General features: G+C 48.1%; 6 protein-coding genes and 1 long non-coding RNA gene across 9 annotated transcripts; 4 read left to right on the top strand and 3 right to left on the bottom strand.

Annotated features, from left to right (window-relative positions):
- Positions 1-28568: 28568 nt before the first annotated feature.
- Positions 28569-46875, bottom strand: ABRAXAS2 (abraxas 2, BRISC complex subunit). The gene is made up of 9 exons (XM_062001878.1): positions 46703-46875; positions 45456-45546; positions 42895-42931; positions 40429-40495; positions 37712-37902; positions 37085-37204; positions 36355-36439; positions 34645-34759; positions 28569-30293 (listed from the first exon to the last, which is right to left on the bottom strand). Exons 1-9 carry the CDS (start codon positions 46772-46774, stop codon positions 29833-29835), a joined length of 1239 nt encoding a protein of 412 aa, XP_061857862.1. The 5' UTR covers positions 46775-46875; the 3' UTR covers positions 28569-29832.
- A 1506-nt stretch (positions 46876-48381) lies between these two features.
- EEF1AKMT2 (EEF1A lysine methyltransferase 2) lies at positions 48382-55124 on the top strand. The gene is made up of 6 exons (XM_062001879.1): positions 48382-48483; positions 48794-48859; positions 49410-49524; positions 52761-52868; positions 53737-53953; positions 54704-55124. Exons 1-6 carry the CDS (start codon positions 48383-48385, stop codon positions 54829-54831), a joined length of 735 nt encoding a protein of 244 aa, XP_061857863.1. The 5' UTR covers position 48382; the 3' UTR covers positions 54832-55124.
- Positions 52186-62880, bottom strand: LOC133625998 (uncharacterized). Of its 2 annotated transcripts, none has more exons than XR_009819217.1 (3): positions 61915-62880; positions 60392-60529; positions 52186-53456 (listed from the first exon to the last, which is right to left on the bottom strand). It is a non-coding gene; the product is annotated as an uncharacterized LOC133625998 (long non-coding RNA). The 2 variants fall into 2 exon arrangements; XR_009819218.1 differs by lacking the exon at positions 52186-53456 and adding an exon at positions 56866-56935.
- Positions 62881-62964: 84 nt separating this feature from the next.
- On the top strand, positions 62965-107408 carry FAM53B (family with sequence similarity 53 member B). Of its 2 annotated transcripts, none has more exons than XM_062001414.1 (5): positions 62965-63042; positions 81302-81545; positions 84518-84569; positions 91272-91969; positions 103823-107408. In XM_062001414.1, exons 2-5 carry the CDS (start codon positions 81477-81479, stop codon positions 104150-104152), a joined length of 1149 nt encoding a protein of 382 aa, XP_061857398.1. In that variant the 5' UTR covers positions 62965-63042; positions 81302-81476; the 3' UTR covers positions 104153-107408. The 2 variants fall into 2 exon arrangements, with proteins under 2 accessions (XP_061857398.1, XP_061857396.1); XM_062001412.1 differs by having other exon boundaries at positions 103760-107408.
- Positions 107409-108237: 829 nt separating this feature from the next.
- Positions 108238-187328, bottom strand: LHPP (phospholysine phosphohistidine inorganic pyrophosphate phosphatase). The gene is made up of 7 exons (XM_062001456.1): positions 187185-187328; positions 175158-175345; positions 174321-174474; positions 171952-172015; positions 170812-170904; positions 161956-162047; positions 108238-109745 (listed from the first exon to the last, which is right to left on the bottom strand). The coding sequence occupies exons 1-7, from the start codon at positions 187298-187300 to the stop codon at positions 109655-109657; spliced, it is 798 nt and encodes a 265-aa protein (XP_061857440.1). The 5' UTR covers positions 187301-187328; the 3' UTR covers positions 108238-109654.
- Positions 187329-190538: 3210 nt separating this feature from the next.
- On the top strand, positions 190539-192508 carry NKX1-2 (NK1 homeobox 2). Its single transcript, XM_062000737.1, has 2 exons — positions 190539-191037; positions 191955-192508. The coding sequence occupies exons 1-2, from the start codon at positions 190539-190541 to the stop codon at positions 192506-192508; spliced, it is 1053 nt and encodes a 350-aa protein (XP_061856721.1).
- A 12448-nt stretch (positions 192509-204956) lies between these two features.
- OAT (ornithine aminotransferase) lies at positions 204957-218540 on the top strand. Its single transcript, XM_062001179.1, has 10 exons — positions 204957-205040; positions 208066-208292; positions 209213-209437; positions 209563-209658; positions 211865-211992; positions 213511-213633; positions 214813-214941; positions 215879-215992; positions 216925-217069; positions 218005-218540. The coding sequence occupies exons 2-10, from the start codon at positions 208094-208096 to the stop codon at positions 218163-218165; spliced, it is 1320 nt and encodes a 439-aa protein (XP_061857163.1). The 5' UTR covers positions 204957-205040; positions 208066-208093; the 3' UTR covers positions 218166-218540.
- Positions 218541-247792: the final 29252 nt, after the last annotated feature.

Below are 247792 nucleotides of genomic sequence, written 5' to 3'. Positions count from 1 at the left end.
TTACATTGCGTCGAAAGGTAGGAAAAGAAAGGAATATGTAATCTGGGGGGAAATAGCGCTTCAGGTTCCTCAGAATATTTCCTAAACCTGTCAGAAAACCGTTTGGTGCTAACAGAAACAAGCTGTAAAGAAAACACAGTGCACTGCAGCACGTTAGGAACATGTCATGTACTTCCACAACACAGAAAGGGGCTTTAATGAAACTAGACTCGTGTCATTTCATAGACTTTGGTTGCACAGGTAGGGGGAAAAAGATACGACCGACTGAAAAGAAAGAGGTTCAGAGAATTCTAGAGACAAGTGGTGGTACATGAAGGTGATTGCATGTAGTAAGACTTAAAGTGAGCTGTTCGTTTCCAAAGCGAATCCTGGCTGCTTCTGCAGATTACTGGAGGTTTTGGATGTTGGCAACATAATTCCTAAGGCCATGTCTTTGGCTTCATCTCAAAAAGCTGCTGGCACCTCCCGCCAGGTTTACCTTGTAGGAGTTTGCCATTTGTTCTAGACTTAAAACACTAAAATACAATAGGAATGACCTTTCAGTGGGTTAGAACATTGATATTTACACATCTATTTTCTCCAGTAATAGCCTTCAGACATCTAATTTGGAGAGGAATCAAAATCTGCATGGCTTGATAACCCAGTTCTCAACAGATTTGGTATTTGATCATCTTTTTCTCTTTTAAATGTCAGAAAGATAATTCAATTGTTGTAAGAGGTAGGGAATGGTTGTGTGCAAGTACTAATGTCCTATATTCCACCCTAAGTTTTCATTTTATTCCACCAGTTTAAGGAAAAACTTTAACTCCTTGGTAAGGAGTTTGGAACAGTCATACTTGTTTGACAGCATAATATGTTATTTTAGTATCTTTGTGGAGCCCAACTCGAGCCTTGGACATTATGTGCCTTCACTAACTGGGTGTGCAACTGCCCTCTGTGACTCAGACTAAGCCCAGAACAAAATGATGTGCCCTCATTCACAGCCAAAAATGCAATTTGCACACCTGTGCCTTCCAGAGTTCTTTTTTTCCCCACTTCCTAAACACCATAAACCCCCGTTCCTCTCACAAAGCCCCTCTGCCCCAGCCTGGAGTGGTGCCTGGGCTTGGGGTGACCCAAGTGCAGGACCTGGCCCTTGGCCTTGTTAAACCTCACCTCACTGCCCTCAGCCCATTGCTCCAGCTTGATGAAATCCGAGCAGCACACACAAACCACACAATTTTGCAGAAAAATCAGTGAGATCCAGCTATGAAACCCACCTTGTCCTCCCCCTTGTCAGCCCGGAGCTGCCCTCGCTCAGCAGCCAGTAGCACCAGCTGCCTGAAGCAGGGACCCTTTGTGCCTCTGAGGTGTGAACCTGCTGGCAGCCAGCGAGGCAGATGGCTGGGAAGTTCCTTTTCTGCAAAGAATATACACATTTAGGATTCTTTTTTTGGGGCGGGGGGGAGGGAATAATCCAGAATTGTGAGCTGCAAATTGCCACCATCTCATATTAAACAAGAGCACTTTGCACCGCACCGCCTTGGCAAGACAGCCTATTCCTTCTGTCTTGATGCTCAGTGTTAGTAAGAGGTTCCTTCCCTCAGCCCTCCCTGTTTCTGTTCTGATTCTCCCTGCTTATAACCGATAAGGAGAGCTACAATTAGAGAGGAAGCATCGAGACATTCCACAGTAGCCTATTTCTAGACGTTGCCTGCAATCGCTGGGGGACTCGGCGAAGCAGAATCATGCTTCAGGTCAGCAAAAAGACAGATACCAAATGATTTGATGCTGGCAGGGAGTGTTTTTGTGCTGCAGCAGAGTCGCCTCAGCCTGAGTGCAAAGATTACATCTAGTTAGCGACGTCTAAGTGCAGATCTGGCTCTTATGTAATTCTCTTTACCCTGGTAACTACTCGCTCTCAGGCAGAGTGCTGGCTCCCATTAGCCAATTCATCCTCGGCTTATCCAGGAGCAGAGATGGACGTGTTCACCACATGACTCTTTCTCACTAGCTGAACTTTGAATATGCACAACTCCCTACTCACCCTGGCTCCTCAAATCCTGCCTGTGCCGTTGTTTTATTCAGTGTTTTTGGGCTTCCTGTGACCAAGGAAGACTTGCAACCGAACTGAAACACTTAGTTAAAGGGTGAGGGATAGAAATGCACAAATGTTCCCAGGGAAGCAGAGTTTTCAAAGCTATTGAGAACAGGGTATTTTAAATGGTTGACTGATTTGCTGCCATTTTTCCATCTTCTCTCTGAGTCAGCTCAGCCTTCACACCCAGTAAATCTTATGCTCCCAGCTTTTTGTCCCAATTTAGTTTGAAACATTAAAATATTCAACTACTGCTAGATCACTATCCACACTCTCCACACGAGGATGAAGTCAGAGAAGCCAGAATGCCCTGGCCAGATCTGTTCTTCCCTGCCACAGCCATTGGATGTTGTTTCAGGCTGCCTATAAGTGAGCTTCAAATATTTGCAGCTGTCCTCTGGGTAGTGAAGGAGGGATGGACCCTTCCCTGTCAGTACCACACACTCCTGGTTATGATGGGAAAGCTACTGCCCTCCCAGTAGCCCTGGCCTCATGGCTGCATCCAACGGGAAAGGGCTTTGCTAATTGCACCCATTCTGTTGGCTCAGTTCTTAGCCATTTCTCAAAAATCCATCCTGAAAAATATTACCAGTTCCACAAGTTTTCTTCTGGCTTCCCCAGGGACTTTGTGAGCAGAAGGGGTGTCGTGCATGTGGATCCAGCCCTTCTCCTTTTGCCCTTTGTTAACTGCAAGAAGAGTGGGAGTTTATCCCATATCCTGAGGGACAAGAGGCAGGGAAAAAGCAACACAAGAAGGAAGTGGTCCTTGTGCAGCACTCACCCAACATGGGGATTTTTCCTCCTCTTCTTCAGCTGTGGGGCTGCCCTACTGCCAAAGCACAGTGGGGTCAGCAAGAGGCATCTTGTGCCTTTCCAGGTGCCCAGCAGAGGAAGGGGTGTGTGTGTGTGTGATTGTTTTAGGGACAAAATAGGTAGGAATGATAGTGAAAAGCAAACACAGCTAGGAAGCAACTGTGCAGAAATGCCACAACAGTACGTACTGCCACGTTCTCTCCTCAGTCTCTTTGAAATGGGTTTCAACAGCTAAAAAGAACTGGGAATCACTTGTATTGGAAGCTTCAGCATGCACCATATTTGTCTTGCTTTTTTTCTCTGGTTTCAGGGGAGCAGAGGAAGGGGGTGAATGAGAAAATCCATGAGGGTAGGGCTTTCTGGCTGAAGGGTTTGAGCCACGTGATCAAGGAACCTTGGAAGCTTCCCTGAGTTGGGCAGATGCTGAATCACAGAATCATAGAACTATTTGGTTGGAAAAGACCTTGAATAGGTTGAAGGAGCCTATGCTGGGTGGCCAACAGGAAAGCAACACAGAAGGGAGAAAGATAGGCAACTGGGAAGCAATGGGGTGGCTGCAGTTGGGTGTGCATATGGTCTGGAGTCTCCGGGAGGCTGCGGGATCTGCCTGTCCCAGATGGTGAGCACAGCGTGGCTGCTGCTGCTCTAAGCATGCATCAGCAGGTCTGTCACAGCAAAAGAATGCAGCAGGGAGGACAAAGAGGAGAGAAGAAAAAGAGGCAGAGAATTAAAGAAAATGAGAATCAGGATATTAAAAACAAAAGGTAAAGGAAAAGGAGGAAGATGCAAAGAGCTCTTTGAGCACCTTCCTAAAGAAAGTCATGAGGGGGGACCGTGACAAGTAACAATGCAAGTACAAAAGGAAGCAGCAGCCTGAGTCCCTTTAGGGCCATGTAAGACATTTGTGAGGACTTGAGACAAAAATCCATGAGAAAAATAGTCTGAAAGCCATAAACTAATTGCTGTGTGGAAATGTCATGCCAGAAAAGGCTGTATTCCTCTGTGCAATGGCCAGCATCTGTCTCATCCTCAACAATGACAGATTTAACTACTACCAGCCGCTGGGACACTCCAAAATGCTCCTGCCAGCACAAGAGGAAGTGTTGACAGAATTGTGGGGTGAGCATTACACCGACTCCTCCAAGGCTGCTGGCTGAGGCTAGACAGAAGTACCCCATTATACAAGCAGTGCCTGTGAGGGCAGGGTTTGGGAGCTCCCTCCTCCCAGTGCTGCCTCCTGTGAGCCCTGCTGATGGCATCATCCCTCCCCAAACATCGGATTCAAGTCGCAGATGCTAAAGCCAGAGGCTGTTTGTTTGGCCAGGGAGCTGAGGGACATGAACTCGTGCTTTTGTCTGCTTTGGGTGAGCACATCCCTTTCCCTATCAGCGAGGCAGCATTATCAGGATGGCATTAATGAGCCCCAAAGCTGAGCTGGTTATCAGCCATCAGTGGTCGGGGAAAGTGAAAAGGGAGTTTATTGCCAAAGAAGGCTCCTCAGCAGCGTGCAGGGCAGCAGAGAAGGGATGGTCTGTGTTCAGTTTGCAGAGCACAGCACATCATGCCAAGCATAATCAGTGCCAGCTAATCAGATTATTTGATGAGCCAGAGGGAGCAAAATCTATCTCCCAGTTGACGTAATCCACAGACAGACTGCTTAAGGACTCTGGATATGTTTGGTCTGTGTCTCAGAAGCCTTCCCCTTCCCCATTCATTGAGACTTACCCTTTTGATGAACAGATCGAGGATTAAACACAGACAGTTCAAATAGAGACCAGAAACCAAGCAGGTAAGAGTGAGGCTCTGTGGGAGCGTGGCAAAGGCAGCAGAGCCAATTGCCACGCTGCCAGTTCAGCAGGGTATCAGCAACACCAGGGAGGGTTTGATGCTGTTAGTGGAGACCTTGTAAGGATGGTAGCAGACCAAGGTAAGGAATACATGAGTCTGGAATTGAAACATGAAAAGAAAGGTTTGTCTGGAAAGCCCCGAATTTGGAAGGGAATAGATTGTTCTCTTAATTCATGCCTCAGCCTGGGCCACAAGTTCTTGTTACTTTAATATCGTTGATTTATTTTGGGGATATGCTCTGCAAACAAATCTAAACCTGCTCCCAGCATTTCCCATCACAAACAGCAGCTTCAACAGTTGGGTAAAAAGTAGCTTTTCACCTTATTCCTATGTTTAATTGTCTAGAGGGCCATTTAGCAGAATACCCCATAATGCTATGCCTTATTTACAGATAGGACAGGGGAAAATAAACCAGAGAAACAGGAAATGGAATCATTTACAAACCAGATGACTTTTCCTGACAGGACACTTCTTTGATTTCTCTCTTGCAAAGTCCCGACTTTAAAAGAAAAGGATTTAGTAATTCTACATTGAGCAACTGCCGCTTCCTTGTGTCAGGCATCACAAAAGCTGCCGTGCCTGCCTTCCCTGTGTGCTGTGCTGAAATGATGGATAGGAACAGAATAAAGTAATTGCACTAGAACATTGCCTAGGATCCTCATCTCCCTCCCACTGCACAAAGAAACGCTGAAGCAAAGCCGAGACATTTATCGAGCAGCAGGAGCTCATTAGCTTGTTGTCAGTACTCTCTCCCAGTGATAGCTCTTAACGTGGCTATCTAGGAGGTAAGCAGCATTATAAATAGTCTTTTTGTAGCAAACATTTCTGCTTTCATATTAAAAAAATATGTGTGTTGCCTCCCCAAATATTCCTTGCCTGAGAAATCTTGTGGCTCAGGAACGTGTTGCTTCAGTATTCCCACCACACGTCTCGACTGCCTGCGAGCTTCTCTTGCCCAAGCTCTTTGCATAAGGTTTAAGCTTCAACAGCCTTCACTGCCACAAGACAGGCAGCTCTGGACCTGCCCGTGGCCAAGGGCAGTTTTAAATGTACAGAGCTTTAGCAGCAAAGGACACATGAGAGTCTATACTGGGATTGTATGCAGCCAAAGTTGCTTAAATATTACAGCACGTTGGATCTTCCGTAGAGGTCAGAGTAAGGACTCTGGGAATTCAGACAAGTATTTAACTGAGGGGCAAACTCCTGGCTCAGCATTTGATGCAACAGGCAAGCCAGATCCATGTATAATCATTTCTCTGTACATCTCATTACTGGACAGGCAAAAGGGCAGCAGAGAGGGCAAGCCGTTGCCATTCGTTTGCCCAATGCAATCCAGGTTAATCCATAAAAGCCACTCTACAAAATGATGCAAAACTTTGAGCTCCTGCTTGGATTAATTGGAAACTGGTGAAGGAAGGGCATGTTCCTGTGCTGGAGACACAACCTTTACAACCATTGGAATCCTTGACCTCAGGGATGCACGTGCTTTTCCTCCTGGACATTGCACCACTCTTCTCGCAATGCCAGAGTCTTGTGTTGCCCGGTTGCACCAACGCTTCCCACCACGCATCCCTCTGCCACTTCAGCTGCTGCAGTCAAGGGGCAAAGCCCTAAGGCCCAGTGAGAAAGTTCAGATTGGGACCTTTTCCCACCAGCTATATTTGATGGGAAAATGCCTATCACACTGAGTGTGTTGGTAATATTTATTACACAGCTGATGTAGACAGAATCCAGGCTACAGGCATCAGAAGCTGCAGGAGGCTGTTCAGATGAATGGGGCTCATTACTTGCACCCAAACAGGAAGCTTATTTCTCAAATCCATTTGGACTAGTGCTTTCCTCCCACTCTGCACAAGAAACAGAAGTTCTGCCATTTCATTCTGGTGCTGTTTCCCCTGGCTTTGCATTTGCCACTGTCTTATCCTGAGTATGCTTCTTGCCCAATAGCTTAATCTTCAAGAGGCTTCTTGCTGTTCTCAGGCACTCGGTGAAGAGGCCAAGTGGAGCTGATCTTCCCTCAGAGCCCACATCTCCGAGGCTGAACCACATTCACTTCTTGGCTGGCTTCCTCTCACATTAGAGAATGTTCCAAATAAGGTCTCACTGGTGTATTGCTGAAAATCAAAATAAGTTCATCTTATTTAAGTTTGATAACCCCTTGAGAAAAGTCCCTTGGACTTTGACTTCTCTTTAGAGCTGTGACTGCCTCGGCATATGGTCCCGTTAGATCTTCTCACTTAAACACTGTTAAATCACAGCTCTGTCAGCTCTCTCTGCCTCTAGACTCAGGTGATTAAGTTAGACTCTAAGGTTTCATTTTCAAAGTAGATTTCTAATCCTGGAGGAAGTGAAGGAAGGCATAAGATACAGACCAAATATAAACCTCAGCGCAACCTGAAGGTTCAGAAACTGGAAGTTAAGACAAAAACAACTACAAGTTTTGGGTCCTGAATCTCATTATTTAGAAATCAATTCCCTATGGTTTTGAGAATGACAAACTGCTTACCTTTCTTTTCCCCTCAGTGTGTTTGATTGCCAGCTCCACAGTGCAGAACACATTTCTTTTAGTGCCGGTGCCGGACCAACGTCCCAGCTTCGTACACAGGAATGAGTCGATGTCCTCACCACGAGGTCACTCAGGCTGAAGTCCTTACATCCAGCAGCAATCACAGCCTTCCTAAAACGTGCTGGGGAAAATGAGGGACATCATCATCTATGTTCTGGGTTACATTTTGGGTAGATAAACTCTGTTTAGCTCATTTTCTCATACAGCAGAACAGCCATGTATTCCTTGGCTTTCCATACCATCAGTCACTGCATTTGAGCTGCCTCTTTCCAGCATTGTAAGCCTGGCTGGAGTTTAACTAAGTTGTTTTTGAGAGATATGACTAGACATCATGAAGCCCCAAGTTTGCTGAGGCTACATGAAATAGAAGAGATTCTTGATTAGAAACACAAGGCATTAACCTAGAACACCAAGGAAAGTCCTGGCTTCTTTTTCTTCCAGCCTGATGCTGGAGGTCCCACGCCAAAAACAAATATTCATATTTATCAGCCAGGTTTGTATCTAGAACCCATCAAAGGTCACTATTTCTTTTCTACATGAATTTTCAAAGGCCTGGAATACTTCTACAAGAAAAGAAACATTGGCAAGTTGATAGAAAAGGAACAGTGTTATTTAAAACAATTACATAGAATGATCACACCATTGGGGCTTTTGTAATTTATCCAGGAACTCTGGGACTTGCTCTGCAAAGTTCTCTGTGATCTCTTGAGCCCTGCAGCGTCCAAAGCAAGGAAGCCCAGGAGCCCAGTGTGGCTAGTTCAGAGATGCGAGTGCCTTGTCACAACATGCAACGTGAGACACACTCCATCAAGTCCAGGCCACTTGCTCCTCCTGGCAAATTGGCAGCACTTGTTAGTGTGGCCCAAAACCAGCCTGAAACTCATCACCCTGTGCCAAACAGTTGGGTTTCAACAAGCTGCCATTTACCACAGTGACTGCATTTTTGGGAACTGTCTAATGAGCAATATGTCCCATCCCAAGGGAAGCTGATCATCTGCTCATCATCTGGCAGCCATCTCTCCAAAAGCCACTTGCCTCTGAGCCCTTCTAAGATGTCCTGGCTCCTAAAGGCAGAGAGAAAGAGAGAGAGAGAGAGAGAAATGTATGCAGCACCTGAAAATGTCTCAGTACATTTCCCTGCATCTGAAAGAGGAGAAACAAGTGACATCCCAGGCACACTGACCCCTCAGGGGAATATGAACAGGCTCATAATGACTACAGTCACATTACAAAGACCTAATTTAGTCCTGATGTTTTGAGACACTCATGCAAGCTGGTTTTTACAAGGTCACCCCCAGCAGAGATGAGAAATTTTTTACTATTAGCGTGAAGACCTTGAGTTGTGAAGAATGCTCTTGCCTTTCATCATCATCTGCCTGCTATTTCTTTCCATCTGACTTACATTAAGTGGTGGGTGGAAGAGTCTGTAATTTATGCAGCACTCCAGACAGCTATCTCAGGGGTTAGATGTAATGCAACCAATTTTTAGAGGCCAATAAATGGTGTCAAAAACGCTGTGCAGCTTCAAGACTGAAAGGACAATGGGGGCTACCTGGTATGGGTGGAAACCTGAACTACATGTGGTGGCACATTGAGGAATTCTGCCACAGAAACAATGACTAAGAGCAGGTGAAGGAAAACAAACACGGTAAAAGAATGTTAAATACAGGCATTTAGATCTTCTTAGGCACATTCTTTTCCTCTTCTCACATGGAATATTCTTAACAGGTGAGTCCTGATCCTGTGGAACTGTCTGTATGAGTTAGCACCAAACACACAGGGAAATGCTTTGGATCTGCCTGTCACTAATTACCTTTCCTCGTGGTACCCATTTCCTTGGCTGCTCTGTTTTTCTCTGTTGCTGTGACACTTCCCACACCAGAGGAAATATTTAGCTGGCATCTTCCTGTAGAGAAGCAATTCCCCAATTTGCCTGACTGAAGCCTTCCTCACCCTGCAGCTGCAGATCTGCTTCAACTGGTGAGGGTTTGTTTTGAGAGGGGTTAAATCCTGATCAAATTAGTTGGAGGGGAAGATACCTACAGCATCTTAAACAACAGCTGCTCTTTACAAACCAGCCCCGGGAAATATTTGGTCTGTTTATGCTATGAATTGGCAGAACATAGGCTTCTGTATCCTGAAATGTTCTATCATCTCCCATTCAACAAGCAGGGATGTGGAACCTCTGTTTGCAGCTACAGGTCACAAATGGAAGCGGGAGGAAAGCAACCACCCAGTTTAGGAGGTACTGTATGGCATTATCTGCTTCCTATTGCTCAGCAATATCCTTAGGAAGAGAAGTGAGGACATGGTGGGTTTGGTTGTTTCCCTTTACTGGACAGCAGTTTCTCCACGGTGCTCACACCCTTCTTGGCTAAGCTGATGCTACATGGATAAAGATGTCAATAAAATAAGGACTGCTTTCCTGGCTTTGCCTGGCCAGGGGCCAAAGAAAGCTGTGTGATGTCTAATCTGACATTTGCACAGTGTAGCACGAAGAAGAAATGTCCAGTGGAACCTGAGGGCTTGTGTCAGTCACTCCTGGGTCTGTTTGTAAATCACATGGAAATGTGTCCCTTCAGTTAAAATAAACAAACATCAAAGCCCTCAAAACAATAAATACATGCTCTCTTTTGGCACGGCAACGTTGGTGATTGTGGGGTTTGGGTTCCAAGGCTTTTTTTGCCCTGTAGGGTTTGTGCTGTTGGCAGGGGCTCCTGCCTCCCGGCCCCATCACGCCCCTGTGTGCCGCAGGGTGTGAGCACAGCCCGCGCCCCTGTCGCTCTGGTCAGGAGCAGTAAGCACAGCCTCCGAGCTGGCGTGGAGGATGTGACCGAGCGCTCTTTGGGTACTGCACAACGCAGCCACCTCTGATGACTGGCAGCTGAGGTGATCTGACAGGGAAGGGAATCTGACCACAACAAATAGCTTGCTCCTCTCCCACAAGCACAATTTCCTCCTCCACGGCGATGCTCCCGGCTTCTCCCCACACACGTCCCTTCTCTGCTCACCCTGCACCAGCGTTTGCATCAGCCACCACAGGCTTTGCAGGGCCAACCTGGGCCCTCTCCTGTTCCACAGCAGGTGGGCAAGACTGGATGCATTTCATTGTCTCCTAAATCTAAGCTCTGTGGTCTTGCCATGCCGTACGAGTGACGGAGCTTCCACAGGACTTTGCATTTTGAGGAAGCTGTGGTGATGTCCGAGCCTTACTGCCCACATGCCCCAGGACCAGGCTGAGCTCTTGCCCTGAGTAGCTGGGCAAGCACCTTCCCCATTTTTGCTTAAGAAGTCACACTAATTACAGGGCTATCCCTGTGACCTCATTGAGGGGAACCTGCCTTAGCAGGAGCTTGGGCTGGATGAGCTCTAGAGGCCCCTTCTGATTCCATCCTGTGATGCTGTTGCCTCCTTCACTCAAGCAGACAGCAGGAACAGAGGGTTAAGAATGGCTAATTCTGTGGCAACACTGGGCAAGGGGCAAACACTGCAGGGTCACTGTACACACAGATTTCACTGGCCTTCTTACGCAGGAGCCAGGCCAGGGCAGCCTGGAGCAGGAGCTGTGCTGCTGCTGCCTACCGTCACAAAGAAGGTGCCACAGCAGGGCATGAGGAAAGTGAGTCATTCCTGTGATCACTAATTAATTAGTGCCCTGCTGCTGCTCCAGGCAGGCCAAACAGATTACACATGGCCAAACTGACAGCATCAAGTAGGAAATTCTGCTCACAAAGGAACTTGGGAAGGTGTTCAGTCCCGAGCCTGCCTGAGCCCCACTGATCCAGTCTGCTCCCTTTCCAGGATGCTCTTTGCTGCTTGGACTCATTAGGCTTCTCCCTAATGAAGGGGGGATTCCCAGGATGGTCAGAAACAATCCTCTCTGGTGAGGCAAATGCTTCTGTCTTCAACCTGGATGGGTGAAGCCTTAGGGTCTGACTAAAGCCCAGCCAGGGCCACCACTTCCCAGCAGGTACCCTGTGTTTCCTGACCAAAGGCAGACTCCTCTGCCAGCAGCACTGAGATGAATTGTCACTGGCACTCACTGCATTGCTATCTCCAGGTGGAACCTACTTCCATCCACAGGAAGCAGGGTCACATTCCTGCCTTGGACAGCAAAAGCAGCTGCCTGCCAGAATACAGGTGTATTCTTCTCTGGTGTCCCTGTCCATCTCAGAGCCACTCCAGAAGATAAAACTCGCTAGAAAAGGCAATATTACAACAAAAAAAGAGATCTTCCACCCACTATCTGCTCAAAGAAAAACCAGTCTGGGAGGGGTGGTCTCAGCAAGGGGTCCCTGCCTGGCCTCCCAGTCCCTCTCAGCTTCCTCCTCGATGCTGCTGGCAGAAGGGAGGCAGGGGCTGGGCACAGCCCAGGACAGCACATGGGAATGATGCTCCCAAGAGCGTGGGCTGCCTGCCAAAGAGCACTGCCAGGTGCTTGCTGTTTAAATTGCTTAATATATTATATTACACAAAGATCAATGTCAGATACATGGCATCCATCCCTGTCTTACAGTAAGAGCTTGTCCAGAGCACACAGCATCCCACCACAGCTGCACCAAGGCACAGCCCCCAATGTATGGTTGCCTCTCCCCAAGGCAGAGCTCACTGTACTGCATCCATCACAGCATCCCAGAATGGTGGGGGCTGGCAGGGCCCTTCAGAGCTTATCCAGCCCCAGCCCCTGCTAAAGCAGGTTTCTCTCAATCAGGGGACACAGGAACGTGTCCAGCTGGGTTTGGAAACCTCCCGAGAAGGAGCCTCCACACTCTCCCTGGGCAGCCTGGGCCAGGGCTCCCTCACCTCAGCACCAAAGGAGTTTCTCCTTCTGTGCCAGGGGCACTTCCCATTCAAGTGGAACTTCACCTTAGCCCAGCCAAAGGGCTGGGGGGGGGAGAGTGCAGACAGCTACCACACTGACACTGACCCTCTGCAAATCCTGGATGTGCTTTTTTTGCTGAAGTACAAAGCCACTCATCAGAGAAACTATGGCGGGGAACCGTCTGACCTCCTTCTGCACAGGTCTGCCTGATGCTGGAGAAGACCTCAAACCTCAGAGAAGGGTGTGCAGCCCACACACACCTCACTGAGTCTGGGGAGGGGAAAGTCACTTTGAGACTGATGGGTAAAGCCATGACAGGGGAACCAAACCTTGTCAGTCCCCATGAAGCCAAGTCCTTTCTAAGGGCTTTAGGCTCAGACCCAAACTCTAATTGCTTTATTGTTGAGTTACAATGGTTTCTGATAAAATCTCCAGCTACAGGGTGCATTTCCCTGGCAGGGACTCAGAGCAGCAGACACACCTCAAGGCCTGAGCACTCCGTGGTCATCCACTGTCTCAGCAGCCAGGGAGCAGCCACCAAATCCTGGTGGCATTCCAGAGCCCCTGCTTCTGCTGGGCAGTAACCACAGAGCTCTGAGGGTGGTGAGATTTGCTCAGTGACAGCTTGGTCTGGCCCTCAGAGTCATGGATGATGTACAGTACTTGGTAAGTAAAGCATATGAGGTCTCATGGCTACAACAGTTAATTTGCCTCGTTAATCTCATTCCCCAGACTCTTTTGGGAAAGATTAAATGAATCACGTGTAGACATGAAAAGTCAGCACAAGGGGAAGAAACACAGAGGCCTGGCACAGGAAAATCAACATTAATTACAAAATATTGGATAAGTCTGGTGACCAGAAGCTCTACAGTAATGTTACTGGGAGGAAATCTTCCCTCTCTTCTGTATGTAGGTGAGGAGCCCAAAGTGAGCACAGTCTGCAAAGCTGCGTGCTGTGTGCCAAGCTGGGCAGCACAGCTTGCTGAGGGGGGTACCAGGGCACACCCACATTTGTGGATGGGTGCCTCTGTGCTTGTTTCCTAACAGCTTTGGAAGGAAAACTCCAGAGTTACAACGTGTGACAAGCAAAATGCTCAAACAAACCTCGTGGCAGGTCACCGCAGCCCCTGGGGACGCAGATGTGAGGTAAAATCTTCCCTTGTTTAGCCCCTCAGTTACCCGTGTGGGCAAGGCCACGATTGAGACTTTGATGTTTTCTGTAAATCAAATGAGGGAGCAGATTCTGTTTCAGATTTTCAGTAATAAAGATTTGCCCAAGTCACATCCTTGAGCAGCAATTCTCAGCAACAGGCTGGAAGCTGCCCTCTGATGATAAGCTTAAAGGCAGACTTCCAAGTCCAGTTTACCTGATTTTTAACTGCAGCTGAGACTTGACTAAGAGATGGGTGTCAGGGTTTAACCCTTAACCACACAGAGGCACTGGGGAGACCTGCTGCAGAGGAGGCTTTCAGGGATTCTTCCACAACCAAGGGTTAACCTTTGCTTTGTGTAAACGGCCATTTGCAAAACCCTGGTGCAGAACCTGCAGAGAACACTGTGTGGGGTCAGCCTCCCTGTTTTGTCCCACCATACAGGCTCTCTTCCAGCAGTTGTTCTGTTTAGCTGTTCTGCATGGCTGACTTTCCATTCCCTAATAGCACACCCTGTCCCAGCTTGGGACTGCCATCAGTTTGGTACTTTAAAAGGGCTGCTCTCCCCTAGGCTGCAGAGATTTCAGGTTACAGATGGTCAGATAACTCCCACTCCTGGTCCAGACTGCAGCTCAGTACTTTAACTCCCTTTGCTCTAGCATAAACCATTTGAACAGCCCTGTGAAAAGCACCAGGTCCTGGACTGTCTCCACAGAAGACAATCTAAGGCAAGTGTCAAGACCAGGTCTCATCTCTCCAGGATTTCATGATCCTTTCATCATTATGGCACTTTAAAATCATTAACTGTTTAGTTCACCTTGCTTGTAGAAAGTTTCCAGCCCAACAGCCAATATCAGCCTGATGGGAATTGGCCATTGCTCTTGGTACTTACTCAGATGTCTTAGAGGGTGTCAATCATGGACCATTCTCCACTTCTGCTGCAAGATGCATAGAGCCACAGCATGGTTGAGGTTGGAAGGGACCTCAAGAGATCATCTGGTCCCCAGTCTCTGGCTGTGTGTGTATTCAATTTGAGGGGATGTTTCTGAGACAGATCCTTTTTGCTTTGGGAAGCCTGTGGATGGGACAAAGCATTCATCACACCCCATATTCAAAATAAGCTTAGGGTGGCAAGGGGGGCTGCTGAATTTAAAGCTGATTAAGCATTAAATGGCTCAGGCCACCAACATGGCCCTGTTGGAAGAGTGTGAGGAGGATGAGGGACAATACCTGGACAGGTCCCCGTGCCTTCACAACATTTGGGCCTGGTTATAACAAATTTTGTCCATAGACATCAGCCAATTTCCCCTGCAAGCATGATCCAGGCCTGCCACCCTCTGCCCAGGGGCCTGCAGCAAGGAGTGGCTGCACAGTCCTCTTGGCTTTAAGGTGTTTGTGCACAAGGGGGATCAGAAGTGATGGGATCCACCATGGCTGGCCTCAAGCTCGGTGTTTTGCTGCAGCTGCACCAAGCTTTGAAACCTTGCAGCTACCTGACTCTCCCATCCTTCTGGAGGGAGCCTAATGTTCAGTTCCTAATGTTCAGTTCAGTTCTGATCAGCCCTCTGAAGGGCAGGCAAGGTGTGAGGGCTGTTCCAGCAGCCGCCCATGGCATTTGGGAGACTCTGCCTGATGGACTGGGCCAGTGCAGGGTCTCAGAGAGAAGCTGTGCCATGTCTGTCAGACAGCCAGGGCCATGTCATCCTGCTGAGACCCCAAGCAGGAGCTCTGGGCAGGGGGGAGGCAGGCATCAGCTGCCAAATTGTGGCCCCTGCCCGGCAGTGCCTCAGTGATGACTTTTAAGGTGTTTTATTTCTCTCTTTGCTCTCACCCATGTAAAGGGGATGTCTGGTTCACTAAGAGACACCCCAAACTGGAGAAGTTTCATGGCTTTGGCAGAAAAGTCAGCCTTGTCTGTAGCAAGCACACAGCAGTGTCAGAAACAGCCTTTTGCTGCCCGTCCCCTGCATGCAGGGAGCCGCATGTCCCGCTGCCTCCAGCTCCAGCCTGCCTCCAGCCCCCTGCTCCCTCCCACTGCACTCAGCACTCACACCTTTTCCAAAGCCATTCACCAGCTCTTTCCCCTCTTCAAAACCCTAAAAGAATTGTCAGTGGCTGTTTAAAGCCCTTCACAGACCGGCACATCACGGGTATGAACGAAACCCTTCTGGGCCAGCCCAGCCTGGCTGGTACCAAGAGGACACTACAAGGGACAGTCCCATTGCCCAGAGAGGCACAGAGACGCCTGCTCATCAGGAACCTGCCCAGAGGTCTGTGTGGCCAAGGCCATGGGTCATGCAACTGCACCTCATTCATGTGCCAAGGTCAGAGGCAGGACAGGCATTGCAGGTCGGGGTAATGCTAGGTGTCCCTGCAGACAGCTGCAGCTTCAGTGAAGAAAGCACTTCTTCAATTACACCCAGGCAGTAGCATGTGGGAAGAGATCATCTCTGTTTTTTGGGAGGGTTGTGGGATGCTGTGGCATGGGTGCAGCCTGCAGGAAAACACAACAAAGCTGCTCAGTGCAGCAGCCAGCAGTGCTGGGCTTTGCAGAAGAGACAAGTCCTCTGAGCAAGCCAGAGAGGCATCTGAGCTCTGACTCTGGGCAAGGGGCTACTTGGGAGTTTAATAAAGCACAGAAAAGCAAGAACTCTTTGCATTTTGAAAGGGGAAGCAGGAATATGGATAATTTCTTGCCACAAGTACTCTGCAGCACAGAAATGTCAGCAGAAAATCTTCAAAGTAGGGGTAAGGTCATCCCTATAAATAAATCATCCTGGCCCTGAGGAGCCCCACAGAGCTCCCTGGGAAATATGCATCCTGCCAAATTGGCTCTGCCCTGAAAGGGGAGGCAGGTAAGGACTGCTCCTTTCAGTGCCACAGGAACTGAGAGTTTAAACAGCACCAACAATAGCATCTCCATTGTTTAATCTCTCTGATGAATAATGCAGAGCACTCAGTGGGGCTGTGGGCAACGTGTTCCAACAAACCCACAGCGACCTGCAGCCCCCAGCCAGCCCTTCAGCCAGAAGGGAGAGGCCCTGAGGGGCTGGCCTGTGGGGCTGCAGCCCCACACAGCCCTTCACTCCTCCCTCCCCTCCTCACACCTCCTGTGGGATGGGGAGGGCAAGGAAAATCCAAACTTGTGGGTTAAGACAGGAGCAAGTGTAATAACTAAACCAAAATACAACAGTGAGAAGAATAAAATATGCTGCTAATAATAGTAATTCAGAGAAACAAAACCCAAGAAAAAGACAAGTGCTGCCCAAGGCCTGGTGACTGAGGCTCGAGCAGGGATCTGCACCCCCAGCCAACCCCCCCAGTGCCTATACTGATGGCCTATGGTATGGTATGGAATAGCCTTGTGACCAGTTGGGGTCAGCTGTGCTGGCCATGCTCCACCCAGCTGCCTGTGCACACACCAGCCTCCCCCCACCCCCTGCCCACTGGCAGGCAGGGTAAGGAGCAGAAATGGCCCTGATGCTGTGCAGCAGTGCTCAAAACATGCCTGTGCTATCAATATTCTCTTCAGCATAAACCAAAATTCAGCCTTGGAGCATCTACTGGGAAGAAAATCAACCCTGTCCCAGCCAAACCCAGGACATGGATCCACTTGGAGTTGGATTTGCCCGAGGGGGTGTGGGTGCAGCAGCTGCCTCTGAGCCAGACAGGCACTCAGGGCCCTCGGGCCACTGTGTGGCTCAACCCCTGTGTCAGTATCAAACCTCACACAGGCAACCACACAAACAGCTGCTGCACAGCAAGGGGCAGGAGAAGGTGCACTCAGTCCCCTCCACCTCACACACGCTGCAGAGGAGCAGGCAGGCAAGCGTTCTGTGTGGCTTAAAGGCTGACAGGCAGCTGCTGGGGCTGAGAATCAGTCTGAGAGCAGAGCTGCTCAGCTGGCAGCCAGGTGCCACGCAGGAGCCCATCACATCCAAGGCACAGCAGCAGCTCAGGGCGTGAGGCAGGACGAAGAGCCCGGGGCGCTGCACGCTGTGCCGCTGCAGCCAGGGCAAGTCACACCGGGTGAAAGGAAGCAGCGGCATGTAGGGGATCAGCACGTTGGATGTTTTAGTGTTTAGGCATTGCAGAGCTTACTCTGAGCTCTTCTGCAGGCAGAAATGTGAATGCTGAAGAGAGAAAGCATTAGGGCTAATAATCACAGAATCCTTATGGCTGGAACAGACCGCTCAGAGTGTGGAGTACGGGAGCGTTGAGCCACGCAGCGGCTGCATGTCTTGGGATCGACCTCCACGGCCATTACCCTGAAACCACTGCTGCTCTGGCTTATTCTTGTCCAGTACTATTACTCCATCCTCATCCTAAGCTTCTGCTGACCTCCAATAGCACAGATCAGAGCCATGTAACACCTTTTAACCTCAGCCTGCTTTAAAATATTAATCCTTATGCACAGCACGGTGTTATTATCCCTTTCTGGGGCTGGGGAAGGCTGGGAAGGGAGCTGAGCTGAGCTGCCAAAGCTGCAGGGACATGAGGTGATGCTCCAAAACACCTCACCTCAGGCTAAGGGCTGGCTCCTGCCCAAGCAAAGCAGAACAGGGGAAGGACGTGGGAACAGAGCAGGGAGCTGGGGCAGGAGGGAGCTCAGTGCTCAGCTCCCTGGGCAAAGCCAGGAGGCTGGCACCACCCTCAGTGCACGGGAAGCCGACCAAACCCTTGGCAAGACAGAAAGGCTTTCACTGTAATATCTTATTTGGGAAGGGGGGAAACCCCCAATGTTTGTTACATTATTCTTTTCACAAAAGTATCTGTGCTACTTTTTCAGTTAGCATTAAAAAATAGGTACTTTGGGCTGCAAACCAACCTCTGATCTCAGTCGTTTTGGTTTGGAAGAGGAGGGCTGGGGAAGGTTTCTAAGTGAGGGCCAGCTGCACAAAGAGAGAGAACATGAGCCTCGTCATTATTTGTCATAAAAGGATTAGAATTGTTGATCAACCTGAAAAATACAGCAGGAAAGGTTCATTTTGGCCTGAAAGGCTTTTCTCTCAAGACCAGTTTAAATAGCAAAGGTATGGTGGACAGGCAGTTGAGATTCTATAATGAGCTCAGCTGAGAAGGGGCGGCAGACGCGTTCCCGTCCCACGGCAGCGTTAGATGGATGCAGCCACCTCCTCCCCACCTTCCCACGGCCTGCCCAACGCTGTGCAATCAGGAGAGGTTGCCAGTAGCAACCATGAGTGTTTCACCTGTTTGAAGGTCTCTCCTTGCTTTTGCTGCTTCCCAGGCCCTGATCCTGCTGCATGTGGCACATGGCCAAAGGCTCTGCCCTCACAGGCTGTCCTGTCCTTCACTTCCTTCCTTCCCCCTGTGACAGGAGCTCCCTCCAGCCCATGAGGGCTGGTACTGACCTTCACAAGCTGTCTGCGTGCTGCATCTCATGCTGTGCTTGTTTGGTGGCCTGGGTAAAGCCCAGTCCTTGATGATGGGATGGGATGAAATAGGAATAGAATGAAAAGGAACAGAATCAATAGTTGAAAGAGCCATACAGTGCATTTAGTCCAACTGCAGTGGGATGACATGGGTCAGCCCATGAAAAATGACGAGCTCCAAGAAGAGACAGAATGAAGCTGCCCAAGGACTTGGTAGCTCATCCATCCTTCTACTTACAAAGGAAGAAACTGTCAGGTCCCATACTGAAAACAAACATGCATCCACCTTTCATTAGACATGAGCCAAGGGACTTAGGGACTTAATCTGCTCCCAGCTGTGCCCAGCAGCCAACCTTCAGTCTTTGGATCTGCAAACAGCTCCCATTCCCTGGTCTTCAGCACACTTACCTGATGAGTCCAGGCAGTTCCAGCATGTGAAATGTTTTCTGAAGGTTTTATTACAATGTAGAAAACAAAATGAAAACTGCAGCTGGGATTTTTAGTGAATAAATGATGTTTAAACATCTAAAAATACCCCTGAAGCTGTTCTATTTTAAAAAGCCCTCATCCAGCCTTACCAGTGCATCTTCTCCAGGAACACGCTTCACACTCCTCCAGCCTCCCCCCAAGGGAAGACAGCCAAAGCCTTGCTGCAGACAGCAGTTGTCAAGGCAGCCTCTGATTTAAATAGGGGCCGGGTCATTTAATGCTTTACAGATGGTAAACAGCACTCTTCCCCGGGAGAGGCGCTGGCAGATGCTGCCGCTGGGCTGCAGCATTGGGACGGCTGCAGCTCCTCACACGCACCCACCGAGGCACCGACCTGCTGCTCTGCTGCTCCTCGGGGGCCTCTCCTCTTCCCCACAGCTCAGCCCTCTGTCTTTGCTCCGTTCAGACATTCCATTACTGATCACCTGCACCATTAGTCTGGCGGGACTGTGGCATAGGCTGACATCAACTCTCCCTAAACGCTGCTTGGCGCTCCTCAAAGTCTTCTCTATGCATAAAACACGCTGAAAGACAGAGACCAAAGGGATGACAAATGTGCTGAGCTGCTCTTCCAGCACCTGCTAAAAAGTTGCACTCAACTTTATGCTATTTAGTACTTTTTGCATTCTCTCACCTTCCCCTGAAAAACACTCCTTGGGTTGTCATTCCGAACCCACTTTTAAATGACAGATCTGAAAGACTTGAGTCACTGCCTTTTGTAACTGTAGCTAAAATAAAAACCCCTACCAAAAGAGCAGATGAAATATCTGCAGAGAAGTTGGAGGGAACAAAAAGAGCATCAGCACAATAGCAGGTGTCAGTCTGTGGAAGTATTTCTGGAAAAGGGAAGAGCACAGAGCGTTTGCATCAGAGAGGTTTTGATTATCGTGCCCCCCCACAATGACTGTGCAGTTACAGCTGAGCATGGTTCAAAAGATATTGAAGGTGATCATTGGAAGCAAAAAGAAAAGGAAATCTAAGGCATCTCTTGTGGGGTGAGATACTGAGCCCCAGTTGCCCACCTCTGCAGGATGATTGTGTTGTATCCATGAAGGAGCCTGCAGACGTGGCCGATGTTCGCCGCCACCGTTGTGCCTTCACTTTGAAGCGTTTCGGTGCTTTTGTCCAGATGACACGCAAGAGCTGTCTGTCTTCGGGCTCCTCTTTCTGAAACTAATCCCCCTTTTTCACTTGGCAGTGCCCTGCTGAAGCACAGTCCTCTGCTTGCTGCTGATCAGCGTGTCACAGGAAACCTCCCTTTTGTTCAGAGCAAAATACCTGCAGTTGAGGGCACCTACGATGACCAGTCCCATCCTTTGCTTCAGATTCCCTTTAGCAATGACATTTCCTATTTGAAGGGAAAAAGAAAAAAGGCACAATCATGGCCTGAGGCCAGTGGAATAAAAATGGGGCTATGTATGCAGAATGGTGGGGCTTGGAAGGGACCTCTAGAGATCATCCAGCCCACCCTGCTGCTAAAGCAGGTCCCACCTAGATGGAGTCACACAGGAACGTGTCCAGGAGGGTTTGGAAACCTCCCAAGAAGGAGCCTCCACACCCTCCCTGGGCAGCCTGGGCCAGGGCTCCCTCCCCTGAACACTAAAGAAGTGGAACTTTTTGTCTCCCAGCTTTTGTCTGTTACCCCTTGTCCTGTCACTAGACACACCAGAAAAAAAGTGTTGCCCCATCCCCTTGACATCCACCTTTCAAATACTTGGAAGCATTAATGAAGTCACCTCTCAGCCTTCTCTTCTCCATGCTGAACAGTCCCAGGTCTGGGAAAGAGAATTAAACAGCCCAGTCCCAGCAGTTTGGAATGCAGTGGTTCATTGCATTGTGTTGGCTCCCAAACTCAGGCAGAGCCTGCAGCTGAAGGGGACGACCAAGGGAGGCTGCTCCTTGTGAATTAACTCCCTTTCTCCAAAAGCTGCTGGGAGCCAGCACCTGCTGCCCTGATGCAAGACTTCTTCCCTCTCAGTGAACACACCAGTCTGCTCTTGTAGTGCAGGCTGGCACAGATTTTGTTTTGGAAAAGAGATCTTCCTTGAACACCTACCAGCAGACAGGAGCTGTGAGACACATCAGTGTCTGGGTGACCCGAGGCAAACAGCTCCTTAGCCCAATCCCCATCCAAAGCGTGTGAGCTATTTGCAGCCTTCTGCAGTTGTGATCTCCAAATATAGTCCCCAGCTCAGTGAGACACTGGCACATGCCTCCCCTCAAGTACACAAACTGTCCCGTTGCACTGCCTGGTGTAAGATGAAGCTCGTGATTCCTGCTGGCCTGGAGATGCCAGCCCTGATTCTGCTCTCAGCCAGGGAAAAATAGAAAGCAAACAATTGTGCAGAGAGACGTGGGATTTTTGCAGGCACCCCTGGCTCAGGCAGCCTTGGTGGGACACGTGAGAGCAGAGGGTGAAGCTGTGCCTGCTGCAGTTCCCCAGGAGGGAAGGTCAGGGTTGCCAGTGGGATTATGTTCCTCCCATCCCAGATGCACACCCTGTTCAATTTGCCATACGTTGACCAGACCAAGGAATAACTGGGATAGCACAGCTGAAGCTGGGGGGGCAAAATCAGACACAGCTCCTCCAGTCAAAATACCTCAGGGAGATGGTATTTAGAAGTGAAGTAAGAGATACACCATGTACAAGGACACTGGATTTTCAGTGCTTGCCTGGCTCAGGGCACAGGAGCAGAGCTCCCAGGTTAAAGAGAGGAAGCTCTGTCTTTGCAGCTCCCACACACAGGGTGGATGTCAGCACCACGAGCCAACAGCTGCCCTCCATCCCCTGTGCTGAAAGCAGCAGAAAAACTGCATTTCCAGCCCAGCTCTGGCAGCACCTTGGCTCATCCCTGAAGAGCAGCAGAGCTGAGGAGCAAAGGTTGCTCTGGGGAGATCTGGGGCACTTTGTTACTCACAGAGCTGTGTCTGTCTCCTGCAAAACTCACAGGCAGTCTCTCATTCTCTGCAAGTGTGACACAAAAAGTTGGTTTAAAACATTTTAAAAATCAAGTTTTGGAGCAGATTCAAGTCAGACTGTGTGAGGAGAGAAAAGACTGCAGGAGTTTTTCAGGAGAAAACTAGAAGGAAAGCCCTTCTTGCTGCTGCCATCAGACACCAGACATTTCAATTCATGAGTGAGATGCTTTGGCATTAGGAGCCTGTAGAGCTCCTGCTTGGTCCACTTCAGTGGTGGATAAAGCTGTATCTTTCTTCCCCTGAAGGTTCAGGGGCTGCTCTGACAGACACTTAATAATTAAGTGCATATATGTACAAAAAAGCTTAGTCTTAAAGCTGTCAGGCAGAGGTGCACCTGACAGCAGCAAAACCATCACTATGCAAGCAGGAGCCTCTCTGAACTACACACCACCTATTCCTTTCCATCTGGAAATGCTACTGGGTTTTGTTACCCAGTAACTTGAAATACCTTCCCAATTGAATTTTAAAGAAAAGGGAATGAAAACTCAGAGTTTTGCAAGTCATTAAAACAACCCCGCTGCAGAACTCTGAGATATGGCTCTCCTAGAAAGGAGCAAAAGTATCAACAAGACCTCAAAGTCTCCCTTGCTCTCACAAACAAATAAGGGATAAAACCTAGGAGGAAATAAAACTAAACAGATGGGCTTACATTTAATTCAGCATGCCTCAAATACTCTCACATTACAGCCAAGAGAAGCCCTCATTCTCACTGCTGCCATCCCATTACAGTTTGCATTAACACTGACAATGGAAGCCTGACATTTATCACGTGCACCACAATAAAGAGTAAGGGCCTGCTCAATTCAAGGTCTAATAATGGCAGGGAGATTGCAAGCTCTTCAAAGCAAGGCCCAGTCAAACAAAACAGATGGAGGGACAGCAGAGAAAGTCTCTCACACACAAGGCAAGGTGGAAGGAGGAAAGGTGCTGGTCTTGCAGATGCATTCAGCATCCCATCCTCCTAACTTTGTAGTGCCCTTAAAGCAGATCCAATCACAAAATGGAAAAATAAAATCAAAAGACTTGTACTCAGTGACAAAGATGTGAACATAAACGTTTGAGCTGAGCAGAAAAGCCACATGCTGTGATATCACTCTTACGAGGGACTCGGCATGGGCCAGTTGCTCCTGCTGAGCAGGGACTTCCCAGACCCGATTCCCAAGAGCAAAGGATGAAATGAGCTACAGCAGAGTTTCTAGGACAATTAGATAAAGGGAATCACTTGGCTTTCCATGCCATGCTGGGTATTGCAAACGTGGATGTCCACTGATACACGTGGTAAGCTGCATCAGCTTCACTGCAATCCTGCTGCTCCGCTGCTGTGGCTGCCCCCGTTACACAGGGACTCACTGCAGGACTGGGTCTGGCACAGGATGCTCCAGCTGTCTGCAAATCACCCATTTGAAAGGGTCATCTCCCCACTGGCTGCTTTTCAACTGATCCTTCTCTCAACTCTGAGGGCTGAGGCCATTGTGTAAACCTCACTAAATGGATTGCCTTCCTCAGGAAGGTCTCACAGAAGTAATGACCGAGAGAAGTCCCATCCCCTGTCCCCATCCCCTGGGCACAGAGCAGCTACACTCATAGGAAAAAGAGTCTCTTGCTGCTTGGTATCTCTTTAGTGCTTCACCTGCTTTGAATTGCATGTGCTTTGATGAATGAACTGAGCAGTTCCCTGGCTCCTCTGATGCATGGGTAAGCGGCTCAGTACAAACCACCAAAATTACAGAGTGATTTTTCCCAGCAACGCTCACTGAACCACCACTAAAAGCTTCTCTGCCTTTTCCTGCACCACAGCACAGGAGAACCTGCTCCTTCATTCTTGCAGACTTCCCAGCACAAATGCAAGGTGCAACTGAGCATGTCCAGCATTAGAGGAAAATGGGTGCTGTGCACTGCAGCGCTCACTGAAACAAAGGCCTCACGAGCTCAGTGTTGTAACAACAATTTCTTACATTCAGGTAACAATCATAGTTCTTTCCAAAATGAGAGGCACAGGTGGTTTAGGGGGGAGGTGTGGACAGGTTCCCCACCATCCTGTCACGCAGAGGTCGGCAAGAACCAACCACCCACTCCCACACTGTGGCAATAGTGCAGCTCCTCTGCTGCGGGCGGGGGCAAAGCTCTCTGTGGCTGCTTATAAAGGGCTTTGAGGCCCTGAGGTGGAAGGGCAATACTGGAAATGATGTTCCCAGCACGTTAGGAAGTACAACACAAGAGACAGAGACTGTAGGAGGACTCATCCAGTGTTCAAGTAGCTGCTCAGGAATCAAGACTCCCACCTTCAGCTCCACGGCTGGTGCGCACCAGCACTCACCCAAAGTTCAGTTTTCTGTTCTCTCGAGTGTTCAGCCTGTATTAAATCTAACACCACTATGTTAAGAGCTGTTATTAGCAAGTGACATATAGTTTAATATGCCCAAAGTCAGCAAAGCATTAACCTTTCTGCACACCAAAGCTCTGTATTATTTCACTGCCGTGACAGCCAGCGAATGGATGGTGCAGAAAGTAAGGGGTGAGAGGTCTGAAAGGTCCAGAGGAAAAGCTTATCCTGTCAGATTACTGATGGTCATAGTTGGAGGGTCACAGCCCTGCTCACACTTCCTGGATTTCAAGAAGTTGGGTTTGGGTTCCCATCTTGCATTCCCACTGCTCTGAGGTCCCCCCAAGGCTGGGCTGCCTTGCCTCTGAACTGCTCATCTCCCACACGCTTCCTCCGTGACTCTATTTCCAAACAAGGGTCACAGCAAAACCTTAACAGCTCAGTAAATCAGTGTACACCTGAAATTCTCTCAAAATAAGCAGAAGGTTGAGCTCCTAAGGCACACTTTACCCAGGCTGAAGCAGCTGGAGCGCTCATAAAGCGAGCTTTCATGAAGCTCCGCTGTCCCTGCCTTGGCAGCCTGTGCAGAGCAGGATTTGCTCCCTTTGGCAGTGTTCTGGAGCAGCAGGCTTACCCCCACCCATGGCCTTCAGGGCCCTGTGCTCTCCAAGGGGATTAATAAGTGCTGCTGGCCATTCCAGGAAGGCAATCTGTGTTCAGAAGGATTCAGAGGCTTTGGACATAATTAAGGTAAAATTACCATCAGATGTATGGGAAAGGGTAGAAGCTGAGCTTTAAAAATCCAAAAAGCCCAGAAAGCTATTTGATCTGAAACCAACTGTACAAGAATGACAGCAGTGAGAGTCTGCAAATTTAGCAAGGCAGCTACATATCCCCCACGCTGTGATTTGCCTGAGGTATCAAGACAAGCAGTTTCTCCTGGTATGAAGGTGCAAGGCCCATCCTTAGGTTGTTGTAGATCTAAGTAAGAAACAAAGGTCTTTGTCCAGGGTCTCTGAAAAAGCACAACCATCTTAAAGCACTGGCCTCAACTGGCCCAACCTACACCCCAAAGCAAGCTGTTGGGCTGGGCAGGACACACCAACTGCTGGCTGTTCACAGGGAAGGGAGCAGAACAAACGTGGCTCTGAAGCAGGAGCTGCCGAGCCTCAGCACTGAGCCATCGTTTCCTGCAAACTCTCAGCTGCCATTCCCAACTTGGTAACATCACAGTGTGGTTCCCAGATAACATCAAGATTTTTCACCTGTTCTAGCCTCTGTGTCTCTTCATTAGAGTAATCAGCCCCTTCTCCCCAGTTTAGTTTGGAGTTGACAAATACAAGAGACAGCCCTTTCCACTTCCACCAGCGGGAGTAACACAAGCCAATCCCAGCGAGGAATCCACAGGCACCTTTGTTCACAGCAAGGGAATCTCTCCTTTTTTTCTCCTGGTAGCTACTTCAGCTGAGATGCTGCTGTGCAACAGAAGGTTATTTACAGGCAGGCAAGAGCAAAGAGTAAACAACACAGGAACTGGCCATTTGCAGAAACACTTCTTATGCTTTGGTAGGTGGGATGTGAGAAGTGACGCAGGTGAGAGCTTTGCAGGGTCCTCTGAAGGACACAACTGCTGATTTGAGCAGTGTGATGTTAAGGTCAGTGCTCTGAGCACAGGCCAGGTGTCCAAGTAAGGAACAATTTACTAATGAAACTAATTAAGCTTCTGTTTCCTTCCTAAATCTAAGCCACAGAAGTGGGCAGTATAAAGGTGTGTGTACATGCAGACACACCGGTGTGTATGACAGAGAAACGTGTATGTGAAGCCTAATTTTATATGCCAGGAAAAAGCCAGGGAAGCTTCTTCTCAGAGAAGGCCAGAGATCAACACTTGCCAAGCTGACCTACTGACTGCTTGTAGGCACCTGTGGAAGAACCCAGCAAAGCAAGTCTATTCTCAAAGGCTTAAAATAAACCTTGTGGGTGTCTGCAGCACTGATAAAAAGCCAAGGTGCAGACTGGCAGAGACAAGCACTGACTAAGCACAAAGGCATACCCTTTCCCACAAGATAGCCCACAGGAACAGTGAGGAAAGCACCAACCAATCCAGCAGACAGATCCATTTGCAGAAGTTTGCAAACAGATGCCAGGACTGTGCAGCCTCCAGGCCCAGAGGGTGTCACTCCACAGTAATAGTAAGCAGGGGATGGTGGATACAAGTGGGGATGCTGCTGCCAATTTGAAGTAATATCAGTTTCTTCAAATGCTGCCTACTACTACAATCAAAAACATTACATTGAAAGAAAAGGAGCTAGACAACAGAATATGAAGTGTACTGGTCTGACACTGGGTATCTTAAGTGTGGTCTGAAACATTTCTCCCCTTAACAGGAGATCTCATCAGTCTTCACTTGCTCAGTCCCTCTTTGCTGCTACACACAACAGTAATGGTCCTCTTTACACTTAAACTTGGGATAGGTCAGAGCTGGTGAGATGTCCCTGAGTAGTTCAGAGACACTTAACAAGAGCTCCAAACCTGCAGAGTCATCAAGAAGCCCAAATTAAAGATGCTCACACTTCTTCCTGCCAGCACGTGCCATGCTGCAAGCAAAGACTTGGAGACTTCCACAGTGTCAATCCCAGCTAAGCTCAGGGACCTGTGGTGATGCTTTCTTTTGTAAGCATATGTGGCAGTTCTAACTTACTGACACTTCCCATATGGCATGTTCCTCTTCTAGCTATAAACAATGGGTAGGGGGAAAAAAATGGCATTGTGGAAATAAAGGAAACAGCAATTCTGGGTTTCTCACAACAGTCAGACAGATTAAGATACTTCATTGTACCAGAGAAACTACAGGATTCTGAACTGAAAGGTCAAGCTACCAGTTTTCAGTAGCTTTTCTTTGATGCTGCCTACCTGATGATAGTGAGGGAACCTTGCTACAGGCCCTGCTGCTGGGTTTTGTGCTCCTGAGAATCATCAAAACTCCTCCTGAGTTGGATGTGGAAACCTGGTACTTCATGGGTACGAGCCTGAGTTTCTCTAGTGCCTTCAGAGAGATCACAACCCAACAGTTACTGTTAACAGGACTGCAATGAAAACTGCAACGTCCATCCCCAGGTATTTTTACCAGAGTATTATCTGAATTTTAAAACTGTGCCATTGTGTCTTTGTGAGCAATTGTGTCTTTGTTCTCCTGAGTGAGCAGTTACAGTAGATGAAGGTACATGAGGACAGGCTCTGGCTGGAGGGCACGATTCCATACTCACTCCACCTTCAGCCACCTACACCTTGTATACAAAACCAAGGAGAACTCAAGACACTTTCTGTTCTGGAAAGGTTCCAGAACTCGAGGATCTTTGTATCAACATCATCATGTGTGGCAAGGATGTAATGCACAAGGTATGGTGCTTCCCTCTCCCCCTTCCTTCAGCCCCCTCCCTCAGTCCTACCAACAGGCTAGCTGCAACCAATCCTCCAGCACTCCGCGCTGCCCTTCTGCACTCTGCCAAGTTCCTTCACCGGTACGGACCCTGGCAAACATGGAAACAGAAGTTACAGGATTAAATAAGATTTTATTGTCACATGTAACTGCTTTGTCAGAGATGTACATTTTGCAGATTTCTGTGCAGAATAAAACCTAAAAAAAACACCTCAAACCAAACCAACCCCCAAACCCTGGTAGTTGCCATCTTGTCACCTGGGCCTCGGACACATACACCACACACACACACACACACACACACAGAGCCATTGCAGCTGAGCAGGGAAACCCTGCAGCCAGGCCTCTGTGAAACACACCACAACGCTCCAAGACAAAACACATTGAGTTAAGGCTAATGAGAGTAATGAGTCCACACAGACTGCTGCATGTTGAAAGGTGGCAACACTCGAGAGAGAGTGGCGATTCCAGCTTCTCCCCAGAGTCATTTTGCTCCATTTCCTCCAGGCAAGGAGAGGCCAGTGAACAGACTTTTGCCTACACTCACATCACCCTTCATTCTTTTGTAACTCTGATCTATTTAAACTTTGAAGCCTGCTGTGTTGCTGTGGGGGTTAACCAAAGGAGTGGGAACTCACACCTGGAAGCAGTAACTGCTTACCACAACCTCAGCTTCAAATTTGTATTTTCTCACTGACAGATCAGGGATAAAGTCCAATAACACAAACTTCTTAGTGGCACAGTTTCACATATTTTGGGCAACATTGGCATACAAGCAGTATTTAAATAGACATAAGTGCATCCAAACATTAAGTTCTCTAAATACACCACACTTCATTTATCCCAAATGGCAATTTGCTGACAAGAGCTGTAGTTCAAATGAAGACAATCGTTTACACATTTCAATCAGAGGAAAAGAAGTAATAAACCCAGGGGACTCTCCAAACAATCTCCTCCTACCCCACCCCCTACTTATTACATAAAATAACTCATCTAGAAGCGTAAATCCAATATTCAGATGCAGATCAAATGCGAGCAGCAGTCTCTGATGTTTGTAATTTGAAGGCTCCGAAGTCCAATGGTGATGGAACTCACTACTTCTGTCAGTCACTGACTCCTGTATGTGCACTTTGTGTTTGAGCTAAAATAACAAACGAGACGACGACTGAGGCTAGTGTGGCATAAAGTCACTGTAAACCCAGCGAAACCAGGGCAATTATAGTTGTGACATTCATCTGGATGATTTACCAGTCATCCCACAGCTCCTGACTTCACAGCAAACAAAAGGCAACCGTCGTTTGAAGTGATACACACACACATTCTGCTAGTAAAAAAAGCTGAAACAAACCCCTCCTCTGTTAAAGAGCATGCCAATAGAAGGTAGAGCACATCGGTTCCGATGGGGCTTCTCAGTTCTCCAAACTTCTTTGATGCAAAGGCCAATTTGGCTTACCACAGAAAGCTGTTTTGAAGGCGGCTGATATATTTTATTCCCTTTCAAAAATTAAGATTCAAGGCATGATAGTGCAAGAGGTAAGTTTTGATTCGAGAACAACATTTGTAGACTAACTGTGCTTAGTTACTACTTCCCAATTTATTGTCTTCAAAGAAAATACGGCAACAAAAGCTACAAGATCTCTATAAATCTCCTTCTGCCTACGTTTACCAGGATGTCCAGGAACCTCGACAGTATTAGTACAACTTGATTATCCTAATGATTCCATTACAAAACTTGCAAAATGCATCAGAAGGTGAATCAACCATCTAGTGCAAGTCTTCTACGTTTCGTGTGCACAGCAATCCTGTGTAGTTCATCTCCTCCAGGTTAAATCCCCAAAAGATCTCTGTAACAATTATGAAAAACAACAGTGTCACGTGGAGTTGTTTTGGGTTGGGGTTTTTTTTTCCTTCCCCCCTCCCCCCATCCCACTGTTAAATCTGAGAAGTTTGAGTGTTCCTGGAGTCGCCATCGGGATGCGCCGAAGGTCGGGAATCCCTTGTCTGTGAGTATTCACTGTCAGATGATTCTGTGGGTTCAAGCAAGTTTTCATAATCACTGTCTTCTGATTCGTCAACATTGTCACCAACTGCTCTTTGGGAAGATGGCATGGATGCTCCACTGCCTGAATACTTCAGTCCTGCAGTTGTGGAAACGTAACTGGAAGAACCTACTGCTTGAGGCCGAGGCATGAAAACGTTGCTCTCTAGGAGCCCGACAGTACTTTCTTGACTGGCTGCGTTGAAATCGGAGTACGGGGGCGGAGGGTCGGAGACGTCCGGATCTTCCAGCCTGCAGCCTTCCACAGCAAATCCAGTGTAGGACATTCGTGGGACAAACAGCGCTTCCAAGTTATCTGTTGGCATTTGCCTGCTTAAAATGGCTTGCTGCATTCCTGTAGAGCAAAGGACACGAAACTCATCAGTATTAGCACAACCTGACTGCCCCAGCCATCCCACTTCAAAGCCAACGTGTGTCACAGAAAGCAAGCAAACTAAGTGCAAGTATGCTACTTCTTTTTGTGCAGTCATCTTGTGCAGCTAATTCCCTCGCATTTTAGGACCCCTGAAACACAGCTATGGGAAGTTTTCATAACCTGTTGCTCTTTCCATCTCATTTCCTCTCTCCCCACCTCATTTTATTTGCTGGTGTTGACAATCTTACCAACAGCAGCAGTTACCTTGTCTTCTTCCCTCAAATTATTACTTCACGAGCTTTCCCTCCCAGTGGCTGTGATTAGGGCTGCTGAGAGCACCGGGTACAATGCTCACCTCTGCCAGGCAAAACATCTGTACTCACACACTGTCTCCTAGTGGGATTGCTAACCAGCCAGCTGGGTTAGAATCATCTTTGGAACCCGTGTGCTACAGCCCTGGCAGGGACCCATCATCCTGGCAGGCACCAGTGTAACACTGGTAGTGTATGTAGTTCACTGCACCTGGAAAGGTCAGACACAGCCCCTGAAATCTGTTCCCTGGGAAAAGCCATACATAACAGGTAAAACCACCACTTCTGTGGCTTGACTTTTAGTTCAGTAATTGTCCAGTAGTTACTAGAAATAAATGTGCCCACTAAGGACAGGGTCTCTTTCTAATCCATGTGACTTTAACTACCTAAGCAAGATCAAAAACCACAGATATATCTGGCCTTCAAGGATTTCACAGCATCTCCACATTTCATTAAGAACAGTCAGCAACACTGGCACTATAAGGACTGAAAAATAGCTTGAAGAACTGGTTAAAGAACAGTTACAATGTCACACTGGAAATATGTACCAAGATGAAGGTCCCACAGGTCTGCACTGGAGCTATATTCACACTAACAACCTAAATGATATACGTAACCAGCACATGCTTATTAAAATTACAGATGGTTCTATGCTAGTAATAGCTGCAAGTATACAGAACAGGAACTTGAAAGTGATCTTAAATTACTTCCCATATCAACTCATTTAAGGGAGACATGCACAGGAATAACAAACTGCAGAATGAGGAAGAGTTCTATCCTTCTGCAGGAAAGAAACACGGGTTTACTGATGATTTAGGTAAGCTATAAATACCAACATGCAATAACTGTGCTGTTGAGAAACAGCTAGGTATTATTTCAGTAAGGAAAGACTACAACTGGAATACTGCATCCAATTTTGAACAGCACAGTTGAAGACATAAGGAAAAACTGGAGAAACTCCACAAAAGAAGAGGACTTGTCAGAGATCCAGGTGCCATGACCTAAGAGGACAGACTGCAATAACTGGGATAACTGGAGAAGATTGAGCAGACAGTTTCATTCTTTACATGTACATATGAGGTTGCTGTGGAAAGGTAAGCAGAAGGCAGACATTAGAAGCATACATTAGACATGAGGAGAAACTTCCTTGCAGGAGGTTTGTTAAGCACCAGTTTTTGACAGGTTAACAACCTCCAAACACCTGTCAGAACTGACACTGGCATACGTAATGCTGCCCTGCAGCCAGGGGGTAGGCCAAATGGTATCAGCTCTACTCACTGTCACACCACACTCCTGGAAGAGGCAAAAATCAAGGCTTAAGGGTTCCTTTAATCAAGTGATTGGGGTATCTCTTCAGTAAGAAAAAGAGCACATTCCCTCAAGTAGCTACATAACAGGACTTCAGTGTTGGTCCCCAGGAGAACTGCACTGGGAGATTTCCTGGTATCTGGGAAGTGCACAGCACTCACTACACCCTAGAACATGCTACTACATGTACAGAATTATCTCAGTGGATTGGCAAAGTCTCCACTGACTTCCATGCTAGAGTGTTAAAAGTCATAGCCTGTTAGCCCAACATTGCTAAGAATAACGAGCTTCCACACACCACCACTGCAGGAACTGGAAGCAAACATTCCCTTCTCCTCTAGCTCAGAGAATGATTAACTGCAACATTCACCTCACTAAAAACCAGGAAATTCTCTTGATACTGAGAATATGAGAGAAGAGGAGCCGAGCTTCAGTATTTAGTTACTTGCATCTAAAAATATCACAGAGATACAAGCTGTGTGTTTTCTTGTTTCAGCCCTCTCACATGATTATCTGCTCTGGCATAAATTTTCAGCCCAGGATTTGCATCTCACTGATAGTATCTAGAGGCTAACACCTGCTCTTCCTCCTCCTCCCCCACCTATTGCCATATGGGCTGGGATCAGCTCCAGTCACACTAAATACCCATCTCTACTCCTCGCTAGCTTGCGTAGTAGCAGTTCCCTGCCTGTTTCATCTATAGCCAAGCAGGAAACAGCAGTGACTTGTGCCACTTCCATCTTAGAAATGGCCTGTGGCTGATGCTGCCTCTTTATCTTTGAGGGCCAGAGACGGAAGAAGCTGGGCTGACAGACCAAACTTTGCTCTAAGGTGATGATACGATAACAGTACCTTGCTGCCTGGGGAAAAGAAATACACCCAGTCCCAGCAGCTGAGGGGCCTATTGCACAGCTGAGGGTGTTAACCCATCTAAGCCAGCTTTTGCTCTCAGACACAGCTTTTGATAATAAGATACACAAATAATAAAAGCCACCTTGTAGCTAAAATGACAAAATTTGGCTGGGGTTAAACCACAACAAAGTGCCTCCTTGGAAAAGTCCAGGCTTTTCACAAAACCTATCTACTGATATGCAAAAGTCTCCTGAAGCCACATCACATTTTTAGGAAGGAGGGACAGTGTGGCAACCATCCATGTATGCTCACACGTGGGATTCACCAATCAGAAGATTATGGAGCAGCAAAAAATGATGAATATATATCTATTAGTGGCTTTTCCTACCTGTCCTAAAGATGAAAACTTGTTCTGCTGATACAGAATGCAGAACCAATCCCAATAAAAACATGATCTTGGGACTTATTTGCACCATGGAAACTTAAACCAAATCAACCTGATACTAATGGAGGTCTTCAAAACACAGCAGAAGTATAACTTCACCATTTAGAGCTTCACTAGAGAGTGAAGACTGTCATGCTTGCATTGCCTTGAATAAATCAAAGAACGATGTGATTCAGCTTCCCACAACATCAATTCCCCCAACACACTGCAAGAAGGACAGTATTTCAGTAGCTTCATGGAACTAAAACCAACACAGAGATTGAAACTTAGAGCAGTGATGACATGGAACTTGAAATAAGTAGGCAAATTCAAAGAAGATTTTGCATTTAAGTAGTTCCTTCCACTTTCTAGCAGGTACTCCTGAAGCTAGGGATGACTTCAAAATGGACAAAAAGGCTTAGTTCAACACTGGAAAGTGGCATTTCAATGCTAAGCATGCTCACCAAGTAGTCATCAAATGAAGCAAAAAATGCTGACTCAATTAGGATTCAGTCACTATGAAGTGGGAGAGGAAGATAAAAATGTAGATGGAATCCTCTAAATCAGAGGTGAAAAACCCAATACACCCACTAAAAGCTACAAGGTCAACAATCACTAAATTAGATAACGCTTCAACTGATCTAAATCAATGCTCATCACTTAAGCACTCATTGCCCTCCACCCAGCTTGTCTGGTGTCTAGTAACATAACTGTGTTCTAATTTAATTGGTGCTGGCCTTGGATTTGGGGATGGGGTTCGGAATGGGAATAAAGATTTTTCCACTTAAATATAAGACTTCCACTTAAATATAAGAAAAAACTCTTTCATTGTTGAGGTGAGGGAGCCCTGGCACAGGCTGCCCAGAGGGGTTGTGGAGGCTCCTTCCTTGGGGGGCTTCAAGACCCACCTGGACATGTTCCTATGTGACCTGATCTAGGTGACCCTGCTTCTGCAGGAAGGTTGGACTGGATGATCTCTAAAGGTCCCTTCCAACTCCTACCATTCTGTGATTCTATGATTTCAAAAAAACAGGGATAACCACTGGCCTGCAAACAGTAGCTTGTTTCTGTGCAGCACTTCACAAGGAATCTCATCAGTGGTTAGATCTGCTTTTTCCATTCCTGGCTTTGCTCCCCTTTTCCTTTCCTACAATCACTTTTTCCTGTGTTATTTCCAGAATTGTCTTTTCCATCCTTTTTTTCTCCAGCTTTGTCTCTCTCCTGTGTTTTAAGTTTGTGAGCACTGGACGATTGCTACAGAAATACCCTCAGTACACACCTTCACAGTTCACTTATCATTCAATACTCCCTTCCCAAGGTGGTATTTTTTGCTTTTTCTATGAGCTGTCAGGAATACAACCCAAAATAATTCCACAAAATGCTTTGTCCTTACAGTATCTGCTTGTGAAACAAAAGAAGTTCAAAGGCAACTTACTTATTTCTTGTTCTTTCTCATTTTTCTTCTGTGCGATTTGCCTTTTGAGCTTGTTCACATCAGCTTGAAAAGATTCAACGACACGTTCACTTTTTTCCACATCTATACACACTGCCTGGGAGAAAAACATGAGATGTGCTAAGATTTGGTAAAAATACATGAAATACTTCAAATAAACAATACCCATGGATTCCTTTCAACAAGGTTTCCCTGTGCTGGTGAGGAATGTGAAATCTTCATACAAAGATCTAAGTTTAAAACCAGCTCTGGATAATGTTGATTTCTTTCTACAGCTAAACATGTTGCACTGGATATTGTGTACTTCTACGGAGATTAAGTATTGGTCACTGTCATTAAGCATGATCAGTTTTGAAGGGTACACAACTCTAAAAGCACTGATGAGCCTTACACAGTAAGCCACCAGCCATTTACCGTTTCCTCTCCTGGAAGTTGCTATTAGTGACCTTATCTACAGAGCTGAGAAACATTGACTATGCTTTCAGTTCCAGATCTGATTTTTAGAAGTTGATAAAGCTGAAACCCTCCCTTCCCAACTGACTGGTGAATAATGCACATACATCTCAGCTGCTTGACCAGGAAGCTTATTTCCAGTCCTGTGACGTTCCCGGTGAAACGGTCACTTTAAAAAGCCCCTCCCCAGTTACTTTTAAGCTCTGTACACAATGTACAACAGCATGATTTGCACAGTGAAATGCATCAGTCACAGTTTTAACAGGTAGGAAGACAACTCCCTGATGCTGTTACATTTGCCATTTTTCCAGACAGCAATCCAAACAATAGCAAGAAAGGACTGATGTGCTCTTGGCAAAGACAGAGTTACAGAAGTATCATGAGCTAATGGGCTAAGCCTCTGAAAAGAAATGTCCAGGTTGCCTGAAGCTGGTGTGAAAGCTGTCTTGCTGCCTTCTTATGAGTTACCCACCTTACAAGGCAGGGTAAAAAGGAGCAGCTTCCACTCAGAAATAGTAGCTCTCCCGTGCAAGCAAGGTCAGGGGATGGCTGGAGTTAGCGACCGCCTTGTTCTCTGCTCTGTGTGCCAACCAGCAAAGCCCAGCTGGAGCAGAGACATAAATCCCTCCAGGGCAGATGTAAGGGGAAAGCCTGGAAATAAGCTGTGACTACAGCCCAATTAGCAGATGTGTGTGCTCCTGAGGCAACACAGCTACACTGCTCTTCGCACAGGACAAGCTGTGAATTGCCAAGCTTACATTTAGTAGATTTGACACTCAAGGCGCTTCCAGAGATGCTTTGCCACATTTGGAGCAGGATTCACTCATGCTCTACACAAAACATTCACAAGTTTTAAGGAACAGATGGAGCTCTTTGCTGCACGCCACGTACCAAGAGCCAGGAGTCATTTTTAAACTCATGCAGGCAAGCCTTTAAACCTGTGCAAATCCCTCCAGCCTTCCACAAGGCTTTTCTTCAACACATACACTTAAAAATAGCTAATGCCTCCCAGAAATTACTAAGCATTAAATCATTCCTACTTGCAAAAGCGAAGGAATTGATGATACATCCACCACTTCTACAGCAGCCACTGCAAATGCACACTTTAAATAGAACACAATTCATTATTAAAGTCATTGTTTACAAACTCTACAAATCTCTGTCTCCTCCACTCCTGGCTCAAAGGAAGGACAAAAGATGCCACGTACATACTGACCAATATTTAGTAAAGGAAGTTACCTGTACTTTTTCCTGAAGTGCATTATAAACCTGATATATGGCCCTGATGTCCTTCATCACTCCATCTTTGTCAAAAAAATCAGTACTAAAAAAAAAACAAAGGCAGAAACCATTAGTTAGAAAAGACCATAGAAGTTCCCAGCTCATGCTCTCTTTGACTTGCTGTTAAGTAGCCTGTCACTGTATTTCTAAAATGCATTTTAGTTTATATTGCTAAAAACACACCACACTCTCAAGAACCAACGTTTGGACTGCAGCATATGCAACACCTCAACAATAAAGCCCCATCTGAATGAGATTTAACTTGTGCAGAAATCTTTGTGCAATTTCATTGTCAGTACTCAGAAGAGCCACTTTGCAGTTAGAGCATTTAATTCAAATTACTTATAAACAAGACTTCAACACTTCCAAGTCAGAGTTCAGGTTTTAAACTCAAGCTTGTACACAGAACTCCTTGGGAAGAGTGGAAATCAAGTAAGAAACCTCCAGCCAAAAGGCCCACAGCACTGACTGCTCACACAACTCTGCTTTTCTGATCAGCTCACCGACTCACCTTTGTTTTTCTAAGGAATGCAACCCTAAGCAGGAAAAAAAAGCACACTAGGAACTGATCCTTCTCCTCCAGAACTAGCTTTGTCCTGCTTGAAATACATATTTGTAGTATTCTTTGGAAGGTACAGGACTTAAGAGCTTGATGACTGTACTTCATTTGCAAAGGATATGTCCTTACCCGTGTTCCTTAATAACTTTGGCATAATTCTGAGAAGTATTTGGCACTGAAGAAACTTTGTATTCTTGTTGACTCGTGTTGCCTAGGTTAGGAATAGTAAGTGACACCCTTTGATTATACCTGTAGAGAAAGTTTAGAAAGAGTCCTTAATTTATATTCAAAAGAGTACTTGCAATAACCTTGACGCTATCCCACCTCTCTGATGATCACAACCCATCTAACTTTAAAGCTTCTGCATTAAGCTTATTATAACACCTGCTAAATATTACACATTGTGTTCAGAATAAAGGTGTGATCAAAAGCTCCCTTGGGATGGGCCTACCTCTACACCTCTTACAGCCTTGCAATTGTAAGTTAAAGTAACACAAATGCAAGAAGGGTGAAGCTACATTCTGGTCTACTATAACAAACACTGCATTGACATATGTTTTCTCTTTGCCTGAGGATTTAAAGGCTGAAAAGAACTTTCCCTCATCCCAAAACCTGCACAGAAATAAAAGAGCTGTCATCACTAACAATTGTGCATCATTTGACACAAAGGCTTCTTTACATCTGATTGTGCAAACTTTGAAATAGTAAGCAACAGAATAGCAAAGGAGGACTGGTCACACCCCAGAAACTGCTTACCTTCGGTTTGGTCTAAAAAGCACATATTCTAAAGCATGTGTTGAGTTATTTGCAGTGGAAATGAAGCTGAAGAGAAGGAAGACAAGATCAGGCACTCCAAGAATGTGTGTCAGCTGTTTATGAATGATGTGCTCTCTATATGACATTTGCTGCTGAGTGTTTCTCCTAAATCTGTACCATCCAATAACATTCTGTAATCAAAGTACATCAGAAAAAAACCCAAAGCGTTAATTTTGAGAGAGAAACCAACAGATTAAGCTTCTGTTAATAAAGTTGTTAAAACTGTGATAGCACATGAACTAGTCAACAGCTTTATTACAACATTGGACTGAATTACTAGGGGCTTGGGACTATCAACTAACCTGAAACAAGTGACATCCTGTTCAAACACGACTCGACCTCACTGTGCTACAAACACCTGTGTCCCCTCTGTGGCATTCACAATCCCACTTCCAATATACTTCAGTAGTTTAATTTTAGCAACAAACCTTGGAGCATCTTCAAATTACTAGACTTGAGCTGTTTTCAACCACAGCAGATGTGGATTTTCTTCAGCCTAAATATTTCAGCTGTCTAGTCACTTGTAGGGATTTGTACCCAAGCATACGTGTAAGTTCACGTCTGTTCACGACACATGGGACTGATCTGCTGTGTACAACAACAAAATTACCTCCTGGTGTGTTGAATTGAGAAAGGTTTGGAGCACATCAGATAAGACCCATTCTAATGCAGTGGCTATTTTGAATAGGACACATTAAATTCCTTGACTTCATGTAAAGCAGCATTATATTTAAGAGACTAATGAGAAAGGACACGTCATGAACAATTTGGTGCCAGGAACAGGCACGATCATGCAGTGATGCACCAAGACTGCATGTAGGTATTCACTGGAACACAGGTTCTACACATTACACACCATGACTCCTGTGTTAAACAAAAATTGGAAGCCTTGTTTTTAACTTTTTATAGTAAATCTGTACAATTACTTAGTCTGAATGTAATCAAGTGTGCTTAGCTTGCTAACGAAAGGGCACACAAGACTGTCTTTGTTCCCAGACTGCAGTACTTTTTGGACACCTTGGCAATTAATGCCATTACACCTGTGGTGCTGTAGTCACATGACACTTGCAAGTTGTAATTTCCCCAGTTTCGCTTGCTTCCTCACCACAGAGGCAGCATCTTGCCAGAGTCTCCCTGCAAGGCAGGGCCTAACAAAATAGAATTCAACTGAACACCAGCGAGAGAAAAGCATTTTTAAATTATGGGGTTTGCCTCGTCTCCAGAAGGGGAGCTTAAAATGCTCTGTGGTGTTCTAGAGCAGAGAATTACAGAATTCAGCATCTGAGACTGGAAACTCACTCCATCATCAGCACAAAGATGTACATATCTGTATGTATAAACATAGACACAAAGCACCTATGTAAATACATCAGTGTACACAGAGGAGTTTATTCCGAGTGCATTTCCTGGAAGGAGCAGATGAGAAGAAAAGCACTTCAATGATCAGTGCTGTAGAAGTTGTACAGATTTAGGACTTGCTTCCCTCAAGGTCAGTGTAAGCCTTGTCTGTAGGCAAAAGGCCACAGTTCAGGGGCGTGAGGTGAATAGAAAGGAGACAGCAAGTGCAATTAGCAACGGAGCAACTGTCATCACACACTTTGCATAATGATGATCAACTCACACAGTCAGCACCTTTAGCCAGACCAGAGTAGCTGAAGTGACACTTGAGTGAGCAGTAGAGGACAGAAATCCCAAAAGTCCAAAGGCTGTGCCTTGACTGTTGGCTCAGCTACTAGTGAAATGCCACAAGCAGCTGGAACGGCATTGGTTTGCTGTTGCTTTGTAAAAATAAGTCAAACAAGAAAAAAGGTCTGGTGTTAACCACCTGAGGTACTCTGGCACCAACCAAACCTCACAAGCCACATTCATGTAGTGGTGATGCTTTCCTGCTAGCTCAAACAAGGCCCACAGTTGCCCCAAAGGAACCATGCAAATCGATCACCTGTCTGTTTGCCAGAGCAAGCTGACTGGTGGATTCACTTCACTACATAAGCCACCACACCTTCAGCTCTGCTCTTTGATGTTGTCAGTTCATGAGAACTTCTGAAGCAATTCTTTGATAACCAGAAAGACAGTGCACTACAAGCATGGAATGAGATGAAGCATTTGAATACAAGCTTGACTTCTCTCCAAGTAACTATTACAGTTCAATCTTCTTAATACTAGTTGTGCTACAACAACATCCACGTGATGTAAAGCCATGATGGCACCTGACACGCTGATGGAACAGCTTTCACAGTTTAAAACTGACAATGCCAAAACTGCAACTAAAAGATTGCATCATTACAGCTCTTTGAAGGAATTCTCTAGAACAGGTTTTCAGATCAGCTACATTTTGCGTGGTTTCAGCAGCAGAGTACAGAACTATCACGCTAAAGGCTTAGCTCAGCTCAGGAATTGGAGTGGGTTAATGCTAGCCCTTCCCTTTTGGAGATCTAAACTTAAATCCATTTCTTCAGGGAATTTAGAAACATTGTCCTCTATTTAACCCAAATATTATGAATCTCAGGACAAGCCTTGTGTCAAAACAAACTCATTTGTGAATGAAAGTATTTCCTCTAGCTAATTACCTTTGTTTGTTTGTTTCCCAGAACTGTTTGTTTTCTAGTTATAGGCTCCAATGACTAGAACAGGAGGAAAAGATAAAAACAACTTACTTTTCTTCGGTCTTTAAGAATCCTGTCCAAGCTCTCCTCATTAACCTTGCCTGCATAGTCATAAAAACTTGAACCAAAAAGGAAGAGAGAAAGGTAGGTACACGATTTACACACAGACATTACACATCAAGTAATTTATGCTAATTTATAGTTTGAGATTTCTTCTAATAGATGGCACTCTATACAATACAAACAACTTCTGCAGCTTTTCCTTTGTCAGCATAGGCCAGTACTCACACCACCTACTTAGGATATCCAGTCTGGGTGCCGTATTGAGCACAGCACAGCTGGAAGTCTGGGTTGGACTGCACAGCTCATAGAGGCAGTTGCTTAGAGGAAGGTGCAGAGCAGTGACATTAGATACATAAGACTAGCTGGTGCAAAAATCTAACCACTTTTAAACCACTAGTAATGAAACACAAGAAGCCTGTAATCACTAGTTTTAAAATGCTTTCATTGCAGACATTGGTTTGATGCCTAGTATTTCACTGGCAGTCCTTACAGCAAGGAGTACACACATCAGTGGACTGGGTAATGTCATTTTGACCAGCATCCTGTACAACCCTGCTTTGATAATAAGAGGCCTACCTGCCAAAGAAGAAAGGAAAGAAGGGCTATTTTACATGAAACTATAAATCAATTTCTTGAGCTCCAATCCTGCAATTAGACTCATGTGATTGGACCCTCAAACCAAAATAGTTACATTGAGGTCAGCAAGAATCCAAACACCACAGTCTTTCCATATGGCTGTGCTTAGAGAACTGAGGTCCAAATCCTGACATGTTGTTATTTTGAGGACTCAACAGCTTGAAGAATTTCTATATCTGCACAGACAGGTTTATAAATCCAAGCAGATTACACCTCGTGTTAAAAGGAAAAGCCTTTGAAAACAGATTCCTCCTTGATTTACCTGCCAAGTCCTTAGTCTCTTTCAAGAGCTGATATCACTAACACCTAAAGCAGTGCAGGAAAACACTGCTAGAGGTCTATGATCTCAGCTCTTGTGTCAGGGGGTAAAAAACAAGCCAGAGCAGAAAATCCTGAGCTCGACACTTGGCTGGTAAATAAGGGTGGAAATAAAATGTGTTTCAAGATGCAAATTATTTGACTATTAAAACAACAACCAATCACTAATCTGAGATACTGCACTATATTTGCATAACCTTTTCAATTCACATTCACAATATTTGCACATTCTTGTAAGCAGCAGATATCCAATTCCTTCTATGCCTTATAAGCATGATTTTCTTGTGGGAGGAGCCACTTGTATATAATGAAACACCTTCAATTGGAAACCACACAGAGTGATCTGTCCTTTTAAACTCCTTCCTTCATATTCTGTTCTCACATGTTGGGAAAAGCACTGGAAAAGTCTGTTACACTCAGCATCCACAGTGCCAGCTTACAGGAACATAGAGCAGATGAGCAACAGGCCTCCTCTGAATAGCTACACCTAAGTCAAAAGGACATGGCAGAACACCCCAAAATCAGCATTCCCCTTCCTCCACCAGCTCAGTTACCAACAAACCATTTCTGGACTGGGGAGAAGCAGTAAACATGATCAGTTTTGATATGTGCTGCACAGAGCATCACTAGGAATCAGAAAGAATCTACCAGACACTGGGATATTATCTTGATGTACAGAGTCTCCAGTATTTAAATCACTCTGTTAACAGCACCTTCTCTGTAATTATCAGATAGCAAGTGACAGACTGCAGCTTTTCTCTCTAATGTAACCAATGCCAATCACAATATCTAAGGTACTGTCTCTTCTTAATTGGCTGGAAATTTCTAAATAGAGGAGATTAGTTGGGAATTCCTTCTAAAAAGCAATTCTAGACAGCAACTCAGAAGTCATCCCTGTAGAACAAGAGAAGACCGTGGAGAAAAGCTACGTGTAAATAGGTGGATATAGATAGAACAGAATATACTAGAGATATAGTTAATTTAAATTCTGGAGGACAGGGGGTCAGAAGGCAAAAGTAACTAGTAAGCTGAAAGATTCAGAATAATTAGTTGTTGCAAGTCAGTACAACTATCTACAAAACATCTTGTTAACTCAGCAAGTTAATAAGGTCAGGGCACACAAGGCATTCTGTGGCCATCAGGCCTAAGCAGAGCTAACCCCAGACTACAGTAACTTAAACTGGTTCTGATATCCTAATTATCAAGAGTGATTTGATCTGACTGCTATCCTACCTTCACTAACTACATTAAGTGGAAATTCAACGAGACAAGACAAATAAACCTGTAGAAGCTATCTCAACACCCTTTCTAACCTAAGGGAAGTGCTACTCAAACTGCAAACTCCTCCTTCCGTTGCCATTTACATGTGTTTCTGTAATATCATCAGATGAGCAAACAATGCAAACGTTGGTAGGTACATTTGACATGTTACCACATTTCAGTGAGCTACCTGTTTTTATATTCTGCAGCCAACACAGGAAGACAACAGAAAGTGCTTACCTAAAGAGTTTTGAACAGGGCTCATGGTTATGGATTTCTGCAACAACAGACAAAAAAAGAGAGATGTATGTCTAGCTGCTCAAAGTAAAGAGTAATTGCAGTGGCGTATCTTGCATAAACTCTCCACATCTCAGCCACTGAGTGAACAAACATTTGTGTCAGACCACACACTGTCCTTAATGTCTCAACAGCACTTGATGACACAGCACCATACCCAGAAAACCAGCTTCTCTTTCTAATCTTCCAGCTTAGAGAGGAAAACACTTTTAACACTAAGCCAAGACACACACTTGCTCCGACACACACAGATACCCGAGTCCCAAATACACACTCTTGATGCCATTTTATAACTGCAGCCTCCTCACAAAGGCATTTATGACTATCCTTTTGCTAAACCTTGCCACCAGTTAGTTCACTTGTACTCGGACAAACCGTTCCTGACAGCAGCAGAAGGGAGTCACTGAGATGTTTGACATCAGAGTATTTAAAGAGGTGAGGCAAGGCAAGGCAAACAGAATCTGGGATGAGATAAATGGTTAGCCTCTATAATTCTCTTCTATGAAGTATTAAAATGTCCCAGCAGTACTTTCATTTAAGAGGTTGTAATAAATGCTAAGATGCTTATGGAAACAGCTAAGGGTGTAACAGGTCCATCACCTCAGAGAAGAGCTGGAGAAGGGCAAAACTGCAATCTGCATTATCCAACACCAAGCATGACTTACTTTTCTTGTGGTGTTTGGTAATTCTTTACAGTTCTCCTCTCCTCTGACTTTTTACTAAATACAGCTTATCATTTATTCACATCATCATACCTTGCTCCCACAACTTGTGTCTGAAACTCAGACTGAATAGCACTTGTGTAGCACTAACATTTCAAACTCCTACAGGAGAAGTCCCCTGGAGTGTTTGGCAACAACTTTGTTTAGATGCTTCCTTCCTGGAGAGTGACTCACCACCTGCACTTCTCAAAGTTGCAGGCTGCTCTGGATGGCAACCTTAGCAGTCAGAATCACAGTTCCCAACACCACCAGACTAGGCATGTTGGCATCTCAGCACATTTAGCCACTATCAAAACAAGGCTCCCAACACCCACTGCCTGAGAAACTGCACATTTTCACTGCTGTTGCTGACTTGCTTTATTTGGACTTGTTTAGAAGTGTAGCAACCCCTTATTTTCACACTGGCATACAGGAATCTGTGGGGAAAAAGATGTGCTAAACAAAGCCACTAAGTGCAATTATTCCATCTTAGAACAACTACCCCCAGCAGGTGCACTGGCTACAACAGCTGAGGACACATACTTGATCTTTGGGCTATTATGTTGCTACACTGACCTTGTCTTTTGAAAAACAGGAAGCAACAAGCCTACTGCTCAGAACACATGAAGCAGCTATCACTCTGATGTATACACAAATATCTAGATTCAAACCACCACTAAGCTCTGAGACAGGATCTTGTAGAGAATCACAGAACCTCAAGTGTTGGAAGGAGCCTCAAAAGCTCATCCAGTCCAACCCCCCTGCCAGAGCAGGACCATCTAGTGTAGGTCACACAGGAACTTGTCCAGGTGGGTTCTGAATGTCTCAGCCATCACAACTTTAAGGTGGCAAGTATCTTCAGATGTAACATCATCTAGTGCACACCTTCATAGCCCATGAGTCCTGTGAGAGCCAAACAGGAGATGTCTGGGTATCAGCCAAGCTTTATGCAGACCCTGCTGTGTTATCTGGGATGAGATCCACTGAGCCAGGTATGCACACATTCAGGTTTGGAGAGAAGGTTTAGATATATTTTAACATTGGGTTGTGTAAACAAACAAACAAGGCATTTTCTTTCAGGGTTTTCTTATTTTCTATAAACCAGAGAACTAAAAACATGCAACAGCTTCTCACTCATGTATAGGAATATCTACTTCAACCAACACTGCCTAACAGCAAGATCTGAGATCTTCTTTCACAACAACAGATCAGGATGTCACGAGGTTGGGGCAGCACTTTTTTCTGTTGTATCCAGTGACAGGACAAGGGGTAATGGGATGAAGCTGGAACACAAATAGTTCCACTGGCAACGGAGGAGAAACTCCTTTGGTGTTGAGGTGAGGGAGCCTTGGCCCAGGCTGCCCAGGGAGGGTGTGGAGGCTCCTTCCTTGGAAGTCTTCAGGACCCACCTGGACACGTTCCTGTGTGACCTGATCTAGGTGAGACCTGCTTCTGCAGGGGATTGGACTGGATGATCTTTAAAGCTCCCTTCCAACCCCTACCATTTTGTTATTCTATGACCAAAAGCCAAAGAAACAATTTCTCCATCATGACATGCAGACAAATGTCTTCAACAAATGACCTTTTCTCCACAAAAGGAAATGCATAAAATCCCCATATCTAGCAAAGGACTGTTCCCCTTCTTCACATCTCAACCACACACACACAGATACTGTATCAAATCTGACTCTGAAAGACTGGAACATCTTGTGCTGGTCTCAGCAGTGAAGTAATTCTTACAGCAAATTGTACTGGAAACTGCAAAGTGTTTCTTTCAGAATCTCTCAGAGTGCTGTTACTTACCAATCACTTGTAGAAATTCGGTGTTGCTGATCTGTGAATCACTAATGCTGAAGGTTTCCTCTTGTCTCACCTCTCCTAGCAGAAATCCTTCCTACAGTTTTAAAGGAAAGGAAAAAAAAAGGACTAAAAATGAGGACAAATACCACCATATAGCACCCTTTACTGTAACTTCCTTAGCATTAAATGGAAGAACTAAAGCAAAGATGTAGTTTGAAATACACGTCTGAGCTGCAGAAGGTAAAACCTGTCCTTAGGTTTATCAAGACTGTCTTTCTCATTTACCAATATCTTTTCACAATGCTGCAGGAAGAGGCTGTTCAACAATAACGTGCTACTGAAAGCTTGTGCAGGTCACACACAAGTAATACAAGCCAAACACATAGGAGAGTTGTGCCTCCAGGCCCAGCTACGCAGGCACACAGTGGGCAAAGAGGTCTGAGCACTGTGCAGCACACCACTGCTGCTCTGGTCCTTCAAACCTAACGGGAAAGGCAGTTTTCATCTAAAGAAGCTTACTCAAATCTACATACAGAGGCTGGGCTGGACCTTGAACAATATCAGGGATCATAAAACTCAGCAAGCAACTTAAGGCATCTTTTATTCTTCACCCCTAGGCAAAGTGAGGAAGGACACCAAGCAGGAATGGGGTGCTTTTGGCACAAACACCGTTTCCTGGTGCAGAGATAAGGGAGCACGCTCAGACTGGATGTCTGTCAACAAAACGAGGGATTCAGAAGCGCGCCGGTTCTGCACCGTAACGGGGGTGTTACCGGTGCTGGAAGGCGAGCGCTACCGCAGCGTCCAAGCGAACTCGCGCAGCTTTTCCCACACGCGTTTACTGTTTACAGCCGATTTCCCGCGCGTCATGCGAGAGCCCGGCACTGGCGGGGTGCAGCCCCCGGCCCATCGCCAGCCCAGCGAAGCCGACGGCCCCGCAGGAGCCGGACGCTGCAGCTTTGCAAGTCATCTCCCCCCCGCCCCCTCCCAACCCGGGACCGGCCGGCACCCAGCGGCCCCCGCAGCCACCTCTGCCGGCCAGGGGCACCTCTGTGTGGCCGGCTGAAGCCGAGCGGAGCCGCCAGCGCCGGCTGTTACCCGCGGCCGGGGCTCGACCGGCGGCACTGCGGCGGCGGCCCGGCCCAGCCCTGCCCGGCCGCTGCTCGAGGACGGAGGCGAGCCCCGCGGCCTGAGAGACGCCTCGCCTCGCCGCACGGCTCTGAGAGGCGGCGGCGGCCGCGGGCACCTACGTGGTCGGCGCTGCTGTTGGCGCTGTAGTAGCAGACGGAACTGAACGTGTATCCCGAGATGGAAGCCGCCATGATGGAGACCACCGCCGCCGCCGCCGCGCCCACAACGCACCGCGCGCGCTCAGCGCCCGCCCGCTTCCGGGCGGCGGCGCGGGGGCTCCTGGGAAATGTAGTTCGCGGGGCGGAGGCTGCAGAGGCGCGGGAGCAGCCAGCCCGTTACCCGGCGCGGGTTTGGAGGGGCTGGGGCAAGACAGCAAAGTGCCGGAGCTGCCTGAGCCGTCTGGATTTCTCTGAGTGCCCCATTACGGCGTGCTTTACGCCCACTGCGATGCGTGTGGTCTAAACATGGAAGGTGTCGTTCTTGCCATAGTAAGTTACCTTCAGACACCCGGGATGCAGGAGTCAACTATCTCGACACATCCAGGATCGCAGAGTCACAGGACTGTTATGGTTGGAAAAGACCTTTAAGATCATCGAGTCCAACCACTCACCTCGCCAAGTCCATCACTAAACTAAGCCACATCTCTCAGCACCTCATCTACGCGTCTTCTGAGCGTCTCCAGCGGTGGGGACTCCACACGTCCCCAGGCACCCCACCACGTCCCTAAGCACCCCATCACGTCCCTAGGCACCCCACCGAGTCCCCAGGCACCCCACCACGTCCCTAAGCACCCCACCGCGTCCCCAGGCACCCCACCACGTCCCTAAGCACCCCACCGCGTCCCCAGGCACCCCATCGCGTCCCCAGGCGCCCCACCGCGTCCCCAGGCACCCCACCGCCTCCCTAGGCACCCCATCACGTCCCCAGGCACCCCACCGCGTCCCCAGGCACCCCACCACGTCCCTAAGCACCCCACCGCGTCCCCAGGCACCCCACCGCGTCCCCAAGCACCCCACCGCCTCCCCAGGCACCCCACCACGTCCCTAGGCGCCCCACCACGTCCCTAAGCACCCCACCGCCTCCCTAGGCGCCCCACCACGTCCCCAGGCACCCCACCACGTCCCTAAGCACCCCACCGCCTCCCTAGGCGCCCCACCACGTCCCCAGGCTCCCCATTCCTATGCTCAGCAACCCGCTCGGCGAAAGAATTCTCCCTACTGCCCAACCTAAATGTCCCTTGGCACAGCTTAAGCCCATTTTCCTCGTGTTGTGTCGCTCGTTACTGCCGAGTTCAACCCCACCCCGCTACAACTCCCCTTCAGGTACTTGTACAGTGTCTCAACTACAACATCAGGGCTCTGTGCTCGACGACTGCTGACTGTGGAAAGAGAAACGGGCTTCATCCGCACAGATGGCACATGCACACGTCCCCTTCGTGCCCGCGATGCCAGGAGTGCTGCGGTTTGAGGACAGGACGGCAGAAGCAGCGGTGCCGCACCTCGTGAAACGCCCTGCGGCCGCCAGCACGCCCGGCAAAGCTTAGGCTCAGCGCCACTGAGGAGCACAAATGCGTTCCACGCGGGCTGTGGCCTCAGGTGACCCACACGGACTGCAGTGGCGGCTGTCGGGCCGTTTGTCGCGCTGCCGTTCATACAAACCAAACCGCGAGGCGCTTCGCTTGTGCTGCCGCCAGCCCCGGTCCGCCCGGGCAGCGAGCGACAGGCCTCCGGCGCCAGAGCGGCGGCGGCGGCCGCTCCGGCAGCTGCGCTCGCTGGTGCGCGGCTCCTTCCGGGCCGGCCATGGCGGTGGCGGAGGAGCGGCCCGGGCGCGGGGAGCAGCCGCTCGGCCCCTGCGGCGGCTCCGGCTCCTTCAGCCCCTCGGTGCTGGGCACCAGAGAGCAGTGAGTGCCGGCGGCGCCGCCGCCGCGGGCGGGCGGGGGCGATGGGCTGCGGCGGGCTTCTGTCGGAACGCGAGGCCCAGATGCTCTCGGTGTCCCCGGTACCCGACGCTGTGGACCCTCAGCCTTCCCCCTCTGGACATCTCCATCGCGCTGCCTGGCGCACAGCGCCTTCCCGGGCCGTATGGCAGGATGCGGGGGACGTAAAGTGGCACCGCGGCAATCATTCGGCCTTCTCACCCTTTCTTCCCAGCGCTCCTTAGCCTCAATGTTTCCCGGTGCTGATTGCAATATCCTTTCTCTCCGACTCTAGCTGGGATGCTGCATACGAAAGAGAACTGCAGACTTTTCAGGACATTGGAGATGCTGGGGAAATATGGTAAATAAAATAACTCCACCAGAGCGTTTCTGTTATTACTTTGTAAGAACAGTCATTGCAAAAACACAGCCAGCAGTTTGGTAGTCATTAAGTGGTTCTGCATGTCAGCAAAAGGATGAGGAGTTTTAATCCTGAAGCCATCGCTTCCTCTCTTGCCCAGTTTTGCAATGCAGGTTCGTTAGTTGCACTTGGAGAACTGTGGTAGCACAGAAAGTGAGCTGGTAGTTGTGTAGGTTGCTAACAAAGGTGCTTTTTGTCCCTGAGGTTTGTCAGGTTTAACTACAGAAGTTGCCAGTGCTGCTGCCTGTTTTAACACTCGGGGGCTTCACCCCACAGAGTTTGAGTTTTGGTAAATTTTAAGTCTCTGTGATGAATTTTGATTTCAACAAGGCAAATGTGGACTATGAGCTGTGGGTGTTGATACCCAAGTGCTTCAGTAAGAGTGCTTTGCCAAAACTGGAGAGATGGAGCCAGGGAATAAGTTTTCTGTGTCTTTCTTGTGGTTTTGCTGTTGTAATTAGCTGATTAGCCCCTGTGGGTTTTTTTATAGGTTTGGAGAAGAAAGCATGGAACGCATCATCAAGTGGTTGGAAAAACAAAAGGTCCCTTTGGACAGCTCTGTGCTTGACATTGGAACTGGAAACGGAGTTTTACTGATCGAATTGGTTGGTATAGAGCAAAGTTTGTGCTTTTGATAATGATTCAGTGCTCCAAAGGGAGTGGTTTAAATACAGGCCTGGCCAGTGACAGCAGTAGCTCACGTGAAAGACCCCCCAGATAAAGGAATTAGGTTGACTAATACACAAAGGACTCTCCTGTGCAAAACCAGCCCGATTCCCCTTGCTCAGCTCTGACAGTAACACTCATATCAATGTAAAAAGTGGTTAAACCCAAAGCTTTTATGTCACTGACCTGAGAAATCGTTAACAGTTCTTTTCAAGAAGTGTCCATTGCTGTCAGGGTGGAAACCCCTTACCAGATGTGTTCAGGAGTGTTAAAATGTTGTTGTTACACAGAGAAGCAAGGGGTTCTAGTATTTTTTTCCCTGGTTTTGATTAAGTTCTTTGGTGTAACACTACCAGAGAGCTGGTGAAGAAAGGAGCTGTTGCAGTTCTACGTTCTCCTTTGGCTCCGTTGGTTACTGTGGACATTGAAAGGGCTGGAACTCAAAGTCAGGTTTGTAATGAATTTGTTTTCAGTGTTGACCTTGATTTTTAGGGGAGTTTAAAGCCTTTGTGGGGACTGGCTGTTAAAACTGCAGCACAGAAGTGATGTCATCTAAAGGAGAAATGGCTCATGTCATTCAGAGGAATTAGCCTAATAACAATGGTGGTTAAATGCAGTGCTAGCTACATCTATTGTGTTGAAACATCCAGCAGCAAAATCTTACAAATAAGACTTCTGCTGGCCCCCCTTACAAATCTGAAATTCCTTTTCATTCTGTAATGGGGAAATGGCAGCCTGCTGAGTATTAAACTGCTGTCAGAGCACCCCTCACCTCTCACATTAAGCACTCAGGGTACTGTAGTTGCTTTAATAGGACGTTTTCAGCCCAGTTCCCATTTGGAAAGAGACTCAACAATTTGTTTACTGCTGCTAAATAATTCAGGATCTCACTTGCTTAGCTGATGTAAAAGAAATTGTTGTGTGTGTTAACTGCTGAGAACCAAGATTCTTTTGGCAAGCACATCAGCTGCTGCAGAACAGTTCTGCCTTTGGAGTTGGGCTCCGTAAAGTGATAGAAAAGGCAATACTGTAAAAGGGAGTCAGGCTTCAGTCATACAGGACATTAGTAGCACCTCTCAAAAAGGCAGCTGCTTGAGGGTAAGTACTGGACTGCCATCAGAAGAGGAAGAGGTGCCACAGAGCACAGGTCACTGGGGAATAGAGGGCCCTGGCATGCAATTAACAGTGAGGAACCAGTCGGGGGTAGAGTAAGAGAGTGACTCTTAATTGCAGCTAGGTTTATGTGTCAGTTCCAGCAGGGAATGTTGCCCCAAAAGGAGGCAGAATAACCATCTGAAAAGCATAATAAAGGGCAAACAGGAAAAGCTGCTGTATCCTGTGTAAAGTGATCCCACTATCCAGCTAGAGGGCAAAACATCCAGCACGCTGCTCAGTGTCTTCTACACGTCCACTGCAGGGATCTGCCCATCTGTAAGCTCCAAGAGAAATGCTGCTGGAGGCTGCCTGTTTTCTTTCTGCTTGCTGTGAGGATCTTGGGTACAGGAGTGGGAGCTCTTGCTGGTTTTAGATATGCAACAGACCATAGTCTTACCCCTGTTAACTTAGGGAGTCTGGTACTCTGCACTGTTCACCTAATTATTTTGCTCACCTAACTGAGGGTGTCTGTCAGGCAGCACCAGGAGCCCAAATGTGGGGCACTGCTGGTAACATTGTAAACTACCTCCTGCTATTTAATCTGCTTTTTCAAGAGGCAGCAGAGAGTACTTATGAATACCACCTTCAGGACAGGAGTCCAGTTGCAGGATGCAGCAGGGTCAGCTTTTGGCACCTGAGTAAATGATCCCTTCCTGGCCATATGTAGTCAGGCTGTACAGGTTTAGCAGCATTTAATGTTGTTTATACTTAAACTTTCCTTCTCTGCCCTGGAGACCAGAGGAGTGAATGGGAACTCCCTGAAGTGACTCAAGCTCTTCTTTTCCAAACAGAGGAGCTGTTGTGGGAACTCTTCTTCCTCCCCCAAGTCTTCAGCAGAGGCTTCTCAGGAAGCTTGGTTTACGCTGGGGACGACCGTGGGCAGAAGCCCGAGCAATCTGCTGTTCTTCATCAAATGCAAACAACAGGGTCTTTGTGTTTAGCTGAACTTAGTCCTTGGTTAAGAACAGCTGGCTAGCACTGAGCTCACATGGCTGAAGGGTTGCTGGAAGGAGGAAGGACTGTTTTAAAAACCTCCCACTGTAGTTTTCCTTGCTGTCAAGGTATCAGCATTTGGAACAAGTAGATACGCAGCTGACTTCAGTTAAAGTCCATGTATTGTTTCAAACCAAACCAAACCCAAGCCACCTCCCTCTCTCTGCCGTTACTGCCCACAAGATCATAGCCCTTCCTGTTAGGTTTGGATCTAGCTGGACCAGCTGACCCCTGTGATACTCAGATCTGGTTACTTCAGCTTCTACCTCAGAGTGAGAATGTGCCTCTGCCCCCTGCCATGTGTCCAACTCCAGCTGATGAGAAGTACCCACCTGCTTTGCAAATGGGTTGCTAGGATCTCACTGCCTGAGTTTGCTGAACTAGGTTATTATCTGCTCCAAAGTCAGATTAACTGAAAGTCTCTGGGCTTTTCTGTGTGGTGCCAAACCTGCCTGAAAAGTGTTGATACAAAAACCTTGTAGCATACAAATAACTGCATGCAAATAGACATTAGTGTGAGTAACCAGGAAAAAATGCAAGGTTTTGCAGTGGATTTCTGTGCTAATAAAATACATTACATGTTTTGGCTCTTAGAATTTGGGTTATAAACGAAGTAATTGCTCAATGTTATGTCAGTGTCAAGGAGGTTTTCTTCTTATTTTGAAGCATCTGGCATCAGCACATGTTCTCATCACTGGAAATTCCTGGTTTCTAGGTTACTTCTGGTGCAGATAAGAGAGCCCGTTCCCTGCCAGGAACAATTCTACTCGGTTTTCCACTTGTTGACATAAACCAGCTTTTAGTCAACAGTTCTTATGATGAAGAATTAGGCAAAATGGAATTATTTCAGCTCATTTCTCCAGCTGTCTAGCTCTTGCAGTGGTAACAGGACTAAAAATGAGTAGAAGAGTGGGGTTTTTTTACTGTCATTAAGAGGAATAGAGATGAGAGATTAGAGATATGGAGTACACTTACTGGATAAAAGCCAAATGATAGCAGACTGATGTGATTCTCTGCTTCTGTCTAGGCAAAGTCTGGCTATGTGAATCTCACTGGGATTGATTACTCTGCTTCTGCAATACAGCTGTCAGAAAAAGTAAGGGAGAAAGAAGGGATGCCTAACATTAAATTAAAGGTAAGTTTTGAGAGAAGGTTTATTGAGGAAAGAGAAAGCAACTGAATCCAAGATTAAAGGACCTAGCTGCTATTCAGATATACTCAGTGTACTATACCAATGATACCTTTTGCCATTTGTGTGTGAGAGGGCTCTAACCAAATAAATCTGTATTTGCAAGAAGGTTTTTGGTATTTTTTTCTATGTCAGTCATGAGGGCTAACAGGATTTCCCTGCTTCTAGAGGGAGCAGAGGAGTGGTTTGCTATGTGGCAGGTTCTGTATTTTCACTGCTACATTCTGATTTTCACATTTGGTACAGGGGATGAAATCTTTCAGTGATAAAATCCTTACCAGCAGCTGTGCAGCAGGAGGTTTGAGAGGTCCTGCTGCAGCCAGGGGTAGGTCCAGGTGACCTCCAGAGGTCCCTTCCAGCCTCAGCCATCCTGTGATTCTGTGACTGCCTTTCTTTCTGAGCTCTCCCTCTGCTATGCGGTTTTACCCTCCAGCTCTGTACCTGCATGATGTCTCTGTTCCTGTCAGCTGTAATCTCTCTGTGGCAGGCACTGTCTGTTCTTCTGTTATTTGCACAGTGCCTGGCAGGCTGCACCTAGGAGACAAGGGATCAAAGTACAAATAAGGATTTCAAGAATGAACTTGAAGTATTTTAGTTTGAGCCTTAGATGGGGAGGTGATTACACAGGCTTTGCAGCAAATAGATCAGCACAGAACATGTGAGGTGGCATTGTGAGTGTGAAAATCCTGCCAGGTACCTTTTCCTAAGCACATCTGTCACCAGCTTTGAGGCTTTTTATTTTGAAGTATTGGACTGAAGATTCAGGATCTCCTGAGTAGAAGATTGTTTTCACAGTTGTAGACTTCTGGTTTAGGTAGAAGACTTCCTGGCTCCATCAGCTGAGCTGTCAGGATTTGAGATTTGTATTGACAAGGGGACTTTTGATGCCATCAGCCTTAATCCTGATAACGCGGCGGGCAAGAGGAAGCAGTACGTGAGATCCCTCTGCAGTGTCTTGAAACCAGAGGGCTTTTTCCTCATAACATCTTGCAACTGGACCAAGGAGGAGCTGCTGAACGAGTTTGGAGAAGGTAAGCAGTTGAACAGAACCATCTGCTAATTTGCAGTAGCTGAATGAGGCAATGAGTGAATTGTAGTGGTTGCATTAGCCCATTACTTTCTCAGATCAGGATTAGACAAGGTAAAGCAACTACTCGGTGTGTCAGCCCCTTCTTGCCTGTTTTCCTCAGGAATTACAGCTCCTGCATCTACCAGTGTCGCTGTGCCAAGGGAGTACAGGTTTTGTTATACTTAGGAGGAGGATTTCAGTCCAGCTACACCGAGGAAGTGCACACCTGGGTGATACTTTTTCTCTTCTGGCCTTTATTACCAGATGCAGTTCACCCATCCAGGTGCTTTGAAATTGGGGTAACATTGTTAGCCATGCTTAGGGGAGCTGGAAAGTCTGTGACCTCTCTGATCCACCCAGAAGAGGCTTTTTTACATGCCAGTAACCTCCTGAATCTTATGCCTGGGGCTGGAAACTCAAGTGTGGATCTAAACCAACTGTTCCTTCTGGGGAACTAAAACCACTGGCAAGTTACAATCTTTACTGCCATTCATTCGTGTGAGCCAGCCAGCTAGCTAAGATTTTTATTATCCATGGAAAGGTTTCAGCTGCATAAAGCAGCAGTGCAGTGTAACAATACAGTCCTATAAACCTACAGAGTAAGTGAATTGCAAGTTTTCCAGACAAATAAAGAATGGTTTGCCAAGGGTTATCCAAGAGGCGAATAAAATGACTTCCTCATAATAAAAGCATTTTAATTTCTGTCTGGCAGGGTTTGAAATTCTGGAGGAGCTGCCAACACCCAAGTTTTGCTTTGGAGGAAGAATTGGAAACAGTGTAACAGCATTGGTTTTCCAAAGGAAAAAAGTGAGGCCATCCATCTTGGGCAAATTAGATTAGAGGAGAAAAGTCTGAACTTTAAACCTGACAGAAACCTCAGACACGTGTGTAAATAAATGCTGTTTGAGTACACAGTAAAATACTATGTATGGAACTCCAGGGGACTATAAAACATCGCCCTAGAAACATTTCAGCTTTGCATTACTTGCCTGTAAATTTTGTCCTTGCTACAACCTTGCTTGTTCTAAGAAAGCTGCGAGTTCATGAGAGAGAAATAAGGCATTCTGGGTACAGAGGCTACTGTAACTGAGTGATACTTGTGTTTGAAACATAAAAGATGGTCTGGCATTTAATTTCTGTCTTGGTAATCAGTGACCAGCAGAGGTGAAGGTATGCAACAAGGCAAAGCTCTTATTGCTCTGTTGGGTGGTGTAATAGGGAACAACTTCTGCAATGAAACTGCTGGATCTTTTGGGTTTTTTTTCTTTAGGTCAACGTGAACGTAGCTGTTAAGGAGAGAAGTGAATATTAACCAGAGCGCTTGCAAAGAAGCACCAGTTAGTGCTTGAAATTCAGGTGTTCAGATGTTCTCAGGCACAGCATAGTTCTGTCTCCACCGAAATAGCCCATTTCCCACAGAGAGAGTGTTTTCAAACATCTCCCTTGCCTGAGTGTGTGATGCTTTGTCAGTGATTTTCACCGATCTCACAAGGATATCAGGTGTGATATAACAGTCTCACCAACGTGTGCCATATGCCTCCTTCATTAATAATTTGTCATATACCAATGTCTTAAGAGCCAACAATGACTGTATGTTTTCCAGTGAGTTTCTCAGGACAGATTTTAGCTGCATAAATCCAATAGAATCCAAAACACTCATTCCTTTTTCCTTGTTTAAAAAAAAAAACCCATAACTTCTGTGTGTGATCCTTGTGCTTAATTTCTTTGTCTTTATTTCTTCTGTCCTTTTGTATTTGCAGAATACTACCGTTGCTTGGAAGGTAGGAAAGTGAGATTTCTTAATGCCTTGACAAACACACTTGCAGGTGACAATAAACTTGTTCTTTCAAGCATCAGGGAGGCCCTGTTAGGCAATCAGGTTTTGTTTCACAGGCAAGGTCATGTTTGCTTATCAGAGAATTGCTTCTCCTAGTTCCCAGGCATTTCTTAGTTGCCAGACTTCCCCTAGTTCCCAGGGTTCAGGAGATCTTTAAAGGTCTAGAAATACATCCAGTCCTTTCCCAGGATAGGAACTAGGGCATGATTTGCACAGTGGTGAGTCCTCCCTCTGTGATCCATCTGTAGGAATCCTACATTCTGCATCTTTTTTGCACAGTGAAGCATTCTGGTTCCATTGGAAGAATGGTCCATCAGCAGCAGTGAGAAACCTTAGTCCCAGTGAAGAGCTCGTTGCATCTTTGCCCAGGCTTGGGTTCCTAGCATTTGCTAAAGCCAAGGCCTTGTTATCCTTTGGGGGAACTGCTGTGGTGGCGTGCACTCGCTCTACCCTGCAGCAGCCCACAGCAGTGCTATGGAATGTGAGTGGCAATCCAGACAGAGCAATGCTTTTGATAGAGTAGCAGAAAGGAGTCAAAGTACACTGCCCATTACAACCTCAATAAAAAGCCTATGACATTTTTGTAGGCTAATTGGCATCAGGTGGAGTTAATACAAACTGATTTTAATTGGCATGTAATCTGGCAGGATGTGTCCAGGGCATCTGTTTTATTACTACCTGTAATTTTTGCTAACTAAGGCATGATACTTAATGAAAATAAAGTCATGGCTGTCATGGATTTTCCTTTAATCAATTAGGAGGGATTTAACTCTAGATTCACACCCCATAAGACACGTAAGGTTCAGAGCACATATCATTCTCCCCCTCTTCATAGGGCTGATAATTAATAGCTTTTGTTCTCTAGTTAATAATTTTATATGACTTGTAATGCTAAAAGTAGGCTTCCCAAAATGCTTACAGAGACATGGTAGCATCACAAATCATGTTCAGTATCATGCCAGTTGTATCACTGACCACTTTCAATTAGTACTTTTAGGAAGGTGTTTGGAAGGGATGACAGCAATTACCTGTTTTCTGGTGCTGTCATGTTGCTGTTGTTCAGATGTCCTGGGCAACTATCTTAGTTCTTCTTGCATTTATTTCCTCCTGTATGAATACATTTTCTGTCAGTGAGGCTTCTTAGTGGTGGGGAAAGTCTGAGAACCAATATCCTCTTCCAGCCTACCTCACTATTTGCCCAAGGTCCTGGATTACTGAGGGCTTCCACTTCCAGCATTGCCCTACCACTTCTGGGCTAGGTACAGCTCCATGGCCAGCAGGCCTTCAGAGATGTGGTTCCTCTGCTTTACCTTTGGCATGATGAGCTCCAGTTGTGAGGTGGGGATATACACACACTAACATCAGGACTGGAGTGTCATCCTGCTGCTCAAAGGTGTCACAGCCCTACTGTTAGGAGCATTAGGTGCTGGTTGTCTGGAGGGGTTTGGGGTAGGGATGTGGGGTCTGGGCTTTGTCCATAGGCATTCCTCTTTGCATCTCTTTGTTGTTCTGGGGCAGAGTTCACATGCCTTATCTGCTCCTCAAGCCCACATAAAAGCCTTCTAGTAACAAAAAGCTGAAAAAACCAAGCCTGTTGGTAGGTGCCTTTACAGGGAGGATGGGTGGGGAGTGGAGAGGTGGAGTGGCCCTCACATGGCAAGGTTTTGACTCTTGAATTTGTCATTGCCCCTCTTTAGTGTCACAAGCTATAACACACAAGCTACTGCCTGAAACTAAGGATTTCTGCATCTGGTCTGTGGCTTGCATATTCTTTCACAGACCAGGCACTTGCAATTACCACTGGAGAGTAGAAAAGTGCATGTAAAACATGTTTTAGGAGATTTATTTTAAGGCAATAATAACCAAAGGCCTAACATTTAAAATGTGCTCTGTTGGAAACCTGGTAGTTTATGAATAATGGAGCCTAAGTAGCAGCTCTAATAGTGACTTAAAGCAATGGCTTTTTTCTGACTAGTAGCATTTGAAAATGAGATGTCAAAGAATGTCTTTGCTTTGGGGCAGTTCATCTTGCTAGATGGTTGTTCATGAAGGTATGATCTCTAAATGCTGATGCTTTCCACTGAAAACACTTAACAGAATTACAGCAGCTGCTCTTCCAGGCAGGGCCAGGGATGATGAAGCATGTCGTGACAGGCTGTCTGCCCCATCAGGAGAATGTTTGTTCAAATCATTATTGAGAGCATCAGGTTCAAGTAACTGTTTGCATTATGGGCTCACCTCGATTTCAAATCCTGTGTTGCAGCATCACTTTTGCAAGCCAGGAATGGCCAGCTGCCTTGACTGTGTAGTAAGATTTGGGATGTTTGACACCTATAGCAAGAGGGTGACTCTCAGCTTCTTTTTACTTTGCAAAACAACTATGAGTCAGCTTTCAGATGTTCAGGTTTTTAATCCTGCCATTGCTGTTTACAGGACACTTGGTCATACCTGACTTCAGAAATGCATGTCCCACCACGCAGGTCTCAGGTGTGAGTCTCTGGAGAGCAAACAAGGTGTGCAGCAAACAGTGCTGTGAGCAGACTGCCCCACACCTTCAGTGAAATAATAAGGTGTTGCAAAGACTGGCTGTTGGGTACCAGTATGGAAACTGTGCCTGCTGTACAGACAGAGTACTTTCTCTGGGGCTGACATCTTCACAGCATTTGCATCATCCTTGTCTTTTAGCAATGAGAAAAGTTCTCTTCTGTGGGAACATGCTTGTGGCTATAAATGGAGATGTTCTTTCATATAATTTGCATCCAGTTCTTTTCAGTTCTGCACAAGTTCCTGGTGCAGGCAGTGACATCTGAAGGCCTGGAAGGTCAAAGGCTTGAATGGGCAAATGAAGTGTTTAACTGAAACTGCTTGCTTAGAGCAAATGGGCTTTGTGTCCAGGTGTGCAGGGTGAACTCATAGAATCGTTTCAGCTGGAAGAGACTTTTGAGCTCATGGAGTGCAGCCTTTGTCCCAGCCCTAAGTACAACATCCACCTGTCTCTGAAACCCCTCCAGGGTCAGTGACTCCAGCACCTCCCTGGGCAGCTGTTCCAATGCCTGACAGCCCTTGCAGCAAACAAATTCCTCCTAAGTCCCCCGTGTGAGGTGGACAGGTACCCATGAAGCTTTGAAGCTGAGCTGACACTAATCCTAGCAGCGTCTTTGGAGTCGTTTTTATGTAAGGATGAATTCTTGAATAGCTTTTCTGGTCCATTAGGCACAGCATGCTTTTCTTCATTGCTGAGTCTGGCTTCCATGTGTTTCCATGTTCCAGGAATGCACTGGCAGCACTGTAGCCATTGTGAGGAAAATCTGTGTGTATATATACTCTGCTGTGTCCCTTTCTACTGTGTTCCAGGGTGCCTGGTAAAAGACTGCTACAATTTATGTGACTTCATACCAGACAATCTTTTAAGCATGATATTTAGCAACATACAGCAAAATGTGCAGTGTTTTTGCTCTTGGATGGCTTTCCTAATCTTGGCACACCAAAAGGTAAAGAACACAACTTGCTGCAACAACAACTGCTTTATTTTATAGCCCCTCGAAGCACTTTAACGTATCAAATGGTCTCCTGTAAAATATGTGAAGAGCATATAGAAAATAAACAGGCCAGGGCTTTGTGTTGCCATAAGGAGGTCTGCCCTCACGTCCCCATTGCTCTCTGCCTCCTCAGGGGTGGAGGACTGCACTGCAGTTACAGACCCCTTGACCTAACCCTCCTACATTGAGGGACAATTAATGGATACTGAGGGCTTTTGGTGAAAGGTGTAGGAGGAAAAGAAATGCTGGAGAGTTTTATTTGATACAAATAAGGGAAAAGTCAACCTGTGGCTTAATTTCCATTTGTTAGGTAAGAGCATAGCTTGAAATCAGCCCATTTCTCCGTTACTGTAAATTAAACTGAGTGCTGTCAGGCAAACAAACGATGTAGCTGCAAGGTGGCACATAAATTCTGGACAATCACAAGTGCATAAGCCCGTGCTGGAGAGCCAGAGCTAATAAAACACTAGTGAGGGAACAGAAAGGAAAGCTCACACAGTCACTCCAGGTTTTCGTGGGCAATGTCACATGTCAGAGGTGGGAAGGATGTGCATTTATTGAGAAATCTGAATGTTGATAGGGTTGTGGACTGAGATCTCTTGTTAACAGCAGAGACATGCAGGCCTGGTGTGATAAGGCTGCACCCAGCCTGAAACACCTGCCAAGAAAAGGCAGGCTTGCAGGATCATCACATTTCCTCTAGTGCTTCCCCTATGAGGAATGAGTTCACCGATGAGTTGGTGTTTCAAGCAGAAGAATCTGCCCCAATTTACAGTAGTAATTAGCCTCACCCTCACTGCCCTGCCCTAGGGCACTTGAACCTCACGGGTACTGCATTTCTGCTTATCCAGCCTGGCCTGCTGCTCTAGGGCACGTCCACAGCCACCTTGGCTTTTGTGAATGATGGACAACTAACTCTTGTCTCATCTTAAACTGATCCAAACACACACACGGGCTGACAGTGATTAGCAGGTTCAAGTGGAAGAAGGGTTCATGTATGTATTTCATGATCTATTTATTTTACCTGTCAGCTGTTTCCATTGCAGCTAGTCTGGGACAGCCCATAGGTCAGCGGTCCTGTGCCCTCCCAAGGCAGGGAGGGAGGCAGCAAGAGCAGCAGGGAGCCAAAACACACAGCTGGGGCATGTGTGCAGCAACTAACCTGTGAAACAGAAACAGGATTTTTAGGTTGGGTGCAAATCCCATTGTAGTAAGAACTGTAATTACTACACTCTCTGCACAGCAACACTTCACTTGGTAAAGGTATCAGGTCTCCTTGGTTCAGACACTCTCTGACCTAGAACACATCCATCATGTTACAGAGAGGTGCCTGTTCCTTGGGTATGAATTATTTGTTCAAAATACTTCTGCTTGCTGTTATTTAGATGCTGTGAATTTCAGGATTTCCCCTGAAACTGGAGTGTGGTTTCTGAAACTGGTCTTTGATGGAGCCAAGATGTCCCTGCGAGTACGTGGTACCCAGCACAGCCGGCTGGCTGGGACACTCTGACTCTCTGCGTGGCCTTGGGCGAGTCCCTTACCTGTGTCCCTTGCCTGGCAGAAGGATAAAACCATAAATAACTGGGAGTGCTCAGGAGAACAGCACAGAGCTGTAGGTCATGGTGAAAAGGACATTTCTGAGATTGTTAGCAATCATGGTGCATATGGCTTGAATAACAACAAACTGGAGAGGACAGCGAAGCGTTAGAAAGGCTCCACAGGCTGTAACTGCAGCCGAGCCCTGTGCACTGCAGGTGAAGGAAATGGTGTCTGTCTGCAGGGCTCAGCACACTTAATCTGAATGTTGGAGTGACTTGGACCCCAGTGCAGTTTCAGCAGGATCATGGGCAGCGTTAGCGCTTTCCCTGCCCACGGAGTTTCCACCTCCACAAGGGAGGCGCCGAGACAAAAAGACAAATCAAATCAGCCCAGAATTGAACTGAAGGAATTTTCTGTCACCAGAGCAGGGACCTCTGAGCAGCCTTTACATTTAAACTGAAAATCCTGTCTGTGGGAAACAGGTTTCTGCTTGGGCAGCAGCTTTTCACACACTCTGGGAATAAGCACAGAGGGGAGGTGGAAGGTGCTGGGTGGGGACTGAGCTGCAGAACGTGATGGAAACCAACCTTCTGCTTGGTTCCTGGAGACTGAGGCTGCGGTGGGAGTGGGTTCAGTTGCGCTGCAGGCTTTATTACCAAAATACTCAGCTGGGAAACCCAAAGAAAACGTTTCAAACTTGATTCCCAAAGCTCTGGTGAAGGACTTTGCAAGCGGTTTATTGCTGCCAGTCCCAGTGTGGGGTAAGAAAATCAAACACTGAGTGGGATGGAGGAGCTTGATGCAAAAGCCCTTGCACATCACTGAGCTCTTCCTCCTGCCTGCAGCCCACTCCCACCAGCCACTCCTGCCTCATTTTATATGTACCGAGTGTGGAGCCACTTTTGTTGAGACCAGTCCTCACCACACTGGCAGCACCTTGCTCCCTTGTTACATTTCCTCTTGTTACTTCTCCTTAATTACCTTCTTTTAATTTATTACATTACATACCAACAGTCTTCACCACCATTCCTGTGGCGTCCTGGGCCACACATCTGCCCAGAGCACTGCTGAGTTCCGTGGCTAAAGCCTCCCTTGCCGTTCTGGGTGCACGTGCCCTGATGGGTTCCCGCTTGCCACCCCCAGCAGCGTGCCCAGCCATCCAGCTGGCTGCTTGAAATTCAGCCCTGGCTTCATTGTTGATGACATCTGTGTTGCCTGCTTGCATGTGTTCAAGATTGGTGCTGAATCTCCCTTTTAGCTGTCATGCTCTTGGATGAGCCGATGTGCTGTGTGCAGGCCGGCTTGGATGGATGGATGGATGGATGGATGGATGGATGGAAGGATGGAAGGATGGAAGGTGTTGTTGCTACAGCAGATTGCTTCTGAAGGTCATCTCCCCAGTGAGGTCAGGCAGATGTGTCTGAGCATTGCAGAGGAGCCAGGGCCACCTTCAGCCTGGCAGCGTTTTGCTGAGCTTGTGTCCTGTTCGATGCCTTTTCCCAAGAGGGGTGCTGGGAAAAGGAGGGAAATGAAGGAGCGGGTTTTGTTGCCGAATCCCTCCGGTCGCTACCGCGGCGATGGTGCGTATCAGCGATGTGTCGAACTCCGCGGCCAGCTCGTAGCAGGGGCCCGCTGCAGGCCTCCGAGGGAGTCACCAGGAGTCACTCTCGGCCTCCGAACGGGCCGCTCCCGCAGAGGGCAGCGCCGTGCCCGGCCCGGCCTCCCCGCGGCCGCAGCGCCCGATCGCCGCCTGCACTCGCTCCGCACGACGATGGGGGTTTGCCCCCACAGGCTCGTTCTGGGCGGTGTTTCACCCTGGGGATGCCGGCCAGGGCGGCGGCCGAGGCCCTCCCCTGCCGCTCACCTCGCTCCCACGCCCGCCCCGGCCCCCTCCGCCGCACGGCCCGGGGCGGGGGCTCCGCGGGGCTCCGCAGGTGCGGGCCGGGCCTCGCCTCCGCCGGCCCCGCTCAGGAAGTGACAAGCGCATTTCCTCCTCCCCTCCCTCCCTCCGTCCGTGCCTGCCTCCTTCCCTGCCTCCCTCAGCCCGCCCCGCCCGCAGCACGGCGGCGGCGGAGGCAGCGCGGCTCGGAGCGGCGCCCGGAGCCGGCCCGGCCGGGCCGCGCCGCCGCCACCACGGTAAGAGCCCGGGCTGGCCGGGGCCGCGCCGCGCTGTCACTCGCCCGGGGGGGTCCCGCCGTGCCTCTGAGGGGGCAATGGGGGCGGCGGACAAAGGGCGGCTTGGCCGGGGTCCGGCGGGACGCGGCGGCTCGGAAGCGATGTGGGGGGTGGAGGGCAACGGCAGCCCCCCGGAGGAGCGAACGGCCCCCGCTCCCGCTCCCCAGCGCGCCCGCGCCCCGCGAGCCCCGCGGCGTGCTCCGCCCGGGCGGAACGGGCCGGGGGCTGCTGCCTTTGTGCCGCCCGCCCGGCTGGTCGCGGCGGGCTGCGTGAGCGGGGCCCGGGCGCGGGGCAGCGCGGTTCCGCAGCGGGGACGGCTCCCGGCGTGTGCCCGGCTCCCGGCGTGTGCCCGGCGGGTGGGGTGCGGGGTGCTGGGCGCTCGCCGCAAGAGAAAGAGCGTTTCAAGACGAGCTGCGGTCGGCATCCCGACGTGCTGGGGGTAAGGCAGGTCGTGCTTCCGAAGTTCAGCCTGTGGGGAGCAAGTGTTGCGCTCCATCTCGCATTGCTCTGCTTTTGCCTCTGTAGTTTCTTCCTCCAAATGGATCAACACGTGCTTTCCTTTCTCCTGGTGATGTTTAAGAGGCTGGAACTTGGACGGGCTGGGTACAAAACTCTGCAGGTTCGAGGGCTGAAAGGGGGGCTGCAGCCCAGGGGAGCAGTGGATGTGATTGAGCATCGCTGCAGATCTGCTGTCGGCCCTTCTGGGGGCATCACACGTGGTTTTCACACCTGGCACGTGTAAGGTAGCTCACGGCAGCGACGGGGGTGCAGGCCCGTGCCCCCCAGGAGGGTTCTCCAGCCCCGAATGCTTCTGCAGTGACAGACGCAGCTCCTTGCTGTGGCAGCTGAATTGTCCTAGAAAGTCTAAGTCCACGTGGTGACGTCAGGTTGTTCCCGTTACATGGTACGTGAAGATCTCACCTACAGCTGTACACGGAGATTTCATGAATAAGGGTTTTATCCTCGAGGATCTGAAGATTTCATTTAGTTGACAGAGTGAGTGAGTTTGCAGCAGCCCGTGGGTGAGTCGTGCCGCCGTCTCTCTCTGCCGTGCGGTCTCCAGAGCCGCTGGTGTACCTTGGCAGCACATCCCCTCCTTAGGAAATCCTTGGGAGTAAAAAGGGAGCGTAATTTGTTATGAAATGGGCTGATAGACCAAACTTCAGCTCGCGATTGAAACCAGATGTGCATATTTTCCTTTCGAATCCTCCAACAATAAAAAGAAAAGTCTGTTTTGACAGATTGAACACGAGTTGTGAATTGCAGAGGTAGCAGCGTCCTGTGATAGCACAGTGAGAGCACGGAGGGCTGCGAGCTTTTCTGCCTCTCCCTGATATCGGGTGTCTCCGGGCGCAGGAGGCTGCTGCCGCCGTCTCTCCGGTCACAGAGTGCGGATTCTCTCGGACCCATCAGACAGAAGTATTTCCCAGGGCTGGGCTGAGAGCTGGAAATAGAAACACAGAAACCCCAAAAAACCCATAGATTGTGTTTCTAGGGAAAATATTTGGGGTGGGTCATGAAACGTTAATTAGGGTGGCAGTAAAAGCTGGAGTTTCAGAGCGGTTTGCTCTGTCCTTACCTGGCGTGGCTCATTGTAGGTTTGAACAGAGCTTCTGATTTACTCATTTTTAGAAGTCCTCTGGAGCTCGAGGATGCTTGTGGTGGTGGGTGTGTTCGACCCAGCTCTGGTGTGGCCAAGCTCAGGGCTGCAGGATTAGGGCTGTTCACGCTGGAGGCACTTTACTGGGAGAAGGATGCGGCCTCTTTGCCTTCGAAAGTGAGGGGGGAAAGCCCAACTAAAAAAACGTGACCAAACCAACCTGCCCTGGCATTGCTTCTCTCCTCTGAAGTGGAGAGAAGGATGCTGCACTGAGCGTGGTCCCGTGGAGCGTGGCCACGCGTGCCGGTGGTTTTCCAGCCAAATCCCTGCATCCAGACTTTCTCACTTCCAAGTTAAACCCAGAGGAGGGAAGGGAACTTCTGCGACTTCCAGCTCTGCACAGGGCCGAGGAGTCCAGGAACCATGTCAGCTATAGAAAGCAGATGGCCTTTGGGAAGATCAGCAAGAGCTCAGGCTGTCGAATGCAAACCTTTGCATGTAAAATCAGAGCAAATCCATTCAGTAGATAATTGATTTCTGTGAGTGGGATCCAAATTCTTACAGAAGGAGATCAAGCAGACTGTGGGACAGAGCCAGCACTGATATAGGCTAATTCTCAGGTGTGGATACCTGCATAAATAAATGTGGGCACATAAGTATGCACACATGCAAGTAGGTAAACGTGTACCAATATAAATCCCCAAATCCACTTGAGTTAATTGTGTGTAATTGATTTTTTTTAGCATCAAAGGCTTGCTTTGCTGTCAGTAAAGGTGTAGCTAGAATGAGACACACAGCTCTTTGCTAAAACACCTGTATTTCTGTGCAGAACAGACATGATGGACTCTGTCCTGAAGGGGGGGAAAGGTGGCATGGGGTTTATCCAGATGGTCCATTTTGTTATTACCGATGGACTTCTCATTTCTTGAGTGACAGCTGCGTGGTTTAAGGCTGCTCTTCCTTTTTCTTTCTTTCTTGTAATGTTCATAGTTTCCTTTCTCCATTTCTTTGTTCATTGAGATGGAAGCAGTTTGTGCCTCGCTGGTAAAATCTCAGGTATGGAAGAGGACAACCCAGGCTGATGTTGGTTTTGCTCCCTTCTCCCTCTGATATCACATGGCTTCTAGAGTGAATGTTCTGGGAAACATTCCATCCTAATGAACATTAAGCTGTGGCAGAGCAGACTTGGGAGCAACGGGCTGGGGCAGGATGAGGTGCCACAGGTGCTCATAGCTCAGCCCAGGGGAGGTCAAGTCTCCTTCCGACATCCCAGAGGAGGGAGAGGGCAAGCAGAGCCTTCACCTCAGGTCTGCCCTCACCAAAGCTAGGGTTGAAATAGTTGAAAATAACTTCAGAAAGAGGAGTCTGCACTTTATCCTGATGGCCATGGGGGACCAAGCCAGCACAGGGGCTGAGGAGGTTGCTCCTCAAGCAAGCTGCCTTTGTCACTGACTATTTTTTTGCTCCTTTCTCGCCCAAAATGGGGAGGAGGAGGAAGAGGAAGCAAGCCTGCTGACTCAGGGAAACAGAGCAAAAAAAGAAAGAGGTATGATGGGTAGCAGAGGCCTGTGGCTAGTGGCAGTCTCACATCTCTAGTCTGGTGTGGGCAGCCTCACAGCGGTCCCTGTGGGGCTGGGCAAAAGCATCACCAAACCAACAGCTCCTCCGGCATGTGTCCTCCCTGGAGAGCTAAAGAGAAACTGATTGGGTGAAGAGAAGGGAGTTTTCCACCATGCCTGAGCTCAGAGAGAGGGAGTTTTCCACCTGAGCCTGCTGATGGTTAAGCCTGACAGGCTTCCCCCCAGGGCACCCTCCCAGCTGACCCTGGCCTGGCACAGAGGGTGCCACCGCAGTCTTTGGAGATGAAACCTCCCATAAATTCCTCAAAAGCTGTTGAAGCAGTGGCAGACCTGAGCTTTGGAGCACTGGTTCTGCACTTGACTATGCCCATGAGCTGTGGCTGTGCTGTAACGATGAAAAAGGACTTTTCCAAGGTCACACTGTGTGCTTGCAGTCACAACCTGGCTGTTTGCTCAGAGCAGCAATGCAGGACGAGGCTCTGGTACAGTGAACCAGGCAGCAGATCCTTGGGCTGTCCTGTATTCCCAAACTTTTACGAGTTGCCTCCTTTTAGAGAGACAACAATTCCCAGACAAGAGCTGATTTCTCAAGGCCTGCCAAGCTGGTGCAAGCTCCGGTAGTACAGGCTGCGGGTGTGTGAGCCTTTAGTCATCAACAGGGGAAGCAGGTATTGAACATTAAAAGGTGTCATCACTCAGTGGATTTACAGACAGAACTCCTCCTGATTCCAAGTGGCTGAATCCATGAGGCCTGTGACACGTTGGATATGTCTGATGCTGCATCTAACGTATCCTGTGGAAGATAAATAAGATGTGATGTGTCAGATGTTTGTGTCGAAACACGTGGAAGGAGGAAACTGTGAGACTGAGCTGGAGGAGCACCAAAGCCTTGCATGAAGCAAGGCAGCTCCCAGCACTGCAGGCTGTGGGTCCCCGTGCAGGTGGGCAGGGTGAGTTTGACTCTCTAATTGCCAGATTTGTGTCATATTTTAAGAACTGCTTGAGTGAGTGCAAAAAATCTGTTCTGGTGCATGGAGTTGCTATGTCTTCCCCCCCTATAAAAAGATGCCCAAGGGAGATTGGGTCATGATTTTTGCTTTTAGAGGATTAAATACGGCATCACGATTGGTGTCACTCCTCTGTAGTCTGTTTGAAGCATCCTTTGGGTTATATCATCCCCCATATTTGTGGCTCCTTGGCCGTAGCTGTTGCTTTCAGCAGCCAAAGCTCGGGGCTCGCGCTGTGCGGTAGGTATGGGAGTGCAGTGAAAGTGTGGCTGGTTTGTGTTTGTGTATTGTTACATCTCCTGGGGTTTGTAAAAACAAAGGAAATCTGGCAAACTTTGGTCTGGCAGCTGGAAAACTCGCTCTCCCTCTCAGCCCTTGAAAGGAAGGGCCAAAAAGCCTTTTGATGGCAGAGAAGCAGAGCTTCAGGGGGATGGTGCAGAGCGATGCTGCTGTTGAGGTGCACCAGCAGCTTGCTTTGGTCTGGCCTGTGGGAGTTAGGAGCAGGATGATGGGTGCATCTCTTAAATCCAAGGTCTTGTCAGGGATGAGCTAAAGCACAGGTTTAAAACTGCATTTAAAACATTTCTTTTTTGTCCTTTCCTCATGAGGACAGTCAGTGACTCGAGACAAGACTTTGTGCTCCTCCACCTCAGTTCCCTCAGTTGTACAGCCTCAGTCATCGTTACTCTGCACCACTGGGACATGTTAGGGAAGGAAGATGGTGTTAATAGACACAACTAGTCTTGTCTCTGGTTAGGACAGCCTGGCAGCACGGATAGGACAGATGGTGGTAGCGATTTCTCAAGTGATGTGGGAAAGTTGTCATAACTGTGAGTTTTGGTTTCGTGTGCTTACCTTAACATTGCTGAAAATAGCCTCCTGGTCTGCTGGGTAATACTTGTTGATGCTATAAAATTGCTTCAAGTAAATAAGTTATTAACCCTGTTATTGCATGCTTTTTTTTTGCCCCAGATGTTACAAATGCACGTTACAAATGCATGTCAAAGCTGAAGATCTGTGACAGTTGTGGGTATTTTTCATGCTTTGGTTTTGCAGCCTCTCTGTTAATTCAGACAAAGGTGATCTCTTTACTGAACTATCAGCTGTGTTATAACTGAAGTACAGCAGGATGGGTGCTATGTCTGGGAGTGAAAGCATTGTGGTTGTCGAAGATTCAGAGTCACCAACAGCTTCATTTAGAAACTATCACCCATGCTCTCGGTTGCACGTGGTTTAAGTTGTTGGCAGAAGACTGTGTTTTCCCTGGAGCTTTCAGGTGAATTGTTAAGTGTTTTAAACCCCATTTAAAATAACCCAATCCAGCTCTCCAGTGTGATGGATTGTGCTGTGGATGCCATCCCCGTGCCTGTCCTATTGTTTGGTGCCTCAACAATGTGCCATGATGGTGGTAGGTTAAAGAGGAGGCATGTTAGAGCTTGAAATGGTGTGGTCAGCCCGTGGAGGGGATGGCTTGTCAGCCCTCCCTGCCACCTGGTCCTTGCACAAGCCACCCAGGGGCTGCTGGGCACGGGGGTGTTGGGCTGTGAGCCAGGAGAGCCTGCTCCTGGAGCCTGCTCTGTGTATTGCCAGCTTTAGTCATTTTCCAGATTAATTCTTGCTAGAGCATATCTCTTTTTTAAAAGTCATCCAGTGCAGAGATAAAGCATGGTGCTGACTGAGAACTCACTGCAGTCATTTATGCTGGTAATTTAGTGCAATGATTATTGTCCATGCTGTTCAGGACAAAACTGCACTTTGCCCTTACTCTGAATCTGTATAGTTTCGACTTGGCAAGAGCATTGACCTGTGTGAGGGCAGGAAGGGTCTGCAGAGGGCCCTGGCCAGGTTGGAGCCATGGCCTGAGGGCAGTAGGATGAGGTTAAGCAAGGTCAAGGACCAGGTCCTGCACTTGGGCCACCCCAAGGCCAGGCAGCTCCAGTCTGGGGCAGAGGGGCTGGAAACTGCTGGAGGGAAAGGGCCTGGGGGGTTGGTGGCAGCGGCTGAACAGGAGCCAGCAGCGTGCCCAGGGGGGCAAGAAGGTCAAGGGCATCCTGGATGGGATCAGCAGTGGGGTGGCAGCAGGAGCAGGGCAGGGATTGTCCCCTGTGCTGGGCCCTGGGGAGGCTGCAGCTCCAGGGCTGTGTCAGTGCTGGGCCCCTCACTCACTGCCACAGGGACACTGAGGGGCTGCAGCGTGGCCAGAGCCGGGCACAAAGGGGCTGGAGCACAAGGGGCTGGGGAGGGGCTGAGGGATGGGGGTGTTGAGCCTGGAGAAGAGGCTGAGGGGAGCCAGGAGCACTCTGCAACTCCCTGACAGGAGGCTGGAGTGAGGTGGGGGTCAGTCTCTTTTCCCCAGTGACGAATGACAAGAGGAAGCGGCCTCAAGTTGCCGCAGGGAAGGTTGAGATTGAAGATTAGGATGTTTTTTTTTCCACCAAAGAGTTGTCCAGCCCTGTGCCAGGCTACCCAGGGAAGTGGTGGAGTCACCATCCCTGGAGATACGTAAAAAACACGTAGATGTGGCCGTGAGGGACAGGGGTTAGTGGTGGCTGTGGTGGTGCTGGGCTAAGGGTTGGACTTGGTGATCTTAAAGGTCTTTTCCAAGCTCTGTGATTCCCACAGCGCTGGGTGATGTTATACTGCTGGTCTGCTCTGTCTGAAGGACCTGCACAGCCCTCTCTGAACGTGGCCACATCAATCCTGAGCAGTTACTCCATATTCCCCCAGACTTGCATTGTACTGCTGACCTCAAGTCTCTCAGTTACTCCTGGGGTCTTCTCCAGACCTTAATCAGATGTGGCAAAAGGCTCCAGGTCCCCATCGTGGTCATGGAGTGCAGAGCAGACGCAATACTGTTTCTTCCCCTCCTGGAGATCCTTAATCTCTCCATGCTGAGGTCGTATCTCCCCCATGCCCTGGTAATTCACTGCTCAGTGCAGGAGCCTGGGAATGTGCCCCTGCCTTTTTAGCAATTTATTGTTTTAAGATGTGCCTTAATGTCTCAATTAAAATCTGTGCTGGTTGCTTGGGTCTGCTCTGTGTTGTCCAAGTTGTTCTCTGTACTTAGTGCTCTGACAGCACCGATTTTCCTGCTTTGTTTCCAGCCACTGCCAGAAATCTTGCAAGGCATAAGGTGACAGTCTAGTTTCTCCTGAAGCCAGTGGTGCCAGTTTATTTGCAGGTCTGTTAGAGACGTGCCAGTTAAACAGTTACTGATAGCTGTCATCTGTTTCTGTGTGCTTTAATGAAGTCTGTTGTACCAGTGCTTCCTTTTACCAGCACAGAGACATGGAGTGAGATGAGAGCTCTTTTCTTGGTGGTGTTAATTGTGCCTCCTGACTCTCCGTCCTTGGACTGAAACTGGAGCCTTGCAGGGCTCGTTTTCACGGGGCCGTCACATTCACCACGGCTGGCTTGTGCCTGTCCTCTGGCAGCATCAGCAGGGATGGCTCAGAAGACCTTTTGGCACAACCTTACAAAAGTTGAAGGTGTAAATTGTTTGGAGCTGTTGTTTAAGAAAGATCTATATTTAGTGCCTGCTGTTTAATATCATCCCAGGTTGCTCTTGGCGAGTGTGACTGTGTAGTTTGACTTTCTCCCGAAGACAACGTTGAAGGATATCTTGACCGTTTCTCCCTCTCCTGCATAGTGACTGATGTTCCTGCTGATCTTTCTGACTGCAGAATGGTGTTGATGGGACTTCTTGTTGTCCTTACCATCTACAAAAACCCCTGTATCTTGTTTTCTAACAGAGGCTGATGTTTAACTTGCAGCCCGTTGCATGGTACGGTAGTAGCATCATCTTGGGGACTTCATAATGATTTACAGAGTCTGGGATTCATCAGTTCCTTCACTCATTAATGTAGCAAGTCAATATGTATTTTTCCATGTGATGAAGGTGGATATTTTTGCTGCCCTGCTCGTACTGGGCAGTCATTCATGTTTGTGCACTGACAGAACACATGGTGTGGCTCCCTTCCTGATAGCCTGCTGGCAGCTTTGGAGCTGGGCTGGGATGAGCCATTTAGGTCAGTTCTCCTCAGGATGCTGTTTTGGGAGGGGACTTTATGGTTGTCATTGTGATGGTGGCAGGCACATCCCCTTTGTCCTTTGAGCTTCCCATTTCCACAACACAGAGGAATCTGTTTCTCCTCCTGATTTTCACCTGTGGTGAGGGAGGAAGAGGGATGTGTGGAAAGAATGTGATGGAGACTCTTGGGGCAGAAAATACAGACGTGATTTTCTTTCCTCCCCTTTACTGCATGTTCACAGGGTCTGAAATAAGCCTGAGGAAGGCTGTGCAGGACAGTGTTTCTGCCAGCCCAAATAAAAGCAGGGACTGTTTTTAGTTCCACTTTTTTCTTTTACTTATTTTGTTTCCTCATCCCAGAGACAGGCTGCAAAATCTGGGCTTTTCTAGGTGCCAAGATACAGTGAGGCTCATCCTGCTCTGCTCCAGCTATGTAGAAATTGGAAACCTCCAGGGATGAAGCATCCCAAGGCTGGGAAAATTGCCCTCTGCAGGCATTGCTTCTCTGGCTTGGTGATTGCCTGGTGGGGTTACCTCACAGAGGGGAATCAGAGCTGTACCCCAGGCTCACAGCAGCACAGAGGTACCTCACTGGAGCTGTACCCCAGGCTCACAGCAGCACAGAGGTACCTCACTGGAGCTGTACCCCAGGCTCACAGCAGCACGAGCGTAAACATTTCACTGCTTGGCCCTTGGGGAGCTCCTGCGGGAGCCAAACACACAGGAGGTTTGGGCTCTACGTGCTGCTGACACCTTGCAGGAGCTGAGAGTTTGTTATAGCAACAGCTTCTGTATTATTCCAGCCTTGGGAGAGTCTCCCTGCAATATTAAATACACCAGCTGAAACCCAAGTCCAAACTCTCCATGAATGACTCTGTGGAAGTGCTGTCGGGCACGTTTTGGTGCTGCTTTGACTTTTAACAGGTAAACACAGTGAGTGGGTGTTTGCTTTAACTTCTTCCTTGTAGCAAAAGACTTCCTTTGAGAGGAAGTGAAGCCTCCAGTACCGTTCCTCACTGCAGCATCAGACCGTTCTGCCCACGGCTTGCTGTTGGAGATGCCCTTGCTGCATGCCCGGGCCTCGTGCTGCCAGGCTTGCCCAGCAGCAGAGAGAAACCTCTGGTTTCCCCACGTTTCAGGATGCCTTGTGCCCAGGGCTCTGCTCATGGATATGAATAACCCTCATGGAGCCTGGTTTATGCATCTGGATACGACATGGTCATCCCAGTTGTGGTGATGCTGAAAGACGTCCTTGGCTTTTGAAGGACATCTTGTCCCCTGCTTGTCCCATGCTCAGGCTGTCTGTTCCCCTCTGACCTTCCCAAAAATCACCCCCAGCTTTGGCTGCATGTGTTGGGAATAGCTTTGCTGTGCAGCAGACAGTTGGTGGAGCAGGCAGGGTGGTTTGCAACCCATTGTCTCCTTGGCCTGTTGAATTAGGAAGAGCCCCCCTCCTCCTCCCCACGCATTCCTCCACCAGAGCTATCTAAACCGGCTCCTTGGCAGCCCCTGCATGTAGGAACCGTCTTCTGGTAACAGATTGTTGTGTGTTGGATGAACCTGAGGAAAAACAAGAAATGTGAAGGCTACAGGGTGATACAAGTTTGCTGTTCAGTCTGCCAGCTTCACACTAATTCAGACAACTCGCAGATGTTTGGCTCCTCATTTGTTAGATTAATGGAAGATGCAGGGCTTGGATATTTATTCCTGGTGTGCCAGAGAGACAGAGGGGGCAAGGTGGGCAGACTGAGGACTCCCTCCCTCTGCAGCCACACCGATGCCATACCTTCCCTCTCGCCAGTGTTGGTGGCAACGGATGGACAAACAACAGGGAAATGCGCCTTTCTGTCACTAAGAGGATTAATAAAGGCTCTAGGTTCGTCTTTCAGGATCAGAAGAGCATTTTGAAAGCTGGTTTTCAGCCGAGGAGTGAACTGCAGAGATTGCCCAGGAGTTGAAGTGCTTCAATGCAAACAGTGGCCCTGTAGGGTGACGGGCACATGTAGCACTCTGTGTGGGCACAGAAATCATCCACTGAAAGCATTTGGAACCCCCAAAACATTGCCTGCCTCGTTCAGGTAGCTAATTTCAGTTTGCATGTCTTTAGGGGCTGTCAGCCTCCGCTGGTTATCCAGCTTGGCCTCAAAAGGGTGACATTTTACTGGCAGGCAGTATCCAGCTCTGTTCTGGGAGCAGTGATGGTGTTCTGGCGCTTGGCGAGCTTTCCTCCATTACACTGCACCATGTCCCAGATCTTGCTCACGCTTGGTCCACGTGGTGGGTTTTCTGGTGGTTGCCAAGGAGTTGGAAGCGTTACTGTTGCAAGACATGCTTCTCACTGGGAGCCCAAGAGCCCTGGACCACAGAGGCCCAGGCTGGCCGGGAAGCTCCTGCTGACCCTCTGAGCGTGATTATCTGGCTGCAAGTAGGTGGACGCCGTGTTGCAGAGGTAGGTATTAAGATGGGTTTGTGTGCTCTTTGAAGTTGCTTATGCCTGGGAAGCGAGTCTGTAAGAGTGGAACAGTGGGGCAGAGTTTACTGTCTCTGTCTCAAGTCTTATAAGGGAAAAGAACATAAGGAAGAAACAAGAATTGCTTTTGTGCCTGTTTACTAGAGCAGCACACTCCAAGCAGTAATTAAAAGTAAACCTGGACTCTGCTGGCTTGTTCAGCATCCCTAGTTGCTGAGATTATGCAGCCAAAGCAATTCTCAGTTCAGCAATTCCTCAGCTTTTGGGAGCGTGGCCAACACTCACAGTGTCTCACAGACATTGCAAATTCTTGTAATAAATCTCACGACTGGGGAGGGGGAAGTAGAAAGGTGAGATGGTTTGTTGGGCAACAGGCTGGCCTGCTGCTGTTGCTTCAGCTGCTCCTCTCCAGAGACAACCCTGGGTCCAATATTTCCAGTGTTCTTGGGAATGCCACTCGAAATGAGCAGCAGTCCCCTAACAGGCAGATTAGGCAAAGAGAATGTGCCGTTTCTACGGTGTTTTTCAGAGGAAGACTCTGCTGTAGGGTATGTGTAAGTGTCAGTGCTGTGCAGAGATGTTGGCAGTGTGTATTCCCCAAGCCAGCGTGGCTGCTGGGAGAGCTGTGTATGCGTGGGGCTGCCCTGGGGCCAGTCCTGCTGGGGGAGGAGGATGCTGAGCTCATGGGGCTGAGCTCTGCTCCGCTGAGGAGCGAAGGTTTGATGCTGGCCTTCCACCTAAGTTTATGTGCAGGCTGAATGTGCAACCAAGAGGTATTGAAGACCTCTTGTTAGTGCTCCAAATAAACATGGTAGCTCTGTAACTACCATGCCGGGGTTCTGCAGTGAGCTGGGTCACCACTGAGGCCAGCAGTCTCACTCACACCTCTTGCTTGCCGGGTGCTGTTTTTGCAATGACTAATTTTGCTCTCTTTTTCCTTTTCAGTTGCCAGGGAGGAAAAGGCAAAGTCACTACCAGCACCATTTTCTTTGAGCTAAGATGTTGAGAGGAAGCTCCTCTGCCCATACCCTGTCCTGTCAGTCCCGTTCTGCTGCTCGTGTGTAAGGGAGTCTTTCCCCTGCCACTCCTGTTCCCTGAGAGCACGGGGGCAATAAACCTGATGTGTTTTACCCAACTAGACGGTGTGTAACTTTCCTTAATTGCTCTTATTCTCAGCAAGAGCTTGCCTGCAGTTGAGGTGCAACCCAAACGTGTGGCTGTGGATGTGAGCTTGGGCTTCAGGCTCCCCCTGAGGGCGCCGGGCGTTTGGACGTGTGGTTTGGGGCTCGGGGCGCTGGGCACTCGCTGCCTTGTGTGACTTCGGTGTCGGGTTGAGGTTGTGCCCAGGTGCTTGGAGCCAGGGATTACACTGAAATAACAGATGTTTACTTGCTCAGTAATTAACTTCTGGCTGTGGGTAAGACCCTGGTGTGGTGGCGAGGGTTAACCTCAGAGCTCCGTAAGCCAGGTTGCACGTGGCTGCACGTCGTGGTTTCTGTCCCATTTCCATCCCTCGAGATGGGGGCTGTTGCAGTAAAGCTCAGGCTCCTTCTGGCTGTGGATTTTGTTAGTGTGGCTGAAGAGGTTGGCTCTGTCTGGGCTGTCCTGTGCCTGCAGCTCTGCAGCACACGTGAGCGCTGGGCCGTGCCACTGAGAAGCTGTGTTGCTGCGTGAAGCTGTTGGTCACGAGCAGTGAGGTGATGCAGCTGGTGGAGCTGTACAGATCTATGCAGCAAAGCTCCCCTTAAACACAACCCTGCTTTTCCCCCTTTGCTATGGGGACTGGTAAAAATGTGAAGTGTAGTCAAGTCTCTTATTAGTTAATGCTGAAAGCGTGTCTTTATCTGGTTAGCCCTGGAAAAGTCTAGTCTAGCTGCAGGCAGGAGGCAGAGGAGGATGTTTCCTTACTCCTTTTCTTTGGCTGATAATTTCAGAGCATAGGAAGCGTGTGGTGAGCCCAAGTCCTTGCCAGGCAGGAGGGGAGAGCCGTGCAGGACACATGTTCTCCTGCACCAGAGCCCTTCTCCTGCCTCTTGGCAGGACTGTGTTTGTCCTTCCAGGAGCTGAGGAAGACCCTGTGGAGCAGGAGGAGGTGACTGCAGGCTCAAAGCGAGATGAGGCAGTGCTGCAGCCTTTCTGCTCCAAAGGATGGGCAGCCTGGGGCGGCTTTTTCCTCTTGACAGAGTCCCAGGGGACGATCCCACCGTGACTGCATCCATGGAAGTTCTGTCCTTTGAAGTCACATGTGCTCACTCATGACCCTGTTTACTCAGGACTAGTCTGCAGGGCATTTTTCAGAGCCTGAACACTTCTCAGGCCCTGAATGGCATCTTTCACATTCATTGGAGGTTTTTACCCCATGAATAAAATGAATGTTTCCTAATGATGTGGAAGAGTGCTCAAGCAAGCTGCCCAGAGCTGAGCACCTCCCTGTCCTGCTGCAGACAGCAAGTTATCTCCTGGGTGAGGGAATGGGCACGTGCTTAGCTACATGAAAACGATTGACTTCAAGGATTCTTCCAAATTTGTTACACAATAAACCAACAAATTGATGATGTACCTCTTGGCACTGCCCAAAGCACTGATGATGAGGCAAGCAGTGCAATGGGAGGATTCAGTCCTTCCAAAGCACTGATGGTGAGGCAAGCAGTGCAATGGGAGGATTCAGTCCAGTCCTTCCTAAGCAGTGCAATGGGAGCATTCAGTCCTTCCTAAGCAGTGCAATGGGAGGATTCAGTCCAGTCCTTCCTAAGCAGTGCAATGGGAGGATTCAGTCCAGTCATTCCTAAGCAGTGCAATGGGAGCATTCAGTCCTTCCTAAGACGTGGAAGGATGGGGAGAGGGGCATGCTTTTAGTTTGGATTTAAACTGCAATGTGTTGCTCTGTAGAAAACCTTAAACCCCACAATTTCCAAAATGCAGGAACCAGTTTGGCTGTTTCCCCAAATTCATTTTCAGTCACCTGTTGTGTTTGGAGGGGGTTTGCCCATCTGTGGTGTGCCCAGGCCCCACAGGGGTCTGTCTGCACGGACAGATCGAGACCTGGGGAGCAGGAGGGCAATTTCTGTTTAATTGATGAGAGGAGGGGGCCTGTTAAGCCTTAGAAACATGCTCAGAGTTTGGCCCAGAGGGATTAGGTTTGGTTCTTCAGATGTGTGGGTCTCAACTGCCAGAAGATGTGCTAAGCTGAGAGACTTGGCTTGCTCCAGCCTTGCCTCTCGAAGCATTTTGTGCCTTCCTGTAGTGTGAGCGTTGGCTCTCTGCAGCCCGAGCCTGTGGTGTGGCGATGGGAGTGGTTTTTGCTGAGCAGAAGCGTGCTCTGGGTTGCATTGCAGCACTTTGGAGTGGTGCTGCTGGTGGTGATGGAGCCAAGGCCGCAGCCAGGCCAAGGAGGAAGGCTGGGCTTGGGCGGGTGTCCTTCCTCCTCTCTCACAGAGTTTGGAAGTGGCTGGAAATCCTCTGCCCGGAGAGGGACGAGCAGCTCTCAGTTTCATTCAGAAAGTAAAGGTCAGGAGTGCTTCCCTTTTCCTCTTGCAGGAGTTACAGAAAACTTTCTGTGTGGTCAAAAGGCTGTTGGAGTGTTTCTTCAGGCACGGCCCAGGGAGCTGCTGGGGTACGAAGCGGGATCCTGCCTGGGTCATGGCTTTTTCACTGAAGGCTTTGAGCAGGACTAATTCATTGGGGTGATTTATGTTCTGAGAGACATTCTGCTGTGCTGCTTGCAAGGTGTATCAGTATGCAAAATACAGCTCTGTCTCCTTGTCCCTGTGCTGCCTGTGGATAGGTTTGATGCCAGTGTGTGCCTGGAGACGGCATTATTTGAGCTGGATGAACGTTTTCTGTGCAGAGACTGGTGGTCCCACAGCAAGTGGAAACCTGTTTGATGCTGATCCTCGGTCATCTTCATGAAGAGTACTGCTGGGGGTCAGATGTATGGGTATGTGCTGTGGTTTAACCCCCAGACAGGGATGAAGCTGGGGTCCCACACGTTGCAGGGTAGGAGGTGACTGGGGTAGGGCTGTGACTCGGCAGCTGCCTGGTGCTTGGAGCTGCTGTGGTACCACCACAGGGGAGGGATGTGTGCTCATGGTGAGCAGCTCTAGGGCTGGACTCCTTGTTGGTACCTTGTAAGGAGTGTGTTTCTTTACAAGTGTTACCTTTCAAGCCTGTGACTGAAAGCTGGATCATCTGACTTATTCTTTCTGCGGCGTAATCGTTCCCCAAGCCTGACACTGAGTCGCTGTGCTGCTGTCCTGAAAGCAGCTCTAAGAGAAGCCTCTTTCCACCTCTGCCACTGCAAAGTTCAAGGAGGCTTCTGCTCGGGCTGTGTTTTGAAGCAACATCTGCAGTTAAGGCATGGTTTGCTGAAGTCTGGGGATTTCCACGTGCTGGTTCTGCTCCATGCAGCCCAGACCATCACATCCATCACAGCAGCCACGGCTCGAGTCTCAACTTAACCTTGACGTTGGGATGAAGATAGTTCCCTTATCTGATTGCAAACGAGGAAATACATTTCTTAAAACAATTAATGGTCCCCAAAGAGTATCTTTTTCTTATTGTGTGTGTGTGTGTGTGACAGCCTCCAGTCTATAAATACATCGTAGTTTCCTCCTCCAAGTCAACGGGGAGCCCATCCTGGCTCCGCAGAAGCGCTTGTGTCCCACAGCACTTGTTTGCACGGAGAGGACATGACGGGGCAGGACTGTGCTGGGTCAGGCTGTGCGTCAGGAGCCTGGTGAGGCAGGATGGGGAACCAAAGATCACATTTCACTGGAAAGTTTTCCTTTTCATTGCAGTTCCTCGGTGGGGATGGTCTCAAACCCTCAACTGAGCAGTAGTTAAACCGAAAGAACCCACGCCTAGAGGTGTGCCTGGGACCTGGCGTTGGGTGGTAGCTGCCAGCTGGCTGGGAGTTTGCTGCCTCAGTGGCAGGGTTGTGTTCACTGCAGGAGATGCAGTGGGGCAGGGAGAGGGGAGCTGTGAGGTGCTGTGTGCTGCAGCCTGTCCGGCTCGGTCACGGAGCCTCTGTCTGTACTTGTACGCTGCCGCACGCCTGGGTGTGTGTAGGAGTCTGCTGCAGCAACATTAACCATTACCTTAGGGAAAGGTAATTATTGCTGAAGAAATCATACCCTGTTAACGAGGGTAACTGCTTTCATGCTGCTCTGAATGCTTGTTTGATCTTCCCTCCCCATGCTGCTGCCGATGGCCCCAGCATCCTCCCAAACACAGTGAGTCTGGTCCCACAGCAAGTACCCCCTTCTCTGCAGCAGAGGTTTCCCCAGCACTGGGGGAAGGCTGGAGCCTCACAAAGAGCTCCCTGCTCTTCATCCTTGGAGGGCTTTAAACCTGGCTCATCTGCCCTGGCTTGGAGGCATGCTCCGGGGTCTGAATGCCTCTGGGCTGCTGTGGGCACACTGCTCTCTGGGAGGCTGCTGGCCCTGCAAGTGTGCCACGAGGGGATTTCTTGGGGGAATGGGAGCTCTGTTCTGGCAGATTGGGCTTGGACATCAGTGGGGGCAGCTCCTTGTCCTCGGTCTGCAGCTCAACCGTGCAGGTAGAGCTAAAATTGCAGAGAGAGCACTCATGAGAAGGCGATGAGTGGGTCAGGATGGGGTGCTGTGACGCTGCCAGCGGTGCCACGTTGTGTTGCTGTGGCCCTGTTCTGGTGTTGGGGGTCTTGCTGTAAAACACTGGAGGCTTCAGCAGCGAGAATGCCACCAAGTGTTGCCTATTTTCCTCTGTTTTGCCGTTTCTCTGTCAGTTGGTCCTCACTTCCACGCATCTTTCGTTTGTTCCCTGTGATGTGCAGCCCCTTCTCAGGGAGCTTCTCCTTTGTGTTTGCTCAGAGCCTGGTGTCCCTCCCGAGCAGAACCTCCAAGTTTTGCTGTATACCAATACGTTTGGTGCAAGGGCTGTTAAAATGCAGACATTTAAACCTCCCATGGAGCTTATTAATAACCACACAGCGACTCTTTCTGCTCAGGGAGCCTCCTGAGCATAACCCTGGGGCTCCGTGTGCCGTGACAGAGGTGTCTGAGCTGCCTCTGGGATCATCACGGGGTTTGCAGCCCTGCAACCATGGGGACATGTGGCTGTGTTAGTCAACTGATCCTCCAGCCACCTCCTTCTCCCTTAGGTCATGCTCTCCTCACACAAACCCAAGTGATGGTACAAATAGGTGACCTGGGCTCAGCAAATGGTGTTTTGCTTTGGTGTGGAATGCTCTGCTGCTCTGTGTCACGGCTCCTATTTGGTCATTGGGTTGCCCAGAGGTTTATGATGAGGCCACCTGTAAATTGTGTGTTCTGTGCCCAGGGATGTCTGGTAAGAAGCCGCAGACTGTAGCAGGTGCCCTTGGGAACAGTAAATCTTTGTGCAAATGTATCGATTCCCAATCCTGCCTTTGCACTCTGCATGAACTTTGTCCTCACAAAACAAAAGAAGGTGATTTTTCTTTACTAGCCAGCTGGCCCTCAAATGAGCTGCTCAGAACACCACCACCAGCTCTAATCCAAGTAAACACAGGAAAGATGATTTGCAAGTCGGGTAGAGAAGCCCTATGGGTTCCTAAGGAGGTTTAATACTTCAGTGGCATGTTCTGAAGCGCTGCCCTTCACCGTGGCAGCTGGGTTCTGAGCACGGGTTGCAAGAGCCGCGTTTCGCGCTCTTCGGGTCACGCAGATGGCGGTTTGGGTTGTTTGTGTTAACTGTTAAAGCAACATCACGGCGAAACAGGATTAGAGGAGTGGTTTGGGGAAAACACTGCTTTCTGTAATCAGATTTGGATTTCAGTCTGTCTGCTTTTACATGGGAGTAAGTCTATGGGAGAGGATGCCAGGAGGTGAGGCAGAGCTCCTGGTCAGGTCAGTGTGGTGCCGTGTGAGCATGGCTGGCGGGTTGTTTTTTAGTATGTGCTCCTCATTGTGCAGCCTTTAGCTTTTTCTACCTAGATCTGCCTGAGAAATAGGTAAGCATCAAGAGGCATGGTGTGGCCCTTAGGATTTGAGGGCAGAGAGCTCCCTCTTTCCTTGCAGGCTTGTTTTTTTCCCTAAAGGGCTCTTGACGGACTTGGGACCTGGGGAGTAACTGGGGTGGGATACAGCCATCCAGAGGATTTCACAGCTTTAATGATGCTGGAGCGGCTTTTTCTGCTGGACATCTGCTCCCACTTGGTCTGGGGGTAAAGGCTTCTGTGAGATCAGCCCTGGGGCTTTAACAAGCTCTTCTTCCAAAGCCTTGGTGTCTTCGATGCAGGGGATAGAGTCCCCTTTTTCAGAGGCAGGACTCAGAGGAAAGTGATTTGTTTGTTTGCTTGAAATACTTCTGTGCCCCCAGAGTGCCTGGTGAAGCACAGAGGAACACCAGTGATGTTTAAGAGTCTGAAATAAATACTCCCCTGGAGTATCTGCCATCAGGGTGTTCTTTGGGCAGCGCTCACCCCTTGCCCAGCACACCCACCCTCCATCCTGCTGTTCCCCTGGGAGAGCCCCTTAAAGCTGTTCCTCTCTCTCTCTCTGTGTGCACGTGCAGGGACTTTTCCACGTCCAGGGGCTGTTCCCGTGCATCCCCCGAGGAGCTGGTGGGAGCTGGCAGGGCCCAGCCTTCCCTGGGGGAACATGGACTGAAAAGAGGAGCTTTGCCAGACCACGGCTGCCAGCGCCCCTCGCCTGGACCCTGATGGACTCCGAGGCAGGACTGCATTACCATGGTGATGATCTTAACCAAAACTCGGCAAGACAAAGGTGCTGACTCCGTAACATGCAGGACTGAGCTGGTAAGCTTGGTGAAATCTTTGTTCTAAACTCTTTTGCTGCAGAGGGCTTCGCTGTAGCTTTATATTCAGGGTTTTATGTGCTGCAGGGCTGGATCTTTAGTGGTTGATAGCACTGGTTTCTAGTGAGCTGCATTAACGCCCAAGGAGCAGGTAAATGATTGGAGTGCTGTGGCCTTTGTGAATTTCTGTAAGCATGCAGTGGAGTAAACAGTACAGGAAAAAAGAAACTCGACAGGGGCCAGAAGTTGCTTCACCAACAGCAAACAGATGCTCATTGTTAATAGGAAGATGAGCAAATGGGGAGCAGATTAGGTGGGAGATGGTGAAGGGCACTGGCAGCCTGCAGCCCTGCAAATCAACCACGGCGAGTGAGCAACAGAAAAGAACCAAATGGGGGGCAGCACACATGGGCTGGGCATGCCTGTGGTAGTAGCAAGCGTGTTGTGTGGGGAGCAGGGGCAAGAGGAGGAGTGTGGGATGATGGAGGGCTGTGTGAGAAAGCCCAGAGCAAGGCTAGTGATGAACAAGCAGACGTTCAGTCTCTGTCCTCTGGGAGAGATGGTCACGGTCCGAGAAGGAATTGGACTGAAAGGCCATTCCTCACAGGGTGTGCTGAGAGCCTCAGATAAGGGTGTGGAGGAGCACAGCAGGAAGCATCTGGCAGGATTAGCCATAAATGGGTATTTTGAGCATAAAAGAAATAGAAATGCCTAAGTTTGCTGAGGATGGCAAACTGGCTGGCTGGGCTTCCTGGGCACACAGCACATAGGCAGGCTGTCCTGGCAGCATGTGGGGCAGGAGAAGGAGAGCAAGCCAGAGGCAGCGTTAAATCCTGCCTTAAAAGGGTTTGAGAAGGAAGGAGATTGGTATATTGGAAAAGTGTCCTCACTTTACTGTTGCTTCCTGCTGGGAAGGCGACAGCTCCTGCGGCTGCTGCTGGGGCTGGTGAAGAGGGAGCCTGAGCACCTGATGCCAGCTCTGCCCTGGGAAGTGTGTGGGGCAGGTGGAGGGGAACTGGCTGCAGAGAGGCAGGTGAGAAGCAGTTTCTTGTGGTACAAGGGGAAGGGATGGGCAGCCGGGCTGTCTGGTGGCAGCTGTAAGGCGAAACTTTGCCCTTGTGTGTTTGCTGAGTGCCTCCCGCGGCTCTGGAGCCGGGTCAATAGTGCAGGGATAGTTCTGGTTACACAAGTTGAATTGTTGGGTTGCCTGGGATGTTAAATTGAGGCAGATGTTCACAAGAAGTCTGATCCACCAGAGAAAGGCAGAGTTTTTCAGTTCACTTCATGGGAAAGGCCAAAAAGCAAAACCAACAGTAAGCGTCCAAGCAGCAGGACGCTGTCACCTGCCAATGTGTGATGGGCTCGTGGGTTTCAGCTCCCAGTTTGGTGTCAAGGGGAAGCCCTTACAACATGGTAATTGTACTCAAAATGAGATTCAGAATCATAGAATGATTTGGGTTGGAAAGGACCTTGGAAGATGCTCTGGTTCCATCCCCCTGCCATGGCCAGGGACACCACCCACCAGATCAAGTTGCTCCAAGCCCCATCCAACCTGCCCTTGAACACTTTCAAGGATGGGGCAGCCACAGCCTCTCTGGACAACATGTTCCTCCCCCTCATGCCTTTGCAGGCAGTAGCTGAGCTCTGTGGCTGGCAGACAGATGTGTGCTGGCACAACCACTGCCTTCTCAGGGGCTTGTCCCATCTTTGCTCCACTTTGGCCACTCTTTGCAGACTGCCACCTGTGCTCATTGTCTCCTGATGAAGACAATGACCACTTCATGAGGTAGGGTTGGCAGAGAAATATCCTTACTTCTCCTAGACAAGTGGCACATGCTCCAAAGAAGGTGACTGACCCTTATTTACCTTCTCCACGTCTGCACCTCGTTGTCTTCTGACTCCACGTCCCTCCATATTCAACATTTACAGTATGCTGTGCGTGACGTGGAATCTGTTTACTGGATTGCTCTGTTCAGGCAGGTGCCAGCATTTGGTACATCATCACCATTGTTATTAGCAGTAGTAGTATTCTTACCACCACTCTGTGAGGAGGCAAAGTGTAAAACATGGATCAGGAGAGAAGGTGTGAATGCAGTGGCCTAGTGCCAGATAAAACACAGCCACGGCAGAACGGGGAGGCTGTGCTGGTGTTTCCCTCAGACCATGTACAGTCTCGGTCAGATGGGACAGTGTTGCCTGGACAGACACTTCAGAAGCAGAATATGGATATTTTGGGGGAATAACACAGGAACAATGAGTATGAAAGTGTGTTTTTGCAGACACAGCTGAAATGGCATGTGGCTGCAGATGACATATTGATTTATTGCATGTATAAACCCGACCATGCCCATTTTTAGAAGCCTGATGATGTCTCTTGTGCTGTCAAGAGGAGGAAAATTCTTGGGGTAAGGGGGGGGATAAAAAAAACAGTGCAAAAAGTGTCCATTGTGGTTTTTGTACCCATATGGTGGCCATTTTTACCTATTTTTAGTGCAAATCAGCACAATCCAAACACAGACTGCCCAGAAGTCCTTGCCTTAGAAACACACTAGATGTCTAAAAGAAGCTAAATAGCTGCTTTGTAGCTAGACAGGAGGCCTCAATGGGCTTGGATGGGGTTCAGATATCACTAGCTGCTGCTTTCTTGCCCAGTCCAGAACTACCACTGAACTGCAGCTCCTGGTTGAGTTTCTCCGGTGCTTTGGGTCCTGGGACTGGGGACCTTGCTGGAGTTATTCCCATGGGTAAGGACTAGCTGCAGGACCCACGATCCACAAGCTCAGGCCACTCTCTGTAGTGTAAACCTGATTTCACTGGGGGAAGGTGACTGGGTGTGTGCCCCCGTCCCTGCCCCGACGGGGCTGTTGAGGGTGCCTGAGGCTCTCCTCCCTGCCTGCTGCAGGCGGCTTTTGGTGGCTTCTGGTGCCCCAGGCGAGTCTGTGAGAAGTGAATAGTTTTTCTGGTTGTTTGCAGCACACTCCAAAGATGAGTCAAGGACCTACCCTCTTCTCTTGTGGCGTGATGGGTAAGTAACAGCAGCTTCTGTCTGTATTTACCTCACCTCCGCTCCGGCTTCCTGCAGCGATGGGTGGGAAGATGTCCTGACTGGCTGGGTCTCTCCAAAAAACACTCCCCTGCAGACCCTAGGGTGGGCACCCACCCCTTTTCCCTGCAGGGCAGGGATGGAGCAGCACCTGGCCTGCCATCTGCCAGCAGTGACCATCACACCCGTGCCATTGTCCTTCCCAGAGGTGGCTGTCCTGCCTCTTTGCCATTGCTGAGTGAATTGCTTATCTTCTTTCCCCTCCCCTTTGATATATCTGCTTATTTTTAGAGTAACTCATGCTGAAATGATAAGCATTTTGAGTCAGAAACTGTGTTTGAATATCCAGCTCATGACCATGGCTCTTGGCTCTTTGCATAATGCAAGTAATAAGTATCAGCATTATCACTAAAATGTTCTACCACTTGGCACAAAGTGTTTGGACAGGCCCCAGACAATAAGGAAAATGTCTCTTTTTGCCTTTGACAATAACCACAGCATGGGATGTTTAGTACCTTTTATGTCAGAGCTTGCTATCAATGTTTATGCTGAAGAGCCACCAAAATTGAGGGGGGATTGGTGCCCAGGCCGCTGGTGCTGAACAGCTGACAGTGCAGGAGGATGTGCTGCTGTGCTGTGCTCTTTGGGTTTGGCAGGGGGGAGCCAGTCACCAGGCAAAGTCTCAAAACCCAATTAAAATTATAGGTCAAGTTTGAGCCAAGCTGCTTGCTGTGAAAGCCAGTCCTTTACAGACAAAGGCTGCCCCTTTTCTTCACGACTCTCATTAGCGTTAATGGGAGCTGAGCACAGGCATTGACAGGAGATCTTTCCCAAGCTCTCTGATAACTCCAGTCACAGGGGAGTGGGGGAAGATGGAAAGCATTTGGATTTTTTCAGAGGGAAGTCACGAGCTTCAAAGTCAAGAAGGGGCAGAGACGGCCCTGTTCCCTTTCTCCTGCCTGTCAAACGGGAGTGAGGAAGAAAGAAACCCAATCAGCTGGGTTTGTCTTGCACGGTGGCGCTGGCAGGCTCCTCAGCAGGTTTGAAGAGTCTGTGCCTAATTGGAAAGCAGTTTGTCTTCAAGAGCTTTCACAAAGCCTTCTGCGTCTTCGCAGCGCTGCGGCGGTCTCCCTCGCCTGCCAAACTCCCCCCTTTCCCAGGGACACCAGGGTCACCTCTCTGACCATGTAATGCTCTTTGTCATGCCCAGGCAGCAGCAGCCAGTCTCTCCAGCATGCAAGTGCGTTGCTTGGCTTGGGTTTCGTTGTAGGTGTCTTCCCCGACTGTTCCTCTTCGTGTCTCCAGATGTGAGCCAGGATCACAGAGTAATCCAGTGTCAAAACTGGTTTGACTTATTTAACAACTCCCAAGGTTATTATGGGACCGAGTGCAAATCTGGGGGCATATTCCAGGTCAAAAAGGCCAAAGCTGCTGTCAGTGGAACACGCTGAGGTAAATGACCGGAGGGGTGTTTGGACTGGCAGCGCAGCCAGTGAGAGGCAAAGGCTCACGCTGCCATGTGTGATGTTGGGGGTACAGAGGGAAGTGGCTGAATTTTCTGGGTCTGTAGCCAGAAGAGGCTGAGAGTCTTAGCACAGGGTCTTCCCAGTTGCCTTGGGGGACGAGGGTAGCTTTGGGCAGGAAGGTAGCTCACAGCTGATGCCAGTGGCCGTGGGACAACGGGGCACAGGGAAGCCCAGCTTCAACCAGGCTGCCAGGGAGAGCATCATCCAAATCCTGGAGCTTCCACCAGGCATCGACTCAGGAGCGTTTATCTCCAGGAAGAAGAGGGGTCGAGGCCTTCAGGGGGTGTGTAATGCACAACAACCAAGAAACCCAGCAGGCCAAGGTGGCGAGGCTGGGCTGCTGCCTATCCATGGCATGATGCGGGCAAAAAAGAGGAAACTGAAGCCCACACATCTCAGATGTAGGTACCTCATAAAACACTAAACACCACAAGAATCTGAAAATCAGTTATAGGTTGGACTCTAACTCAGTATAAGAGTAAACATGATGAAAGGCTTGATGTGTCAGGTGATGCAATGGCAAATCTGCTTCTGGAGGTCACCTACAGAACCTTGTGATTTTTAGACTGCTTGGAAATACTCCTGCCAGCATCACGACAGTATTGCTGGAAAGACTGGGTTTGATCTTCATGGAGCCCTTTGCTGGGAGGCAGATGAAAGGTGAAATGCCTCAAACTATAAATTCAGCCATGTATTGTTTTCCCTTCCCCTTGGTGGGTCCTTGAAACACCTGGGAGTGGAAGAATTGCTGGATAGAGCACAGTCAACATGCAAAGAGAAGAATCCCCCAGGGAAAGCCAGTGAGGCATGGCTGGAGCAGGGAGAGCTCACCAGAGGGTCATGTTGAAGAGCAGGGCACGATTCCCCACTGAGGTGCGGATTTTGTCCTGAGCAGCCCGCTGCTGTGTTTGTTCTCCAGGGGTAGGTTTAGGGGCCGTTGTTTTCATTTCCCATTGAAGCACAACTCCCTGTGCATCGTATTTTAATCTTCTTTCTGCAAGGCTCTGTGGCACTGCCATCAGCTAATTGCAGCCATTAAATGTGTTCCACATTTAGAAACCACCCCTTGAACATAAAGGGGGCAGTGGAAGATGCAGGATGCTTTCAACCCCCTGCACGGGGACCAGGAGACCGAAATCTGACGTGAGCAGCATGTGAAAGAAAGGGAATTGGATGCACACCTGTGTGAAGAGAAATGTTTGGGTTAGCATCCAGAAAGACTTTATCTGCCAAGAAGGAGAAGAACAACCGATTGAAACCCTTTAATTGCTTTACAAGTTGCCGTAATAAATTATGTATTAATGTAAATTATTTCACGGGGAAAAGAAACGTGGAGGCGAGCTGAGCAGAAGGATCATGCATTATGTATAGAAAGGAACTGTAAAAATATTATAGCAGCACATTTGTGTTGCTGTAGTTAAAGTTGTGTCAGCGTTTTGGTTTTACACCCTTCTCCGTGGTTATGCATGTGGTCATTAAAATCCACCCTGTCTCACCAGAGCAGCCCGGCACTCCTTGAAAAGGCCTGTGGCCCTCCCAAAGGTGGAAGGTGCCTGGTGTGTTTGTGCCCTGCTCCTGCAAAACCTGGAGCTCAGTGATTGGAAAGCTGGCTGCGATGCTCTGAGGATGGATCCCATTCTCTGTGGGGCTGCTACACGCGTCCCCTTGGTTCTGGGGTGTGACTTGAGCCTGTGTGGGCCTCGTGCCCTGGGTCGCTGGGCTTGTTTGATGCGGTGAGGCAGGCACAGAGAACAGCTGGAGGCTGTAAAGGGTTCACGTTTGCTCTAAAAAGCGACCGTGTTGGTCTTGCCTGAGAGGAGATTTGGGAAGAGGCAGAAGTGCTGACGGTGTTTGAGTGTGCTGATGGTCCCGGGGCGGGCTGGGCCGTGCTAGCACACAGCTGGCTTCTGGCTTGTCTCTGGAAACAGAGATGGGAAGATAAACCAGGCGAGGACGGCCTGGCAGGCAGAGCCCAGGATGTGCTGGGTCTTGCCCAGGCCTGTTGCCGCTTGCCTCGCCGCGCCCCAAACGCTCCGGCTGCTTCACACTCAACAGCTCCCTCCCAGAGCAGCCCTGGCAGGGCTGCTCCCTGCCATCCTGGGACCAAAGGCTCTGCCACCAACCTCTTGCCCGAGGCAGGGCAGTGGGAAGGAGGATGCAGGCTGGGGAGGCAACGCGGGAGACAGGGCTCACGTTGCTCTGATTCATCCCTGGAAAGAGCAAACTATCCCAGCCTTGCTTTGGAAAGCACAAACAGTTTGGGTTTGGGTTCCCCCCGAGGCTGGGCAGCCTGGGAGCTTGCAGCTGTAACCTGAATTTCTTACTGCCTCATGCGTGGCTTGCAGGAGGGCTCAAGCTCCCACTGCTCCAGCCAGAAAGGGCAGGAGGAGAAATTCAGCCCTCCCCAGGCTGTTGCTAACAACCCTGCGAGTCTTGGGAGCTGGAAAGCTCCTTCACAACCAAAAAGATGCCAGAAAATTCACTTTGTGTTGCCTCACTCTGGAAATACGGATTCGCTGATCAAAACATCTCGAAAGAAATTGGCTGGATGGGCTCATCCAGGGACGTGGAAGTGTTCAGCTCTGCAGCTACAATCCAAAAGTAAGATGGTACTTCATCCAAGAACACTTAACAGCCAAGAGGGACCCCTGTAAGAGGAAGAGCCCCTCATGCCACACTGAGGTCATGCTCTGAGTCTAAATGTTCTCCTGTCATTCTTCCAGTAGGCAAAGGAGAGTTTTCCAGCGCAGCAGCTCGCTTGTGAACTGAAGGCTTCTCAGGGTGGGTTTTATCCCAGGACAAGCTGCTGCCTTGGTGGAAACCAGGCTGAGGTCTGTCATGTAGGAAAATGACTCCACTCTTAACTGCAGGGGTAGTAATGGCTCTGCTGCAGTTATCATGATCAGCCTGCTCAGGATGCGAATCTGAACTGAACAGAAAACCAGCCCTGTTTCCTCAACAAGTCCCTTAGTTGCACCCTCAGCCTACGCCGTTTTCAGGCTGTTTCAGGGCAAACAGTTTTATGTTTTTCTTTGCAAGGTCTGGAAGATTTATGGCTGTTTGTGCTGAAGCAGGGGTGAAAGAGGAAGGTGTCCCGTATCCTCCTCACCAAGGCCTTTTGTACGGCGTTACGTCTCCGGCCGGAGGATCCTGGCAGCTTGCCATGAAAAATCAGCTTCTATTTCTGTTCCTTTTGTCTGCTGGCCTGACACAAGAAATCTCTCTGCTGGCAGCATCGTACAGAGGGAAAAGAATAAAGATCTAAACATAGATGTAGTTGTTTAGCACAGATTTCTCACTTTTCATTGTGTTTATTGAATGGAGGCCGGCGACAGTTGAAACGCTGCGCGGGTAGTGAGAGCAGGGCCGGGCTGCCTGTGGCTGGAGCTGGCACGGGGGCAGCGGGATACGGGGAGAAACTGGCCAGGAGTGGTGTAGGAGGCCTCAAATCTGCTCTCCTGACTTAGTGGGAAGCGTTCTTTGCTGTTGCATCTTCCCTGTCAGGCTGGTACCTAGAGCTTTTCACTCACCCTTCAGCTGCCTGAGTGGAAAACCCCCCAAAAACCCCTAAAAAATCTTGCATGGTGTAGATACCATCACCTGAAACTTGTTCTCCAGCACGGTTTGCCTCTGTCTGCAGCAGCTGCTGACAACGGGCTGCTGGGTGATGACTTTTTTCCGATGGGGTTGTCCTACCATGGTTTTCCTGTTGAGCGTCAGCAGCGTCTCTGCAGAGACAGACCTTGATCACACTTTGCTTTCTCCTTTTATCGTCAGCAGGACTGTGTGTGGGAATGAAATCATCACCCTTAATCCTCTCTTTCAGTGTAGTCATCATTCTGGATACAGCTGCAGCTGGATTTTTGCAGTCTTCCTACGTGGAGCTGCCATATAGGCATATGGCCATATGGGTTTCAGACTGCACACTGGAGTTTCTCAGAGCTTCACACAAAACCAATCTGTGAGGCCTCATCTGGAGACCTGTGTCCAGTTCTGGGCTCTCCAGTTCAAGAGAGACTGGAAACTGCTGGAGAGAGGCCAGTGCAGGGCTACTGAGATGCTGAGGGGATGGAACATCTCTCTGATGAGGAAAGGCTGCGAGCCCTGGGGCTGTTCAGCCTGGAGAAGAGATGACTGAGGGGAGACCTTATGAGTACCTAAAGGGTGGGTGTCAGGAGGACGAAGAGGAGGAGGCGAGGGAGCCCTGGCCCAGGCTGCCCAGGGAGGGTGTGGAGGCTCCTTCTCAGGAGGTTTCCAACCCCACCTGGACATGTTCCTGTGCCCCCTGAGCCAGGGGAACCTGCTTTAGCAGGGGCTGGGGCTGGAAGATCTGTAGAGGTCCCTTCCAAGCCCCAGTGTGCTGACTCTGAAACCATACAACAGGTCACCATCATCTTTTGCTGTGCTCTGTTAAAAGTCTGTTAAAGCAAACCAGATTCACAGCAGGACCAAATTCCCATTTATTACAGCATCAGCCACCTTAGAGCTTGTTTTGCCTGGCAGCTGCTGTTAGACACAGCCTCTTTGGGTTGGTTTGGGAGAGATGCTCAGGGCCTTAGTGGGAATAAGCCAGTGTCAGAGGAGCAATGCTGTTTCATCTGTCAGTGGGACAGCCCGATGTGTGTTGGGGTGATGTTTGATGTCCTTTTTGTGAGGACCCTCCCAACTGCTCTCATCTCCTTTCTGGTGTTTTATCCCCCAAGGGCTGTTTCACCCCAGTGGTGCTACAGCTTTGTGCTCTTCACTTCCCACGTTTGTGAACTTCTCGGGCAATTGCTAAGTGTGGAGCCCGGGACAACCCACACACATCTCGCACAGATTGAACACGATTTAGCACAGAGATAAGGCGATGGCCACACCATTTCATACTGCTGAGTTTCCTTTACCTGCTGCATTCGGGATGTTCAAAGGCACGTTTTTATCTTCTTCCAGAAGTTTTGCTCCTGCTGCCGTTATTGCTTTGTCTCCTTCTCCGTCTCCACCACAACAGCCACTCCGCTGCCAGCCTGGAAAACCATATTCCAAGAGTTAATTACTTTGGTGCTGGCAAACGTCCCATCCGCCGCTCCTCATTTTGTTTGCGGACGCAGAATTAATTAACACTAATGCCTCTGCCCCTCTCTTGTTCTGTGTTTCTTTTTCTCCTTTCCGAACCCAGAAAATGACAGATGGAGAGACCTCAGCAGGAAATGTCCGCTGCAGCTGGAGCGGCCGGGCGCCAGCATCTGGGACTGCTTGTCGGACAAGGCCGAGGAGGGCTCGCGCTGGCCGGGGGAAGCGCCCAGCGCCTGCTCCGTCACCAACCTCATCAAAGACCTCAGCCTCAGCGACCCCCACGGCAACCCCTCGGCCCCCCCCAGCAAGCGCCAGTGCCGCTCGCTCTCCTTCTCGGACGAGATGTCGGGCTGCGGGACCTCGTGGAGGCCCTTGGGCTCCAAGGTGTGGACGCCGGTGGAGAAGCGCCGTTGTTACAGTGGCGGCAGCGTGCAGCGCTACTCCAACGGCTTCGGCACCATGCAGAGGAGCTCCAGCTTCAGCCTGCCCTCGCGCTCCAACCCGCCGCCCTCGGCCGCCCCGCCGAGGAAGCCGGCGGCCGGCGGGCGCGGCGGGGAGCGGCCGGACATGCAGAGGTCCCTGTCCTGCTCGCACGACCGCTTCTGCTCCTCGGAGTACTGCCCGCCCTCGGCCAGCAGCACGCCCGCCTCCACGCCCGAGCTGGGCCGGCGCGCCGGGGGCCTGGCCCGCAGCCGCTCCCAGCCCTGCGTCCTCAACGACAAGAAGGTTGGCGTCAAGCGGCGGAGGCCGGAGGAGGCTCAGGAGCAGCGGCCCTCGCTGGATCTCGCCAAGATGACGCAGGTAGGAGGCGGCGGTGCCGTCCCCGTGAGGCCTCTGCTTTGCTAAAGGCCCTTCGGCGTCGTGCCGAGGGGTCTGTGGTGTGCAGAGCAAGGCGGGAGGCCTGGGGAGGTGCCTCCTACCCAGGCAGAAATCCCTTCCCTCCACCTGGGTCCCTGTGTTTCCCTTCTGCGCCGATTTTTGCACGCTGGGTCTGTTGGGCCCATGTTTCCTCCTGGCACGTGTTTCAAGAGGGAATATGGAATCACAGTCCCAGCATGGTGGGGGCTGGAAGGGCCCTGCAGAGCTCATCCAGCCCAGCCCCTGCTAAAGCAGCTTCCCCTGGCTCAGGGGGCACAGGAATGTGTCCAGGTGGGGTTGGAAACCTCCCAAGAAGGAGCCTCCACACCCTCCCTGGGCAGCCTGGGCCAGGGCTCCCTCACCTCAGCACCAAAGGAGTTTCTCCTCCTGTGCCAGGGGCACTTGCTGTGTTCCTGATTGTGCCTGTTACCCCTTGTCCCGCCACTGGGCAACACAGAACAAAGTATCTCTCCATCCTCCTGACACCCACCCTTTAGGTGCCTATGTTGATGAGGTCCCCCCTCAGTCATCTCTTCTCAGGGCTGAACAGCCCTGGGGCCCGCAGCCTTTCCTCCTCACACACATGTTCCAGTCCCCTCAGCATCTTGGTAGCCCTGTGCTGGACTCTCCCCAGAAGTTCTCTATCACTCTGGGAGCCCAGAACTGGACACAAACCAACCACCATCACCAGGGAACTCCACAACCGGGACCCAGCCCAATGTCCCGTGGGACATCCCCAGTTTCCCTGGAGGAAACCCAAGCCAGGTTTGGGTGCCCATGGCAGAGGGTGGGTCCCGAGGCAGGGATGTGCCACTGGGTTGGGGCAGCAGGGCTGGAGCAGAGCGGGAAGGCAGCAAAGCCAGGAGCTGTGCAAGGGCCAGGGTTTTCATAGCTCTTCAGCTATGAAAAGCAGTTCTGGCAGGCTGCTCCCTGCGTGGGAGGACTGGCACAGAGGGACGAGCAGGATGAGGCAAGTCCTGGTGAGCATTCTTGCCTTTGGTGGGGCGGCCTTTTGGGGTGTGGGGCATGGTCAGAGCCCTCCCTGGGACAGGAGCGCTGTGGAAGGGCAGCCATTCCTCCTGGGCAGCAGCAGAAGACAGGGGATATGCGTGCCTGAGAAACCCTGCAGCTTTGGGCATTCCCCAGGCTGCATTTTATACCTCTCTAGGAACATTAAGTTATGTGATCTTGGGATGAAAAGCTGGAATAATGGCAAGGTGTCCATGGGGCTACACGTGTCCTCTAGTCTGGCTTATTATGGGGTGGAAATGGTGCGTGTGTGTAATGGTCTTCATCCTTCCAAGCAAAGGAAAGCCAAAGTGTCCAGACTGGGCTTTCCCACAGAGCTCATGGCATTCTCTCTACAGATGGGGGAACTGAGGCACAGTGTGAGTCTCTGGGTGCTAATGGCAGAGCTGGGGCCGGGCCTGGGTGCCAGGTGACGGAGCAGCATCGAGCTCTGGCACTGCATCAGTTAGTTTTTCGCTCATGCTGGTAGCTGTGTGTGTTTATGTGGCCTCAACTCCAGCACCATAATCAAAATAATTTGTCCTGAAAGAAATGTTTTCTTCATACCAGGAGGGATATTTAGGCCAGGCAGGAGGGGAGACGCTCCTGGAAGCAATTACACGGCCACATAACTGGGCTAATTAAGAAAAAGACGTAAATATTGAAGTTCTGCTGGGAGGGAACGTACTTGGGAAAATGTTTCCTTTAATTCCTCAAAATCCTGGGTTTGTCTCCTCTCTCTGCAATTCCCATAGCTCAGAGAGCGCAGGTGAGCCCGTATCTCTTCCCCTTCTTATTTACTCAGACGGTACCAAACCAGAGAGGCTTCAGCTTTGGGCAGAAACCAAACCATGAGCAGGGTTGTTGTTCAAATAAAAACAGTTTTTCAAAGCCACAGCACCAGGAAAACCCTTCTGCTCTTTTCCAGTGCACCCCAGCACTCGGCTTCGTGCCCCAAACCGCCTCAGAGCCCGGCGGGTGACCGTGATCTGTCGTTTAAGTATCCCAAGTGTCTGGAGGCAGGAGAGATGTCAAGAGGACAGTTTCTGTTCTTCACCCTAAGCAAGGAGGGTTTGGGTACCGGGGGAGCTGCCTGGCATCTCTGACCCCCCTCATATCCCTTAAACATCAGCCATCCTCTCATTTCAGTGCAGAGCTCAGGCTTGCTTTCCAACTTCAGCTTCAGGACGTGATCAGAAATGGTTGGGATTGGATTTTTCCATGAACTGGGTGGTCTCAAGAGCTTGTTTTCTTTTTCTGATGAGGATGCTCCTAGAAAAGTATGTGAGATGAGCACCGTTGGCAGGAGGTGGCTCGGACCACAGCTGTGCTGGTTTCACCCTGTGCAACAAGAGGCTGGCTGGCCATGTTAGGTGTGAGAAATGGAGTGTGCTAAATAAACCCAGAGTCTGACAGAGATTCTGTGTGTGATGGAGAGACACCAGCTTAGTTTTCCTCTCCCATCTGGTGCACTTCTTCTCCAATGGGCGCCTGGCTGTGTGGTGTCCCAGGGAACGGCATCTCCCACCTCCCCACCCGCCGCTTTCCGACCTCTCTGTGGCAGCATTTCCTTGTCTGAGTCACCCAGGGGAAGCAGAACAGTGGGCCAGCCCTGCTGTGGGGCTGAGTGCTGCCTGGGCAGATGGCTTTCCTTCACAGGGGCTCTGGGCAGCTGCGAGGCAGACACAGCACGTCTGTCACCCCGTGCCAGGCCTTGCGCGGCAGTGGCAGAGGGAGCCCTCCTTATCTCCTGCCCGTTGTGTTTCCTGCCTTTTCAAGTTCTCATATGGTTGTTAACACATTTCCTATCCTTTTACAGATGTCTTTATAAAATGAGTATTTAATATGTGGAGCTATTTGATATGAATACATTTATATATATTAAAAACACATATCTAGAGATACATGTGTGTTCAGCCTCAGCCATGCTCCCTGCAGCACTTTCCCCAGGCAGAGGTAGCCCTGGCTGGAGGTGGAGGATGGTTTTCTAGTGTTTGGAAATACAACCTGCTGTGCAGAGAGAGGCACAAACACTTCTGTGGTGTGGGAGCTGTAGCATCAATGGCAGTACTTGATGTGAGATGGGATGAGAGAGATGGTTTCTGGCAGTTTGAAGTGTTCTGCTAGGATCTGTGCACTGATAGTAAGGGAAGACTTGGGGTTGTCACCTGTGCACCATTTTTGATGGCTCCACCGGGTTTTGGCTTCTCTGTGAGCCTTCAAGGCATGTGCAGTTTGAAGAGCTGCATCTGGCATGGCAAATATTGCACTATTGATGTCTCCTGAGGTTTTTGTAACAGCCATTTACTTGGGTGACCCGTAAGAGTCGGGCCTGTGAACACTGAGGGGTCCCAGACAGCTGACAAATGACTTCTCCTCCTCCATGAAGCTCCTTGTTGAGAATCACAGAGTCATTTGGGTTGGAAAAGACCTTTCAGCTCATCAAGTCCAACCATTAACCCTTGTCTGCCACTAAACCACGTCCCTCAGCGCCACGGCCACGCAGCCGTTACTCCGTAGTGTGGCAGGTCGTGTAGGGGGCTGAGAGGGGCTGCCAGAGAGCAAATAAGGCAATTGAAATACAACATGCCCTTGCATCTCCCTGGGTCCTGTGCTCATGAATTCCCCATCAACAGCAGATGGGCTGTGAAGGATGGATGAGAGGATGCTGCCAGCGGTGGTCACCAGCTCAGAGGTGGTGAGGGTGAAGCACTGGGTGTGCCTGATAAGGAAGAGTGATAGGGAAGACTTTGTGCCTGAAAGATTATGGGGAGGGTGCTGAGATGCTGGTGCAGAGTACAAAGGGGCTATTCATGCAGGCAGGCAGCAGCATTCATGGGGTGACTTCACTGCTCCCCCAGCAGCACGTGCCTTCGCAGGAGGGAGTCATCTGCACCAGGAGCATCCTCCTGAGACGTGGGTGGGTGGTTCTTGTGGTTTTCAGGATTAGAATCAGCCTCAGCCTGGGATGGAGATCCAGAGGAGTGGGTGTGTAATGGGGGTCTCCTGATGGCCGACAGCCAGGCTGCCCCCTGCCTTGTTTTCCCTTCCAAGCTAAGGAACAATGTCAGTTTCCATGAGGATCTGAAGTAAACAGCCCACCAGCTTGGAGAATGTTTCAGGCTGGTCTTGACTCTGAATGGGGAGAAGTTTTAAACTGCAGGATGGGAGAAGCAAAGTCTCCTCTCTGGCCACCCAGCTTCTACTCCAAGGGGCAAAATTCTCTACATTTTCACGTAAGAAGATTTTCTGTTTCAATGTTGGCAGCTTTCTGGGGAGGGGCAGCAGTGATCTCTGTCAGCATCAGCACGCACTCAAGCCCATGGCAAATATTGCCCAGAGGTACTGACAGGAGAAAAAGTGGAAGTTTGACATTCCTAACGTATCCCAGGAAATAGTTGGCTATTGATGTAACTTCTGAGGCGGATTCCAGCCTCCGAGCCCCAGTGTTTTTTAAATAAACACAAACGAGAGCCTGCAAAGGTCAGTTTGTGGCTTGGTGGGAAAAAGCCTTCAGTTCAGGATCAAAAGACACCAACTCAGCTCAGAGGGTGCAGAGGACCTCGGAGGGAGGCTGCTTTCAGGGTTGGTCAGACTGTCACACACGCCACCATCGTTATTCATTGCCCTGGTGTAGTTGTTTTGCTTCAAAAGCACAAGTAGTTGATAAAAAAGTCAGGTCAATACTGGAAATTAGGTTCAGAATGATGTTTACTCCTGATGTGAACTGTTAATGGGGGTTTCTTACCTCCCTGTTCCTTTGACAAACAAGCCTGCCTGTTGCTGCTGTCCCTGAGGCAAGGTGTAGAGCAAGTGTCACTCGCTGAGGTTGCCCACTGGTGTGAGCCTGTGCTGCCAGGGAGGATGCTGGTATGCTGTGAGGAACTTCACCCTGAACTGTTTCTGTTGCTTTCAGAAATGTTTTACATCAGTTTTTCCCTGTGCTGTGCTAAAAGTAGAAGCTTTTTCTGGGCATCACAGATTGGCCTGGTCAGAGGGTTTTATCAGGTCCAAGTGTATATACTTACAAGGCAGAGAGGGCATTATGTTAAGAGGAATGGATGCTTTTGAAGTTATGGCACTGGCCTGGATCTCACATGTATCAGCTCCATTCCTGCCAATGTCCTTCAAGCAGAGTTTCCCTGTCTCAGTTCCCCACATGCAAAAATGAAGGCAGTGCATTTTTTCACCTTTCCCTGTCCATAAGCTCAGGGTGGGATGTAACTTGGGTGCTCCCTGCTCCAGTAAATCCTTGCTCTTAGGTACCAGGTCCTGTCAGTGCACACGAGAAAGATCTGTCTCCCTATAAAAGGCTGATGTGTTGGTGCAGCTCTGGAGTGACCATTTCAGGCAAGGTACTTTGGTACAGTCAGGGGTGCTTGGAGGAGGTGATTTATTGTAGCAGGCTCTATTTTAGTCACCAGGCAGAGCTTTTAATAGCAATACTGTGTAACCCAACGACATCCATTGTTGTGGGTTCGCACTCAAAACGGTCCCATCTGCCCCAGTTAGAAATCTGTGACTCACCAAACACAATGGGCTGAAAATAAATCCAGCCGTGGAAGCAGGAGTGGGCTGTGCCAAGGGACGTGGGTGTTTCTGCCATGAAATCACTTTTCCAGCATGGGCTGGGACTTGTGTGCAGGGATGGGCCCCTCCAGCTGCAGCCCTGGGCTGGGCCAGGGGGTTACAAGGGCCAAAGGGCTCCATGGTATGTGGGGACCGTGCTCTGCCACCTTGCTTCTGGCTCCATGCCCTGCTCCTGGCTCCATCTCCCTGCTCCATCTCTGTCCTCCACTCCCAGCTCCATCCTCCATTTCATCTTCACTTCCCTGCTCCTGGCTTCATCCTCCACTCCCAGCTCCATCCTCCTGCCCTGTCTCCATCTCCCAGTCCTGGCTCCATCCCTCATTCCGACCTCCATCCCCTACTCCCATCTCCATCCCCTACTCCCATCTCCATCCCCTACTCCCATCTCCATCCCTCCCTCCCATCTCCATCCCCTGCTCCAGCTCCTCCTGCCGCAGGGGCCAGGGATGTGGTGTTGAGGTGTTGCACCCTTCTTCCCACTCCCAAAGGAGGACAGGCCTGGTAGCAGAAGCAGAGCTTGGCAGTGTCTGTGCCCCAGACAAGATCCACTTGTATCCCAAGCTGCACATCTGACTGAGTGCCTGCTGTTTAACCCTCTGGTCCCCGGGCTCCGACGCTGTGTGCCCCCAAAGAGCAGCTTTCATAAAGCACAGGGATTCATCCTGGAATGAATCAACATGCTCAAAGGCAGTGACCAAAAGTGATTGTTCATGCTGGTTTTCAGAAGCCACCCAAAGCCCAGTAGAGAGGGAGATTCCCAGGCTTGCTGCTCCCTCCCACGGGTCAGGCAGCTGCAGCCACCTCAGGGTTTGCACTGGGCGCTCGGGTTCTTCTCCCTTCATCCATCGCATCTTCTCCTGCCAGAGGGCTTTGGAGGCACTGGGAGGGAAGAGTGGGGTGCAGGTTGTGGCTGTGGCCTCTCAGGCAGACAGTGGTTTTGTAGAAAACGTCATTCCAATGTAAAATTGTAGTAGTGGTGGTCAGAGGTTACAGGGGGGTCTCTTGCCTTGCAAAACTCCCCCCAGATGGTTCAGAAAGCAGCACTAAATGATCCAGAGGACAGTCCACTTTTCATGAGAAAGGTGCTCAGGGATAGCCCAAAATGGAGTCTGTGCCAGGAAAGTGATGTGTATTTTGGGTCAAGCTGAGTTTGCAGGAGGGCACAGTGCTGGGTGGGTACAGCTGGCCCCAGAGCACTTACAGGTGCAGGACTCCAGATTACATTCTCCCCTTGTGTTTTTATTCCAACCCAACATTAATGTGATGCCTGGGGAAAAGCAGGCTGCCATGATCACTTTGAGGTTTTTCTTGTGGTCAGTGGTACTGCTTTGCTTTGCCTCCTGAAGTATCTTCAGTGACAGGACACGAATGGAACATGGGAACTTCCACTGGCACAGGAGGAGAAAGTCCTTTGGTGCTGAGGTGAGGGAGCCCTGGCCCAGGCTGCCCAGGGAGGGTGTGGAGGCTCCTGCTCAGGAGGTTTCCAACCCACCTGGACACGTTCCTGTGGCCCCTGAGCCAGGGGAACCTGCTTTAGCAGGGGGTTGTGCTGGAGCAGCTCTGCAGGGCCCTTCCAGCCCCCAGCATTCTATGATTCTGGGATTCTGTGATGCTGTCACAGCCTCTGCACAAAGCCGGGCACAGGAGGGATGGGCAGCCCACACAAGCAAATAAATGCACAGTAATCACTCGTGAGGTCACCTCATGAGCTGCCTGTGCAAAGGGATTCCTCCCTCTCATAGTGAAGCATTCAGTGTCTGCTGGAGAAAATATTTGTTCTTGACAGGAAATGAGGATTTCCTCAAGTTCTGCTGGAGAATGAGAGTGGCCTGGGAGGCTGTGCTGGCCCTGAGTCACCGAGTGTGGGATGCTGGGGCTGCTGCACAGGGGCGGGATGGCCGAGCCCCAGGGAGCAGCTCTGCTCTCTGCTTCTCTGCATAGCTGTGCCTGCTGTATTACTCTGTGATTCCTGGGGTTTGCTTCTCCAGCATCTCCCTGGGGCTCTGTAGCACCAGATTCCCCTTGGTGGGTCATTTAACAGCTTTTTCTTCAGCATTTGCAGAAACCTGCTAAAGACCCTGTCACTGGGGCAGCATAACTGGGTAAAACAGGCTCCAAAGGCACTGATAGTGCTAACGACTTAAAGCCTCCTCCTTGCTTTACTTTTGTTTGTTTAACACTGTGGTGTGAATCAGCTTGGTAGGATAATGTAGATTTCCTGCTCCTGAAAGCTGTTTTTCACACCAAACAGCAGAAAAGCAAATTATCTGCTAAAGCTGTAGACTTCCAAGGCATCATCTAAGCACCGGTGCCTGTTGCTGTTGCAAAGTTAGCATTAGGGCTCTGTAAATATTGTTGTTCATCGGCAGGTGAGCTGGGAAGCCAGCCCCTGAGAACCAGGGCAGCGTGGGGAGCACACAGAGCCATCCCCTCTGTTAAACCTCACCCTGCTGCCCTCTGCCTGTGGCTCCAGCCTGGCCAGGGCCCTCTGCAGAGCCTTCCTGCCCTCAAGCAGATCTACTCAGCTTTGTGTCATCTGTAGAGTTACTGAGCTTGCAGGATTGAGTGGGGAGTACTGACCTAGAGCGATGCAGCTGTGTGTGTGCCTGGCCTGGGTAACAGCACGTGCCATAATGAAGTTCTGCAGAGCTTTAAAGCCAAAGGAAGCCCCTTTCCCAGTCCCAGGCACTTGCCTGTGCCCCTTGGCTGCACGGGGCAGCGCTTTGCATGACACAGATGCCAGGTGGGATTTGCTGTGATGCACACGACCCAGGTGGCAGGTAACAAAGGTGTTTCGTAGGAGAGGTTTGCCTCAGAAAGTGATTTAAACCCAGGCCAGGCAGAAAAGCTCCCTGTGGGGTGACTGGGCTGTGGGGGCTGGCAGATTGTCCCTGCACAGAGTGGCTCTGCTTGCTGCCCCCTTCCCCCTTTCCTTCTGGCATCAGGTTATTTCCAGCTTTATGAAGCAACTGTAGCCCAGTGTGCTGAGGGGAGGTGCTGACAGCTTGGCAGGTAGGGCCCGTGGTGCTGACAGCCTGCAGCATGACACCTTCCCCAGGAGAACAGCAGCAATCCTCTGGCAAGGTGGAGGGAGGGAAAGGGTGTTTGTGCAGAAGCCGTGAGCACCGTGGCACGACAGGCCTGCTGGGGCTTATTCCAGCACATCCTCTGTGTTTGCAGGGATGTGCTCTGGGCAGAAGCTCACAGCTGGGTGTTTTGTGAGGGGAAAAATTGCTGAGGGATTTCTCACCTTGCTGCCAGCCTCCAGTCCCCAACCCTGTGAGGACACATGCCCAAGGGGAGGAAAACCCCGTGGAAAAGGATGGATGTGGGGGGTGAGTCAGCTCCTGCAGCCTTCCCAGCTTTTACCCTTGGGACAACACGGTGCCTGAGCTGGTCACCACCATGCCAGAAGGGCTTTAGATCATTCCAAGTAGCCAAAGGCCTCTTATTTGTATTTTCAGATGGTTTTTCAGGTGCTTGCTTGATCAAGGTCTCAGTTTCTTCCTCTCCCTGAGGGACTGCCCAGCATGTTCGATTGCTGTGGCATCAGGGAGAGCTGGGGGAAGAAAAGCCAACACCTAAATGGTCAGAAATGGGTCACTGTGGTTGCGAGTTAAAGGTGTTTTGGGTGGAAGGTTCATTACAGATGCTCCCTGGGTGAAGTCAGGATGGCCAGAAGCATTCCCAGATCTGGTTTCCTTGACACAAACAGCATTTGGGATCCCCAGATTCCCCTTTTGGTCTGGTGCTGAAGGATGGGCTTGGAGGGGACCCGGGGCTGCCTGGCCATGGGGAACAAGTGCTGCATTGTGCCACCAAAACTGCTCCTTGGCTGGTATCAATAGAAGACTTGACTGCTCGTTTTTGCCAGCTCAGCACTTCAGCACGTGCTAAATTCACCCAATTAATAAAAAACAGAGTAAAAAACCCCAGGTGGGTTGAGAACAGACGCTGCATTGATGGTGGAGGCTGATCCACCGCTGCTCTGTGGCCAGCGCAGGCTGTGCTGCCTCGGTTGGCACCATCCTGAGGGGGAATATGCCCCAAAGTGTTCATCCCCACACCTTTGCCATGGGGAGGTGACCCGTGGGATGTCACAGCAGCCAGGAGCTGTGAGCAGCTGGCTGCAGAGCAGAGCACCGGCACACCGGGCTCAGAGGGAGGGTCAGAGGTTGTGCTGCACCATGGAGGAACTTGCTGAGGTTCAACAAGGACAAGTGCAGAGTCCTGCAGCTGGGGAGGAACAACCCCCTGCACCAGGACAAGCTGCACATGAGCAGCAACGTGCCCTTGTGGGCAAGAAGGAGAGTGCCATCCTGGGGGGCATTAAGAGTGTGGGCAGCAGGTGGAGGGAGTTTATCCCCCTTTTCTGCCCTGGTGAGGCCTTATCTGGAGTCCTGTGTCCAGTTCTGCGCTCCCCAGCTGCAGAGGGACAGGGAACTGCTGGAGAGGGGCCAGTGCAGGGCCACCAAGATGGTCAGGCGGCTGGAGCATCTTCCTTATGAGGAAAGGCTGTGGGAACTGGGACTGTTTAGTCTGGAGAAGGTTGAGGGGAGACCTCATCAACATAAGCAGCTAAAGGGTGGGTGTCAGGAGGATGGAGAGTTACTTTGTTCTGTGTTGCCCAGTGACAGGACATAGGATAACAGACACAAACTGGAACACAGGAACTTCCACTGGCACATGAGGAGAAAGTCCTTTGGTGCTGAGGTGAGGGAGCCCTGGCCCAGGCTGCCCAGGGAGGGTGTGGAGGCTCCTTCTCAGGAGGTTTCCAACCCCACCTGGACACGTTCCTGTGCCCCCTGAGCCAGGGGAAGCTGCTTTAGCAGGGGCTGGGGCTGGAGCAGCTCTCCAGGGCCCTTCCAACCCTGCATTCTGGGACTCTGTGATTACCTGGAATGACTCAAGGCTGTAAGTGGGAGGTGCTGAGTCGCTACATGTGTGGATTTGAGCAGGGAAAAGCCTGTTGGCTTCAGTAACTTGCCAAAGTCCAGTAAAATGCAAAATTTCTCTGAAAGTCAAGTACCTTCCTGGCTGTTTTCTGAGATGAGTCCCAGCTTGGAAACACTTCTCCTTTGGATGGGAAGAGCGTGCCACGGACCTGTTCAATTGCTCTCCAGGGTGCATCCTCCTTCATTCATCATTACAGGCATCACCCAGGAGATCTCTCCTGGGAGATCTCTCCTCCTGAGATGTGCTGCAGAGCATCTTCCCTCCTGGCAGGAGGCCCTGGGCCACCCGCAGCAGCCCGGCATGCCCATGCCTGGGTACCGAGCCCAGGGAAGCGCCGGAGCCAGGAGATGAGCTCGATTAGCAACAGGAGAAAAATTCACCTTGTCAGAAGTGCCAGGGTTTTGTTTGTAGAAGGGATTTGCACTTCTGAGAGGGCTGTTGACTTTCAGGAGTCTTCGCCTTTCAAGTGCCTAAATCACTGTTGGAAATATGCTTGCAGAGATTTTTTAAGTGCTTAGAAAATATTTGTGCCGTGTCCTCAGGCTCCCTGCTGTGGTAATTAACGAGTTGTCCATTAACCACGGGCTGCAGATCCCTGCGTGAAGCCCTTGGGCACGCAGCACCTCAGAGCTCACGGAGAGGCACGGCTGGAAGGGTGACGTGGGGACTGGGTGCAGTTGCATTTGTAGAGGACAAAGGCCCGTGTTTTCTCACGTGGGCTTGAGGCTTGTGGGTTTTTGGAAGGTTCCAGAGCCTGAAAGCTGTGTGTAATGTAGCCTCCCCCAGTTGAGGCAGTGGTCAGCTCCTCCTTGGGCAGCAGGAACTTCTCCCAGTCTCCTGCAGCGACTCATTTCAGTGTGGTGCTCCGTTGTAGCTCGGGGGGTGCAGATTCAGCACAAGCACCTCTGATTTCTTCAGAAACAGAGTGAGGGGTAGGTGGGGCTGTGGCCAGCATCCCTCAGGGCAGATTTGGCCTCACTTATGTTGAAAACACTCATTTCCTTTTGGTGAGCAGCTCTGTGCTGCCTTACCCGTGTGAGTGGGAGGTGCGTGGGCTGGAGGTGGCGATGGACCCACGCAGAGCGGGGTGGGGTGGGGTGGGGTGCCATCGCCCATCGCAGGGCCAGGACCCGCCGGGATGGGTCAGAGGGGACTCTGGGCTCATCGGGCTGAGCGCAGCTCCGGGTCTGGCCCCGCTCCCTGTCCCCACCTCAGCAGCCTCTTTCCCCTTTGCCTTCGCAGAACCGCCAGACGTTCAACAGCCTGACGTGCCTCAGCGGCGCGGCCCAGGAGGGCGGCCGGCGGCCCCCCGGCCCCCAGCCGTGGCCCGCGGCGCCCCGCACGCCGGAGGTGATGCCGGGCAGGACCCCCGCCTGCACCCCGGTGCCCGAGCCCTCGGGCTCGCGGGCGGGCGAGCGCCACGCCAGCAGGGACGAGCTGTCCGGCGAGGAGGAGGAGGAGGGCGGCGGGAAGGAGGAGGACGGGGCAGCGTGGCGCAGCGGCGGGATGGGCACCGACAGCCCCTTCCAGCTGGACGGCGAGATCGACATCGAGCAGATCGAGAACAACTGAGGAGGGAGCGGGTGCTCTGGCCACGGGGTCGGGGGGCTGCCAGCAGAGGCGGGGTGGGGGGCTCCCTGCTGCCGGCGCCGGCCTGTGGGGTCCTGCCACTGCTGTCCTCCTGCCAGCCAGAGGGGACGAAGCAGCTTTGCCAAAATTTCATCAGGTATTTAGAGCAATTTGTGTGAGTGTGTGTAAACCTTGAAATCCTTTGTAACTACTGTAGCCAGACATCAGTTGGTCGGAGGAAATGGCTGGGGAGACCGGGCACAGGGATGGCCAAAAGCTCACCTCGAGTGAGTAAATGGCTTTTGCCAACACAGGGTTGGAGCTGATGGGCTGGCCACGCTCTCCTGGGGCTGGCCGTGCTTCTTGGGGCTGGCCACACTCTCCCAGGGCCCACCTGCACTTGTTCAGAAAGGGATGCAGGAGGAGAAACCAGCACCCGTGGGCCTGGAGAAGTGGAGGAGACCCAGACTGTGGGGATTTGGAAGCCGAGCGCTGGCTGGTGGCTGCAGGGGCAGCTGCAGCTGCTCCAGCTGCATCCCCTGCGGCCCCGGCACCCCCTTGCCCTCCACGTCCCAGGCAGTGCTGGGAGAAGGGAATCACAACTGAAGGGTTTTGCAGTGGTAAGAGCTGGATTTTTACTGTTTGTTTCAGTGATTTGTCCTTTTCCTGCTGAGGAATTAAAGGGAGCCCAGGCCCGCCCAGCCCCAGCAGCACTGCCCGAGGATGCTCAGATGCCTTTCTTCCCTCTTCTTCTTCCCCCCAGTCCCCTCTCTCAAACCCACGTGGACAAAGCCCCGGTCTGGCTCGCTGCCTCCCTCCCTTGGGTTCCCCACAGCCAGTTTGGAGCAGGGCTGCCCCGTTTCCCCGCTCCCCATGGCCGTGCCCTCCGTGCTACCTGCGGTGCGGCTGCCGCCCTCTGCTTCTGGCTCTGTCTCACTGTGAAGGGGCCGCTTGCCCGGGGCACGCCGTGGGGTTACTTGACAAAGTCAGCTGGCGAAAGGCTGAAAATCCAGGTAGCAGCACTGAAAGCTTTTTTTCCTCTTCCTGTGCCTTTTTAAAGCACAGATCAAGTGGTGACCGTGATGTTTGTACGATGTGAGTTCTCTTTGGTAAGAAGCTGTCCACTTGCTAACAGGTTTAGAAGGACACATCTTATTTTTTTCCTCCCTCTGTTTTTTTCTTTCCTCTGTTGGGTTGTTTAAAGCTGTAGGAAAGCTGTGTGAGTGGCTCCCAGCATCTCCTGCAGGTTCCTTCAAGCTCAGGGTTTTACTCCCCGAGCTCTGCAAAAGCGAGAAAGGGAAAAGAAAGGGTGATTGATGCCAAGAGGAGCTGAAGAGGTGACGCTTTTAACGGGGTCTGGCACCCACGCTGGTAAAGCTTTACTCAGAAGGGGCTGAGAGCCGCTCGGTGCAGGTTTTGTTCATCATTTCTGGTTGTGTTTGTGCACTTTTGTCTGCGGTGGTCTGGGGCGTGTGGTGTCCCCCATCGCAGCGGAACCCATCAGCTGTTATATAGCTTTATCCCTGCCCTGGCACCGCGCAGCCTCTGCTTGCGACAGTGCCCACACCTGCTCGCTGCAGGCCGGGTGCTGCCAGGCAGGGCCAGCCCCACATATCTGGGGAAGGGCTGACAGGGATGTCTTTTCATTTTGGGGAACCCTCCCAACTCTTTTGATGCATCACTGAAAACACCTCCTGGTTTCATTTGCAGCCCCCCTGGGCTGTCGCTGCCCCTCGGGTCCGTGCCCTGCGCGGTGCTCAGCTTTGTCTTCCTGATCTGGACCCCTCATTGCTGATGCCCCCCCCCCAGCTCTTGGGGCACACAGCTGCCGGCTCCCACTGACCCAAACTGGGGGGGATTCACCCCCGTCCCTGCCCGGCTGCCGCCGCAGAGCTCCGGCTGGGCTCCCGCATGTGCATCACAGGGGCTGTAATTCCTTCCTAAGGGCTTCTGTTTTCTTTCCAAGGGCTGCTACCGGTGCCATGCTGTCCCCCACCCCCCCGGTAGGAAGGTGAGCAGTGGCCCCCTGCCCAGCTGCCCTCACCGTAGCCGGAGCGTTCCGTTTACATACAGCACAACCCGTTTGCCTTACTAAAGACGCTTCTGCAACGAGTCATGGCCTTACCCTGGGCACGGCTGCGTGGGCACAGGCTGCAGGTAGCGACGGCTCCGAGGCCACGGTGGGCTCCCCTGGGGTGTTTCCTCCTTGGCTTTGTATGATTTCATGTACTTAACTCTCAGTTTAAGAAAGCCTTACTTTTAAAGTTCTTTTCTCTCTCTCTCTCTCTCTCTCTCTCTCTCTCTCTCTCTCTGTAGAGGTAAAACATTTGTGGGTTTATATATATATAAATATATATATAAATAAAGTAATTAAAAAGATTAACTATAATATAGTATGTGCCTCAGATTCAGGGGACATCCTGGTGATTGTAATGCCCAAAGCAGTGAGAGATCCATCCCCCGAGGTCCTGCTCTCCAGCTGGGGAGGGCTTCACCCCTTCCACACATCCTCTGGTGACCCCAACCCCCAGCAAACTCCTGCTGGCTGCCAGAATGTGATAGTAAAGGAATATGCAGCCAAAACAGGCTCGTTCTGGAGTAGGGTCGGTGGCCTGGCCACGGCGTGAGCCGGTGTGGCCGGCAGCTGTTTGGTGCTGTGTCAGCAGCAGTGAGGGCTCATCATCCTGACAAAAACATGGATAACATAGGAGAAGCCTGGCCAGGCACAGGGGCAGTTCGCTGTGTGTTTGCAGATGCAGCTCTTGGAGCCTGTCTGATGAAAGATTATGTTAAAGAGAAAAAAAAAAAACAAGAAGAAGTGTTTGTAACATAGATTGTCATTGTCCCACGTTCTAGGGTAGCCTATCTGGCCAGTCAAGTTGTGTTTCAAGTGCTTTGTTTAAAGAGCTCCTGGCTGAACGGGCTCACAGACTTAAGTAGGGTGTTAGAGGACTGTAGCAGTGCTTCACAGCGTTGATGGGTTCCGTGTTCAAGGGACACCAAGAAGAGGGTGGCCAAAAAGAAAGAGAGAAGAAAACAACCCACAATAAAACCAAACCCAAGCCTTGTGAAGCTGTGCCCTGCAGCAGCCGAGTCTCGCTGGCACTGGCACAAGCGCAGCGGGACACGTGTCCCCGGGGAGGGGCTGCGAGGGGGCCGCTCCTGCCCCCTCCCTGGCTCCATTGCACTAGAGAGCAGCTCAGTCTCAGGAAATTGCTTGTTACTTTTACTGTGTAAATAAAGCTTCCTGGTTCCCTAAGCCCCGGCCCGCGTCTCTGCCTCTCTGTGCTCGGCCCCGCGGGTGCGTGGCGGGGCTGGGGCCGGGGGACGGCACACACGGGCTGTGCCAGCGGTTGGGGCTCGATGGGGCAGAGCTGGGTGTGGATGTGGGAGCCCCCGTGTGCCTCTCTTCTGCTGGAGGGGGTCTGGCTGCAGCTCCTTGGTATCTTCGTGGGTCATGGGGAAGGGGGGAGGCATCCCAAGCACAGGTGTGGGTTGGGAAAGCACCTGGCTGGGCCCCTCCATCCTTGTTAGAAGCATTAAGGGTGACCCAGCTTCAAGTTGCAGCTGCAAAAGAGGCATTTTGCGATGTCCAGATGCAGGAGGACGTGATGCATCTGGCTCCTGCCTCAAACTCTGTTATTTAGCTCTAACGCAGCCAAAGGGGAAACAGCGAAATGCAAACCAACAGTGGAGAGCCAAGGAGCACCCTGAGCTTTGTGTTTAAGGACTGAGATGATGTCCCAAAATGAGACGTGATCTCAGGCAAGGCGGGAGCCCACAGCAGGGCCAGGGCACCCAGGGTGTTAAATGAACCCCTGGGGAAGAGAGGTGATCCCTCCCTCCAGCCTTTGTAGCCCAGGAAGGAAAACGGCTGCGCTTCCTTCAGCGAGGAAACAGTTTAAAGAGTTTCATGGCACATGGCAGGATGTTTATCTGCATAAACTTAATCAGATTGAAGTGACAGGCTCAGTGTACTCCAGTGAAAAGGAAGAATTACAGGATAAAAGAGCCTCTCAGAGTGATGTGTCACAGCCCCAAAACTCGCCTGGGTGGGCAGCACGGGCTGAACCACTACCCAGAGGACAGAGAGGCAAAAGCAGACCCAAGGAATCAGTTTCCCAGATGTGGTTTCTATTTTGTCATCTATTTTGTGGGCTCCAGCCCCCTCTGTCCTAGTGGCCCCAGGGGATGCCGTGCAGCTCAGCTGGGGGCTGTGACAAACCCAACAGGGCCCAATGTTGTCTGGCAGCTCCATCACTTGTCCGTCAGTGACCACAGCTGGCACCAGCTGCTGGGACTGCTGGAAACACACCTGGAGTTCTTTGCTTCCCTCTTGCAAAGGGAGAAAGCAGTAGCTGAATGCAGCCAGAGGCCTGAGTGTAGGTGTAGAACACACCCCTGGAGGTTAAAGCCCAAATGGTTTCGTGCCACCTCAGTCTAAAGCACCAAATCTTGCCCAGAGGTTTTGCTCAGGGATGATTAAAAAAGGACTTTTGCCTGTGAAAAGATGACCCATGTGAGAGCCAGTGAAGGTGGGCAGCTCCTGCTCTCCCTGGAGCAGAGAACATGATGAAGTGAGCACTCCCCCACCCCCAGGTCTCTGAGTGCTCCCTGGCAGCAGGATGGGGCTGAGCTGAGGCTGAGCAGATGTGGTGGGTGGTTGGTGGGCACAGGGTGCTGGTGCAGATCAGTGAGCAGACTGGGTCTGTCCCATTGAGGTGGCTCCAGCCACCAGGGAACACTGTGCCTGGCTGGTTTTGGTATCAGAAGAACTGGAGGAATGTTTGGCAATCACAGAAGCTCGTGTTACCCCCCAGCCTTGTCTGCCTGCGACACCCCCACGGAGAGAAGGGAAAGCCCGTTGGCCCCATGGCCCTTGCCAGCTTATTCCAGCCAGGAGAAAAGCATTTCAGGTGCTCTGAGCATCGCTGCCAGCACTGAGAGGTTTATTCCCCACAGGACAGTGGTTCTTCCATATTGTCACACAGTTCCTGGATTGCTGAGCCCTGTCCCGGGGCTGACCACGGCAGGAACACGGCACGCGCTGGCTGAGGGAGCAGGGGCTGTCCCCTCCCCAGGCTTCTTGTGGGAGGCACACACAGACCCCACAGAGTTGGTGCATCCCAGCCCAGGGCTTGGTGGAACTCCATCACCCCTCAGAGCCATCCCCCATCCCACCCAGGGACCTCTGGGCTGGTGTGAGCAGAGTTAAAGGGGGTACAGTCCCCCAGCATCGCCCTTGGGGCTCCCCTGGAGCAGGGAAGGCTCAGCCCCGGCTCAGCATGAGCCTGGCAGGGACAGGGCCCCAAGAGGAGGCCATTCAACACACGATGAAGGTTTGGCCCTCACTTTGATGGGGTCAGTAGATCATTTTAGTACTGTTACACAAAATACTTAGGAACACGGATGTTCACTCACCCCCTGTGTGAGGGTGGGTGAGGGGTGGGCAAGGATGGAGTGGCCCCAGGAGGCTCCATCCCCATCCTTATCCCTCCCACGGGGTCACAGCTGCTGCAGGAGAAGATCCACGGCCTCAGCCAGGTTGGCCACGTAGGCATCAGGCTTCACCTGGGGATGGTTCTCATCACAGGGCCTGCAAAGGAGACGAGAGAGCATGGCTGAGGCAGGACAGGCACCCAAACCAGCTGCAGCACCCTTGCTGAGCCTGGGGCACACATTCCTCCCTGGGCAAAACTGCAAAGCCCTGTATGGAAGACGATGGGCATCGTTAACCAGCCCATCCAAGTGAATGCACAGCATTCTGCAGGGCACCTCAGGCAACAGCAGCACCCACGGGGATGGCTGGCAGCACACTGCACACACAGCACCCCACAGAGCTCTGCACAGAATTACTCTCCATGGTTTACCTAGAAATAGGTAAAGAGAAGAACTCCTTTCCAGCCCAGGCCTGCACACAGCTTCAGTGAATGGGGAGCCTCTGTCACAGGGTTTCATTCTGCAGGACCACCACCTTCTAAGTCCAACAGTGGAGTTTTCAGATACCACAAGCACAGCTGCTTGAAGCCAGTTCTTGCCAATGAGGTAATTAGAGGTACTGGCCTAACGAGGCACAGGCACAACACCCTGTTCTGCTGACTCAGCAGCCTCACTGAGGGGCAATAGGGCAGAGGGGGGAGGCAGAAAGTTTCCAGACCTTGTAGCCCTGTCATGGCTCTTGGGCTGAGAGACCCAACAGCTGCTGAAGAGAAAACATATGTCTTTTATACATTTCATGGCCTGCACTTGGGAAAGGGATGAGAGCCTCATGCCCACCTCCCATCTCTGTTGCTCCCTGTAAAGGCCAAACCTGTCTTTAGCACGGGCCATCTCCTTCATGGGGAAGATGCATTTCCCATCAGATGCAGAGATGATCAATATTATTATTAATGACATGTGGAATTTGGTCAGCCCTTGTCTGTACAAGTACCAAATGATTTCTTCAGCTCCAGCCCTGAAGCTCCCCAGGGCTATTTCCTTTCTGTTTGTTTTTCAGCCACGCTCCTCACGTCTCAGCACACGAGCTCCTCTTTCAGGAGTCCATGCTGCCTGAGACCAACCTTGCTGCCCAGTTCCAGTTTGCAACCAGGAAAAGATACAAGGCCCTGCTATTCAGCTTCCCCTGTGCCACCTGCAAAGCCACGTCTGGCAGGAGGGCGATGGCTCCGTGCAATGGGCTCTGCACTGGTGCTGGCTATCAGAAAAGCACCTTACTTCAAAGGTGGGAGGTTCTATCTAGGGTATGATTTAGATCTCTGAAGGTAAAGCAAGACATAACCTACAGTGGAGAAAACCCTTCAAATATAAAGCAAGTATAAATCCAGAAGGTGCCCATACCTTTGGTGCTGATGGTTGCCCACTCCCTGATGTAACCAAGAGGATTTATGAATGCAGGAGTACCTCTGGGGGGAGGTGTGGTAAAAACACCCATTTCTTGGCAATAATCCTTCATTTGAGTGGAGATTTTAAAAGGTAATGAACAAAGTGGGGTTAGTGTTCCAACCCACCTGAGCTCCAGGGCAGACACGTGCTTCCCAGGCCCGCTGCTGTGGGCATGGGCTTCATTTTGATCTGCTGCACCCCTCCTACTCATCTGAGCCCGATTTCCTCTCTGCTGCTTTGCAGTCTGACACCCTACAGCTGGCAACTCCTCAAGTGGGAGTCATACTTTTGAGACATGGCACATGTCTTACATTACCTAGATGCCCTTGGCCACTGAGTCAGGGGAAAGTCTGAACTCTGTAGGAAAGCAGACAACTGGAATAAAACACACTTCCCTGGTCTCTTGCCTTCTCCTAGGGCTGTGCTGAGGAGTTTTTCTTCCTGTCAGTGCCACCCCAAGAGCTGTTTCATGTGGCCCCTTCCTTTGTCTCACAGAATGCTTTGTAGCTCACACAAACAGCCGAGTGATGAGTTCTTTCCCCCCCTCTCTCAGTATTGCTCTTTTAAGCATCTGTTGAAAGGAAACTGCAAGCAATAATCCCCAAACACTAAGGCCAAGAAGTAATGCTCCAAATGTAGCAGAACCATTCAGGAGCCCAAGTCTGGGTGCCAAAAATGAGGAAGGAGAGAGAGCTCTGCAATAAAAGCTCTGGGCAACCCAAGATACTGCAGGATGAGCCCTTCTGCTGCCATCCAAAGGGAACAGAGACCACGGTCCTACATCAGCCTCTCCCCAGGGGATTTGGGCTGTTTTCCAGGAGAACCCCCCAGTTCCTGAGAGTTTTGGAGCACAGAGCTCTGGAGCTCAGTCCCAGTATCCTGGGCATTGCTTTGATGTGTCAGCCTCCCCGGACAGAGCCACTGGCTGCAGGTGCAAACCTCAGCCAAGAGCAGATCTTGCTCTCTTGGTTTCTGCTTGGCTTCTCTTTTGGTGACAGTGACCCTTTTTGCATGGCAGACATCACAACAGCAGGTCCCAAAACTCAGTGGAGTTTACTTTTTACCAGATTTTTTTCCCCCAAGAAATTAAAAACCTCATCTAAAAATCTCTTGAATTTGCAAGGTCAGTTGCAGCATAAACTCCCTGAGCCAACTTCTAGATAAAGTCCTTCCGATTTGTTTGGGTTTTTTTTCTTACAGGGGCTCTGGTTGCAGGGAAGAACATAAATCAAAATGACAGAAAATTACATTCTGTAGCTGAATATTGAGCTGTCAGCAGTCTTGGCCAGTGCACAAACTCACTGGTGACAAATCAACTACAGCCTTGGGAAGCACTTCTCTTCAGGCAAGCAGGAGGCCTTGGAGCAGCTGAGCCCCACGTGCACACAGGAAGGTTTTCCAGCCCAAGCTGTCTGGGACAGCTGTGACATGTGGCACTGGATTTCTGCATTGTCTCTTGGTGGCCACCTTGCTGGTATATGGAGTGGTCAGGGAAAGAAGTGGCTTAGCAAAGGGACCCTCTGGGGACACATGATCTGTGCCTGCCCTTCTGCATGCAGGGCAATGTCAGGAAAGAACAAGCCACCCAACACACTGAGCTGTGAAGTATCTTTAGCACGATGTGATGTGAACAGGGGTCCTGAGGCTCAGGAGTTACTCATGTCCATCACATCCTCCTCAGGAGATGACTGAACATCCTCCTCTCCCCAGGACCATTTATCACCGTCAGTGCTGCAGAAGCTGAGCAGCTCTGCATAGCTCCATGTGCTTGGAGCCAGGTCCTCAGCCCATACTAAACTGGTTAGTTCAGATTGATGCTTCAGGCTGAGACAGCAAGGAAGCAGCAGGGTGCTGCAGAACACTGCCTCTGCTAGTTTAACTCTTCCCTCAGTCACTTTGTAAGAGAAGCTCCAGCATGGTATCAGGGCTGCTGACTAGCAGAAAGTGATGGCTTCCTCCTGGTGATCACAAAGGACAGTGAAAAATCAGCTTCTGCAAGAGTAAGAAGTTTCATTTACTGCCTGGGCCAGGTGTCCACCACAGGCCTGGTCAGCTTGTCAAGCTGAATTCCCTAACCTGACTCAGCTGTCAGGAATGCTCTGGAATTGCCCCAGCCTGCCATGGAATTTTCTCAACAGTTCACCCTGATGCAGTGGAACATTTGAGAGGGATGAAAGGATCTATGCTGGGCTGCACAGCCCTTTGCTGGAACTGCTCTGAGCCTTCCAAGTGAACGCAGCAGTTAGATGCAGAAAAGAGAACTCATGGGGATGGTGTGAAGGATGCCCTGAAAACCACAGACTTTGAGTTAACTCAGGGGCAGGCTGGATGGGGCTTGGAGCAACCTGGACTAGTGGAAGGTGTCCCTGCCCATGGCAGGGGGTTGGAACTGGATGATCTTTAAGGTCCCTTCCAACCTAAACCATTCTGTGATTGTATGGTAAGATTCTATGAACCCTTTCCTTTCCCAAACCAGTTGGGATTCTGGGGTTAGTCTGTGGGTCGAGATGGGCATCAGATGCTGCTGGCAGATGGCTCTGAATGGCTCTGTCACAGGGGAGGAACTGGAGCTGCAGAATGTCTGTGAACATGTGGCTGGTGCCAGAGGTGTCTTGCTGAGCTGGGAGGCAGCATCACTCCAGGAGCAAGGAGGGAGCACCAAAGCCTCACGCTGTGCTGCCCTTGGAAACTTCACACACCTGGTGGAATCTCCCTCCGCGCCTCACTCACACCCATTTCCAACAAAACATACAGAGAACGAAAAGGAAACAGCTGGATTACTGTGTGGACAAAATATTTAGCAGATAAAAGTCTAAGTGGAGGTAGCCAATGTGGATAATCATGGCCACAGGGACAGAAACAGCCCCAGGATTCCAGCTCACCCTGAGACCTGCTGAGACTTGACTTCAAAGCACAAGAGCGGATGGGGATTGATCACAGGTTAACATTAGCTATTGCATAGTGCTTTAAAATAGGGGTGGGTAGGAAAAACATCACACAGGGCCAAAGCAAGACACCAGAGTTGATTTGGGAAAGACCAACACCCTCCCATTCCAGCGTACAGAGCTGTTGTCCCTTGGCAAAGCTGGTCTGTAGCACTGTGTCCCACGATCGCTGACCTTCCCAGCAGCACAGCTGTCTGTGAGAGAGCAAACCCCATCCCACAGGCTCTGTTTGCACAAGGGATCTCTCTGTGTCACCACACAGACTTCCCACTAACTCCCCAGTGAAACAGCATCTAGTCCTGCAGCATAAAATGAGACAAAAAAGGCTTGAAACCATTTCTCCTGACAGCGTACTCTTCAGGGGCTCTTACCACGGCTGTAAAATATGTGAGACGGAGTTTAATAAGATTTTCTTGATGAGGAATGTAAACAGACACTGTAACCTTTGCTAGTTGCTTTAGACAGATGCAATAATTTTACTCAGTGGCACAAGTGAAACTCTCTTTTTGTGAGTGTGCAGTTTAATGAGTTTGGCCAACGCCAACCCAAATAAATCTGGATGATTGGCAGCACAGATAAGAGCTGATGAATGGCTCTGGAGCACGTTTCCTGACATTCCAATGAGAGACAAACCTGCACCAAAGCCACTAAACACACCCAGTGCTGGAGCAGCTCCCATACCAGGACCCCAAATCTCAAGTCACAGACAAATCTCCCTGCAATGGGAAGAGAGGTTTTAACTTCAAAAAGCTTTTGCAGAGTTACTGTGATGGCACACATGTGGCCCAGGGCAGAGGGTTTCCCTCACAAAGCAGCCAGCACCTTCCTTTGCTTTGCTGCCATCACTGGGAAAGATGCTTTTGCTTGGAGAGGTGGACACAGAATCCCAGCATGGTGGGGACTGGAAGGGCCCTGCAGAGCTCCTCCAGCCCCAGCCCCCTGCTAAAGGAGGTTCCCCTGGCTCAGGGGGCACAGGAACGTGTCCAGGTGGGTTTGGAAACCTCCTGAGAAGGAGCCTCCACACCCTCCCTGGGCAGCCTGGGCCAGGGCTCCCTCACCTCAGCACCAAAGGACTTGCTCCTTGTGTTCCAGGGGAACTGTTTGTGTTCCAGCTTGTGCCTGTTACCCCTTGTCCTGTCACTGGGCACTGCAGAAAAAAAAAGACTGGCCCCATCCTCCTCTTAATGCCCCCCAGAATGCCACTGGCTTCTTGCCCATGAGGGCACCTTGCTGCTCATGTTTCTTTGCTGCCCACCAACACTCCCAGGTCACTCTCCTGGAGCTGCTCTCCAGCAGGTCACCCCCAGCCTGTTCTGGTGCAGGGGGTTGTTCCTCCCCAGCTGCAGGACTCTGCCCTTGTCCTTGTTGAACCTCAGGAGGTTCCTCTCTGCCCAGCTCTCAAGCCAGTTGAGATCCCACTGAACGGCAGCACAGCCTCTGGTGAATCAGCCAGTCCCCCCAGTTTGGTGCCAGCAGGCAACTTGCTGAGGATCCCTCTGTCCCCTCATCCAGGTTGTTGATGAGTAAGACCAGCCCCAGAACCAGCCCCTGTGGAACCCCACGGGCCTCCAACTCGACTCTCTCCTGTTGTTCATCACCTCTGGGCTCTGTCATTCAGCCAGCTCTCCATCCACCTCACATCCACTCATCCAAGCCACACTGCCTGAGCTTTCCCATGAGGATGTTATGGGAGACACCACCAACAGAAACTGCTAACCAGAAGCCATGCAGCTGAGGATGCCTTCTACATTGCTGCAGAAGTCAGAGGCCTCTAGAGACTTTGCCATGCCATCTCCTCCTGGCTGACAGGCCTGCCACAGCTCCAGGAAATCAAACCCATGTTAGACTTCCAGCAACCTCCACTGCTCTCCTCTTGCCTCCCAGAACTACACACACAGCTAATTGTGTTTAATTGCACTTCATTGAAATTCCAGCATCCACAAACAGGCAGAAATTAACAGCCAAATTGTTTGCTAACACCTGAAGGAAGTCTGTGGGCTTACCTCGATTGTTCCTGTTTACATTAAACTGCCACAGCTTTAACTGAGCAGAATACACCAGCTTGAGTACACCAGGCAATACACCTCAACATATAGGAGAATAGTGAGACTGAGGGGATTGAGAGTTACATTTCCACATAAATTACCAAAAAGCCCCACACAACCTTGGCAGATGCTGGCAAATGTTCCCTCTGGTTTTGGTTTACTGCATTTCAAACCACCTCCCGGGTGTGCTTTTCAAATGTACCTGTGCTGGAGACTTCCTTTGGAGTGTTGTGATAATTGGTTTGTTTTTAATCAGTTGGCTGCACGGTGATGCTCTAAATAATGAGCTCAGAGACACAATCCCAGACATAACTGCCTAGAAGAGGATGCTGAGAGCACTGGTAGGGCTCAAAGAGGGGAGTGCTTGGCATCTGCTGGTGTTTGCTCTACCAGCTTCCATCTGGCTTTCCATCAGGGCTTTTTTAAACTGACATTGGCAGTGCTGAGATCTGATGCAGGACATCTCATCAAGGAGGAGATCAGAAATGGTGATCACAACTGCAGGTTCAGGGAGAGCAAGTGGGGCTGCATCAAAATGAAGAAGCACAAGGAGCGGTGGTGGCCAGGTCAGAGCACAAGCTGAAGGGTGGCAGTGGCCAACTTCCATGGATATTACACAGAAAGCTTGGGAGAGGGTCAGCACAAACACCTCCAAAACCTCACAGGCACAACCTTTGCTCACACTGGTTGTAAATTATCCCTTGAATGATCCCAATCCCTGCCCTTTCTGCAGGATACTCTGCGCAGACAGCGCTGAGCAAGCAGATGACACAGGCAGCTGCTTTCCTCCACCCATCTCTATTTTATGTTCTCTCTCAGGAAATTCAGCACATGTGAACAGACCAGACTAGGAGCTTTGGAGATTAAAAGTCCTGAAAGTCTTTGTATGGCCCGTGGATAGGACATACACAGATTCATCTGAAGTAAGAAACAGGCATGAAGAAACACAAGATAGCGACAGGGAGACCTGCTATGAAGTGCTGCCCCTGGGATAGAGGTGGGTTCTGCTGCCTAAATGCTCTCAGGATTACAGCAGAGCATGAGACTTTATGAGAACTGACTTCTTTCCACCGCCTCCAAAACCCCTCCTGCAACAATGCACTGGGAAGTCAAGCTGGTTTGAACAAATATTTAAACAAGCAGAGCGCTGGTGTTGAGGCATCTGGGCAGCAATGTTCCTTGTCAAAGCTGCAGAGCTCACTCATCTTCTGAAACCAAAGCAGTTCAGCAGGAGAGGGAGCAGCACACACCCCTGCTCTGTTTTTGGGCTGGTTCCCAGCCTGTTTGTCCCTGAACACAGGTGGCCTGGGGACGGCTGGTGTTGCAAGGAGAGCTGGAACCCGATGGTCGTAAGCATGGTGGGATGCTCAACCGGCCCCTTCTGCTCCCTTCTCTGAAGGCATCGTGTGAGCTCTGAGCTGGGACCTGCTGTGGTCCCATCCAACCCCGAATCCAAAGGTTTAATGGAATCACAGAATCATTGTGGTTGGAAAAGACCTTTAAGATCATGGACTCCGACCAGTCACCTCACACTGCCAGGCCCGTCACTAAACCAAACCGTATCCCTCAGCACCTCAACTATGCATCTTTTGACTATCTCTAGGGTTGGGGACTGCAGCACCTCCCTGGGCAGCCCATTAAGCCATCAGGGCTCAGAAGCCAGTCTTGCTCTGTACTTGGGATGATGGACACTTGATCAGACTCCTCAGAGAAGGCTCAGGTGGAAGAGGGTTACTGCATTTGTGACTGCCATCCTCAGCCTCCTGGCAGACAGTGAGGATGTGTACTGGTAAGGATGTGTACTGGTAACAACACACTGTGTTAGGCCAACCAATACAGCTAGAGGAAACAGATAAACTGCTGAGAACATAAAATGCTTCTGCCTCCACAGAGTTGCTCACTCAGCCCTTGGTCACCTGGGTGTCCCCTGTCATGCTGGCACAGATCCCTTTCACCCAGTGTTGTCTGTCCAAAAGCGAGAGGCAGTGCCCAGCCACAGGTTCAAGTCACCTGAACCTCTCCATGAGCCTCTTCCTCAGGACAGACAGGTCCCTCTGAGGGGAAGTGGAAGGGTATTCATCCCATGTTCATCCCTCCTTCTTAGATAACTAGTCTGCATAGGAAATATCCTCTGGAAGAGGTTTTTTTCCCTACTGATGAAACTACTCCTACTACTTGAAACAGATACCCTAGAATGAATTCTTCAACAGCAAGGGTTAAGTGTAATGAATCTAGTCTATTGTCTGGATGAAGTTTCGATAAAGTTAACCAAGAGGAATCCTGCCTCTTGCATTACTGCAGCCTGTGAGCACAGGGTAGAAATGAACTGAATGTGCCAGGTGTGATTGTGTAAGTGCAACAGCCCAAGGTTGGATGGGGATGGACTGAGGGATCAGCAGCTCTGCACTGTGCATATGGAAACAAGTACTGCACAGCTGGTTTCCATAAAAGCAGGTCTCCCTCCCCCTCCAAAGTTAAATGCACATTTGCTGTTTGCTGAGAAAATCTGAGAGCTGCCCTTGCTTTGCCAAACTATCCAGTCTAACAGGGTGTTTGCAGGCGCTGTGAGACTCAGCTCTGCCTGCTTGGATTAATTATTGATGACCTGCATGGCTTTGCCAAATGACTTTACTCAAGTCAGTAGAAAATCATTTTAAATGCCTCTGAGAAAGAACTTGGGTATAAATATTTTCCCTGTGCATATACACACAAACAGATGTGCATCTTAAATGCAATTGATGCACCAGCTAGTGATGGGACTTCATATTACATGAGAGTGGGAAAGGGCTGAATTTGAAGCTCACTGGAGCTCAGGCACCTTACCCTGTTAGGCACCTTTAAAGACCTTAACCTGAGAGAATATTTCATTGCTTTTCTTTAATACACTGCTTACACAATCCATATGAAACATGTGAAATGAATGCTGGCTTGTGTGTTTGCCAAGCATGGCGTGGAGACTTCAGTCACAGAGCTCCAGTAGATCCAGACATCAGCAAGAAAGGAGCTTTGTAGGTTACAAAAGAAAGAAGCCCTCACAAATGCTGTTTGGAGAAGTTCCATTTTAAAAGTATTAGGCTGAAATTGCAGCATTTAAAGTCTGTTTCTCACCAAAGGGGAATTTGAGCTGCCCTAAGGAGAAGAATGTTTGTTTTCAGATGGTGCTCACTGAATCCATCTTCATTTCAAAGGAGAATGAACCTGAGATAGCCGTGCCACTCCCAGGAAACACAAGCAGACAGAAGGCCAATTCACGCCTGGGTTGGGAACCAGCACCTCCCTGCTCCAAAACCTTTGTCATGTGAGAAGTCAAAAAAGCACCTACACTGGAAAATGAAGTCACACTCTCCATCTTTGGCTGCAAAGCTGCTCAGCCCAGAGAAGGCAATGCCACTGTCACGCAGCAACCCTGGCACAGCTGGACGACTCCACGGGGTCTCTGTCTGACTTTTTCTCCCTCTCCCACACCAGGTAGGAATATTACATCCTCACTAGGCTCAAGGATGTCAGGAACCCACCTGTTCCTAAACATGCTCCTATATAAACAGAGTTGAATACACATTTGGACTAACCAGCAAGAGCTCAGCCTCAGCTTTGAGCCAGTGTGTTATTTGTGCCTTCTGAAAGGGCTCAGAGGCACCTGAGTATGCAGAGCTCAAACTTCTGCCCCTTCTAAAGCAGAAACGTTGCTACAGTTATTCCAAATTAGGGCTCATTTGCTTAAGCCATTCTGCAAATGAGATCTTGATGATCTTCTCTTTGGAAGTTTGCATGCTGTGAGTGTCTGCCTACCTTCATGTCTGTGGCCACGGTGCCAAGGAGATGAGGCTTCATTTGCCTGGGAAATATTTTTACCAGTATCTGTGCACCTATAGATGCATCCATACAGCACCACTGGCATACAGGCAACGAGCTTTTGGACAAGCAAACAGCCTTTTCTACCTGCATGGCACCTACAGCGATGCAGCCTTCACTTGCTGATGTTGAGCTTCTCTTAGAAGATCATTACCTTCTCTTAAATAACATTTCCATGGATTATTCTGAGCTCCTTCCAGCCTCTGCCAGTGGCTGTTATAAAAGCAGCGATTGCATGAGCAAGGAAAATGGCTCCACACATCTCACCCAGACAGCAGCTCTTTCTGCTCCTCTGGCATACAACTCCTCAAAGCTGTCAGCCCTCAGAGCTGTTTCTTTTTCAGAGCCCACTTCAGCTGCTTGGAGTGATGGAGCTGATCAGCAGCTTTGCCTTCTGCTCTGTTTCATCAAGGAGAAAAGCAGGCCTGCCTGGCAATGAGCAAGTGATCAGGTAAAGCAAGCCTTGTGCCACGTGCCTGCACTGCTGGGCTACTGCAGGAGCTCCTAAATCCATCAGAAAACAATAGAATCCTGTATAGACCTGCAGTAAGGAGCCCACATTGGATCCCTTTTCTCTTTTACTTGCCAATGGGGATCTTAGGCTAGGCTCCCTCCCTCCACAGAAACGCAGGATGTCCTCTGGTGATTACGTTCACAAAGATGGGAAGCTGCTCAGAGAACGATGACATGCTGCATTTATGGACTGTGCTTCATCCAAGTATCTCAGGGCCTTTGGAAGTGCAGCAGGAAAGGTGCAGCCCCGCTGCCCTGGAAACACACTGACTGCCGCGGGCAGGAGGCAGCGGGGACGGCCGCGGCGTCTTCCTTCTCCCCCTGGCTCTCTTCCAGCCGGGCCTCGCACCAGGCAGGACACGGGAGGGCTGAGGAAAGCCAGTTAGCACATTTTTCAAGGTGTCAAACCACATCTCCATTTGTGCTTAAGAATGGATTACGGGAAGTATGCTAAGCTGACATTGTTAGTGTTAAGGATTAAATCCCCAGCGCTCCTGGCGCTCAGCCCTCTGCCTGGACCAGGAGAACACTCCAAGGTTTATATCCACTTCCTTCCAGCTTGGAGTTGCAGCTCCTCAGATGAAGGCTGCTGGTAGGTCCAACTTGCTGTGTGCTACAACACTTATGTAGCACAGACTCAGCACAGACCCCTGGCCTCGATGAAGTCTTCCAAGAGTTTTGTTAAATACCTAGTCCCAGTCAAGTCAATGGGGATTTTTGCTCTACATTTGCTCTAAATAACCCCAAGTTTGAAACAACAGAGTGATGAATAGGTGGGTTTGAGCAGTAAAACAGTTGAGAGTCTCAGTTTCAGCTCAGGGTGCTGCAGTCCATCAGCTCTGCACAGGTAAGGTCTGCATCCCGTGCTGAATTTGCCCAGCCTCCAGCACCACCTTCTCCATTCCTCCCCTGACACCACTTTCATAAATAGGATGGCTAATAAAACCTCCAAATAGCTTCTTTACATTAGGTTGGGTGGGACTGACTAGATACATCCCATGGCAGCTTCCTGCTGGCTGTTATTCACATGTGCAAACCACAGCCTGAAACCACAAACCCATCAGGGCTCTGCCGTGACAGGTTGTGTTCTGGACACAGCACGCTCACAACAATGGCACCAGGCACCACCACTCTGCTTCAGAGCCTGACACATTCATCCTCACAACACTAAGGTGGGTTCTGAGTCAGTTCCTCAGGAGCTTCAAGACCTTAAAAGCCAACCATCAGGCTCTGTAAAGGGCCCAGAAGGGCTGTGAGAGAAAAGAGGGCCCAGGAGGAATGACACCTCCAGTGCAACGCAAGAACTTTCCATTGCAGGTACTTGATCCCTCCCAAGGGAAAACTGAAAGAATCTGCAAGTCATGGGAGAGCACAGAGCTGCAGAACTGCATTTCAAATGATGGCCTCAAAGCACCACAAAGGCTATTGCAGCAGCCCCACTCCCACTGCTGTACTATCTGCTCAGGGACAGCACTTAGTGTTTCTCAGGATCAAGCTGAACTCGGTACACTTCTTAAATATTAAATTGATTAAAAAAGACTTGCTTTTAAAACAGAGGAGGAAAAAGCTCAAATAAACACAAACACCTGCATGGAGTCTGCTTTACTTTCACAATATCTCTAGTATTTGCTGTATCTGAGCATTTCTCTTGAGTTTAGTTTCCTCTTTTTGTACCAACCTCAAGTGAAGAGCAATCCTTCAGAGAATGAAAGGCTCATAATGCTGCTTTTAGCTGCGGGCCAGTTGCTTCTGTAACTCAGCCTGGCTTGAAATGAAGTTTATTTACATAGCATGCTTGATACCTTTGAGAAAATCTTCTACTTAAAATACTCCTGCAGGTGGCACAGCCAAGAATATTCTCTGCACATATTGCTCAATTCTTGAGAGGCATCATAGGGTGGGGATATTTGTCTATGAGGTTAAAAACAACTCAACAAACCCAATCCCTTTCGAATCGTATTCAAGACAGCACAGAGCAATCTGTGGAGGCCACTCAATGCTTCCTGCTGGTTTTTCCCAGCCTGCAATGAAGCAGTAGCTTGGAATGTAGGCTTGGGAGGTGTGTGTGCTATGTGGGTATGTAACACGTTTCTGAAAGGTACCACTTAAGCCCTTGTGTGGAAAGGACTTTACTAGATCATAAAGAGAGAGACTTCATCTTCATTAAGTAGAACATTAAAGGAAATGTTCTAACTTACAGCTCTATACATTAACGCTCAGCAGCGTAAGTGGTTTAATTGCCTGTTGCTTTCCCACCATAAATCACTACCTGCAGCTAATGGAAAATCTTCCTCCAGACCTCACTCCTATTTTTGGATGGAAACAGAGAGGCATCCTGCAGTTGTCCAAAGTCTGTAGAAATGGGCATGTCTTGAGAAAGCAAAGAACATTCGAGAACACGGCACGTGCTTGGTGCAAGCTCTTTAAGTGGCTGACTACGTATGCAACGCTCTGCAGGTTTTATGACTGCACAGATCTCAATTTAACAGCTAGTCAGTACAAGTTAAAGATGTCCTGCAGTGACCTAACACAGCAGTGGGACAGGACATAACTGTTAACCTTCCTTGTTTGCAGCTGACCAATATCCCCATCCAAATACACCCATGACAATTTTTCACTCCCAAACACAAGGTGCTTCCTCCAACCTTCAAGCCCCACCTGTGCCTCCTTTCTACATCCTCCTGTGGTTTTCAATGTCATATGAAAGAAAAAGAAGGAAAAGATGCATGTGTGCCACCAGAAGAGCTACAACCCAGTGTAAGTTGGGTGGGAGCATACTTTCCTCCACATCCCCTCAAAGCCTGGGTCCTGACTCATAACAAAGCACAGCAGCCAACTTCACTGCTCTGTAAAATCAAGTGTCAAATCCTCTTACGGGTCACAAGAGTGGGTAAAACCAGAGGAAGAGTGCTAACTGCAGCCCAGGCTGAAGGACCTCAACATAAAGAAAAAGCATTGAAAAAAGCACTGTCAAGGTATCCTTCTGCTGCAAAACCTAACAAAATATTGTCTCAGCTTCCAAAGAGGAGGTGAAAACCCACGGGCTGTGCAAATCCGAAATCCCACAGGCTGTGTAAATCCTAAGAACCACAGCTCTGGCAGCTGCCACCCGCATGACCCTTCACTTTGGTTACACTTCAAGAAGTCATTTTCCAACCTTCCCTTATGATCTACAATGCTGAGGGAAAAGTAAAAAGTAAACCCACCTATATTTTCCAGCAGCCCTCTGACATCACCAGAGCTGGGTTCTGTCCAACATTTAGGAGGTCTCTCGGTTACTTTGGATATTCTGGTGTAGGAATGTTTTCCTGTGCTCTGCCTCTGCCTTCATCCCTTTTTTACACTTCTACTTTTTGCCCAATTAAACATCACTAAAATGAACTCTAGGCTCTACAAGTACCACGCTGCTTTTAGCATGGAGATGATACCCGCTGGACACTTCTCCCTTGGGCAGTACTGGGTTCCTGGGTGCCCCAGGGGTGTGTGTTTGCCACATGCCTCTACTCAGAGCCCCGGGTTTCTAGATAATGTGTTTTTGATATGGACTCTGATACAATGTGGTTGTTAGTGACCTACACTTGATTATTCATTAATATTAAGACAAGTTCCCGAGGCGCTGTGGGCAAGGACACCAGAGCAGGTGCCTCTTGTTTCCCACCCGATGGGAGCCACAGGAAATAACACCCTCAAGGTGAAGAGAGGTATTTACTGGAGAAAGATTTAGGTGGATGGCAACCAGGTTAGCATGAGCCAGCCTCAAAATGTTACACAACAAACAAGCAAACAACCAAGAAAAAAACCCAAAGGAAAAGGCAGACGTGTGGCCTGGGAGAGCAGCTCCTCTGTTGTGCCCTTGGTTTTAACTCTAGTTGTAACCAACGTGGGACATTCTGCAAAATCAAAACCACACAACGTAACTATAGGTGATTGCTAGAGGCAATCTGCACACTCTGACTTTGAATGGCATCTGTCTCAGTCCTGGCCACAGGGATTTCAACTTATTCCCTAATTCCAAAAGCCAATTGTCCAGACTTTAGAAGTAAAAAGGTGTGTTAGTGATGCTCCAGACAGGTTTGCTGGAAGACTTTTATCTTCTGCCCAGGACTAAGCACTTTGGAAAAGCCTTCCATCCAGCCTGTGACCATTTAGAGTTTCTGAAGCTAACTGCCTACATCACTGTAATCTGATTTGAAGTCATTAGCCTCCATGGCTAATGGAAGCTGGTATCCTATGGCAGCCCTTCACATGTCAGCATAGTGGCTACCTCCCCAGTAGCCACTGCCACACATTAATTCACAGGAGGAATTAAACACTATTTAAGCTGGCTCACAGATACTCACAGACTGCTGATGCCCTGGCATACTGGCAGAGGCAAGCTGCAGAGGCTGGCAACAACTTCACTTGGGATAATGGGGCAAGTCACTTGGAGGAAGAAAGTTTACCCATCAGAGAGATACAGAAAAGTAAGGCAACGTTTGGACCTGAGTTTCACTAGTCTGAATCTAGAGGATGCTATTTAGATCCAAAGCCAAAACAACAAGCCAGAATCCAAGCCACTTTCCCAAAGGATTAGTTAAGGCATCCTCCTCCCAGCCCTCATTCAAAAAATCTGGCTGGAAACTAAGTAACAGCAACTGTTTACCCCATTAAAGCCATGCAGTAAGAAAGGACAGCCTCCTAGAGCTTCCCACAGATTCGGGCAAGATAAACATCTTTGTTACAAAGCATGAGCCTCTCCACTTGTATTGACAGCCACAGAAAGTGTCAGAGAATGAGAGCTGCAGAATCCAGCCTCTGAGTAGCAATTAAACACTTCAAGAGGGGCAAGCCTCTGGGCAGCAATGCCCTCCTCACTGATTCATAGAAAACCTTCTCACATAAATTAGTCATCCCCCTGATTCTAATGCTCAGGTATGCCCTTGGCAGGGGAGCCCTCGCAGGGCCCTGCACAGCATGGCAGCTGTGGGTAGATCTGCGTCACCCTGCTCGTGCCCTCCCATGGGGAACGAGCCCTCGGGGTCACCCAGACGGCCCGGGGAGCCTCCTGGATACCATGCTGCGTTGGGTTCTGTCCCTTGGGCTTAGATTCACACAAACAGCAATGGTGTTCTGTTGTTAGAGGCTCAGGAGCCGCTCAGGGCCCGTGTGTGGATGCCGGGAGCTGTGTGCTGAGCTGGGTGCAGCCTCATGCAGCCCTGGCAGGGACACCCACCTGGGCTGGCACTGCTCTGACTTACACTGGCCCACAGAGGTGAGATCAGCACCGGGTGTTTCCTACTATTACATAAAAGCAAAGGGCTATTCACCTCAGCAGCCCATCTCCCTGATTAACAGCTGCGAGACTCCGAGGCGGGTCTGGGCGAGCGCTCGATCCTCGCGACACGATGTGCCCGCAGAGCCGTTTGCAGCACACGCCTGACACTGCTGAAGGCTTTGTTTCCCCTGCACCTCCTTCCCCCAGCATAAAAAGCTGCAATTGGAAAGTCCTGGTCCTTGGAGGGAGAGCTGGTTTTTATCAGATGGTAACGATGAGTACATGATGAAATAATTTAATAGTTCTCATTAAATGCATTGCTGGAGAACAGATCTGATTTATGAAGAGTATGCTGTGGGTATAAATAAGCTGCACTTTGCTGGTAACACAGCTGGTCAAGAAAATTAATGTTTTGTTTTCCATAACCTTTGTACTCTCCCTTCCTCTGCTACTATGGCAAAGCTCAAGGCGTGTAACTTGATCGTTCTCGGGAAGAGGACACACGTCCCAACGCCTCGCACGGCCCTGGCCCCACAGCAGGGAGGAAGGCTCCCCAGAGGCAGCCCAGCACCCCAAAGCTGCTGCCCTTACACGGGGATGCACCTCCCCACTTCCAAACAAACCCCCAGAGCACTCGCTGTCCGACTCGCCGCCACCGGCTTGTGCTGGAAGCGCTGCTGGAAGGGCCAACCCCGCTAAGTTCAGGCCCAAGAAACACTGATATATTTAGCACTGCTGCATAACTTTCCATCTTTGAAAGCCCAGTATTCCTTTTGTGTCCAGGGAATAGGACAAAAGCCACTCAAACCAGATGGATTTCCTCCTGCAGGAGAGAGGAAGCAAGAGGCCATTGCGACACGGGACAGTGGCCAGAGACACTTTTAATGCTTCTATTGACCACAGCTCCTAATCCTAAGCAAACACTTCATCAGAGGCACAAAACACCTTTCAGTCTCAGCACACTCTGCATGTGACTGAGCACAGGGAAATTGGAACTTTCAGGGTAGACAGATGTTGAGGAGGCTTAGGAGAGAGACAATCTAAACAAGGACAGAGAGGAGGGCTTTGCAATCATACGGTTCACATCTGGAACTTACAGGCACGATACTGTCATCATCCTCTCCTTAGGGTTTGAGGCAGTGCAGTGTTGTCCCTCGCTTTCCAGCTTCAGTGTTGTTTCACTGCTGCTGCAGGGACAGGGCTGCAAGAAACATCCTCGTGGGTCAGACAACTTTACCTGACCCTGAGACTGCACATTGTGTTGTAAGAAAGGTGGAGGAAGCTGGCAGAGGCAGTGAGGTGCACAGGGGCACTTCTGTTTCATGGGTACTAAAACATAAAGTCTTTAAAGAGGAAGAGCTGGTAGTTCAGCCCTGGTCACAGCTAGTCCCTTTATGTCTCATTCAGAGACCCTTCTGGTTGCTTTTATGGTATGTATGAGCCTTCCTTCATAAAAGCCACTGGTTAGTGACTTCATATATTTCTTTTCTGGTTGAAACCAAGAAACCTCTTACTCAACCATGACATGTACATACTACACGAAGCTGTGAGATCATTGCAAGGAGAGATTCTCAGGCAGGAGGACTCAAAGGACTAGGACAACTGAGAACAAAACAAGAGAATCACCTCCAACTGCAGCAGGAAACGTGGAAAAGATCAATCTCTTTTATGACTAATATTGTTACATTTCCACAGCCCCAGCCCCAGCATGGTCATAGCTGTGAGCATACTCCAGGCACTAACTTTGTGTGTGGACTCACAGTCTGCCTAAAACCAACCCTTAGCTATCATCAGCTTCAGTTTAGTCACATATTTGGAAGCTAAACCCAAAGAAATGAAAAGCATTTCCCCGGGAGGCAACACAGATTTTGGCAACTGCTATTGAGTTTTAAACATTTGAAAGTCATTCCTAATGCACAAAGGAACTGGAATCGAGGAGGATTTTCCCCAGGTTGGACAGCAGTATTGGTCTCCACTCCAACAGCTATTGAAAAGTCAGCCTCAGTCTAACATGCCCTACACAGATGTCTGCACCATGCCCAAAACAGATCCACACAGACACATATATGCATTAGCATCTATGTTACTCATTTGGAATGCTGCTTCTCTGTAGATGAAGAAAGTTCATATTCAATTACCTCCCTTTAAAATGAAGCACAAAACAGGAAGACAACTCATTTCAATGGGAAGAATGTATTGGACTGATTCATAGGGTATATTTATTCATGAGACAAATTTTTGCTAGGCCTGGCGATGAATTAAGATGAATTTGACCTAAAGGCTCTGTCTCTTCTCTCCTCTCGTTCCAGTCTCGATAATTAAGAGGGATTTGATGATTTCTTGGAATTTAATTATGCAAAACCACATCAGTTTTGCAGAGGTCATTGACTCCAGCGTTTCCACTGAGCCACAGTGACTCCATGGTTGATCTTGATGCAGATCCAAATCTGGTGTTTCATTTTGTTACTGCTTGGGTTTATGAGAGAGGCTGGGAAGGAATGGAGGACGTGGAGAACCCACTCTTGCCTCCAACACGGGCCTGGTGTATGACCTCAGGTACATCACTTTGCCTTTCTGTGCATTGCTTTCCCCAGCTGAAACATGAGAAGAACAATATTGAGCCGCTTTGTGTGAGCACTTTGAACCTTCCTTATGTAAAAGCCTCACACAGAAGAATGAAGTGTTTCCAGTCCCTTTAGCATGAAGTGGGGATAAGATTCAGAGTGAAGGATGAATCTGTGTCCAAGCCTTAAAGCAGGGACAGGAGGATGGATCAGTCAGAAGCTGTTTGGGACAACACCCTGGCCAGCTGGGAGTCATCAATGGGCTTTGGCATCAACTTCAAGAACACCAGAGTTTCACCTTCCACGTTGCAGGACCTCATCTGTAAACCAGAAAGAATGGGATCTCTGTCCCTGCACTTCCTCTCCCCAGCACAGATTTTGTGTTCTTCCAGCACAGACTGTGTCTTATCCCAACTGTTACACTCAGTTTTGGTAGGAACTTGGAGGAATTACTGGCAGGCAATGAAATATTCCTGCAAGCAACAAGACCAGCAATAAGAGGAAGAAGAGTGAGACAGCAGGAGTGAGAAGTTGTTTGTGGATTGGCACTGAGCAATTTTGGGGCAGGAGCAAGTCGTGTGCAGGGCATGAAGCGCAGGCACAGCACTTGCAGTGACAAATGTGTCCCTAAAGTATGGGCCAAATGGTGTTCTCTATCACTCCAGAGCAGCTTCCTTTGACTTGAGTAGGAAGCAGAGCCACACTGCTGAGAGCAGGATTTGTCTCTCTCTGTGTAATGTCTTCTATGTAAACAAAAGAGGGAGGAAGAGACCTCTTAGATAATCGTGACAGAAATGATCTTGGCCTTTCTAACACTGATGTCAAGAATGTAACTGATAAAAACCCCTAGAGCTGATCTCTGCCTCATGATTGGATTTCTGTCAGCGTGAATTTGGGTATTTGGGTTGTTTGCTTGTGTGCAAGGCTGCCCTCTCCACAGTTTCCACTAAATGTATACAAGAAAACAATGGCCCTGCTTTCCTTGCAGTGCACCAAGCCTTGGCTCTGCAAAGCCATACCCCGTGCAGTAAGTGCATAGCTCCACATACCTGTCATAGCAGCCCCATGAAAGACACTGGAATCAAAACCCAGAGACTTGTGCTTGGCACCCACATTTAATGATATTTTGTTCTTGCACATCCCAGCTGATCTATATTGCAACATGTATAAAGCAGGGCAAAAATCCCCAGCCTTCAACCCCCAGTGCCCTGGCCATGAAAACCAGCGTGCTGACAAAAACCACACTCTGAATATCCCCTAAGCTGACTCCAAATCCCCTTTTTCCACCTAGATATCATTTGCATGTACTCTCAAAGCTCCAACACACTTCAGAGATGTCTGAAGTGTTAGGATTATGATCATATAAACTGCTCTCCTTCCTTCTGGGTCACCTCCTGTGCAAACCCCTGGACCAGCAACAAATCAGTCATATCTCCCTGGACAGGGGGATGGGAGCAGCTACTCCTGAGAACAAGTACATACAGTCATTGCCCCCAAGGAATGAGCTGCTGCCAGGAATTAAAGGTAGCCAGCCCTTCCTTGCTTACTGTAAATATTTTGCTGACAGTAATTACAGCCTCTTTCAATCCTCCACCCTGGAAAAAGCTCGCTGTTCCTAAGGCAGGGGCAATCCAACTGTTAGTGACTGCTGCTTCCAACACCTCCAGCTTCCCTTTGGAGTCCTTTGACATCTTCCTGCAGCTTACAAAGCGTTATGACCAACAGTCTGTCAGTTCTTGAGCAAGGTAGGGGCTTGAGTTGACAAGAGACATCCAGTCCATGCTCAAACAGGCCAAGCCTCTTCTTGCTCAAACGAGTGAATGACAACACACAGCCATCTCATAAGGAGCTAAAATGAAGAGTTCTGCTGACACTTAAGCACTACAAATCTTCTCAGTTAAAATAAATTATTCAGGAGATGTCATCCTCTCATCAGCACCATCTGAGCTACATTTTTAATAGTTGTATTGGCTGAACACATTCTGTCACAGTATCAGTGATAGCAGGGCTGTGAGACAAGGAAGGGGGCAATGCAGCACACTGTGGGACACCAACACTGAGCTGCCTTCTCTTAATGGCCACGAAACTCGTGCTGCCTGAGGCAGAGGAGACATCAGTGACGTTGGTTACACTGCAGAGGAGTAAAACAAGCAGGAATCACAGGAGCCTCTTGATTTTCCCTCAAAACCACTTGTCTGCTTGACCCACCACCTTCCACTGTCTCAGGTCTCCTTTACTGTGAATGAATCCATGCTGCAGCTCCACAAGATTTTTCCAGACATCAGCTGGAACTGGGATCTACCCTCAAGGCTGCATGAATATATAACTAAACGATGAAGAGTCTTCTCCATATCTCTAGGAATAGTAATAAAGGAAGGGAGCATTTCTCTTTGTTCCAGATGTTAAAACAATCACCCATCTGCCCACTGACCCTTCTATTTGTTTATTTGTCCAAATCACATACCACTTGCAGAAAACAAAGACATTTAGGAGCGACTAGAGGGAAGCAGATGTGAACATACAGGATGACGCTGCATCTGTTCAGTGCCTGAGATGCCCAAGTTGCCCATGTGCCTACAGCATGGACAAGGACTAAGATGATTTTCCAGGACATGATGATGAAAGTCTTGCTTGCACTTGTAGATACAGTGTTTACTTTGAGAGGCATGCAATACATACAGATGAGACCGTTCCATGCCCGTGGCGTATATTGCCTTTCATGGTCAAACCTCTCTCTCCTATCAGTGTGGGTGGAGAAGGGTAAAGGATCCCTGATGGAGACAATTCATGACCTTTCTGTCTGACTTTGCCAAGCTCCTACACACCTCAGTCACTTCCACCTGAGCAAACCCTTCTCCCTCCTGTCCCTGTTTCTGTCCCAGAACTTGGAGGAGAGGAGGACAACCAGGTTTCCCACAGGGAAAGGTAATTCCAAGAGAAAGACCCCTTGTCCTGGCAGTCAGGGAACACCGGCTGCTGTGGAGTGACCCCAGATTTTCACACTTCTTGCTTCTGAGTAAGAAAACAATTCTGCTCCTGATGTTTTCTGCCTGCAGCTTTACCTGGTTCAGCTTTGAACCGAGGAGACACCGTAAGTAACTGCCAGGCCTTTGCAAATGAGAAGATAGAAAAGCGATGGGGAGATGGGAGATCCTCAGCCTCCTCAGCAGCAGTGGTGTCAGAGCTGCAAACACCATTGGGTTCCCTTGTCTTACAAAGGGGAACAGCTGCTGGCAAGTAGCTCTGGTTTGCTGTTAGGCATAACTCAATAAGGTTAATTGAGGGTGTTTTGCTAACTGCTGGTCCTCCTAAGGAGTCAAAGATGGCTCATCCAAGCCGATAAGGCAGCACATGGAAGATGGAAGAAAGGACCAAGATTTGGCAGAAACAATGAAGCCTCTTGTTGGTCGCTGAGAGGTAAAGGCGAGCACGAGGCGTGTGAGCACTCTGCATGCCCACAAACACTCCCACAATTCACCCCAGCAGCTCCTTGGGACTTGAAAGAATTCTGCAAAGCCAAGCAACGCTGCGGTCAGTCCTGAGTGGGCTCAGTGAGTGAAGAGCTAGCAAAGAAAAGCCATGCGTGCCCAGGCTGGAACCAGGAATGCTCAAACACAAACACGCTGAAGTATCGCTTGCAAAAGTCAAGTCCCCTGGGGAGTGGCAGCAGGAACGTTTGCCAACCTGGTGACTGCTGGGAGTTAAATATGTGGCTAAAGAAGAACTGAGGGATGTCACCAACCCTAGGGAGCACAGCAAGGGCACCAAAGCCTGAATGTCCAACTGAACTACAAGCTCAGACCCAACAGCGCTCTGTGCCATGTGAAACGGCGAAGAGCTGCACCCCGCCATAAGGCTGGAACTCCATCACTTTTCCCATTCTGATTTATGCCTGCTTCCTCAGCTGTGAAACAGCTTCACTCCACTCACCTGTGGCAGAAAGGCTTCATCTGCCACGGCTTCACATCAAGGAGGCCGAGCTGGCCCCATGGTCAGTGACAGCACGTGTGTGAAGGATGGCCATTGTCTGGAGAGACACCGTCCAACAGCAATCAATCACCAGGGGCGCAGGGACACGGCTGTGGGCTCAAAGTCAGCTATTGTGTGGATGCAGCTACAGGGAAACATGTGCTGGAATAAGGGTAAGGAGGAAAACAGGAAGCCTGAGCCTGTTTACCCAAGGACAGTGATTGTAATAGTGCTGATCTTTATAGCATACAATGGATGTTCCTACAAGACTGTCACGTGTCATGAGGGAGCAACATCTGGAGAAGTATCTTGCTTTGGATACCTGGGAGGGTGAGGAACCCTTGTGCCATCAAGTGTGAGGTGAGCAGAGCACCAGGATAGAGAAACAGAGTAGAGGTGAGGATGGGAGGGAGTGGGGAGAGCCAGCTGCCTGCTTTGGCAGCGGTGCTGCTCAAGGCATCAGGGAGGTCACTTCAGTGCCTCCCACTCGCCACGTGGAAAACCAGTTTGTTATCTGACATCCAAGAAATAAACACGGATCTTCTCCAGAAGTACTGAGTGCTGGATCAGTACTGAGACACACCATGAAGAATTACTTCTGTGCAAGGCCTGGTATCAGTGATGGTTATGGCACCTCCAACAGCAGGAGCTGTGCTCTTTTCAATTAAATTTCTGCCAAGGATAAAACTGAGCCCCTGCAGTACTGATCTCCTTGGGGAAAACATGTTTCTGGGCTGCCCTCCAGAAAGCTGCTCCTTTGCCATGTCACATTTCCACCCATCCACTCTCGTGGTCCCACTCCTTGCCTGGGAGGCTGAAGGCAGTTCCAGGTATTTCCAGACCCAGTCTGTGTTAACATGGGCAGCGGAGGAAAAAAGAAACCCAACCACAGCACAGCAGCCAGAGGTCTAAAAATGCAGTGACCTTGTGAATATTGAAGGCAGGCCCAACCCAGAGCAATTTGTTTTGTTTGGAGACACCCTGGCAGTGGCTGCATTAAGAATGCATGGCCTCTAATGTGGAACATGTGTTTGGGGAGAATAATAAAGCACCTGAGCAGGAAAGTTGGGGCCCTTGAGCCTCCTTCTCGCTCTCGGCAGCCTCAGAATTGCTTTCTTATGACTTTGAGGGTGACAGCAGAATCAAACAGGTGGGCTGGGAGATATGGGGGGTTTATCCTGCCATCTGTCCCCAGAAAGCATGTGTCAGAGTTAAAAAGGATGGGTGGGAACACGACCCACAGCAGTGGAAGCGGCACGATCCGGGAATGCCAGCAAAGCTGAGACCAGGCCCCAGCTGATGCCTGCTCTGGCCCGGCTCTGGTTTTGATTTAAAACCCTAAACTCAGTTGCTGGGGTACTTTCTCAAGACAGCTTTTTGGGATTATATGAAACACTCTGATCCATGTCAAGCATCCCATGAGATGGCTGCAGTGGCAGACACGAGGGTCCTCAGCGGAGAGGGTTCCCTGTGCTCTGTCTGGGGACATCAAGACCTGGGTGACTGCTCTGCAAGCCCAGGAGATTTTGGGGTGAAGCCAGCCTGGCTATACCTCCCTCCTGCCCCTGCCCAGGGAGTTAACTGAGTAAAGGCCTTCTGCTGGGGAGCAGGAACAGCGATGCTGGGGCTTGGGTGCCTGCCCAGAGCATGAGGCTGCCGATGTGGGAAGGGTTAAGGTAACTGCAGTCGTATGCTTGTTTACCCTGAGCATTAGAGAGGGATAGTTTGCTGTGAACAGGCTGATCAATATCTCCCAGCTGCTGGTGTAATCAGGATTAAGTGAGCAGCTATTAATTTTGCTCTCTTCCAACAACATTTAGCCACCGTGTGAAAATGTTTCCTCTATCACAAACAAATGAACCTCAATATCATCTATCCACACATTTTAAAGGGACTTAAAGAAAGAAAACCCCAACCCAAAACACTAACAAGAAGGGCCAAGACCAATAATCTGGCTTTAATTAGAAGTTTTCCAGCGAGTAGCTCACAGGAGAAGGGTGAAGCAGCAGCAGGGGTGTTTGCACAGAGCTGTGGTGTGCTTGCCTGGCACTGTGTGTCGAGATGAAAGCTGGATGGGCACCTGCAAAGCCACCTTGGAAGGCTGTGGAAACACAGCAGGAGCAGGGAGCAGCGACCAGGTCCCTAATGCCCCTTCCCAGCCCATGGGGACTGCGAGGCCACTGTCCCAGCAGGGATAAAGGCAGAGGTGGAGGTGTCCCTCTGGCAGGGGAGGCTTGACTCCTCGGGCATGCGCTTTTGTTGCCAACAAGGCAAATCCTGCAGCCCTCCAGCATCCACCCCTCCCAGAACATCTCAGGAAATATTTAGCCGTGCTGCCTGGTGCAGTTTGTGAGCTCACCCACAGGCACTGAGCATTTATACCCGTGCAAACTGCTTCCCTGCTGCCAGGCATCCGTCCAGCTTTGGGGAGGGTGGGAGCAGCCACAGACACACTGAGAGAACCCTGCTGGGACTCCGCCGGGGCTCTTTGGGGCTGAACTCCCCGGGCTAGAGATGACAGATGCTGGCAGACCCATGAACAAACGGCCACAGCACAGCAGCTGCAAAGAGCCAGCTTCTGCTGCTTTGTCCTCTTTGCCCTAAAAAAGCTCTTATTCTCATCTAGGGGGTGAGTCATGGAGGAAGAGGACACATCCGAGGCACAAGGAAAGCAGGGCACACAGAAGCTCGGCTCCAAGCTTTGTAAAAGCTCTTTCTCTTGGCTATTCTGCCCATTGCAAAGGCACCAGAAGTTCTCTGAAGAGAGGATGACAGACAGGGCTGGACTTTCTTTCCAAGCTTCCTCTGAAATCACTCTTGGCAGAGCCGCCCCGGCCTGTTGAAAGAGCATGGGAACGTGCGTGGCAAGAGCTGCTCTCAGGTTGGAGCTCTCTCGTTTTTTCCAAGCCATCTGGCCTCTGATTTAGCTTGCATAGTAAGGCCCTCTAAGTCCCAAAGAAAAAGACAGCTCCTAACCCAAGGGTTCAGCTTGGGGTTGATGGCAGAGGAGCAGCTGAAGAACACGCTCAAATCCTCCCGGTCAACAGCAGAAGGCAACGGCCTTTGCCACCCCAAAGGAAAACTTGCTCCATCCTTTCCTGCTCCCCAGACCCCCTGACTCCACTGCCTCATCTAGCTGGAAACATTTCTGCTACCATTTCCCATCTGCTGAAGAGGAATGAGAGACCCAGTGCAGGCAGAGCTCAGGCAGCTGATGAGTTTCCCAGCGCTGGGTTATACAACGCTTCCTGCAGCCAGCAAAGCAAGGCAACGTTTGAAACACTGGTGCCCTCCGTCTCTCCCTGAACCTGAAAGCCCACCTGGATTAAGTTTCCCACCACCACATCCAAGTGAAAGGCAGCATGCCCAACACCACGGCCAAGTGCCAATGGTGAGCAGCCTTACACCCCCAGTGCAAACATCCTTTAGACAGCTCCAAAGCTTCACGAGATGCATGCAACTCTCTCTCTTTTCTCCATGTGACCCAGAGAGGTCTTTGAAAAAGCAAAAAATTCTGAGCACAACTCATCAGGTTATGCCCCATAAGCCCCAAAGACATGGCCATAGGGTGAGGGAGTGTGGGACAAGTCTTCTCAGACCAAATCTGGAAGGACTTTTGTTGCAGAGCTCTGCTTCTTTTGCAAAGTGACAGCCAGTTCTGATTAACACACGTGGGGCACTGGGCCTCCACCCTCCCCACTTCTGGCAGGAACTATGTTGATATAAAAGTGAAGAGCTACCGTTCAAATCAGGCCACATCAAGCCATATTCAGGCCAGAGGCTTGGCGGTTCAAGAGAGGCTGCCATGTAGCAGAGCAGGTTAAGACACTGCTGAAGGCCAAGCCAACTCCACTGTGAAGGGAGAAAAGCTTCTGGTGGCAGGCAGGACTGTGGATGGAATGATGCTCTCCCAAGACTGGATATAAAGCAGGTGACAGCCGTTACCCAGCGCCTCCTCCGGGAACGGTAGAAGAAGACTTTGCATTCTTTCTTTAAAGATCTCAGAGAGTTTTACAAACAGTAGGGAACTAAATCGCTCTGCACTCCCAGGCTGCAATACAAACCAGCTGGGGTGTCCACAGAGACAGGTTGAAAAGTCCCAGCGACTCTTTTCGTTAGTTTGAGTTCTGAGGGAGCCGAGCCGCTGCTTCCTAATGTGAACGTCTGAGGTCAGGCGACTTGTCCTCACGACAAAACCATTTACAGCTTCTACTTCTTTTTATGAACCATCAGATTAAAGCATTACAAAGTCCATCCCCTTGCAGACAGCCTGGTCTGCTGGATTTGTCCCACAGAAAACACCGCCAATACACTGCGGCGACGCGACCGTCCGCCCGCATGTGCTCACACGCCGCCCTGAGATGCCAACACCAGAGAAAGGCTTTGCCACAAAAACAACCCTTCTCTTTGAATAGTCAAGCTGTCCTATAAAATATATACTTTCTACTGCATAATTAAAAAAGCCTCTGCAACTTTAATGTGTGTTGCCCTTGATCATGTGGAAGCAAGAAGGAACAAAATCATTAGGAGCTAAATTATTCTAGTAGCCTATTATCATAGTGTAATCTTATTATGGAAAACTCATGCTGGTGTAGCTTCTTATCTTCGTCACTTACAGAAGAGCCATGTGGTGTACCTCTGAGTGCACAGAGATAATAAAATTACAGGGAATTATGTAGCCTATGGAAAAGGAGAGGGATTCTGTCCATCTCAAGAGGGAGGCAAAGCCAGCGCTACCCAGTTATGAAGCATAAAGGGACTATTCATTATTATCTGCAGACAAGCAATTTGGGAGAAGATCTAGAGGCTGCCAGTGTAAAAAGGCACCTCTTGCTGCCACGGCTGGGCCAACAGCCAGTGCTGCTCCCACTGTATCACTCAAGAGCTGCTCACCCAAAAGCGTGTGCAGCCCTGTGCCGCCAGCCCTGGGGCACCGCTGGCCGTCCCCAACGCCTCTCTCCCCTCTCTCTGAGCATCCCTGCAATGGATCCCACAGGGCTGATGGCACTGATTGAATTCAGAGCTGTTGTGAACTGGCACTAGCTGGCAAGGAGGATGGTGGCCACCCTGCTGCCCTCCCCACGGCTCAGCATCTCCCATGGCTGTTGTCCCTGTGCACAAGAGCCCAGGCATGACAGAAGGGCAAAGCAAGCTGTCAGCAGATGTGAGAGGCAGCAGATCTGGCCCTATACCTTCACTTTCCACCAAAAAAACACCATGGGCATCTGGACACAACAGACACTTTGTCCTTGTCTGGCCCACAGAATCCCAGAATGGTGGGGGTTGGAAGGGACCTCTAGATCATCCAGCCCAACCCCCTGCTAAAGCAGGTTCCCCTTGGTCAGGGCGCACAGGAATGTGTCCAGGTGGGTTTGGAAACCTCCCAAGAAGGAGACTCTACATTCTCCCTGGGCAGCCTGGGCCAGGGCTCCCTCACCTCAGCACCAAACAAGTTTCTCCTCATTTTCCAGAGGAAGTTCCCCTTGTCCTGTGAAGGGTGCTACAGATAAAGGACAGGCCTGATCCTCAGCACTGGTAAGGTCTCAGCCTTCTCTTCTGCAGGCTAAACAGCCTCAGGTCCTGCAGCCTTTCCTCATCAGAGAAATGTCCCCGTCCCCTGATCATCTTGGTGGCCCTTACCTAGACTCTGCAGAAGTTCTCTGTCCCTCCTGAGCTGGGGCACCCAGAACTGGACACAGGACTCCAGATGAGGCCTCACCAGGGCAGAGCAGAGGGGAAGGAGAACCTCTCTTGACCAGCTCACCATGATGTTGTAACCTGATCTAGGTGAACCTGCTTCTGCAGGGGGGTTGGACTAAATGATGTCTAAAGGTCCCTTCCAACCCCTACCATTCTATGATTCTATGATTCTAAGTTCATACAGCCTCATCCAGCTCAGCCAGCTGTTTGGAGACAGGATGGGCCACACCATGAAGCCCTCTGGGTTTTGGTGTCTTTGGGCAGGCTGCTCTCTCTACAAATGGAGTTTAGCTGCTCATCAGTTAGGGGCACACAGTGTAGAGCTTATAACCTGATTTAAACATCAGAAGCATAAGGGAGAAAAGCCTCACTTCCCTCATCACCTGCTGTGAAGGACAGGCACACAATTAGAAGCTTTCTGTAAATGTTAATTACAGTGGACTTAGCTAATGACCAATTGATCTTCTGGTTGCACTAAGTTTATAAGGGTAATGAACATAACTGAAGTTTGGATTACAATCGTGTTCTAATTAAAACAGAAACTTGTAACATGTATTAGCCATCAGACAGAGTTTTAATGGTTGTTTGCAACCAAACTGTTGAAAATATTAATGTGTGTCTGAAGCCTGCAGCACTTAATGAGATTCCTCATCCAAGTGGAATTTGTGCTACTTGAAACGATGCACCCAGATAACATTTTCTTGTGCACTCAGAAACAGTTGGAACATAGATCTGGGCCATTACTTCCATGCCTGCCCTTCTCTGCCCTCCAGTTATAAATCCTGACTTGCCCAGTGCCCTCTGATTCAGTGGCTCGAGGAAGAGGTGAGGAAAGCTCGTGTTTCTGAAGCGCTGGGTGCAAATGCATTTTGTGTATGGCTGCAGTAAGAGCTGCACCACTTGCACCCTGCTCCTGGGCACAAAGTGTAGAGCGGGGAGGTCACCATTACGTTGCAATGGATTGACAGAGAGCAAACAACACATATTGCCACCAGCAGCCCTGGGGAAAAGGTGGGTAGAGTTCATACATCAGTGGTAGGCAGGCAAAGCTCTGCTCAGGAAAGTAAAGCAGAGCTCAAGAGAGCAGAGGGTGGACATGGCAGGAGTCCTGGAGGCCAGGGCTGAGAAGGGAAGGGCCTGTATCCTGTCTGTGCCGTGCTACAGCTCCACAGCTCCTTTGCAGCCCTAGGAGGAACTGACCTACTTTAATCCAACTTTTTAATGCCAAATGAAGAGGGGATTGGAAACGGGACACTCTCCCTGGAAAGCTCTGGACTTAATTTCTTCCACTCCTTTGGCAGCACCTGTCTCTGCATTTCTTTAAGACAAAACACACAGTCCTTCCTTTTTTTTTTCTGGATGCTGCCTGAGGCATGAGAAAGCCATGTGCTGTAGGCAAAATGCTGCAGGCTCCTACCAGAAGTGACACGTTAGCAAAGACATAAAGTCACTGATCCTGAGGCCTCTCCAACCACCTAAAAACCATTTTGAAATAACTGTGATCCCTTTTCTCCCAGCCACGTCCTTTGCCTGTCCTCCTACAGTAACCCTGCAAGAGCTTTGATTCTAAACCACTGGAGATGCTCAGAAGGGCACAGGGGAAATGTAAACTTAGCTCCAAAGGGGAGCAAAGTCCCAGAAGCACTAGTGAGACTTGGGCAGTTAAAGCACCAAGAGGTGGGTGCATCATTTATTTCAATTCAGTCCCAGGGCTTGCTTTTTGAGAAGCAGCCCAGCTGGTGTCATCCCTCCAGGTGCTCCCAGCACTGGGTTGGAATGCAGCTGGTGGAAGGAATCTGCTCTCCCACCTGGCTGTCTCTGGACAGATGAGGGAGCTGGGGGGAGAACTGGAAACATGCAGCTTCATTCTGGTGGCCTGGCTGCGAGGGCACAGCCTGTAAGAGCAGCAGCGGCTCAAAGGCAGGGCTGGGCAGGAAAACACGTGGGCTCAGGAAGAGCTTGTGGTTATGAGTCAAGGTGTCACGAAGCAGCATGAGAGGTGACACTTAGACCAGACTGAACTAAAGGCTTCCTGCCATCAAAATCTCTCATTTGGGTCACATTTGAAGCAACCCATGCTCAGCACAGCCACGCAGCAGCACCTCACGCCCAGCACACAACGGAGACGTGCGACGTGCTGCAACAACCTGGGTGCTGCAAACCCTTCTGACCTTGGTGCCATAGCACCTGCACCACCTCATCCACAACCATAGAATCATAGAATGGTAGGGGTTGGAAGGGACCTTTAGACATCATTTAGTCCAACCCCCCTGCAGAAGCAGGGTCACCTAGATCAGGTCACATAGGAACATGTCCAGGCGGGTCTTGAAGCCCTCCAAGGAAGGAGCCTCCACAACCCCTCTGGGCAGCCTGTGCCAGGGCTCCCTCACTGAAACACTGAAATAGCTTTTTCTTATATTTAAGTGGAACTTTTGTCTTCCAGATTCATCCTATCACCCCTTGTCCTGTTGCCAGCTACTATAGAAAAGAGGGATGTCCCAATCTCCTGACACCCAGCCTTTAGATATTTGTAAATGTTAATAAGATCCCCCCTCAGTCTCCTCTTCTCTGGACTAAACAGCCCCAGGTCCCGCAGCCTTTCCTCATATGAAAGATGTTCCAGTCCCCTGATCATCTTGGTGTCCCTGTGCTGGACTCTCTCCAGCACTTCCCAGTCCCACTTGAGCAGGAAGGTGAGCAAAAGTTTCTATAAAGCTAAGTGAGCAGCATGATCCCAGCCCCATAGAACAAACCCCTGGCATTTTATAATGCATGCAGGAAAGGTGTAAGCTCTCTAGGCACAGCTCAGGCACAGCTCTGGCCTCCCATGTCCTTCTGCTGTTGATGCCCCATCACGAACTGCCTGGCTCTGAAGCACTGCCTGCCCTCACTGCTCTTCCCTGAGGAAACTTCTGTGTAAATCTCTGCAAAATCTGAGATGCAAAGGAGGTTGCTGGAATTAGGCTGTAAAGCAGCATCTATCCAGGGCCCAGTGCTCCAGCCAGGTACTGTGCTGCCTTCCCTGAAAGCAGCAGGTGAATTTTCCAGACTTCTCCAAAACCAATGGCCAATGAAAAGTGAGAGTCCAGCCCTGTCAGTGTGTGAAACAGCAGCCAAATCACTCTGTGAGCCAAATAACAGACCCCCTTGCTGCCCTTATGCAGCCTCAGCACAAAACCATCTCCTTCTGGCTTTTCTGTTCATATATATATGAATGATGTGAAAACCAGAGAAGGCTAACTCAAAGTGGAGCTGCTGCTGGATGGCTTCCCTGTGGCCCATACAGAGCATGGGCTCCTTTTAGCTTTTCCCATCAGGCAGACTTTGCCCTGTGCCTGGGATGAGGCTTTTCCCCCTGGGACAAGGCTTCTCCCCCAGCGATGGAGATGATCCCCTTCTCCCTGCCCCCAGCCCTCTGAACAGCAGAATGCAGGATTTTGTTGCATGACTATAAATGGTGACTTGCATGGGCCAGGAAGGATTATTTATTTACTCCTTCATTCCTCAGCGCATGCAAAGCCCAGTTCTGCCTGTCTCCTGGGACTGCATGAGAGAACTGAGGGCTGCAGACCAGTCACTGGGGTAAAGTCCCCGGGTATTATCGGGTGGGTCATTTTATCGTGCAAATAAACTCTCCTGAAGCTACAAGTGAGGAATATGTTTAGGACAGAGGGTTTACCATTGCACAGCAGCATTCTGAGAGCGTGCCCACCTGTCCCTTCTCAACAAAAGTACTGAGAGTGAGAATTCAGGTGCCTGCTGAGTCTTTATGCCTCGTGTCATAAGATGTCACCTGCAGAGGTTCCTCTTATCTCCCCTTTCAAGCACTCTTCTCAACTTTTCAACTCTTGTAACCAAGGATAACACTTGAATGGTCCCAGGAACTGTGGTACACTGTTGAAAAGCATCAAGTTGGGTTTTTTTCTTTCTTGGGAGAGGCAACTAAACCTCTGCACCCTTCCCTGGCAGGCGACGCTTGCCTTTGGCCAAACCGCTGTTCGCAGCTGGTAACTCATTAAGTATTTCTTTGTATTCACCTTGGTCTGGGCTCAAATCAGCTGTCAAAATACTGAAGGTTCAGCTCCAGTTCAAGGACAAAAGCCTCAAAGCCCTGGCATTGCTTTCCAGACCGAGCTCTGGACCATTCTGCTGTCAGTCCCAGAGGAGGCCCCACACGAAGGTGTGTGCTTTCCTCCCCAGCAGCCTGCCAGTGCTCCTGCTTGCAGGGGCTCTTATAACCTCAGAGAAATGAAACAGCACAGAGTGTTTCTGCACTCAGCCAGGATGACAGCCTTAAAGCAAAGCCCTCCAGTCAGAAAAGTGTCCTGCAATTTCAGGCTTTGCCAGCCAGGCCTGCAGCCACGGAGCTGTGCCCCAGGAGCTGTGCGCTCCAGCACTGCCTGTCATGCTGCTGGGGCACTCTGCCCACCCAGGGACTGCCTCCCCCAGCCCTCACACACAATCACAGCATCCCAGCATGGTGGGAGTTGGAAGGGCCCTGCAGAGCTCATCCAGCCCAGCCCCCTGCTAAAGCAGGTTTCTCTCAATCAGGGGGCACAGGAATGTGTTCAGGTGGGTTTGGGAACCTCCTGAGAAGGAGCCTCCACACCCTCCCTGGGCAGCCTGGGCCAAGGCTCCCTCAGCCTCACACAATGAACCAAATCCTGCCTGCTGCTGGCTGAAGGCAAGGTGAAGAGATAAGCCCAAGGTACAGAAGGGATCTATGGCCTGGCAAAGAAGGGAAGGTAACTTGCTTCCTTTCTTTGAGCTTACAAATAGAGCAGAAGGTGAACCCAGCAGGAAGAAATTCCATCTCTTTCCTTTTAATTGAAAATAGATCCATAAAATCCTGCTAAGTCTATTGGCTAATGCAAGCACTGGGAGGCAGCTTCAACACTTTCCCTAGGGCAGGGTATGTTACAACCATTACAGTTAAAAGTCACTGGGGTCTAAGTTTAAAGCTAAAAACTACACGTACGTTCCCTCCTCCCAAACTCCACAGCACACCCACCTGCTCCTCCCAACCTCCTTCTGCTAACCCAGGGAACCTCACTTTGGAACTGCTCCCAAAGAGACCACAACTAAGGCAGTGATCAGTTTTTCAAACATGATGTGTCAGTGAGCAGACGTGTCAATCCCAGCACAGTGGAGTCTCCCGGGGTGCTAAAGCTGCCCATGGCAGGAATTCCTACCCGTGGGAGTTGAGAAGGGATATTGTTCCTGTGTGACCTACTCTAGGTGGTCCTACTCTGGCAGGGGGGTTGCATTGGATTCTCTTTCAAAGTCCCTTCCAACCCTTGAGATTCTGTGATTCTTCATGCCCAGTAGATCAATGACCTCCAACAACTACCAGGTCTGTTCACAGTTTAGAAAGAAAGGAAGATAAAGATGAAATGCCTTTAATTTGCCTGCTATGTAGGGCACTGCCTATGCAAAAACTATACATACATATCAAAACTAAATCCAGACATCACAACCTGCACTCAGGGTCTATGATGAATCCTCATCGATGCATTTTCAATGCACTTTTCAAGTGAGGTTACAGCTGAAAGCACACGAAAGACAGAGAGCAGCCCAGTCCCTGCTGCTGGCTGGAAAACCGAGCCCCAGGCTGGCATATGACATGGGTCATGGCACTTAAGACTCAAGCAGAAGAAAAGCAACGCTCAGCTTGCTTCTTTTAAGGTTCAGCTGCTTTAAGGAGCTTGCTTTTCTTAAGGAATGGCCTCTCCAGCGCTGTTGGGAAATGGGACTGTGGGGAAACAACCCTCCCCAGCCGGAGCTGAGGAGCTGGGTCGGGCAGAGGAACTCGCTGTCTTTGATGCCACCTGCTGGAAAGGTGACTCCACGACCAAGGACCTGCTACTCCGATGGAGACCAGAAAATCGTGGCTTGCTCTGATGAGGAGCTGGATGCTACAAGTGGAATGCAGGCTTGGTAAGGCTGCCTAGCCAAAGTGATGCTCTGTAGGAGCCACAGATGCAGTCAGCCTTCAGCAGCACTGCTGAGGTTCTGGGAACTGTGGAGTGCTGGTCCTGTGAGCCCACAGATGTCCAGAAAAAACAGGGAGAAAGGCAGAGCCCAAGGAATAAGCACTGCCATGAGAAAGGAGGGAAAGAAAGAGGGAATGCCTGGATGTCAGGTTCAATCTACAGGAGATTATGGCGAGGAGAGGAGAGGAGAGGAGAGGAGAGGAGAGGAGAGGAGAGGAGAGGAGAGGAGAGGAGAGGAGAGGAGAGGAGAGGAGAGGAGAGGAGAGGAGAAAAAGCACTGTTCAAGGGAGGAAGGGCTCTTTCACTTCCAGCTACAGCCCAGTGCAGGTACTAGTCTCTGAACTCAGAGTTGGGTTGTTGCCCATAAATGACGAGAGAAGCAAGATTTGGACAGTATTTTTGAAATCCCTGGGATTTTCCCACCAGGACAGACCAAACTTTGATACAGTCACTCCACAGCACCAATGAGGTTTCCCTCCATACCCATGTGCTTTGCAGTGCAGCAGACAGGCTTCCTCCAGGAAAAGCATGGTTCATTTATCTGCCTGCTTCATACTGTGATTCTCCTGATGCTGACGCCGTTTCACACGTACCACACTGCATGTGCCATACTGCAACAGCCTGCCTACCCACAGCACTCAGGGGTGCTTTATGCAAACACTCCACAAGGCACAAACAACACTGGGTGGCTTTTTTTGAGTCCTAGCTCTTTTAGGAAGGTGTTAAATACCATATCTCATCTCCTGGTTGCATTATTTGGGGGGGTTGTGCCTCTTCTTTAAGAATCCCAACAGAAAAGACCAAAGCTGGACCAGGGTTGGGTTTTTTTTCTGTCCCAGTAACTACAATTTGCAGATAGGAAATCCCTGCCAAGTGTCCCAACTACATGACATGTGCTGGCTCTGGATGTGGAGCCAGCATTGACTTAGAAAGCAGGCCCAGCAATCTCAGCATAAAGGACACTTCACCCACACTGTGTTCTGAAATGAGCTTGACAACATAGTGACAGCCACGTGGCCTTCTGGAGACAGCAGCCTGTCTTCTCTCTAAGAGTCTGGCCTCTCTAGGGAGTTATGTACCCTGCCCTGAGTCCTCCTGTGGTTTTACAGTCACATAGTGCTGTGCTTTTGGAAAGGTCCTCTTTCCTTTCGCTGTACAAAAGATCCAGCTAACAAAGGGAGGAAAAGAATTAGCAACCCAGGGAAAGCAGTAAAAGTGATGGCAAACAACGTGGGGTTGGTATGCAAGCTGCAATCTCAGAACAGATAAACCAAGACAACAAACTATTCTCAAACCTCCTGTAATTACACAGAACTTCCCTGTTATTTGTAAGGGCAGCAGACTGAACAAGACAGGGGAGCAGCCTAAGCTGCCAGTAGATATTCATATTTCCATGCTGCCTGTATCTCCAATCCAATAAATACAGAATCCAACCAGCTGGCCTGTGCACTGCTGTGCCAATAGGTTGTTCTCTATTGCTATTGCTTGTGCACAGCTTGGACATAGAGCAGAGCTGAGTTTCCAAAGGGAATAATAAACATGCTTGAGAAAGTCACTGATTTGGAAATAAAACCCCTTAAACCAACATGGATCACTAGGAACTCAGCTGGGATTTGTCTGACTGCTGTAATCCCAAAGGCAGGGTGCAAGGAGACCCCAAACCCACCTCCACAGAGACCCTGTTGCTGATGGGGAGCTCGTTGTGCAGAGTGTAGGGCAGCTCTCTGCCACCAGCACCCAAAGTGCCATCACAGGGCTTGGGGTCTCTCAGGACCCCCAGCATGTCCCTGCTCCTGCCCAGGCTCAGGCTTTGGCAGACTCTGCAGAACAGCTCCCTCACATCCAATAGCCTCTGCTTGCCTGCCAGCACACAGTAGTACATAAGAAGAGAGCAAGGCAGTCACATAAAGAAAGAAACAAAGAAAGAAAGACAGGAATCTGGGGCAAAGAGACAGGGAAGGGAGAAACAAGGTGGAAAATTAAAGGAGACTGGATGCAGTAAGGCTGACCAAGAGAAAAAACATACATTTGGTGTATTCTGTTCATGGGGCCACAAGTACCTTTGTTTAACAGGTTATGCTGCCTTCAGCATCCCCTGGGTGTCTGCCACAGAACTGGGCTGACTCTCCTTACACAGAAATGGGGTGGATTCAATATTACCACACTCTCAAGGATTTCTATAGGCTTCTGTCCTATACATTTGCAATGCAGAGATCTGGCCAAATTCCCCACAGAGCAATTGCTATAGAAAACTGTTGTTTTACTGCCTAGTCAATCTTCTAGGAGTTTCCTATAAAGATAGCAGCTCCTGGATTTACTTGGCAATCAGCCCCTTTCCAGATGACGGCCACCTGGGATCAAGTTAGTTTGCTAACAGGCCGAGGCAGCGTGAAAACGGACGTGAATCCAGCCCCAGACAAATGTTGTGTCACAGCTCTCATGGCCAGTGCAGAAATACTCAGGCAAGACAGTAACATTCTCAGCTGCTTCTCATTTCTTGCCACCTCCTGCCATTTTGGTAGCTGGTCCTGTCAATGCTGTCTGCCAGGCTGCCTCGGAGAAGAGGAACGGCTGGCGATCGAGTCAGAGCGCTGAAAAGGTCGTGCAGAAGCAAGGACATTGTCACTGCCTTGTACATTGGTTGTTTCGTGTCTCTGCTGTTTGCAGTTCCCTTGCAGAGGGCTGTGAGATGGGGTTTCTCTCCTCTCCATGGGACTGTGGGCTTTTCCACTCAGAAAGCACGGGTGCACGTGAGCTGGAACAAGCAGCACAGCTTTTCTCTCGGCTTTGCCTTGAGCGCTGCTCTCTTGGATAAAACCCACCTGGCCGTGTGCGTGGGCTTTGCTGGGAGTGCAGTGGGGGCCTGGGCTGGTCCAGCACTCTGCTTTCAGCCCCAGATTCCTCTCTACCTACAGAGACTGGTAATGGTTTGGTTTGTTTTCCTCCCTATACCTTTTCCTCAAGCTGGCAACAGAGCCTCATTCCTCGAGTAAAGTCAGGAGGGTCAACACAGCCTGTCACTGAGGCACTGGGGGCTGCAGCACCCTGCTCAGAAGTGCCTGGCTCTTCCTGCAAGATGTCCCTTCACTAGCTGGAAGGGACTGTGCAAGAACAGCTCATCCATCAGCAGCAACTTCAGCCTGTGCAGCGATGACACGAGTGTCCATCTAAACCCGGAAGGATCAGGCTTTGGGCTGCTCAGGAACCCCTCAACCTGAGCCTCCTGACAGCGAGTCACCACGCACGAGCACGCAGTGACCCATGGCCAAGCAGGGACAGTCACTGGGAGCCCAGGGGGGACCAGAGCTGCAGGAACTGGGAGATGCAAATCTGCTTATCCATTCCCATCAGATCCAGTTGCTCCTTTCGATCCAGGAAGCATCTGTCTGGCTGAAACGACGCTCTGCATTATGATTCAGCGTGGGTAAGTTTCAGACGGTTACATCCAAACTCTGCCGCTTCCTCTTCATTGTCTTCTTCTTTTGGCAATAGCCTGTGCTTTGGCAGTGACAAAGCCCTTGAGAGTGGCCATATTAGTACACAAGTGTGTGGGAGGAGGGTGCCAGAAGAAGCAACTTTGAGCTAAATAACGTACACTACAGCTGGAACAGACGGTCTGAGGCACTGACGGGAGGGAAGGGGGTTACTCCATCCCCCACTCTGGGACTTCCTTATTTAACATCTCCTGTAACACGCTCACTAAAACTTTCTAAGAGCCTCTTAGAGCAGCTTCTGAGAAACCCTGTGTTTACATGACATGAAAACACTCTCCCAAGATGCAGAGAATGTTGCCCCAGCTTTTTTTTGTAGCTGAAAGGGATCCGGGGGCAGGATTTTGAGAACACCTCTGCCTCTTCTGACTGGGGTGTGCAATGTTTTAAAGGGAATAAAATAATCCGGGAAGAAAGCAATACTTGTGGGATTTACAAGACCTTCTTCAGCTCTTCAAGAGTGATGGAAAAGGCTCCGAGCATCTTCAGCTGGAGAGGGATCAGATCTGCACATGGCTCTCCAGCCTGGTGAGGCTCTCCATGAGCCAGAAGCCACTCCTAAACCTCCCTCCTGCTGCCAGATCATAGAATCATAGAATGGTAGGGACCTTTAGAGATCATCCAGTCCAACCCCCCTGCAGAAGCAGGGTCACCTAGATCAGGTCACACAGGAACATGTCCAGGCGGGTCTTGAAGACCTCCAAGGAAGGAGCTTCCACACCTCCTCTGGGCAGCCTGTGCCAGGGCTCCATCACCCACATCCACTTCTAGAATTTTTGCCCATGCTGCAGCAGGAAACTGGTAAGACACAAAGACCTCAGGAAGTTACTTTGATTTTCTAACACCCGGAGCAGCTGTTGGCTGTTCAACAACCTGCCTACAAAGGGCTTGAATGTGGAGCAGAGCTGGCACTAAGGGTATAACTAAAGCTTGTGAGAGGAGTATCTTTCATGTTGGTGTCCTACCATTTTCCCAAGCACATGCAAAGATTTCTTCCTTTTGCTCAGGCCAGTTGTTTAAGAGCTCCCAGGCTGAAAAGCACTGACATTCCCTAATAAACCACCAATCCCACACTGTGACACCAGGACCTGGATGCATGCAGAAACGTGAGTCAGTCACCAAGGTGAAGAGCAGGCAGACATGGCAGCACAGGCCTGTAAAGACCCTGTTTCAGCAACCAGGGCACTGAGGCTTCCTGATACACCTCTAAACAACACATCCAAACTCCTCTTCCCCTCCTGCCTCCCCAGTTACCATCTGGAGCTTGTGGCCCTCCTGGTGACGATGCAGCTGTAGCGGTGCCAATGCAGCAGCCCCAGCGATGCTGCAGCCCTCCTGTGTGTTCATACAGGAAGGTGCAGCACGTGAGAGGCACCACGCCAGTTCAGGCAGGCAGCCTGATCTAATTGTGCATTTGGCTTTCAACTGTGGCCAGGTTCTGACAGTGGTTTAGGAAAAAGCAGGAGATTTTATATTAGAACTTGTGCCCTGAAGGAAAATTGCCTTTTGAATGTTGTTAAGTGAGAATTTGGCTTGTGCCTTCAAGCACAAAGGCTCACAGTGCTACCAAACCCCTTGGACTGAAATTCTGACTCGGAAGGACTCAAAGGACATTTTCCTTCTGCCTCTTTTGGGTCATTATTCTCATCTTTCAGGGCTTTGTGTGTGCTTCTAAGAGCTCTAAAATCCCACAGTGCTTTAGAGTTGAAGGGGAAATCGAGGCTATGCGTTTCAACCCCTGCAAGGCACGCTGGGCTGGAAAAGAGGCTTACTCTCATGGTAAGAAAAGACTGAATATTCAGCCAAAAGGCAGCACAGCTCATAACCCCACAAATGCAGACAGGCCTAGCAATTACAAACTTGCTACAAAAGAGACCAGCAATGATTATTAAACCTCAGTCCAGGCATTTTCCTCTAATATTAAATGATGGTAGCAAAAGAGCTGCCATTTCTCTGCACCTTTGCTTCCATTTACATAGATTCTGGATCACTTCTCTTTTTTAACAAAGCCTGTGTTGCCCCAAAGCATTTTGCTTTTTGTGCTGCTGCAGAAGAGGAGATGGAAGAAGCTTTGTTCCCAACAGCACAGACAGCAAAAGCTGCCTACGAAGGCCAGGTACTTCTGGCCTGCAAAGCAAGTGGAAGGGAGTGTTTGGAGTGACTGCAAGTGAGTTTTGGCCCCAGCCACATTCCTGGTTCCCACGGCCTCCGAGCAGTGACAGTGAAAATAACCAGAGCAGCCCACGGGCCATGCAGATGAACTCCCAAGGATTTAGATTACTAAAGTGCACCTCCATAAATCTAGCCAATGCTCTGCTGCAGGAAAGGGTCTGGGGTGTTAAATAAATAGACAATAAATTTCAGAGGATTTGGTAAAATTAGGATTGTCGTTACTTTTCCATTCCGAGAAGACTGATCTTGGTTATAAGGATCCCAGCCACAGCCAGGCTTCCAATAGCTCATACACTGACAAATGAAGCGTTTGCTCTCACAACAAATGCCTCTCCTTCCCCTGATGTATGCAATGTGTTCCAGATGGATGCAGAAACCATTTCTTTTTTCTTTTACACTTGCTCAGCTATTTCCAGGCACCCCATGGGCCAGAGCACCAGTAGATGTAAATCAGCAGTGTTCTACTGATTTACTCCATTCCTTATTGCACGTGAGAATCCGTCTCCCTATTTCTAAACTGAAGGTACTTCACATAGGAGATGGTAGCAATGTCCCTTAAATGAGTGCAGTAAGGAAAAACCCCACTAGACAAACACAAAAGAAGGTAATTGCACAAATCACTTTGGGCAGGCAATGTGGTGTGCCTGCCAGCTCCTGGAAAAAAACACTTTAATTAGGCTGCTTTAAATGCAGACGGGTTTTTTTTCCTTCCCCTTTTTCAACTGAGGTCTTTGTACCCCCTTTGTATGAACAGGAGTTGGCCTCAAAGTCCTCAGCCAAAACCTGTCCTTTTGCTCCACTAACGAGAGCCAGGACAGAGGGAAGAGCACCCTCAGCAGAGCCTGTGTGGGCCAGCACAAAGGAGACTGGCACCTCCAACGCCTGACGAAGGCAGACAGAGCTGCTTTTGAGATGACAAAGGTCAGTGCTGCTGCTGAACAGAGGAGTGTATTTGTACCTTTGTGATGTCTCAGCTTTCCTCTTGGCACTGGCATCTTCCAAGTGCCTGCCCAGGGGCAGCTGGGAGCCTATCTGCAGCAGGGCTGAGCCCACACAATGCCCCCACCATGGCTGTTTCCAACATATGTTTAATGCTCAAATACTTTCAAACTAAGCCTGTGAGCAATTGACCCTGTGGCCAAGCATTACTTCTAACCTCTGTGCCTCTCATCCCTCCCTGCAGGGATCTGGTTAAGGCAGGGTCTCAAAGCTCTGCTCTGGAAAGAGATGCATTAATGCCTGTATTTAACTGCCAGAAAGACATGGGAGAAAATCCCAGGTGGAAACCAGTGACTGGCTAGGAGAAAAAGCCACTCTGTAAGTTGAAGGACATTGGAGGCTGTGTCTGCTGTGAGGATTTGGCATGAGGAAGGGGATGTGAGCCTTTCCTTAAGGACTGCTCCTCAGAGTGAGTGCACAATATGGTTGAATTCATGCTGTAACAGTCTTTTAACATGCAGTATTTTTATGTGGATGTTACTTGACGACCCGTGCTACGTGCAGCAGTGCTGGTCACTGTCGTGTGCTCGCCAGCACCTCTGGCTTCCACCTCAAGTCCTCTGCACCTATCTCCAACTCTGTGGGTGAAACTACAGGACAGCTATCTAGGGGTGTGATATCAAAGAGATGCAGCTTTAAAAGCTTATGTACATAACAACACAGCTTTGTACAAAACTACTGTATCGAGAAGCTCAGGGGCTGTTGAGAGCAGTGATCAGTCCGGCCAAAAACTGCAGGAAGGGACTTTTCAAAGCAAAAGTCCATTTGCTTTTGGTAAAAGCCAACTCCCCACCTCCCTACATAGTTTAAAGATGACAAGGAAGTCGAGTATTTCCTAGAAAATCTAGGAAAAATAAAGAGCTCTGTCTGCAAGAATTAAAGCCAGCTCCTGTAGTGCTTTCATTTCTGTCTGCTCCATTACTGTGGAACGACGGGGCTGCAGCGGAGCAGCCGACCTACAGCAGGAGTGGCCTACACCACATCGCTGCCAGCTGGTTAGGTCTCTGCCTTTCACATGCTTATTCCACTTAGGCTGTACTTAATAAAAAGTACCAGGGATCAAAAGCTAACAAGTCTTACAGTCTAGTGGCAAGCAGAGATTCGTTGCTCGGTCCGAGAGGCTTCAAGCTTTCACAGAGAAAATGGGTAAAACATGGAAAAACTGCCTAAGCCCCTCTCTGGGCCATAAACACTAGGATGGGAAGCCAGTTCCTGCCTGGGCTATCACCTCATTCCACAGGCTCAGTAGATGCCAGCGAAACACCTTTGCAACAGCAGCCTGGGCGTTTCCCAGCAGACAACCAGAAAAATCCCACTCAAAGGCTGATGATGTGAAAAGCAGCTCGTCTGCACCTGTAGCTGTGGCAGATGTCTGTAAGCCAGCTTGTCTGGAGGAAGTTTCACTGCTGTGATGATCTAAGAGCATGAAAACCCCAAGAAGGGCTGGCGTGCCTCAACACTTTTCTCAGTCTCAAACCAAATCAATTGGTTTCATATTAGACATCGACACGGTAAAACTCTCCTCCTCTTTTCATTACTATTGTTAGTTACAAATACTCAGCAGTAGGGAGGAAATCAGCTCTTGACACAGTGTTTACATAGCAACAGCAGTTTTTTCTGCTTCACTTGGGACTCAGAGACCAAACACTGCCCACGGTTGTGCTTTAGGCATCTTTGCTATAACAGCATCATAAATATCTAATGAGCATTTAAAAGGCAGAAGGAAAACAGATAACAGAGACACCCCATCTAAATATCACACTTAGCTCTCACCATCTGAAGAGAGCTACTAACTCCAGTGAGGACTCACCAACGCTGAGGTAAAGGTGTCCTCGTTAGAGGAAGAGCACAGGAGTTGCCTGGCAGCATCCAGAGGGAGAAAGATGTCAGGCTGCAGAGGAAAACTGCCTAATGCATTTTTTACACACTATTATTTTTGGAGAAGACAAAGAGGCTTGGTGCAGAACTGTGAGGAACCTGGTTCAAGCAGTTTGGATTAAGAACAACAACAGCAGGGTCATCTGTGTTATTTGAGCACAGATTTGGATCAAATCCCTGAAGGGTTTGCCTGGGCAAAGCTGCTTTTAAATGTCAGAGAGCTGAAACCAAGGGAGGTCATTCAGTACCTGGCCCATGTCAGATGCTTCTGTGGCCACCATGAGCAGTACCCACACACCTGCAAGTCTAAATAATGCAGGCTCAAACCACAGCCAAGACTGATATCACCAGATATCACTGGGTGGACTGATGGTCAGAGCCTTGACTGTAGCTCAACATATTTTAGCACACCTAAAAGGAAACAAATCTTTCATACTTAAGTGATAGGCTCTGCCTGAACAGGACCTTCTGATATTGCTGTCCTCTCTCCTGAGTTATACACACACAATGCCCCAAAGATTCCTTTCTGACACGTGCTTCTGACCATTCCTCTCCTTCTTCAAGTCTTTTCTTCCCCATTCCCTCCTTGCCCTGGTTCACGGCTGTGGCAAATGTGCTGCCTGATCACCCGCTGACACACGTGTTTAGCACTCCTGTGTGGAAAGCAGCGAGTCTGGGAGCTTTTCCAGCTTCCCCTCCAGATGATGTCACCGTGGGCAGGTGCCAGGCTGGGTTACAAGCAACAGGGTCAGACATCTTCCCATTTTTAGGCCTGATTTCAGTGTCACGCAGCCAGCAGAGGAGCTGAACAGCTCACGTTGTTCAACTGCAAACGCCTGCCGGGGTTTGAACAAACAAAGCTGGGCATTGTGGCAGGTGAAGGGGCTCTGCAGCACAGGAGCCCCTTCTAAAGGCAGGTGGCAGCTGCTTTGCTCAGCACTGTGCTCTGGCAGCTCAGGCCAAGATGAAGCCCACTTCAAACTCCTTCCTACCCTTCACAAACTGTGACTGTAAATCCCAGACCAGGGTCTGAATTTGATCTGGTGCTGCAGAGCATTGCTGGCTGTGGCCTGGCCCACGAAGCCCTCTGGAAACTTGCACAGTCAGAAACATGTCTCCTCCAGTATAAACTGGGAACTGGCAGCATCCCAGGGGATGGGCAGGGGGATTGTAGAAGAAGAGCCATGCAGCTGCAGTGTACAAAACAGAGTGTTGTGCAGCCCACAGCCTCTGAGCTGACACTCACCTGCCCAGCTCTGCTAACTCCATCACCTGGCCATGCTCCCCAACTCCTCCCCAAATTCTCATTAGTGGTCATTCAACTGGTTGCATTAATTTCTCTGCTTGCAGTACACTGACCAGCTAATGCCTACGGTGTGCATCTGCCATTTAAGCAAGTGATGTATTGCTGTAGGTAGATCTGGTCCCCATCAAGCCCAGCCTGGGCAGGGGGCAGAGGAAGCTTCCCCAGAGCACATCCAGATCTGCCTGCCCTGCTTTGGAATGAGAGGCCTTACAGCCACAGGTGCCCAGATCTCTGCAGAGGCAACTCAATGGGAACAGCTTGGGTGTTTGCACTGCTGCTGTTGGAAATAGGACGGGATGACTCTCAGCCCTTCTTTCTGCAGGTCAGCAGCACTGCAGCAACATGCATTGCATGGATAAACTTCCCACCTGGGGACATATGGTGTAAATCTGCTTTTGTGTAGACTGACAGTGGTTACAAGAGGTTGGGAGTGAATGGAAGCTGGAAAGGCAAACCTGACACCCTCTCCTCCCCATACACCTCTGACTGGGAACAGAAGAAGAGCTGTGAAATTAAAGCATCTGCTGGCATAAGGAGAGTAACATGCAAAAAACATAGCCAACATCATCCCCTGAAACGACTGCAGCAAATACTCAGAGGTGCCACTGAAACTGTATTCACACAGCAACAGGCCTGTGGAGCAGGAGTAGCATTTAGCAGAGTATTAGTCCCAGCTGACCACGAGCTGACTCAGAGCAGAGTTAAGAGGAGACGAGCTGCAGGTCGACAGGAAGAGTGACAGTGTGTGCACTGGCTGCAGCTGGTGGGCAGCTGGGGCTCCCTGGCCCTGCTCCCCACAGCCCCAAGGCCCAGCACTGCTTTTAGGGATGCTGATGGCTGGAGTTGAAGCCCGTGAGCACGTGGAGCTGAGCTGGAGCCATAGAAGCCGTTGGCAGGGACTGAAAACCACAGCCAAGTAAGAATCATCATCGTTTCAGGGCAAAGTGTGAACGTGAGTCATGCCCCAGCACCAGCTGCAAGCTGTCTTCATTCCCAGTGAAGAACACTGCCTGGCTGCTCCTCACCCAAACCCCTTTTCTCACATTACACTCTTCCTCCAGCCACAGTACATAGCAATCACAGAGCCATCAGAGTCTCCCACCTAAATTCCCCCACCACTTGCAGAAGACATAAAGCTGACACTGCTGGGTGCTTTACTTTTAAGTCTGGGTAAGTCACATCATGTCCCACAAACCGGATGAAAACCAGCCACCAGCCTGAGCCCAGCAGAAGCAGCTGGAGGGGCAGCAGGCCCATGTCCTGCAACTGCTTCCTCAGCCTGAGCAGGCTGGTAGCCTTCCTCCCACACCACTCAACACCCACCTCCATCACCACTGCAGCTGCTGAGGCAGCCACCCACCTGCAGCAGGGCCCCAGCGTGGCTCTGGGACTAACTGGGATGCTGGTGGTCCTCTGAGAGCATCCCACAGCCTGACTCCCCTGCAACTGCACGGCCGTGTGCCCTGGCAGACCGACACAAACACTCTGCATCTCAGGAGCAAAAAACCACAGCAGGGACCAGGCAGCTACTCTGGATTTGTTGGTTAAACCCACTCTTAGAGGAAAATACAAGTATCACTAGCTAAGCCTGCAGGTGATCCTCCAGCATCCACACAGCAGAGCGTTACAGCATGAATACTGGGTTGTTTTGTGCTTTGCAGGGTGCCAGCACAAGGTATTGCTCCAGCAGCACAGCTCCTCACATGTTTACAGTGCGAGCACGAGCCCAAGCCAGAAGATGAAGTTTCAGATAGGGAACCATTTGCTCGGAGGGAGTTACATCAGCAGCTGGCTTGGCCTGCCTCTCTCTTGTTTGCTTCTCTCTCCCTTTGAAAACAAGGCTCTGCTTTGCTTTTATCAACCAGAGCAGTCTCCCCTTCTGCCCCGCTCCCCGTGCTGCTCGTTGAGAGGCCTTCATGCACCGAGTGAGCTGGGGTGACATTTAACTACAGGAAAAAAAGATGCAGAGAAGAGGAACCTGTGTTTTAACCCCCCGAAATCTCTGTAGTGCAAGCCCAACTGTGCAGCTGTCCCAGTTCTGCCATTCCTGCAGCACATTTCAACACGCTCATTAGCATTTCTACGGAAATAAAGTAGTCAGGGGTTGGTATGGTATTCATCATGGCTGTCAAATGTTGAACAAGCTAATAAAGCTCAGCATTCTGCCAGTGACAAGTGTTGAGAAACACTGCTGCGCTCGGCCAGCTCCCAGGACTGCTTCGACCAGGGACTTTGTCTGCTGCAGCCTTATGCTGGCGCTGAGAAAAGGCCCCTAAAGGTACAAACAAGCAAGCACCTGCTGCCTGTTCCATCTCAGGCTCATGTCTGAGAGAGGCTGGGGGTCTAGCAGGAGATAGAGGTGGGCCTGTCCTACCAAAAGCCTGCAGGTCTCCTCGGACAGGCAGCTTGGGGGAGGCTCCGGGTGGCTGCCGTGACAGCAGCTGCTGTGCAGGCCATGAAGTCTCTGTGGAAACCTTGGAAAGCCCCTGAGCTGCCTCCTTGCAGGCAGCCCTGCCACCACCACCTCAGCTCATGAATTATGTAGGGAGGAGAGAAACACAGACATGTTGGACAAGCAGCTGCCAAGGGCTCTGGTGTTACTCACACAGACACAGGAGTGTACATGGCCATGTTGGCTGCAGGACAGCTGCCAGCCCAGGCTGAAAGGGCATGTACTACAGAGACACCGAGGCACCAGAGCAAAAGGGAATGAAAGCAAAGCAGCCATTAGCTTTGGATGCTTTGCAGAGAGGGTCTGGAAGTGCTTTAGTTCCCTACATCAAGCCCATCTGAGCCACGTGCCTTCCCAGATCCCACTGACTCTTGCTTTTAGTAGCAGTTATTGGTACCACATCCTCCTCTTTGAGCCCTTTATTTGTCCACTTCAGAAGAGGAGAAATGGAAACCTTTAAGGCAGTTGTCTTTGCCACTGCATGCGTTGTGTGGATGTGAAGCAAGAGGGGAAGCAAAACTGCAGCACAGGCTGACGTGGTCACTACCATCTTGATTTGCAAAATGCAAATTGCTTCCTTTCTTAAGTGTTTGAGATGTGACAGCTGATTAGAACAGAACTGTTAAGGAAAGCTTGGTTGTATCAATCTCATTTTTCAGAATGGCACGTAAGCATCCATCCAGCACCCAGCATGGTTCTGTCCTTAGCACACCCTGCTCCCTTCAGGTTTATAACAGTACCAACAAACAAATGAGCTGGCTAGTGAAAATAAGCACAAACTCCCATTTCTCTTTTAGACTGAAGATAATGAAATTTACACATTGCCTACAATGTAGAGGAATTTTCCCTTCTCCCTTGCACCTTTAAGCAAGAGGATGTATGTTTTACCTCAACTATAATCTGTATATAGAACAGAATAGTTCATTTGAAAAGGACCTACAAGAATTATCTAGTCCAACTGGTATTTCTAATATCAAACAGCAACTTTCCAGTAAAGTAAACACTGGGCTGTGTTCAGCTAAGGAAACAGAAACACTCAAGACACACAAAAGATGATTTTTTAGAGTCAGAGGGCAGAATCTGCCTTCCAGTTCACCATTTGTAGTCCAACAATAACGTCTTTCCAATGGAATTCATTACTTTGCACTGCAATTGGCCATACTCTACACTGAAAAGTGGATGATTTGACTGTAACACCACGCTACAGAAGCAAGAACTTGAACCTTCTCATGGGCCACTCATTCCTAAAGCACCAGATACAAAACCTGTCATTTCAATGTGTCTGGACACTTGAGAGTACTGGGACAATTTAAGTCTGTCAGATGAGTATGTGTATGCTAAGCAGGAGTTTCCCTGAAGTTCCTCTTCAAAGGATTCAAAGATTATGGTAACCAAATGATAGTCGAGAAAGTGATAAACACATGTGAAGATTGTCACGTGGACAGAGCCAACTGTGATTTGAATCTGCAATAAATGGTGAGTAAGACTCTGCCTGAGGATTGTCTGCAATCAGCTGTCATGCTAGAATGAAACCCAACTTGATGACACTAGGTTTTAAGAAACGTTGCTTAAGACATTAACTAACACGAATTACAATACAACTTTTCACAGTGTACTATGAGTTGGAAGGTTTTTTCCATTTAACACTTGACATAGGATTAATTACCAGGAGCGTGAGGCCATCAAAATGCCTCTGGTTGTGTTTCAGCACAAAGGGAGTGCCCCTGCCTGCTCGTTCTCATGACGCACTTCTGGTGTGCTCTGTCAAGGGCCAGGAGATGTGAACAAACTAACCAAGTTGTTCATCTTGGTTGTGGTTAGTAATGCAGTGAGCAAGAAAGCCAGGGTGGAGGGACTCTACTTCTCTGCAGAGCAATAAGCTGTGACTGCCTCTTCACAAAGGGTGTTGTGAGCTTTCACTTACAGAGACAGCTGTGAGCTCAGCTATGGGTGCAAAACTTCTGTTGTAAGACTAATTTAATAACCTCATTCAGGAAGTTCCATGCTGACCCACTCTGTTTTTCCCAATCCTTTATCAGCTGACCATGGCAACCTAAAAGACTTTTCCTCTGCCACAACTTCTGTCTTGATCATGTCTGCATTTTCCTTCTGGCAAGCCAATTTCCTATAAAACTGTACACATTCTGTATGTCTTCCTCGATCAGATAGGAGGAACAGATCACAAGCCACTTCATTAAGAAAGCTGGGATGGTTATTCTCAGAGGATAATTACAAAGTGAGGAAACTCAAGAATGGCAACATGAAGTAACTTGACCCAGTTCTCCTGGAGAACAGTGGCAGAGCTGGAGATGACAGATCTCACAGGCCTCGATCCTTTTATCCTCCATCCCTGGGGCATCCCTTATGTTTGTAACCAGGAAGCTCAGCGGTGTTGTGCTATCAGCTAAGGCCATGACACAAATCCCTAATCAAATGAAGAAAACCTCACATGGGCACTGAGAGGGGATGAACCCATACTACCAGACTCTGAAACCCTTTTGGGGCCCACAGGTGAGCAGAGGCAGTGGCTATCACTGCCATGAATATTCCTGGCTACGGCTGCTCACCAGCAATGGAAAGCTCTTTACTTACAAACCAAGACATGTAAACAGCAATGAGGAGAAAGGGATAAATAATTCTTTTACCCTGCCAAGAACCACCTGTGATTTGACACATTGACACACCTGAAGCTGTTTCCATGCAGAGACAGTTGGAGAAGCCTCAAAGTAGTTTTTCTCTGCTCTAACTTGCCCGCTACGAAGAGGAACGAGGATATTACACAGCCCTGCAGAATCAATAGGTATTGTGGAAGTTATTGGTTTGATGTCAAGGCCAATTAGCTCCAAGTGGAATTAGCACATACCTTGTGCAGGAAGACAAGTACATGTTCTTCCCTAGATGGGAAAGATGTTGGCCAGAAAGGGATTCCACAGAGCTGTGCACAGACAATTTGGAATTAGTGTCAGATTTCCCAGTGCTAACACCTAACAGCAGCTTCCTCTCTCAGACCATAAAGGTCTGAAACAATGACCTGCTCTGTCCCAGATATGGGACAAACTGAGAGTGGACAAACTTGCAGACCAAATTGACCCTTTGCATTTGGACTTTACACTTAAGAAAGGCTATACTTGGCCAATCCAACTGCTCAGCCCATGCCAGAGAAACTTGTTGGCTGGGGTCAACTCAAAACACCCCCTTATCCCAACACCTCCCACTATTGCCTTAACTTGTGCCAGTGGAAATTTTATTCCATGTTGCAGGTTGGAATCACTCTGTTGTTTATTATTTTATTCTCAGACCAGCTCAGTATCTGTTTTGCTGAAGTGAGGCACCACTGTTGTGGTGGAAAGGGGAAAACACTACTCACGGCTATAGAAACACTGAGACAACTCAACTGGGGTGATCACCCACATCCAAAGCGCAGGAGTCTCATGACTGAAACGTGTGGAAATCCCAGCTCACCAACACTCAGCGTCTACACCAAAAACCTGATGCCTTCCTGCTTTGCATTTTTGCACAAACTGCCCGAGATTCTGGGGAGGTCCCGAAGCTGTGGCTGACGCTGAACTGAATGTAGTAACGGTGCCATCCAGAGGTACTTGGGTGTAGCACACAGCAAGGACTACCACACAAGTGAGAGAGGACTTCTGCATAATCCTTTACAGTAGACTTTAAACCCACCATAAAACAATGACTTTTTGGATATTTTTAATTTATCTTGCCCATCAGCTTTCATTCACTTCCCTTTTTCCTTCTCAATAATCACCGTTGTGTTTTGATTTTACATGTATATTAAACCAGCCATTCTTTAAAATACATACATCCCTGACCTCTCTTGGCAAAGAGCTATTTCATTTTACTCACAGTTGCTAACAACAGGACTGGCACCACAGTGCAGAGGAACACTCATCTGTATTTTGCTGCCCCACAATAGTACGTGATATCAGATAACAGCAACCACACACTGAAACGGGAAACGTAACAGTGGAAACCAATCTTTCTTTTCCCCATCCAGAACAGCTGGTGACTCCCTTTCAGCTGTGAAATCATGACTCAAACTTAAAACAAGAAAACGTTTTTCCAGCATATGATTATACATATTTATGTGTGTGTGTGAATATACAGTTCATGGCAGTTGCCCAAACAGTTTGGATGCAGCATCACCTGTGGCATGTTTTACAATAGGCAAAGTGTATTACAGGAGGTACTTGTTCAGTAGCAAAGGTTTAAATCACTTCTGTGGGCAGAGATACCTGCTCCACTGACACCCATATCTGTGTGGCATGGGGATTCACAAAGGGAGTCCCTTAATATCAGAGTAAAATCAACCACTGAGTCCTTATTTTCTCCCTTAGGAAATGAGTTCACACCGATTACAGACAATCTCAACAGCACAAACTGTATGTTTACTTCCTCAGCCTTTGGGATGTTTTTAAGCTCTGTTCAGGTAGGTAACTGATATTCAGGTGAACTGTCTTAAAGATGCAAAAATACACAACATACACTGTGTCTTCTTCTGTGTCTCCTCAGAAATCATCACTTACTGGGTATGATTTTATCACCTTGTAAAAACAAAGGAAAACCAAGAAACAGACTGACTGAGAACTATCAAAACAACTTTTCAGATAGCCTATGGCAAGCAACATCCTCACTTGCTGCACCCTTCCCCTCACTTGCTGCATCCTTCCCCAGACCAGAATCTTTAGTGTCAGGATTTGAAAATGGAGAAAAATGGTACAAGTACAAATGATGTCAAACAACAGATGGTGTTGCTGAACCATGCCTAGTACAAAGAAGCAGGGTTATGGCTAACAGGAGATTTCCAGTGTTACAGAATCCAAATATGAAATGTAGGGACTGCTGCCTGCACTGCCTTTGGAGACTCACCTTGAGTTGATCTCAAACCTAACCTGGTCTGAGCATCAGATGATAGTTTCATTTTCCAGCAGGCAATCCTGGACCATGCCCTGTTTATAACTGCCCTTGGGTCTCCTATGAGCAGTTGCAGAAAGATAGCTCTTGGTTCAATGCAAGCACAGGATCATGGAGACACCTGCATGGAGCAAGGCTTGAGGGGTCATTTGATGAGAGAGCCTGCAGAAGCCTGCACTCTGGTAAAATGAGAAGGGGAGAAACAGCTCTCACATTCCAGACATCTCAGTGCTGAATCCATGTCTGGAGGAAATGGCAGACATATGGAGTCCTTCACAAAGCTGTGAGATATGACCCACAGAGATCACTGAGTCAACAGTCTAATTTTATAATCCTAACCCTGCTAGAAATTTCAGACATGCCTTGTATCAAGTGGGTAACACTTGCACCCAGCATCAAACAAAACAAGCAGCACATCAGCTCTATGCACTGTGATGAAATAACATTGCAGCAGTAATTTAACAGAAGGTATTTCTTTAAAACATGAATGACAATATGTCTTCCTCTTCCTGACACTTTCATCCAAACAGTGTTTTCCCTAATTGTGGTTTGTAAATGTCACCATCCACCCAAGCCCAACTGCAGCACAAGGAGGTGTTTGTTCAGACAGCAAATGTAAGTGTACACTGGTGGTAAATTTGTGTCACCAATGGGAAACGACTTGGAGGAGGCCTGAAAAAACTCTGTTTGTGTGCAATAGCTGTGAATGTGCAGCAGATTCCAAACTTGTACCCCCTCTTCTCTCAGAAATGAAGGTGGTGTCAGGAAATCAGCACAGTGTCGTTTGGCAGAAAGGTGAACACCACCCCCTTCCCTACAGCTGCTTCCCTCCCGAGCAGGGTGTTGGGTGTGCACTGACCTGTATTTCCCTGTCCGCACTTGCAGAGCTCTGATCCCGCACTGCTGGGCACCCCCGACATCGCTCACAATATCATCTCCAATCATGAGGGCCTGTCAAAGCAATGAAATACACAAAAACTGGTCTCAAGTGCATTTTATTTCTGCCATACGTCATGCTCCTTTGACATACCAAACAGCTTGATTTGATGTTTAATACTGCCATCAGACAAATTAAACAAGATAATATTGTCATGCTATTGATTAAAAGTCATCCTACCTTGAATATAATTCATGCTAGAGCTCCTCAAGCAATGCACTAGTGCCACACACATCTGCACAATCTGTAATCAATCACTAAAACCAAAGTGATTCGGCACAGTTCGAAGAAGAGGCTGAATTTGATGAAGCTGGTCCTATTCTGTTCCTAATGGTGCATTTACATTGCGCTCCACGCAGTTTCAGTTGAGCTTAGCTTTTGAAACATTCCCTCAACATTGGTATTCTAGAAGCCAGTCCAAAGCTTAAGCTTGTAATCATTGAGATGTTTCACTTGGCAGAGCTTAATCCCAACCCCCACTCAGGCTGAGGCAGAAATGGGCAAAATCACTGTCAAATGGAATCCATTGATTTTTGCCCAGTGTGATACGACAGGCAGAGGCCCGGCGTGGTTTGTGTTACAGTCAGCTTACATCTATGCAAATAGCAATTAACTCAACTGAGTAGATTACCAAAATAACTGAGAAAAGACCTTCTAAGATTGTCTGGGGGATGAAAACACGTGGTTTGCACGCTCACTTCAGAGTTGCCATCTTTGTGAAAGTCCTTTGTTAAACTGAAGCCTATCAGCCAAGGGGTTTTCCTCACTACAACTGCATCTTCGAGATTTCAAGTGCTTGTTATCATCCTGCATCACAAAAATATGACATTTATTTTGTTTTTTCAAATTTAGAAACGTTTGAGGGGGGCTCATTTTATGGTTTCAATAAAAAGCAGCATATTTGCAAAACAGTCATCTTAATTAATAAGCAAAACCTCATCTTTTAACGTTCCAAAGGCATTCTGACTACTCTGAAGGCAGCATCTAAACCTGGGGAAACACACCAGCTCTACCTTATCTACCTGATTTTAAAGTGTGCTTTTGCACCTTCTGTGTTGAAGTGGAATTTTATCTAAAACAGATTCATTAGTTGTGTCTTCAGCCACTTGATCTTCACCTTATTGACTTAGCCTCCTGCTTCATAATCCTGGCAGGTTTTCACAACCACAGCACCTTGCGACTCTAGCAGTTCCTGCCTGGATTCCCCTTCTTCCCAAGCACTTTTGGTTATTTTCATACCTTCACATCAGATACATGTAGTCACTGTGCAAACTGTTTCCTTCCTTACCATAGAAATTGTCCTTATATTTCATGTGGTTTGAGTTTTCCCGGGGTCTGTCCCACATATGGGGCTTAGGAGGTCAGGCTTGGTTTGCAAGGGGACTCAGGCTGTCTTAGATGGTGGCTGGGCTACTGAGAGCAGCACCAAGAAGGACTCTGCCAGGCACACACAGAAAGCCAACCCTGCATTCTTCCATCTCTGGAGAACTGATAAATAGGCCCTCGTTGGAGAGGTCATGGGAACGAGGTGCCCATGCAGGAGAAGGGATCGGCTTCTCCAGAAGCAGCAATCTATGGGAACACCGAGTCTTTTCACACAGCTGGCTACAGCTTTAAACTCAAAACCAGACAGAAAGTCTGCATTACACATTCCAGTTACCACTTCTGCCTAACAAAATCCTCTCCTTCCTTTGCCTTCACATGGCAGCACCACTCTTTTACATAGCATGCGACCATACCTGAGCCAGTGCATCTTCTGTTCACTCACACTTGAGCTCCCATTCTGTAACCTGCCTGCTGGGCAGGACTAAATTATACACATTGAACAAGTCTAAAAACACTACAGCTCTTGAGCTAGTTTTAATAGTCATCTAATTACAACCAAATCTTCTCCCACCTAGTACACAGCATGTATAGGAAACTTCAGCATATACCTAAGGACTCAGTTGAACAGAAGATTTTCTGAGAGCATTCATAAAGCAAACTGAGCTAGGAGCACACTTATCTGTTTCTGTCAGCTGAAGCTGGTCCAATCTCTTTTGGGGAACCCATCAGGAGTGGTGTGCAAGATTGTATACAGTAAGTACTAGCCCAGCCTTTCTTCAATGTTGTTTTTTAATACTGTTGACATGAAGGATGATCATCATCCCTCAAGAGATGGAATGCAATAGGATGCCCTCCCAAGCCAAGGGTAATTTGTTTGGTACTACAGTTGAAGAAGTTTATTTTGAATGCTTATACTTGCCCACCCTTGCATCACTCTGCCTAGGAGAGTCACGGCTGTGGCCAGGCTTTGAAAGCTCCTTTAAGGAGTGGAGAGATATAAAGACTCGTGACAAAGGGGTCATGCCCATAGGGAAGGAGCAGCTGCAGGCTTTGAGACAGGTAGCTCTGCTTTTCCAGCTCTTTGCTTGCAAACTGCTTCAAAGGCACCAGATGACAGGGCCTCAGTCCTTCTTGTCCTTGCATTATTGGACGATTTTCCTTATTCACTCTGCTCGTGGAGAAGAGTGTGTTCCTGATAAAATGCCTTCCCTGTAGAGTTTACCTTTCCCTATCACTCCTCCAAACACCCAATCCAACAGGAAACTGGGAAAAAAATGATGGGTCAGTAATCAGCAAATAAAGCATGGATCTGCAGATGAGGAAAAGTGAATGATCCCACTGCTACCTACAGAGCTGCAAAGAACCTGGCAATGCCGCTCCCAGCCGACCACCACTAACACCACCCACCCAAGCCCCCTTGAGATATTTAACCATTCTCAACCACTTTAATAGTTTCTAGCACTCTCTTCTTACAAAAATCCTTGTGAAACCTCCCTGAGGGGGCCAGGGAATGGTCCCACGGGGGTCCCCAGCAGCACACCTGCCCTCCGGTACCACACACCCTGAGCCCTGATGGGCAGCACGACATGACAGTTTCAATCCCAGGTTCTCAAAACCCTAAGAAAGAATTTCCTTTGAAAATGGGAAAGGGGTAGAGACCACCAGCCACTCTCTTGCTTGCCAGGGCACTGGTTTCACCCAATGCAGACAAGATGCCCAGCAGCTCTGCGAGTGCAGCTGCAGCTGAGCAGCGATGCCTGTCCGGGCCAGCTTGCAGCACACGCATACAAAGATGTACTCCAGCCCCCAGGGATTTCACAGATTTACTATCGGTGAAGGGCAATAATCACTAAAGGAGGAGCAATTATTCCCAAATCATTTAGGATTTAAAAAATCATTGGCAAGAAGATAGAGGTCAAGAGGTGCACTGTCAAGGGAAATAAAAAAACTCTACCTGTCAAATCTGGGTTTAACTTCCTCTCTGACTGCAATATGGAAAGGAGAGAAAGATAGAGAATGGAAAGGTCACATACTCACTGAAAGCAAGAATTAAAAGATCCCCATTCGTGTTCACATTTTACACAGGGATCACACCATTAATCTGTTGAATTATTCTACAGAGGTTACTTTGTTTAGATTGGCTAAATATCTCCTAGAAAGAAAGGCAAAAATGTAGTGAGATGGTCTCTCTGGTTTTAAGACAAATCATCAAATGAAAATGGGTGTGATTTATACCTTCCTGAACCATACAGCTGGTGAGATGGTGTCTGTGGTTGTACACACGCAGTAAATAAAGCACATGTGTGCCAAAGCTGAGCAAAACCACTGCTGTAGAGCAGTCCCCATCAAACTCAGGCCAGAGCAGCAGTGAAAATGGAGGAGATGAACATGTCCTCCAACAATTTGGGAACAGGAAAGCACAATCCCCATTGGACAAGCGTCTGTGGCACAGAGATTACCATCACAGTCAGCAATCTTACTGGGAGCACCTAGGCCACAGACTCAGGGCTGAATGGAGGTGGGGAACTAATTCCTCTTACCCATGCAAGCAGCCAACACTAGTGATCTTTCAGAGGTTCTCGTGTGGTGGTGAATGAGAACCCCATGTAACTTTTACCTGCAATCAGAGCATTCATTAAAACCACAGAAAACCCTTTGATCAGAACAGGAATTATGGAGTAGGAAGGTGAATGGGGCTGACAGCTTCTGTACTACTCAGCCATGCTCGTGTTGCTAGGCAGTGCTTACCAGGACAAGCTCAGGTTTGCTACTTTAGAGGCTAAAGTAGGATGCAAAGGAAGTGGGTAAAATTCAGATTGACTCAGTGACTGTTTTTAGAGTCAAATGTATTTATGCCCAAGCAGATTTTTACTGTAGGTTCAATAACCTTAATCAAGCCAAATGTACCAGGGGGAAGAAGGAAATAAAGCTTATACACAAAATCTTTATTATGAATTCAACCCCTTCACACAAGAAATGTAATGCAATGACTTTTCTCCTGTGCTTCACAATCCCATGTCACTTATTGACTATGTTTTTACCTTGGAATTATTAAGAAAAGTGAGGCCAACAGGTTAAGGGAGGTTCTCCTTCCCCTCTACTGTGCCCTGGTGAGGTCTCACCTGGAGTACAACATCCAATTCTGGCTCCCCAGCTCAAGAGAGACAGGGAACTACTGGAGAGAGGCTAGTGCAGGGCTACAAAGATGATCAGGGGACTGGAGCATCTCTCTGAGGAGGAAAGGCTGCAGGAACTGGTGCTGTTCAGCATGGAGAAGAGAAGGCTGAAGGGGGATCTTATGCTGATCAGTCCCTAAAAGGAAGGTGTCAAGAGGATGGAGTCTTTTTTTCTGTGGTAGCCAGTGACAGGACAAGGGGTAATGGACAGAAACTGGAACACAAACCGTTCCATTTGAACACAAGGAGAAACTCCTTGTTAAGGTTAAGGTGAGGGAGCCCTGGCCCAGGCTGCCCAGGGAGGATGTGGAGGCTCCCAAACATGCCTGGACACATTCCTATGCCCCCTCCTGATCAAGGGGAGTCTGCTTAAGCAGGAGGTTGGGCTGGATGAGCTCTGGAGGGCCCTTCCAATCCCCACCATTCTGGGATTCTGTGAACTATTCACTGTGCAAACATCAAACATGCAAAGGGCATCACATGTGGCCTCTGACCTGAGAGAAGCTGTACAACAAGGCAGGTGAAACCAAAAACACACATAAAACTCCCAGGGCAGATTTCCAAAGGCTCTAGGGCCAGACAGCTTTCAAAAAGCTTTCAGCAGGACTCAAAGCTTGAAACTTCACTCAGCCACTTCTTCACTGTTCTTTTGGAGATGGAAAAATCTTCCCCCATCGTGGCTGGTGGACAAGGAGGAGATGCCAGCACAGTCTGTGCCACTCTCAGGGTGTCCTCCCTCTGCTCTCACCTGCCGCTGATTCCCACCTGAGACTTGCAGGTGGCAGAAATGGGAAAGGGTTAACTACTGGTAGTTTATGCACTCCAGGATGACCTGCCATAACTCCTGCTAAAGCAGGACTATTTGCTACAGAGACAACTTTTTATGATTACATAAAACTACCGGAACCTTAACATTATTTAGGCTTTATTGTAAAGCTGTAAAAATCATCCACTGTTACAGCTGCCTTAAAACATATGAATTAGGCATTTCAGTAACCTTTAAGATGTGTTATTCTTTGCCATATTACTGAATCATAAGACAGGTCTGGTTACCTCTAAGAGGTTTAAATTTCCAAGCTATTAAAGTAATACCAGCAATCTGTTATTTCTAGGCCATTGAGGAAAGGTTAAAATGAAAATTGGACTTCGGGGAGTTCTTCCCATTCTAAGTGCAGGTTGAAAACATCTCAGCAGCAGAAGGCAAAGTCAGGGTCTTGGTGAGAAGCAGATATCAAGGGAAACGACTGGTGATAACTTTATTGATTAAAGCAGCCTGAGAAATGTGAGATTGGCCCTGTCTAGCATCACTGTGCTGAGAGAGCTTTATTAAAGGAATATTTTTCATTAAAAGTCAGCAGAAAGAAAATTGGGATATGTTTTCAAAAGCACAGCTCATCTGCAGTGCCTTAATGATGGTATGGATGAGCTGCCTTCCACTGGTGGCACAAATTCCTGGCAAGTATTTTTGCAAAAGTACAAGCAAGTAAAATCAGTCCTTGTCATGTCATTACAAATGCAGAGAAGCACAGCTCATTCAGGAGGCAGATTAAAAGGCAACACAGTGCACCACTGAGGAGCTTACTGAACTGGATATACTGAGGTTTTATTATGGATGATGCATTAAACCAACCCACAAATCCTTTTCCAAAGGACATTAAAGTTCCAAGTCAAGCACTCAAAAGTTAGGAAGGGACCTCAGAATTAAGGTGGTTTGTTCTGCTCTAATTAGTTCCTCCTAGGCATGTGCATCATGATCCTGGTTTCATACCAGCAGCAAGGACTATTTTTTCCCATAGTTGGAAGCATGGAGTGCCTGGTGTCGCTCTGCAGTGCTGCTTACTGCACTCCTCCCTGGTTAGACACATACTCTCTTTTGTCTCCAATCTCTCTGAATAGAAAACAATCACATACTAGACACGTTACTACAAACTGATGGCATTTAACACTGGAAGAAAAATCCCAGTCAAAATATAGTCACCAGAAGCACTACAGCACTATGGCAAACAGCAGAGAAAGAATAAATAATCTCTGCTGGGGACTATTACTGCTTTTCAGTACCCAAAGCAAATCCTCCTGAAGCTGATGGGAACCATTCCCTGACGCTCACCCTATGGGACCATTTTTGCCAGCTTGCTGATGCATTAAATCAAATTTGCTTCCCGAGGCAAAGGTTTTGAGCCAAGAGCTGTGGTGTCCAGTCACATCCCTGTTATGACATCCCTCCCTTGGTGCTACAGGCTGACATGGTCCTGGCATCCCATGAGCTGGACAAAACAGTGTCTGAGGACAATGGCACTGTTCTGCCTGTGGAAAAGGGCGAGCAATGCCACTATGCAGGGTCACAAGGATAGGAAACAAAAATAACATCTTCCTTCCTGCTCCTGCACACCAATTGCTTCTGAAATAAGCAGAAATGAAACACAAACCTTCATGCATCTAATTTACACAAGCAGCACCCAAGACCTGAGCCTGGCTTTTAACAAAACCTGGTTTTTTTCCCAGCCACCTTCTCTTCAAACAGCACTCTGTGTCTGAAATACATTTCTTGGTTTGTTGGTTGGATGAATGGATTGAACAATTGCCATGGCTGTACCTGGGGTAATATGTTCAGGTTGAGCTATCTTGTTACTGGGAAGATACTGACAAACTGAAAGGAGACTGCAGAAAAGAGCACCACAGTGGGTTGGGGCACTGAGGGACCAGATCACAAGGGAAGCTGCCCAGAGCTGAACACATAGCTTTAGTAAGAGACAACCAACGGGACAAAATATCCAGGAAGGCAAACGGAAATATGGAGATACAGGTTAGAAGGGAAGAATCCTGATGAATCCCAGAAAAAACTGCCTGATCAAACAACTTACTCAGCTCTGAACACTGTCCTGACAAAGGTCCCATTGTTCAGCTCACTGAAAACTACTCTGGACAAAACATTAATAGATGTGGAGCAGGGAACACTCCTGCACGGGGAAGGAGATGGATTAGATGGCCTGCTGGGTCTTTTCCATCTCCACACTCTATAATAAAGTAAAAGCCAAGCATACACTGAATTACAGGGTCATAATTTCATCTCCAGGCTCTAAGGACCTACAAGCCACCCAAACCTCCCTCTTGTTGTTTATAATGTCACCAACACTTCCTGATGGAATTATTATGCTGTAATTCACTCTGTCTGTGAGTCATCTCATACTCATCCTTCTGTCTGTGTGACATAACAACAAATCAATAAAGAGGATCTGAGCACAGCTACAGAGGTGGGGGGGAAAGGGCTGTACTAAGTAAGTAGGGAGCATCACACATTCAGCGTGTGTGGACAGTGTGATGAACCCAATCACACAGGCAGAGTTTTGGGGTCAGTCAGTGTTTCCCGCTCACCTAAATTAGAAAATATTTTACTTCTGCCTTTCTTTTTCACTAAAAAAAGGTAGTCAGTGTGACAACAGAGGAAATGAATAACATTTTGGTTGCAGTTCCATTATGTTGCAGGCTTCAGTTGCCAAGCAGACACTGACAAGCATTAGGGCACCCATCATCTTGTGATGTGCAACACCTTCATAACTCCTTGAGAAACTTCATTGCTTTTGTATTGTTTTCCTTAGACTCCAATAAAGGAATTTCACAACAGAAGTGCAAGCTCTTTTGAGTTGTATGGTTTGAGGTGAAGGTAAATACAAAAGTACAACACAAGAGCAGAAGCAGGAGGAACCACAGTAGAGAATGGTGGGGTGGAAGATTAAATTGGGTAGAGATATGAAGGGCACAAGTCAGAGCAAAGAGACAGAGACAGGGAATGAAAAGGGAAATAAAAGGCAGTCAAAAAGGACCTTCAAAAAAGACAACAATGTCATACCTTTCAGGGCAGTACAAAGTAGAAAGGGAGCTAGAAAGGGAGGTAGAAAAAGCAGGGCAGAAGAAATTCAACAGATCCCCACCTGCTAGCATTTACCCTCTAGGCCATTGGTTGTCTTTTGTCTGTGTCACATGATTTGATAGAATGAACAAACATGGAGTGTTTTTTTCCTTCTGAAGCATTTCTTTCAACATTTTTTCTTTTCCTTTTTTTTAAAATAACTCATAGGAAGAACCTGAATGTCAGCATTTCTCTGCACTAGGTATAGCACACTGGCTTTGGAGAACAAAACACCTGCATATCCACCCAAAGTTTACCATGTCCTCCTGGCCACATTCCCTACAATCACTCTGTAACTGTGAAAGACAGCAAACCAGAAAAAAATGCATCAGTAGGCAGAACCAGTGATCACAGAACGAGGAACCTTACCTGCTCTGCTGGAACACCCATTTCTGCTAAGGCAGACTCAAAAAACATTTTTGCTGGTTTTCCCACTACCTCAGCTTGGACATCACAAGCATACTGGAAGGAAAAAGCAGACAAAAGATTATGATCAGAAAAGTACTCCAAAAAAAAATTACATGGTTATTGGGTTTTGTCCTTAAATAATTGAAGGAGAATATCAGAGGATTTTGGTAACAGAAGTGTTCAATGTCCTCTGGTAGGAGAGAAACACCTCCTAAAATAGATCAGGTTATACATCTGTTACTCTCTCCAACAGGAGAGCAGTCTCCAGATGAGAAGCACAGGAGGGCCTTAAGAGATGTAGAGGTTTTCTCCAACCACCTGACATTTTTAATTGTCCATTTTTAAGTGACCATCCTGAGCTGAAAAGCTTTGTTCTGCAAGCAAGCAGCAGTAGTGTGCTGACAACTTTGAACAAATATGGTCTTTCTAGCTTCTTGCTAGACAACTGGAAGCCAGAACCTATTTTGGGAGGCAAAAGCTCTCCCCAAAACTCACATGGATACACAAAACAATGTGTTGCAAGCATACATTGTATCCTGTATCTTCTGTGCCTGCTTTGCTTCATTCTCTGCATTCACCCTGCAAGCCTAGGAAAGGAAGAATAACAATTCTCTCCTTCTCTCCCCCTTAGGTTGGCTTATCTATAGGGTTCCAGTTCTGCACAGACTTAATCAGGCTTTAAACCAGGATTGCACTTAAGTATCTTGCTGAGTAAGGGCCTTTTGCTATAAACTGTTAAGGGTGAAGGCTGTGTTAACACCACTACAAACTACACTAAACGTAAAATGGACCTTCAGTTATTCTTGGGGACCTTGCAGACAATATCCCTCATTTTTCTTCTCTGCTTCCATCTTTCAAGGGTCTCATGTCCAATAAAGGCACCACAATGGCAAAAGTTCACCTTTTAAATAAAGTTAAAATAACGAATGAAGCCAGAAAACAACTGAATCCACCCGGCTTTGGAATGCAGCAGATGAGCTTCAATCTGTGGAAACTTCCTCCACCAAGGTGAGTAATTACAGAAGATGACCCATATTTATACCAGCTACTCTTTTAACAAGGTGCACAGAGCGAGTAAGCATAATGCAAGCTATAAAATACCTCTAATGCCTTCATATATGCTCCAACATCAAGTTTCAGACCATCGGTTTCTTTATAGTAGCGTCTGGAAATGAAAGTGATAAAGTTCCAATGAAATGGCAGTTAAATACAAAGAAACCACATTTTATTGTTTCTGTGCCTATACAGATGTCCATATGGCTGCAACAAAAAGACAAGTCATCAGAAACTCTGGAGCCTTAATTGAACACTAGGAATTAAGTAAAGGACAGGCTCAGTACCATGCAGCGCTGGGGAAAAGATCTCAGACCAGATGCCCATCTGGCATCTGGGACACAACTCTGCTGGTTCAAAGGGATTTCAACTAGCTTGTATCAGAGATGGACTTGGTCTGCATTTTATTGCACGCAGTATGAGCTGCTCACAAAGGGCAGCAGGTACAATGCTCTTCCTTTGGCAGACAGAAGATGAAGGCTGGCACAAACCAGCAGCTCTAACACCTTCTTTGGTGTATCTGGAAGAGGACCCCAAACAGTTGGCCATCAGTGCTGGTCCTCCATGTGAGGAAAGCCAAGGCTCTGTTTATCAAGACTAAGAAAGCCCTCTAAGCTCATTCTTTTTTGTTTTTTCTAAAAGTGTTTCCATTGCCAGGAAGCTTTTATAAAATCAGTGTCTTTATGTGTTTTTCTGGACTAGCAATTCACATTAACACAGGTCTTCCAAACTCCTCTGGTCAGAGCAAAGATAGGTTTCTATATGACAGGAAAAAAGGTAGGATGAGCAGTCAGTTAAGATTTTATGCCTTACCCTTCTGCCATTTTCCATTATTCAGCACAGTCTCCCTTTAAAATGACCACTTGACCTTTGCTAGAACAGCCATTAACCTTCTATAGTCTAGCGTAAACAGCTTAATTTTCTGACAGTGGCATGACAGTAGAAATTACAAAGCCAATTCCCACTCTCAGCCCAAAACAGATGCTAAATGTAAATCATTCCATTTTCAGGAGCAGAGCATTCTGCTCCAGTGACTCTGACACTTTTGTTTTCTATGGAATGAACTAAAACTTCAGTCAAAATCAACCTACTTGCTCAAGGTAGGCACCGTGTTAAGGTCCACCCAGTTACACTGATTCTGCACTTTAAAACAGAGCTGGCTTGTGGCTCCTTTTTGTACACAGCCCTCTGCATCAATGAGGCTTCTCCTAGCTTGGCAAACAATTCATCCAATTCATAATGTCCCTTTCTTCTAGTCTGAGAACTTATCTCCCAGGGCCACTCATTCAGAACTCACGTTCACGTTCCCTAAATGATCAATCACTTTAAGAAATTATGCTCAAGGTGAAAACTGAGCTCAGAACACCAACAAAATCTATATTTCAAAATGAAAAATAACGTTCCAAAACAGTAACAGCAGGTCTGGATTAGAACTGTCGACATCAATGAATGACCAAACAAATACCTTCACGAGCGCAAGGTACAATGGCATTTCTGTATTGATCACACTGAAAATCCTAAACAATGGCTCATTCTGTATCTTATTTTGAAAGATGGTGTTGCATAACACAACTTGGTTATTTTATGGACATTAGCCATTCTGCTATTGGCTCAACATTTTCCTTCTTCTGAGAACAGCGAGGATTTTTCACCTGTGTTGTAGGATCAGAGCGTGAGTGTCAGGCACAGCAACACGAGGCACTTCACTGCTCCTTCCCATTGGTAAGTTTTACCCAGCTGGATCAATAACACACAAACTAAGAAGGGTTTTCATGCTCATTACAGTGCATTGAACCACTGAAAAAAGTGGTCACTCCAGTTTCCTCCAGCTAAACATGCATAGTCTTTTAGGCCCACACATCACAACAGGTAAGAATGACTCCTTCAAGGCCTCAGCATTGCCATTCAGTGCTGGCATTAACCTCCTGTTTAAAACCTCAGAATACATCTATCTGAATTGGTTTTGGGAAAACAGGAAAATTCCCTGACTGTAACTTTCCTGCAAGTGAAAGCAAAGTGCAAGTGAGCTGGAGGATTCAGCATAGCATGTTCAGTGACTGCCAGTGCCCTCTGCAAACCTGCATCAGGACAGGACTGAACTGGGGCTCATCAGGAGCATTTGTACTCCCTTCTTTTAGACATCTATTTCAGTGTAGTTGCCTCAGTTTCCCCTTACACTCCTGGCAAGGCTAGAAGTGAGTGCCTTGGGACACGAAGGCAAGTTAGGTGACTGAATTACCCATTGAGGACCCTCACTGTCAGGTCCCTGGATCAGCCTCCTGGTCCAGACACATCAATGAACCGCTTAGAAGTCTGGAGTGTGAATGCCCATACCGATACCCTCCATTAAGTACAAACACACTGGGGGAGATTAAAAAACATAGAGCCTAGAGGATAAGACAAAGTGCTTAACTCACCCTTTTCCAAGGGAGATCAGAACAGGCTTCTCCATCCCAATGAGAACTCGGAAAGCTTCATTAAGGTTTGCGTAGGTGAAGTTCTCTGCTGCGTCTCCGATGACCACACAGTTTGGGTTTGTTTTATCAATCTCTGCAAACTCAGGGACGAGATCTACAGGAGGAAAAAAAAATCCACAAGTCAGTTCCCATGGGAACTGATGGTTTTCCCTGGATTTGTGTTTTCCCTTGTTCATTCCCCAACACGAAAAAAATAGATCCAAGTCTGAAACGACTTCTTCAGACCCTTCCTGCTCCTGCCTGAATCCTGCTATTCATCTGTCCTATGATGAAGAGAAAAAGAAATCATTTCCCACCCTTGTCTTAGCTCCTGCCACCCATGTCTCTGTTGTACCTCATCTCATTATACACAGAGATCTGAGGCACATTCCTGCTTGATGAAAACATATAATAGCAAGGGCAGGATCTACCTCCTTTCCTCATACCCACACCCAATACAACAGAACACTTTAAAGTATCTGCACTGTCTTTGTTATCAGGGCAATGTCCTGCACAAGACTTGTCTCCTAGTCTGTACCATCAACTGTGCACTTGCTGACCCCCAGCACAACTCTGTGCTTTCCATGCACCACTGCCATAATGAACATCTTGCTCAAACCAGACCACTAAGGTCTATTCCAGAGTCTCGTGACTAAGGAAAAAGCTTTTCCCAGCAGGAAAACACCTGGGAGCTCCTCCCTGGACGAGCTAGGAGGATTCACTGCTCTATTGCAAACATCCCCATCTCTCTGGGCTGTCCCCTCATGTGTCCCAGCATCTGCTGCAGCGTTGTCCCACCATCGTGCACGAGCAAGTGTGGTCTGAGGCCACGCTCCTTCAGAATGCGGCAGGCGGCTGGCGCGGGGGCCGTGACCTCGCCCACCGAGATGTCAAAGCCCAGCCCCCGCAGCTTCTTCACAAACTTCTCCCGGGTCGCTTGGGTTTCGTTAGTGCAGAACTGCAGCTTCAGACCAGATGCTTTGATCCTGTCCAGGGAGAGGAGAGAGGAGTTAACCAGTTGCAGAAAAGGGGCTCAGAGCATCAGCTTTGCTGTCCCACTCCCAGCTTGGATAATTCCAATTAAAATACAGAGGAAATGTCAGAACAGGAGCTGGATCCCCTACCGTTACCAAGATGTGCTTTCAGTTTATTGACTCTGGACACTAGAGCTGCAGATTTCACATGCAGGGTATGTAGCTGCCCTTCTGGAGCAGAAAGCCAAGATGAACACAGCAGCACCCAGGACCCCGCAGTCTGTGAGGCATACGCTCCCTCCACATCAAAAAACCACAAACCCAGTTCCTTTCCATGAAACCATTCCATGGCTGTGGACACACATGACCTGAAAAAGCAAAGCTTTGCCCTTCTGTAGTCTCCAGTGGCTTTCCTCGTGTGATGGCTTCAGTTACATGTGGCGTTCAATGTCTCAACACCTGTGCTGTTACTTGGCAGGTAATCTCCAAAACTGTTACTTCAATTAGTTGACTAATGAATGTTTCCAGGTAAATGGCTTCTCAAAGGAAGGAAGCATGGCCCCAGTTGCCCAGAGTCAAGGACATGGCTCCTGTGGATCAGCACTCTGCTATCTCATACAAGCCCACTGCCTCTGAGAGGCTTTGTTTCCCCAACCCAAGCTGTGGTGACCTACTGGGGCTGCCACGAGGCATCTTTTCTAAGGATGAGTTATCAGCTCTTTGGAGAGTCAATGTATTTCAAAATGACCACAGAAAATCAGAAGCACTGAAAATGTATCACAGCTTTTTGGGTTGTTTTAAATATTTGCCAAAGGACCGTCACTCAGCTCCTCTAACACATCCAAATGCCTAATGTTTGTCACTTTTAGTGGGAATTTGGACATAATTATCTTTGAGGACCCAAGGATCAGATACCTAGGTAAGCTTGGGGCTACGCTTATAAATTCTTGTTAGAATATTAGTTCCTTTTCTTTGTGTTAGGAGGAAGAAGGACTTTATTAGGAAAGCTCCTGCATTGATTCTCTCGACAACAAAACACATTGGGTTCCTTTTCTAGGGAAGACAATCCCACTTGGTTGGCACAAACACCAAAACCACTTTGAGGCAAACACATCTGACAACTACCTCTGTCAGAGGAGTCTCAGAAATCCGGTCCTGACCCAGAGAGTCCCTTTTGCTGAGTTAAACTGCACGCCCGTGTCTTCTTCAATAATGCTGGTGATTCATTTCCTTCTTATTATTTGTCTTTCCTAATCATAGGTATGTGAATTATCAATTACACTTAGTGGTTAATTGCCCTTCATAAAGATAGCTTTTCTATTTTAAATTAGGCAGTTAATATATTGTAACTAATAGCATCCACTTGTACATTATAAATATATCTTCATTGATTGGAGCAGCGAATGTGAGATTCACTCGCAAGTTAATGAAGCAATTGAGTGAAGAAGTGCAGGCTGTACCCAGGGAATAATTATTGTTAATGAATTATGATGTGACCTTCTCAGAACAATGAACAATTGGTGTGACAGTGGGATGACAGTATGCCACATCTGCTATTCAAAACACGGTTTCAGCTGTAGTTAAAAAGCAAAGCAGTGTAATTTGGATACATAACAAACTTTAATAGAGTGTGCCACGGTTAAGAAATAATCTTATTGTAAATACAAAGCCTATCTGCACACTCTTAGGGGAAAAAAAAATCCCATGACTCATAACTGCCTGGAAGCAGACACTTCTTGGGTAAGAATCTACTCTTCCTAAAGGTCAGCAAAGTGAATTCAGGAAAACACTAACCACCAGCTTGAAAGCACAAGCAAGCGGCTTGGTGAAAGCAAAGACTCGGTTTCCCTACACCACAAATTTAGCTTTCTCCTTTCAATTTTAGATGAAAAACAGAGTTATACTTCTGAAAGGCTTGACCAAAGCAGAAGCAGTCAGGCCACATCCTGGACAGCTTCATGCTTTGTAGCCACCAGCAATTACCACCTCAACAAGCAAGCTCAGTAAATGCTTAGGATCAGGTGAGGTGTGCAAAACGCTCAGCGAAGCTGGTTAGAAAATGGGAGGCCTCTGGTGAAACGTGAAAAGGACTCTCAGAAATATCCTGGAGCACAAAACAAAAGGAAAATCATCAAGAACTCCACAGAAGACTTATTTCTACAAATAACTCTTCAATGAAAAGCTACCTTTTCCTTCAAAGTTATCATCTCTAAAAAGATCCTCTGACAAATCCTTCACCAGCAGGAGCATCATTTCACACACACCCTGGGATGAATCCATCCCTCCATGCTTGGCATGGGAACAGTGAGCAGAGTCTGCAGGGCAGCATGCATCAGCAAATAACTATTAACTCAGAGCTTAAGTAATTAGGGAGAGCCTTTAACAGCAGCCCTACATGGGGGAAATCCTGGCTCTGCTCCCATTTACAGCAAAACTCTCCTTGAGTTGTCACAGCCAGGTTTTACACTAAGAGGAACTAAAAGACAGCTTGAAGGTCTCTGTCAGACGGAGATGAGATGCTTTGCCCTGAGAGTCAATACTGTACTGGAGGCACTGCTGCTAAACTGCACAGCTTAATGGGAAACCTCAAACTACTGAGCTGACCAAGCTACCAGTGTTCACATTTTAAGAAGAATGTGCAGAGCAATTTATAACAGCAAGTGTGGACACATCAGAAGAAGAATAAGGAACAAATTTGTAATGTGATGCCTTATAAGATAAAGAGCATGGGATTAGATAGCTGCAGGTACAGAAGAAAGAGGCAACAGCAGATGAAATATACAGCAAACATTTTATCACGATCTCCAGCATTTTACAGATTTATCAGCATCTCTATTTCAGGAGTGCAGGCACACCCAGGAAACCCAGTCAACCAGGGCTTCAGATGACTTCCATACATCGTGGCTGTGATAAAAGATCCTGGTCAAACTCCAGAAGCATGAGAAATCAATCCTGCTGAGAGCTTGAGCTGAGCACACGGACAGGCAGCACCGCACGCTGCAGGCGCTCTGCACAGCCTGGGTAGCTGCAGACATCCCCAGGCTGCTTCTCTCTCACCATTCAGTGCCATCAACAGGCTCACGGTCAGATAAATCTCCTCATTTCCAGCACATTCTAATGCCCACAAGCAGGAATGGGGGAACTTGAACTCCACCTGTTTGCAGGGTGTTAGGTGTGAAGGGGGAGAAGCTTCTGACCTTTTAAGGCACCACAACTGGCAAATTTGGCTAAAAGCATCTCTGCAGAAAAAGAAACTTGCTGAAGCCCCTCTCAGAGGGGATGGTAGAGCAGCAGCAGGGAGCAGACAACAGGCCCAGTCCAGTCATATCCCTCCAGTGACAAGCTGCAAAGGCTCTGCTGTCAGTGCTGGCTGTGCCACCAGGGCAGGCACCAGTTGCCCAGGGAGCTGCCACAGCACACTGGCACCAGAGCGAAGGAACAAGTCACAAAAGAAACTTCCAAGCCCAAAACTGTAAGTGGATAGATGGGAGCTGTACTAACACACCAACAGGTGGGTAAGGAGACTTTTCCTAAGCCTTACCAGAGGTGGGAGTTAAGCCCACAGCAGACCGAAACACGCACTCGGTTGCCCAAACAATCCCCAAACGCAGAGCTGGGGCACCCAGCCAGTGTTGGGCACACCGGGAGCACACGGAAGGCAGAGATGGAAAGGAGGGGTTTACTGTCAGCCCCAAGCTGCCCCTCACGCTACACCAGCTCTTTGAACTGACCTTTACCTCGTTCTGCCGGAGCAGGACACGAGGCTGAGTGACAATGTCCCACAATGCAATTACCGTGCGTCAGATGAGCCGGTCCCTTACAAATCACCTCGAACTTTACACATCTGCTGCCTGTCAGCATCTGCCAGGCTCACTCACCCGAAAATAATGAAAAAACTCTCATTATTGCTCCATAACAGGTAAAGTGTTAGGACAATTATTAGACATCCTGACTGACCTTGTGCAGACTTAGCCAACTGCCTTTGCCAACCTTTACTGGCAGCCTCTGGGCACGTAAAACACAAAAACTGTTCTTTTAGATGACGTAAAGGTTGTGACACCAGTAAGAAAAGGAATGGTCATGGAATCTAGGCTGGAAGTCATCATTCCTTCTAATATTCACACTGTCCTGCACACGTCAGAAGCCACTAAGGACACGGTGTAAGGCTTCAGACTTTGCCACCTTTGGCCACTCTCTTTTGCAATAAAGGTTTTTCCTCTAACACAGGAGAGTCGTGCCAGCAGCACTGTGCAGGGGGGCAGAAAGAGAAACCCTGAAATGGGCAACAAGCCTGAGCTTGGCAACTGTCCAACACCAACTTCAAAGGGCTTTGGAAGACTGCTGGTTATGAGATTTCCAGAAATAGCCTTTTATCTTGCTGTTGGTTTTTCAGGGTTGTCTGGGTTGTTGGGTTTTCTTTTAATTTAAAAAGAAAGAAAAGCATGCTAAGCACTTATGCTGTTTGACTTTTGTACCAGTGAATATCTGTGTGCTTCACTCTAAACTTGTCAGCACTCTAATGCCATCTCTGAAACATGGGGAAATAACGGTACTAGAAAGTTACCCACCTGCAACTAAACAAGAAAGTAAACCCAAGAATGCCATTCTCCCACCCAGGAAAGGCTAATGTTTGCTTATTGCCTTCTGCAAGAGCCTGAGTGCTGGTGCTGCTCTCAAGAGGAGATGACACTGAGCCAAGGAGAAACTGAGCATAATGGCCAAAAGTAGGAATGATTTGCCTAGTTTAAAGGTAAATAAAGAATGAGTTTGAAAAGAGCAGGAATGTATAGCAGTTCTTTAGCCTGCCTAGCTGCAGGAGAAACACAGCACATGATGTGGTTTTTACCAGCAGCCGAACATCACACTCCAAGTGACAAATTAAAAGGGCTTTTGCAACAAGAGATCAGTGCTAGTCCTCAACAGTCTATGTAATGGTGAGTGATCAGAACAAAGAGAAGGACCAAAACCTTCTCTGTGCTCAGACACTGCTGACTAGCAGGCAATGGGATGTTTGTCCATTGCCCACTAAAGGCTCTCTGGCCGGTCCTGCTGCTGAGGGCAAGTAACAGACCTTGCAAGTCACACATTGCCCTTACAAAGAAGGCAAAATCCATCTTCCAGCCCTTGCAATGGACAGGTTACATCTTGAAGTGATGGACTACATTACATTCATGAAGCAATGCAAATCCCTGGCCTGATATTACAAGGCTTTTCCCAGGAGCATCCCCCACTGCTGGAGCAGCAGACACACCTGAGAAGGGGATACAAGAAAGTTTTTCAGCTCAGCACTGGCTGAAAACCATAAACCCCTTCTGGGCTCCAGCTGTGGAAATGCCTCTGTAGAGGACTGTATTTGCTCTGCTTTATGTGTCCTCTGCTTAGAAAGTGTATTTGTGGCAATAATGTATCATGCTTTCTTTGTGAGTTTGCCTTTGTGCTATTTGAGTGGTTATTTCAGCATTTTTTCATCTTTAATTTCAGCTTCTGAAGTAACACCAAGCTAAATCACTGTTTCAAAAGTCTGAGGGAGGCCAGCCACAAAAGTCCTCATCCATCTTTAGTTCATTTAGCTGTTTTTTTACAACACAAGCCTCCCCCAGTTCCACAGAAACAATGAATTTCCCACAGTGGGTGTGATGAGATAAGAGGACTGTGGATGAAACACCCCCAGACACTCCTGTGACAGTGACCTCTGCTTGCTTTCTGCTTGTTCCTTCTTTACTCTAATACATTTCCTCTGATTTCTGATGTCCTCACAGTATGTCTGAACTGCTTAAATCTTGCTGTTGCACCTCTGATGTTACTTTTGTCCCCTCATCTGTTGGTGCTTCCCTTCACTGATGTCCTGTCATTGCTCCCGAGTACAGCCAAGCTCATTAAAACTCCTGTTGTTCTCTGGTGGTCCAGCTTTCTGCTCCATATAGTAAGGCTGACCTGACAAATCCTTATGTATGGCACTTTTTGGCCCTGATCCACCTTGCATTCTTCTGTCTGAAACTCATCTCTACATCTGCTATCTCACAAGCACAATTTCCTCTCCAGACCCATATGGCTCACCTCTCTATATATATAGAAGTGGATAATTTGGAGGGAATCCAAAGGAGGGACTGCAAAAGGGATTAAAAAAAATAGGAGGGCATTACCTTTGAACACGAATGAAGGCAGTTTAATAGGCACATATGAAGGAGACACAAGAAAAGAGGCCAATGTTATTTAAGGGTGAAACAAGAAAGGGTACTGCTGTAAAACTGAAGACTCTGGAAATATCACACAGTCTGACAACAAAAAGTGAAACATTAAACTGTAGCTCAAAGTAAACTTTAAAAACTTCCCAACAGCATCATTTAGGTATTTCAATCATAGGGAATTTTTCAGGGGTAGAAATAATTACTGGAAGTTGTAGACAAGAACAAACATGAAGCCTGTCTTGCCTTGAATTCTCTACAAAGGCTGCCTCTCTCTGACCACTGAATACAGCTGGATTCCTCAACTACTGAACAAATTACCTGCTGTCATAAATCATATCCCACCCGCCTGAACTGGAGGGTTGATAGCAGATTTCTCTACAGATTTGTAGACAACATACCACAATAGTGAAATCCAGATGTCTGTACTTAACAAAAATAATACATGCTTTTGAAGTGAATCTGCAGAAAGGAAGCGTGAGGCAGAAGAGAAGAGAAATCTTTCTGCTCCATTATGTTCAGTAATAAGATGCATTTAATCACTGCAGATAACTAAATTAGTTTAAAGTATTACACCCAGCAGTCCCAGACTTTAACCACAGGAATCAGGGCTTCTCATCTTGTCTTGCTGTGCCTGGCTGGTTGTTATATTGTAGCAACACAACACCAAGTATGATTCAATGATATAGGGGTATTTTGTAAGAAAAGTAAACTGTGGCAGACTTTAAGTACTTGGTAACTCTTCACTTCTGAGCTGTCAAGACAAAAATCTGAACTTTGGGGACTCGGTGTGAGCAGGTCTGGAATACAGACAGTATAGGGTCTTTTTATAGACAATACAACAAACCACACTCCAATAACTTTCATTCTGTGCTAAAAGCAGATGTCGTGGCTGTTTTTTGCCTCTGAAGTTACCAGTTACCCCATGAACTTTCAGTCAAAACCAAGTGATCTTTGTAAAGTCGAATTCTTACTTTGTATACAAACAAGCCTGTTTGTAAATAATGAATTCTGTTTCTCAGAAATGAAAGTAAATTGCCCAAAGGTTTCATTCTCCTGCCTACCTACTTCAGAAAGTACTATACTACTTCATTGCAGTAGCTCAAAGACCAAGCCACGTTCCAACAAACCCAGTGTGATTTTAATCCGGAAGCAACCGACAACTAATTCTAGCACATCACTTGTAAAGATAGCATGGGATAGGAATGGTGATACTGCTGAGGATATGCCAAGGATCAGGCTTGAGTTGAAGATTCCAGACATTCTAAGATTCACCAAACATGAAAGATAGTGGGAAAAAAAATTACTACTGCAGTGGTAAACTGAGACGGGGCTCGGGTTCTACAGCACAGAATAGAGTGCTGCTAATCCACTTCAGGGATTAATCAATATAAGACAGTAACAAACAAGTACCTGTAGGTAGTAGGTATCACTAATATCTTCTATTATTCTTTATTGGTAAATATTTGTACAGCTACAGTGAGTAGTTCAAGACCCTAAAGGTGAATGATGTTTAATAACCAGAGGTGTTAGGACTGCCTCATGCAGTTTGTGTAGAGAGCACTTGGGAGCACCCACAACCTCCAGAACCGGCCTTTAAAAAAGAAAGCATGGACTTTGCTGGTTAGGAAAGCAAATGTGTGTTAGGAAGGTCCGCTGCTTTTGGAAAACCGAGGCAACAGCTCCTGTTGCAGCCTAGAGTGGAGCTGTGAATTCAGCACCCACTGAAGAACTACATCTCGTTCTGGCTCTGGCAGTGAACAGCTACATGACCACCCAAACCTGCTTAATCTTTTTGTGACACCTATCCTTTGGGACCCAGGGATTCAAAACACAGAGAGAACTAAGTGCAAAGACAAACAGATATTTACACAGGAGTTTATGTAGCGTACTTGAAATTCCCTTCCTAGGAGGAACAACGCCTGTGCTATCACATGTCCTGAAGGCACAGCAAGCCTTGAAACTTCGAACATCTGCAGACTGTGCTAAGCCATGCTTCAGTTATCTTCTGTGACAACAAAGATTTCCTGCTCCTTGTGGCACACACACTTTCAGATGGCTCTTTGTAAACTTGCAACTGTCCCCCTGAACCCCCGCATGCTGAATTGCTTTACGGCTCCAGTTCCGCCTGCTCCCCTCCCAATCTTCGCCTTGTTACACTCTCCAGGTATCTTATTTTAACACAACTGTCCAGCTGCTCCCCAGCCTCCCTGCTCCCCAGATTTCCGTTGCTCTTTTAAAGGGCTCTGTAGAAAGTTGTGCTAACAGATGCACTATACTGGCCAAAGAACAGGATGTTGTAAATGTCCAACTACTGTGTGCTTTTCATATGGATATGCTAATGGGCACACTATCGGCACACAGCTGTAAATGCAAATAAGAGAGCACAGGCCGAGCATCTTTTATGGATGTTGAACCACCTTCTGTCTTGTAAGAGACCAGCTCCCTGCTATTTGTAAGATAAAAAGCGAATAGCTCACCTCGTGTCAATGCTGTGTAAATCAATTAAGGCAATAACAGCACGGTACAGAGGCACTGTTAAGGCTGGCTCCAGAAGAAGCCTTTAAGTCACCGATGGGCTTTCAGATCTTGTCCGTGGGCTTTCTGATCTGCTCCACAGTGTCTGCCAGTTAACTGCACCCACTCACAAGAGACGTGTTTATTTGATTTCGTTACAAGGAGTTTTTAAAACAACAACAAGCACAGACCACAGTAAATGAAACAATCAAGAAACGTTGCAGGTTAAATGTTTTACAGGACCAAAGTGTCTCATCACGTTGCTTTTGGATTTTCTAGTTATTTACCACTCTAATATCCCCAACAGAAGTTAATGATAACAGTCTCTGGTGGATTTAATGGCATTCCAGGCACCTGCTTTCTGGGTTACATCAGGGGTGCTGACGTCCTCAGGCACACGGGTGTCTGTCTGCTACAGTCCAGTCAAGCAACAAGAAGGATCCAGATTCACCTTATTTGAGGGCAGGAGGTTTGCTCTGTACAAATACTTCCTTTCAGCCTCCAATTCACCAATCCCCTTTCAGTTCATACTGATAATTCACAGGCAAAAGAGTGATTTTATCAGAGACACATTAGCAATACATAAAGCATTCCCAGATGCAGTACTTGGACCATCACAAGTTATACCAACTTGGACAGAGACTAGTAATGTTTTCTGGAGGAGGGTCTGTACAGCACTGGGAAGCATGTAACTGAACATCAGGATGTTTCACTGTTCAGCAGCTTCTTTGGACATTTTCTCCCCCATCTGACTATACTGCTAACTCAAAACAAGAGAACAACCCCTTTGTAGCCATTCATAAGTCTAAACCAGGCCAAAATCTGCCGCTAGAAATTACACTGCTACTCTCTCAAATACCAACAGAAATAACTGCACAGCAGAATCTGGCTGAAAACAAGTAAATCAATGCAGCAAATGCAGGTTTAGGGTGTCAAATTGGCTTCAGTCATACGAAACCAACTGCAAATGAAAATGTTTACTTATGATTTTTATCGGCGTGTTCTATATGTTGCTACACAAAGTTAATTGCTCTAATGGGCTGGGAGATGATGTAGCAAGACAACCTGAAGAGAACAGGTCAGCCATCACATTATGGGAGTTCATATCTGTAGCATGAATTATGAAAAGGGTATTTAAGATTCCTCTTGGACATGTATACAGGCACTCTTGTAAGACATCTCTTTTAGCAAAAGGTCCTATCAATTTGAATTAGTTATAAAGTTTGTAACTATCTGCAATGATAACACTTTGATACAAAACTTAATTAAAAAAAAAAAGAGCTGCTTTTAGCTTTAATCCATCTGCTTGAAACCACTGGGCTGCACTATGACGCAGACACAAATATTAATGACCAACTGGCAATAGGATAATGAGTCAATAAAGATTTTAAATGGTGTGAGCTAGAACAATTACCAACCTAATAGGCAGACAAATAAGGTTGCTTGACTTTACCCGAGAAAAATTATTGCTCTTAACCACTTACACCTGAACAAACTGGTTTGTTTTGTTTTTTTCCTTCCTGACACTTTTTCCTGCTTCTGCTGTCCCCAGTTTCTACAGCTATGACCACTACTTCTCCCTTGCTTATTGATCTGAAATTCCTCAGGGCCCACACATATGCTAAAAGCAGCCACCATGCTCCCAGCATGGTGGGAACCATGGTGGGAACTCCCTGGGAACCACGGCTCATGCACAAAGCTGCAGAGAGGCCCCAGGTCAGCCCTTGAAGCGATGCAGCCTGTCACCTCCTTGAGCAGCACATGCACCATGCAGTGCCCTGAGACGTTCACCAAGTCCTGCCTAAATGAGACTGGCTTTCCCAGAAGCCTATTGCTGGATTATGGCTTCAAATCCTCCTTGAAGATCACTGCAGCCCCCTCCATGTCAGCCATTGGACATTCCCAGTATTTCAAGAGAAAGCCCATAATTTCTTACACTTAGCCAAAGATCAGTTTTAGTGTTGTTTTATAGAATCATTGTTGGACTTTTGAGTCCAACAACTCACCTCACACTGCCCAGCCACCACTAACTGATGGCCCTCAGCACCTCAACTACAGGGCTTTTCAATATCCCCAAGGCTGGGGACTGCCCCACCTCCCTGGGTATCCTGGGATGGGCTGACAACCCTTCTCAAGGAAAACGTTCTGTCTCAGATCCAATCTAAACCTCCCTTGGGGCAACTTGAGGACACTTCCTCTTGTCCTGTCACTCATTCCTGGAAAGAAGAGATCAACCCTCACCTCACTCCAGCCTCCCGTCAAGGAGTTGCAGAGAGTGCTCATGTCTCCCCTCAGCCTGCTCCTCTGGTCAAGCAAGGCTGATACAGACACACTAGCCAAGTCAGCCTAGTTAATTAAAGTCTCTTAAGTTACATTAAAATCACTGTCTGTTTAGCAGCGGTCACTTAGCTTGTGTTAACTGGATTGCATTACTCAGATAAAAAGCAAGGGAGCTCTACCTGTGTTACTCTCCTTGTGGCCAGTAACTTGCCACAACACTTTGCTTTTGAGTCACTTATAAGCCAGGCAATCATTAACTACAGCACTGAAATTCTCCACCTCTGCTGGCTTGCAAGTTCTCTGCAAGAAGTCCCAGCTAATTTGACAGCAAAGACAACCAATTTACAAGAGCACCATGCCAGTGCAGGCAGTATTTTATAACTCGTTACCAGAGGAAAGTGACAGACATCTTGTATATTTCCCACTCCTACTACACGTGCAGGGTGACAGTAAATACAAAACCAAGTTGCACGGGACCTGTCTGTACTGCTTCAGGGCTCTTTCATCAGTCCCCGTGCATCTGCAGCTCAGCCGACTCCCTCACAGCTTAAATTAGTCAAAAAAATCCCAAAGTGAACCAAAATGTTCGCGCTTGCTGTCCTGTTCCACTCAGTTTTACACAGCAGGGCAGGAGGCTGCACTGTCGGGGTTGCTTTAAACCCTGCTGCTGTCTGGCCATAGGATGAACCCCAAAGCCCAGAGCCAGGCCCGCACTGAGTGTTTTTGGGGTGCTAAGCCGGCACCGCCATGTCCCGGGCTCCTACTCCCGACCCCGGGCGGCCCCTCACGGCGCCGGCCCCGCCTCGGCCTCCTCCCCCGGGGAAGGAGGGGGGAAGCCGGGCCGTGCCCCGCCGAGCCCCAGCACTCACCTGCGCACCGCCTCCACCGAGCCGGGGATGGGGACCCCGCCGTCGCCGCCGCTGTCGTAGAGGACCCCGCTGACATCCAGCAGCAGCCCCCGCACGGCCCGCGCCCAGGCCGCCATCGCCCGCCCTCACGGCCGGCCGCGCTGCGGGGCTGCTGGGAAATGGAGTCCGGGCGGCGAAGAAGCCCACACTCACACTGCGCAGCCTTACGCAGTTCGTTCCGCCCCCGCACCGCCTCCCTATTGATTTATTAACGCTGCCAAAGCACCTGGGGTAGGTGGCTGTGTGGACCAAGTAGCGATGTGGCAAAGGCTCAGCTTGCGGTCTGCTGCTATAAACGGCCGCGGCTGTCTTCAGGCACGGCCGCAGCCCCCTCACCGGGGCCGGCCCTGCCAGCAGTCCATCCCGGTGGCCAACGGCTCCGGCAGCACGGGGGGTCAGCGGATTCCTGCTTCGCTGTAAACGCCCTCAGACAGCGCATCTCTGGTGAGAAACTTCCATCTGCTGAGGCAGACGAGTCACGGGAGCCCCACTGTGTCAAACGTAAAGGCAACACACACGTTTTCCTCAAAATGTAGCCTGGTTTTGTCCTGTCTGGAAGGGCTCCCGACCCTCTGCAATGCCTTCACAAGAGCACTGCAGGTCTTCCCTTGGGCCAGGCTTTTGGGAAGCGACGGGAAGCTTGGTGTACTTCCATCTTGCGGTGGGACGGCCATGGTGTGAGGGTGATGCCTGCCCCGCTCCCCTGGCCGCTACAGAGCTTGGGTTTGCCCTGCACCCCACAGCTCAGGCTGTGCTGCCGTGGGGGCCTCTGCAGGTCTGTAGGAACTGAAATAGGACAGAATTTAACCCTTGGGGACCAAGGTGCTGATCCACACCGCATCAAAAGCCTGAAGAGACAGGCATCAGCTGAGCTGAGCCGCGGCCAGGGCTGTGCGCTACCTTGATGGTATCTTCTCCTGTGTGTGCAGTGCTTCATATAGACAACCAAGTAAAAACCCCACGGGCTTGTCATACAAGGAATTGAACTGATCCCCTCCATTTCACAATTACGGATAAGATTTTATCAACCATGTTCCAGCTTTGCAGATAATACTGTTTTCTCCCCAGATAAAGTCCAAATACTTTCTTACTGCTAATGCTATCAATTGCATGCCACAACTCAGAACACATAAGGAGCTCAGGTGGAGTGATAGTCCACTTTGTTTCACAAAAAGCAGAGGAGCCCTGGCAGCATTGATTTGCATCACTGCTTCTGGAATAGCCTCTGGCTTCTCCTTAAAGATAATATCTAAACTGTGAAATTCATTAAACGGGCCCAGAAATGGATCAGGTTATTTAAAACAACATCACTAATGGCACAATATCTCAGCTGTCTCCACCGATAGTGAACATTGTCTTGGATAGTGTTATCAGTCCAGGACACCCGCTATGAATATTGATCTGCAGCTTGTTACAGCCATCACTTGCCGTCAGGACAGGTCAGGGTTGAAACCCACCTAGCATCAAAGCAATTTAAAGGCAGCACTCGGGCTGAATTTTAATGCTTAGGCTGGGAAACAAACCAACTTCAAACCGACTGCTAAAACTAATCCACCAGCGTGTGCTTTTTGGCGTGTGACTTTCTCCGTGCGTGCATGTGGGTAGGTCGGCGTGCATGCATGTGTTAAACTGGTGATACTGGAAGATGTCTGCTAGCTCACAAGTTAATCTCGCTGCTACAGTTTACTTTCTCAGCTCCTGCAGACACAACAACTCAGAGAAGTTCTCTGTAGTCTCACATCTATCAGATTAGAGTTTTTTTCTTTCAAACATAAAAGGTCTCTGGCACTGCCAAGGCTCGTGAGCGTTCTTAAAATAGCGAGCCATGCACTTATTTACCACTTGACAAAACCTCTGATTTCTCCATATAGTTTGAAACTAAGGTGGACAAAAAGAATCTCATTTCAAAAACGTGGCTAGGATCTGCACCAAGACTTCATTCTCTTTATTTGGTCTCATTTTTGAAGCAAGCTCTCCAGCAGCTGCAGCTGCTCCTCTCCCTTCTTCTGTACCTCAAGAAACTTCAAACACACAACCAATGCTTAAGCAGCACACAGCAGCGTTCTCAAGTTTAACACTGCCTTCACTTTCACCCAGGCTGCCTTCCCAAAACTAAGCTTTATCCATCTGTAGTGTTACTATGTGACAGAGCTCCCTTCTAACACATGCATGGCATCTCATACCAGAGGCCAGTGCCACATGGGCTCCTGGATGCTGCCACCACATAATTAACACTAACAATTGTAATTGCATCATCCTGCACATCTTCATCTCATCTTTTTGCTCTCGTTATCTTACCTATGCTTTTGGAATGGCACCAAGAAAGCTTAATTCTGCTGAGGCTGAGACAGCTGTAAAGAGGAGGAGGGCTGTGGTCTGCACCTTTTACTAGCAATAAAAGCAGGCAGAGTAGCAGATTCCCACCAAGGGCTGCCTTTCCTGGCCTCTGCCAGCTGAAGGATGCCTCTTCCTCCACACCTCATGGAACCAACTGAACGCAGGAATGCTAAGAGAAGAGCCAGCACCTCCCTGAGCAGATATAGAAATGTATTTGCTAGCAAGTTCTTCAGAAGCATGGCTGGCTAGAAATGGCCATGGAGCTGGCAGAGGGAATGGGCCTGCTGTTGGTTATGCTGTCCCAGCTATAGGTATGCTTGAACAACAAGGTATTTCCACTCAAGGCAAGGAGAGTTAGTCAGGGGGCTGCTTGGTGAGGCAAGTACTCCCCCAGCACAGATATACCTCAAATTCCCTGCCTCTTATAGCGTGAATGCCACAGGTGAGCTGCAGGAGTTAGGGCCAGCCCTTGGCCCAAAGCCTGCGCCAGACTGACCCGGAGAAGCTGCTCCCGTCTCCCTGTGCACCACATGGTAATCTCACATCTGAAACAGCGGCCGCTGGCAGAGGCAGTGACTCGAGCCAGCAGCCGGCTTAGCACAGCACAAGGATGCAGGAGCCGTTCTCTCCATTCTGGTCCCTCGGAGACACCTCGCCGCGCCAGACCGCCACCGACCTGGGGAGCTGCAGGTGGGTGGGCAGAGTGCGGAGGAACAGCTAGGAGCTTCTCTGGCACCCAAGGGCCAGCAGCAGCTGCCGGGCCGCCATGTGCAGTTGCAACCGTACACTGGCGGCAGACCTGGGGAGGGGGTCTGCTGCCAAGGCTCCGGGCCGCCCCTGGCCCACCTCCCCGCGCATCCCCCCGCCCCAATCCGGGGCAGGTAACGGGAAAGCCCCGTCGGCGGGAGGTCGGGATGGAGGGAGGCGCTCGCTGCGCCCCCGCGGAGCCGGGGCGGGGGGCGCGGGGGCGGCGTGCCAATGGCTGCGCTGCCCCCTCCCTCCCTCCTCTGCCCCCACCCCGCCGCCTGCCCCTCCGCCCTCCCCGCCCGACCCTCCTCCCCGCCGCTCACTCCGCGCCGCCAGCGCCCAGGCGTGCGGCTCGGGAGGCGGCCCGGCTCCGCGCCCGGCTCAGCCCTCCGCCGGCTCCGCGCTGGGAGACAGCAGGTCTCCGTGAAGCGCGGAGGGTGGGGGGAAGGAATGCCGGAATGCCCGGACCGCGGGGCCAAGGCGGCCCCCATCCATCATAAAATCTCCTTCTCCATCTTAGACATCCTGGATCCCCAGAAATTCAGCAGGAGACGCGAAACGACCGCGGGGAGCTGGGGCAGCGGCCCCCGCTCGAGCGAGCGGGAGAAAAGTTTGGGAAGAGTTGAAGTAGGAAAGGACGCTGCTGCTCCCGGCAGCGGGAGGAATAAACTAGAGGCACATGGTAGGAACGCGCTCGAGTTTCTCCGGCCGGCGCTGGCGGGGCGAGCAGGTGGAGGAGCCGGCAGACGGGGCCCCCGGCCTCCCGAGCCTGGGGGGCTGCGCTCCCCGTGCGGGGCTGCCGCAGGAGGATGTCACGGGCAGCGCGGGGGAAAGGGGGGGCCACAGTCGTATTTTAAGTCTCGCTGATGCGATGGGAAAAGTTCTCGGTATGTCCTCATCCGTCCCCCCCTCCCGTTGCATCCTCCGCCTCACGAGGAGGACGGCGCATCCCCAGGCGGGCCACGGCTCCTGCCAGGGCACCGGACGGGGGTGTTTTGCCCCTATCACGGCAGCCCCCGGGCGCCCCTTTCCCCGGGGCGAGAGGGGTGGGCTGCCTCGGCCCCCCGGCTGGCCCCGATCGGCAGCGGGACGGCCGGCTGGGTAATTGCTCAGCCCGTCCCCACCGGAGGATGCCTGAGCTCTCGTTGATCGATATCCTATTACCGACTCCCGCCTATCTCCTGCCCGCAGCTTGCAGGTGCCCACTTCAAACCTCCTTCCCCCGGCCTGATCCTAATATTGTTCGATTAAAACTTACCTTTAATAGATGACATCTATCGATCCGGCCCTCGCAAATCTGAAACTCCATTAGCGCGGGGATGGGGAGGGGGGAGGGGATTTATTTCGCTTCAGAAGGGGACTTTAATAACTTCTTTTTTAATTGGTAAGAAATCCATATCGACGCTTCCCCCCTCCCCGCCGCAGATGCGACGGCACAGCGAGGAGCGCGGGGGGGCTCTCGCACGCCGGGCGGGTTGTTGGAGGGTTTTTTTCTCCCCTTTATTTTACGGTAACGATTGCTTAGGGGGGCTGTGAGAAAAGAAGAGCCGGGTGCCGCGGGGCGGCCGGGCGCGGGGTGAGAGGAGGGAGGGGGGTGCGCGGCCGCCCCCGGCGCGTCCCGCTGACAGCGCCGCCATCTCCCCTCAGATGCGCACTCCCCGGCGGACAGCCGCGCCGAGGCAGCGCGGCCGGAGCGCGACGAGGAGGGCCCGCCCGGGGACGGGCCCGGCCCGGAGGAGCCCGGCTCGCCGCGGGGCGGCAGGCGGCGGCGGGCCGAGGCGGGGTGCGGGAAGCCGCGGCGGGCGCGGACGGCCTTCACCTACGAGCAGCTGGTGGCCCTGGAGAACAAGTTCCGGGCCACGCGGTACCTGTCGGTCTGCGAGCGCCTCAGCCTGGCGCTCTCCCTCAGCCTCACCGAGACGCAGGTGAAGATCTGGTTCCAGAACCGCCGCACCAAATGGAAGAAGCAACACCCGGGCGCCGACGGGGCGGCCCCCGCCGCATCCCCAGCGGCGGCGGCAGCGGGCGGCGGCAGCCCCAGCCCGCCGGGCCCCGCCGCGCTGCCCTTCCAGACTTTCCCTTCGTACGGCGCCGGCAACGTCCTGGTCTCGCCGGCCGCCCCCTTCGGGCTGGGCTGCGGCGCCTTCGCGCCTTTCCTCGGCTCCGCGTATCTCGGCCCCTTCTACGCCCCGCACCTCTGAGGCGGGCGGAGGGGCGGCGGGGCAGAGCCCTACGGCCCGCCCGGGAGCCAGGCTCGGCCCTTCGGCCCCAGTGGGGCACAGTGGCTTTGCTTCTGGCGGTTGCATGGCCATTTGAGGTGTAAGAAAGTTGATTTTTTTCCCCTAGACGTCACAGCAGCATGTTTAAGGTACATACTTTGTTGAAGAGGAAAAGCCCACTGTAACCACTGGATTTTATTAGCACACGTGAGATGCAATGATAGGCGTTGGAGATGGGAAAAGTAACCCTCTTTACAGATGCCTGACACTAATTCCATCCAGATCCTTCTCCAAGTTCCTTTTTAAAACACTCTTGGTTGCCATTTGGCTTGCCGGCACATGCCTCAGCCCTTGAGAGCTCAGGAGCTGCAGCCCTTGCTACTGCTGTTACCCTGATGCTGCTTGATGGTGCATACGGACGTTTCAAATCCCAGGGATGCGCGCCAGTGGAGATGTCCCCAGGCCCTGAGTTTGCTCGTGGGGCTGCCTTGTGCCTCGTTTTACTCACATTTTATTATCATTTCTGACTTGGGACCTGAAAACTGCGAGTCCTACCTGGAAGAGAGGTTTTGTCTGGGAAGGTGCAGAAAACTGCATCTCCATGTCATCAGGTGACAAGGAGAAAATGTGCTGGGGTCAGTGGGAAAGTGTTTCAGTTGCCACTAATGTGCGTGGCCTCCGTGCTCGTCTTTCAGTTCATTCCCAGTGACTTCAAAGGTTTTGGATGAGATGTCTAAAGATCATTCTTTTTGCAGTGAACAGTTGTTCTTGTAATAACACAGCATTAGTGCCAAATGAGGCAGAAAAGAAAACATAAATCAGAGAAAATGATTACATTATTCATTTGTTTTAAAATGGGGCATTTGTGGTAGACAAGTAAAACGCAGGATTTCCAGCATGCCGAGACCTATTTTCCATAACACACAAAGCCAGGCTTTTTCAGGTTTCCTTTTTTGGAGTATTTGTTAGAAAGGAAAATCACATTTCATCTTCATCGTTACAAGCACTGCAAGGACGAGGAGTTTTAGCTGGGGGTTATCTGTCCCTGAACCGATGGGAAGTAATTGGGTTAAAAAAATCCGTCTCATGCAGTTTCACAAATTATTACAACATGCTGTTCCAGACTTGTATCCTCTCGCTCTCTTATGATGCTTTAAAGTACACATTGGCTCCCCAACCAAAAAGACTTAAAGCCTATTTAGCTCATCTTGTGTTTGTCTAAATAAAAAGGTTTTTTAAATTATTCCACGTTTAATTGGTTTTAATTGTACTGGGATGGAGCAGCATTTGCTTGGCGGGCTGCTTCCCCGCTGGGCGCAGATCTCCGTGCTGCCCCGTGACCTCCTTGGGGTCGGTGGGTGGAGGGATGTCACAGGACACCCCTCTCTTGTGGAAATGGCCTTCCTGACTTGCAGCTTTCCAGGAGCGGAGGTGTGACAGCTGCTCGGGGTGTGGGTGCTGCCTGTGCCCTGCCAAATCGCCTGTGGGTGTCTTTCCGCAGTGGAGAGGAGGAGGTCGGTGACTTTATTTGCGTAGCTATTAACAAACATGAGGTTCGCCTCAGGTCGTGGCTTTGGAAGTCATTACTGTATGACTATACTTACTTGGAGGTTAATTAAAGTCACCTTTTAACTTTAATTTGATGTAAGTTAGAGTTACAAAAGATGGGGTCATTGCAACCACCTTGTGTACATCCAGAGCTGTCTTGCTTCCTGGCCACTGAATCAGCAATCCCCAGTGTCTGGGCCACCAGGATGCAGCGTCACTAACAGCTTGGCTGGCTGTTTCTGATCCTGGTAGCCAGTGAATTGCTCAAGCCCTCTGGGAAGAGAAAGGCATGCTGGCAGGCTTCTCTAGTCCATTTTCGCTGCCTCAAGCTAGGGCTAACCAGACCTATGTCCTCTTGGTTATTTGTGGCCTCCTGCTTGTGACTGGCATCCCTGTGCATGCAAAAGATGGTTCTGGATTTTATTTGGCTGTCACTCTATGATGTTCCCAGAACATGAAAGGGCTGGTCACTGGTGGCCTGGAGCCACATCATATTTAAGGTCCCACCCAAGCCAAACCATTCCGTGATTCTATGAAATTACTGGTGGACAAAAGACTTGTGCCCTGTTATTTGTCGTGTGAGTAGTTGTTTTCCTTCAGAAGTGTAGATTAGCAAAATCCAGGGAATGTTACAAATCAAAACAATGCCAACAGTATAAATTGCCTCCTTTAAATTTGGGTTTGCTGCTCTTGAGCCTTTTCAAGGCTCTGTGGTTTGCCACCAATTTTGCCTTTAGTGAAATGCTGTTAGCTTTATAGGAAATCTGAATGTTTGTTTCCTGTGCAAGAAATGCCAGCCCTTTCCCTCCTTTGTTGTTTAGTCAGTTCTATAGCTCAGATTCACACAAATGTTTTACAGTTGGTTCCAGAGAAGATACCAGTCACAGTTCCCACTCTGTGTGTCTTGTACCTCTGTGCAGCACAGGAAGGGGAATACACAGCAATGGGGTCACCAAAGCTCTTCTGGTTAAAATGCTTCTGAGCCCTTTGGACAGACCCATCCCCTCCTGCTTTGTTGAGGGGGTGGCTTCTCGGGTGGGTGATCCTTTTGGCTTCTAGTTAGAGATGTGGTGACTGGCCACTTATTACAGCTGTAATTGAAAGCAGTCCTGGAAATAGCAATTGCCATCAAACACCGCATCGTCCAGATTATGCTATTTGCACTGATAACACTTTTGGAAATGCCCCACTGAGTATCCATTATCTCTAACAATTCTGAATACAGATTTGTGCAATATTTTCAAGCATAGACAAAAATTGACTTTACTCACAGCTGAATATAGATGTGAATATAGGGAATCACGAGGAAAAAGCAAAAAAACCCTAACCATGTATACTAAATTTAAAGGGTTTTGAATTCAAATGCTCCAGAGAGAAAAGGGAAGTTGGTAGCCTTCCTCATTCCTACTCTGTCATCTGGAACACCAGTGTCTGCAGAGGGAAGGCTGGGTGTCAGACTGCCCAAATGTGGGTAACTCCTGGGTCACACAGCTCTAGGTAGAGCTTTGCTTACACTTTCTTCGTTCCCGTTACAGAACATAAAATGGCAGCCAGAGTGCTGGACTGGAAATCTCCCCTCCAGCAATGTTTAGGACTTGGTGCCTCATAGGACAGTAAGAAAGCACGTGCTCTGCTTCAGCTGTGGAAAGGGAAAGCTCTTGTTTGACTCATACAGTCTTCATTTCCAGACGAAACCCCTTAAATCTTGTCTCATAGTCTCGTACCTTCTCTCTGCACAGGCACTGTTAGTGGTCCAAAAACCACAAAAGCAATTTGGAAATCAACTTCATTTAACCCAGTAAGGAAAGAAATACATGGGGAACAGCATGACATCACGGTTAGGGAAACATTAGAACTGTCAGTTTAACGAGACTTTCATATCTGTATTTAAGAAAAAACCCAAACCAACTCACACAGCCAGATTTGCAAAGTGAGGAACACACCAAGCAATTAAATACATTGAGGAATAAAAGATAAAATATGTTTGTTGAAAATTTGTTGAACAAGCAATTTTCGTGGAGGAAACCAATCTGATTTGTTGTGTAATACATGACTTATAAATTAAACTATTTCCTTCCTAGCAATCTCCCTCTCTCATTGTTCCTTGCTAGAACATCCATATTAAGCTATGTGCTACCTACTCACTGGTTCCTCAGCTGAGGACAGAATCCACTGGTTTCCACCTGTGGATTTTTCCTTACTGACATCAAGTTGGACTATTTAGACACAGCCAGGGATGACCCAAGGCAAAGAGCAGGCAGGGAGAGAGCTCAGAGGCTTTCTAGTGCTCCCTGCTTCTGTCAGAACAGTTCCTTCAGAATACACCTGACTACTGATTTTTTTGCTACTGTGTAACCGTCAGTCCCACCTCCTGATGGCAGCACAGGTTGTATTTATGTTGAGAGGCATGTAGCAATATCTTCTGGCAGATGTCCTCTTGGTCATCCACCCACACTCCTTGCTCTTACTACTGAAGATGTTGACTTGGAAGGTCTGTGCTAGAAAATGTACCAAACATTTCCAAATTAGTTCCTGTGGGCTGGATGCCAGGCAGCAGTTTTTCTGTAGAATACTCATGAAGGAGGTTGAGACCCTTTTCAAGATGTGGATATCTAATCCTGTGTCATTTTCTGTGACACATGTTACAACAACAGGTATGTGAAAACCTTGTCTTGGTCTACTTAGTCCAAGAGCTAAACCCTTTCTGTTGTTCGCCTCATTTCATAAACCCCAATAGATACAGTCTTTATACCACGTTCAGAAAAGCAATGAAAGGCTACGTACCTGTGTGTTTATCAATGACCTCACAAAATATAACAGCTGATCTATTAAATGCCTCATCAGCCCACTAAGTGGTCAGGTGACTCATGAATGATTGAGAAGCATCACTTTGGTTCCATATTCTGGTTACAAATGAGATCAAAGTCTGATTTTCAGCAGCTTTACAACTCACAGGCAGACGAGACGTCTAGGAAAATATTTGGTGGGCGAGATCTTCATGAAGAAAAATTGATAATAGGGTTCTTGCATCACTAGACCTGGACACATTTTGTGTTTTCTAGTATGACCCTGTTATCAGCTCAAGTCACCTTGACCAGATCTTTACAGCACTTTCTTGACACAGAAGACTCTGTTTCTGGTCATGTACTCAGTAAAAGTTTCTGGGAAGGTAATGATGTGTGCCACTCATTTACAAGCTGCGTGTTCCTGGTCTGCTTCAGCCTCTCAGTTGTCATCTTTATTATTTTATTCACAAGAGGTGTTTTGTGCTGGCTGTGATTCATGTAGCCTGTAGCAACCCTATCTTTGCTCACTACCATAGCACAAATACTAAATTCACGTTCTCTTAGATTTTCCCCTTCAAACACTAAAGAGTTCCCAAGCTAGCTTCTTTCTCAAGTTAATAATTTCATTTTCCACGTTCTGTGTAATGCCACGTGAAACAATTTACTTACTAATTTGGCATTGCAGGGAGCTTAGGCAGGTTGTAACACTGTGGAGGGGTTTCAGTACTATTCAAGATTCATGTTTTTCCACCAAGCAGCCTCTGACAAACTGAAAAAAACACATTCTGAAGATACCACACCTGTGTACAAATAAAAGATTTTACTTCTTTCTACACATGCTGATTTGTTGTAGTAGCTTTGATCATTGAGATCTTTTACTGCTATTGTTTAAAGAAAGAAGAACATTGTATTTTTTTAAGGAGAGAATGTGCAGAGACACATAGGCTTTGCCACCTGGAAACACGAAAGGATGTTAAATTTTTTGTCTGTTGATCTTTCAGCACCTGACGTAACAAATTGAGAGTCAGCTGAGGTGAAACTTTGTTTTATCCTCTCAGATTAGTTCCGTTCTTTGTTGGTGTTTCAACATCCACTACCTGGGCTGACAACTCTTGTTTAGTGTTTATGGGTAGCCATTAGACTGACAGCTCTTCTTATCATTCACTCCCTTCCACTGAATTACATGAAAAGCCATGGGTATGGGTGAATTCAAGAAATGCTGCCTTTCACTGAAACTGAAAAATGAGCCACAGAGAGCAAAGAATGGATCAAATACTTTAGTAGTTTATTTGTCTCTTCTAAGGAACATCCATATGATAAAGAGTATGTAATTTCTGTCACGATCTTTCTGCTTTCTGAAGATCTTCCTTCCTTTTGGCAATGAGCTCTCCTTATTTCTGGTATCTCAAGATGTCCAATTTTTGAAAACAGTTATTATGAGAAAAATTGTTTTAAAACAATGGACTTTAAAGCTGAGTTTCTTGCCCTAACATGTGTCAAGAAAGCCTGTAATTTTCTGAATTATCTGGCATTCTGGAAAATCTAAGGCTGAAGTCCTGAGCGGGGAAGTCGAGGAACTGACAGCATGTCATCCCGAGGCAATGACAAGTGGCAGAGGATGCTATAGGTTTCGTTGCTAATCTGTCACTGCAGTGATGCCAAGTTGAAGTCAGACTTGGTTGAGGCTTTATTGAAGTTCTTCAGTTTCAGACTACAGTAGCCCTGAGCAGATGAGTGCTCACCATTTAGCAGGATTAGCAATCTTTGTTGCAGCAATGTCAAACACTCAAGCAGCAAGGGCTGGTGTGGATGTGCTATGGTGGAATTTTGAGAAGAGTTTCCCAGCTCTTGAGATAAAGTGTATCCAGATGTTCAGTGCTCAATCCTGAGATTAACCAAATTGACACAGTATTTATACTTATAACACAGTTAGATGTATTTATGTTCATTTTCTTTATGCTCTCACGACAGTTACAGCTGCCATCTGGGTCAGATTTTGAAAGTCTGGAGAGCAGGTAAAGTAGTTGTCTGTTTGAGAGATCGCTGTCCTGATAAAATCCAAGAATGAAGAACGGAAGTGAGGGAGCAGAAGGTCTCCAGGATCCAAATTGAAATACATTTGTCCAAGGAAGAAGCACGCTCATGTGAGACACTTGAGAGACTGTCTTAGTCTCACTCTGATTCTCTTTGTGTTTTATTTTGCTATTTCTGATTTTTTTATGCTAGAAAATGCCATTTTTCAGGGTCCTGTGGATTCTCAGACTCTCATGGATCTCACACCATTTACCTAACTACAAGTTAAAGAAATAGAAGAGCTTACAACTTACCTTTAAATCTAGGTTTCACAAATAAAACGGCTCCTCTGATCTGTGGAAGGCTCTGGAAGTTGGCATTGATAAGCTGCAAAGGAAAAAAGTGGAATGTAAGCCCAAACACTGGAAACAGTGCCTAACAGAAGACAATAAAACTATTTTGATTCTATAATTCAGTTATCCTCACTGTCATCTAACCAACAGAACATCAGTGAAATCTTTGTAAAATAAGCCAACATACCTATCAGGGAAGATAAGTATTAACTATAGCTCAAGGTTTATATTACACTAGGAATATCAGCTCTAAGGGTTGTTTGTGGTGCTTTAAGCTGGGTTAGCTAACATCCATCCAATAAAACAGCACTATTTTGAGGGGGTTGTATTATGCTTTGTCAAACTATCTTGAAAGATATGAGCTAAAAATGAAATCTGTAACTGAACTTGAGAGGCAGATGTGCTTTGCATGCAGTACAATTGGTCACTCCTATCTTCTGACACACTGCACTGTAAAATATTCTAGCTGTGCTGCAGGAAAGACAGATGTTTCCTGTGCTGCAAGAAATGTCTTCATCTAGAATTCTGCTGTCAGTAAATAGCACAAACAGAAAAAACACAAACATGGGCAGTGGAAAGCCATTTTTTCTATATAAAGCACTATCAAAAATCTGCATGAACTTCAACTCTCATTGATAAAAATGAAGGGCTGAAGTGTACAAGTAGACAATTCTTGAAAGAGCCCATCTATTGGTATCTTATCACCATGGTAATAAAGCATCTTCAGCTTCTCCTTGGGTCTGTTCCAGATATATAGAGAGGAAACAGAAGGGACAGAGAAAAGCATCCCCCCTCTGTAGGTCTGATAATATACCAGATGCTTTTTAATAGTGGACTCCATCCCCAAGTTCACATGTACACGTGTTACAGGAGTCCCATCACTGCCTCCTCTTAACTTGTTAATCTTTGTTTAGATGACATGAACACCTGTAGAGTACGTGACACCATCAGACTGTTCTCAGAAAGCTGTTTGCTATGAAGTACTGGGAGAGCTGTCAGGTGGGGACTGGTTGAGTTCTCCTGGGCAATATGCTAACTGCTAGGTTTGCCTTCAAACCTGGCTCAGAGAAGTGTGTTACTTTTTTCTAAATGGCAGCACAGTTTCAACGAGAGGAGAAAGGGTGAAGACTACCCTTGTGGTTTTCCTAGACATGGGAAGAAGGATGGGATTATCTTTCTGCCAGCACTGTAGACTTGTATTGGTTTTAGCTAATTATGAACTTGCCCCTTGAGCCTCATGACTTGGATGAACTCCATAGCCAACCTGCTGACTGGTCTGGGTCTTGCTCTGGAGGTGAGGAACTCTTCCTCCGAACTCTAAGTAAGAAACTGCCATGCCATTGAAGCCTTGAACACTGATGCCATGTGCCTAAACATCAGCTATTGAGGCACTTACTGCAGCAGCCTTACGACAGCATTAAACTCAAGAAAGAGTCCTGCAATGCTGCTGCTGCACCACCACTTTCAGCATCTCACACCAGCAGCACCTTAACCCCTGGCATATGCTGAGCTTGTGCAGTAAAACCATCTTGGGAGGCCAGTTCCTTCGTATTGGCCCTACATCTGTGTAACCACAATAACTGGGATGCAATTCCTCAGTGTCTTCACATGTCTAAATCCTGACAAGCTCAATGAGCGTTTCTGCCAGAGACAGAGCTGCAGAATTACTCCTAACAACTGGCATGACTTAACTTGTTCCTTCTTATAACTTTATGGTTTACTTATATGTCAAATTGTGTTTTCTGGTTAAGCAGAATGAATATAATAACCCTTTTTCCTCAAGTAGGTCAAGATTTTCTTCTTTTCTACGGGGCAAATTACTGTAAAATGTGAATATTTCATGTCTTCTGCTTTTCATATTTTGGTTACAGTCATGTGGAGTCTTTTAGATATCTACAGGTAACTAAACAGTACACATTAAGCTTCTGCTTTCCTTTACTAAGCTTCTGCTTTCCTTTTTTAAACTACACCTATCTGAGAGCAACTGCTTGAAGAGCTGTGTTACACGGAGCTGTGACGCTGTGCACAATGTCAACTATTTACAGTTCTAACTCAGTAGCATTTAAAAAGAAGAAAAAAGGAATCTTTTCTGTGTCTTGATCATAAATGCTGAAAGCAAAGGAGGAAATAAAGTGAGCCACAACAGGACTGCACTGATCCTACACCAAACCAATCAAGTGATTACATTACACAGGGAGTTGAAGTCACTCTCTCTTGAGTGTTGAATAATTAGATTCCCATTGAGAGTTATTTCACACTCATAATTTTTAGATCTCAGAAACAGCCCATACCAGCTTAAAAAAATACATTTACAGGTAGAATCTACGCATTCCATATGAAGTCTGGATTTGAGCACATAAGCCTTTTTTCTTCTTCAAGCTTGACTCTGAAAGCAAGCAAGCCCTTTCTTGCTTGAGGCTTCTTTGTTTGTTTGTGAAACTCTACATTTCAGACACGAATCTGCAGTGTTTACTTGGGCACGGGATTGTGGTTTTCCTGGGAGCGAGGCTGGATGCCTGCCTTCTGAAATCACCTCTCAGGGCACCACGGCTCTAGCTCCATGAGGCAAACTCCAAAGTCAAGATCCTACACTTCAGCAATCAATTTTAGCTGCCTTTAGTTTGCATTTCTTTATTTCTTTTTGATGTACTGTTTTCCTCACATGATGAGTGCTATTTAATCATTTGGATTAGTTTTATCCTGCCTACATTTTTCTTTTTTCTCCAAAAAATGCACGATTGGATGAATCTAAACCAATTGGAAGGGTGCTTGAGAAAAACAGCATTTAATGCCAGGTCAAAGGCTGCCCTTGAGGTGAGTGAAAATTGAGTTTATGAATGAGCTCTCAGCATCTTATTCTTGTGACTGAATAGGTATAACTATTAGCATGACTTGAACAGGTTGATAAGTTATCTACCATGCTAATGAAATACCAAAGTGAAAAAAACCTCACTAAAAACCAAACAGGTGTCTTAAACCTGCATTTCTTCCCCAGGAAAATCCCACTGATCCCACAGATGGCAAATCCTGGACCATGTCCAACAAGGCTATGAGGATATGACAAAGAAAATTAGGCTTTTTTCCCTTTTTCCTTTTTTTTTCCCTTCATTTTTTTTTCTTATAGCAGAGTGGAACTATATCTTCTTGATCAAGTAAAATACTCCAAACAGGTGGGTTATTGATTATTTTCAGCCTTAAAATTTTAGACCTTTCACAAAAGAATTGTATCTTTAACTCAAAATAAAGGTGTTTCAATAGCTCCTAGATAATGCTTGCCACTAGGCTTAGGAAACTTGGCACAGTACAACCATGTATTCATTCAGCAGCCGTGACTAGGAAATGTGTTTTGCAATTTAGCACCTAAGGCACAACCTTTTGGTGCTTTATGTGTTCAACTTTGGCAGCAGATGTTGGCAGAATTAGGCTTGTAAGAAACACAACTATATCAGCAAATTGAGCCTAATTGTATGTGTTTTTATAAAGAGCACGGTATCATCTGTTCTGTTCCCAAACCTTGCTGCATTAAGCTGGCTGCACATTAGGAAAATTTTCTCTGAGGGCATTCTCCAAATGCACACACAATGCTGCTCCCTGACATCCAAGCTTTGAGCAATTTAGAAGATATGACAAGATTCAGGAACATTTTCAAGTGCAGAGTTGCTTTAATGTGGGGAAGATATGCTAAGTCTCTGCACTGTCAACCTAGGCTACCATGTTTTCTTTGTGGAAGAAATTAACTCTTTTTCCAGCATTGATAAACTTGTCAGGACAATTTAGGAACAAAAAAGCAAGAAGTCATCATTGCCAAGACTGAGTTTTTGGGGATTTTTCTTCCCCTCCTAGTGTGGTGGATAAAAGAAAAAGTGAAACACTCTCATTGATTCTCTTTTGGATTAAAACCAGCATGTGTCTATCAAAGATATCTCACAGTTCCTTGTAAACGTCTAGATTTTGTGGTTACAAAATGATCTCCAAGAGTAATTTAGCCTGGGGAAAGGTCAGGGTTGCACTGGCTAGTTGGAGCTTGCCCTGCTCACTGGCCAGATCCCAGCTGGAAGCCCTGGGTAAGAGCACACTGGGCCTTCCTTTAGTGGATCTCACTCCCAGCACGCTTCCCTCCCTCCCTCCCAAAGCAGCAGGGTGTGAAGACCAGAGCTTCATCAATGACACCCTACTAGCAGAGACCAGCAGCCCCGTCCTGGCAGGGCACCATGCTGGAGGAGCTGTGGAGGAAGTTGAGCTGTTCCCCAAGAATCTTTAACTATTATCTTAAATTATGTTTTTGTGAACCACATACCAAGTATAAAAAGCTCAGGAAAAAGCTCATACACAGCTTTTGTGAAGAGAAAGCACAGCACTGGCTTCTAGTATCCTCACAGTAGCCCTGCTCATGGAATACCAGAAAAGCAATGACTTGCCTATGTAGAGGACACAGGGTGGCAAGCAGCAGCCAGCTGAGAGTTACCGCGATCATCCCTCACACTTCCCGCTTTCAGGAATGTCGTCCCAGTCTCTCTCTTTTCTTTTGTCCCCTTTCTTCTTTCCCCGTGCTCACCCTTTTCTACAGCAACTTCCCAGCCGAGGGCAAGCGTGGAAGAGGGCCTGCTGGAGCTAAGCAGCAGTTTGGGCGGTGACAGACGGCGGGCGGGCAGTCGGCTTGGCCCACGGAGCTTGCAGAACTGGGGGCTTCGGCCCGCCAAGGGTGGGGAGTAATTTCTGTTGGCTTCTAGAATTGCCCTCAAGGCCCAATTCGGCAGCGGCGAGCTGTGAGGCGGCCCAGGGTGGTCCCGGTCTGAGGAGCGGTGAGGCGGCGGGAAGGACAGGGGCGGAGGGCAGCGGCTCTGAGGGGAGCTGTGAGGTGGCGGGAGGGACGGGAGCGGAGGGCAGCTGCTCTGAGGGGAGCGGTGAGGTGGCGGGAGGGATGGCAGCGGCTCTGAGGGGAGCGGTGAGGCTGCGGGAGGGACGGGACCCGCCCGCAGCGGCTCTGAGGGGAGCGGTGAGGCGGCGGGACGGACGGGAATGCAGAGCAGCAGCTCTGAGGGGAGCGGTGAGGCGGCGGGAGGGATGGCAGCGGCTCTGAGGGGAGCGGTGAGGCGGCGGGAGGGACGGGGGCGGAGGGCAGCGGCTCTGAGGGGAGCGGTGAGGCGGCGGGAGGGACGGGGGCGGAGGGCAGCGGCTCTGAGGGGAGCGGTGAGGCGGCGGGAGGGATGGCAGCGGCTCTGAGGGGAGCGGTGAGGCGGCGGGAGGGACGGGACCCGCGCGTAGCGGCTCTGAGGCGAGCGGTGAGGCGGCGGGAGGGACGGGACCCGCGAGTAGCGGCTCAGAGGGGAGCGGTGAGGCGGCGGCAGGGACGGGACCCGCGAGTAGCGGCTCTGAGGGGAGCGGTGAGGCGGCGGCAGGGACGGGACCCGCACGTAGCCGCTCTGAGGGCAGCGGTGAAGTGACGCGACCAACCGGATCCACGCGCGGCGACTCTGAGGGGAGCGAGACGAGGACCGCCTGGGCGGGGCCACGGCGCGCGAGGGTGCCGGCATCCCATTCCGATTGGCTGAGCGCTGGGTGTGTTCGCCAGTCGCGACCAATGGGAGGTGGCCGCAGGTGGGAGGGTCGGTGCCGCCGCGCGGGGAGTGGCGGGCTGCGGGGGTGGAGGCCGCCAATCCGCGACAGTAGCCAATGGACGGCGGGAGCGGCCGCGTGACGTCACGGCCCCGGGGCGTGGCGTGGGGCAGAGCGAGGAGCGGTGACAGCTGCCGCGGGCCGCCTCCGCCTCTTCCCCGCGGGCTCCGGGCCGACGCGCAGCAGCAGCAGCCGCAGGTACAGCGCGGCGGGGGCAGCCCAGCCCAGCCCGGCCCTGCCTACGAGGCTGATTCCTGCCTCCCGCCGTGCCGCGGGCATCGCCTTGCCCTGGGTTCTGGCGGCGGTACAGCGGCGGTGCGGGCGAGGCCGGCTGCGTGGGGCAGGCCGGCTGTGCGGGCAAGGCCGCAGCAGGCTGGGTCGCCACAGCAACGGGAGGGGTCGGGGCTGCCCACGGGGACCGGGTGTCGCGGGGCCGGCAGCGCCTGGCCGCAGAGAGGGCCAGGACCCGCTACGGGGTCGGGCCGTAGCCTGCCGGACTCCTCACTGACCCCAGTCCCGCGGGGGCATTTGCTGTGCGGGGGATGTGACAGAGGGTCTCTGTGGCTGTTGGCAGCTCTTCTCCCGGCCGTGGTACCATCTTTGGCCTTTGCCTTGGCCGGTGTGTGGCGAGAGGGTTCTGCTATTTTACCATAGAGTTTCTTGCTCATTCTTGTCTGTATCCTGAGCTCTTTCTGATGTGGTGTCTGTCAGACAAGACTGATAGTTTTGTCCAGACTGATATTCCTCCTGCTGTAGCTTGTCCTCTTGAACATTGGATAGTAAAGGCTGTAGCATGGCACAGATTCTTCTATGCTGTATCAACATGAACCCAAAGTGTTTTCCATGTATTTGATAATATGTGCAATTTACCTTGGGGTGCATTTTGGTATCTGTCAGGAATTGGGTCCATAAAACCATTCGGTCTACTGGTGAGGTCTGCAGGCACAGTACCCTTGTCTGGATATTCTTGCTCAACCGTTGAGCAAAGTTGTTCAAGTATGTTTTGCAGCTGTGCTTTGAGTAGCTTTTCTGTGCTGATGCAAGACCTTTTCCACTTACTTGGTGAAATGCTCTGGCTTCTGATTCTGGTACTGCAGGCTATGGTCATATTTCTCACTTCCTCACAGCTGGTACTAAGTTTGGGGGTTTTTTTGTGGGTTTTTCTTCCTGTTTCTTTTTTTCTCCCCGACCTTATTGTGCTTCTCTTTTCCCCTGACACTTCTGTTCCTCTTGTCTTGCTGATCATCAAAACTAATTTTTTCTTTGCCTTTTAACTCCAGATGCATCCATAATTCTCAGCTTCTCTCAGCCTTACTCCTAATCTCCCATGCCTTGGTTAAAATGATGTGGCCTCACCAGCAGAGTTTGCAGGACATTTCTCCTCTTGAAGGGAAAAGCTCTTTTAAAAAGTTTCAGATTAAGGTTTTCCAACCTGAAAGAAGTAAAAGAAGAACCTCAGGATTAGTGGTCTACGATTCTTCATGCAAAAAGGCAGCTCTCTGGTGCAGGGTAGATGACAGTTTCATTTCTTTACAGCTTATAATTTCAGGAATGTCTGGAAAATCTCCAAAAATATCAAAGCTTATGATGGAATGAGCTGGAGGAATGGCACAAGGAGGTGTGCCAGGGGCCAGCATGTCACACACTGATTACATTTTAGGAGTTAAACAAGTTGTAATTTTGAGTGGAGCAGCTGAGCTGAGTTTCTGTCAAGTATTTCCCTTGCACAGAGAAGCATTTGTCTTTTTTATTTGCAAAGTCTTTGAATAACAGTCCTGAAAAGTATTAACGGCATTGATGATAGCTGGTAAAATGCCCAGAGCTGTGAAGCTGCTATTCATCTTTTGCTGGAATGGAGACTGTTGACTCTTCCTAAAGACTTGGATTTTGGTAGCTGATTTTGATACATGCAGAAAATAGTCTTCTGGCTTTGCTTAGAAGTGAGAAGCAGCAATGTAACATCTGAGAAGTCCGCTGAAAGAAATGCCTCTCTGTTTATGGTGACAGGCTCAGTGTGCAGACCTCTTCCAAAACAAACTTAGAATAAATCCATTACATAATATTTCTGCCTCTGCAAACAGCCTGAAATAACATCACCCTTGTGCAAACCATCCCTGCATTTTCCTGGTGATATTTGATAACTGTATTTCGGTGAAGTTTTAGGGTGAGCTGTTGTTGTTAAGTCATCCAGCAGCGTCACGGCCACTTAGCGCTTCAGTTTGCCTGGAGTACCTTGCATTTGGTAATCACAGTGTTTGTCATTTGAGAACTCTCAGTCTTGCTAAAGTCATCTTTGTTTCCTCGGTGGCTCTCTGCTCTTCCCAGTACTTGGTGCTGTGAGGAGAGAGTGCTTGAGGAGCTTTTAAAACACCAACTCAGTTTCTCTTCTCTGGGATGTATCTTTATGTCGACTAAAATGAAGGCACAGGGAGGAAATGCAAGTGCCTTTGGCTTGTGAAATTCCACCAGCACATTATCTTTAGGTGTTCACAGTACAAGGTTATGTGTTCAGGAGAAATTGCTGAGTTTTACTAAGAAAATGCAGGGTGCTCTAGTGATGATTAATATCTGCCATACTATTACTTTCCATCTTTATTCTTGATGGCCTTAAAACGCTACTGGCAGCAAGTGCTTTATGTGTAGGTGACAACATTTTTAAGTCAAGAATGCAACTTCACATAAAAAGTCACACGTTTGACTTCTTAAAGCTGACTTCAGTTGAAACTAAGCAATCCTTTATCAAATTGGGTAATAACAGCTAAGCATTGTTTGGGGTCAGGTACTTCTCTCCAGTATTTTATCTACTTTCTGATTTTGTGCCAAGATATAGAAATCTTTGTTACATGAAAGGCATTTCAGTAGCTCAAGAAGTTTGATAAACTTCATGTCGTTACTGTAGTTTATATTAATAAACCTAGTCCCAACTTTAAGGCACAATGAAAAAGGAACAGTTATGGGAAAAATTATATGAGTAGTTGATAGACTTAGTGAGTCACACACATTAGTTTTCTTTATGATATTGTGAGTGTGCATTAAAACAGGAAAAACTCTGTATTTTAAGTTAGTACTGTATTCATTTAGACTTCATATAAGCTTTCTTGATTGCAAAAGAGCTGAGAAACCTGTAATTCTGGCAGCAAAGCCACTTTAATCATGTCATGCATTTCTCTTGAAGTGTCCTTAGTGCTAATTGTTATCTTTCTTTCCGTTTTTTCTCCCTCAGATCTATAACAGCATACCTGAAGTCGATAATGTTTTCCAAGCTCAGCTGCCCTCAGAGCATTGCTGCTCTCTATCGAGGTGTTCATGCTTCACTGAGTTCTGCTGCCTCAGTTGCTACCAAGAAAACCATTCAAGGGCCTCCATCTTCTGATTACATATTTGAACGTGAGGCTAAATATGGAGCCCACAATTATCACCCACTACCTGTTGCTCTGGAAAGAGGAAAAGGTATTTTATTTAAGTTTCCCTGAGGGGTGTAGGTGGGATGTGTATGTGTGTGGATGGGATGGGATCACAGCTTAATGATTTTGACCTAGTCAGTTTCTGAACCTTTGGGGTGTTTCTTGGGCAGGTAGGGTGGGTGAGATTGAGATAATGAAATAAAGACAGGTTAGAGAACTGGATCATTATGTATAAGAGTGCCTGATAAAATTGTAGTCTCTCTGAAATGACTTACCTAAATAGAGTTCTAAGTTCTAATAACCTTTGAAACTTTGTTTCTTCTCTTACCTTGTGTGGAGAGGTTTAACCTTGATGTGAACATGAAAAGGTGCATTGAAACCATTATTTAAGTCCTTGCCCACTGTTCTCATGTTATTGCTTAATTTAAATTTACTGTGGCCTTATGTTTAAGGGGCTTTTTTGTGCTCTGCAGGTTAAATTCTGTGAGTTTATATCAAATTTTCATCAGTGTAGTGATCCAATGGTTTATCAGTACACCTTTTGACAGAGCTCTCAGTCTCTGGATTCTGTTGGTTTTGCTCTTTTTTAATGACCTCTAACTTACTATTTCTTTTACAGAAGTATTGTTCTCTATCCCCTTTTTAGGACCTAAAACAGGGACTTGGAGGGGAAGTTTCCCATATAGAACTGTTTCCCATATGAAGCTGCTATTCCACTAAGTTATTTAGTGGAATGGTAGCTTTATATGGAAATTGCTTCTTTTCTTGATTCCTCTTTGGTCATTTATTTGTACTGTACTAGTTTGTTGCTCATGCTCTCCTTATAATTCAGGTATGCCCTAAGAAGCAGCAAGAATACCATTTGTATTTGACCAAGGTTGTGTTGTAGCTCTTGGCTTATACCATTTAATATGATCTCATGTCTTCCATTTATATTATGTATTGACCATACCTTTGTTTTCCTAGGTATTTATGTGTGGGATGTTGAAGGTAGAAAGTATTTTGACTTTCTGAGTGCTTACAGTGCTGTTAATCAAGGCCACTGTCATCCAAAGATTGTGAATGCTCTGAAAGCTCAGTCTGAAAAACTGACCCTTACATCCAGAGCATTCTACAACGATGTGCTTGGTGAATATGAGGAGTTTGTCACCAAAATGTTCAATTATAACAAAGTCCTTCCCATGAACACGGGTAAGATTTTATTTCCATGGTTGTTTTTTTCTTGCCTGTAAGATTCAATGGCTTTGTAACATTTGGTACAGCATTAATGGCTTGGATCATGTGCAAGTGTGATAATGGTGCTGCTTATGTTTTAGGAGTGGAAGCTGGAGAAACTGCCTGTAAGTTGGCTCGGAAGTGGGCATACACTGTGAAAGGAATTCCTAAATACAAAGCAAAGATTCTTTTTGCTGGTATGTAAAGTGCATGTTTCGAGTTGAGGTATCAAGAAGGAAAAGAGCTGCAGACACCAAAAACTTACTATTGTGGTTAAACCAGTCCTTGCAGGACCTTGAGGTTCTCTAAGTGTCTCCTTCTAAGTTCTGAAGTTCAGCCTTAAACGTATCCTGTTAAGAAAATACTCTGTGTGTGCTTCTGCCTCTTTGATTTTAACCTTAAATAGTCACAATGAGTTGTAAACTTTTGAATAACTATAATATCCTTTAAAAAACACACTTGACCTTAATAGAAGTGATTGTAAAAGCAAGAGGTATGAGTATTATTCCTAAGACAAATCCATTTCAGATGGATTCATGTGGAGGGTTGTGCATCAAGAGGCAATGAGGACAGATATGCTTTGTCAAGAGCTTCTGGTGGTGTCTGTTTTTGTGTGGGAAATGCAGCAATGAGCTTAAATCCAGGAAGGAAATAGTAGTTAATACAGTGGTGTGTAAAGCTTTGTAAACAGCACTTGAATCATAAAGTGGACCTTATTTGGTACTATATTTTAGCTGTCAAGATTTGATGAGTAGCTACCTAAGTCACATGGAAAGTGCATTCAGTCCTTCATGCTCTTTTAAACGCTGCTTAGGTGTTGAAGTGCAGTATCTTACTCCTAACTCTTTGATCTTTAGATACCTTTCTCTTGAACTTAGTCCTCAGACTGCTGCTACCACTCTCATAGATGCCACCTTTGGGTTAAGCTCATTCCATCTTAGGCTTTCCCTACTGGTGATTCTCTTCTGCATTTGTAGGGTCTTCCAGAAGCTGACATTAACCCAGTGAAGCCATATTGTAGTCTTGATCATAAAGTGAGGGTAAAAGCAACGTTGCTAGAAGAAATATGGGGCCCTGGAGAGTCCTGGATATATAGGTGGTATGCTTCCTCTCATGCTGGCTCTGCTTGGCTCTGTCACAGAGAGAGATTTCCTGACCCTGAAGAGGTTACTTGGCCTATTTGTCTAATAAACTGTCATTAGCCAGCATTTATGAATCAAAATCCATAGTTGAATATTGCATTAAGGTTTCTGTGACCAGTTAGATTTTTCTCTGTTTTTTCCTGTTCTTCAGGGAGTTCTTTGAACAATTGTTCTTCTCTTCCATATATATTTGATTGTGCACTTCAGTCAATGAACTTAGTTACTAAATGCTTTCTCATCTTGACGGACTGGACATGGTCTCCATTTTAATGATCCCATTCCCTTAACCACAATATATAATTATGTGCCAAGTAGCTGGAAAAGAAATTAGTCACCAGCCAGCATTTTGGCAGAAAAAAAAGCTCTCTTGGGTAGGCAGGGTCAAAATGAAAAATAGCTTTTAAACATCAGTCCAGAGAACTTGAGGTAGAGTCTGTGCTTGCTAGTGAGCCAGTTGGGAAACTGGAGTGCTGAGATGGAGACAGCCTGCCATCATGTGATTCAGGCTTCAGGGCTTTGTTTCAGGATGCAGAGGATTGCACTAAAGTAACCTTGAGGTGACAAGCAGGTGACTTGGCAAAGCCTGGCAGGGATTGTTCTGCTGGGAGGCATTGCTGTGCTCAGTACTGCAGTGCTATTTACAGTGGTGTATGGATGTCTAGGGGCTGGCTACATCCCTCATAGTTGACTTGAGGATTTCCTGCAGATTGAGAATGTCCTCTGCCCTCAGGATCACAGTTACCCAGAGAAATTTGTGGGGAAAAGAAAGAAGAGGCATGTAATGCTCTGAAGGCATTGAACCCCTAATCTTCCTAAGTCTTATTAAACACCTTAACAATTAGCTCAGATCATGTTGATGTAACTGGAACATTAAAATGAATAAATCTCAGTCTTGGTGACAGTTGGTTCCTAGACATTTTAACCAGTACTTCTCAATGTTTTAACAAATACAAATGGCTTCTCTTGGAACTCTGAAACCCATAGAAATGTACTTTTTGACTTAGGCTTGCTGTCAGCTTTATTTTTAGGACCTAAATTCTAGATGATGTTGACTCTTTCCTCTGCATTTAGTGAGTAATATTTATGTATAAACTGTGCATATTCCTTAAAACAATCCCATCTTCCTGAGTTACTTTCAATTCTTCAGGCTGCTAACAAAGCTTGTGGAAACTATTTTGTATACTTGCCAGGTCTTACAGTACAATTTTCTTTTGCTTTTGATATGTGCTTGTGTTCTTTTTTTAATTCCTTTTTTTTTTAGCTGGCAACTTCTGGGGCAGAACCATGTCTGCTATCTCGAGTTCTACTGACCCAACCAGCTATGATGGATTTGGACCCTTTATGCCAGGTTTTGAAGTGATCCCATACAATGACCTGCCAGCTCTTGAGGTATTTGACAGTTTTTGTTCTTTTGTAAGAAATGATTTTACAGTGTCTCTTTGGTAAATAGCAAGGCATGTGAACCAGAAGCTCACCCTTTGAAACATGTGCTTTGAAATTAGGATCTATGTATCTAGACATATATAAGGAATATATCTGTTATAATTACATCTAGGAAACATGGATAAATTCTGCTTTGGTTTTGATTTTCAGCTTTCTTTTAGGATGTGGGAAAACCATATGATCTGTTTCATTTCCCACATCACTAAGATGGTAAAGGTAGCATACATTCCAAATTCAAGACTTAGATTCTGAAGCTAAGGTCTTTACCTACCTTTATCAGAAATGCTGTGCATTCTGCAATGACCAAGTGTCCATAATTCACTGCACTTGTAAACAAGTCTTTCCAGTTTTACAACATCCTTGAAACCATGCTAGGCTGCTGTTTCACTTAAGCTACTGATTCTGCATTTCCTGGTTTCTGAGATGTATTCTGTCAAGCTGTTGGGGAGGGTTGACCTTCAGTAGTCTAAAATTTACCACTCTCATAACATGGGCTTAAATGTTAAAGGGTAGTGGTGTCATAGGGTGCTGGACTTGGGACCTGTGAGGCAAGAAGGTTCCAGCTAAACACAGATAGTCCTGAAATGGAACATTTCCATTTTTCCATCATCTGGGGACATCACTTCCACGAGTGACAGATTGGCTGGCCTCCTGTGCCTGTTTACACTGCTCAGTACAAGTGAGTCACCTGTAGAGATTGGAGGACTTGCAGGACAGAGATGTTTGCCTCTGAGGAATTTGATTAGGGGAAGCAAAGGTCTCTCAGTGTATTACAGTTGCAGTGTGGAAAAGCTTACTCAGATTTGAACCTGCATAAGGCTACCCACTGTAAAAGCCCTGTAAGCATTTAGTGGCTTTCAGCCAACTTTATCAAGGCCTCAGATGTGCTCTGGAAACTTGAAACGTAGATCCCTGTCCATCAGACAGAGAACTGAATTCGTTCTGCTTATAGCCAATACTGAGGAAAGCTGTGGCAAATTCATGCTGGGAATCATTTCATCTCTTGGAGTCTCATGGACTTCTAAACCTTTGAGAACTTGGTGCAAGAACATAGCTGTGGACTTTGCTTGAAGGTAACTAAATTGTTGCGGGGAGGCTCCATTCTTGTTTGAGGTATGCTGGGGGAGTGTTGAGCAATTATTTGTCTTGTATGGAGTGATGCAAAATGGAAGGTATTTCTGAGGCAATTTATGAAGTGATTTGATAATCTGACTGCTTGGGTTTGCAATTTTTAAGGTTTGTGACTTCCTAAACGCTCACATCAGCTGATTTTTCAAGGCTTCAGTGTTGCAACTGAAATGCACTCAGAGATAGCTGTCTGACATGAATGCTGTTATCATCATTTGATGTAGAACACCACGGTTAGAACTGGGTTCTACTGCATGTATTCTCTCTTTCCTAAAGTGGACCTGAGTCAAAGATTTCTCCTTTTTGTCTTTCCTCTCCACATGTCCATTTTGACAGCGAGCTCTTCAAGATCCCAACGTTGCAGCTTTCATGGTCGAACCAATTCAAGGTGAAGCAGGTGTGGTTGTTCCTGACAAAGGTTATCTCACAGGAGTGCGGGACCTCTGCACGAAACACAATGTAAGGAATTTGCTGTAACAAAGTGACTGCAACATTACCCACTGTGTTTGCTGGCATATGTTGTAAAGTCATCCTCGTGTGCAAGGGTTAGGATTCCATACACCAGGAAATACTGCTTAGCACTGTACATGTTTCCCTGTTTCTTACTGCTGTCCATGCGATAAGTTTCTAATGAATGTGCTTAGATTAAATTAATTGCACTTCCAATTTCTCTGTCAAGTGCGAAGTTTCTTGGACTAGTAGCCATTACTGCAGTGGTTCTGCCATGGCTAACAAGGGACCTTGTTGCTGGAGTGCACAAGTGCTACCAAGAGTTAGTAATGAGTCACAGAATGAAACACTCAAGTAAATAATCATATGCTTATGAATGTCCTTTTAAGATCTCTGAAGAGCAGAGGTTGTCTAGTTTTGTTCTTTTGTTTGGCATTTCCTTAGATGCTGTTTCATACCACATTCCTGACTCCCATTCTGAAACTATGTCCTGCCTGAATTCTAGTAAGAAACATTTAGTTTGGAGAGTGGACCATTAGATCCATAATTTGTAATCTGTGCTAGTGGAGACACATTGAATTACAGTTGCATTCAGTGTCTGTGGAAGGATGCACTTATATATATTCCCATGTCCTTCAATTGTCTGTGTGTACTGCTAATTCTCACAAGCAGGCTGCCATGCTTTCTTACTCTGGGACTGATTTGGTCAGCCTCTCCCATACATCCAGGCTTAGGGGACCAAGATCAAAAGCTTGGGTTTAGGCTCTCAGAGGTATTTAGGCACATCAACATCAGACTACAAAACTTGTAGAGTTGCTAAATGAATGATGCACTGGGGGTAAAGAAAGATGAATCCTAACTTTTTGGAAATCCCACTCGTGGTTATATTGCAAACAGATTTGGGTTGGGTTGGACAACCTGATGTGCAGTATGCTCTGCAAAGAAAAGATGATGTCAGGGAGAGAAGGCAGTGTGTTCACTAGTCAGTATTTTGACATTTCATACAATATGTGAGTCTCCAGGAGGTTTAGAGGACGTAAACCAAGTACCTTCATATGCTTGGGGTAGTGCAGCTGGAAGGTCTTTCAGTACCTGGGTGTGGTTATGCTGTATGGTTTGAATTGAGTTAGGAATGGGAGCAAAAGCCATTCTCTGACATGTGTGGATTTTCTTTTTGTCTCTATAAAGGTTCTATTTATTGCTGATGAAGTACAGACTGGCTTGGCCAGAACAGGGAAGATGCTGGCTGTTGACCATGAAGATGTGAGACCTGATATAGTTCTTCTTGGAAAGGCCCTTTCTGGTGGCTTGTATCCTGTGAGTAACAAACAAGCACCTATATGTCAAATAATGATTTTTCACTGAAAGTCTACTAGTTGGAAGGAAAACAAAGACATTTGTTGTGTTTGGAAATTGGTGTTTATAAAATGAACTGGGATTTATGACAGAGATAGTCCAACCTGTGAGAGAAACGTAAGAAAAAAGTAGAATACATCATGTTACATTTATAGCTGAAATGGCTGTGTAATGTCCCTGAATTGCTGTGCTGGTATTTCTTAGGCTTGGAGGTTACTAGACAACATTACCTTAGGGTGGTGAGTTTTAGGTGTTTTGGCTCTTGTCAATTAATTGAATGGATTTGGTATATATGTTTTCTCCAGTTTGCTGTTACTCTAGCAGGAAAATAAGCATTCAGTGGTCAGCCTTTCGTTCTGGAATTACTGGTTAGTCTCTTGTACTCTCTTTGGAGAGTAATTTATTGCAGTCTTGCTGTGGTTAATTTCTAGATGAATTCTGTAAAGGGAAAAAAAGATGTGTGTTAAAACATATAGTATAAAGCTATTTCTGAACAACTAGCATTATTTCACTGGTTTGGCATGCCCACATGACTGATTTCATCCTCTTTGAAGTGACTGAAATTCATGCTGGAAGTTGCAACCTGCCTTGAACAGCTTCTGACTGCTTGAAGCTATTTCTGAGTTGGTAAACAGGTTATTGAAGCTTAAACTTTTGAAATAATATCCAGTTTAGAGAAATACCCTTCATCTGTAGTTAGGTGTGTTATGTTACCACTATGGCTAAGTGTGTTTAAGGGGATTAAGTTGTTAACGTGGTTTTCAGGTGTGCTGGAATTTATCACCACAGGCTGCAAATGATCCTTTCCTGAGCCTTAAGGAAAAGTTTGCTTCAGAGACATTGAAGTTTAGTGTTCTAAATATATATTTAAAGGAGTTGTCTGACCTTTCCATTTCAGGTCTCAGCAGTACTGTGTGATGATGAAGTTATGCTGACCATTAAGCCAGGTGAACATGGATCTACATATGGAGGAAATCCGTTAGCTTGCCGTGTTGCAATGGCAGCACTGGAGGTTTGTGTCAGCTGATGGAGATTTGGATTCCAAAGAAAACAGGGTCTTTGCTTAAATAAATGATATTATAAATTATATTGTTTGTTGTGCTACAAGTAAAATGTAGCTTTATGCATGGGAAATTGGGAGTGGTTAACTGTTCACATAGATCACCAAGCAAATTCCAAAGCCTTTGCTAGAAATCTCTCCTAATTTCTGTGTATTTTATGATCTTAAATAACAAAATGAACTGTATCTAGGAGCAGTCTCAAGGTCCTTGTGTAAACTTGCTGAAATAGTTTCACTGAGTTCAGAAAGACATTTTGGTTGTGGAGGCTCCTTCCTTGGAGGGCTTCAAGACCCACCTGGACATGTTCCTATGTGACCTGATCTAGGTGAACCTGCTTCTGCAGGGGGATTGGACTGGATGATCTCTAAAGGTCCCTTCCAACCCTACCATTCTATGACTTTAAAATTGGCTTACTGTACCACATTGCAGAGGCTGCTGCTCTCTGAGCATGTAATGTATATCTGCTACTGGAGCTCAAACAGAAGCCGATAAAATGTCTTGTCCAGAGCCCATGTTTTAGTTGCTGTGTAACTGTGTAATTGGCTACATGTAGTGCAAGTCACTCAGAAAGCCTCATCATTACCCAGCATGTGGGCTTGGACAGATTAAGAGTTTTCAGAGGTTGACTGTTTCCTTGTAAATAAAAGCAAATGAAAGGCAATTAATTTGGAATAAAAAATCAAACAGATTATTGTTTCCTGTAAATAGGAATGAGTAAAGGCTCAGTACTAATCTGCTTGAATGTGTAGCCTTTGCAGTGACACTTTGGGTGCAACAGCTTTGGTATCTCAGCAATTGTAGTGTTATTAGTCATCTATTTCAGCCTGGTACCTAAACCAAATGCAATGCCGTTCAGCTCACTGTAGATCTGACTTCCCTTCAGGTAATTGAAGAGGAAAACTTGGTTAAAAATGCAGAAGTAATGGGCAACATCCTAAGAAACGAGCTCATGAAGACACCATCTGATATTGTGACTGCTGTAAGAGGAAGAGGACTATTAAATGCAATCGTAATTCGGGAAACTAAAGGTAAGGAAATACAATGAGCTGCACAACCATAGCATCAACAGGTATTTGTCATTTTAATTGCAAGTATCTGAGTGTCGAGAATGTCTTACAGGCATCATGTTTGGGTTCAGATCTTGGCTGCAGTACCTGCTGCAAACCTATTCAAGTGTCTGTGTGCTGTCAGAATTAGGGTTGGGGTTTTTTTACTAAGTAGGTCTGAGCAGTTGGGATTTATTTTAGTTATTTGGATTGTTTCCTGGTTTGATGATGTTCAGACCTGATGGTGAATCTAGCTCTCAACACATAGCCTTTTGTCTCCTCACCTGAAGACAACTGGCCATATCTGCAGAGCTAGTTTCTATCAGGTTATGGAAGAACTGGCTGAAGATGTTTGTTCCAGGATAGTTAAAGAGACAAGGAATTCAGGAAGGAAGGAAAGGAAAAGGAAGGAAAAAGCTAATGATTGAGAACAAGTTTCTAGGAATTAATACCTTCTGCTTAGAAGCCAGAGCAGACAACTGGTTTTGCCACAAGCATGGCAAGTGACAAAGGGGAGCAGGGAGGTGTAATATGCATAGATGCCAAGCGCCGAAATCCAAGCATAAATGTAACTGTCTGAAGTGCTGCTCAGATGTTCTCCTGCCTCCCCTTTGCATGGTTCACTTTTTAAAGTTTATTGCTGTATCTAGACAAGCAGTCAGCTGTGTAGCAACAAAACTTGCTCTTCCAGAGGCAAACTGGTGAGCAGGTTTGCAGCAGTCTCTCATGCTCACTGCAAATTCCGGGGAGCTGCTCAGGTGCTCAGAAGCAACCACATCGTTTGTGAGAAGGAAAACACTTTGTCTTTTCATTGCCAGGTGGCCAACACTTGACAGTCTGGCCCCACATACCATATGCTGCAATTGTGCCCCTTCTACTGTAGCCTCAAATGTCCTTTCTTTTCCCTTGGCTCGTAGACTATGATGCCTGGAAGGTGTGTTTGCGGCTTCGCGACAACGGACTCCTTGCCAAACCTACCCATGGTGACATCATTCGTCTGGCTCCACCCCTTGTGATCAAGGAGGATGAAATCAGAGAGTGCATCGAAATCATTCATAAGACCATTCTGTCTTTCTAAACACATGGCTTTAAAAGTATATCTGCTGACTGGCCCAAGGTGGTGTGTTGAAACATGTACGGTGAAGGCCTGCTCTTGGAGCAAGCATCTTTCCTTTTATCTGAGAGGACTTAACTCCTAAAGTACAGCAATGACTTTAAGTGATAATGGCTCTGAGGAAAATAAAGGATTTAAAAGAGCTTCCAATCTTAGAATACTTTAAAGTGCTGAGGTTCTGTTCATCTAGTCATGTACCTAGTGAACAGTGAAGTAAGAATGTCTGAGGGGAGATATCTGTCAAGATGTGTTTGGTTGTTCAAAGTCTTGCCCAAAGTTTAAGTGTAATTAATATATTATTAAAGGTTGCTTTGCACTCTCATGTCACTCTCCAAAACACCCCATTTGTCATTTTTTGCCAGGTGGTGAGATGTCTGCAGGGTGGAAGCACTTGTCATTATGGATGAGTTTCTGTTTCTCATTTGTAGCTAGAAAAAAACCTTTAAATGCTGAAGGTGTGACAAAGTGGGAGTTAACACTGTTCAACCTGACAGGCATCGAGCTGTGTTCTGTATGTACACTGTTTTCATTGCATGACAAGAGATGCTGCTTTCAAGCCTGGTCTCAGTGTTTGGCTTTGCAATCTTGTAAAACAGATCTGACCATATAGATCTGTTTTCACTGTTAGGAAACTTTCTATAATCTGGATGTTTATATTAAAACATGCCTTGCATTAAAAACCCTGGAGGTAGGTGTGCAACTAAGATACAGAGTGTATTCCAAAAGAGCAAGCCTCACAGAAACTTGCAGTCACTTCTGTCCAGAGCCCAGCAAGTGCTGCCTTTGTCCTCTATATAGAAGCTTCTGCTCTGCTTTTTTCCCAGGTGAGTGGTAAAAAGGCTCCTGTGCCTTAGGATGCTGCCAATGTAATCCTCTGTGTACACTTGTGGAGTTGGCTGCTGTGCTTGTTCTAGGTTGTTTTTCCATATTTCCCAGCTGAGCTGGGTTTAGCTGAGACTAAGCCCTGATTAATCCCTGTTCCCTTTGGCAGGTGTACGGGTTAAATGCAGTCACATGTTGCTAATTGGAAGTGGTAAACAATCCTGTGGTATTTCAAAGGCAACTTGGTTTTTGGAAGTGAACCAATCTGCTGCTTAGGGTCACAGATCTGTTTATGCTCCCTTGTTTTGGGTGAGACAAAAGGAGTAGTTGTGTGCTGGGGATGAAGGGAGACTGATTTCAGTGGGGAAGGGCCTCATTGGTGCAAGGGGGGATGTGTCACTCTGACAGTTTTAGGAAGGAGAAGAAAAAGTGCAGAAAGGTGTTTCCTGGGAGGTTTGGCAGTTCTGGAAGCTGTGCTTGTGTAATCCAATTGGAAAGGAGTGAAGGAACTGAAAGAAACCATAATGTAAGCAGGATTTGCTGGAGTCCTTTCAGAGACCAAGAGGTAACCCCCAAAAATCCTTAACAGACAAAACATTGATATATGGGGTTTTTTATAGAGTAATAGGGCTGGCAAGGCTGAAGGATGTGATCAGGTCTGTTCCCCTGCCCCATTACAGCTATGTCACTTGGCCTAATTGCCTGAAAGGCCTGTAGGACAGAAGGCTTCAGTCTTTGTCTCAATGCTTCCCTGTCCTTACTGTTAGCAAGTCCTCTGCCATGTTCTCCTTCTGTCTCTCATTTATAGTGGCTGTCAGGCCACAGAGAACAGGTTCCTTGTGGACAAACCCCTTTTACACACCTAGAGTTTGCTGTCATTCCGGTTTCAGTCACTGCTCCTCCTCCAGTTACACTTCTCATCCTTTGCTGAGAGGTGACATTTTCTAGAGCCCCTGTGAGCTGCTGTGGGATTCAGTGCTCTGCCTGTGCCCTCACTAATGCTGCCTACAGCTGGCCTGCTTCCCATGGCTTGTATGCTGCACTGGAGTTTATGCCCCAGTGTTGTGGCTTGGGTTTTCCTGCAGTAGCATGTTTTTATCTCTCAGCCTGTGCTCCCAGGCTCCCTTTTTTGGAAACTGTTTTGAAGAACAGCTTTGAAGCTCTTTCCCCCCATTTCTTTCTTTGTCTAATAAGCACAAGTGAACCTGCATGTAAAATGTTGTGGGCTGCTGGCTTTCGCCTTCTGTAACTGAAAGCTTTTCTCAGGCTTTTGGTGATCAGTTTGAGCTCTAATCTTATCCAGCCCACTTTCTGGTTGCAGATTTACTAATCTAAAACTGCTCAGAAGTTGAGAAATTTTGCTTTTTCAACAGCAGAACTTTGCTGACATTTCTGGGCTTTTTATTCATCTTCTGTTTGCTTCATGAATCCAATTTCTTTGCAAGCTCATGAAAATCAAGGTATGTATAGCCCTTCTGAAGGCAAGTCAAAAACTGTCATCCTAAACCACCCTAGATTAACAACTGAGTAATTGAAGTGCTTTAGCCTGAAGGTTCTCAGACTTGCTCTGAGCTCTGCCTTGTTCCCACAGTCACAGCTACCTGTGTGAGGTGGGTGCAGAGTACCTGCCTAAGCAGCTCAGGAGGAGGATTGAGGATGACAAAGTCATAGAATCATTTCAGTTGGAAAAGACTTTTAAGGTGGAGTCCAACCCCTCCCCTCACCCTGCCAAGCCCACCACTAACCCCTGGCCCTCAGCACCTGAGCTCCACAGCTTTGCAATATCTCCAGGGCTGGGCACTCCCACATCTCCCTGGACAGCCTGGCACAGGGGCTGACAACCCTCTCAGCAAAGAAGTTCTTCCTGAGCTCCAATCTAAACCTCTTATTTGAAGCCATTTGCGCTTGTCTTACCACTTGTTACTTGGGAGAAGACTGGTCCTCAGAGTTTGTAGGCATGTTCAGAGCCTAAATACCTGGTTTTGGTGGGGCCAAGGCCCTTGGAAGGTAGAGTGACAGGTTGTTCTTTTGCACTGATGTGGAGGTGACTCTGGATGAGTCCCATGTCCTAGATAAGTGTGTTTGTCACTGTCCTTCTCGGGGTGAGACAGTCTCTGCTGTGTGCAGGGGTGAGGATGTGTGACTGCAGCCTAGGGACTAAAGCAGACAAGGGCTGTTTTTTGAATGCTTGCTTTAGTCACAGTTCAATGCCAGATCAAGCTCAGAGTTGCATATATTATTTTGGAAGTGAAGACCCAGGACTTCTCTTCCCAGCCACTGAGCCTGTAACCAACCACCCTCTGCATCATCAACAAAAACCATCTTGGCAGTTGTCAGAGAGGCAGCAGGAAGAGCTGAATCAGCCCAAGGAAATGTCAGAGCTGCTCCTCTTCTAGTGTGCAAAGTGGCAACATTGTAGGCTATCAGAAAGATCATCTGCCTTTGATATGTTGTGTCTGTTGTGAGAAAGAAGGGTCAAAAGAAGGGTTAACTTTACCATGGAAAGTGGTTTTTATCTGTCTTCTGGCAAGCACAAACTGGGGTCTGGCCAATTTTCAGTGACACAGCTTAAACCTCAAACTCAAATATAGCTGCTTGGATAATGTGCCTACAAATCAGTCTCTGGTTTTGTTGTCTGGGATTTTAATTAGCCTTAGACATTTTCTTGAGGGCTTTTATTACTCCCAAAAATGTAGCCAACTGAGGTATCCTTACTTAACATCAGAAATGCAGTGCTTTGGGCTTTGTATTTGTTCCACTTGTTGCTCAAGTGTACACAGCTCTGCCAAATGCTGGGTCCTGAGCAAAGGTTAATGTGAAGGAGGCCAAACTGAAAGCAATGTAAAAACTAACCTAGTATGTGCACTGAAATGTACAAAGAAAATAGGCAAGACACTTCCTAAAGTACTGTGTGTTTGTTTTGTGCATCATAATGTTACAGGAGGTGAGAAAACCTAGAGTGTGACCTACTCTAGGAGGCAGAGGGGGGTTGGACTTAGATGATCTTTGAAGGTCCCTTCCAACCCTTAAGGTTCTGTGTGATTCTGTGAAAAGCAAGCTCAGCAAATGCACTTTATGTCCCTTCTCCTATTTCTCAAGTGCTTTTCTTACTTTCTATTAGAGAGGAGAGTGTGGAAATGGCATTTCTTTGGTGATGCTTTCTGCTGGTGTCATTGAACTTCATTTTGTGGATGGTACTTGAAAGAGATCTCTATTGCTTATCCAGAGGGTTTAGGTTCCTTTAACAAAAGCTACCCAGCAGTCCATTTTAATAAAGGTATATGTGTGTATCTCCAAGATATTGCTTTAAGCATTTGGCTGTAAAGGCTTAATCTGTCTCCATCATATCACCTGCACGTATTTTTGTGAAGTAGCTTCTGATGTTTCTTTGCTTCAGGTGTATGAAATGAGTAGGTGACTCTGTGTTCAGTGCTGTGCAAACCCAGGGAGGTGATTGAGGAGCAGTAGCACAGGCTGCCCAGAGGGGTTGTGGAGGCTCCTTCCTTGGAGGTCTTAAAGACCCACCTGGACATGTTCCTATGTGACCTGATCTAGGTGACCCTGCTTCTGCAGGGGGGTTGGACTGGATGATGTCTAAAGGTCCCTTCCACCCCCTACCATTCTGTGATTCTATGAAGCAGCATTCCTGGGACAGCCCTTGGCCTCACTGGAGGTTTGGCCTCACTTTCTTTGTGGAAATAATGCCCAGTTGTGCTGGGCATTCGTGTGCTTTGGTAGGAGATGTGTGTGTGTGGGGGGTTTTGGCTTGAAATTATGGGATATATATATACACACTGTCATTAAAAAAGCCCTATGGGTATCATAGAATCATGGTATGGTAGGGGTTGCAAGGGACCTTTAGAGATCATCTACCATGTCAAGCCTTGAGACACAAGAGCAACACAGTGAAGAGTGTGGGGACAGCAAAACATACCATGCAGGTTCTCCTTTATGCATTTCCCTTTCCTGCTGGCAATCTCAAGAGCCATGCTTATGACATTGGCCTTTCTCTGGGCTTCTTTTCAGCTACAAACCCAGGACTTTGTCTCATCAAAACAGTATTTTCTGAAGTTAAGAATTACCAGAATGGATTACTTTACTTAATAGGACCCAAATGCCTGTTGGTCATGACCTGGTAAAGAGCTGCACATCTTGAACCTGTTAGAGAAGTTTCCATGATGAGGCAACCTCTGTTTTGTTTGTCTTTCAGCAGCAATGTTAATGGGTCTGTTAAGTAGAAAAACAAGCTTTAGCTGTGTCTTTAAGCTGCAGTTGCTTCTTGTTCCCTTCTCATCTTTTCCATCTCTCTGGCAGCAGATGGAGCCAGAAGCTCAGCTTTAAGCTAAGAGCTTGCTCCTAGGCGTAGACTGTTTGGAGTTTGTGTCTCCTTGGAGCTTGCTTTTGGTCTTTACTGAGAGAAAAACGTGACACAAACTTCAGCCTCATCTCTGGGCACTATCTCAACGTGGAACTTGTGCTGTGTACTCTTGTGCTTAATCTTGGGTTTAGGGGACTGTAAAAACAGCTCCTGTATTGTGTGGCAAACACCCAGTAACTCGTAGCTGTTGATGAGGGGACTGATGAGAATGGGGGGGTGGAAAAGAGGCTTTCCTTCTCACAGCACTGAAGTAGAGAAAATCAGAAGGTGAAGGTTTGAGGCAAGATTTAAAAGGGGGAGCTACTTTGCCTTGGCATCCCAGTGATGCTTCAACTCAGAGCAAGAGGTTTAAGCAGTTGGGGTTGCTGGATTTGTTCAGTAAAAAGAGGTGCTTTGCTGAACACAGCCCTGGGCAGGAAAAGCAGGTGAGGAAAAAATTGCACTATTTAGTAATTAAAAAGCCCTAGCACCACTCTGGTAGAAACCTCACAAAACTGCTGTGTTGGCCATCACTTTGGAAGGGGTCTTGGCATCTGCAGCAAATGCTTGAGGGTGGTAGCTTCTTGTACTGCCCTGTCAGTAACTCATGGGCAGCTCTGTCTGAGCCTGGTGCACTCAGATTGCTCAGGGAGTCCAGGAAAAGCTGCTCTCTTGGGCCACTGGTTAAAATACTCCTTTGTTTTTCTCTTTCCAGTGCAAGTTGTTGTGCTTTTATCTCCATGCTCGAGGCAGCCTCTTTTCACCCTGCAGCCCAACGTGCTGAATGCTAATGTGGCACAGAGAAGAGGTGACCAGAACGAATGCTGTTGGGTTGTTGTTTCCCTCCTTGGTGCCCTCTGTCTATCTACTCAGGCTTGGTTGGAAAAAGTCTGAGCAGAGACTGTGCTGTCTGGAAAATCCCTGGGCTGCTATCAGCACGAGTCCAAAAAAATAAGGGGAGAAAGCAACTTCTCCTCATTCCTGTGTAAAATCCAGAGTTAGGCTGTGAAAGCCCCTCAAGACGATTGACCCTTTGCACAGTACGTAAACCAAACAAAGGCCTGGACCTTGGCTGAACTCCCAGCCCTTCCCTGGGCTCTGACACATGGGAGACCTAATCCTCAAGCTAATACAGTCGTTTGGAATAGCTGGGGACGTGAGAAATTGGGCCAGCTTTTCCCCTTACACACCTCAACTGGAAGTAACGGGAGGAACCGTATGTAAGGGTGAGTAACTTACCCTCTAAACACACAGTTGCCCATCTGCCATAGTTATTTCCAGCAGGCACTGAGGCTGCCCTGCCTTAGATGAGTTATGTCAGAGCCTGGTTTTAGCTAAGAAATAAAACTGTGGCTGAAACAGACTATGCAGGTCGGATTGGCAGCGGCTTTATCATTCCCTTCGCTGGCATCTCCTCATTTGCTGTCGATGCAGCCAACACCCAGTCCATATGTACTAAGGAGTTTAGCTGTGCTGAAGGAGCTCTCAGCCTCACATGGATGCTGGGGGAGTTTCCTTGACATTCAGAAGTCATCCTGAGACAGCTGAGCGAGAAGGTGCCCAGGAGTGCTTCCCTTACCACCGCTACACACAGCACCTCAGGGTCTCCGTGTTGTGACAAGAGCATCTGGTTTGCAGTATTCCTCTCCAGTTTTTCATCTTTTGCCCTTAACAACAATCAGAAAACCTTAAATATGAATTCCTTAGTGTTGTGGAAGCATTTTGGAGTAACATGTGAATAGCACAGCTTCCCCAAAAGGCTCTTTGTTCATTTGCACTGTGGTGGAGGCAGGTCAGCTGAGGAAATCACAGAGCACATGAAAGCTTTGCCTATCATCCTCTGCTCCAGCAAACCACACCTTCTGCCACTGGTTACATGGCAGCTCCTACTTTCTCTGATGAGAAATGCTCATCTGTTTCAATAACAAGGGTCAGGTGAGTCCCATGGGGTCCAGGCAGCTCTGTCATCACGGGTGGGAGCAGGAGCCACTGTGAAGATGCAAGAAGCCCCCTCCCTTTTATGTTCTACATTTCAGTAGTTCAGCACACAAACCTCAGTCAGGACTAAACATCTAGCAGAAGATAACTGGTTATATCACACTGCAGACACATAACTTCTTAGACACTGTCCTTGAGGAGGGTGGGTTAAGCCTTGTGTGTGAGAAGTATCCTTTATTTGAGGTTACCTTGTTCACATGGGCAGGAAGCCATGGGAGCATTACCCAGCTCTGGTCCCATGTGTTTTTCCTGTCCCCTCTGGCCTAAGTAATGGGACAGTATTAACCATTTGATGGCTCCTCTCTGGGAGCCCACAGCAGTTCATGCTTCATTAGCTACTCTGCTGAGCAAGGGGGTGATGGACAGTCCTGGGCATACTGCCCAAGGAACTGCAGTGACCTGCAGATAGTCACCCAGCCTCATGCCAGATAGGTCCCACAGCTCTGCTGCTGAGCACAGCACATTCCCCACCTACAGGACAAGGATAATGTAAGTGCTTTCCTTCTGCTTTCTCATTTGACTGACTACAGTCCCTTGAGACATCAATGAGATTCTCTGAAGGTGCTCTATGCCTGGCATGGCAAGATGGTAATTTCTCCTTTGTTGTCTAAGCAATGCCATTGTGTGTGATCCCCATGTAAATGATGCTGATAGACATGCAGGGTTGTGAACTTCCATTGTGTGAAGCAGAGTATTATAAAGAGAGAAGAAAAAAGGAGAGGGAAAATGATGCTGTTCCATGAAAAGCATTGCAGTGCTTTGTGTCCCTGGGGGAGGCTGTGCCTGTGCATGGACCAGAGCCATGTAATCAGGACATTTTGTATTGTCTAGACTGCAATAAATGTCAGGCAGTTGGAGTACAAACACAGAGCAGTGGCCTTGCTGATACACTCCTTGATCTCTCCCTCTCTCATCTGCAGGAACAGTTCCTTCACATCAAGGTTAAAAGCAGTGTGAGAAAGGGACTGGTATTTGCATGCGGTACGGGCTCTGAGCAAAAGAGCTTGGGTTTGAGCTCCCAGCTCTGAAGTTAACCTTCAAGAGCACAAGAATGAAAACAAGATTAAAGCCAAATGGGGCAGGCGTTCCTGTGCAGCTGCTGAGTTTGTAGCACACGATACCTGCATCAGTAAAGACTTTTGGTGGGTGCAGAGTGGCCTCTCCAAGAGGAGCTGCTGCTTGCTAGGGAAGGAGCTAATGAAAGAATACAGCTTTGAAAGGCTCTGCTCTGTTCCTTGGGTGGAAAACTGTCTGGGCCCAGAGGCTGGTGGGGAATGGAGCTAAATCCAGTTGGCAGCTGGTCACCAGTGTGTTCCCCAGGGCTCAGTGTTGGGATCTGTTCTGTTGAACACCTTTATCAATGATCTGGATGAGGGGATCAAGTGCATCCTCAGTCAGTTTGCAGGTGACATGAAGCTGGATGGGAACATAGATCTGCTTGAGGGCAGGAAGGCTCTTCAGAGGGCTCAAGCCATGGTGGTAGGATGAGATTTAACAAGGCCAAGGGCTGGGTCCTGCACTTGAGCCACCCCAACCCCAGACACTGCTGCAGGCTGGAGCAGAGGATGTCCACAGATGTGAGCCACAGGGACACACAACTCAATCAGCTTCATCCCTGGGGGAGAGGGATGCACCCTCATGCAGCTGTGGGTTCTTTCAGCTTTGTGTGTGGTTTTTATTTTGCAGGTGAGGAATCCAGTTGTCAGATTGTTGCAGATCTGAGGGTGTTCCTGATGGTCCTCCCAACAGATGCTCACTGCAGCCCAGACCACTCTGGGCACGGGGGAGGCACCATGGTGGGGGCTCAGGGAGCACAGGGTGCTCAGAGACAGATGGGGATGGCTTTTTCCAAGCTTGAAAGTCAACAGTTTGTCATTCACATGACATAAGTTTGAGCAGGAACATTTTGGTTTAATCTAGTCATCTGCCCACGCTATTCTTCTGCAAGCTAGTGGGTGGTCACATGCTAAACTAATAACAAGTGAATTCAAACCAAAAAGAAGAGCTGACAAGCACAGCAGAGCCTGGAACCTCCTTCCCCATGTGGCACAACTTTCCTTGTCTCATTGTGGCTGGGCCAACTGTGCCCATGCAACCATGCTGGCGTTTCTTTGTGACTAGAGCAACTGAGATCTCAATTCAGAAGTGAAGATAAAATTACTCAACAGAGGGGGAACGAGGTTTGGGGTGGAAACCCAAACTTTCAGAGAGGTCCTGGTGCCTGCCTTGCCTGGTGAGAGAGTCCTGAGGGTCTCCCTTCTCTTGGCAGAGCTGAAAGTTTGGATCTTTGGAGAATGCACTTTTGCAATTTAAGAGAAACCTGGAATGTGATCAACATTTAGATAAAGAACAAAAAAGGCAATGAGGCTGTGAAAGTATGAACCAGCTTGGTGGGAGGAAGCCCAGCTAGCAGAGGTTGCACAAGAGTGATGAAGAAGCTTTGCAAGAGCAAAACCAAAGTGCTGGCAGTGGCAGCAAGTCACAGAGCTCCTTTCAACCCCTCTTCCCAGACTAGTTCTCACTCCCTAAATCTGGGAAGCCTCAAAAAATGCCCCTTCTCTGCCCAATGGGGTCTGGGCCATCATCTCCCACTATCTCTTTCATACCTGGATTCCTTGTTTTTATCAGTCAGAGAACACTTTATTCTCCTCTTACAGATTTAGCACATGCTCCCTTGCTCTTCACTGAAGCTAAACAATCCAGATGCTGAGCTGGTTTTGCCAATGTTGTGTCTTCAAGCCTGCTCCGTGCTTCTATTGCTCTCTGTGGCTCCCTCTCTCCTTGCTGTGCTCCCAAAACTGGCTGCAGCCTTCAAATGGAGATGTTCCAGGGCTTATGTGGAGCAGCAGCACACTTTCAAGAAAGCTGCTCTTATTTAGACATCTAAACATCCAACCCACATCAGGTTTCCCCTTCTCCATCAGTGCAATCCATTATTCCTGCCCCCCTGTCATACCCCATAGAATGATAGAATCACAGAATTGTAGGGGTTGGAAGGGGCCTTTAGAGATCATCCAGTCCAACCCCCCTGCAGAAGCAGGGTCACCTAGATCAGGTTGCACAGGAACATGTCCAGGAACACTGACACTTGCCCCTGCTGCTGCTTCTTTCTCCAGTTTCTCAACATCTTGCTGAATTTCATCCTTGACAGTCTTTCACCTACTGACCTTCCTGGCTCTGTCAAGCTTAGCTTGCTCTGGAGGTACCCAAACCAGGTCCTTGCTAAATAGTTCATCCCCTTTTGTCAGGGAGCAATTGATAGCTGCCAAGAGATTAATTTGCACCCAATCCTACTACAGTTGCATGCAGCTTAGTTTTGAGTGCAGCACCAAGAGCCTTCCCAACGAGAGGGTACACAATAGCTGCTTCTTGTCCCTTGTGTCTGTTATGGAAGGGACTAAAATTGACTTATGTCATGTTTTCCTGATAAGTCCTCTTGTCTACTAATCAACCTCGTGTGAGCAGGTGAGTTTTGTCAGAGTACCTCATGCAGGAGAGAGACATGAAGTGCCATGGTGGGTTTGAATAGGCAATCAGAAAAAACCTAGCAAAGCAGCCAATAGTTTTGCAATGAAGTTCAGTGCATCTTGTGGCTGAGAAGCTCTGAAATGAAGGAGGTAGGTTAGTCACTGAGAAAGAATGAAGGTTATGAATAGAACATGATCCCTGCTCATTACCAAGCTCCAAGCAGACACTTAACATGAAGAACACATCATAGCATTATCATCATAGTTATCATCAAGTCACCTCACATTGCCAAGCCCACCACTAACCCTCAGCACCTCAGCTATACAGCTTTTAAATATGTGGATTCCTCCACCTCCCAGGGCAGCCTGGGACAGTGTCTAACCTCCCTCTCAGGGAAGAAGTCCTCCCTCATCTCCAATACAAACCTCCCTAATGTCTGTGTTGTCTGCAAGCTCGATTAGGGACAAGCTTTCTGCTTCCTTCTGTCTCATCAATAAAAGCTTAAAGCAGCACAAGACTGAGTTAAAGGTGGTTGGAGGGATCTGCTGCTCACAGGTTTCTGCAATCAAAGCACTTACTTGAGTACCTGACCACTCCCAACCCCAGTTTCTGTGCTGTTGTCTCACATTGCACCGTTCCTGCTGGCACACGTGGCTGCTGTCATCCTGCCTTTATGTGAAGTTCTGGCTGCTTCATCCCAGAGGTGAGGCTGGCTGCTGGGAAGCAACAGGTTCACTGGGCTTTGTTGGCTCCTGCCCATGGCTGCCTGTGTGGGCAGAGTGCTGGTCTGCAGAAAAGCCTTGGGAAACTTCACAGGGGCTGTGATGCCTGGTTTCTCCTCCACTCCTCTTTGTATCCCCTGGCAGAGGATGAGTGGAGAATGGGGAGCACCTCTCTGCCCCAGGGGCAGCCCTATGCTCTGTAGCACAAGTGAGAGAATATTCATCCAGGCTCAAAATGAACTAGAATAACCAAAAGCAACATAAAGCACACATTTGCCTAGAAGACACTTTCCTACAGTCTCTTTGAGGCTGAGTATGTGATGTCCAATTGTTTTTGTATGATAACTCAGCCCTCTGTTAGCCATCCTAGCTCTCTGAAGGAGTCTCATCCTCACAAACCAGAGCCATGGGCTTGTCCCACATCCAAAATGCCCATGTCAGCAGCAGAGCATACTCAGCAGCTGTTTCCAACTGCTATTTGCAGCCTTCCTCTGCCTGGCCACCTCTCCCTGCTTCACACCTTCTTACCAGGGAGCTATTTCAGGATCAGCTGCTTTGTCTGTGCTGGCACTACAAGGGTTTAACCACTGGTTGGGATTTATAGCCCTGTTCATGGGAAGCTGTTGCTGCTTGTCTGACTGCTCCAGCCTCCCAAAGCCTCCTTTGGATGGACATCACTCAGGTCTTTTTGGAAATATTATTAGAAAGATGCTTGATGCATGAAATCAGTGTTGTCCAAACAGTTTGAGGTCAACCCCATCCCCTGTGAAAGCAACGTGTTCCTGCTGCTCTGAGCTCCCAGCCAACAAGTCCCCACCACCACCTCCAGAAGATGAAGGCTGCTCATTAGCTGCTACTCTAATAAACACAAGCTGCTGCCAATGATCCCTCTTCCCAGGAGGATTTCTGGCTCATGAGAGGATGTTGTATTCATATACACCAATCAAACTTTTCCTGCTCCATCTTTGCTCATCACATCTGTCACATAAGGACACTTGGCCCCAAATGAGGCAAGGGCTCATGTATTCATGAGACACAACATGTGGCAAGCAAGTCCTGAGATGCTAAAACCTGGCACATGCTTTTGGAACAGAAGAAGCCAGTAATAAGAAGCAGCAGGGCACACAGGTGATGGCTGCAGAAGGACATAATGTTAACCATGCTTTTATCACAGCTTTAATGTGATTTTATGTTGGGGGAGAATACATCTGGAGCATGCTGCCATCTTCCCAGTAGTCCCAGAGGACATCCCAGAGTCTGTGTTGCCTCTTTAGGCAGTTGGAAGGTTGAATCCACATTTCTGGATGGCACCAACTAGCCAAAGTTTTTGTTTCGAGTAAGAAACGAGATTTAGTCACATGCAGAGGAAATTCTGTCATCTGCAACTATGACACAGGAGAAATACAGCTGGAGACCTACACACAGCTTCTTTCTCTCATTCCCCATCCCCTGTGAACGTTCCCTTTCATGTAGAACTTGCAAGATCCAAACCTTCTGTTTCTTTCTGCGTGGATAATCCTCCTTCCTTTGCTCTATAATCTCTGTGCCCATGCAGAGGAGCTGAATTCTGTGCCACCTTGCAACCACAGCTCTGGCAGCACACACCCAGTCTGGATGTGACTAGCATTTTTCTAGCACTAACTTGTAAAAACATGTTTTGAGTACGTGTGATACGGTTCCAGGGCTGGAAAAAAAAACCCCAGAGAAATACTGAGGGCTAACAAGCAGTTGGCAGGAATTGCTTTAAAATCTGTGCTCCTCAGAGAGCTCATCATCAGCACAGAGGATGGAATGGGCATGATTAAATAGTTAAGTCATATTGAGAAGCGATGGGAACAGTGAGCTTTCATGTTAGCTCTTGATTACATCACTCTTCCCAGTGAGATTCAGCACGATTCCCTTTGAGAAATAGAGAAGATAAATGAAAGCAAAGTGCATTTTGTTGTGCAGCAAACGGCAACAGCAAATTTAGTGAGGAGATGTGAGAACTTGGAGTGGACACTCTGCTGCTCCTTTGTACTTACTCTTTCTCTGGGACAACTCGACTTTCCCAGGATGTTTTTCCTCCCAGCAGCTCTTCCAGTGCTTTATTCATTAGACTCTTTAAGCCTCAATTAGATGAAAATTTCATTCATTATAGCTTTGTCACCTTTAATTTCTACAAGGTCTGTCTGATTATGCACATAAATACCTCGGGAGAGGAATTGTAATCAAACATCATTCCTGTAGTGTCCGTGTGGATGGAAAGCCACCCTCTGACACAGTGACTCATCTCACTCTACATGCCAAAACACATGCCTTGCATTTTTAACACCTGAAGTCTTCTTTTACTTTATAAAAGCCTGGCTTGTAAAACTTCATCAGAAAACATTCTGTGCTTAGGTCACATACATCAGGGCACACACTGCCTTGATTTGGGAAGGGCTTCCAGGTCCTCTTCTTCATCAGAACAAAAGCCATCCATGCTGATTCTTCCTGAGCTCCTCATTTACCCTTTTGTGTCTCAGACATCCTTAAAGACACCTGGGACCTTTTGGATGTGTTTCCAATGTCTGTGTAGCTTCCAGGGGATAGCTTTCAAAGATGAATTGATGCAGGTTTTGTTCTGGGAGCAGAGGGACGGTGCAGTTCCACCTGGCAGATCCCAAGGGAAGGTGCCTGGTGTTGCATTTCCTACCTTTGGCCCCAGCAATGCTGGCTTTTCTCAGCAGCTCAGGGGAATGCATTTCTGGATGTTTTCCTTTCCACCTGGCACACTCTCCCTCCAAATCTGTGGAAAGTATGGGATGAAGGAGTGTTTCAGGCTTGCTCCTTAGCTTAGGAACTTGACCTGTGTGATGCCACCTGACGACGTTTCATTAAGCAATAGTCTGCTGGACCCTGTTTCACTGAGCCAAGTAGAAGAAATAAGCAGCAGCACATTAGACTGCCTCTCACCCTATTGCCTGATGCTCTTGCTGACTCAGGGCTCTTTAAAATCAAATTTATCCCAGCTATCTTTAACATTATTTGCCTTATATGCAGTTTAACCCAGTACAAGGCTAAAGGCTGTGAAACAAACCTTTTCCCTAGGCACAGGAAAAGCGTAGCCTTTGGCAAAGACTGACAGACCTTTTTATCTGAGCTAGAAGTGTGTTGCAGCTTACAGAGGTGGGGCAGGATGGCAAGGAGGGTTTTATGGTTTCTTGAGGCTGTAGAGAAAGATCAGCTTTTTGCCCAGATTCCTCTGGCCTCAGCTGGTTTGTGTCACCTCCAGTGATTTGCAAGGACTATCTATCTCTACTCCTTGCAAATCATTTCTTTCCCCATGAAAACCCTCCCTTAAAGTGACCCTTTCCCAGATCCATACAGATTGCTCAAGCCAGCATCCTCTCAGGCTGAAGGTTTCCTGTGACTGCACCCCTGGATACGGCTTTGCCAGTGTCCCAGCTCCTCTGTGTGTGTTGGTTTCTTTCTCTGAGGGAGCCCTCCTGATACAAATTAATTCTCTTGGGTGGTAGTGTTACAAATGCTTGTGATAAAAAATGAACAAAGGAGCAGCAAACTAAAGTCTAAGTAGAATAAATACATCCACAGCCTCAAATGCCCCTGCTACAGTTACCCTGGCCAAAGGCTCACTCCATCCTCCTTCCCAGGGACACCAGCAGCCCCAGCTGACCAGTCATGCCCCTTCCTTTGCCACTGAGTTAGCACACATGACTCCATCAATGGAACACATGAATAACATTCCTGATGAATGCCCAGGCTTGCAGGTTTTGACTCAGCCCAGCTTCATGGCTGTGCAACTGCTTTCTCCTGAGGTGCCTGGGAGCAGTTGGTATTTACAGACCTACAGGGCAAATGAGAAGAGATTGATGTGTTCACGTCAGCCCTGCCCTCACTGAAGACAGGCAGCAAATTATATTGAAGTAAGAGGGAAGCCATCTGAAGGCAATGTGTCTACTGATAAACTAATTGCAATTTAAAGTTAGTTGGTTTTCCTTTACAGATCCCAGAGAAAGCAGGAGGCACTATATAGAGCAGATGCTATCTTGTCAGTCAAGGAAACAGGATGAACAAAGCTTACAGGGATCCAAACCTGTGTGAAGGAAAACCTCAGCTCTGGAGCAGAGGTGAGTGATGGATACTGAGACAATCATTACAAACTGGTGATCTTTGTATTGCCTGTTATGTCTGTATCTTTGTCTCCAGGGGCCTGTGCTTCTCCCCAGTGCTTTTATTTCTTTGGCAATGGGCAAGAGTTGTCAGTGGATAAATACACTTTTACTCTCAATTTGTCACCTGGCCTCACATTACCTGAGCACTCAGATGTTGTAGCAGCTGCGAGTCAGTCTGGTCTGCATTTTCTAAGATGCATCCCTAGTACTCAAAGAACACACCCTACATGTCAGTGCTTGTGTGTAGAGGTTCAAAGCCTGCTCCTTGGCCATGGGATCTCTCACCCTGATCATCATCTCCCAGCTGAGGAAGGGGAAAGGCTTGTCACAACAGGCTCGTGGTCTGGCTCTTTCCTTCAAAGCCATGAATCATGGTGAGCCCATGATGCAGCAGAAACTCAGATACACATAATTAAGACAATGTTAGTATCAGAGGGCACATCTTCCCTCTTGTATAACATTACAGGAGTGCTTAATGTTGCAGTGATAAACCATTCCCTATTGCCTCTGCCTTCACTTAAAGCAGCTGACTTGTGGGGCATCTCTCTCAGAGTAACCTTTCATTTCCCATTTGGTGTTTTCAGCCCTTTAAACCAGAACTCTAACTTATTACATCCAGAGACTTTTAGACAGTCCTGTCTTGCTTTCTGCAGAAATGCTCAGAGAAGGAAGAAAAGTGGGAATTTTCTTCAAGGTGCCTGTTGGGGTTTGGATTTCTGCCATGTCCAATGAAGTGCCCCCGTAAAAATTGATTTCAAGGTACTTCCAGACAAGACTCAAGCATTTTAAGTGTCATGTATAACTCAAGCTAGCTGTAGTTTTCAGACTGTCTGGATCTCTTGGCCTGGGAATGTCTGCCATGAAATATCAGCAGATATTGATGGGGTTGTCCTTGCTAGACCTGCACTGCAGAGCTGCCTTCTTTCTGCTATGAGAAGGGCCAAAGGAACGAGGAAAAACAGCTCTGAAAAAAGCTTTGCAGTGAAGATTTGACTGTTCTCTGTAACAGAAGGTTAGTAGTTGTTTTCCATTTTGCAGCTGCATGGCACGAGGGGCATAGAGTGAGACTGACAATACTGGGAAAGTTTCAGGACAGTATCTTCACCCTGAATTTGTCCATCCCTTGAACCATCACTGTGATGCAGCAGCCCCTCAGGGGAGTCCCATCATAAGACAAATGGCACCAGGGCGACCTCACAAATACTCAGGATGTTGGGGACACAGACTCATGCAGGGACAGCAAGGATCAATTCATCTCTTTCCTTCCCTGTGAAGATCTTCTTGCTGCTCACTCTCCTGTGCCTGTTGAGCAGCTCAGACACTTTTGGTGGAGTGCAAAGACGGTGGTTACAGGAACAACTCCTTTTGATTCATCACACAGTTCAAGGCATGCTCTTTATAAAAGTAAGGCTAGCTGAAAGGAGCCTGAAAACCAAGAGTGTGAATCACATGTTTTACTCCTTCCTGCTCTTTTTTCCCCCTCTTCCTTGTCTCCATCTCTCAGTGTAGGGCTTGCTGCTCTATTTCCTCCCTCCTAAGCCTTCATTACCTTTATTAATTTTAATTAACTTCTCCCTCAGATTCTGAAGCTTATTAAGGTTTAGAGAAAGGAAGTGAGCTTGCCCTGCAGGCTGCCATTCCCTACATTAGCATTCCACACAGGCAGCTACCCTTTGGTGTCTCCTGGTTTGAGCCTTTGGAGCTCCTTCTGCTCTCAGTGTGTAGAGATGGATAGGAGATGGAAGGCTACAGCAAGGGGATGCTTTGCTGCCAGAGTTGTTGGTACTGACCAGCTATGTGGTACAATCATATGGGGTGAGCACTCCATGTTTTTTGAAGGGTAAAATGCTTTGCTCCCACCCCCTCTGGGTGCCACAGCCCTGACAATGCAGAAGCTCCTGACACCCACTCACCAGTCCCTCCAAATGGACACTGTTGTTGGCTCTGAGTCCCCACGATGACGCTGGGCAATAGGGAACGAGCTGGGGGTGGGTGATGCCACTGCTGACTCTCCTGCTCCCACAGTGAGGCTTTGCCCTCTGTGAATAAAGAGGACAAGCCTAGACAGGAGGATTCGTGGTGCAGCTGATAAAAAGCCTCATCTGCTCATTTTTTTTGGTTACTGACTGCAACAAGCAGTTGGATTATTGCACATCACAGCCTCCCAGTAGCTGGAGCTCAACAAGTTTTATAGCTGGTATTTTACTCTTGATGGTTCAGCTTATGATGTAGAATTGGATTTGAACATCAGCCCTGGTTTTATGAGTATGTGTAGGGCTAAATGTAGTGAAATTACACTGCACACCTGACAGTGAGGCAGGACCATGCATTTACAGGCAGGGATGTTAGCAGGAATAACAAAGTTGGCCAGAGAAACACATTTGACCTTGCAAGTGCTGAGTTTTAGTGCTGGAAACTGTAAACACTACTGCTTCAATTAGGAAACACAACTGCACCCAGTGACCAGTCTATCAAGTCCTAGGGGCCTGGATTTTATTGCTTACTGCTGAGAAAAGACAGTCAGTGTTATTTTTCTCTTAAATACCTACAGGACTTTCTTGACATGGTTCATTAGAAACCTTAATGCCCTCGTGCTCAGCCTATCCCTAAGAGGATGGGGAGTGCTCCTACCATTTTACAGACAGGTTACAAAGGCACAGAGGAGCTGAACCACCTTCCCTCACGTCAGACATAAAGTCTGCTCTGGAGCAAGGAGACTTGGCTTGGATTTGCAAACCCCAGTCCTTTGCACTAATGAGGGCACAGTATTTCCTTGTTCTTCTGGCTTCTGAAAGGACCACTGAGGGTTTGGATAAGAGCCCTTTTTAATAAATGGGGGGGAAAAAAAGAGCAAAAAGCATGAATATTTTGGCCTATCAAGTGTTACTTGCTGGAACTGAGCACTGGATTGTGAATCTTCCAGCTCAGAGGTTGGCTCTGCTGCGTGTTTGTATGTTGTCTAACACAGAGGATGATTTAGTCCCAGTTGGGATACTTTGGATGTACAAATTATGCAAATATATTTACTCCGAGTAATAAAAGCAGGTTAAAAACCAAAAAGGGCAAACCCCTCCTGCTGTCTGAACTGGGTTTTCATTTGAGCCTGATCATTTTCAGTTAAAATGCAGACAATTCCTTCCATAGAGCAGCCTTCGCTTTCAGGTTCTCTAATGGGCTCCTCTGGGGAAGTCACACAAGACCATTCCTCCAATGGTTCTCATTTTAGTTTTTCTAGATAAAAGAGGGCTTATTCCCAGCCTTGATCTATCAACTGTTGCTTGATCTCTTCCAAAATCACTCTCATTCTGCTCAGGGCTGGTGCATAATCAGATTGTGAACAGAAATGCTGCTCGTGGGCAACGAGGGCAGTTAAAATGGAGCAGTCAAGGAAAGATGGGGGTTAAAAAAGGCTCTCAGTGACCTTGCAGATGATGGGAACAGTTTTGGACCAGTGACACTTGTTTTTTGAGATTCATGCAAATAGCTGGGCTAGAAAAGCATTGAACAGTCAGATATTGGAACATAAGAGACTGGGATTCACAGTCCGAGGTGCAGGATGTGAATCACCAACAGCTCTGCTGGCTCAGCAGCTCAGTGTCACAGAGCTGCTCAACTCCTTTTCCTCCTTCTAATTATTCAATGTTTGGCCCTAAACTGATGGCAATAGCATCTCTTACTTGTGTGGCCCCTGTAGCTCTCAAAGTCTTGAAAGGAAAATCGATGATAAATTAGCTGTGTGAGATTTGTCCCTCTCAGTGGAGTCTCACTGCTGTGTAACACATCTTCCAAAGTAAAACAGGGAGAACTGCAATTTGCAGCTTCAGTTGACTCCCCTCAAATGATCTGGCTGTAGAGAGGCACGTACAGATGAGGTCCCCAAACCCATAAGCACAGCTACATCTGTGCTGCAGTAAGGTTGCTTGGTGGTCCTGCAGAGCTCGGCACCGTGGTGAGTGCTAAGGGTGTTTCACAGCTGGAGGGAAGACATGCTACCAGAAAATAATGACTTTTAGCAAAAGCTTTCCACACATTTCCACAGGTTTTATCATCTTGATTTACCAATCTGCTTCAAAAGTCTGGCCCAAACACATTTTTTCTCCTGTCAACTCCAGGCATGAGACAAAGGGTTTGTGGTTAAGATGATAACACAGCCTTCAACTGCTGACGTGCAACAACTCATTACACCCTTTCTTTGTGTGTGATCCTGCTCAGATTTGCTTATGGAGGCATTCTGAGACATTCATTTCATTCCAAAAAACCCCCACTGATGTGTTTGACTTCGATTCTAAAGAGCCAGGAAGATATTGAATGCTTTATGGGTGGGTTGAGAGGATGATGCTGAGCATTGCTGAATTGATGTAGCCCTCCTCCTGCCCAGAGCCCTGCTTTTGGAAACCACTTTTGGCCTCATTTTATCAGGAATAATGTTTTTGTGTTATTATAGGACACTGTGTTTTTCCCAGGGTGGTTTGCTTAATGAAACTGGGTAACTGGAGGTCTTCAAACCCTCCTGGACATGTTCCTGTGTGACCTGATCTAGGTTGACCTGCTTCTGCAGAGGGGTTGGACTGGATGATCTCTAAATGTCCCTTCCAACCCCTACCATTCTGTGATTCTATGATTCTATGATTCATAGACACCCCACTGTCCTCAACAGTACTGGTGTGGCTTCACAGAACCCTTCCTTTACTTGAAGACATGGTGCTCATTTCCATGAAAGCTTCTGTTAGGAGCTGTTGAAGAATATCCACCTTAAACCAGAACCAAACTTCTAATGGAATCTATTCCCATCAGAGCCAGACCAGAAAGGATGCAGTAAAAGTCTTTGTGGATTAAAAAACCCCCTATAAAGTAGTATAAAATAAGAAATACCAACAAAGAGCAGCTTGCTTTGGAAAAAATACTGAAGAATTGATCATAGACATTTCTTTGATGAACAAATTCAGTCAGTTCCCAGATCCTTCAAGAACAATGTGCCATATTTCACACTGCAATCTTCTCACAAGTTGATTTATAGTTTCCCATCTACATTTTCTCCAGGGCCTCACATTTCCATTTTTTTGGGGAAAGCTCATGATAATAGCCACTTCTAAACCTTTAAGATCCACATGACACAGATGCAAACAGGACATATCAATCTCATGATCCTTCACACCAAGGGGCAAAAATGCTGCACAGCTATTCTTTAAAAACAGGAGAGGTTCTGTGACCTGCACAGCCCTTGAGACCCCTTGTACTGTTTATTCATCATAAGATGGATCCTTCCTAAGCTGTGCTGGTGAGAGGGGAGGGTGCACGTGCAGGGGGTGGAGGAACCAATGTGTCCACCCTGTGTGTGGAGATGATAGATGTATCCTGTGTGTACATGTGCTCTGTCTCCAAAGAAGTGCCCAGGTTTGGTCCTGGTGTCCTCACAAAAGTCAGTGAGGTCTTCACCTGCCACCCACTCCCTGGGAGCTTCCCAGCAAAACCTTCTGGACTTCAAGGCCAGATTGGAAGAGGCTTTGAGCACTCTGGTCTAGTGGAAGATGTTCCTGCCCATTGCAGGGGGTTTGACTAGATAATCTCGATGTCCCTTCTGACCCAAACCATTCTGTGGCTCTGTGACTGGTCCCTGCTGCCCTCCCAAATACCTCTGCTCCAGCTCTGCTTTTTCCACACATGCTGCAATGATGCTATTTTCAATCTAAAAGGCTTCTATTACCTTTCAGGGAAAAGAGTAGTGAGCAAAACAGCAAAAGCCAAATCTTTTAAGGAAGATGAGCATTAGGATTTGTGTCTGCTCTCTGACAGCCCTCACTGAAATGACTGCAAAGCAGCTGCCAGGCACAGAGGTGAATGGAGGGATGCCTTCCAGATTGAAGAGTGCAACGTACCTAAATAAAGACAGAACAGTTCCATAGTGCATGGACCACAAATCTCTCCAGGCATAATTACACAGCAACCTGTAGGAATCTGTAAATATCCTGCTGCCACATGTTATTTATTAGTGAAATCTATGAAACTGCAGAGTAATTAAAGGATAAGCTACATGGTATTTGTGCACTGTGACTCAAAAGCACTTTAACAGCTGTTTTGACATAATGCTCACTTTATTTACAAAGAAATTGTTATGCTGGAACAGCTGTGAAGCTGCTTTTAATGCTGCCTGGCTTTACATCTATTCATAACTGAGACATTAACAGAAATCCTACTTATCACCATTTCCCTGTGTGGTGAATAAGCTGCAGAGCACATTCACAGGGCTCTGAAGTGACAGCACTCACTGCTTGGAATTCTATAGCTCTCCCTGACACTTCTCTATAGGCAAAGTCTGTAAAAGTCTTTTATGCCAGAGAATAGTCCCCATTGTATAAGCAGAAGCCACCTAACACTTCAAGAAGTGCAAATCTGTGCACAAGAAAGGTGTTTCTTGATGGATTTAGCTATCTCTGTATTAGACTGGAGGAATTATCCTGAGAGCAGCTTCTTTCCACCAGAATAGAACTGGCAGCAGAACAGGGCCAGTGAATGCTGCTTGGCAGGAATTGACTCACAAGTTTCTGCTTGCTGCATCTTGCTGACATTGTCTTATTTTAACTGGAATTTTTCAGCTTTTCCTAAGATGATTACACCTTTCACTGCATTTATGAGACCAATTTTTCCCTTTGGTGGCCTCTTGAACTTGCTCTGCTCATCTCAAGGAAAAAGTCCTCCCCTTTTTTAGCTGGGTGAGGTGGATTGCTCTCTGGATGCTCCTGTTTTTCTTCATCAACTCTTAGAGTAGGTATGCAGCATTTGTTTAGCTAAAGCTGGGGGAGATGGATCCCGTGCTATGTGGGATATGTTGTACATATGCATACATGTGTATGCACAAGGGTTCTTTGGCTGCTTGGGCTACCACCATTCACTTTGTATGTGTAGTGAGCAGCTTTGTGTGTATTGCTCACTTTTATGTGTAGTGAGCATCAGTGCAATCAATTAGAAACCACAGGCTGGCTGAACTGATACAAAGTCCTAAACATAGGACTGAAGAGCAGTGAGTGCTGCTGACCTCCCATCAGCCATTACAGCTCAGGGAAACCAAACACTCCTGCTCTGTTCTCTGTGGTCTGTAGCCAACAGCTCCCAGTCCCCTACGTTGTCCTACAGCATCACCTTCCACACACCCAGGGGAGGAGAAGCCATGTGCAAGGGAGCTTTAGCTGAGAATGCAACTGCAGCTGTAAAAGTCTCTGCAGGCTAGAGAGAGAGAAAAAGAGCTGCAGGATAACAGTGCAAAGTGAGATTCTCATAGCACCTGCAGTAAAACCAGTTCCTTGCACTGTCTCATGGGTGGTGCTGGAGACACAGCTCTGCTTTGCTGTTGCTTTTCCAGCCCCTCCCTGCTTCTCCCATTTTACATGTGTTCCCAACTGGTCCTTGCTGGGTTCTGGGCACAGAGCTTTTGGGGACACAAAACAAAAATGAGTTGGGCAGAAAGTTTTGGGGCTGATGTGATTCCATGAGTGCACAGGACTAAGCCACAGCATCACTAAGAATACTACCCCTGTGAGCCATAGAAATGCTGTTCCTTAATAAGAAACACTGGGAAAAGAAGTTAGAGGTTATCAAGAGAAGCACTTGTATGATCAGAAGTTTATAGGTGGAATAAGGGGGAACTTTGATTTCCCTTTCTATGAATGCACCACATAATTCAGGGTTAGGTCCTCTCCTGGGATAAGCTGGCACGTTGCCACTGACTTCCCCACTCTCTAATTGCATGCTGACACACCAGCTTTGCCACTGCTTGCTCATTCCTCTTTTTGCACAGTGAATGATGGTGCTTGCCCATAGGCAAATTGTTCAGTGTGCACCAGGAAGCTCCCTGTGGGGTAGGGCAGTGCTCCAGAGAACCCCCTCACTTCATCACACCTGTGGAATGAATGGAGAACAGAAACCCTGCAACTGGGTAATTAAAGGCTGTATTTAATGAGTATGCTGAGACACTCAGTGCTATGAAGTGATGTTAACTTTGATTCTTTTGGACTCAAGATGATGGATTTCATTCAGCAGCTTTAATTACTTTTTAATAGTTTTCTCTGCAAGGTTTCCTAATCAAGGTGAAACGGAGCCAAAAAGTTCCTTTTCTGAGAACTGCTCACTAGATATTGTCTGTCTGGCAAAGGTTTGCATTCAGGAAGACCCTTGCAGTCCCTTGCAGTCCCAGCCAGGCTCACTGTGATGTTCCCTTTTGAGAAGAGCTCTGGCAGGAAGGGGACAGGGAAAGTAGCAAGGCTCAGCTTGGCATTGTTAAGAGACAGTCTCCAAAGTGACTTGTTGGGTGTTGCACAGAGTATAAACAAACCCATTTCAATTTAGATTGCAAAGGGAGCTGTTTCAAGAAAACTGGGGTGAAAAAGCCAGTCATGTAGAAAGTGGTGTGATGCTCAGGATGCTCAGGGCTCTCACCATTGCATATTTATCATCAGGCACACTTCCCAATCAGCCATGATCAATAAACCATTACCTTTGGAAAACGAGCAGAGGGCATGTAATAGGCTTTGTGATGGTGCAAGGGCATGTTTTTGTCTAAGGAAAGGCAGATTCTGTTCTCTAGTTGTAACAGTTAGTGATGCACAACCTGGGCTTGGGGTGTTTGTGAGGCACAGGAGCTGTAAGAGTTTCATTCACACAGACCAAAGGCACTTGTGGTAGGTGTGATTTATACAAACTGATGTTTTAAGGGAAATTGTTATGCAGTGTTTCAGAACAATAAAGCAGAACACTCTGAAGGCAATCTAAGCAATATGCCTGTGCTATGCATCTTGGCTAAAGGCTTCAGGTACCTTGAGAAGTGATTTCAAGCTTATGCATTATTCATCTGCAATAACTGCCTCTGAAAAAACAACTGTTAGAGGTAACAATAATCAATGTTTATTCACCACTGCCATCACTACCCTTAACAAGGACTAGCATGTAGTGCAGGGGGATATTCCTGAAATCTCTCAGCTCTTTTCAGGCTCTGACAAAGATGCAGTGAATTGTGACAAAATCAGGCTGGTTTTGCACATCCTTTCCCTTGAACCTCCTCAGGATCACAGCTGGCTTCAGTGCTGAAATCTGCTGCAAAACTTCAGCTGAAATACCTGCAGCCACCCAGTTGTAAGTCAAGATGATAATGATATAAGAGAAGTTCATTTGTGATGTGGCATAGAAATTTCTCTGCCTTCCTTTCAGCTGGGTGCTTTGCACAAGCTGGTTTCTGAGGATAAACACAACTGTGTGTGGAAAGCATGGAAAACGTATTTAGGCCAGGTGCTATTTCTGCTGCTTGGTTTAATGATTTTTTTATGTATGCCACACTGTGAGAAGATGCATTTCATTTTTTGGGAGGTATTTTACCAGGTAGACCCATTGCTTCTGGCACAGATCTGAGTGCTACACAAACAAAATGCCCTGAAAGATCAGGAGGAATCACAGCTCAGCGAACATGGGTGCATCAATTTGTCATGGTTTTCTGGGCATATGGAATGATAAACCACAACTGCCTCTAAAAAGTTGTTCTGAAACACCATCCTTCAGGGATATACTTGCACATCTTACCTGTCATTCATTCCTATCCAAAGTGATTAGAGATGCAGTCACTTAGCTGGAGGATGCATACTATGCATCCACACTATGAAGTGCTGTTAGTGAAAGAGCAGAGAGGATTCCAAAATAAGGCACAAATAGCTGTCACCTGTCAGTGAACACTCTGGATGTGGGTTACATGCTGCTTGCAAAGCTGCTCTGTGACTGACACAGTCAATCACACCTGACCTTCATGATCAGTCCTGGCCTTGATGCTGCTGCGGGGAGACTGTCACCAGGACACGTGCAACTCTAATTGGCTTCAGGAGGGTTTGGAGAGGAGCTTTACACTGAAAACCCCTCTAAATGTTGGAAATTGCTGAGATGGTGAGCAACAAAGCTATGAAGGATTCTGACATCTGGCCTCTTCTTAAGGGAGAGACTAAATAAGGTTTTCATTTTGGCAAATACAAGCTTCTCAGGAATCTAACTAAATGAAAGCCTGTCTTCTTTTCAGAACAGTTATTTCTGTGGACAGCTTGTTCCCATTGACAGTTGAATGTCAGTGATTACAGGAGCTGCTTTGCATCCTATGAAGGCAGGCACAGGTCATGGCACTGCTGTATGTTCCTGCAGCTGCAGTGTGCAACCAGAAAGCAGGCTGAGACTGCGTGTCCCAGGGACTGCCCACTTCTCTGGGTGCTGCTGCTTCATCCTGACCATTCATCATGGCCATTCAGGCAAATTTCAGCTTGTCTTTGGCACGGTGTGATATGCCCCAAAGTGCAGCTGGGTGGGCTGAACGGTGCACACACAAGTTTGTTGGCTGTAATGAGGAACAGAAGAAGAGTTTCTGTTGCTCCAGACAGGGCTATGGTACAGCCTTTCCCAAGAGAGTATAGAAAGGAATGTCTGTGAGTCCTGCTGGGACCACACATGGTCACAGCTCATCATCTCAGCAAGGCAGATGGCACACATGCTGCTTTGTGGAGCACATGTTGCAGGACGTCAAGGGCTACAGCTTCTGAGCACTGCAGCAGACAAACCCTTCAAAGCTCCTGAGAACTAATATAATATAATTAGCTGCAATGATAAAAGCTTTATTTTCCATCAGAGAGACTGTGCAAGAGAAGGGAAACCCACACTGCATGCTCTGCTTCTGCTTAAACCTTAACACCTTGTGTGATAGTGAGAACTTCTCCAGAAAGCCTCTTGCTCTACGTGTAACAAACTGTGTTGTGCTAGCAAAGCTCCTTTGGGCTGCTGTTCCTAAAGCACTCATTATAGCCTATATTACCCTTTTTTTTTGGGTACCCTTTACTATCTGCCTGAAGGTCTTTGAGGCAGAGAATCTCATTTTATGAGGGTGTAGAGAGGAGGTGATAGCTCTGGGTACACTGTGCCAGACTTTAGACAGCCTCAGCTTACTTCGGTCCTTAATGGGAGGAACATTCATTTGCAAAGATGCTTTTGAATTTCTTGCCCAGGTTTTCACATGGGTAAACATGTGACAGGGTAGATACAAGCAAGCACAGTGACCCTATTTTTTAGTAGGAAGATAATATAGGCTATGGTGTGGTTCTGTAACTTGGCAAAATGAAAAGTGAAAGTCCTTGATGCCAAGCAAGTCCTTTAGTGAAAGTCCTTGATGCCAATACCACTAAAGGAAAAGGATGTCACTGTCTCACATTTCTGGTGAAAAGCTCATACCTTGCATCTCCAAGTGACATATTTCCTATTCTATCCTTTCAGGCTCATGGCTTTGGAATCCTTTTAGGGTGCTGGCTGATGTGATGACATAGGTTCAGCTCATTTTCTATGTGTCCCCAGAATGAATGTCCAAGAAAATGGAATTTAATAGATCAAGGAAAGATTAATGTAGCAGTAAATGGGCAGAGGCAGTGGAATGTCTTAGCAAGCTGCTGTTCTCTGATCCTGACTCTCTCATCAATACTTTCAATCTACTGTGGAGAAAGGGATATCACTTTTAATGCCCTGAGGTCGCTGAAACCACACATCAAATCTGTAATCCCTGAGCTGGCAGCACGGCAAATGATTTCTCTATTGGTCTTTATAACTGTAATTGCCACTGAACAGGATCTCTATATATTTCTCCCTCTAAATTATGTGGCTGATGACATGGATGGTCTCAGCACAAAGATGAAACCGATAGTTTCTGATGATGCCTATGGACAGTGCTATCTGTTGGCTTTTATGTCTCTCAAAAACAATTTCTTGTCAGACGGTCTTCTGAGATTGTGTAATCTTCTCCTCTGTAGTTGAGGTAACATTGGCATTGTAGCATCAACCTTAATTTCCAAGGTGGTGTCACCTGTAGCCACATAATGTAAAGAAAAAAACCCCAAAAGCCCCATTTTCCCTCCTGTTGTAGTAACAGAACAGAAAAGATTGCAATGCTGAACAGTTGTGAAGGTTTGTAAAGCCACTGATTCGTGAAGTGTACATGGCTTAGGGTATAATTAACAAGATACTGACTTTTCTGTTAATTTAGCTCCTCATTTCTCACATGCTCTGGCTTAATCCTTGGCCACTGAAAAACTGTGATGTCTAATGTCTCCTCATTAATCTCTTTCAGGTCAGAGGGGACAAGCAGGCTCATCACATCACCCAACAGCCAAAAGGAAGGGAGTCAGCAGCCACTCCTACACAAGCAAAGCCTTCCAGGCTGGTATGGCACTTAGGGGTGATATGACTGGGGAGGAATGTGAGCATCTAAGGCCTGTTCTCTGCCTGCTTTGAGACCAACCTGCCTTTCCTGGCCTAGATTTCTGTGCTTTATCGGATGTATTCTGCATGAGTTGCTGTATGAATCAGTGCTTTAGCTGCTACCAGCAGAAACACCAATTATATAGCTGTAGGGCTTCAGACTGGTGGGAATGACAGTATTCAGCAACACAGGACTGCTGAACATTTTCTGAATGAATCTCCTTCCCCTTCTGAGTGTGTCTGAACACTGGTGTCCTCTGCCTGTCCTCTTCCTTCTCGGGGAAGACGTGATTGAATGCTCTCCTCCTAACAAGACTTAGGCCAAGTCATGATGAGAAAAAGTTTAGACAAATTAGGCAGCACTTATTGGGTCTGTTACCTGTCCTCATCCTTCTGTGCACTCTCCCAGTAATGAGGAGGAGTTCCTTGGTCATGTTATAAGACTTCATCTTGCTGCAATGCAGGCAGCACCAGCAAGAAATGGCTCTGTTGGTGTCCATGGAAATACCCAGGAAAGGGGTTTTCCCCCTGTTGACTGTGTATTTCAACCTGGCAGCACTACACTGGCCTCTCATGCTGCTGGTACTGAGTGCTGCCACTTTTGAGCTGCTGGTAGGAAAGGAACAGAAATGTCCATTTTAATCAGGAATGAGTGGGAAAATGGTTTTCCTGGGTGTACTCTGCAGTGCTGAGCTCAGCAGCAGCACAGCTTTCCTTTAATGGGTGCAAAATGCCAACCTTTGAACTGCTTGTCTTGAACTTTAATGTTACTGAAAGGCTTTTTCTCCCCCTCTTTTCTTTCTTTCCAGCATTGTCTGCAACTCTTTCTCAAATAGGTGTGAAAACAAGGGGCTGGATTCTCAACTGGTTGAGCTGTCACAGTTGACTCCATAAAAATATGTTGGTCTATGGCAGCTGATAATCTGGCTTTGTGCATAATCTATTGAAAACAACCTCCCTCGGATCAGAGTCTTTTCCTACTGATCCTTAATTGTTCTAGTGAAGCAAGGCAGTGGGGCTTTGTTTTATGCCAACAGCTTTATTCATCTCTCCTGTTTCAGATGTGTTACCCAATTTCATGAGCAGCTCTGCCTTTAAATGATCTTTGTCTATTGTGTCCCTTGCTAATCAGAACCAACCAAATGAATTCATTTCCTACGAGACAACTCTCCAAATTAGCAAAGAAGTGATTTGGGGTACAAGGCACGTATTTTTTCCAAAGGAGACAATCAGCAGTAAAGAGCAGCACTGAGCTAACAGAAAATATGGTTGCTTTTAGAGCAAATACCATATGTCATAAAGCTGTGGGGAAACACTCAGCTATGTCATAAATGTGTCCGTGGGTAAACTTGGAGAACTTATCCAGAGCACTCCTAACAGAAGGAGAAAAGCCATTTCAGGGAAGCTTTACATCTTGAGCTCATGTGGAAATTATGCAAGAAAATACTAATTCTTGGAAAAATGTTCAAAGCAGCTGAAAGGTGAGAAAGGAAACCAGCATGTGGAGTAACTCCATCAATTTAAACACGCAACAGGAACAGAAGTAGCCGCGCAGTCAACAGCAAAACTGACAGAGCAAGAGGCCAGGAAGCCAAATGCTGTGGCAACAGAAAATATCTTCCACCACTTGGCATTTGACTCCTATAATTGCCAAGGACAATGGAAAAAAATTCTCATGTGGGAAGTAGCACCACAGGATCCAGAAAGCAATTGCATATGAAGAGAGCTGGGTTTCTAAAAAGGCACCAGGGCTCTTCTTTGGAAAGGAGAGTGCTAAAGGGAAAAAAGCTTTTGTGCAGGGGAAGTTCC

This window comes from Colius striatus, chromosome 8, assembly GCF_028858725.1.
Source record: "Colius striatus isolate bColStr4 chromosome 8, bColStr4.1.hap1, whole genome shotgun sequence".
Taxonomy (NCBI): domain Eukaryota; kingdom Metazoa; phylum Chordata; class Aves; order Coliiformes; family Coliidae; genus Colius; species Colius striatus.
This window is presented reverse-complemented; position numbering and strand designations above follow the sequence as displayed.

What these genes read in the sequence shown, in the direction of transcription:
- LHPP (XM_062001456.1), bottom strand. Translation starts at nt 187,300, where the DNA reads ATGGCGGCCTGGGCGCGGGCCGTGCGGGGGCTGCTGCTGGATGTCAGC. An exon ending in TGGGTGTTCCAGCAGAGCAG is followed by an intron (nt 162,048 to 170,811) that starts GTAAGGTTCCTC and finishes TTGCTTTGACAG; the next exon opens with GCCCTCATGATTGGAGATGA. An exon ending in GTGCGGACAGGGAAATACAG is followed by an intron (nt 109,746 to 161,955) that starts GTCAGTGCACAC and finishes TCTCCTTTGCAG; the next exon opens with GCCCTGTGATGAGAACCATC.
- OAT (XM_062001179.1), top strand. Translation starts at nt 208,094, where the DNA reads ATGTTTTCCAAGCTCAGCTGCCCTCAGAGCATTGCTGCTCTCTATCGA. An exon ending in AGTCCTTCCCATGAACACGG is followed by an intron (nt 209,438 to 209,562) that starts GTAAGATTTTAT and finishes CTTATGTTTTAG; the next exon opens with GAGTGGAAGCTGGAGAAACT. An exon ending in ATGACCTGCCAGCTCTTGAG is followed by an intron (nt 211,993 to 213,510) that starts GTATTTGACAGT and finishes CCATTTTGACAG; the next exon opens with CGAGCTCTTCAAGATCCCAA.
- NKX1-2 (XM_062000737.1), top strand. Translation starts at nt 190,539, where the DNA reads ATGGCTGCGCTGCCCCCTCCCTCCCTCCTCTGCCCCCACCCCGCCGCC. An exon ending in GGCGCTGGCGGGGCGAGCAG is followed by an intron (nt 191,038 to 191,954) that starts GTGGAGGAGCCG and finishes ATCTCCCCTCAG; the next exon opens with ATGCGCACTCCCCGGCGGAC.
- FAM53B (XM_062001412.1), top strand. Translation starts at nt 81,477, where the DNA reads ATGGTGATGATCTTAACCAAAACTCGGCAAGACAAAGGTGCTGACTCC. An exon ending in TAACATGCAGGACTGAGCTG is followed by an intron (nt 81,546 to 84,517) that starts GTAAGCTTGGTG and finishes GGTTGTTTGCAG; the next exon opens with CACACTCCAAAGATGAGTCA. An exon ending in CTTCTCTTGTGGCGTGATGG is followed by an intron (nt 84,570 to 91,271) that starts GTAAGTAACAGC and finishes TTCCGAACCCAG; the next exon opens with AAAATGACAGATGGAGAGAC.
- ABRAXAS2 (XM_062001878.1), bottom strand. Translation starts at nt 46,774, where the DNA reads ATGGCGGCTTCCATCTCGGGATACACGTTCAGTTCCGTCTGCTACTAC. An exon ending in TTCTTAAAGACCGAAGAAAA is followed by an intron (nt 37,903 to 40,428) that starts GTAAGTTGTTTT and finishes CTTTGATTACAG; the next exon opens with AATGTTATTGGATGGTACAG. An exon ending in AAAGTTATTAAGGAACACGG is followed by an intron (nt 36,440 to 37,084) that starts GTAAGGACATAT and finishes TTTTTTTTTTAG; the next exon opens with TACTGATTTTTTTGACAAAG.
- EEF1AKMT2 (XM_062001879.1), top strand. Translation starts at nt 48,383, where the DNA reads ATGGCGGTGGCGGAGGAGCGGCCCGGGCGCGGGGAGCAGCCGCTCGGC. An exon ending in GTGCTGGGCACCAGAGAGCA is followed by an intron (nt 48,484 to 48,793) that starts GTGAGTGCCGGC and finishes CTCCGACTCTAG; the next exon opens with CTGGGATGCTGCATACGAAA. An exon ending in GGAGATGCTGGGGAAATATG is followed by an intron (nt 48,860 to 49,409) that starts GTAAATAAAATA and finishes GTTTTTTTATAG; the next exon opens with GTTTGGAGAAGAAAGCATGG.